Source organism: Prionailurus bengalensis, chromosome C2, assembly GCF_016509475.1.
Source record: "Prionailurus bengalensis isolate Pbe53 chromosome C2, Fcat_Pben_1.1_paternal_pri, whole genome shotgun sequence".
Classification (NCBI taxonomy): Eukaryota; Metazoa; Chordata; class Mammalia; order Carnivora; family Felidae; genus Prionailurus; species Prionailurus bengalensis.
Window position 1 is genome coordinate 70863214 of NC_057350.1, and position 269805 is coordinate 71133018.

General features: G+C 44.7%; 2 protein-coding genes and 1 long non-coding RNA gene across 5 annotated transcripts; 1 reads left to right on the forward strand and 2 right to left on the reverse strand.

The window, feature by feature from the left end:
* Positions 1 to 18704: 18704 nt before the first annotated feature.
* HEG1 (heart development protein with EGF like domains 1) lies at positions 18705 to 108842 on the reverse strand. 2 transcript variants are annotated; one of them, XM_043594395.1, is made up of 18 exons: positions 108474 to 108842; positions 79885 to 80172; positions 77939 to 78220; positions 70810 to 71163; positions 69547 to 69882; positions 65857 to 66123; positions 63833 to 65221; positions 61413 to 61529; positions 60668 to 60787; positions 56677 to 56780; positions 53499 to 53557; positions 53090 to 53250; positions 48572 to 48706; positions 43286 to 43328; positions 43115 to 43152; positions 29990 to 30077; positions 26728 to 26902; positions 18705 to 23974 (listed from the first exon to the last, which is right to left on the reverse strand). In XM_043594395.1, the coding sequence occupies exons 1-18, from the start codon at positions 108802 to 108804 to the stop codon at positions 23825 to 23827; spliced, it is 4437 nt and encodes a 1478-aa protein (XP_043450330.1). In that variant the 5' UTR covers positions 108805 to 108842; the 3' UTR covers positions 18705 to 23824. The 2 variants fall into 2 exon arrangements, with proteins under 2 accessions (XP_043450330.1, XP_043450329.1); XM_043594394.1 differs by having other exon boundaries at positions 69535 to 69882.
* Positions 108843 to 130839: 21997 nt separating this feature from the next.
* On the reverse strand, positions 130840 to 248323 carry SLC12A8 (solute carrier family 12 member 8). The gene is made up of 13 exons (XM_043593290.1): positions 248171 to 248323; positions 247879 to 248025; positions 242871 to 243062; positions 234174 to 234405; positions 188186 to 188299; positions 171788 to 171875; positions 170174 to 170261; positions 162513 to 162659; positions 155568 to 156213; positions 143887 to 143984; positions 143220 to 143337; positions 134911 to 134971; positions 130840 to 131337 (listed from the first exon to the last, which is right to left on the reverse strand). Exons 1-13 carry the CDS (start codon positions 248321 to 248323, stop codon positions 131175 to 131177), a joined length of 2247 nt encoding a protein of 748 aa, XP_043449225.1. The 3' UTR covers positions 130840 to 131174.
* Positions 201106 to 214366, forward strand: LOC122491537. 2 transcript variants are annotated; one of them, XR_006299381.1, is made up of 4 exons: positions 201106 to 201361; positions 206522 to 206632; positions 210352 to 210435; positions 212020 to 213522. It is a non-coding gene; the product is annotated as an uncharacterized LOC122491537 (long non-coding RNA). The 2 variants fall into 2 exon arrangements; XR_006299382.1 differs by lacking the exon at positions 210352 to 210435 and having other exon boundaries at positions 212020 to 214366.
* Positions 248324 to 269805: the final 21482 nt, after the last annotated feature.

The following is a 269805-nucleotide window of genomic DNA, read 5'->3' on the forward strand; positions in this document are numbered from 1 at the left end:
TGAATAACTTGTGTTGGTGTGCGGGGCCGCAGTCAGACCTGATGTCTGCCCCCAACCCACCGCTGGGGCCACAGTCAGACTGGTGTGTGCCTTCTCTTCCCCTCTCCTGGGGACGGGATTCACTGTGAGGTGGCGTGGCCCGTCTGGGCTACTTGCACACTGCCAGGCTTGTGGTGCTGAGGATCTGGCGTATTAGTTGGGGTGGATCAGCAAGGTGCACGGGGGTGGGAGGGGCAGGCTCAACTTGCTTTTCCTTTGGTGATCTGCTTCGGGAAGGGCCCTGTGGCACCGGGAGGGAGTCAGACCCGCCACCAGAGGGACGGATCCACAGAAGCACAGCATTGGGTGTTTGCGTGGTGCAAGCAAGTTCCCTGACAGGAACTGGTTCCCTTTGGGATTTTGGCTGGGGGATGGGCGAGGGAGATGGTGCTGGCAAGCACCTTTGTTCCCCGCCAAGCTGCGCTCTGTCATCTGGGGCTCAACAACTCTCCCTCCTGTTGTTCTCCAGCCCTCCCGCTCTCCGAGCAGAGCTGTTAGCTTATAATATTCCAGATGTTAAGTCCTGCTTGCTGTCCGAACACAGTCCATCTGGCCCCTCCACTTTTGCAAGCCAGACTCGGGGGCTTTGCTTTGCTGGCTGTCCCTCCACCCCGGCTCCCTCCCGCCAGTCCGCGTAGTGTACACTGCCTCTCCGCCCTTCCTACCCTCTTACGTGGGCCTCTCATCTATGCTTGGCTCCAGAGAATCCGTTCTGCTAGTCTTCTGGAAGTTTTCTGGGTTATTTATGCAGGTGTGGGTGGAATCTAAGTGATCCGCAGGACGCCGTGAGCCCAGCATCCTCCTATGCTGCCATCTTCAAGCCATTCCAAGAATGGAACTCTTTAGTGGGGATAATATTTTGCTTAATTGAGGTTCAAAACTAGGTTCCCGATCATCAAAAATCATCACAAATGTTCAACTGTTCATGCTGATTTATAATGAAATTTTATGTATTTCATTTTTAAAATGTCTGTCCACATAGATAGTTCTGCCAAATGCTGGTATCAGTCCATGAACATGTAATTTTAATTATGTATATTTGTTGCTTGAAAGGCAGTTATAGAATTCTTTTTTTTTTTTTTAATGCTTATTTATTTATTTTGAGAGAGTGCAAGCGGGGCAGGGGCAGAGAGAGAGAGGGAGACACAGAATCTGAAGCAGGCTCCAAGCTGTCAGCACAGAGCCTGACATGAGGCTTGAACCTGAACTGCAAGATCATGACCTGAGCTGAAGTTGGCTGCTTAACCAATGGAGCTACCCAGGCGCCCCAGGCAGTTATGGTTATTAAATTCTTCTTTTGGTGGTTGCCTTTTAGCATGTCATTATATTACAAATTAATCACTTCCAACTGAAACTTAAGTAAATGCTCTCCTTGATTACATAGTAAAACAGATTTTGGGATATGGAAATTTTCTTCACACTTGCGCTGAAGTATGAAAAACACTGCTGGAACTGTAGTTTAAGTTCAAAAACTATGTCAGCCGCAGATCTGTATGGGAAGGAAGATCTTGCTTCTCATTTTAATTTTTGACCACACGTGGAAAGTATAGAAAGCAGTTTGACATTCCTTGGGAATTACACAATGTTAGTTGTTAAAAGGACTTTACCACCATATAAAATTTGCGTGTTAGGGCTGTTTTGCCTTGTAATTTTAAGTTGAATTCATCAGAAACCATTATTAGGTTTTCAGCAAAAGAGAACTTCAAAAGCCATTCTCCTTTGATGAACAGTGGTTGAGTGGTTCATCTCACTCAGAAGGATTTTAATCTCAGCCCTGTGCTCAAAAACTTGCAATAAAACTTTGCAACTGCTAAGCCATCAAATTGCTTTACGGTAGGATAAGTCAGGATACTAGCCAGCTTCTATATCTGATAAAATGTACAGAACCGCGGTGCCGAGCTGGCTCAGTTGGTAGAGCATATGCTACTCTTGATCTCAGGGCTGTGAATTCGAGCCCTACGTTGGGTGTAGACATTACTTAAAAATTAAAAAAAAAAAAAGCTTTAAGAAAGTAAATTCACAGAACCAATGATGATTAAGTCAACTGACAATGAAATGAAGTTCACCACTGACGCTACTGGTTTTGTAACACATATTTCAATATTTTCCACAGAATACTCATGAATAATGTGATGAATTATCGTAAGCTTTATTTTTTTAAAAGCTTTTTAAATCTTTTTCTTTATTTTTGAGAGAGAGAGAAAGAGACACAGAGTGTGGGGGGGGGGGGGGGAGAACAGAGAGAGAGGGAGACACAGAATCTGAAGCAGGCTCCAGGCTCCGAGCTGTCAGCACAGAGCCCGATGTGGGGCTCAAACTGTGAGATTATGACCTGAGCCGAAGTCAGACACTTAACTCACTGAGCCACCCAGATGCCCCTATTTTCTTTTTTAACTAACCTCTACCCCCAACGTGGGGCTCAACTCACAACCCCAAAATTGAGAGTCACATGCTCTATTGACTGAGCCAGCCCTGCATCCCTTATTACCATAAGTTTTCTGGATGAATCCAATCATAGCTTTTTCTGCTCCATGTGTTTCTGCTACCCTCACTTGTAACACATCTTAGCAGATTCTACTTCAGTTTAACGTGGTTTTTTTGTTTTTGTTTTTTTTTTTTATTTTGGGACAGAGAGAGACAGAGCATGAACGGGGGAGGGGCAGAGAGAGAGGGAGACACAGAATCGGAAACAGGCTCCAGGCTCCGAGCCATCAGCCCAGAGCCTGACGCGGGGCTCGAACTCCCGGACCGCGAGATCGTGACCTGGCTGAAGTCAGACGCTTAACCGACTGCGCCACCCAGGCGCCCCTCTACTTCAGTTTATAGTGAAACGATGGTTTCTCAATTTCTTTGAAAATATTCTTAAAAAAACACACAGCTTTATTGAGACTTAATTCACACATCATACAATTCACCCATTTAAAGTGTGTAATTACATTTTGAAAATATTCTTTCCTATAGTTGTTCCACAGAGACGTACCATGGAGGCTAATTCCTCAGTCACTTCCAACTTGTCACTGACTCCTTGAATAAACCACCACTGAATAGTACTGGTAACATTTATCAACTCGTCAAGAGCCAGGGAAATCCACTCAGAGCTATTTGTTAATTGACTATTGGTACTCTTCTCAGTGTTCTCAATTCTCTGAAAGACCATTTGTTCTTGCCAAAACAATCTGAAACAAGTTTCTTTCCTCTGGACACATTTCTTTGGCTGATGCAATCAAACACAATCTAATTAACTCATCCCTAAATGACTTTCCTTGCTTAGGCAACAAGTGAGCCACTTGGAAACTTGCTTTGATTGTGGGCCTCACTTTCATTACTTAATTGGATGAAGAAATTCTGCTGCAATGAAATATTCCACCTAAAATTTTCTGGCGTTCTGATGGTTACTTTCCTGTGAGTTGGGAATATTGTGATATGCTTTTAGTACGGTAATATGACATAATCTATTGTTTTAGCCCACGTATAGATTCACTGCATAATAAATAATGTTTGCCATCTAATTTGGTAACAAAATAATCCATGCTGTGATTTAAAAGCATGATACTTAAAGTCCATTTTTCTCTTCTTGTTTTGATGTGATGAGTACGCCTTGGTAATTTTAAGAAGAAAAAACTGTCCTGTTAAGGCCATACATGTGGCATTTGAAACACTGTTGAGTTACGACTACATCACTGCAATGTGTGGGGAGCTCTGGGGAGCAGTGTGAAATAGAGAGAGTATCTCACATAATCTCTGTCTTGACTACTGGACTCTGCCATTGTAGCGTGAAAGGAGCTAGAGACAATATGCAGGCCCATGTGTGTGGCTGTGTTCCAAGAAGATTTCACTTGCGGACACTGAAATTTAGATTCTACCTAATTTCAACGTTTATTTATTTTTGGGACAGAGAGAGACAGAGCGTGCACGGGGGAGGGGCAGAGAGAGAGGGAGACACAGAATCGGAAACGGGCTCCAGGCTCTGAGCCATCAGCCCAGAGCCCGACGCGGGGCTCGAACTCACGGACCGCGAGATCGTGACCTGGCTGAAGTCGGACGCTTAACCGACTGCGCCATCCAGGCGCCCCGAGATTCTACCTAATTTTCACATTTTATAAAGTATGATTTTTTTAAGTGATTAACAAAATATAAAAATCAATCGTAGCTTGTCGATCCTGCAAAAACAGGCAGCTGGCTGAATTTGACACACAGGATGTAGTTTGCTGACCCCACTCCAGAGTGCAATCAGCCCAGTAGGGTTAGGGCCTGCCTCATCAGGGAAGGAGCTCATCCCTGTCTAAAAGCTTTTGGAAGATCGACAGAGGCATTGGTGTTTTTAACCTCTCTGAAGGACCACAAGCCTTGCCCTCCATGAGAATGTCACAAACCACCATCTTCCAGAGCTCTCTGCAGGGACTCTGAGTTGAATAATACAACACATCCATTGTCTCCTTTACCTCAACCCTGAGAAGTCAGTTCGATGGACAAGTTTTTACAGACTAAAAACCTAGGTCTTAGAGAAGTTAAGGAACAAGGGGATGTGTGCCAGACCTGGGACCATGTTCCAGCTTTCAAAGGCCACGCTCTACTCCCCATGCCCCACTGTTTCTGTTTCATCCTGCCCCTGTTCTCCAACCAGGCCATCTCACAGAATCACTGAAAACTTCTACCTCCATTATGGAGTTCTGCCATGTCACTCAGCATTGGTGGGCTTGCTGGCCTTGCCCTCTCCCATATGCTCATGGAGCTCACATGTTTTCATGACATGTGCCCTAGAAGTCATAATATATTGGATGTCTAGACCCTGGACTCTTATCTCAACCATCCCATGGGCCAGTTATGCAAACTTTGGAAATCTGCCCTTCTCTGATCTTCAGTTTCCTTATCTGAAAAATTGGAGTGGGGGGAGGAGGGTGGATCAATACCATCATTTCCTGAGCTCTTCATCAGTTTTAACTTTTCATGAGTCAGCTGACTCCCTGCCTTGTTTTATTACCCACATGTTGCCACATCCCTTTATAGTAAGCGTTATAGAAAGTTACTATGCTGATAAACCCAGAGAGGCAAGGACCCTGAACCTTGCTTTAAGGTATGTGACGCAAGAGTCTATTAATAATCATGGCACCTCTGAAATGCCAACTGGTTGGCACATGCACAACAAGGACGCCTCAGAACAAATTAACTGAACAAAGAGACCAACTTGATCTTCGGCCAAATGCACAAACTAAAGAGGGTAGAGGATGGGGAATAAAGGAGTGAGGGCAGCTGAAGTGACAGCCACTGCTGCCCATCTCTATCAAGCATCTATCATGTGTGTATTGGATAGAAGACAAAGAGATAAATAAGACTGACGTCCTTGCCCTTGAGGAGTTCACAGTCTAGTGGGTGGTAACCAAAGAGCTAATAATAGAAACTGAGGAAGAATAGGAATGTAGGAGTAATCGCAATCAAGTTAGGGAGCCTTTTGACTGACCTGCCTCTGTAGAGAAATAGGCTGAGAAAGCTTATTTTATTGTGATGTCTATCAGGGAACAGAGAGCCTCGGGGGACACTAACAGCCTCAGAGTTTCATTTTTCCTGAAGGTTAACCTGACTTAGTTCTTTGGGTACAAGTGTAGTGTTGGCTGGCAAAGGAGTAAGAAAGACATCCCTCTCAATGTTTTTTTTCTTTTGTATTATTCCCTTAGTACAAACTCCAGGGAGTAAAATTACTAATTCAAGAGATAAAAAGTTTAAAGCTTTTAGAAACGGTTGCCAAATTATCTTCTTAAAAATTTATATTAACTTACACCCTTGAGGTTTTCCTCTCATTCATTAGCATGAAGCACTTTCATTTTTAAAAAGTGGGCTTTCTTTCCTACCATGGTAGGTGAAAAGTGATACCTTAGTATTTAAATTTTCATTGATTCAACCACTAGGAAGGTGAACACACCACACATTTGTTATTTGTAATTCCTGTTCATGATTTTCGTCTATTGTTTTAAGAGAAGGGCTATTCGTAGTGTTCTAATTACAGTGTATGAGCTTTTTATATATCTTATGGATTAAAGCTATTAACCGTGGTCGGCCCTTCATTGTCACCCAGGCTTTCCTTCTTCTGAGTTCAGACCCACAGGTTATAACTCAAAGAGAAGTCCTCTAGTGGTAACTTCCCATTCTGATGCTACCTGCCAAAAAAACCCTTAATTCCGGGGCAACATTGGCCCCCTTCTTCCTCCAAAACCCACTGCTGAATTCTCCTACAGGAAAATTATTTTATGTGGAGATTGCTACCACTGCAAGTTCACTGTCATCAACCTCTGTCCAATACCAACTCCATGTCCTGAGTCAGCTTCCCCCCACATTCCTAAATGGCTATGTTCTCTCCTCCCCTCCTTTCAGCCCCTCCACCCCCTTGGCCTTCTCTTTCAGGAGGAGACCTTGTCTTCTTTTTCAACTGAAGTATGATTGACATATAACATTGTACTTGTTTTAGGCGTACAACATAATCATTTGATGTGGGTTTATACTGTGAAATGAATACTACAATAAATTTAGTTCACATCTATCCCTAGTTATGAAAAATTTTTTTTCTTGGGATGAGTACTTTTAAGATCTACTCTCTTAGCAATGTTCATGACAATGTCTCTCTTGTTATAAGGTGATTCTCAACTTGTTTTGTGGTTTAGGAATTTCTCAGGAATATGATAACTAATAATGAATTAGTAAGTTGCAGGATACAAAATTAATATACAGAGGGGCGCCTGGGTGGCGCAGTCGGTTAAGCGTCCGACTTCAGCCAGGTCACAATCTCGCGGTCCGTGAGTTCAAGCCCCGCGTCGGGCTCTGGGCTGATGGCTCAGAGCCTGGAGCCTGTTTCTGATTCTGTGTCTCCCTCTCTCTCTGCCCCTCCCCTGTTCATGCTCTGTCTCTCTCTGTCCCAAAAATAAACGTTGAAAAAAAAATTAAAAAAAAATTAATATACAGAAATCTGTTGTTTCTATACACTAATTACAAAAGAGAAAAGAAATTAAGAAAACAATTCCATTTATAACTACATTAAAAAGAATAAAATACCTAGGAATAAACTTAACCAAGGAAGTAAAAGACCTACACTCTGAAAACTAGAAGATGGTGATGAAAGAAATTAAAGAGGACACAAATAAATGGAAAGATAGACTGGAGAGATTAATATTGTTAAATGTCCTTACTACCCAAAGCAATCTACAGATTCACGGCAATCCCTATCAAATTACCAATAGTATTTTCAAACACAAATAGAACAAATAATTCTAAAATTTGTATGGAATCACAAAAGACCCTGAATAGCCAAAGCAACCTTGGGAAAGAACTCAGCTAGAGGTATCTCAATCCCAGATTTCAAACTATCCTACAAAGATGTAGTAATCAAAAGCAGTATGGTACTGGCACAAAAAGACACACAGATCAGTGGAGCAGAACAGAGAACCCAGAAATAAATCCATGCTTATATAGCCGTTTAGTCTAGGACAAAGGAGGCAAGAATATACAATGGGGAAAAGACCGTCTCTTCAATAAATTGTGTTGGGAAAACTGGACAGCTACATGTGAAAGAAAGAAAATGGGACCAGTTTCTTACACCATACACAAAAATAAACTCAAAATGGATTAAAGACCTCAATGTAAGACCTGAAACCATAGAACTCCTAAAAGAAAACATTGGCAGTAAACTCTTAGACATCAGCCTTGGTAATATCTATATCTATACCTATACCTATACCTATACCTATACCTATATCTATATATATTGGCTTTGTTTCCTCAAGCAAGGGCAGCAAAAACAAAATAAACAAATGAGAGTACATAAAATTAAAAAACTTGTGTGCAGTGAAGGAAACCGTCATCAAAATGAAGGGGTAACCTACTGAATAAGAGAAGGTATTTGCAAATGATATATCTGATGGGGGTAATATCCAAAATATATAAAGAAGTCATGCAACTCAACAGCAAAAACAAAATAAGCAACCTGATTAAAAGTTGGACAGAGGACCTGACACATTTTTTCACAGAAGACATATACGTGGCTGACAGACACATGAAAAATGCTCAATATCACTATTCATCAAGGAAATGCAAATTGAAAATGCAATAAGATATCACCTCGCACCAGTCAGAATGGCTAGTATCAAAAAGATAAGAAACAACAAATGCTGATGAGGCTTTAAAGAAAAGGGAACCCTTGTGCACTGTTGGTGGGAATGTAAATTGGTGCAGGTGCTATGGAAAACAGTATGGAGGTTCCTCAAAAAATTAAAAATAGAAACACCATATGATCCAGCAAACCCACTTCTGGGCATTTACCTAAATAAAATGAACACATAAATTCAAAAAGATGTAGGCACCCTTATGTTTATTGCACCATTATTTACCATAGCCAAGATATGGCAGTGATGTAAGTGCCTATTGACACATGAATGGAAAAAGAAGATGTGGTATATATACATAATAGAATATTACTCAGCCCTAAAAAAGAAACCAATCTTGCCATTTGTGATGACATGAATGGACCACAGTAGAAGGTATTATGCTAAATGAAATAAGTCAGACAGAGAAAGACAAATACCATACTACTTCACTTACATGTGGAATCTCAAAAACAAAACAAATGAATAAACAAACAAAAGAAACAGACTCATAAATACAAGGAGAATTGGTGGTTGGCAGAGAGGATAGAGGGGGAGGGAGGGGCAAAATAGTTAAAAGGGATTAAGAGGTACAAACTTCCAGTTATAAAATAAATAAGTCAAGGGAATAAAAAGTACAGTATAGGGAAAATAGTCAAAGGTATTGTAATAACTTTGGTGACAGATAGTAACCATACTTACGGTATTTCATAATGTATATAAATGTTGACATTTATGTTATATACCTGAAACTAATGTAGTATTGTATGCCGACTATACTTTAATTTTTTTAAACAAAATGAAGAATGGTGTTTCCACTTTTTTTTTAAGAGAGAGAGAGAAAGAGAGAGAAGAGGGACAGAGGGAGAGAGAGAGAATCCCAAGCAGGCTCCACTCTCAGTGTGGAGCCCAATGAGGGGCTCAATCTCATGACCCTGGGATCATGACCTGAGCTGAAATCAAGAGTCTGATGCTCAACCGACTGAACCACCCAGGTGTCCCTACTTTAATTTTTCAGAAAGGGAGGGCAGCAAGGTTTAAAAAAGAAACCATATGAATAATATTTTCCTTTTACTTCAAAATATTTGTAGCATGTTTATAATGGCAATATAATATTCTGTCAGGAGGAAAGTAAACATTTACCAATTTAGTTAGATAATTCTAGACATTTAGGTTGTTTCCAATTGCTCACTTTTATAAAACCTTGATGAACATCTTTTGCACCTAACTCTTTCCGTATATTGAATTATTCCCTAAAAGAAGATTCTCCCCAAGTGGAATTTCTGGGTCGATGGAAATCAAATTTTTATGGCTCTTAGTAAGTATTGACAGATTTCAAAGGATTTTTTAATTTACTCACCCACCCATAGACTCTTAATGAGAAGGACTTTTTCACCTTATTCTCGTGAGCATTAGGTTTTGCTCATTTAATAGGTGAAAACAGTTTGATTTGAATCATACCAGTCACTAGAGACATAGCTTGATGAATGAAAACACCTTGGTCTTTGGAGCCTGAGAGACGTGTGAGTTCATTTCCAGTTTTGCCAAGTGATATTGGTCAACAAGATACCCAACCCTTCTGAACGTTAAGTTTCCTTGCTTATAACATGTGAGGTATGATATTTAACATGCTCATGGTTGTGAGGATGAAATAAAAACCAATGCAAGATGATTTGTCCCCAGACAGTGCCAGCCTCCCTTCACCTTCAGCAGTATGTGAGAATTAGTATTTTTTATACCATGTGTCTTCTTGCACTTTCTTGTGAATCATCTGTGCATGTCCTTTGTCCATGTACCTGTTGGGTTCTTAGTGGGTTTTTTTGTTTTTTTGTTTGTTTTTTAAGTAAGGTCTACAACTAATGTGGGGCTTGGACTCATGCCCCCAAGATCAAGCATCACATGCCCAATCGACTGAGCCAGCCAGGTGCCCATTTTTTTTTTGTTAAGTAATTTGTAGGAGGTTTGGAGCATCAAGATACATTAACCTTCCTTCCATCATATCTGCTGTAAATCCTTAGTTTATCACTTGCTTTTAATATTTTTCTTTATGCAAAGTTTACATTTTTTATAACTCTGTCCCTCTTTCAGCTAAGAATCGAGGGGCCTCTGTACCACTGTTTACATCAGATAAGGAGTCCCTTCTCTGAGATTTTAGAATTTTATGTAAATATATTTCAATGAATTAGCAGAACCCTTGGATAAGTAAGGAACCAATTTACCAAAATATTCAAGTACTCTTGGGATCCTTGTGGTCTTCGGATCGCCAAGCTTTGTAAGAGAAACTTAGGAGGCATTGCCTATAGTGATGGCCCTGATTCAGGCTGTCCATCTTTGATCACCTTCGTGTATGTGGGGGTCTCCTCCATCACAAGTCCTGTGTTTCCAAGATAGAAGCCAACACCTTGCTTTTGCAGCTTCTCCTATCTCTAGGATGCAGGCCTCCGACTTTTTGCCATAAACCAGAGGCATTTGCACAGGACTTGTATTTGGAAGACAGAAACGAAAGGAAGTAGCACCAGATGAGTCCACTTTCTGGCTTTCGGGTTCAGCAGAAACTGAGGCGCCAGCATCCTGCCTCAGTTCCATGGTCAGAGGTGTGGGGTCTGTGCAGAGCAGCGTTGGCAGTGGGCTTGTCCTTACTGGAGCGCTCCTGCAGGGTGACATGGCCATCGTTCCTGTCTGCAGATCTTCTGAGTTCCTCCTGGAGTTCTGTGAGCCACCTGCTGTCCTTTAAAAAGCCCAACAGAATGGATGCCCACCTCTGCAACTAAGAATCCCAGCTAATACAGGAGATTATTATAGTCAGGATGTAAGTCTCTTCTTCTCTCCAAGAAAGCAATAATAACAGCACCTGGCATTGAGTACCTACAACATGCCAGGACGTGTGCTAGGCCATATAGGTTTGTGTCTGTGTTTGTGTGTGTATGTATATGTGTACATATAAGCGCACACATCACTATATATGGTATACATACATATATTCTTTCAACAATTCTGTAAATTATATATTGTCTTCATCTTATTTTTTTTAAGTTTATTTATTTTATTTGTGAGAGAGAGAGAGCACGCGTGCATGCCAGTGCGGGGGGAAGCAGAGAGAGAGGGAGAGAGAGAGAATTCCAAGCAGGCTCTGCCCTGTCAGCACAGAGCCTGACGCAGGGATTGAACTTATGAGATCATGACCTGGGCCAAAATTAAGAGTCGGACACTTAATCGACTTAGCCACCAGGTGCCCCTGTCCTCATCTTATTTTTTAAATTAATAATTTTTTTTATGAAAATGCCTCATCCTTGTTAAAATAAATTCAAGCAACATAGGAAAGCATGAGGACGAAGGGAAAAGCCACCCACAGTCTGATGACCAGCGTTAACATTTTGTGGATGCCACGTGAGATACCCCTGTCCATGAATGTAGACTGGAGAGAGAGAATGGGTGGAAGTACATAGATGGATAAGTATAATTTTATAAGCATGGGCTCATAATATAGATTCCTTTTTTCAAATGGAACAAGACATTTAGTTTTTGATTTGAATTAACAGACAAAAAATCAACTGAGGTGAAGACGAAATAATTTCTAAACTTAAAAAGTGTTTCTTTACTACAAGAGATACTATTTCCCAAAACACTCCTTCGAGATAAAGATGAAAAGTCAGGCACACCTTGAAGGTATTGCAGGTTCAGTTCCCGACCACTGTGATAAAGCCAGTATCACAATCAAGCGATTCAAATGGGTATTTTGGCTTCCCAGCTCACATAAAGTTATGCTTACACTATACTGTAATCTGTAAAGTGACAATAGCATTATATCTAAAAAATGCACATACCTTAATTTAAAAATACTGTATGGTTAACAAATACCGGCCATCACCTGAGCTTTCAGTGAGGCATAATCTTTCTGCGAGCAGAGGGTCTTGCCTTGATGTTGATGGCTGTTGACTGATCAGAGTGGTGGTTGATATGCCTCTGGCAGCTATAATAAATAATAACACTTGGAAACGGAAATTACTCCTTGATCTATGGGTTCAGAATGGAGGTTGTGTTAGCAGACAAGAAAAAAAAAACCCACGGATCTCATTGGAGACCTCCATCAGAGCTCTCGGGTGACACTGTGCATGGACAATGAATGGACAATGAGCAGTCATATTTTGAAAGGAATCTTTTTTTTTTTTTTCTGAGCAGTAGATCTCAATGGTATGCTTAAAATATGCACTGACCCACATTGTAAACAGATGTGCGGTCATCCACACTTTGTTGTTCCATTTATAGAAACAGACAGAATAGATTTAGTACAATTCCTAAGGGCCCTAGGATTTCGGGAATGGCAAATGAGCACTGGCTTCAGCTTTAGGTCACCAGCTGCATTAGCCCCTAATAAGAGAATCAGCCTGCCCTTTGAAACTTTGAAGCCAGGCATTGACTTCTCTCAGGCTATGAAAGTCCTAGATGGCATCTTCTTTCAATATAAGGCTGTTCTGATCACAGTGAAAATCTGTTTGGTGTAGCCACGTCCATTAATTACCTGAACTAGATCTTCTGGATAACTTGCTGCAGCTTCTGCATTAGCACCTGTTGCTTTGCCTTGCACTTTTCTGTTATGAAGATGGCTTCTCTCCTTAAGCCTCATGAACCAACCTCTGCTAGCTTCCAACTTTTTCCCTGCAGCTTCCTCACCTCCTCCGCCTTCACAGAATTGAAGAGAGTTAGAGTCTTGCTCTGGATTAGACTTTGGCTTAAGGAAATGTTGTGTCTGGTTTGACCTTCTATCCAGATCACTAACACTTCCTCCCTATCAGCAATAAGGCTTTGTCATCATTTGTGTGTTTACTAGAGTAGTACTTTTTCTTTTTTTCAAGAACTTTCCTTCACAACTTGGCTAACTGTCCGGTGCAAGAGGCGTAGCTTTTGGCGTGTCTCAGCTTTCGACGGGTCTTCCTCACTAAGCTAAATCATTTTTAGCTTTTGCTTTAGTGACAGACACGTGACTCTTCCTTTCACTTGAACACTTACAGGCCACTGTAGGATTATTAACTGGCCTGATTTCAATACTGCTGTGTCTCAGGGAATCAGGTGGCCCAAGGAGAGGGAGAGAGTTGGGGGAATGGCTGGTTGGTGGAGCAGTCAGAATACACACATTTTTCTATCAAATTGGCTATCTTATATGGGCTCAGTTCATGGCGCCCCCAATTACAATAGTAACATCAAAGGTCACTGATCACAGATCACCATAACCCACATAATAATGAACAAGTTTGAGATATTGCGAGAATTACCAAAATGTGAGGGAGACATGAAACGATTAAATGCTATTGGAAAAATGGGGCCTGTAGACTTGCTCAATACAGGACTGTCACAAACTTTCAATTTGTAACAAATGTAATGTCTGCAATGCACCATAAAGCAAAGTGCAATAAAATGAGATATGCCTGTACTGTGAAAACCCATAAGACATAGTTTTTAAAAACTTATTATTTAACTTCAGACAGTATGGATTGATCCACCTGCTCTGAAAAGTAAGGGAAAGAGCATCTCATTCTCGTATACTTCGTGTTTTTGTTACTTACATTGTATTTTTACTTTGCCGGGGTTTTGTAAGCTTTATATTCTACTCCTAAATTTTAATTGTTTTTCTTCACTCTTAGGTCTATAGTTAAACAATTTTAATACTTACCCTCATGGCTTCTCCATTCCTAAATTCAGGATTTTGATTTTTCTCCTGGTTGGCTGGACTTCACCATGGAATAATTTTTTGGGTGCTGGGTTCCCTGAAATATTTTCTTTTATACAACCCCTCCCTATTGCTTTCATGATGAAATAAATAACTTTGTAGATATTGCTTCATTGTCCTCAAGCTTTGTGTGTTGCTGTGAAGTCTGAGACCAGCTTGATTCTGTCCTTTTGAAAAGGACTTCGTTTTTATACTTGACACTAACCTAGTTTTAAAAATGGAAAAAATACCCAATGACGACTAAGATGTGAGGAATGCCACAGCTTTGTCAAGACCCTATCCTAGTGAGTGGCTCATCAGGGCCCAGGATTTGTATCCAGATCTGTCTCTGAAGCCTGTACTCTTTTAAGCACTGTGTGATGATGCTTCTTTCTTGGACAACAACCAGGGACAATAGGAAACTTTGGGAAAAGTAACTCAGGCTCATAGGGCTTTCATTTCTTCTTTCATAAAATGGCCTAGCTGGAACATGTCAGTGGTTCTCAGATTCAAACGTGTAAAAAAACAAAACAAAACAAAACACTAGTGCTATGTCCCAAACTAGTGATGTGGAGGAAATGGATACAGAGGTGCTTGCTAACTAAGTGTGGGCACAAAAATGGAAAGAAAAAAGAAAGAAAGAAAGAAAGAAAGAAAGAAAGAAAGAAAGAAAGAAAGAAAGAAAGAAAGAAAAAATGAACTACCATTTGCTATCACCATTGGTTCATAAAATAAAGGTCATTTTATAACTAAAAAAGTAGGAAGGATATTATCTCCTAAAAATATATTTATTATTTAAAAAATTTTTTTAATGTTTATTTTCAGAGAGAGTGCACATGTGCATGCACACACAGGAGAAGGGCAGAGAGAGAGAGAGGGAGAGAGAGGATCCCAAGCACGCTCCACACTCAGTGCAGAGCCTGACACAGGGCTTGATTTCAAGACTGTGAGATCACAATCTGAGCTGAAATCAAGAGTCGGACGCTTATCCAAATGAACCACCCTGATGCCCCAAAGATACCATGTTTAAATTGAACAAATTTAGCTTTTTGAAAAACTCACTACTTATTTCATGCATTGGCCTCAGCCCAGTGATGACTTCTTCCTGGCCCAGCTCCTCTCCAAGGGCAGGTTTTGTACACCACTGGCCTAGACCTCACCGAAATGCTCTCCAGGTCTCATATTCAAAGATTCTGTGAGCAAAGATGACCCCATTCTTGCTTTCCCAGGTTTGGATGGCTATATTCCAATCCCTTGGTCTTTAGAAAGGAATGAGTTTCAATGTGAAAGGTGAATCAACCAATAAGGAAGTAAGGAAGCTGAGACTCTATGGTTGGGATGCTGGGTGTGGAGTGACAATTAAGATGGACTTTGTTCCTCAATTTCTCGAGTCATCGCTGGGCTAAATATAGATCAAGTTCCCCGTGGAGAATAACGTACTGTATTGTGCAAAACAACTTTTGTCTTATTGACAACATAGTGATAATGCCTGACAATGGGATTTGGCAGCTGTGAGGTAAGCAGGAGGAAAAGGCAGAGGAACTAACATTCTAGCTTTATCTGAACAAGACAGCTGCTTCAAGCACACCTACCGTGGAGCCTGTGAAACACATCTACTCAATGCCAGCTTTGTCCCAGGCCCAGAGGTAAACGATGCATCCTATTGTTCAGATACACTTTATTATTTTTCTGGCAACTTTTTGAAATGTTTTTATTTTTTTTTTTAATTTTTTTTAACATTTATTTATTTTTGAGACAGAGAGAGACAGAGCATGAACGGGGGAGGGGCAGAGAGAGAGGGAGACACAGAATCGGAAGCAGGCTCCAGGCTCTGAGCCATCAGCCCAGAGCCTGACGCAGGGCTCGAACTCACGGACCGCGAGATCGTGACCTGAGCGAAAGTCGGACGCTTAACCGACTGAGCCACCCAGGCGCCCCTTGAAGTGTTTTTATTTTTGAAGCAGGGGAAGAAGAGAGAGTGGGGGAGGGACAGAGGATCTGAAGTGAGTTCCACACTGACAGTTGAGAGCCCAACATGGGGCTTGAACTCATGAACTGTGAGATCATGACCTGAGCTGAAGTCAGAGGTTCAACCAACTGAGCCACCCAGGCACCCCATTCAGATACACTTTAGAGACATCCTATCATTTAATCTTTCAACATACCTCTGAATTAGGATATCATTATTTCTAATTTCATAGAGGAGGAAAGTAATGATCCAAATAGTCAAAAAATTCATCAAGATCTCACAGCTAATAAACTGTTTCAAACCTAGGTCATTCTGGTTCAAAAGCTCATCCATATCACAAAGTTTCAAGCATCGGGCTTAAAAAATATTAGCCACTATTGAAGGTCTCTAATGTGACCTGCTAAAAAACAAGACAAAAAAACAATCACACAAACCTAAAATCACTTAGTTGGACAATTTCAATGATAATCATAAATGTTCCATGGCATCGAACTAGTGACCAAGCAATTCATGTAAACATCAGTCGCTAGTGTTAATTTTAGAGCGCTGTGCTGGTCAGGATGGACCAGGTAATGCTGCAGTAAATGACTCCTAAATCTCAGTACATAACAAAGCAAAAGGATATCTCTAAGCCCGATGAGCCAGGGTCCCAGGCCAACAGTAGTGGCTGCACTTCAACATGTATTTCCATGACTGCTGAGACAAGAGGAGTGAACCTTACACACTGGCTCTTAAAGGGTCTTCCCAGAAGTGTTACATTTCGCTTCCACTCACATTTCTTTGGTCAAAGCAAGTCACATGGCCCTATTTGAAAAGAGGCGGGGAGTGCATCCTACCATGTGCCTGGAAGGAGGAAAGCTGGAAATGTTTAGAGAACAGCAGAAATGCCCCTCCCTACCTCCAAGCAACCACTCATCTGTTTTCCTGTCCCCACAGTTTTGTCTTTTCTGGAATGTAATATAGATGGAATTATACAGTATGAAGGCTTTTATGTCTGGCTCTTTTCACTTAGCACAATGGTTGTGAGACTCTCGCAAGGGGTGCTGCCTGCTGCGATAGTTGGTTCCTTTTCTTTGCTGAATAGTATTTCATCGTACCATTGTTCCACAATCCACCAGGCAAAGGGCTTCCTGGCACATCTTTAAAGCCCTGCTTGGGCTTTGCTACAAGAGATCTTTGCTAAGGGTTCCTGTTCAGTGTGTGTCACAGCCGTGTGCATACTTGCTATCATGGAGCCTCCAGCCTGCAGCTACTGGAGCGACTAAGTCTCCAGGACCTCCAACTTCAGTGTATTTCTCCTGTTGCAATGTTTCAGCTTCCCACTTATTCACTCATTGTGTTTTAGCAAATGCCTGTTAGGCACCAGGCACTGAACATATAATATTCAATAGGACAGGCTCCATTCCCACCCCCAGAGTTTACAATTTTGCACTCATTAATCCCTTCATGATATGGGGAGCAGGTGGAGGGACGGGGAAGGGAATTGTCAATACTTTGACAGCAAGTCCAAGGTCTTTGGGACCAGTTACTAATGAATCAACTTCGGTCTGACATCATGATCTGGGACAAACAGCCATGACATTTAGAGAATGTCTTTACCAGTGGTCAGAGCCCAGGTCTTCTGATGGTACTTTAAGTTTTTATGAGGGCAATAAAAATCAACAAGTGTCTTTATTCCTGGCATCTCTCTTCTTTCTGGAGTTCATGCTTGCTGAGTGAGATGGTTGCATGATGCCACAACCCAGTTCTGGGGATGTCAGAGATATCTTGGCCATCTAGTACCCCGTACAGAAGGACTCTGGCCTATCTAATCTATAGATTATGCCCCTTACCTTTCGTCACTTCCCAAGCAACTGGAACAACTCCGTGTACATTGGTGAAGTCCTTTTACAGATATTTTTTAGGTCTTTACTTACTGGCAAATCGATGCCTGAGGTGGAGGCACAACATTCCCGGGTCAGATGCACAAGAAGGGCAAGCGCTCCGGCCAGCTTGTCAGTGGACAGCGTTGGACCCGTTTTAGGTCCCAAACAGATACCAGGGGTGAGTGGGTCTGAAAACGCCATGATGTTTATCACGTCTGGCTGAGCTGGGTAGGAAAAAGAGAGGGGTCAGTCCTGGACTCCTGTGAAGATCTCAGTTGGGGTGGCCTGGGAAAGCGGAGTTGGGGGGAGCTGGGTCAGGACAGGAGAGTGCTGCTGGTCATCTCCATTCTGAGATGTTTGAGGGACTGCAACCCTGATCTAGTCTGCCCGAAGTTCACCATCATGCACCAAGCTGCCATTATTAGCCTCTCCTAGTGCCCAACGTTTCTGTCATAAAGCATCCAAGAGGTTCATCCATCCCTGTCATGAAAGGCACTGAAGGAAGCAAATAATTAATGAACATACATCTAGCCAGGCAGCCACATTCACTGGCCGGCATAAGGGTAAGGCTCAGGCTCATGGCCCATCTCTTCAAGTTCCACGAATTCTCCCTGCCACAGAGCACAGATATGCTTATAGCCCTTCCCCCTCCTAGATGGGAAGAGTTGGCCTGGGGTGGTGGAGGGGGCCATTCAGGAGGAAATGTTTAACATCTGAATTGGTTACCTAAACTCTCCAATCCACAGAAAGAAAAGTAAGGTAAACAAAAGCAGGTGTTATACCTGAATTAGGCTTTTTATCATTTAGGTCAGTGTGACTGTCCATCCACCCATCATCAAAAGTGTCTTTCCTCACTGTGCTGGGCACTGAGGATACAGAAATGACTCAATCCCTAGATTTGCCATGCAAGAGTTCACTGCACAGTCCCACTGTTAACTTGTGAAGGGTAACTCGCTGTACTCTGGTCTAATTAGCTTGTTAGTATGAGAAAAACACACAAGGAAAATGATATTCATTTTATTGCATCATTTACTGACTAGAACGCCAGACTTAAAGTAGGTATAAGTATAAAAATAACGAAATTCTTACAAATAATACTTTGCTGCTACAGTACTGAATAATTAGTGGAGGTTGCAATTATAATACAACTTTAAATAACATTCTCATAATGGTTTTAACACAATCAACCAGGGGCTAAGGTTTAAAGGTTTGCAAAAAGAAACTCGGGACAATGTGAAAACTCAAGAAGTTCATATCCCAGCTACATGCTTCATTTAACCATAAATCCAGCGACACAAACAGTAACAAAACTCACAGCAACCCAGGATGAAAGACATCTTTTTTTTTTTTTTTTTTAAAGAAACAGGCCAAGGTAATACAGAAATCTGTGTTAGTTTCCCAGGCAGACCTGGTTCCATCCCACTTCTGTCCAGTCCCATCCTTCCTACACAAGAACTCTGCACCTGCAGTGCATGTCCAAAAATACATATAAAACCAGAATCTAATATGCAGATCCTTTGAAAGCCTCTTAAAAAATGCAGAGAGGACAAAGCTGGTCTAAGACCTGTCTCTTTGTAAACCTTAATTGTCCCCTTTGGTTTCACAGGCTTTTCTGTGAGCAGTTGACACCAACTAGGATGGATGATAACACTATTGAAAAGATATTTTAGCACAACAAATTCACTGGCATTTAATACTTTGATGTTTCTAGTATTTTAACCAGTTTCCTTCTCTGGGGATTTAAGGAAAAAAAAAAAAAAGAGAAAAACAGAACACATACTCAAAAGACAATTCTACAAAACCATCTCTCTCTTCCAAAAAGGCACATGAGAGCCTCAGAATGATGCTTTGTCAAGAAGGAGGAAAGGACAGGTCCCTTTTAACTCCACACAAGTCTTCACATAGAAAAATATCTTTGATATTAAGGGCAGTTTTAAAGATAGAAAATACTGAACTTTGTATTCTTTCTGTCTCCAAAGAAGTACTCTTGCTTTGAAATCAGTGTAAGTATCTTAGAACTATGGGTCTCAACCCTACTTTGGGGTACACTGGGCTGACCTAAGCCAGGAGCAACTAGAATGCTCAGCTTTGGCTTCTTCAGGCAAAGTTCCCAGAGTTACCGCGCACCTGGGCACTTCGCCAGTGGGCAAGATGGCTTCATGGAGGCCCCACAAAGCCACGTGTGAGGGATGACCCTCATGTGCCTGCTCTGGGAACTTTGACATCTGAAAAATATCGTCCTTCAAAAACATTTTCTCTGGCAGCCATCCTGCCTTGTCTTGCAAAGATGCTGCCCTTCTGTTTGGGCCAACTTCTTAAGAATTACCTCTTGAAGAGCTTAATACTCACATCTTTGTTTATAATTTCAAATGCTATCAGCCAGCTTGATTACACTACCCATTCAACAATTTTGGCTCTAAATGACTTAGCTGCTTCTGAAAATAAAATTTCGTCAAAGAAGGAAGATTTGTCAGCATTTAAGACATTCAACTGAATATGTTCCCAATTTCTGATAACGTTCACAAAAATGTGCTTCCAGTATGTGGGAGCCATGGCCTTACCATGGGAACAAGGCCAAACAGCCTTGAGATGGACATCTAAGTCTGGCTGTGTTTGTCAGAAACCTGGGTCATCGCCTTACCCTTCCTACACTCAAAGCCATGCACCAGTATGCTTCTTGCTAAGCACAAGCCAGTCGCTATTAATGATGACCTCAAGTGTCCAAGAAATATATGCAATAACAAACCCGAAAGGACTTTTTCCAAAAGGATTCAACCTTTTTTTTTTTTTTTGCATTTCATCTCATTAGTTTAGTTAATGCTTAATAATATTAAGGTTATTTATTTTTTTCTTAAGTATATTTTAAGCCCAGTCTCTCAAGCCCTCTTTGACATTTAAGGTACACTTAGACGGCGAGGCATTCACCATGATGGCAAGGCAGGGAGAAGGGTTTGAATCCTGGCTCTCCAAGGCAAGATATTTTTCCTCTCTGGAAGTTCACACGTACAAGAAACAGACACTCTCATGCATACTTCACAAGGGTGTGGTGAGTGAGGCCAGGGACATTGCACAGAGCCTGGCCATAGTGGAAACCACCAGAGATTCTGGCTGTGACAGGTAGACTTCTTAAGTTGTCTCCAGTGTCCTGGGCTGACTCATGGGGCAGAGAGGAAAAGACAGGAGAAATAAGAGCCCCTGGAGTTTAAACAAAACCCACAGTTGCCAAGTGGCTGGCAGGTGAGTCCCACCCTGCTCTGAGAGTCCCAGCAAAGTGCTTCCGCTTGCTACAGGATGCATGGTTTCTATTCAGTCAGCTCTCCCTGCAGAAGTTTAAGCCTCTCAAGAGCAGTTAAGTGTCACTTTTCCCTTCCACCTTCCCCTAGCTGTGGGGCCCCAGGGAGGCAGGACCATGGTATTTCTATGGGCACGGATCACACATTCCAGGTACAGGGGCTGATACCGAGCACCTATATGGGAGCTGAGAGCTTCTGCTTGCCACGGGTGCCCCCAGCCCTGTCCCTTCAATCCAGCAGCTGCTGCTGTCCTATTGGTTGTTTGCCCTAGGCCCAGGCAGGGTCCTTTAGGAGGTATTAACCCCAGGCCGGGGCAAAGCCAGCCTCTCCCTTCCTCACTCAGGGTGGCAGCTGGCACCGGATAACAATCATGCTGTTTGCATACCTTCTTAGACCCTCACGCTTTTGAGATACACTTTCTCCAACCCCACAGCCTCCTAGAAATGAGATACATATGAACTTAACATTGTACGGGTCCTCCTTTTTTCACAGTAAATGAAAAACAATATTCTTAATCCATTTCATGTGCACAAAACGTACTCACAGGAAAGCATTCTTGGAACTCACAGGACACTGTTTTCTGGACTTTGGGATTCTTCCCAAGAATGCTTTTGAGACAGAACACTTCATTTTATGTAACTTCTAGCTTCTAGTCCTGACACAGGAGATGATTTGTCAGCTGTGATGTCATCCAACACCCTTAGCTGAGTAAGCCTGGGAATAGCTCCCCGCCATGGCTCTGGGTCCCTGGGAGGAGCAAGGATCAATATCGAGAGCCAGGAAGCTAGGCTACTCGCGAGACAGCCAAGCCTGTCGGCTACGGTGAGCCGGAGTGCAGGGGCTCAGAGCTCTCCAGTTAGATGCAAGACCAGGAGGCACAAAGGGCTGTTTGCTTCCCCAGAGAGATCCAAGACCCAAGGATTCTGAAAGGTGATGCTCTGAAATTTTAAGTCGGCATCCACTGACAAAAACAGAATTGTTTGCGTTTCTCGGGAGATGAGTGCAATTTAACGACTAAGAAGCATCACACCTGATTTGTGTTCCTGGCTCGTGGAGACCCTGGGACACAGGAGTTGACACTTAAGACTGTTAGGACGAGGATTACATAAGAATAAGGATGAGATGCATTCTAAAAAGAGAACTCTGAGAAAACAACCACACCCAAGACTGAACTGTCCCCGAAGGCTACACCGCTTCCATAAATGCTGCAGGTGCCACGGAGCTCCAAGCTTCAGGATGGGAACAATTCTTTTGCCACTGTGTTCTCATCCCAAAACAGGATGTTTCAAAAGCAGATGATGAGAACCACTGCAGTTCCCCAAGCAGCAGTTAAAGACGCTGAGTACGGGGTATGCCCCCTCCTCCCAGGACCCATCTCGCAGGCATAATAAATAAGACAGGTGGAATTTCCTTCCCAAAGGCAAACTCTCAACTCCTTAACTGGCCACAAGTCTTTAGCTCTCCAATGCTGACTTAAATGATGTTTCTGGAGGGAACCATGCAGTAGTGTAAAGAGGTACAAATTACTGCATGAGTGAAAATAAGTTATTCAGTGAATAAACAGCTTTGAGCAGTTGGTTGAAAGTTCGCACTGAGTCAGTGGACAAGATCTGGGATACAATCAAAGAAGGCTGCACTAGTAAGGAAGCAGACTCACAGACGGGACGTGTGGCTCTATCCCAGCTCCCTAGGCTTCCTCAGGAACCCACATGGCTTCCCAAAGCACTGGGTTTCAGGAAACTGAACGTGCCCCATCAGCCTGCTCCTTTCACCACATTCAGCTGCGGGGACTCCATCAGGCTGCTTTTCCATTAGTGGTGGAACGCCCCTCAGACCCAATCTGCATTCTGCTCTCCATTTCTACTGCATACACATAGTACTTGGGCCTCAAAGGTGGGGGGCGAGGTGCTCAGGGACGAGAAGCACCCCACCGCCTCCAGCTCTGAGAGTCCCCCACCAGGGCCCTCGCCCAGCGCCTGTGCCCACTGCTGCCTGCTGGGCCTCACCACAGGCAAGGGGGCGCCTCTACTGAAACCCACGTGGAGCTTGTTTTGCCCGGATCCAGACTTATCTGAAAAAGTGGGATGTAACTGCAGAGGGAAAAAATACTCCTAAATAAACGTGTCACCTTGATTAAAAAACAAAGTGGAGTGTGTGCTGTGCCTCATAAATTTCAATTCCTCATTTTGAGGGTGGGCTTGGAAACTGCAGGAGACTTAGAAGCCCACAAAAATACTGTATGTTCCCCTACAGCATCTCCAAACCTTAGCGGTATGTTTATCATCGTCATCTGTTGTTGAGCATGTAGATACTGGGCAGGAACACAACAAAAGAGCCAGTGCTCTGCCGTAAATTAACCACCACCCAACTGAGGCCTATGGAAGTGTCTGAGGAAGAGAGGCCTTCTTTCTGGAACAGTCTTGAAACAAATCCAAAAGGAGACCTCCCTATCCAATTTACTAAAGTGCAAACTGAGGAAAGACTAGGTCCTGGTGAAGGTGCCTGACCATGTGCCTGGCTAACAGTCAGCCCTCGGCCGGTGGCGGCTGCTGAACTCAGAGACTCCTGGTACCGGCCCACGTTCACGTTCACAGTAACAGTGAAGGTGCCTAACAAGCAGCCCTCAGTTCCACGTCCCCGCATCCATCCGTCTCCTTCCACTGTGGTTATGCCCCTCACGCCTGTCCCGCTTCCTGCTTGCCATTCACATGTGGCTCCGCGAGTCCTGGGAGCAGCCAGTATTCGCGGGCCCCCCTGGTACAGTACTCTGAGCAGCCGAGATCCCGCAAGTTGCTCAGAGCAGTGGGCCCTCCCTCTCTCTTCCGCACTTAGAAATAGTCTCTTCTCCTGCTCTCATCACTGATGAAAGATGGGTTATACTGTCCAGGGAAGATGCACGAGTGCCGTGACCCCGGCAGTCCAGTGTAGGCCGGGTAGAGTCCATTTCGTTCAAGTTCAGGATTCCTTACACCTGTGGGCTGGTGGTCAGAAAGAAAAGGAGAAAAGTCAATTTATTATTCATGGATCTAATTTAATGTGTGTGTGGTTTTGTTTCTTTAAGAATAATGCTATGTTCTGGGGCGCCTGGGTGGCTTGGTCGGTTGAGCGTCCGACTTCAGCTCAGGTCATGATCTCATGGTCCGTGAGTTCCAGCCCCGCGTCGGGCTCTGTGCTGACAGCTCAGAGCCTGGAGCCTGTTTCAGATTCTGTGTCTCCCTCTTTCTCTGCCTCTCCCCTGTTCATACTCTGTCTCTCTCTGTCTCAAAAATAAATAAAAACGTTAAAAAAAAAATTAAAAAAAAAAAAAGAGTAATGCTATGTTTTAACAAACCTACGATGGAGGCAGCTAAACACAGCAGAGCAGGGCCCGACCCAGAAGTCAGGACCTTCCAGGCCCTCCTTTTGTGAACCCTGGGATACTTTTGCCTATAATTCATTTTTTATCTCTTTTCTTTCTTGCTTTCTTTTCTTTCTCTCCTTCCTTCCTTCCTCCCTCCCTCTTTCCTTCCTTCCTCTCTCTTTCTTTTCCTCCCTCCCTCCCTCTCTTTCTTTCTTCCTTCCCTCCCTCCCTCCCTTTCTTTTCTTTTCTTTTCTTTTCTTTTCTTTTCTTTTCTTTCTTTCTTCTTTCTTTCTTTCTTTCTTTCTTTCTTTCTTTCTTTCTTTCTTTCTTTCTTTCTTTCTTTCTTTCTTTCTTTCTTTCTTTCTTTCTTTCTTTCTTTCTTTCTTTCTTTCTTTCTTTCTTTCCTTCTTTCTTTTCCCCTCCCCTCCCCTCCCCTCCCCTCCTCTCCTCTCCCCTCCTCTCCTTTTTCTTAGTAGGCTTCATGCCCAGCATGGAACTCAGTGCAGGCTTGAACTCATGACCCTGAGATCAAGACCTGAGCTGAGATCCAGAGTTGGACACTTAGCTGACTGTGCCACCCAGGTGCCCCTGCCTATATTTTACAAGGAGATTAAAAAAACTATCAAGGGGAGCCCAGCAATTTTAGACCAACACAGGAAAAGACCTGGGCTAATTATCAAGATTATTACTTGATTATTACCAGGTGTGTCTGTCTCTGTAGACCACAATGGCTTTAAATCCTCCCTGGCATTTAGCAGAACACTACTGTCTCTGCCATGAATGGGGAGTTGCCTTTTGCAAGGTCATAGGACCAGCTGTCAAAGGTGGAGTGAGTACCTCAGGGCGGGAGGCCAACAGTGATTCTCGGGTGTCTCTGACCAGATCCTAGCTGAGAGCATCATGACTACCTAGCTGATGTGCAAAAGAAGCCCCCAAGGAATGACATGGCTACTTTGAGGAGGCCCCACTGAGGACCACCAGGAGAAAATGCTTGCCTGGCAGAAAGAAAACACTGGATACGGCATATAATGAACATGAATCCTAGGGGTGCCCAAAATACACCTGAGACCACTGTGAGGGACAGCCTTCTCAGGTGACAAGCTGCTTCACGCCATAAGCGTAGGCCCTGCTTCTACAGACTGCTCAGCCTATTTCCGATGTGCAGATGGGGCTGGTCTAAGTTCCTGATGATATCTATTTAAGGCAACTCTTTAGCTAACTCCATGGAAACGAAGAGAAGTTGGTCCTACGACACCACGGGTCTGTTTGTCCCTATGTGATCTCACCACGCTGGGGTGAAGAGTCCCTAGTAAAATGTGCAAGTGTGCGGGCACACTTGGGTAAGCCCCCTGCTTGGTTAGCAGATATCTGCAGATACATGGCTGCAGTTATTAGAGTAAAAGGAGTTCCCAGACTGAGAAGGAAGCAAAGCACTTACGCAGAAACATCAGTGGGAACATTTCAACTAGCGCTGTTTGTGTCTGTGTTTATTTTTCCCCTTATTCCCCTTGTTCTTCCTCCAGTTTCAAGTTCTTCAAAGGGTCCACTGTTAACAACAGCATCCTTAGCGTGAACCCCTCCCATCCAAAGTCTGAACCCTCATGGTTAGTCCCCATAGTAACCAGAGGTGTTGTGACTTCTGTCACAGGATTGCCTAGTGCTATTAAGTTCCCACAGGGCAAGGTTTCATGTTTATTGCTACCTCAAACGGGTCTACATGGGATGAGAGGTCACCTATGTCTGTTTACTTTTCAGCTCAGGGTTGTGTTTGCTGGAGGGCTGAGGCAGCGTGATGGTGAAATGAACCAGGCAGCACATGGGAATAAGACAGGGGTTATTCAATGCGGGACAGAAGGAGCAAGGGTTCAAGGTAGTCTACCAGCTTTCCAAATGATGCAGTCCAGGGCTGGGTGCAGTCAATTATTGAAGACCTACTGAGTGAATACTCTTCTAAACCTCTGAGAAGTGCTTGTTGAGGATGACATTGAATTGTTCTCTTTATACCTGTTTCCAATCCCCCAGTTTTAACTACCCAAACCACAGGAGGTAAAGCATGTGCAAGGGCCACAGGCTAAATGTCACTGAATTTTCTCTCAGTTTCCAATCTTATATCTTAAAAGCAAATTCCATAACAAGAAGGGTTACTGCTACGACCCCATGAAAGTAATGTGTTCTGTGGAAATATCCTTTATATCTTGATGTCAAAACTAATAGACACCATGCAAATAGATCGTAAGTAAACTGAATATTAAATTATGTAAATAAGAGGCTCATGCCACCATTCTCTTAAACCCTCAACTGACTGGTAGCGTCTTTACCACCAAACACAGTCCAGAGGGAATCGTCAGAGGGAACTCGAGCCTGAGCTGCACCAGGCAAAGGGATACGCACCGAGTAATACACATCCGTCATCTGGAGGAGGTTTTTGGTACTTCCATTCTCATGCATTTCAATAGCTTCTCGGCCCCAGTCTTGTGAGCGAGGGTTCTTGGGGTACTCAGCATAGGGAGACATTTGGAAATCCCCACTTTTGAAGATGAGTTTGCTTATGTCATTTTTACTCTTTCTGTGGAATGAAAAACATTTGGAAATTTAAATGAATAAGTTCTGTAAAGAAATGATATCTGTGAAAGCACATTCTATTATTTTAGAAGGTAAATTAGACTGAAAGCTACCATTATATTCTTCTGTAGATGTCCACTGAAAAATGGCATTATTATTATTTTTAGTGTTTGCCTAAAACAAGTGAAAATTCAATTAGATGCAAAAAAAAAAAATGCAAAACAAAAAAGTCTTCCAACTCGAAGGGACAGGTTACCAGGGACAGAGAGGACAAACACAGCTGCAGCGAGGCAGACAGTCTCTTCTGGGGACAGAGGTTGCTGCCTCACGGTGGAGCCAGGGAAATCAGGGTCATAAATTCCCAGAATGCTGGCACCAAAGGGCCTTTAGGATTCTTCAGTCCAGTGGTTCCAAACCTGCCTGAGCACGAGAATGTACATGGAAGCTTCTAGATCACACCAAGATTTACTAAAAAGAGGAGCTCTGGGGATGAGACAGTTCTGGCTTTGCAAAGAGATGAGACTTGTTCCCCAGGTCACATTTTGCTACTAGCAAAGTGGGACTAGAGTTCAGGCCTCCCGCTTCACCAGCCAGTGCCATTTTACCACATGAGGCTACTTCACAGACCATAAAAACAGGATATTTCACCTGCAAAAATGCCCACCTGTTTATAGTTCCCACACATATTCTCCTTTCAGCAGGTTAGGGAAAGCCCAGGATAAGTTCCCTACCTGTGAGGGTTCACTAGCTAGAAATGGTTGAAATATGTGTGATTCGGGGTGCCTGGGTGGCTCAGTTGCTTAAGTGTCAGACTCTTGGTTTTGGCTCAGGTCATGATCTCACAGTTCATGGGATCAAGCCCCAGATCAGGCTCTGTGCTGACAGTACAGGACCTGCTTGGGATCTTCTCTCCCTCTCTCTCTGCCCCTCCCCTTCTCTCTTTCTCTCAAAATAAATAAACGGTAAAAAAAAAAAAAAGAAATATGTGTGATTCACTTATCGAATGGGCCTGGGATCAGACATTTTTAGTTACACTTGCCCTGGGTAAGATATTCTGAAGTTTCTTCCTTTTTACCTCACTTTCCTATAAATAAACTTTCTGGGAAGGCATGAAATGACTCAGGGTCATAAAACCAAATGTCCAGCATGTGGCTTAGGCGTTGTCTTTCCTTGCACGTTAAGAACAGACCTGCCACTGTGTTGCTCCCTGGAGGGCAGGGCGTCCGGTTTCAAACAATGACTTACTAATTCACAGTCACCTTCCCTTTGCAGCCCATGGTCACAGGCTCCTTCTCCAGGCGGTTATACTACCTGGTACTGCACCCTTAGCAAATATGAGACTTACGTCTCCTTGAGGTTTAATCCCTCTAGCTTCTAGTCTCATACCCAGGATTTTATTTCCACTCATAGTTTGTCTTTGATGATTTGGTGGTAACTTTGTAAATGACAGGCAAAGGACCATGTTCCCGAATGGGCAGTTAGGGTACACTGCTCTCTGCAGCCTTCCTAGAGGTGAAGGATATCTTAAAATGTCATTCATGCCAACGGTCGAAAAGATAACTTGCTATTTTGGGAAGTGCCATCCATCTGTTGCGTCAGAGAAATTCCTGCCATTTATAATCATCTAAATCAGAGGTCATAACTTTCTCTTATCTGAATAGATAATCACTGAGAATCCAACTCCTTCCTTTCTCTTCCTTTTCCAGTAGAAACTCAATCACACTGGCTTCCAAGAGGCCCAGAGCCAAGCCTTGTGCTGAGCACCTGCTCACCCCATATGCCTGCTACAAATTGTTTACTGCTAAATTATCTCAGGTAACCCTCTTCATCTTTGCTTCTAAATGTGCCCAAAGTGTACACACCAGTGGTTGTAGTATATTCAGACTTGTGCAACCATCATCACAATCAATTTTACACTTCCATCACCCCAAAAAGAAACCCCCTATTCCTTGGCCATTACTCCCCAGTCCCCACTCCCCCTCCACCCCAGCCCTAGACAACCATTAATCTACTTTCGACCTCTATTAGATTTGCCTATTTTGAACATTTCATATAAATGGAATCATATAGTAGGTGGTCTTTTGTGACTGACTTCTTTCACTTAGTATATTTTCAAAGTTCATAAACTTTATAGCTTGTGTCAGTACTATGCTCCTTTTGATGGTTGAATAATATTCCATTGTGTGGATATATCCCATCTTGTCTATCTAGTCGTCAATTGGTAGATATTGGGGTTTTTTTCACCTTTTGGCTCCTATGAATAATGCTGCTATGAACACTCATGTACATGTTTCTGTGTAGACATGTGTAGACACACATATTCAGTTCTCTCCGTAGCTACCTCAGAGCAGAGGTGCTGGGTCAAATGGCAACACTATGTTTCACTTTCTGAGGAACTGCCAGACTTTTTCAAAGCCGCTGCACCATTTTGTGTTTCCACCAGCAGAGTGTGAGCATTCTAATCTCTCCACATCCTCACCAACATTTGCTATTTTCTTTCTTTCTTTTTTTTTAAATAGCCATTTTAGTGGGTGCGAAGTGGTATCTAATGGCAATTTCATTTGCATTTCCCTAATGGCTAATGATACTGAGCATTCTTTCATGTGCCTCCTGGCCATATGTTTATCCCGTTTGGCGAAATGTCTATTCAAGTTCTTTGCCCATTTTTAAATTAGGTTGCATCTTTATTATTGAGTTGTAGAATTCTTAATATATTCTAGATACAGTCCCTTATTAGACATAGGACTTTCACACACTTTCTCCTGTTCAGTGGGCTGTGTTTTCATTTTCTTGATAATGTTCTTTGAAGCACAGAAGTTTTTACTTTTGATGAAGTCCAATCTATCACTTTTTTGTTGCTTGTGCTTTTGGGTATTCTCTTTTAGTAAAGGAAATAAAGTCCCATGTGGTATCCTTTTCTTTGTTCAATGGCACTACCTATCAGGAATTTCCCTTTCTCCTTTTTTTAATGGTTCAGTCATACATTATGATTTAATACTGCGAACCACCCCAACCATTCTTTAAAAGAGTAAAAACTGACCTGTGCTTAGCACAGGCAAAGAGAAATAGAATGTGAACCCCCATCACTCACCGGCAGCAGGTAACAATCAGCGCAATGCCTAGAATAAGGAGAAGCCCGCCTCCTGCTGCTGCAATCACCACGGTGATCAGCTGATAGGCTAAACAGGTTAAAAAAGGATAAAAGTGGACAGGTAAGAGGTAATAAATAAATAAATGCATACGAAGGAGTGATTCCCTCCCCAGCCCATAGCTATCATCAGGCCTTAGCTGGGGACCTCACCTTTCATTCCTGGGCCCCTAGGAAGGGCTCCTCAAGGCCAGCACTGCATTTTCTCTGTTGGAGAATAGTACAGTATACTACCCCAAATATTCCTTGTTGGCATGCTTATTTTGAGCTGATTATTTTTGAGAAACTGCAACACAGGAGAAGCTCTGAAAAGACCAGGAGTAACCCTCGGGTCGCCTGGGCGGTTCAGTCGGTTAAGGGTCTGACAGCTCAGAGCCTGGGGCCTGCTTCAGATTTTGTCAGCTTCCCCCTCTGCCCCTCCCCCGCTCATGCCCTGTCTACCTCTGCCTCTGCCTCTGCCTCTGCCTCTGCCTCTACCTCTGTCTGTCTCTCTCTCTCAAAAACAAAATAAACATTAAAGGGGCGCCTGGGTGGCTCAGTCGGTTGGGCGGCCGACTTCGGCTCAGGTCATGATCTCACGGTTGGTGAGTTTGAGCCCCGCGTCGGGCTCTGTGCTGACAGCTCAGAGCCTGGAGCCTGCTTCAGATTCTGTGTCTTCCCCTCTCTCTGCCCCTCCCCTGTTCATGCTCAGTTTCTCTCTATCTCTCAATAATGAATAAACATTAAAAAAATTTTTTTAAATAAACATTAAAAACAATTAAAAAAAAAAAAGAGGAGTAACCCTTTTGTAAGGGAGATTTACATTAGAAAAGGGGCCTATGCTGGGAAGGCTGCGGTGACCAAAGATCATTTTTTCAACAAAGAGAACTGGTCTTCCCCGCCCGGCAGCCTTTGTTGACCTAACATTTCCTCCTCTTACCTTCACTGGCTTGCCTTTGCAGTCCCTGACACCTAGCCCTTTCCTTAATTCAGAAGGGTATATAAGCATCAAATATCTGGCTGCCTTTGAGCCTCATATCTTTGTGGGGTTCCTATGTGTGCTATATAATTAAAATGGTTTTATTTTTCTCCGGTTAATCTTTTACTGAGGGGAGGGAGGTACGGTTCTAGAAGGATAGAGGGGGAAATTTTTTTCTTTCCCTACCTACACTGTTTTGAGAAGACCTATCCTTTCTCAGCCACTCCTAGAATGGTGCATGGATCCCAAATTCTACCTGTAGACCAGCCCCGATGTCATTTTCACTAACAGAAAACTAAAGGAGATGCATGTGAAAGGGCGGGCCTACGCCAGCCGACTCCATCTTGTTCTGTGTCCTTCACCTTGACCACACCTCCTCCCCTCGACTCCATCTTGTTCTGTGTCCTTCACCTTGACCACACCTCCTCCCCTTGAGTAAACCCTCCCTCACCTGCCGGACCCTTCCCCAGGACCCCTCCCCAGCCAATCGGCTGAGGCCATAGCCATTACCTCACCAACTGCCCCCAGGCCCCAATAAAACCTTTGTCCTTTTGAAACTCACTCTCTTTCCCTGGTATCTCACCGCTGCTGCGTTGGTGCAGGTAGGGGATTGAGCTCGAGCTAGCTCGAATAAAGGCTCTTCGCTTTTGCATCGGGCTCGGCTCCCTAGTGGTCTTTGGGGATCACGAATTCTGGGCATAACACATGAAGTCTTCAAAAACTGAATCTGTTGGTTTTACAACTGTTCTAAGATTTTATCCTTCCTACTTTTTTTTTCTCACTTAAGATGGGTGCATTTTATTATGTGTAAATTAGGCCTCCAGTAAAGTTGTTTTTTAAAAAAAGTAATGGAGAAAATAGAGAAACATTTCTTGACTACTTCCCACACTTTGATATTAATTGTTTTTAAAGTTTTTGAATTGATGATGATAAAGTAGATATAAAAATTCTTTATTTGGTTTTAGGCTCTTACTTGATAAGATAAAAAGTAGGCAACCCTATATTATAAGAAATATTACTGGTCAACTAAGTCTAGAGTTCGGGAATCACTGCATGAACCATGCTAGGCACTGAGTTGTTCACTGAATACATACAAACTGGATTTAACTACCAGATACTAGCAGTCATGTATGTAAGCACACATATCATATGTAATAAACAATATTAACATTTTAATTAATTGGTTTTATACCTGCATATTTCTGGCAAAATTACATTTTCAATAAAGTATTCAGAGGCACCTGGGTGGCTCAGTGAAGCCCCTGACTTCGCCTCAGGTCAGGATTGCACGGTTCGTGAGTTTGAGGCCCATGCCAGGCTCTGTGCTGACAGCTCAGAGTCTGGAGCCTGCCTCAGATTCTGTGTCTCCCTCTCTCTACGCCCTACCCCTGCTAGCTCTCTATCTCTCGCTCTCTCGTAAAAATAAATAAACATTTAAAAGAAAAAGTCTATTCAGTATTCGGATTGGTTTTTTGTTGTTTTGGAAATATAATTAAAATTGTGTTCCCAGGTCGTAAGGTGTAGGATGTTTAAAAAGGGCCAATAACCAGACTTTCTATAGTAAATTAAGACTGGAAACATGTTCTCTTGGTATTCAGGTAAAGTCAAAGTAATGTGCAGAGCTGATAGCAAGCAGACTGTGTGATAAAAGCAAATAGAAGCTATCCAACCACTTACCTATCATTTATTTAAATAAATAGCACAGAAACCTGATTATCTTGAAAAACCATCAGTATTAAGGCATATAGGAAGCAAAGGCAAACCACGGAATGAGCTAATCCTCTCCCACATCTCCTGACACCTGTCAACAAAATCTCTTGAATCTGTTGACTTTTCTTTGTCCCCACCAACACCACCCTAAAATGCCATCAACTTTTGACCAGGCAACGGCAACCACCTCCCAACTCACTTTCCGGTGACCAGTCCTGCTCACTCATTTCAAAGAACAAGTCTGATCAAGCCGTTTCTCTGCTTTAAAATCCTACAGTGGCTTCCTTTGTTCCTAATGAAAGGCCAAAGTCTACTCCTGCTCTACCCTCCACACCAAGTTCAAATTTTCCCACTTCCAGCAAAACGAGCAGGCACTCATTTTAGAAGCCACTCTTGCAACTGGCTGCCAGTTGTGGCAGAGTCCTCCTTGGAACAAAAGTTTTGTCTAAAAAGAAACACAGATGGGGGTGCCGGGGTGGCTCAGTTGGTTAAGCGTCTGACTCTTGATTTAGGCTCAGGTCACGATCTCATGGTGAGATTGAGCCCTGCTTTTTGGGCTCTGCGCTGACAGTGTGGAGCTAGCTTTGGATTCTCTCTCTCCCTCTCTCTCTGGCCTTCCCCTGCTCACTCTCTCTCTCTCTCTCTCTCTCAAAATAAAGAAATAAATGTTAAGAAAGAAAGAAAGAAAGAAAGAAAGAAAGAAAGAAAGAAAGAAAGAAACACACACAGATGGAGTAGACCAGTGCTTCTCAAACTATCTGCTGCCAAAGCCCAGTTCTTCTTTGTTGGTGATTTTGGGTATTGTTTTCAAATAAAAAAATACAGCCTCATTGACAATTCCTGCCTTTCCCTACAGGCACCAATCATGAACTTCCCTTTCTCCATTTTTTAAGGAGTCCTGTGGACTGGTTGTATAAAATAAAATAAAACTTTCATGCTTGGATGTCACAGCCATATCGAATTAACATAAACGTTCCCAGGTGCTCCCTCTCCAGTTTCGTATTACTCTTGTCCTAGTCCAGGAACGGTCCACAGAGCACATTTTGAGTAGCAAAGGTACAGACCAGCATTTCTCAAGCTTTCCTGTGCATCTGAGTCACCCAGAGGGCTTGTGGGAACACAGATGCCTGGTCCCCAGCCTGAGAGATTGAATTCTGTAGGTCTGGAGTAGGGCCAAGAAGAGAGATGATCTCTGGCAAGATTCCGGGGCATGGTGGTGCTGCCAGACTGCAGACCAGACATGGGGTGGCACTGGCTTCAACTGCACAGTAGAGAAAAGAACACTGTACTGAAAACAGAGGACCTCACACACATGAGCATAAATGGCTGGAAGGGGATCCACCAAAACATTCATAGAAGTTGGAGCTGCCTTGGGAAATCATGACTAAACTTCTACTTTCTTCTTTGTGCTTTTCTATACTTCCCAAATGTTATTCATACACACACACACACACACACACACACACACTCACACTCACACACACGCACTCACACACACACAACCTCCCTCCTCTTTTTTAAAGCGTATGTTCAATGCTCTTTGGCAGTTAGGTCTTATTACCGGGAACTTGTAATGAGCTTATGGACAAGATAACCCATAATTTTTTCCCTCATATGTGCTATCAAGTGAGTTCATGAACTAAAACAGATCTTTTGAACTTAAGACTGACCTTGGATTTATGATGAGGCCACATAATGATGTACAAGAGCATGGGGTTTGAATAAACACCAAATAAAACATTTATAGTTTTGTGGGTGTTCTGTTTATTTATTGCGGTGAGACAGAAGGCAATGAGTGCCGTCTTAGGCTTGTCCATCCCATCCTTTCTATTGGAAGAGATTCTCCTGAATGATGAACTTGGAATTCTTAGTTCTACTTTCTCCTTGACATTTGTTGATATTTTACAGCCTATCTTTTCTTTATTCTTTTTGTAGTTTGATCATAGGTTGATGCTGCTGTCGTTGTTGGGAGCCCATTGTGGGCTTGGTCTTTCCTATAAGCTACATTTGTCCTTGTTTATATGCTCATTTGGATGAAAACTACTACAGGACTGTTTAGGCAGCCCCTCTCTGGGAACATTCACACCCCTCATGTGCAGGTTACACCGGGGGTGGTTAGAGTGGGTTACATTTGTGTTTATAGCACCATCCCTGGCTACAGCTGACTGGTCCAGGAGTAAACACATGATCCAAGTGGATCAGTCAGTTCCTTCCCAGGATTTGCAATTTGGTGAAGAGAGAGAGAGAGGGAGAGAGACAGAGACAGAGAAAGAGCGCATACACGCCTTCTCTTTCAAAATGGCTGAACGGTGACATGTACTTGAAGCTGCCTGCTGAGTCTATTTTCAGTCATGTTGTCTGGGAAGGAGGGAAAGCCTGCACATGGACACACACAGCAAAGAGTGAAGGTGAGAGATAAAGATGGAGTTTTGTTAATGTGTAGTCTGAAAAGCAAGCCCCTAAGCTCCAGCTGCTGTGGTTCCCCACAATTCCCTGCTTCTTACTCCTTCTGACCCTGGAATTCCATGACACACCCCAGGATCCTTCCACTAAGCTGTCTTTTGTTGCTTAAGCTAGTGAGGCTGATTTACTCCAGAAGAACCTTAGCCAACTGTGATACTGTGATTTATAACAAGAAATATATATTTGGTCTTACCCCTTCCTGACACAAAGTTTTTAAAAGCCTTGGAATTTCCTAAGTGAAGAGAACAGAAAGGTGTCTTTTGTTATATTAAAGAGGTGACTTTTGGAAAGTGCCTGAGGATGGAGGGCTGGTTGCCAGGAGAATCAACCATGTGATTAGAGGGTTGGAATTTTCGGTTCCCATCCCCTGACCTCTGGGGAGGGGAGAGGGGCTGGAGGTTGAATTCATCAATGGCCAATGACTTAGTCAATCATGCTGATGTAATGAAGCCTCCATAACAATCCAAAAAGACAGAGTTCACAGAGCTTCTGGGCAGATGAACATGCAGAGAGCTGGGGAGAGTGGCTCCCTGGGAGAGAACATAGGAAAACTCCCCAACCTTCCCTTGGGCCTTGCTCTGTGTGCCTCTTCCAACTGGCTGTTCATGAGTTACATGCTTTTATAATAAACTGGTGATCTAGTGAGTACACTATTTGAGTTCTGTGAGCCACTCTAGCAAATTAATGCAACCCACGGAGGGTATTGTGGGAACACTGATCCACAGCTGGTTGGTCAGAAGTGTAGGTAACAGGCACTCAGACTTGCAGTTGGCATCTGATGAGGAAGGGGAGACGGTCTTATGGGATCGAGCCTTTAACATGTGGGATCTGATGCTGTCTCCAGGTAGATCATGTCAGAAGTGAGTTAAGTGCTTGGTGGCATGGAAAAAAACACACACGGCACAAATAGTGTCAGAATTGAACCAACCAGTACACCTTCTTTTAAAACTCTTGAGCCCATTACAGACTTTTCTAGGTGGCCACATTGTTGTATTTAAAAATTCCTTCAGTTATCCCCATGTTCCCCCTCACTGAGCTCATTAGTAATGCATGGTTAAAATTTTGCCTTTTAAATCTTTCCATTCCTCTTGCCTTCAGAATCTCTGTTCACAGCATTCTTTTTCTTGTCTGTAGCTTGTGAAATGTGTCTTTCTCACATCTATAGGCTGTATGTGGCCATACCCAAGAGGAGATACAGAGCAATATTCCCCTCTCCCAAGCCCTGCTTCCTTTCTGTTCTGACACTGAGTGAGGTCAGTCAAGATTGTGTGAGATGTTGGCTTCAAGGGGAATGAAATTTCCAGATGACTTCTGGACAATTAATTATCTTTTTTCGTTCCTAAGCAGTTTAGTGCTGTCATCCTGGATGTTTGTTACGAGTAACTGACTCCTGCCAACACACAGCATTTCCACTGGTGTGAATCTTTTTAAAGCCTAGTGTAATAATACAGTGAATGCACTACAAGATACTTTATACATTGGTCACCAGATGGTGGGATGGGTGGGAAGACCATGTAGATCTTTAAGTTGAATGTTCTGGTTTCACTGGAAGCAGAGAAAGAGGTTCATATGTGGGGAAAACAGGCTCTAAATCCTTGCTGGCCATGCTAGGAGGTTGGTGGGGAAGGAGTCTCTGCTGAAGGAACACAGGACCTTTGAACAGAAAGAATGTTCTACAAAAAGGCATGTTGTGAGGGGCACTTGGTGAGCTCAGTCTGTTAAGTGTCCGACTTTGGCTCAGGTCATGATCTCATGGCTCATGGGTTCGAGCCCCGCGTTGGGCTCTGTGCTGACAGCTCAGAGCCTGGGGCCTGCTTCTGATTCTGTGTCTCCCTCTCTCTCTGCCCCTCCCCCACTCATGCCCTGTCTTTCTCTCTCTCTCTCTCAAAAATAAAAATTTTTAAAAAATTAAAAAAAAATTTTTTTTTTAACGTTTATTTATTTTTGAGACAGAAAGAGACAGAGCATGAACGGGGGAGGGTCAGAGAGGGGAGACACAGAATCCGAAACAGGCTCCAGGCTCTGAGCCATCAGCACAGAGCCCGATGCAGGGCTTGAACTCACGAACCGCAAGATCATGACCTGAGCCGAAGTCGGATGCTCAACCGACTGAGCCACCCAGGCGCCCCTAAAAAAAATTTTTTTAAGGCACGTTGTGAACATATAAGAGGGATGGGTAAAAACGTCTGCAGCCAGACAAAGGTAATCCAGGAAAATTATGCGAGTTCTATAATCACAAAGTGACAAGAACCACAAAATAGAAAAATGGCTTAGAGGATGGGAATATAAAAAAAGACATTAAAGAGGTAGTAAGAGGGGAATGGTGTATCTGCAGAGTAGAATCATAGTTATCGAAAGTGACCTTATAAAATGATGTAAATGAAAACACTGCACAGCTTACTAGGCTTAAAAACAGGTTACAAAACAGTATATTCTGTTAGAAAGATGCACACATATGTACTTCTGGAAAGATACATAATACCAGTGCTTCTCAAACTTTAATATGTGTATAAATCTGCATATTAATCACATTGAGGGGTCTGGTTAAAATTCAGATTCTGATTCCATAGGTCTGGAGTGGAGAGGCCTGAAATTCTACATTTCCAACAAGCTCCTGGGGGAAGCTGGCACTGCAGGTCCTGTGAGCCATGCTTAGTAGCAAGGGTAGATGCCAGGGTATTGACAGTGCAGTTTAGTAGGTGATGAGAGTGTTTATTGTAGTTTCCTTCTTCCCTCAACTTCTATTTTCTAATTAACTTGAGTTAAAAAATGAAAATTAATGGGCATGTATTATTTTATATTATGAAAAAACAAAATTAATTTATCTTAAAAAGAGAAAAGAGGTGAAGCAAACCAAGATGGCACGGGAGGAGCCCGTGTAAAATCCAAGCAAAGGAGGAAATGAGGGCACCTGAGAAAAGGTGGAGCAGAAGGGGAAGCAGGGGCATCTCTGTTGACAGTTTGTAAGATCATTCTGAGGCCAGTATAAGAGCTAGAAGGCAGAATTGTTAGGATCTGTGGTGTGAACAGGTGTCTGTTTATTGGACATGGAAGAAAATAAAAAGAAGTACAGTGACAGGTGCAGACTTGAGCTGAAGGGTGAATGCAGGGGGTGCAGGTGGCCCTACCAGGTGCTCCTGGGCCCGTGCTACCTCTGAGACGAACGGGGTTTGCAAGAAAGGCTTGTCCTGACCTCTCCAGCTTGAAGAATATTCTCTCTGAGGAGCAAGAAGTGAAATCTGCACATAACTCAAAAGCTAACAGAAACTTTCAGAAAGGCAGGTCATAGGTTATGCCTAAATGTAGGAGTGAGGGAATCTCAAGACTTGGCTAAACAAAGGTGAGCTCTCCAACTCATTGAGCTTGGGTAGATCATGTGCCCCAAGAAGTCTGCATAGAGAAGCATTTCTTGCCTGCAAAGAATCCAGCCTAAACCCCAGCCCCAAGAAGGCACTCACTGTCATTGGTGGTGAGAGCAGAAGTGACAGCAGTGAGTGGTCAGAGTGCTGTTATTTGGCACAAAACATTGAGTGATGAGCCAGATTCCACAAGGTGCCATCACCACAAATGGGGATGAAATTCAGGTGTTCCCATTCCTTAACCAACACTGAGGGCCGACCTGAGATCTCAAACAAAGGGATAGGTGGAAGGTGCTATTTATTATCAGCCACTATTGACTGCTTTGCAACACTAAAACAGATATCAAAATCGTACAGTGATATTCACACACCATCAAGGAGTTAACAAGTCACCAACACAGGTGGCTGGAAGCGGGTCATCCAGACAGAAGCCTGCCCTCTGCTGGACATAATGATAACAACTTGGATGAAAGCGGAAGGAAAAGAAGTCTCAGGATCAGAGAGAAATATCCTGGCTACTTCCAAGACCCCACAGACATAAGGGAGAGACACAGGAACTTACAGAACAATCAATGGATATACGGGTATATCATCTCCAGACCTGTATAGTCTTTAATGATCTCTGAAGAAAAAAAATCACTAAATGCCACTTAGAACAATGCCCTACAGTTCACATCCCTTTCCCCAACCCTTTATGGGGCTTTCCCCTATATCCATTTTCCCTCCTTGGATCACTCTTCCACTCACTGAGAAATCAAAGCATTTTCTGGTAAAGCCTATTTAGGGAGCTGTTTGAGCAAACGGGGTTTGAAGTACTGGCTCCTGAGAGGCCTGTCAGGACCAGGAGACGCCAGAAGGATGTGGCAGATGGCGTCTCCTACTTCCTGCTCCCTGGCTTAACCCCAGAGCCAGACACATCTCCACACTCCTCACCTGCTTTCCTCATTCTCCCTTTGCCATCTGATGGGGTTCTAGTCAAATAAGTTTCTTGCACATGTGATACAACTCTACTGTATCTTGAGCCTTCCTCCTTCCCTCAAATTATTCTAAAACCATCCTCTATGACATTATCTAAAGCTTCTCCTTTTCTAATACTTACAGTGTCTTAGAATAAGGTTTACAGGCTGGTGGTGCAATTGCCACTGTTAGCTCTAAACCATCTCTTCTAAAGAACTATATATACTCTTTAGTTCTAGTATTCTAGCATTTGGTGAACACGTCTCAAATTATCGTAACTGTTTTGTCTGACTGTTTAGGCTCCTTCTTTCTACAATGAAAGTTCTAGGCTTTCTTCTGTCTATTTTCGTGCGCAGGCTACTCCATTCTCTGATCAATTTAAGAGTGTTCTATGGCTTGGTTCTGGTTTTAAGTGAGGAGTGAGATTCACACTAGAAAGTGAACAAAGATAATTCTGCACCCCAGGCAGCCCCTGTAAAGCACAGATACCTTCCTGAACACAAGCATAAAGATCCTGAACCCAGTTGACAAAGCTCGTCTAAATAGCGATTTTTATAAAGGGACATATACTGCTATCCACACTGTTTTACATAGGCCAACAAACCTCAGAAAAAAACAAAAAAACAAAGACAAAAAACCAAAAACAAACCCAGAAAACAAAACAAAACAAAAAACCAAAACAAACAAAACCAAAAAAAAAAAAACAAAAAACACCCAAACCAAAACACAACAAAAAACAAAAAAAAAACCCACAAAAAACAAAAAACAAAAAAAACCCTGAAGCCCCCAGTTACGGAATGGATAGGTCACAGGAATAAAAGGTCCAGCATAGGGAATACAATCAATGGTATTGTAATAGTGATGGATGGTGACAGATGGTCGCTACACTTGTGGTGAGCACAGCATTATGTATAGACTTGTAGAATCATTATGTTGTGCACCTGAAACATTGCGTGTTGACTGTACTTCAATTAAAAAACAAAAACAAAAAACTAAAGTCTCCTTTTTTTTTTCCTGAAGATCTAATTGGCTTTATTAAGTGGTTCATGAGTCAGACAGCATCCAATCCCATGTAGGAAGTAGAGAGGAGTTCAGAAGCCCACTTTTTCAAGCACTGATATTTAAAAATAATTTTTACTATTTTATAATTTTTAAAAAGCATAATGTATGATAACTCCCTCCTCTTGTTAAACTGAGTACACCTGTGATACTGCAATATACTAAGAAATTTTTATTTGGTCTACACTCCTGGTTCTTAGCCTAAGGGCTTCTAAAACCCTTGGAATTTCTGGATGAAAGGGGTGAGAGTTACACCTTTTGTTATTCATTTGGAGCCTTTCTCAACCACACCTCAGTTTATGCTAATGAAGTAACCCTCCAAGGATGGGGGCTGGTTGCTGGAGGAACTTAAATCCCACCTCCAACCTCCAATGGCCCATGACCAGTGATATCATTTATTGATACTACGTACTGGAACTCCCCCCAAAACCCTAAACAAGGAAGTTTTGAGAAATTCTGCGGTGGTGAACACTTAAAGGAGTGGGGAAGGTGGTGTGTCCAGGAAGGCATGGAAGCTTCCAGCACCTGCCCCTACACCTGCCTCTGCATCTCTTTGTTTGGCTGTTCCTGAGTTGCATCCTTTATAATAAACTGGTAACATTAAATAAGTTTCTTGCATACATGATACAACTCTACCGTATCTATAAATTCTGTAAGCTGTTCTAGCAAATTACTGAACCTGAGGAAGGGGTCGTGGGAACCTCTGATTTTAGTTGGCTGGTCAGAAGTCCCAGAGGCTTGGACTTGGGATTGGTGTCTGAAGTAGGGGCAGTCCTGGGACACGGAGACAGTGTCTGACACTAACTCTGGATAATGTCAGAATTGCTTGGTGTGAGGAAAACCCTGACACATTTAGTGTCAGAAGCTTTGTAAGTAAAAAACAGTTCATAATAACATGGAACACCATTTGGTGTGTGATGACTTGGGTCCATCATGATGAATATCTGTACTTAAGTGGTTTTACGGCATGATGGTGTCCTTAGGGATTACTAAATAAGACAGGGTTGTCTACCTCTCCATGGCCTCAGCTTACTACTTAAAACACACACACACACACACGCACACACAAAACCCCAAATCACATTAATTCTGTGAACTCCTCCCTTTGTTCTATATGACTCTATACATATTGGCTTTTAGCAGTGCTTCCCCAGTCTTTCTCTTAGGCTATTTACTGTAACCTCTTGCTAGTTTGCAGTCAGGATAAAGCCAATGCCCAAATCACCAGTAATCCTAGATGGATATGTAATTCTAAGTCTCTAGACTCTGGCCTTGAAACTGGCTCCGTGCTGGGTACACCAACATAGCTTTATGTCAGTTAAGTTTTGAATTTGCTTTATTATATTAGTTTATTTATTTATTTATGCTCAAAGAAAGTGCAATAATGAAACTTTCTAATAGAAAGCTTTATACGCAAAGAAAATACCAGTGAAGACATGAAATGTCAGGTATACTACTGGGGAACAGGAACTGGGCACTTTTACACATATTAAATAAGGTCATGTCTACTTTTGGTCTAATAAACTTCGACTGTTGGTATATTCATCTATAGAATGAGGGACAAAGCTATCCTAAAATAAAGTACTGAATGTTATTATTCCTATTGTATCATATATCCAGAATTTCCTTCAAACATTTCTCAGCTCTCCGGATCACAAAATGTCAGTGAAAGTGATCTTAAATAAGTCAAAACTGCTTTTCTCAAAGAACAGAACCCACCCTCCTTACTGAAGCCTGACCTGATTTTCTCGATCAACTGCTATCTTCTCTTGGACTCTTGCTTCCACCATGGATACTGATTAGAGTTGAAAGTCTCAGGCTGGCCATCAAACACCAGAACAGTGTGGTCCCTTTTTCCTCTGCCAAACTAATCCTCCACTCTGCCTTCCTCTCCTTCTGTCCTCAGCCACACCACACACATGGTCCCTGGAACACCACCAGCCCAGGCTGCCCCAAGACCTTCAAGTTGTTCCCTCTGCCTGGATTCCTTCTCCTTCTCCTTCTGCCAGTTGAAGTCTTCCAAAACGTCCAATTCCATCCCCTCCAAGAAATACTGAGGAAGCTCTTCTATTCTCCTGGGCGTGCTCTGTCCTGCCTCCCACCTCCCACCTAGCTTCTTTTTTTTTTTTTTTTTTTAATTTTTTTTAACGTTTATTTATTTTTGAGACAGAGAGAGACAGAGCATGAACGGGGGAGGGGCAGAGAGAGAGGGAGACACAGCATCGGAAGCAGGCTCCAGGCTCTGAGCCATCAGCCCAGAGCCCGACGCGGGGCTCGAACTCCCGGACCGCGAGATCGTGACCTGAGCTGAAGTCGGACGCTTAACCGACAGAGCCACCCAGGCGCCCCCTAGCTTCTTGTATTAACACTCCACCTTCAGGGCTGTTCAGGAATGTATTCATCTCCTCCGCCAGACCTGGAGCCCCTGGAGAGCCCTCCACTTTCCCCACACCTCCCAGCATAGGGGCTGAGAGGAACCAAGGGAAGGGGAAGACATACACCCTGTGCAGGACAACAACGTTGGCCCCGCCCACACGAAAATCCAGACCATTGCATACTCACGGTTTCCACAGTTGAGACCACCGAGCCCAAATGGGCAACTGCAAGTCAACAAAGAAAAAGAACAAGAATTACTTTCAAAAATCAAAAGAAGTAATAGGAGGCAATCTACCCAAGTAACTTCTAAATAAGGCCTGTCACAAATGCATCAGAATATATGAGCACAGAGCCTACCTCATACAGGTTTCATTTTCAAGCCTATATCCATCTTCACATGCTGAAAGAGAAAAGGGAAATCCATGGATATGTCCCTTGACTTCCTTTGGCCCAAACTGACAGTTAGTAGACACCAGTCCCTTTAAGTCTCCAAGAATATTCTAGAACCAGAAGCCTACAAATAGCTTTAGAATTATCTAGTACCTGCCAACTCAACCTTTTATTTTACCACAGAATTTTCTTAACCTTTTAGTGGCTCACTTTCCCATCTATAAAAAAAGGGGATAATAACAGCAATAGTAGTATCTACCTTGTAGTTTCTTGGAAGGAATTAAATAAGCCATGTGAATGGTTTAGCACAGTGCCTGGCACATAGTTATCACCAAATAAATGTTTGTAGTTATAATTATTATCCAACAAATGTAATTATTTTTGGAAGTTTTCTGTGGCCCCTGTGTTACATTCTTCCACATACACACAGAAAAATGCTTTGGTTTCTTTAATGTAAGTCAAACCTTTAACCTGCTGCTGCCCTCACTGACCCCTTCCAAGAGGAAGTAGGAGCTGTGACATCCTCTGGGACATGGTCAGGTGGAGCTCACCCTACCGTCTGTGCAGGGGATTCTGGACATATCTAGATGAGTGCTAATCAGCACATCACCCAAGAACATAACTTTGAACCCTCTGGTGCTGCTACTCATGGACTGAAGGGCCGTGGCCCAGCCATTCCTGGGGATCAGCAGTTTCTGAATTTATTTGATCATGGAACACTACAATAAGCTGACAGAACAGCATGAGCTATAACACATGCTTGGATGGAAGCAGACAATAAAAAATGGCCTCATAGTCAAATTCATTGCTGCAAGAAGTGATAGGAATTTGATTCATGAATAATGTACGATATACTGCATAAAAGATGACAGATAAGAAAAGGTACACAGCATAGAGCAGCAATCCCTGGACAGACAGCACACACGCTAATGGTAAGATGTGAATGTCGGCAGCATGCACGGATCAGGGGGTGCATGCCCTGTGGGCTAGGACAGGAGGTCTCTCACAGGCGTCCTGCATCCTCTGTTACGCGTAATAATTAGTGTGTAATAATATTAACTTACGTAGATGTGCCCAATGCTGTTCTTCCTTCTGTTTGTTTAATTTTTAATTTAATTTTTTATTTTTAGAGAGAGAGAGACTGTGTGAGCAGGGGAGAGGGGGAAGAGGGAGAGAGAGAAAGAATCTTAGGCAAGTTCCATGCTCAGTGCAGAGCTGGACACGGGGCTCGATCCCATGACCCTGGGATCATGACCTGAGCCGAAATCAAGAGTTGGATGTCAACCGACTGAGCCACCCAGGTGCCCGCTTCCTTCTGTTTTTAATGTTAGATGCTAAATGTTTCTAGCATCTATTTTGTTGTCCTAGATTATTGAGATATCACTAGAGTTTCATAGAACAGTTCAGAAAACACTGCTCTAAGTAATCCGCAATTCTTTTATAGCAGATCATTAGAGTTGTCACCCTGAACTGTGCTGTTTTGGCTCCACAGAACCACTTTTCCTGAGCTCCATCCTCTTGTAGTAAGGGCTATTATAAGCAGCAGCCCTGGGAAGGCCCCCAGTATCTACTGCAGGATGTCACGGGCCACACTGCCACAACACCACACAGTAACCTCTTGATGAGGACGCCCCAAAGAAATTTCTCTTGGGCCTTGGGGCCTACAAAGATGGGGATGCTTCTGAACGACTGTACTTTGTTTTATGAACCCTGACTCTCTCTAAAACTGTATTTCTCTCTTTGCCTCAGTGTCCAGAAAGCTCAGAACTTGAACGAGTGGCCTACCTTTAGCAAACATGCAGGACTTTATAGCATATCTTTCTGCATATTCACTTTCCTCTAGCTTCAGCAAAGTAGTAGCTTTATTTCCACTTCAACCTAATTTATCTTTTAAATTAAACCTTATTTAGTTTAAGTTTAGGCTTTTTAGTAGGCACTTCCGATCTTTTTTGCAACAAAGTAGGGCATGATCATATTCCATTTAGGGGAGGAGGAACGAGCCCCTTCACCACATCTTGGGACACCTCTGAGTTTGCTGCTGGCCTTACTCAGGTGGGGCCTTCTTAAGGAACAAGCTGAGAACTCCTGCTTCCCTGGGCACGGAAAGCACCATCCCTGGCAGTCTTCATGCTACAGTGGTTTGTGGGAGCCGGGAAGCCACTCCTGGGTACTCCACGGCTCTTTCTCCAGGGCAGCTCCACGGGGACCGCTGGCCTCCCTGTGACTCATCCCCATCCATCTCAGCACTGAGGCAGGCTGATGTCACAGCAGTCTGTTCTATTCTGAACACTTCTTCCCGGAAATGTTTTTACATCAAATCTACCCACCCAGCCCTCCTCTGCTGGGTGGGAGCTTTCCATCCTGTGGCTGTCATCCTGCCAGACGTAACGTCCATCTGTTGCCCAGGCTGTGAGTTGATGGGTTGGGCTGTTTTCACTCAGCCTCAGAAGTGGCCTGACTTCCTGGTGTAACGATATTCCTTTACTTCGAATGGGCTCCTTTGGTCATTCACGAACGACAGAGTGCCACCGTGGGCCTGGTGCTGTTCTAGGGGTTCTTAGAAAGAAAGCTCCAGTGCGCCTTAGGACCCAGCTCGTCATCTCCACACCCTAGTAGGACTGACCGGTGGAGCACTGGAGACAATGGAAATGTGGCAACTGCTACTGTGTATGCCCAGATTGGGTTTCCCCTATTGACATGGAACATAAGCCAATTCAAGCCTCCTGGCCCTTGATAAAATAAGCAAGTGGTGGAGTCTTCAAGACTCTCTTGTTCCCAAGCTCTGCCATTTGTGTTCTATCATATTTGCTACCCTGTCATCCAGTTGTTAATTCAACAGACACTTGTTAAACCCCACAATGTGCTAAGCATATTCTAAACACAGTTCTGGCTCTCAAGGCACCTGCTGCCTGGTGAGAGAAAGAGGCCTGCATGGCAGAAGGAAGCTAAGACACCTATGGGAAGGACACCTACTTCAATTTTGTATGATGCTTTGAACGTATGGTGAAGACACTGTGAAGATATTTCATGGGAGACATTAAGAAGTGCGTACGTATGTACAACAGAGAACAATAGAGTCCTGCTAATGTACAGATTTAGAAAACACACCTACATACCTCTCTTCCCCATTTATCTGGGGACTGACCTCGGATGTGAAGTGACCAAAAGGGGACTTTTTTAAAGAAAAAAATGTGTTTATTTATTTTGAGAGAGACAGAGAGAGAGAGCACGAGTGGGGGAAAAGCAGAGAGTGGATCCCAGGCAGGCTCTGAGCTGTCAACACAGAGCCCAAAGCGGCTGGATCTCAGGAACTGGAAGATCATGACTAGCTGAAATTAAGTGTCAGTTGGACTGAGCCAGCCATGCTCCCCAGGGACTTATTTTAAATACCCCAGTGCTCCAGCACTAATGGCCAGAAGATGTCACTACAATCCATCAGAACCCGGCCAACGGGGCTGTGCCCAAGGAGCTGCCGAAGCCATTCATCAGAGGCTTTCATCTGACGGATGAAAATCTAAGCGACAAGGATACTGCAGAAACCGAGGCTTTGTGGGGCCTTGGCAAAAAGCCCGAAAGCTGACCAAGGTTTCCTTATGCTGCATCTTAGGTCATTACCTCATAAACATAAGGTTGCTGAAGCCTGTATCCCTGCATTTGGAAAGTCTCTGACGGCCCTGCTATTGCTAATGCTAGTCTGTAAGCGACACGATTAAATTGCTGACTTGGAAACAAAGACAAGTGGCTGGGGCCAGCGAGAAGCAGAGGTGGCAGGGCTGGCTGTCCTTGAGGCTGTGGGAAACTCCAGAGACTCCACACGCCGGTGCCACCACTCCCGTGCGCTCCACTTCTGCCCACTTTGCCTTCCCTCCTGCCAGCTACACAGCGCCCCAGCACGTGGATTTTAGCAGAGGTCACCTTCCCACATGCCGCAGGACTCAATGCCCCAGTTTCCAAGAAGGGCAAGGAACACATGGCATGAAACCAGGTAAGAGGGAACTAGGAAGCATCATCTCCTTGTATCACAGGGGCAGACGGACATGTGCTGAAAAGCGCTGTAAGGCCATCGTGCCTCAGGACTGCTGGCCGGCACATGGGGTCAGCCTCCCCTTCAAAGCCCACTGCAGGGCTTGCGTGTGGAGCAGAGGGGGTGCACTTTCAAAGCCAGTGTGTGTAAACCTAAGTCAGAGGGTCTGAAGCTCAGGACGACAGCACTGCCCTGAATGTATTTTTATCTTCTCCTGATGGAACGAGCCCTCTGCTGGGAAGTCCTGATAGAAATAAATGACAAGGTCACCTTTCCCCAGTATGTGACTTTCACTCAGATTCCAGTACATCTGTCACCAGTGGGTGTTGGCCAAGCAGGAAAACTGTGTCATACACATTCTAATGTGGTACAACGCTTAAAGCCACACCATGGCCTTTATATTGCTAGTTTTCCTGGTGATTACAAATTCTAGCAGTCGTTTGTAAGTCAGGGACACAGTGCTCTGGACTTGAATTAATTTTACTTTAAAGTAGTTTTCTTGCCATGCATTTACTGAGCATTTTAGTTCAAACTGAATGGATTTAAGTCTCACCTACAAGGCTAGCAGGATTAGGTTTCTGCCCTCACACCCTTCATGAAACCTTTAAAACTGGAACTCATTAATTCACCCACATCCTGGGTAAAAAACAAGGGCAAATGCTGATGGCTTTCAAAGTACCTCCATATACATTGCTTTCTTCAATCCCCAGAATATCCAATGAAGCATCAGCATACCCATTTTGCAGAAGAGGAAACCAAGGCACAGCAAAGCAAAGTGTCTTGCTCAAGATGATACATGATCCATGAGGCAGAGTCGGGCTCTGATTCTCTTGAGCCTCAGCAGTACTTTGTCTACTAGGCCACAGCTGCCTCTAAAAGAGACAGGCCCGACTCCATGCCTGTGTTTCCATTTTCAAAGATTAGCAGACAATAGAATAAAGCTTTGGGAATTAAAACAACAATTTTCCTAACTTCCTCTAAAAAAAAAAAAAAGGCACTGCCATAGTCATTCCATTCTCTCTTCTTTTCCTTTGAATTTGATTGGCCAGACCCGTTTGCGCAGGTCAGAGATAATGCTATTATTCTAAGGAGATAACACATTCAATCCTGCTGTGAGCAACATAACAAGAACTAGTTACCCCTGGTTTAGAACAGTCACACCTAGAGCAGAGAAAAACATCTTCCCTGTCCCTGCCTGGGTCACAGAACCCTTGGGAACTTGCTGGTACCTCGGCAGGAGTGATCCATCTTGTTGAACTGGAAGTAGCCTGACTTGCACTGGCACAGGGCGACACCGTCCAGGTCAGTGCAGATGGAGGTCTCCTTGTCACATTCCGGAGTCTTCCGCTTGCACAAACTGCCCGCTAAGATGAAAAAACAAGACAGTGAAACAAAACAAGACCTCCTCCACTGCAAACCTCAAGATACATCAACTTTCTATTTAAAGAGGCTCTGAGAACAGTTTCTGAAAAGTGCCTGGTACAAGTCTCCTTTCAGGGGCCCGCTTTTAGCCGCCTTGGCCACTCCTTCCCTGTGTCAGCCCCAAGCCTCTGTACTCCAGGTCACACCGCATGCCATGGGACAGAGGACCCAGACAGAAGAAACAGGGTGCTGTCTCTGACCCCGGCAGCCACCGTAAATACGGCCCTCGGTGCCATGGTGTCTTCCGTGCCTGCGTCCTAACAGACTGCGGGGGAGAGCCAGCACTGAGCCAGGAAACATGATCGTGTCCTTCTTAGGAAGCCGTGAGGCTCAGACCTGTCTCAGCGGAGGCACAGCTCTGGGTCTGCTCTGTGTCTACATGACCTAACGGGAGGCTGTGCACTCCTCTGGCAGGACAGCTTGCTGCCCACAGACCTATTCCAAGGGTCGGTGTGGAAGACAATCTGCTGCCCCGGCACTGTGGTGTCATTATGTTTCCTGTGTCCCCACTACACTGGCCATTTCTTGGGGCTTCTCATCTCCGGGGCTTCAGCACCTTGCACAGGGATGGTCACACACAGTGCTCAATACATGCATGCTAAAGTGCTTCAGGTCACCAGTCACCAGGCCATCACCACGGGAGACAGAGCTGGGTAGAGGAATGTGTCTTTCTGGCTTGCTACCTCCTTCCCTTTAGGGCCTTATTTTCTACATGTGTATCTACTTGGCTTGTCCAGCTCTGGGCATGTGGGCCATGCTCATTTCATGGATGACGAAGAAGTATCTCCTTGTGGTCAAAAAGCACTCATTGTTGGGCACGTGGCCCTCTCTGAGGCTGCACACAGTAGACCCTCTCTGTATACACGAGACACATAATGAGGGCACGTTCACTAAGACACGCCTGACGAAAAGGCACATGTAAATGGGGGCACACAGTAGAACAAAAACGCACAACTAACTGGATAGTGGACAATAACTTCTTCACAGCCAGGTATAGAGCAAGGCAGGAGTGACATCCGCTCTTGCTGCAGGGAGGTAAGAGCAAGTTCACGACCAGGAGAGCTGCCGAAGGGTGATGTGTACACCGTGCAGTATGGCCTGGTCTCCCCTTTCCCATCTTAAGGAAGATACCAACCTATTCAGAAACCAGGTACTGGTTCTTACCATGGCAAAACTGCCCCGACCGTGGTGATGTGAGCTGACACCCACACAGGGTCCCCACAGCCGCCTCCTTTTCTGAGTCCCGAGAGCTTGGGACCTAGGGGACAGCCTGGTCACAGGGAGGCGAGCTTAGGACACAGCCTTTAGTTTTCAACACTGCATTTCCTGTCTTTATCATTGGAAGCTGGTGTGCTAAATCAAAACTCAGCTTGTGTGTGCGATAGAATTTCCTTTGTTTATTGTGAAAGTTGGTATTTAAAAGAGAAAAATAAAAAATGGAAAATCTCACCAGACAAACTATAAAGCTGGCATCAGAGAGGTACCAAACGCCCACAATTCGTCATCTAAACTTTTGGAAAGCTTTGCCAGTCCTCAAGCTTTAATATAAAGGAATACTTCTGGGGTAAAAGGCTGGCGCTAGCCTTGTCCAGTAGCCAGACTGAGTTGCCTGGCCTGATTAGATATTTTCTGGAAGTCAATGTCACATTTTCCTTCCATCCTGCCCATTAATCCAGCCTGCTGACAAATACTATTCGCCCTGCTGAAGCAACCCTTCCCTACAACGAAGCGAAGAAGCCAGGCCTTGCCTCTGCAACAGTGGAGTTGCTATCCTAAAAATCCTTAAAGAACATTCTGCCATAAATCCATCAAATGCAACCACATATAATCCCATTTTCATTTTAAGCCTGGCGATGTGATTTTTCTACATCCACAATTCCCATGGTCTTTCCTGGGCATAACATCCGCCTGACAGACAATGAGAACTTATGTAAATCTAAGGCTGAGACACTCCTTGGGGGATTTCCAAAGACTCTAAACCTCTGGAGGCATTAGAGCTGCAGCTCTTTGGAAGTTGAGGAAGTGGACATTTTGCAAACTGCAGGGTGAAAACCTGCCTTTGCAAGGGCAGCGTCCAGAATAGCCCAGCATACCCATGTGTTGGAAACACCCAAATATCAGAACCTGACAGCTCCTGCCTGTCAAGGCTACCTCTCCAGCACTCAGAAAGGGAGCAAAGAGACAGAGTTGAGTATGTTGGCAAAGCCAGGAGAAGAACTGGGAGGAAAACCAGAGAAGTGAGCCTGTTTTCAGCCAAGAGGCATGGCTGTCTTTGTTTTCGAGGGGTCTGGAAGGAGAGGTACAGAATGGGGACCAGAAGCACATATAGGGGCAAGAGGCCATGTGAGAAATCCTCTCAGTTTTGCTGTGACCCTAACGCTGCTCTAAGAAAATAAATAAATAAAATCTAAAAAAAAAAAAACAAAGAATGGGACCTCAGCAAGGAAGCTAGGAAGCTAGGGGCTTTCCCATAGGCCACATCCAAATAAGAGAAAAAAATGGGGTCAGAGTGGGCAGGCCTGCCATGAGCAGGATCTTACAAATCCAAGTATGTGGCCACTTGATTTGCAAGACATGAAACACATTTACTGGGGGCATAAAACTAACCTGGTACTATGCTGACCATATAGGATGAACTTTTTTTTTTAACGTTTTTATTTATTTTGGGGGGGAGAGAGGGAGAGAGAGAGCACACACACACAAGCAGGGGAGGGGCAGAGAGAGAGAGAGGGAGACACAGAATCCAAAGCAGGCTCCAGGCTCCAGGCTCTGAGCTGTCAGCACAGAGCCTAATGCGGGGCTCGAACTCATGAACCATGAGATCATGACCTGAGCTGAAGTCGGACACTTAACTGACTGAGCTACCCAGGGGGCCCCTAGGACGCACTCTTTAAGTGTTTAGTGAATGAAAAGGTCCCCTTCCTGCTAACTAGAGATGAAAAATTGGGACTCTTGAATCACTGGCAAGAGAAACAAAGAAGAGCTCTTGCCTCAAAGTTTAGAGCACAGTATAATGGGTGTAAACTTTTTAGTTAATTCCCCAATGATGCTAAATGACAGCAACTTCAATTCCAGAAAGTTCAGCTCCTTTCTTCCCCCATACGAATAACTAGCCTTGAAAGGAGCTAAAGCTACAGCATTCACAAGGTTATGCTCGCAGCTCCCCAGCTCTGCCATGCACAGGCCTGTGAGAAGAGCCCTGTGGATCAGCGCTCAGAAAGCCCTGAGCCCCTGGGAATACCCTGGGTCTTCCAGCAGATACAGCCCCAAACCTGCTCCCTACAACTTACATCCAGCGTCTGGACACCAGATGGAGAGGCTCAAAGAGTCTGCATCCTTTGCTAGTCCTAACTGTCTAGCACAGGGAGCTAACCAGAGCTCACTCTGATCACTTACGAGACAGCAGCAGGAATAAGCCTCCTTTGTGAGGAAGCAATTTTAATTCTAGCAAAGTTTTCCCAACCCAGAGGCAAAACTTCCTCTCCAAGATCCAAGTCTGCCTTCTGAACTCGTTGTCTATAATCCCTCTCTGTATCTACTTCACAGTAGATGTACTGCAGAAGTTTTGACGAAGCAGATAAAGCGAGAACAAGAAAAGGGAAACCAGCGAGTAGTCTGGCCTACATCGTTCCGGTCTTGTTTCTGTGCATTGGTGATTTGCAAACACACGAACAAGATAGGTAATACTGCCCATGCTTTTTTTTTTTTTACTTAGTGGACTATCACGATGAAGGTTTGGGGTATTGATAAGCATGTATATTCTGTGCAGGAATTTCTGTTTCCCTCAGAGAGAGCTGGAACTTTTTAAGGTAAAGAGGAATGATTTCATCGCATCAGCTCCTGTATCCCATCATCTCTTATACACCAGTGAAGAAGAGGAGACAAAAAAGAGGCAACATGCCAAGAACCCCGTGACTTCAAGGCTATGTGTGTGTGCACGCACACATGTACAAAGATACAGACACACAAAGGCCTTTCGCTTAACACCCATTTCTTTTTTTAAGTTTTTATTTATTTTTGAGAGAGAGAGAGAAAGTGCGAGCAGGGAAGGGGCAGAGGAAGACAGAGTGAGAACCCCAAGCAGGCTCCACACTGTCAGCGGGGAGCCTGATGCGGGGCTCAAACCCATGAACTGTGAGATCATGACCTGCACCAAAGTCAGACCCTTAGCAAACTGAGCCACCCGGGAGCCCCAGCACCCATTTCAAAGATAGACTGGCTCTGTGATGAACTTCTTGAATCTGAGCCCTGAGTGCCTTACATATCTATCCTAGGTCTGTGCCTAACTGTATAGGCGGAGTTCTCCCAGAGGGCCATTCTCTTACCTCTGAAGATCCGCCTCTGAGATCCCAAGAGCTGGCAGACCTCAGCAGAGGACCTACAGGAGTTGACACATTTCTGCATCCCGTCAGCCAAGTCAAACAGTGTCACATTGGAGGCCAAGGAGAACGTGGTTTGCAGGGACATGACCACTGCACTGGACTCCCTGTAGACAAAGTGTGTAGGGTTTTAACTGTCCTAAAATGACATGTGGGCCCAGGGCTTTTGGAAAATGAATCCATCTCCGTTCTCCAGGAAGGGAATGGGAGAGCATGGAGGCCCAGTGACTTTGGCCCCCCTGGTCACTCTGTGGCTTGGTCAAAACAGAGCCCAGTTTAGTTGCTGTCACCTATGTTAGAATAGCCTCCCCTTTATGAAAACTGGTTCACAAGTGAGAGTAATTCTGTTACTTACCTAGAAGCATGAACTGTGGATCGGGTATAACCAGGAAACATTGAAAAACACACATTTAACTGAAAGGAAGAACAGGTTGGTCGTTAACTGTGAGATAGATAAAAGCCCTAGACCTAGAACCAATTTCCTATTTTCAGGATAAAATAGGCATTTTCTAGCTATCAAGTTATCAGCAGGCAGCTTTACAGAGGAGTGGTGTCCTTTTTTTATTCCCTTCTTAAATGCCTCTCTGCTCTTGTTCTGTTGTTCCCTGAGTACAAAGGGAAAGAGGCAGATAGTAAATCAGTGGGGAAAATCTTGGCAGGAAATGATGTTCAGAACAGCACCCTTGGATGCAAAACATCTTCAAAGGAACAGATCTCTTCTAAGACCCAGGGTTTCAAAAAACTCAGAGGCAACTGTTTATTTGGACTTTGCAGAGTGAACGAGGCTCACTGAAAAGACTTCAGCTACCCCCGGTCTGGCAGGCCCGACACAAACCCCTCATAATCTGCAGTGAGTTGACCTAACTCAAAGATAGGTCCTCTTCAAAAAGGCTCTCCATGGGAAATTACATTACATGGGTCAAGAGCCCCTTTGTCGAGAGCAAATTAAGAGTGACTCTCCCTGTGTTTGCCTTGTGCCCTCAGAGAGAGCAGAAAATCCCTCTAGGGCATCAAGTTCCATGCCTGTTTTTCTGCTCCCCCAACAGTGGAGGCTGGAGATTCCTTCTATGCTGCAGAAGGTTGTAATACCTTGACCTATACAGACAAGCCTGTCTTCAAAGCCTGTGTGTCAGACACATTTATTGTTCATAAGATGGAATAAAACATAGGATGTTATCAAACCTTTGGCTTTGTATGACATTGCTTTCTATTCTAATAGGCAATGATTTATTAGTAGTATAATTACTTAAACGTTTTTCCCCAGGTGAAAACAGAAAAGGCACATTTCAGAACAAAATGGTATCTTGGGAAAGGCCACTTGAAGTGGCTTCTCTAGTCTAGTCTAGTCTATGGGAGTGGGGATGTCACATCACTAGTAAATTATACACTCATACCTGGTGAAAATGAACAAGTTAAGTAAGTCACTGAGCACCGTATACTGGGAGGGACAGCACCTCTGCACAGGATTCTAAGCCCCTGTATTCCCTTCAAAGGAAATACTGACCTACAGCACACCCAAGAGGCAGCTGTGGTGAAGTGACAAGAACACCAGGTATAGGGCTGGTAGACATAAAATCCTGCTGTATAGTAAAGAATTTAATCTTGCTCAAACAAGGTCTGGCCCTTGGCTCCCAGAAGCTAATCAATAAGCTTTTGGAATATCCTTTGTCTACCTGGAGGCCCTGGGCCACTCCAAATATCTAACAACGTGATTTATGCAGGGGTTTGGGGTTATATGGTATCAGCCTAACCTCGAGAGGGGCTGGAGACTGAGGTCAGCCATGTGAGCGGTTGAATACGTCCATATATTTGCTCTAGACACCAAGGTTCAAGTGAGCTTAGCAATACTCCATGAATACTGTATACATCATTGCCAAGAGGAGTTAACACAGTGCATGGCTCCATGGGGATAGGACAACTGGATGCATCAAATTTGGAATCCTCCTTGACTCTGCCCTATGTGTCTCTCCCATAGCTGATTGTAACAGGGACCTTTTCACTGTAATAAACCATAACCGTGAGTTTAAGAGCTTTCACTGAGATCTGAAGTCCTTACAGTGACTATCAAATCTGAGGGTGGTCTTGGGGATCCCCAAACTTGCAAATGGTGTCAGAAGTGAGGCTGGTCTAGTGGGCTGTTCCTTAACTTTGCATCTGCTCTGTGTGAACTCAGGCAATGTCATTAACCTTCAGGGCCTCCCCAAATTCTAGCTGTAAATGTGTTGGCAATATCTCTTACAGGAGTGAGGCATCTGGCAAAGTGCCTGTCATAGACTAGATGCTCAATAGGTACAGAGACAGAATTGGAATCTAAATGTTATGCAAATAAAATCTACAGTCCTATAAAATCCTATAGGTTTTGGCTAATATACTCTTACCTATAAAAAACAAGTAAAACTGAAATCAGAAATCAATTAATCTCTAAAACTTATATTAATGGCAATTTTCAATGTTCTGAACACCAAATCTTAGACTCAGGTAGCAGTTGAGAGGTAAAATTTACTACTTGGGCTTCTTTTTTTTTAAAGAAAGAGCAAGAGCGCCAGCGGGGAAAGGGCACAGAAATGGAGGATAGAGGATCCGAAGCGGGCTCTATGCTGACAGCACAGAGCCTGATGTGGGGCTTGAACTCATGAACCGTGAGATCATGCCCTGAGCCAAAATTGGACGCTTAACTGGCTGAGCCACCCAGGTGCCCCTGAGCTTCATTTTTATCTCGTTTTCCTTCTTTTTAATTTTTCCTTACTTTTTCCACCTGACAAAAAGTAGGCAAAGAGGGAAAGAAGAGGAATCAAAGGCCTCTCGATAATCTTTAAAAAAAATTTTTAATGTTTATTTATTTCTGAGAGAGAGACAGAATGCGAGCAGGGGAGGGTCAGAGAGAGAGGGAGACACAGAATCCAAAGCAGACTCCAGGTTCCAAGCTATCAGCACAGAGCCCAACGCAGGGCTCGAAGTCACGAACCATGAGATCATGACCTGAGTCGCAAGTCTGATGCTTAACCAACTGAACACTGAGGCTCCCCAAAGGCCCCTAGATAATCTGTGCAGTGAGTTCTCAACCCTGGAAAATCAGGATTAACTGTTATGTCTTTGGCATTCTCCTGAGGAAAAAGAGCATCATTCTCCCCAAGTTTGGAAACACAGAGCGAAAGTCACACAGCATGTCAGCTGCAGATGGGAGAGTAGGATTTTCTGGATCTTTCCTCTTTGCCAATAGTTCTTATTGGTGCATACCATCTAACCGTCTGTGACTATGAATCTGCACAGGGAAAAGAAATGCCAAGGCACTGATAAAGGCTGCATGTGAGAGCACACCGAAGAAGTGCTTCTCCTGGGTGTCACTGGATCTCAGCACCTCCTTTCAACTTCCAAGAGGCTTTTAATTTTACCATGAAGTTTATCTCCCAAATGTAATGGAAATGAACAATAGCCCAGGAAATATAGCTGGTCCTCATGAGGTTCCCAATTCTGAATGAAATTTGTTCTAGAAAACAAAGGACTCAAAGAAAGATGCTTTTCAGGAAACTTACTGTTCTGGTGATCTCATTTTCAACTTCACGTAGGTCTGAGTGTTTCTCCATGGTGGTATTGAGAAACGTTTTCTTTAATTTAAACTCTGTCACGAAGGTCCTAACTGAAAATGAGAACATAACCCGTGAGACCACGCAACTGGCCGACCGATACATAGCCGTGTGTTTGTAAATCTCTAGCATATCACTCTTAACTCCACCTCGCAGGACAACCGTGGTGCCTGTCTTTCTCCTTGAGGATAGAGAACACCTCTCCCTCTTCTAGCTCCTCTCTAGGAAGGTGGGCTTCCACTGAGCACAAGGCTCAGACTCAGTAAACCTTTGGGTCAAAAACTCCTTTTGCACGTGTGTGTGGGCTGCTGTGAGGAGCCATCCTGCCACCTTGCCAGTCGCCTCCTACACAGTAGATGCTCAGTGAAGCTGGGACAAGGAGGAAAGACCAGCTGGCCTAAATGACATAATCCCAGGAGGAGGGGGAGGGGATGTGGGGTCAAGCACAAAACATGCTCGTCAGGCCTGAGAAAGCTTTCGATAGGGGAACGCTGTTGTTCTCTAGCCTACACTGCAAAGCCCTCAGCTTCAAGGGCAGGCTTTGGTTTCCTCTTCTCATCAGAGTTACCCCACCAGCCGCCATCCCTCTCTGCATAGAGGAAGTGCCCATTTTGTCGCTGATGAAAGAGACTTCCAGAAATCGGACAACGGATTCAGGACGACAGAGAGGCTGTGGAGGAAGGTGCCAAACATCTGTAGTGGGCCCAAGCTGCGGGGACTGCCAGGCCCCATGGTCACAAGCCAGGCAATGCAAACGACCCATATTCAAGATATTGTTTGAGTTCAGACCTGAAAGAAAGCAGCCCCGTTTTCAAGGCCCATTTCACTCATAAAATAAAATCGTACTCATCACTTTGTGCTGACTGGGCCTGAGGAGAACGGGACTTACAAATGGGCAGGCGACCAAAAATTAGCATAGCATGCTTTCTATCTGCCTCTTATCTTCCTTTATATTAAATTCTTATCTTTCCCTCTGGACAGGGAGGGAAAAAAAAAAAGACTCGAAACCCAGGAACCCACGAAGCTGCTCTTTCACAGAAAGCTTGCCTGCTGAATTAAGAAAAAGGCCCACAAATGAGCCAGGGAACACATTTAACATCTTATACTTACTGTCTAAAGCCCTTAATCCTTATTTAACATCTTTTTGCTTGTTCTACAGTTCACTGAAGCCAGCTGCTTAGGACTCTTTCTGAGCAGCAGGGAGCTCTTTGAAAACATTCTTGGCCAAATGAAAGCATTTCAGCATGCTCTAATTTGCATGTTCCTCTGATGTTTATGAACAATGAAGCTAAATGACTTGAAAAGGGAAAGATGATTGTTAACACAAAAGAACGGCTCTCCTCCTGATCTGAGGTGCCTGTGGGACACTGCACACAGGCTTCCACAACTCCCACCCCACTCCTTCATCTTCCTTTCTCACCCATCCAGGCTGATACCCAGACTCTCTGGACGGAAATATACATATTGTAACTGTTACGTACACAGATCTCTTCCCAATCATGACAGTAAGTGTGGCCTCTGCTTTAAGAGCAGCTCTGAAGACGGCATCACGCAGCGTCCTGCAGCCCCTGCACTCTGCCCAGCACACTGACGTCTTCATGCCTGCCTTTCATCATCTGGCTTTAAGGCAATTTTTTACTTCACGTGCAACTAACTGCTGACTTGTATGGGTTATATAAATGGTTTTTTTCATTATTTATTTATTTTTATTTACTAAGTTTTTAATTTCAATTCCAGTATAGTTAACATAGTGATATATTCATTCCAGATGTCCACTATACACTTCCATGCATCACCATGTGCTCATCCTGACAAGTGCCCTCCTTAACCCCCATTGCCTATTTTACCCATCCCCTGCCCACCTCCCTCTGGTAACCATCAGTTTGTTCTCTATAGTTAAGGGTCTGTGTTTTGGTTTTCCTCTCTCTTTTTATAGAAATGAATTTTTAAAAGATCTATAAGTATTACTTTGTATTCAGAGTACTTAGTGTTTTCATTGCTGTCAATTCTGGTCCAAGAGGTTGGGGGCTAGTGTTAAATGATACCTCCCATCTGGAGAACTCCCCCATTTTCAAAGCTTGCTCAGATACTTCATTTTATTTGCTCTTCACAATAACCTTGAGTGGGAAGCAGAGCAGGTGGTAATCTGATTTTACAGATGAGAAAATTGAGGCTCAGGGGTCATGGGCCGTAGGTGGTAGCTCCAGAGCTGGAAGCCAGGCAGCTGAGCTCCTGGCAAGCGCATTTTCCACACTGCTTCAAAACAAAATCATTCCATCTTCTGCATCCTTAAACCAAAGACTCCTGGCCTATTTCTTCCAGGGGGTAGCTAAGTGGAATCGGTTACCCCCCAAACAAATAAACTATTAGAGTAAGAGGAACTCTTGATTTCGAGTGATGTCTATATGCCTAGATTTTTTTGTCCTTTAAATAATGCTTTGACTTGATCCTTGTATTTTAAACAATTGCCAAAATCCTACCATTATTTTAGTAGGGTACCAACTGTTTGAAATACATTTCTAGGCCCAAGATGGAGCTGCTCCTGCCCAAGGTGCCACGTCAGCCAACCGAACTTTCGAGTTCTGTAAATGCCCCCCGTGACTAAAAATGCAGCATATTCAGTCGGCCAATTCCCCAGCGCCAAGTCAACTATTGGCTCTATACTTACTCCCTTGTCCTTGACCTTTCTAAATAAGGGCAGATATGCAAGCCTAGCCGATCATGCCCTGTTTCAGAAGTGATGCCGCTTCTAACACTCTATAAAACTCCTGCTTGCCCAAAACCCCTCAGGGAGAGAGCTCCACTGTTTGTGAGGCTCCGTACTCCCCCAGTCCACGACTGTTCCCCTTTAAAGAAAGGACATCAAACTCATTACCTAGCCCTTCTAGTTTTGTCATTTGACACAATCTTTTTATAAAATCTGATGATTCCCCTCAGCCTGTTAATTCATGCAAATATCACTTTTCAGAGGTCACAGACATTCATTCTCTCAAAAAAATATTTACTGAGCACTTTTTGTGTGTTAAGTATCACACTGGTCAATCAAAGGTGAGTCACTTTACCTACCAGTTTCCTTATCCAGACTAGATAACTCTGTGCCCTTCACTTCTAATTTCTTCAACAAGTTCCATGTTGAACTGAACACTCTAACGCAAGGTTATACCCTGTGTGGAGGAAAGCTTTTATGATGAACACATTATTACGTGATGGGAGCTGTGGGCTGAAATGTGGCCTCTCATCAAACAAGCGTAGATACTTGGCCACTTAGCACCTGGTCAGGACCTTAGTTTTCACATGGGTTGTTTGCTTTTTAACATGTAAGCTGGAGATTATATTTAAAATCAACCAGCTTCAGAACTATCAAATTAGGGAATGAAGTAGGACAATCTGTATGGTACAATTATGGCAGCTTTGGAAAAATGTATCTGCCTATGAACAGGACCATGAAGATCATTTTTTAAAAATGAAAAGGATGTGTGAATGTCGTAGGATAATCAGGGTTTTATTCTCTCTTTTTTCTCCTTAAAAATATATTTTTTATTATGTAGTTAGAATATCCTTTTGATATATATTTTTCCTAACTGTAGAGTGAACGGTTAAGCAAATAGTGTTATGCACAAATAATGGCCTATCCATGTACTCATTAGGAAGTTTGTAAAATATTTTTAATAACATGGAAAAACGTTTAAGATATAAAGTTTGTACAAATACTACATGGTTGCAATTGTATACAAATATAATGCAGAGTAAAAAAAGATTGCAAATAAGGTGCTGTATCTCTGAGTGGTTGAAAAATAGGTAGCATCTTTACTTCTTTCTATATTCCTTAAGTTTATACCCTGGAAAGATCCTGATTGTTTAGGGAGGAAAACAATAAATGTTATTTTTAAAAATATTTTGTGGCACAGAAAAAAATTCCAAGATAGATTAATTCTCTTACCCAGATTGCATATTCCTTTTTCCAACTGGTACCCAACCGGGCATTTGCAGGTATAGGATCCCTGAGTATTGTTGCACATGGCGAGGGGTGGGCAGGGGTTCAAGAGGCATTCATTCACATCTACAGAGGAGAGAAAACGGGGCCACACTGAACCTGCGGCAGACAGCAGAATCATTATCCAGTGCAGTGAGCACTTCCGAAGGGCCAAATGGCACTGGGTGCAGTGGGGCCCCAGAGATGAGTAGGATGTTGCCCTTGTCCTCAAGGGGCTGTCTATCTACAGGGGATGGAAGCCGTTGTGTATATGACCAACTAGAAACAAATCAGGCTTTGAAAGTACAGAGAGTAGGAGATCCTGATGGAAGGGAGATTAAGGACTATTTCAGATAACATCTGAACTGGGACTGGAAGGACTTTAACAAGCAGATGGGGGTGGGGTTGCAGCCTGAGGCACCAGCAGCGAAGGCCACAGGCAGGAAAGCATAGGGGTCTTTAGGGAGCTATAGATGGTCCAGTGCAGTAGGGGCGGCGGCAGCCTACCAAATGGAGCCGGATCATGGGGACGCGTCAACATTATCGTCTGATGTTATTCTGCAGACAACACATAAGTATGCCAACTCTCAAATAAGTAGGGTTTTTACTTATGAAAAATCTTGCTTTCCTACATTTTGAAGGAAAACAGCATTATTGCCTATCTCAAGGACACACTGTAGTACAGACCACTGGAGACTACTTTTCCTCTTACCCATACTGCAGTCATCCCCTTGCCAGGAAGGTGAGCACATGCATCGATACCCACGGCTGCTGGAGTCCACAGAGCATTTCCCATCATGAAGACAAGGGTTAGTGGCACAGCTGTTAACTAAAAACACATCCCAGGAATAAAGCAGTTAATCACATAGGAAATGTAAAAGCAGCTCTAGGTAAATATTTAATTCTCCTGGCTAATATTTGATTTTTGCTTATTTCTGTTTACTTGCCCTGAGAGGTCGCACTACTAAAATAGAACGGGTTCCCGGGAGGTACAGAAGAGACTCTGAGGGACCAGATCCTGGCAGTAGTTTGTGTACGTGCACGTGTGTTAGACAATTGGATCCTTGAATGCAAGAATTGGTTCCAATCCTAATGCTGCTTACAGGTCACTCAGTTCAAGGCTGATGATTATATCGCCACTGACACTCAGAAAATTCTACTTGAATCTCTGCCAATTTAAAACACACATCAGAGGAGAAGAGGTCCCTGATTAACCATCCTCCCTGCTCCAGGATTCCCCCGTTCCAAAAAAATCTTAAAATATAACTGGGCCTCCACATTTGGTGCAATCATTTGGAAAAACAATCGAAGTTGTGCACTACAGTGCCCTCTCTTTACATAATGTGACTATGAACCCTATCTAATTCATCTAGGCCCTAATAGTGCCCAGGCTTCAGCATCATCTTAGACTCCCGGGGCGGAGACCACAACTCTCTGTTTTGGTATCTATAACTAGCATTGTCATGCTCCAGTTATGTAATAACTGCGTAATAAAGCCTTCTGACACATGCTCAGAGAAGCTGAAACCCACAACATAACTGCATCATTTCCAAGCAGAAAAATTGCTGGAAGAATGAGAAAAGGATGGCAGGAGTCAAGAGTTGTAATGCCAAAAAAATAATCCTGAGAACAAATGAGCTAAACCTAACAATGGTGTTCCTATTTTGCAAGGCTACTTTAAATATACCTAAAACTACCCAAAGAGGCACAGGACCTGCATAACCAAACACCGTACCATGGATACTATCATAAAAAATATATTAACAGGAAGTAACGATGTTACTTATTCTCGCCTACAGTTATCATTGTAATGACTACAATCGGCTTTAAGGGAGATTTGTGAATTAGGTTCCATCTGGTATTGGAATAGATTTGGCTGGAAATGAAGCCCTGTGAGTCCTGAAGCAGGGCTCCCAGCTTCCCTGGAGAAGGATCCACCTTTCATTTCCCAGAGGTGTTCAAATCACTGGCACAAAAGAGACACTGACTCGCCTGACATGGGGGGCTGGTGGCAGGGGTGGTCATGGCCCTCCAGCCCCCAGGCTGACTGTGGCTGATTGGCTGGAACTCAGACACTAACTGAGCTCCCTTGCTCTAGTCACTACAAAGTACTTCTCTTCTTTCCTCCTTCCTTAAGACGTCAAGCTCCAGGGGTGCCTGGGTGGCTCAGTCAGTTAAGCATCCGACTTTGGCTCAGGTCATGATTTCACAGTTCATGAGTTTGAGCCCTGCATCAGGCTCTGGGCTGACAACTCAGAGCCTGGAGCCTACTTCAGATTCTGTGTCTCCCTCTCTCTCTGCCCCTCCCCCACTTGTGTGTGTGCGCGCTCTCTCTCTGTCAAAGATAAATAAAGATTTAAAAAATTAATTTAAAAAAACGAAAATAAAAAAAGATGTCAGGCTTATATAAGCCCTTCGCAGTTTTCCTTTTCTGGATCTGGACAAGCCGAATGTACAAATTTGAACACGACATCGAAAGATATACCATTCTAATTCCTTCTGCCTTTTCTTAAACTATGAAGAATCATGTGAATGGTTTTATTTCCCTCATACCAGCCACTTCAACATGAATATAAAGATAACCTCAAGAGTAATGTCAAGAAGCTCGGGTCGCCCTGTCACTATCAGAAAAGGTTAGTTCATCATCCCTTTGCCCGCATTTGTCTACTAGCAACACGTTCTTAGGAAGACCAAGGAGCCCAGCTTCCCTTGAATCAAGAGAAGCCTTCCCGGTGACTGAGAGGCTGGCTGACTGAGAGGCTCAGGGCTCTGACCGGCGGACAGAGCCTACTCATTCCCTGTCTCAGAAAGGCCACCTAAAGCTTCTCGATGCAGTTCTTCCACCGTCCCATCCCACAGCGCTGACCCGCTCTGGCCTCACAAGACTTAAAGGCATGCCTGAAAGGCTCCTGCACTTCTGGGAATTACAAGCCACAACGGTGCTACCTACTGATGCCATACACGGCCAATGGCATCCTCACCTCTTCCTTTAGGGAGAGTTAGGTAACTCAGAGGTGAGAAAATTAGGTCATCCATGACATTGTGTTATAAGAGGACAACACAGACACGGAACTATTGCAAATCTGCCACACATTCACAGGCATCCCGAGCCTGTGCGGCTCTGCCTTCTACCTGGAGCTGCCGATGACAGTGCTGTCGGTGACAGTGTGCTGCCCCGAGCAGCGAAGGTAGTAGATCTAGGAGTCAGTACTTGGTCTGTGGAAACGCCTACGGTCTGGGGAGAAGGAGATGTTCCGAGGAAGCGTGAAGCCGGGCTGTTCTCTTCCGTCACACCGAGCCCCGTGGTCGGTCCTTTCACCGACATGGGTACACTGGTCAGGGGCACCAACTGGGTGGTAGCATCTACGTGGGCTTGGCTCCTTTCTGTGGTGACAGCACTTTCTGTTGAGATTCGTGGTACTGGAATTTCAGGGCTGGTTGGCAAGAGCTGCTTTCCAGCCGTAGTCTGTACTGTTGTGGGGTCAGCCATCAGGGCTGCTGTGGTTGACGCAGGGCTGGGGGGATGAGAGGTCTCAAGAATGGTGGTTGTCAAAGCTGGAGACGTTCGGGCTATGCTGGTGCTTACGGCTGGAAGGGTTTGCTCAGTGGAGGACTCTGTTAAGGCCGAGGGCATAGGGATCCCTGAGGTAGACCTCACTGTTACAGCTTTGGTGGCCTCTGTGGGCAGAGACTCCAGGCTCGGTGGCTTTGACTCTGTAATGACTTTCTCATGGTATGGGTTACTCTGGTTCTTAGGATTTGCCGTTTGACTGCTGGGGAGCATTGCCACAGACAACGCCATTGTCGCCGTCTGAACTGGAGTCACAGGCAGGACCAGAGTAGAAGGTGAAGGTGCCAGCGTTGTTTGGGAGGTGGACAGCGAGGCAGGGGTAGATGCTGTCAGGGACGCTTGTGAGGAAGACACAGGTGTGGGTGCATGGGGAGTGGACTGCAGTGGAAGAGTAGAGGCCCCGGTTGATGGTAAGATTGAGGAGAATGACTGGTGGGACTGGGATACTGAGGGCAGGGGCAAAGGGGGTCCCGAAGAAGAAGAAGAAGAAGAAGAAGAAGAAGAAGAAGAAGAAGAAGGAGAAGAAGAAGAAGAAGAAGAAGGAGAAGAAGAAGAGGAAGAAGAGTTGCCAATCGATCCAGCATCAGCATCCAGAAGAACCAACGTGTTTGGCATGTTAATGGTGGATGTGTAGGACGGAAGGTTGGCTGTGCGCAGAGCCAGGGACTCGGTGGAAGGCTGGGCGTACTCCCCTTCATAGGATGACACATTACTTCTTTCAGTCTGAGCCTGAGAAGAGGAAGAATAGTCTGAATGTGAAGAGTTTGAGATCTTAACAGAAGAGGTCGAACTCTCCCTTATGTCCGGGGTTGAACTGTTGTCTACAATGGACAGCAATGCCCGTTCTCCTTTGGTAAAAGTAGAGGAGACATAGGTGTGGTCTGTGTAGTCGCTGGAAGCCTTCTGTTCAAAGTCCGTGCCACTCACTTGACTGTAGCTAATTCCAGTGACTGTAAATGGAAACACCAAAGTTAGGCCAACTAGACATACAAGAAATATCCCAAACACATACTAAACGCTTTCTTTGGAGAGGTGGTTTTCAACAGTGAGCCCTCTGGATGCGCAGTGTGGGAAGGCAGGAACGGGCAGGGTCTGCACAGAGTATATTTACCCTCCTGGGAGGAGTGTGGGTGGCAGCAATGCAAATGGTAATAAAAGAGAAGTGGGGCCAGGGGCTGAAGAACAGGGAATAGGTCCAAATTCCTTCCACATGCCTTTTTTGATAAAAGCAAACTGGTATCTGAAAAGCTCTTAAGACCCCAACAGAACAATTGTTCTGTCTAAATGGAAAAAGGAAAACCCTCCCCATTTTCCATTCTGTGTAATGATAATGAGATATTTCTTTCCCAGGAGACTGGCCTTGGCCACAACTTGTTGGTCTCCTTTATTCCAAGTATCCTGGTGGACAACACCGTAAGTGCCTTAGGCAAGTGCGTGTGGGGATGGGGGGGCGGGGAGTGAGAAGTTCTCTTCAGACAGAGCTTGTAAGGTACTTTCTGGGTTGACAGCAAACGTAATCCTTCTAGGACTGTGAGTACGCTGACAGGTGAGCTGAAATAACGTGGGAAGAGACCCCGCTCCTCACCTCCCAGGGCTGGTGAGGCCGCCAGGGAACCGGAGACCAGGTGGGCGTCAGCAGTCACCGTCACGTTCCCGTGCTGGGTGGCACTCTCGGTTTCTCTGGGCACCACAGAGTGCCCCACTTCTGCAGAAGTTGTGCTCGTGTTGGTGAGAGACCGCGACGTGCGCTCTGCAGTCCCCGGGAAAGTAGCTGCAGTGTGCGGGTGGGGAGCCTCGGCAGTCCCCTCCTGCGCGGCAGAACTTCCTCCAGGCTCAGGACCCTCCTCGGTGGCTACAAGGAGATTGAAAGGGGATGGCCAGTCAGTACAGGGGTGCAGCAGCACTGTCAGAAGCCTCAGGAATGAGCCTCCCTTCGTGCACTAAGTTAGCCGAAGTGCTTCCCTGTGCTTTCCCTGGTCTTTATGTGAAACTCACACGTGGGAAAACGAGATGCATTGTCCCCCGCCCCACGGATCACAACCGCAACCTCAAGAGGCACTGCCGACCAGCATATCCGTTCAGGTGATCTGGATTTATGGGAAGGTTTGCCACTTCAGCGAACAGGATCAATATTGTATTTCTCCTCCATGATACATAACAAATAGAGTTTACATCAGGGAAATCGGTGGTGGTGGCAGGGGAGGTGAATGCTCAGCAAAAGGCTAACAACCCCTTTGGGGCTTTATACTTTCTGACAAGTCACAGGAGGGAGATCCCCAGGACTCCGAAGGCTTTTTACTTCCTGGTAGGACCAGTGATACCTGAACTGAATGGGGTTTGCCATTCTTTTAGAGTTTTGGTTTTTCCCCTTAATGCATGGTGGTTGGAGGTAAAGATGGGCTTATTTTCTGTTTTGTGTTATTTTTTTTTTAATGCATGTATTTATTTTCTTGGTGGGGATGGAATAGGGGCAGGTGACACATGAAAACATCCTTTTCCTCCTTTCTTGAGTGTATGTTTTATACTATAAGCTCAAAGAATCTAATATTAGATTATCAAATAAACTCTTCTTCTCAGAAATTATGGAAAGGAGGTCTAACTCTTCTTGGCCTAAATACTTCCTAATCTGGATCTATAAGAAAACAAGTTATTTCCCTGGTTCTTATTCCTATTCTCATACCAGACTAGCTCTTTTTTTATCTCAAGTTTATTTATTTATTTAAGTAATCTCTACACGCAATGTGGGGCTCAAACTCACGACCTCGAGATTAAGAGTCGCACACTCCTCTGTGCCAGTCAGGTGCCCCCAGACTAGCTCTTGATGGACACACCCCAATGGAAAACAGAGGTAGAGCTGCATGTTAGGTAAGTTCACCTCATGATACGTTTGCATTAACTGACAGACAGGAATGAGTGTGGGGACAGGGATACACAGTGAGCTGGAGCAGCACGGAGACAGCCAGGAGGCAGGTGAGATGTGACTTGACCAGGCTGAAGGGCCTAAGAAACTCATGGGAAGTCCACCAGGAGAGGCTTGAGGGCCGTGTGTATCTGAGCACAAGTTCCCGGGGCAGAGAGAACAAGGCCTGGGGTGGGAGGATTGTAAGACTCTTAAATGGAATTTAGGCGAACCACCACGTCAGGCTTCCAGGGTTTAGAAAGTGGAGAATCGTGACCTGAGATGGAGGGGCTGCATCCAAACCCAGAAAAAGGAACAGACCATGAACTCTGAGGGGCTGGATGGCAGAATCAGTTCACTCTGAGTGATTCAGAGCAAATGAGATAAGGCATTTGGCTAACCGACAGCGACTTGGTTTCAGAAAGGAGGCTATTCCTTATGTAGCTCTTTATAACTGAACGCTGAGACCCGCTCACACTGACATCACAATTTCCATACAAACCAAGGGCACACGCATTACGGAGCAAAGGGTCCTAGTACTGAAGAGATGCACGTGGGAAAGGCACCTGAGCTCCTGGTCTGAGGAGGAGAAACGTTGAGCCCCACATTGTGAGGGTGGAAAATGACTCCTTTTGTTTAGGAGACAGATAATGCATTTTCCATGGACACACATGAAAGAACATAAATATTCTCCACCCATGCATGTGGTATTCTTTCATGACAAGCATATGCTTTTCCACGTCACATCAGTAGTAATAAATGCGAGTTTTCCTCACCAATTAGGATGTTCATATGGGGGAAAGGGAGCTGCTATTATTAGTAGTGGTGGAGAGGTAAGAATGTAAACCTGTTATAACCTTAAATGATCAATTATTGCATTTTTGCTTTAGTCAGTACATGCTTTGCATTGACAAGGTTGCTGAGAATGGTTTATGAAATTGTCTAAAAATGTTATTAAAAAGGACCATCCAAGAAAAAGTTTTCTCAAATTGATAAACTGGACTTCATCAAAATTAAAAACCTTTGTGCTGCAAATGATATTGTCAAGAAAGTGAAAAGAAAACGCACAGAACAGGGGGAAATGTCTGCAAATGGTATATCTGATAAAGGAACAGTGTCTAGACTACAGAAAGAATTCCTAACTACTTTTAAAATGGTCAAAAGATCAGAAAAGACTTTCCCAAAAGTGAAAAGATACACAACATCATTAGTCAGCCAGAAAATGCAAATCAGAACCACTCGTGACACCACTTCACACCCCCCAGGATGACTAGAATCAAAAAAAAGATGAACAACAGGAGGTGAAGAAGCCGAGAAACTAGGATCCCCCGTCCCTCCTGGTGGCGGTATAAAGATATAAAGCAGTGCAGCTGCTTTGGAAAACAGTTCGACAATTCCTCAAGAAACAGGGCTACCATAGAAGCCAGCCATTCCAAGAGAATTTAAAACACGTATTCAAAAAATAAAAAATAAAATTAAAAAAAAATAAAACACACGTCCACACAAAAACTTGTACTGGAATGTTCACCACGGTACTACTCACAATAGGCGAAAGGTGGGAAAAACCCACATGTGCAATTGTTGACAAAAGGATAAACGAATGTGGCACATCCGTGCGATGGAACCAGTACTCAGCCACACAAAGGAATGAGGTACTGTCACACGCTACAACATGGACAAACCTCCAATGCACTATGCTAAGTGAAAACCACAATAGGCCACCTATTGTATGATTTCCTCCATAAACTGTCTAGAATAAGCACATCCACAGAGACAGAAAGTTAAGTTAGTGGCTGTCAGAGGCTGGGAGGAGGAGAGAACACAGAGTGACTACTGATGAGCACCGGGTTTCCTTCTGGGAATTAGACAGTAGTGGTGGCCGCTGTATTACAACTTTGTAAATACACTAAAATACACTGAATTGTATACTTTAAATGGGCAAATTGCATAGAATGGGGATTATATCTTTATAAAAGCTGATTAGACAAGAGGGAGAGTTGCTCTTGACGAATGCCCGGACTTGGGGTGAACAACCACCCATGAGAAGGTGATATTTTCACCTTCCAGAAGCTGTGTGATTGAGGCAGGCATGGGGGTGTGGGGTAGGCTACAGGGCGAGGAAGGACATAGACAGAGAAGTCCCTGAGCTGTGTGTGACAGGGGCGGGTGGCAACAGAAGCTCCGGGGAGATGTACCAGAAAAAAACCGGAGATATACAGCTAGAAGAATGGCCTGGGAATAGTGACAGCAGAGGGGCCTCTGGAATGGTCCATTAACGCACGGCCTTACTGTGCCACAGAAGAGCATGAGCCTCGTAAGCCCTTTGCCCTCCGAGTGGTGCAGTTCTGTGAAGTAGAAACTCACTTGAGCACTCACCACGTGCTGCTGAGGAATCCAGGCTTTCTGAGGAGGATGAGGACAAAGACTCGGTGGCTGGCTCAGAGTAGCTCCTGTCGCCCAGTGCTGCGCCACTTCCTCTAGACTGGGACACAGAGGCTGAGACCCGGGTCAGCACTGAGGCGTTCACAACTTCAGGATAGGAAGTGGAGCTTCCTGTCGCATCTGCGAATGTCTTGCTGTTGGTCAAGAACCAGCGTGCTGTGCTGGCTCCACTTCTGCCAGACAGGACCGACCTAGACACAGTCTCAGTTTGAGACATGGGACTTCCATCCTCTGCGTCTGAGCTGCTGGCAAGCTGCTCTCCTCCCAAGGCTGTAAGATGTCAAGGAAACAAATGTCATGACATGGATGCGAAAGAGATTCCCCAACAACTGAGACGTGAGTCTTCTCTAGGGAAAGGTTCCCTTTGCAAGGATCTTGTATGGTATTTATTTTACGTGTAACCTGACATGCATTTTCATGTTCTAAATAATTATTTCAAAACTCTTCAGTGTCAATAAGATAGCAATACTAAAAATAAGCATTGGTGAAGAAGGGAGCCTTTAAAGAACAAGTGCAAAGTAGCAGGGCAACTTCTAGGCTGTGGTGTTTTACTCCCTTTCCCCAAAAGTGGTCAAGGGAAGGAATATGTTATGTCCAACAACAAATATGACGTGCCTACCTACAGTGCTTAGTCACATGCATCTTTCCAAAACAGTTCCATTATTAATAAAGATTATTCTAATTTTCAAGTATAGCAAACAAAAAATAAACTATACGGCATAAACTGAAGCCATGAGTTTGGAGGAATATTTTTATGCCTGCACATTTTATTTGGAAGAATGATCTGTACATAAAATAGCTCCAGCTAGTCTGAAAGAGCAGGCCAGCCCTCACCTTGAAGACAATCCCACAGAGCGGTAACATGCGATTGACAGTGACCGCTCCAAGGCCAAGCTCTCAGCTCTGCTGTGAACAAGCTACAAGCCCGTGCCCTCATTTCTTAAACCCTCTGGGCCTGAGTTTCCTCGTCTATAAAAGAGCAGGAGGAATGATGCCTGTCTGATGAACTTCACAATGTTCGCATAAGGACAAAAATCAAAATGTGATAATGTGGTATACCAGATAAAGGAGATGGTGTTAGCTAAGAACACACTTTATTTATTTTTTGAGATTTCAAATGGTCTTGAAGTGATCTTTTAAGGCAATCCAATAGTTTTTAAAAGTCCATGATAGATCAAGTAAAACTTAAATACTTACTTGGGGAATCATTTTGCCAGAATTCCACTGAGACCCCAGAAGATGTGAGGCCAAATCCATTTTCTGTGGATGGCTCAGTGAATTCCCCATCCCCTGGATTCCTGATTACTCCACTGCCTCTTCTCAGCTCTGCCTCAAAGGGTGAAGAACGGGCTGATACTGAAGTCATGGCAATTTCTGAGTCCTTGGGGGAATGCTCCGTCTCATTTAGAGGTTGTGGACTGCCGGTTAAAGACTGGAGCATCCCTGGGACACCACTGAGGAGCATGGTGGTAACACGCACACTCTGTGTCCCATTCAGCAAGGTGCTTCGGAGAGTAGTGGAGTTGTTAAGCATCTCAGTGCTTCCAGAAGCTAAAACAGAAGAAAAGATGCTTTAAGACTACTCAAGAGTTGGGGGCACCTGGGTGGCTCAATCAGTTAAGCTTCCGACTTTGGCTCAGGTCATGATTTTGTGGTCTGTGAGTTTGAGCCCTGCGTTGGGCTCTGTGCGGATAGCTCAGAGCCTGGAGCCTGCTTTGGATTCTGTGTCTCCCTCTTTCTCTCTGCCCTTCCCTCACTCATGCTGTCTCTCTCTCTCTCTCTCAAAAGTAAACAAACATAAAAGAAAAAAAAAAAACACTTAAAAAAAAAAAGATTATTCAAGGGTTTAAGAAAATCAGGGATGTATCTAGATACAAATAATGTTTATTACATTTTGTTGGATAAATCTAGATAATGTAGACCTAATATAGATAAACACATTTGACACTCTCTCTTCACAGGCTCTGATTCTCACAGAGTTCAGTGAAGAAGCAGTGAGGTCCTTCAAGCACAATGAAAGCTTCGGCTCTGGCTGAAAGGAAAATAGAACAAAGCCTGTAGACATTCTTTGCCTTGGCTTTTATAGAGGAAGGTAAAAACTTGTACTCTTGAATTCCACCTTATAGATCATGTAGGGACAGGCCATTGTGATAAGGTACAGGTTTTTGTTTTGTTTTATTTTAGCAATGTAACCCTTTTGTTCAAATGCTATTATAGATTAAAACCCGTACGTAAAAAATGAATAAAAGTAAGGCGGTGGTAGGAGCCCAGCCCCCAGATCACCACTGGGGAGGCCAGGGCTCCACAGACCACAGTGGGAACAATACTAGCCTACAGCAATAACTTCTGGCCTTGTCACCATTAAGGGTTCTTTATTATTTCCCACCTCATGGCCACTGTAACCCTTATGTTCTGAAAGACTATAAACTGAACTGCATTTAAGAAGTAACAGAGCTTCTAATCAGCAGGAGATACTCAGTGTTACCCCACTGATTTGATTTAATTCCATCCAAAAGCAAACAAGCTTCATTATTGTAGTTAGCCTCATTAGGCTTTGGACACCGACTCTCAAGCTTACATACTACCCCAGTGGACCACTAGCAAGACGAAGACTCCAGGCGGGGAACAGTTTTTCTGATGAAAAGGATGGCAGGATGGCAGACACTGGATTAATTTGCCAAGAACCTCAAAAATGGATTGATAGGCCATTTTGGTCAAAATCCACAGGAGTACAGGTGGCTTGCTCATGTCTCCCTTCCACAAAGAACTTTCCAGAGGATACCCTGAGAACTGGCCTCCGGAAGGGCACACTGACGTGCTCATTCCAAACAGGAATAAACTGCAGGAAAGCTTGGTGAGTGGGAAGAAACATGGCAGGCAAGATCCAAAGGCAAGAGAAAACATTTTTCTTTTCAAGCCAAAAATAATAAAAAGTAACTCTATACCTTTATAATGAAAGGTTTCAAGCTGTTATTTTTGACCCCAAAAGGGCAGAATTAACTTGCCATTGTAAATGGTCCCTTGAAGACCAGTCCTATGTGTAGTTGTGACCAAAAGCACAGATAAATATTAAATATAATTAGAGAGACAGCAAGAGCGCCAGGAATAAAGGCTCCTCTTACTCTTGTACAAACCATGGAACCTGTACTATATATACCTAGAACACAGCAGGCAGTTCTGGACACTGGGCCACAATGAAAGCGAAATGAAGAGGTAAGCAAGCCACACAAACAGACGGGACCCCAAAGCGGAGTCCCAGCTGAACTAACCATCCCCCTCGCTGAAAAACATAAACAACCAAATAAAAACGCATTAGTATAAAAAAAAGGAACCCATCATATATGTATGCCCCAAATCCTCACTAGCCACTTAGCCTCTTAGGACCTAACGTCATTAGAATCATCGTCTAAATCTGCCCGTTTTCAACCTCCTCGGTTGCTGGGTGCTCTTTCAAATCACTCTCATCCCCAGTCAACTGCATTATTTCATTGATTCACTGTACAGCGGCAGCTATATTGGACTCAGCCTCCAGACCTGTATAGCAAATCGATGGCCACAGAGACACAATTACAGAAGTCACAAATGCTGAAAGCCACAAAAGGAAAATGGCTGCGTTCTCTCTCCCTGACTGGGGCCCCATGGAATGCTGCTTCACCATCTCATCAGCATTATTAAAAGCTGCCATTTACCGACCAAGTACAATGCGCCCGTATTTTATATATACCTTTGTACGTTGTGCTAAGTACTTGATTTACATAATCTCATTTAATACTCATGGTAAAGCTATGGAGCAGTACGAATGCTTCTATACAAGTGGTGAAAAGGAGAAAAAGTTAAAAGTTCATCTATAACCACCACTTTTACTATTCAATGAGCACCTGCTGAACACATCTGGGGGAAATCTGCCATGTTTCCAATCGACAGGCCAGCAATATTGGTTATTTAATAACTGTCCTTCCTTGCTCATTTCTACTCTTGAAGCACCCATTCAAAAATGGGAAGACCATCCATTTGGGAGCAGAAACAAGCCAAGTTCCCTAATCTTTATAACAGGAGGTGGAAAGAATGCCCACTCATCTGGTGAAAGTATGTACATCACTCTCCAACCACAACAGAAAATGCTGGAACCTCAGGCATGCAGCAAGTGCTCAACCTTGGCTTGACTGCTGTCCAGAACCTGCCAAAAATCCAGCTGAAGTGGCTGATAGTTGAGAAAGATACACTAAGTCTACAATCTTCTGAGTTATTTATGCTCTCTTCCTTTACAAAGTGAAATCACCACAAAGCAATTTACCTGGACCACATTAGCTCAGCTACCCACAGAAGTACTTTCATGAGTTGAGACCCATTGTTACACCCTCAGCTCCTACTGAGAATCTATATAAAATATCACCTTTTAAAGAACATTAGCACAATTTCCTCAGAACAGCAACTGATGGCATTTTTCTATTACGAGTCTCAACATTCCTTATATAAATAGTCCTCTTAGAATTCACTGCCCCCATCGGAATGCAAGCTGGTGCAGCCACTCTGGAAAACAGTATGGAGGTTCCTCAAACTAAAAACTAAAACTAAAAATAGAACTATCCTACAACCTAGCAATTGCACTACTAGGCATTTATCCACGGGATATAGGTGTGCTGTTTAGAAGGGGCACATGCACCCCCATGTTTACAGCAGCACTATCAACAATAGCCAAAGTATGGAAAGAGCCCAAATGTCCATTGATGGATGAATGGATAAAGAAGATGTGGTATGTATATATGTATATATATATATATATATATATATATATACACACACACACACATACACACACACACACACACACACACACAATGGAATATTACTCGGCAATCAAAAGGAATGAAATCTTGCCATTTGCAATGACGTGGATGGAACTGGAGGGTATTATGCTAAGTGAAATTAGTCAGTCAGAGAAAGACAAAAATCATATGGCTTCACTTATATGAGGACTTTAAGAGAAAAAACAGATGAACATAAGGGAAGGGAAACAAAACTAATATAAAAACAGGGAGGAGGACAAAACAGAAGAGACTCATAAATATGGAGAACAAACTGAGGGTTGCTGGAGGGGTTGTGGGAGGGGGGATGGGCTAAATGGGTAAGGGGCATTAAGGAATCTACTCCTGAAATCATTGTTGCACTATATGCTAATTTGGATGTAAATTTTAAAAAATTAAAAAAAAAAAAAAAAGAATTCACTGCCCTCAAAACACTCATGCCTGTGGATGAAATTGTATGCTTACTTTATCTGGCAATGATCACATGCCCCACCCGGTTTCCCTTTGTGCCCTCGTTTCCAGGAAGCTCAGTACTAAATTTAGTGCTCAACTATAGCCATTCTCACACAATTCAATATACACAGATATCTTTCTGCCTTCAAAAGAGAACTTTTTCCCCTGTGAGCTGCTGTACTTACTTTTCCCCCAATGATCAAATAGTACATGTCCATTACAGAACATATGGAAAGTACAGGAAGATATAAAGCAGCAAGAAAAATAATTTCAAATGGCTTCTGATCGCTTTTTAAAAATCTGATTTAGCTGTCTGGGCCTATCCCTGCTTTAATGCATCCATCCCTGGCATACAATTTATTTTCGGAGGCAGGGAACTCCTGGCTAGCCAGGCCTCAGACGAGGCGGTGCTACACGCACGTTTCTGTGTAGCAGAGCGAGGAGGGAAAGGAGGCACAGAACACAAAGGCTGAATGTGTTTGGAATAACAGATGCTGGAGCTAGAAAGGATGTTTAGGATCATCTGGTCGAATCCCTTCATGTTTCTAATAGGGAGCCCCATCTCCCCAGGCCAGGCTCCTGGTGGCCGCGCTAATGTTCACCTCCAGAGGAGCATGGCTCATCTGACCGGCCTAAGTGCCAGGACTTTCACTGGGTCACGTTTACTGGTGGATGGAGCAGCCAAGTGTCAACAGACACACGCCCCCACCTCCCTCTCTCTTCACTTCCCTTCTACAGAGTGCCAGCTGGGTCCCCTCCGAGCCTGCCTCTGGCAAGTCCTACCCACTCCCTCAGTGCTCCTACATGTGTGCCTAGAGCCCCTCAATCCTGTAGTTAGGCAGGGATAGTAAAGTGTCAGAATTCAGATTTAAGGGGTGGAGGGAGGAGGTATACCGGAGTGCTGGTTAGGGGGTTAGCAGCTAGTAGCCCAGATTGGAAAGTAAAAGCAGAATTTTGCTTCCCATATGGCTTCAGGTCTCTGTGCACGTCCCCCTCTCAGCTTCCCTGCAGGGAGGAGGGGAGGCTGGCAGGCTAGATCTAGACAGTCTTGGGTGCCTGGCTATTCCCTCATTTAACAGCACTTAGGGCCCTAGCGTCTAGTATCTCAGAGGGAGGTGGGCCTCTACCTAGCACAGAACACCCAGTTCAGTGAAAAGGAAGAGAAATGCTCAGTGAGAGACTCAAGGAGTAGGAAAGATATGGTGGAACTCTTCAACAATTAAAAGTAAGACGTTCTTTTTTTTTTTAAGATTTTATTTTTAGGTAATCTGTACACTCAACGTGGGGCTCAAATTTATATGCTGAGATCGAGAGTCACATGCTTTACTGACTGAACCAGCCAGGCGCCCCTAAAAGCATAAGGTTCTAAAAGGATGAATGCTCAAGGAATTTGAAGGCCAACTATTTTTTAATGTTGAAAAATCCAGGTGACTACAGGGTCAAGTCCGGTAAAATTGGAAACAGGCTGATTTTCAAATAAACCACAATAGTGGGTTGAATTTAAATTATAAATATTAAATGACCTTGACCAGAATCAAAGTGTAGCTTCCTAGAAAATGCTTCCTTTCCACCATTTAGTAAAGTTGGTTGTAAATCACTGAACCACAGACCTTTGCAGCTGGAAAGGCTTGTAGCTTTTATCCAATCTGACCAATGTTTAAGAATAATCTTAAAAGGAATCTCCCAAAAACATGAATCATAAATTATATACATACCTAGTCAGCAGAAACTGTATACAGAGTATATAGAGGAGGAATTGGCTGCTTTAAATAGGCATTACGGAAAGGACCTCCAGGTTCCGTTTTTGCTCTGGTGACATAAACCCAAACCCCCTAGTACCTCTAAAAAACCTGTGACCTACAACAATTTTGAAATGGCAACTTTGAAGGCAGTCTAACCTCTATTTCCAAGAATATTTCCAGCCCTCTCTGTGCTGCTTCCTAAGGCATGCACAGACTCTGAATAAAACCTCAGAGAAGAGAAGAGAAAAGGCAGGCAGAGTTTCCAGCATTCTCTTTGGTCGGTAGCTGGATGAGCCCTGTGATACTGGGGCACATGCTAATCGCCATTACTCACCAACTGTACCTTGTCCTGGGATGGCAGGGAACCCAAGAGAAGTAACCAACATAGCCTGTGTCCTCAAGAGGATTACACACTGAGTACCAGATAGGTATGGGAGAACCTAATGCGACAAGGTGGATAGCGTGGAGGATGAGAAGGTTGAAAACAGTTCCAGGCTAGACATGGAACTGCCAGAGAGGGGCCTTACGATGACTAGGAGCTGAAAAGGCAAGGAGGCGTGTTCTCCACCGCTGCAGCTTTGCAAACACCTGCACTGTCTGGGTTCCTTTTCTATGACGCCTAGCAAAATGTTTATCTGTGTTATCTTTGCCATTGCAAGAAACAAGTTGGCCGTAACGAAGCAACACAAATCTAACTCCTAATCAAATGACTCAGTGCTCACCAGTCCACTCACCCCAGAGCGTGGCCTCTGGTCCAAAGGATACACACCAACAACACTTAGTCCCTGTTGGATGCGTGTACGTGCGTGTGTCCAGGGGATGAGGGGACAAGCAGGGGTTGGTGGACACAAAGGCCCAGAGCAGCCACCTGACCAACTCCTATTTTCCTTCCTATGCAGTTAAAGAGAACATATTTTAAAGACGAACTTCAGGGGCAGCTGGGTGGCTCAGTCCACCCAGTCAGTTAAGTGTCCAACTTTGGATCGGGTCATGATCTCACAGTTTATAAGTTTAAGCCCTGCATCGGGCTCTGTGCTGACAGCTCAAAGCCTGGAGCCTGCTTCGGATTCTGTGTCTCCCTCTCTCTCTGCCCCTTCCTCACTCTCTCCCTCTCAAATATGAATAAACATTAACAAAAATTTAAAGACAAACTTCAGTATGAAGGTAAATTGTGCAGATGGTATTTTTCCCCCAAATACTCTGCGTTTGTCTTTAATGTCTCCTCGCCTCGGCCCCTGTGACAGGTATGTTACTAGCAAGCTGTACGCATCTATTATTTCTATTCTGAATGATTTCAGCAGGTGAGACTGGGATAGGAACACTCACATCCGGGGTGGTCTGAGGGAGGGGAATGAGCTGGTGTCCTGGAGAGCGCTGGTCCTGAAAAATTTCTCTTCCTAGAGAGCGTGGTCTCCTCTTCCATCTCTAAAGCAGGAAGAGGGTCCTGGCTGAAAACCCAAGTGGCAGCCAGTTGGGTGTGCACGGTCACGTCTTCGGGGAGCCGCTTTCCTCTTGCCAGGGACCCTTGGGATGTTCCGCTCTCAGTGTGAGAAGGGGCAGTTCTTCCTTCTGACCCTGAACTGGATGGCGAGCGAAGTGTCCCCAATGCTGAAAGCAGACACCAACAATTAAAATTCCACCAGCAGACTTCAAAATGTCTGAATAATGTTTGAGTGGGATCACCTCTGACCTCCATGAAAACAAATTAAGAGCAATTATTCATTCTATGAAAAATTAACTCCTGAGTGAGAGATCACAAACCAAGACAAAGACTGTTTTCAGATCTCACGAACAAAGGCTGCATTTTGTGGTGAAGTTACTCTAAAAGGGGCACAATGAAGCTAAGTATCAGATGATATGGGATCAAAGATAGGACTCTGATCACCATGATTCATCACTCGCATTCCATAACGCTGGCCCCAGAATTATTTACTTGAGTTCAACATAAACAAAATTTCCAAAACCTGGATGACCAACGAACTCAGGCAGCATCAGGCGCAGGTCTAAGCTCTGTGTCCATCATGTCATGAAGGGAACATAAAATACTGTCATTCGTACTCTTTATAGAATTGAGTCCCTCAACCCGACCCCCTGCAACAAGCTCATGAAAGCAGGGGGCCATCTTTGATGGCATCATCTTCTACTTTTAGGCTGTTACCAAGTTCGTATCAATTTTCCTTTGTGAAGAGTCTTTACCAATTGCTTCCTGTCTACCCCTGAGGCCACCAGGCCATGGATCTTAGCACCAGGCATCTGGATTTCTATGTCCGCCTGGGTGGTCCCCCTGATGCCAGGTTCACTCTGCCCCATCTCCCACCCCAGACATCTTATACCTGCCTGCCAGGTGAATCCTCCCCAAATTTGCTTTAATCATGTCACTGTCTTATTCAAAAACCTTCGGTGACTCTTCCTACAACACCAAATCTAAACTGCCTGGTTTTCTAAGTCCTCTGTGACTCCTCCTCACCCAATGCACACAACTATCCTCTCCTCCATGTGTGACTTACATCCTCCCCCATGGGAAGCTGCCAGCCTTCCCACTCCACAAAAAGACCACACTTCTGTCCTTTTCCTCACATGGTCTGTGCATCCCACTCCTAAGCTATCCCTCCCACCGTGCTCAGACATACAGACTTAGGCTCAAATCCCAGCTTTAAAACCTATTAGCTGTTTGACCTATACACCTCTGATTAATTACCATCTCTACCTTCAGTTTCCAAATTCCTAAAATGAGAATAACGTGACCTCATTGGCTTGCGGTGAGAATTGAGAGAATAGATATGTTGGTATACAGTAGGTACCTAAGCGGTGCCAGTTTTCTGTGTCTTCCCTTCCTCAGTCAAATCTTACACATCCAGCCCTAGCCATTTCTTGAAACTTTTTGCTAGAAGTGGCAAGCCACCGAGCTGTGCAGATTCAAGCAGGAACCGCCATTTGGGCAGCCACGCAGCCTACCAGACCAGATCTGGTATCTCTGAGGCTGTGGTGTGGGGCATGATCAGTGGGTGTCCTTTGGACTCAGTCTGGCCATGGAATGTCAATTCCCAGGACTGCTCGGGGCTGTAGGCAAATGTGCACCCTCAGCTGGTCTATGCTGATAACTCACTTAATCACAGCATGCCACAGATGGAGCCTGAGCCACAGGGGTGAGCTACCCCAGCCCAGGACCCTTGGATGGGCACTCAGGATGGGGAAGAGGGAGACTGGCAGAAACTTCATCTTCCAGGACCGGACATACATGAATGAAATGAGCATCGTTGGCACAAACTCACCTCTGGTGAGGCTCTGGGAAGTCAGAGCTGTTGCTGTGTCAGACCCGACAGGGGAAATGGTGAAATTTGTTTTCCTGGAAGAGTCATTTCTTCCTCTAGCATCTGCTGCTTCAGTTTGTGGAATGAAGTTTTCTGGAGCATCTGAAGAAGTGTGGCTCTTTCTGGGGGTCTGAGTCATCACGCCCTCCTTGGAGACCACCGTTGAAAAGTCCATTTGGTTCTGATCAATGGTGATGTTTTCTATGTGGGGTTTGGTGCTACTTTCTGGCCAGTGGTTCCTTACCACAGCTGAAACAATAAGAAAATGGATCAGTAAGAGCCTGCTGGTTCTCTGTCTGCCACGAGCAGATACTCAGTAAAGAAGTGGATTCAGGTAGAATAATTTCACCTTTCTTTTTTCCACACAGTAATTATTCTCACAATGCAGTGGGAGAAATTATGTAGCAACAATACTATGTAGTATTAAATTTTACAGTAAGTGGAATAAATGATGAAAACGGACAGAAAGAGACCAGTACAGGGCTTAGGGGAGAGGACCTGATGCTCTGGGATCCAGGCAGGCTCCGGGAGGGGCGCAGGGGACGCAGGTCAGGTGAGAGCAGGGGGAAGGAAGCACTCGCATGCATCAAGGTTGTGAATTGTGTCTTCTGCATGGTAGGAGGGTAAAAGCTGGCAGCTCTCGATCCTGACACCTACTCTTGCAGGCAGGGGGTGGGAGGTGGGACATGCCTAATTCTGGAAAAACATGTGAAGGATTTGGCAATATTACCAAAACCTTCGTAATGTAAATAGGTTTGATGCAGTGCTTTTGTTTTCTTTGAATTTATCCTAAGGAAATACTCAAGAATGTGGACAAAAATTTAGCTGCACTGATAGTCATGATGTCATTGTTTATAATAGCAAAAAAGAAAGGAAGGAAGAATAGAAGGAAGGAAGGAACAAACAAAACTGAAAACCCTACAGCCGCAGATCAATTAAACCAGTTGCATTATGTCCATATGAAAGGACATGATGAGGTATTAAAATGTTATAAAAATAAAGACATTTTACAGGTATTATTGAGTTAAAACAACAGGTTTCAGGGGCCCCTGGGTGGCTGGGTTGGTTAACTGCCCGACTTCAGCTGAGGTCATGATCTCGCAATTTGTGGATTCAAGCCCCACATTGGGCTCTCTACTGTCAGTGTGGAGCCCACTTTGGAGCCTCTGTCTCCCTTTCTCTGCCCCTTCCCTGCTGTCACTCTCTCTCAAAAATAAAACATTAAAAAATTTTTTTTTAAGTTTCAAAATAGAATTGAGAGTATAGTCTCATTTTGTTAAAAAAAAAAAAGTAACAGCAATCATGCATGTGTGTGCATGCCAACCATGGATATGTTCTCGACATGTCCTCATTTGTTCAATCCTTGTGCAATGTCGAGGTAGGTGCTCTTCTCCAACTCTGCCCGGGAGGCAGAGGAGGTGTGGGGCGGAGGCTCATATTCCTTGCCCAAGTCACCAGACAGCCTGCTCCCCGCCCAAGCCCCTGAGCATTCAGCTGTGCCCAGTGCTCAGGACAAAGCGCGTGGTAACGAATCCTCCTGTTCCCCCTCGCTTCCGGCGCAGGGGTGTTGAGGAAAGGTTGCTTATTAGTACGGACTGTTATTTGACATTTATAAATTAGGGGATGGATTTAGATTAGTTGGGAAATATACTGAAGTGATCATTTTCTGCCATATTGCCCAACATGATGGCAGAGAGGGCATGAGTTACAAACATCACGATCAGGTGAAAGTTGAGGGTAAACCGGGCGCAGAAGCAACCATCTGTGGGATTAGGTATCATTTATCAAGGCAGGGGGTTCAGAGTCAGGGCAGGTTGGTGGGACACCCAAGTCCAACCCAAGGAGGGTGCCTTGTTACTCTGAAGATGTGTGCACACGACGCAGCCACGGCTTGGAAGAGGGAGCCCCACCACTGCTGGGGTGTCAGCTCCTGAAACCAAGACTAAAACACAGACCACATTTTAAGAGCCACTTCCCTGGATATCCAAGCTAATGTGGAAGTGAATATGAAATACATGTGCTAATTGGAGGGCACAGAGTTTAATGAGTTTCTAGAGAAAGCAATGAGGACAAGGACCATTTAAAGTTATTGCTGATTACATGGGTCCCTTAAAAACCTATTTTTATTTTCCTCATTTGGGAAGGATATTTTTCGTTCTGCTTAGGATCAGGGGCTGTGAGCACTGCTGAGAGACCTCGGTGGGAATGAATGAAGTCACTTCTATCTGTATGAGTCAGGCAAAACATGGCCAGCCATCTGACTAGTAGCGGCTGCAGGCAGAACCTATGGTTCAGCTCAAAATATCACACTTTCCCAAAAGGAACGAGTTATCTTCTAGATCAGCACTAAGAGATGTATAAAGTAAGACACAAATGCAAACCACATATGTAAGTTTACTTTAAAAAGTAACAGATGAGGGGCGCCTGGGTGGCTCAGTCAGTTGGGCGACTGACTTCATTTCGGCTCAGGTCATGTGATCTTACAGTTCATGACTTCAAGCCCCACGCTGGGCTCTGCATTGACAGCTTGGAGCCTGCTTGGGATTCTGATTCTCTCTCTCCCTGTCTCTCTCCCCTCCCCCTTCTCATGCTCTCTCTCTCTCGCTCTCTCTCTCTCTCTTTCTCTCTCTCTCTCAAAATAAATAAACTTAAAAGTAACAGAGGAAATTAATTTTAATAAATACTTTACATACTCTGACACATTCAAAATAGTAGCATTTCAATATGTAATTGATATAAAAATTGAGATACTTTGCATTCTTCTTTTGGTATTACACCTGTAAATTCCAGAGTATGATACTAGCTGTACTTCAAGAGCACAACAGCCACATGTGGCTAGTGGCTACAACACTGGACAATGCAGTTCTAGGTCAATGGTTCTCCACATTTCCTCCACTCTGGTCCACTCCCACCAGAAGTATGGCTCATTTATTGGGGTTGGAGGGGTAGTGATTTTTAAATCTTCCATAAGAGATTCTGACAAACTTTCCTAAAGGAACCCTTTCCTCCCCAAATCCCTTGAGAATTGCTGCTTTTGTGCTTCCTATTCTGTTTCCCGTAATTGATAATTAACAGAAACTTCCTGGAGAGGGGAGGGACGTTGCCAAGCATCTGAGTTCCTCTGGGGTCCAGCCCCAGACAGGCAAGGACCACATTCACCTGAAAATAGGATTTGGAGGGGTGTTTCCAGGGGCAGCCACCAAGTCCACAATTTCAACTTGAGACCAGAGACCCACACAACATGTTCCCTTTGTTCTTTCTATTTGAGCTGCAAGGCAAATTGGCCTCTCCAGATAAGGTGAAAGGGTCTGAGGATGCTCTCTCTATCCTCCTGGTCATTTGGGCACAATGAAGAGAGACTGTTCTTAAAAGAAGCCAGAAAAAAAGTGATTGTGGGGAGGTAGAGGTGACCCAAAACCAATGCGTGGAAGCTGGTAAGCCATGAGCAAAGGAAGAAAATGAATTTTGCTCTATTATAGCCTTAAGATGAGTGTGACACTTGGCTATTGTTGAGCCTCTGAGGAAGCCCATGGCTGAGGAAGCAGCAACATGCCCTTCTTCACAGAACTGGGAATGTCCCTAGGAGTTCCACTGCAGTCTTTAGAAGGTACGGAATGGCCACATAAAGACAAGACATGAGTCGCACTGAACCATGCTATCTCCCTGGAGGGGTGACAAAAGATGGAAGAAGGAAAAAGAAAATGTACCCTATAAACAAAACAAAAAAGGCAGACCATAGTCTTGCATTGTCCCAAATCATCCTACCACTATAAACGAAATATACTAAATAAAATATGTTTTACAAAATATTTCTAAATGCATTGCTGAGTTGGCAAGTAAAGAATCACATCTTCTAAGGCCAAACATGAACCAAGAGCTGGAATACAGAGAAGTGAGCTAATTCTCGGCAGTTAGAAGCTGCTCTGGGGGCACCTGCTCAACTTTTGTGAGCGTGAACTTCTGGTCTGATTATTAGGAGGATGTAGGAGATAGGAGACAAAACTCTTAAGGAGAGAGTCTGAGAGGAAACTCAGACTGTATAAATCTGGGACTAGGGCTATACTATGGGTGTCAGACACATAGGGAGAAAAAAATCTGCCCTGCAGAAGGGGGCCAGCAGGGAAAAGTGGCCTTTGATCTTGGTTTTAGATGAAGGAAAATAAATCTCACTCAAGAATTTGTAACCAGAAAGGTAGCCCTCATGTGGGTATGCAGCACAAACTCACAATACTTGTAAGTTCTAAACCTCAAGCCAAGGATACATTTTAAAGGTGGTCTTGAACTTTGTGAATATACTAAAACCACTAAATTATATACTTTAAGAGGGTGCATTTTATGGTATGTAAATCATATCTCAAATACACATGCACATATGTGTACCCACATATACCCCATTAGTGTGAAGGAAAAGTGGTTCGGATACACAGTGCCTCTTGCTTTGCAGAAATAAATGTGGATGCTCTCTAAATGAACATACCTTCAATCCGATTTTATCATTCATTGATAAAATTCTAAGGAATAAGAGATCACTGTCAAAAAGCACAAAATATAGGGGCGCCTGGGTGGCTCAGTCGGTTGAGCGTCCGACTTCAGCTCAGGTCACGATCTCACAGTTCGTGAGTTCGAGCCCCACATCAGGCTCTGGGCTGATGGCTCAGAGCCTGGAGCCTGCTTCCGATTCTGTGTCTCCCTCTCTCTCTGCCCCTCCCCCATTCATGCTCTGTCTCTGTCTCTCTCTGTCTCAAAAATAAATAAACATTAAAAAAATTTTAAAAAAAAGCACAAAATATAAAAGGAAAAAAGGCATCAGTGGGTAAAAGTCAGCAACCTAGATAGGCAAAGCCTTCAAATGCTGGAAATATCAGTCAAAGAATGTAAGTATATAAAATACATAAAAAGAAATAAGAAACTAAAAATGAGAGAAAGAGAGACTATAAATAATGGCCAAAAGAAGTGAAAGAACTCTAAATGGAAATTCTAAAAATGAATAAAATATAATGATTGAAACTAGGAAACTTGACAGATTTAGATACGACTGAAAAAAGAACTAATAATTACAAGACAGATGATGAGAGAACACCCAGATGATATAAAAAGATAGAAAATATGAAAAAGAGAGGAAGAGACAAGGAAGATAGGAGTGAGAAAGTCCAATATATATACAACTGGAGTTCTAGGTGGAGAAGAGAGAAAAGAGAGAAATGGCGATATTCAAAAAGGTAATGGCTGAGAATTTCCCTCAAACTAAGGAAGCCCAACAAATCCTTAGAAAACAAAATAGTACAGAAATATAAACTCACATCATAGTCAAACTGCAGAAAACCACAGACAAGGTACATCTTAAAAACAACCAGAACAGGGAAAATGACAAATCATGTATAGAAGATGACAATTAGACTAACAGCTGATTTCTCAACAGCAACAATGGAAGTCCAAAACCAGTGGGTAAATATTGTACATTCAGTAAAACTATCTTTGAAAAATATCCTGAGACTCTCTTTCAAAAAAGAAACATTTTCAGTCAAATTTCAGTTTATCAACCACCTCCACAAAAGGAAATTAGGGAGAATTTTATGTCCAGCAAGAAAAACAATGCTAGATAAAAGCTAGAAGAGGCAAGAAGATATAATGAGCAAAGAAAATGGTAAATATGTGCATAAATCTAAAGCAACGTTGAATTTATAAAATAATTTCTCATTTGTGGGATTAATAAAACAAGATAGAGCAAACCATGGATAACAATAGCACAGAAGTCAGGAGGGCGTACCCAGAATCATGTTGTGTTGAAGGGTGACTCTAAGCTGTGTAAAAAATGCATTTTCAAGTTCCTCAAGCTGACCCTGAAGAATAGAAAGAGAGTGTATCACTTCCAACTGGTAGAGCTTGCAGTAATATGAAATTTCCATTGAGAGAAACTAATTAATATTGCCTAAAACCAAAACAATGAATCAACAAATAGCAATTTAAGCATGTTACTGAGAGGTATGGGCAGGATTACTAAAAGAGCTTGTTAAAAGGGTCGAAAGTGGTTGATTCTGAGAAGTGGAAAATGATTGGTGGTAGGAGTGGTCAGGGTTTTTTATAATAGCCTTATAAAACATATTTGATCTTTAAACTATGTATGAGTTTGATAAAAAATAAGAATTTAAATTCAAAGAAGTTAGATAACGAGCCAGGGTAAATGCCTGCAGCGGATGATAAAAGTTTAGCATTCCTAACACGTGAAGTTTTTCAAAGTCCTAAGATGTATGGGGCACCTGGGTGGCTCAGTCTAAGGTTAAGGGTCTGACTAGATTTTGGCTCAGGTCATGATCTCACGGTTATGAGTTTGAGCCCCACACTGGGCTCTGCCCTGACAGCACGAAGCCCGCTTGTGGTTCTCTCTCTCCCTCTCTCTCTGACCCCTCTCCCCCACTCTTTCTCTCAAAGTAAATAAGCTTAAAAAAATTCCTAAGATGTACATCTCACAAAGAACATGAATATGTGATTCACAGAAGAAAATGTATAATTTGAGAATAAATACATGACAGTATTGTTGGAAAGAAATAAAATACAAATGTAAACTAGAAAAGTCTTTTTTTCAACTTTTTATATAAATTTGTTTGCCTATCAAATTGGCAAAGACTCAAAAAATGATAAGATGTAGTGTCACTGCGGGCATAGCAGACTGGCACCTCCACACAACACCAGTAACAATGTAACTGGCACATTCTGGTGAGAAATTCCGCATTCCATTGCAAAAGTCTTAAAAATAGGCATATATTTCGACCCAGGAATTCCATTTCTGGAAATTAATTTCAAGGAAATTCTTAAGGATGTGCACAGATTCAGGCACAGGGAAGTTTACCACAGCATTGTTTGTAATAATGAAAATTGGAAACAACCTAAATTTCTGCAATAGGAACTTGTAAGTAATTATAACACAACAAGATTTTAAAGGGCTGACCAAAATATATTATTGATACAGTTTTAGATATGTACTATGTTCACCCTGTACAGTTAATTAAAAATATAAATTAAAAAATGGCATGTACCATATGACCTTGCTATTAAAAATAGATGCGTTTAAGGGCACCTGGGTGGCTCAGGTGTTAAGCATGCAACTCTTGATTTCGGCTCAGGTCATGATCTTACAGTTTGTGAGTCTGAGCCCTGCATTTAGCTCTGCACTGACAGCACGGAGCCTGCTTGGGATTCTCTCTCCCTCTCTCTGCCTCTCCTACTCATGCTCTCTCTCTCAAAAAGAAAATAAACATTAAAAATATATATATATAAACATAAATAAATATGCATATATATATATATATACACATAAACATATATATACATATATATCTGTTTAAAAACCTGCATCTCCTGGGGTGCCTGGCTTGGCTCACTTGGTAGAGCATGCGACTCTTGATCTCAGGGCTGTGAGTTCAAGCCCCATGTTGAGTGTAGAGATTCCTAAAAATAAACTTAAAAAAAAAAAAAAGCATCTCCTAAGAAAAAGAACAAAAAAGTTGGTATCTTGGTAAAAGGACTCTAGGTCTGGAAGCCTTCTTATAAGGGGCTTTCTTTGGTCCCTAGACTGCTCCCTAAGGTAGGTAAAGCATGTAGACTTTCGATATAAAGGTGGCTCATGCAACTTGCTCATAATACAGCTATTTCTGAAACATAAGCATTGTGAGTGGCCTTGAGCACCCAGCTGAAGGACTGATGAGTTTACCTGTGTCTGGACAACCAGCCTCTGGGTACCTAACCACTCAGCACCAGCTGTGGCCATAGCTGGTGGCCTGATCAAGGGGATGACCATCTGTCCACAGCAACTAGAGACTGAACACACCCCTGGTCAGTACTGCCACTGCTGGGCCCTGCAGGCGTTAGGGACCTGTGGGCTTATGATGCCACCTCTACCCTCTTTCCCTCAGTTGCAGGTGCCATAGCCACCTGGATTGATCAGAAATTCTTACCTTTACCGTCTCTCTTCTTCTGGGGATGTTTCCCTTTCTTCCCCCCGGAACACATGACGGGGAAAGTCACCTGTTTACCCCACCTTGAGAATCTGTGTTCTCTATGTGGAGACTCTCTCATCTAAAAGGAAAAGAGCCTGCCTCCAGCTCCCTGTCTGGATATAGAAATTCAGTACTTACTTAACAAGAGAAGCAGTGGGTAACATACAAACTGGCTAAAGTCAGGCTGTCTGTGTTAGACTTCTGGTTCTACCACGTACATGCCGTATGACCTTGGGTGACATATGTAATTTCTCTGCCTTGGCTTCTTCATCTGTAACAGGGGGATAATGACAGCACCTACCTCACTGGGCTGTGACACAGTACACACACGTGAGAGTGTCAAAGACTATCTGGTCCGTAGTGAGTGCTACACCCATTGCAGCTGTTCAAGGGGTCTAGGTCTCTCAATGTGAACGGACAGATTTGGACATGACTTTGGCAGGCACTGCTAACCAACCCCTCTCCAGGCAGCAGAGCAGAGCTAGTTGCAGAGGTACAAGTTCTGCTGGAAGCTAGGGGTGCACCCCCTGAAAGGACTGAGGTGGGCTCCGTGAGCTGGGGCCTCGCTGTGGCTTTGCTCCAGGACACTCTGCCAGCAGATGCAGGGAGAACTAGGAGGGCACAGGGTGAGAGCCAGGCCCACCTCTGGCATAAGCCCCTGATGTCACTGGCCCAGGGTTCCAAAAGAATAGTATTCCACTGCCTGCTGTTGAACTCTGGATGTCCCTCTACTTCTTTATTGCCTAACAACTACTCTTCAGAAGGGGATTAATTAACCATGCAGCACCCCAGCCCACCCACTCTGCCACCCATTCACAATCTTTTGATTGTGAACATGCAAGTGCTTGACATGATTCCATGCTGTATCTTGGGGGGGGAACAATGAGTCCAGTGCTAAAATATTTATTGAGATCCAAGGATGAATCCCTTCAGAAGCCCTGAGTTGTTTAGGAGTACTGTGGTTGAATTTTGGTTTTGGCGTAGCTCCCTGTTCAGCACAGGGGTAAACCCCGAGTGGGAGAGAAATTTAGAGTAAAGCGGCTAGGAGTCAGCAGGGACCTAACACTTGCAGGGGGAGAATCCAGAACCTGCTCTGACTCTTGGCAGAGAAGAGAAATGGCCTTGGAGAAATGGAAAGAAGGTACACCTCAGGCTTCGGAGTCTGGGCTGGAGAAGGAGGATGAAGACCCTGTGCCCTACTGGACACTCACGGGCAGCCTCTGAGGCTGGCTCTCCTCACCTCACCCATCCCTCTCCCCAGATAGTCAGAGGTACTTGCTCAACCTCACTCACATCCCACGGCAACTGAGCCACACCAACCAGCCTCATAATGGAGGTGAGATGTCCCAACCTCCCAGGTATATTTGAGCTGGAAATACCGTCCTTCCCTCTGCACTCAGCCCCCTGTGTCAAGACAGTTTCATTGCTTTGCCTGTTTTTTCCCCCAAGTTGACAACTTCCACTTCTGTAGTGTCTTCATGTTCTAAAACATCTGTTTGTGAACCAACATCAGGGATGCTAGCACAGCCTGGGAGTAGGATTTCCTAATTAGCAGCTGCTATAGAGTCAACTCCTCACCACCCACCCCATGATTTGGGGTTTTTCAACATGCATTGTTTCTGAGCAGTGGAGTGGGTGTGTACAGGGAGTATGCTGTGTCATCCAAAGAGGCAATTTCCTCCCAGAGGGCCCAGCCCGCCCCCACATTGCACTGTCAACCACTCCTGTGGGCCCTATGTCACAGAGTTAAAGCAGGATCCCTTTATTTTCATTTCCCTCCATTTAGAATCAGATTTCACAAATAGCTACTCAGTGCTTACCACGTGCTAAATGTTTTCAAGGGCATTTATCTCATTTAATGAGAATGACAGCTGGTTAAGTGGGTATCATGGCACCCGGGAAGAAGGGCAGAAAGATTAAGTGGTTGTTCAAGGTCATGCACTGAACGGCAGATTCACAATCTGAACCCAGCTCTTGTTCCCTCACATCCCAGCTTATTCTGTGACATGGAGCTTTAAGGCATTGGTCAGGGAACAACATCCCCCTGGTCTTCAAACCCCGGTCTCAAATCCATTAGCAATGTCCTGCTCCTCCCTAAGAGGAGCGACCTAGCCTGTGGCACAGGGGCTTTGGAATCAGACGGATTTGGTTTGATGATAGCTGCACTTATTAGCAGGAACACTGAGCAAGAAGACCTCTAAAGCAGCTTCTCAGAGATAATTTTCATGAGTAATGAAAAGAATAATAATAAAGAGTGGAGGCAGAATGGAGAATGAGTTTGAGAGACAAGAAAAGCCTGTTTTCAAAATATGAAGTGAGGGGTGACATTATAACTTCCCACTGGAAATGTCTGACAGGCCGTTAAAAATTTGGGACTGTCAATTAGGAAGAGGGATGAGGAGATGGAGTATGAAGGGAAAAGTGATGGTCGAGGACTGAATTAAGGGGAACCTTGAATCAGAGGGAGAGGAAGAGTCAGTGAAGGAGACACAGAGGACCAGGGAAGGATAGGATGAATTGAAGTAGGAGCCAGCAAGGCAATGAGTGCCGAGACACCACAGAGAGGCACGGGCCAGGCCTGTGGAAAGGCCAGAGGATAGTCAACCAGAGTCCCCGGGACTTTCCGGAGTGTCACGTGGCAAAGAGAAGATGAAACTCAGATTGTTAGGGGTTAAGTCTCATGAGAGAACGTTCTGGAAAAGTAAGACACTGACTCCCCCCCTCCTCCAGCTGTGAATTCCCTGTTTCTGGCTCCCCCTCAGAGCTTTCCTGGGATCCCTCAACTTGGGGAACACATGGGAGAGCTGGGTGCTTTCTAGCCACATGACTGCATGTGCTAGCATGGGTTCTCATACCAATGATAGTGAATTTCTTTATAATTTTTAGAGATTTTTCTCAGATTCAATTGCTCACACAGGACTAGAACTGAAATGAAAAAACTCCCTTTTTAATCCCCCTTTTGGTATGGTAGATGGCTGTAAACCACAAGAGGAGCAGGACATTGTCCACTGGAACTTTATAGGAGGATAGAATTTTGCCCCTATTCTCAGAGATCAAATTAAGAAATCCCACATGTTTACAATCTGCAAAGCGCTTCTTTACTTGATAATTTCAGGGGGCTAAATTATCCTGTTGGGTCCTGACATTCTGCATGGCAAGCAAGATAGGAATTCTTACCCCATTTTAGGAACAGAAGGCTAAGACTCAGTACTAAGGTCACATGCCTAGAATAACCCAGAACTAAGTGGCAGGATGGAGACCAGAGCCCAGCCCTTTCTTTCTGGTGTCTTTCCTAGTTAACCACACCCAAATGAAGCCAGTGAGGACTGAGAAGACAGGAGCTCAGCCAACTCTTCCCAAACTAATTTATGGCATGTAGCCTGCTTCGCTAGCTAACATCCAGTGCTTTGCATCATGCATTCTGGCCAAAGTTGGGAAATTGCCTGGGTTGTCCTTGGTGCCCCCATCCCTCTCTGAAAGTGACCCCTGCCCTTAGGGACCATAGCAACGAACTAATCTGACCCTCAGACAGGACCGGGGTCCAAGAGGGACAATAATAGCTCCAGGTCCATAATACGTCCAGTGGGTGGCATTTATAAATTCAAAAGACTGTTTACTTTCATACTCATTAGGACAGCTATTATCAAGGAAAAAAAAAAAAAAAGGAAAAGAAAAAGAAAGGAAAGTAGGTGTTGACGAGAACTTAAGAGAAATTGGAACTTCCGTGCATTGCTGGTAGGAATATAAACTGGCACAGCCACGGTAGGAAACAGTTTGGTCATTCCTCAAAAACTTAAACATAGAATTGCCATATGATCCAGTAATTCCACTGCTAGGGACATACACAAAAGAACTAAAGGCAGAGAATCAAAGAGATATTTGTACACCCATGTTGACAGCAGTATTATTCACAATAGCCAAAAGGTTGAAGCAACCCAAATGCCCATTGATGGATGACTAGATGAGCAAAATGTGCTACATACATGCAAGAGAATGTCACTTGGCCTTAAAAAGGAAGGAAATCTGACATACACTGCATGAATGAACCTTGAAGACGTCATGCTAGGTGAAAAAAGCCAGTCACAAAAGAACAAATATTATATGATTCCACTTACATGAGGTACCTGTAATAGGTAAAGTCATAGAGACAAAAAGGAGAATAGAGATTAGCAGAGGCTGGGGAGAGGGAGGAATGAGGAGTCATTACCTAATGAGTTCCCATTTGGGATAATGAAACAGTTCTGGAAATTCATGGTGGTGATGGTAGTACAACACTGTGAATGTACTCAATGCCAATAACTTGTACCCTTAAAAATAGATAAAAAATATATTTACTGAGCATCAACCACACACAAGACACTGTGGATTCTGCCTCAAGGGGCCTATCACTTCCAAGAGAGCTGAATGGGGTTAATAAATTCCTGTGATGCAGATGCCAGTGCCGTGGGTGTGTGAGAAGAGGCCCAGCTAGGCAGAGAAGGTATCCTGGAAGTTTGGTAGGCAGAGAAGCTAGGGAGCTGGGCAGAGAAGGTATCCTGGGTGCAGGTTTGGGACAAGAATCCCATCCTCGCTTTCAGGGTTGCACTCTCTCTCCAGATCACGGCCTCCACCCCAGGAATCCAACAAACCAGGGGGATTTCCTGCCGGATGGCCAGCAGGTGGGATATCTGGGGGTAGGCAGGAACCTTGGGGACATGGAGGGAAGGTGGCTGCGACCTCACCAGAGGGCAGCCGCCTACTCAGTGCGGCTGCTCAGGGCTGTGTTTTGAAACACTACTGCGGATGTAATGATTCTGGGTGGAGGACGTTTAGGAGCCAAATGAGTTTGTGTGAACAAAAGGCAGCCCTCGATCTGGACTGTCCAGGGCTCTCGGGGAGTTTCATTTCCTTCCTTGTTCTTGCCCTGAAAGGAGCAGCCCTAAGAAAAACCATACACATTAAGAAGTGTTTGGACCTGAGACCCAGTGATCTGATTTTTTTTAACGTTTATTTCTGAAGGAGAGAGAGAAAGAGCGTGAGCGGGGTAGGGGCAGAGAGAGAGGGAGACACAGAATCCGAAGCAGGCTCCAGGCTCTGAGCCATCAGCACAGAGCCCAATGCGGGGCTCGAACCCACGAACTGTGAAATCATGACCTGGGCCAAAGTGGGACCCTTAACCGACTGAGCCACCCAGGCGCCCCTCCAATGATCTGATTTTTAAAAACAGGTCCCCCAGGAACAGCGTCTAGTAATGAAAAGTATAAAATTTACAAGGCATATTATCCTCTCCTCCTTGTGAGAGTCTGCTTTTGTCTAGCTGAGTATCCTCTGGGGAAAAAGGCAGGCTTGTGGGACTGAGCCGTGACCCATGACCCAGGGTGGGGCTGGCCAGGACCCTCCCCCTCGCCCCCTCCCCAAAGTCCGGAGTCCCGCGGGCTTCCAGAAACAGAATCACCTCTGAGGTGGCCTGAGGGTGCTAAGGAGGGAAGCAGCCTAACCCTAGGCAGGAGAAGAAGGTGAAGGACTCTGATGTGACCTCAAGTTCCTTGCTTTAAAAATAATTCCATAGGATTAAAAAAAAAAAGGAGGCTTTGAAAAATAGCCCAAGGGTCATGTCAGAAGATTCCCAGTTAATTAAATTGGTAAACAAAAAGGCTGTTTGAGGGGGGTGGGAAGGCTATCTTGTCCCTGTGGGCATTTATCTATCTGGTGCCTCAGTTTTCTTTGCCCTTCTCATTCTTTGAAAGATAAACAGCCCGTGGAGGGGCTGAGAGGTGGCTCAGCAGAGGTGGTTTTGAGAAGGGGGCCTCTGTGGCGCCTGAAGACGAAGTTGGGGGGGTGGGCAGGGAAGCGGGCCTGTCTCCTGTATTGTCACCCTAACATTCACTCACACCCAGAGAGGAAGCCCGGTGGCAGAGCCCCACCAAAGGAGGCCTGCCAGCTTGATGAAACAATAAAAAGGCAAGGAAAAACATCCTGGTTCCGAGGAGGAAGAGGGGAGGTGGGAGGGAGGCGGGGAGGTCGAATGACATGAAATGCGGCCACCTGACTTTTGTTAAGTTCTGCCATAATTTGTTCCGTAGACCTGTGTGAAGGGGCCCAGGACTCTAAGGAAATCATAGAAACATCATTTGTCTGGAAGGCTTACAGTGTTAGAAAATGTACACAGTGGAACGATGCTGCAGCACAAAGGGCCCGCGGGGCCAGGTGGGGGAAGGGAAGGGAGGAGGCCGCGGCTGTCACTGCCAGCCCCAGAAAGGGGTGCTCTCACCGTGGGCCACTGGGAGCCTGTGGGGGTGCATACATAAAACCTATTTAGAGACATAAATGAAAGGTTTATCAATAGGCCTTTACAACTAAGTTGGGAAACTTGACACTCGATTCAAATACAAGCAATATGTGTATATATATATATATATATATATATATATATATATTATATATATATGTAATATATACATATATATATATATTATATATATATATGTAATATATACATTTTTTAGATTTTAGATTTTTTAAGTTTATTTATTTATTTTGAGAGAGACAGAGACAAGTGTGAGTGGGGGAGACACAGAGAGAAAAGGAGAGAGAGAGAGAGAGATTGAGAATCCCAAGCAGGCTCTGCCGATGGCTGTCAGCGCAAGGCCTGATGTGGGGTTCCAACACACACACACATGTGAGGTCATGACCTGGGCCGAAACCACACTTAACTGTGCCACCCAGGCGCCCCTCAAATATAACCAATATTTTTAAAGTCAGTTGTATGCTATAGCCAGTTAAGAAAAAGATATAAAATAGAGGGAGTAGAAAGAAAGGGAGAAACATACAGAGAGAGGAGGAGAGAGTAGAGCTAGGGAGGAGAATGCCAGAGTAGGCTCATTACGACGAAGACGAGGATGAGGATAATGACAGCAGCCCAGATACACGCTGCAGGCACCATGCCAGGCATTGCACATGGACTGTCCCAGTTAATCCTCACCACAACCCTGGCAGGTGGGCACCATTATTGTCCCCATTTTTTTTGATAAGGAAACTGAGGTGTCGAGAGATCAAACAGATGCTCAAGGATCCCACAAATAATACACTGGGATCCCAGCCCAGGTCTGTCTGACTCCAAAGGCCTTCAATATAAAATATCTAAAATAATAATAATAATAATAATAATAATAATAATACAGAAATAGAAAAAGAATGAAGGATAAGAATGGCAAGCACAAGATGAAGACAGAGCTACAGAGGCATGGCAACATACTCTGAGAGGGAGAGCCAGAAAGACACAGGCAGGGCTCCTCAGGCAGGCTTCCAGGGTGTCTCCCAGGACCCCTGGATCCAAACTGCAGTTTCAGGACCTGAATGGGGACGTTACATCCCGGCAGCCCACGCTGCCCACTGTCCGAAAGGAATTAAGAGTATGGACAGGATTCAGAAGAAGAAAGAAAGTGACAAAGGGAAGAGTCGGTGGTGATCCCATGTGAGTGAGAAAAAGCCGCGAGACAAAGACGGCTGAGATTCTGAATGTGTGACTGAGAAATTAACGGGACCATAAACAAGCAAAGGAAGGACAGGTTCTGGGGGGGGGCAGAGGAGGGGGGAGATGACATGTCTGCACTTATAACCATTATCTGTTGTGTTGAAAGTGAAGCACAACTGTGCAAATGTTTGGCAGGTGGCTGAAGAAATCGGACTGGGTATCTGAAGAGAAGAAAGATAGTTGTGGGAATCACCTCCTCAGAGAAAACAGGTGAAGCCATGATATGTCTTCCCTCTGTGCCTCTCTGTTTTGTGGACCTCCCTACCTAAGTGCCCTGCTCCCTTTCCCTTGGGCCTTGGCAAAATCTGACTGCTTTCTCACAAGTGGCTCAGGGAACACCACTCCCAAGAAGCTTTTTCCATAGAGAACTCGCTCCTTCTTGACTACTGTTTTAACTTGTTGTACAATTATAACATATTCAATCATATTTCTATGTCCCTTAGGAGAGACCGTGGCTCCTGGGAGGACTCAGTAAACACTCACTGAACCGAGCTGCAGGTAGAAGGCCAAGGGCAGGCCTGTGAAGAACATCCTACTGGTTGGGTGGGACAGAGGATGAGAAAGAGCTAGCCACCAAGACCAGAGGCAGCTGAGAGGACAGAGATGGAGGACTGACAACAGGCCAGTGAGACATCCCAGAATGCTGTCCCTCTCTCCCCTTCCTCTCCTACTTTCTACACATCCGCCTGCACCTACCTGCTCCACAAAGGCCACCTCACTTAGAGTAATAATAATGCCGGAGGCATTCCCAAATACACAGCACGTGCGTGTTCACAAAGCCTGTCCACGAAGATGAGTTTCCATCTCACCCCTATGATAGCACTGTGAGGTGGATGGAGCTGGGAGTATCCTCGCCATTTTACAGATATGCAAACAGGCCCAGAGATGGGATGCCTGGCCCAGGGCACAGTAAGTTCATTGTATTCTGACTCAAATTACTCGCTGTGTCTACATTTAAACATGCCTTTGTGGTCATAATTATATTTGCTCCTCCTCGGAAGCCTTGTCTAGGAAGCAGGATAGATAGCATTAGCCCCATTTCTAACATAGGGAAAGTAAGACCCAGGGACATTAGGCAGCTGCCCCCTGCCACACAGCTAGAAAGCAAAGGGGTTAAGACCCTGTCAGAGTTCTTGAGCCACCACTGGCATCTCTCTGCCCGACCTCCGCCTGTGGCTGTAGACAGCAGCACTCCGTTACCATAAGGCACAGCTATACTATAAATAATTCCTAACCAACCACAGGAATTCACCTACCAATGAATATGGTCTTCTTCAAAGAAACCCCATTAAGATCTTATTTAATCCAACAACACTGTTACTCCTCAGACTGTTTCCTAAAATTCTCTACAATCTTCAACAGCGCCTGAGGAGTATTTTTGAGTTTACTGAATAAGGACACATTTTCATCCCTTGATAATAGATTTGGATTATTCTGGAAACACACAAAAATTCCAAGCCCAATTTAGTGACTGATGCAGGGGATCGAGATAGGTGACCCCATTTTGGATCCAGGATGATGGAGAAGTACAAAGAAACACCAATGAGTTGCTTGTGGCCCAGGCACTGGCTCTAAAGGGGGCTCCCAGCTCCTTCGAATGCTTTTTGAGGTATGTGTCAATAACCTCCAAAAATTCTGACCTGAAGGAGAGTACCCTTTGACAACAGAAGTCCTAGCATGACTGATTTTAAAGGTTTATTACTTTGGAGTCACACCTCACATACCATTTTTACTGAATCCTTACTGCTTCACGTGCATTAATCTGGTCTCCGCAGATAACTGCAGGTGAGGGCTGGACAGGTGGCACTTAGTTGTTCTGACTTAAAATCTTCAAATTGTGCTCTTTCCTCCCTGCATTGGAAGCTAAGGATGGAGAGAAAGTTCTAGGAATACCAAGAAGTGAGGTTTGGGGGGCCCGGGGAAGGGGAGGGGGACCAAGTAGCAAATGTCCTTGGAAGATAGACCTGACCCCTTTGCATTCAGAACTTGTCCCCCATCCACTGAACCTGGAGGTGAAGAGGGTGTTGTCATCAGTCCAAAGGTCAGTATAAACAGGCAATGGTTTCAGAAGCATCATCGTGGCCAGTATTTACAGAGCTCTCCTGCCCAGCAACAAGCAGTCTGTTTTACAGAGGCTATATGACCCTTACATTCCTGAGTAGGGCCCATTAATAGCCCATCTGACAGATGGGAAACTGAAGGCACAGAGAGACTGAGTAACCTACCAAGGTCCCACAGCTTGCAAGTGGTACTGTTGGGAGTTTAAACTGAGGCTGTATGACACCCAAGCCAGGACCTCCCCAGGTCTGTGACTGCAAAGCCAGAGGGCTCTTATACATATCCTAGCAACAGATGACCCCAGAAAAAGTCTCACTGCATGGCACAACGAAAGTCCTGGTGGCCCCAGAGGCTCAGGAGTGAAATTCATCCCCACGTTGAAGCTGTTTCCATCTCCCCCTACCATCCAGGGAAGGAAAATAGAGTAGTTTTCAATACTAGCCTGATTTGTGATAATCACCAATCATGACCTTGCACAAAGAACAACATCCTACCAGATTCCAACCAGGCGTCTCTCTCCTATATGTTCACTATTCCCTCCTCCAATATGACTGCTTCAATGCACATGGCCCAACATGGCACAGGGTCAGCTAGACAGCTTGACCTTGGCCTCCACCTTCTTCTTGTCACCTGTCTTCCTCCCTGGACTTCTTATCCTAACTTATCAAAGATATTGAACAGAAGTCTGTCAAAGGTATCATATCCATCTCCTCGCTTCCAGTAGCTCAGCTCCTTCCCAGAAGAGACACGGAGGCTGCTGTTATTCAGGGTCTCCAGTGAGATCAGAGCCTCCCCTGAGGCCCCCACAACCACAGGAACTGGGAGCACAGAGCCTGCCTGCCATACCACCAGACCTGTTAGCTTTCCTCAAACATTCCTACGTGACAGGAAAGCCTGCATAATACTGCAAAGCTCAAGTATCCCAGAACCAACGTATAAAGCAAAAGGAATGTGTCCATTTTTAACAGTCTCTGTAGGCTTCAGAGATGGCCTTTCTAGCTCCTTAAGAGATCTTATGACAGGAGCCCTAGGTCACATGGTGGTGCAGGTGCTGCTGTAATACTACCTGGGCAGTGGGTGGCAGCCACAAGTTGGATAGATGCTCCCTGGGCCAAGGCCAAAGATGAATATGACCTGTGCCTCCTCTCAAGGAGCTAGAGGTCTAGCAGGCCCACAGGTGCACATGAAGACCCACTGTGAGGTATCCTTCCTCGTCCCTCACATAGGCACCACAGCTCCTGACCCTGAGCTAAGAAGCCAGATGTAGAGTCTCTTCACACTTCAGCTCAACATCAGGGAAGTCAGGAGGTATTCACAGGATAAAACTGGGACCCTCAGGAATGAAGCTTTTGGCATCAGATGGCCAATCCGTCATTTCACAGATAAAGAAATGGAGGCCCAGAGAAGGAAGCAATATGCCCAAAGTTACCCCGTATCTAAGTGGCAGAGCCAAAACTTGATCCTGAACCTTCTGGACCAGCCCCCACCTCTGGCCACTCCACATTGCTAGAGCACCATTTCCAGCCCCAACTAGAGCTCTGTCACTATCATGGTTGTCTAATTGTTTCACTGGTTTCCAGAACCTTTCTAGGAAAAACCACGTCTGTGAAAATGCAGCCAGTCATATCACTCAATTGGAAGTGTCTGGATTTGTCACATATCTCCTAATCTAAGGTGACCTCGGATCTTGCATCATGTCCTGAACAAAGAGACCAAAAGTTTCTGAGAGCAAAGTGAAATTTACTGACTCTGACTGGAAATCAACCAGGGTAAATGAGGCAAAAGAGTGACAGCCCCTTTCCCTACTTATTTTTGAGACAAGCCTGCCATTTAATGAATAAAGACAGCTTTTTAAAGTTCCCTTCAAACCTGGAGAGTCTAGGATTCTCTGAACATAAAGAGAATTCTCAAGATGTTCTTATAGACCCCAAACTGAAATCTAATTTTGCCCAGTATGCCAAAATTTAAAGGATCAATATTGCCAATGCAATGGCTCTCATTTATGAGGTCCCTGTGGTGTTCTCTTGCTCCATCCCAAATTTTGCATGACAGTTCCTTCTAAAATACTCGTGTTGCCCTTCTGCCTGGCCACTTTGCCCAAAGCACTTGGCTCGGATGCCTCCCTGCCCAGATGTAGCCACGCTAACACAACACAGTGGAGAGCTTGCTGCCTGCTCTGGAGGAACCCACCTCCACCAGCAGCATCCACCACACTTCCTGCCGGTCAGACACCCTGCAGAATCAGTCACCCACTGAAACATCCTCTCTTCAACTTGCTTCAGACCAGAGGATAAGGTGGAGCCCCAGCAGCTTCCGGATATAGGGTTAGTAGAGAGATGCTGTGATTGACCACACCCAACATACACACACACAGACACACCACTATCTGAAGACATCTGGGTGAAAAAGAAAGACAGGAGAAGGGTACCGTGTTTTAATCAAAATCCCTGGTGATACACAGAGTGTGGTGAGATCTACATTGTGAGATCACACAATGCTGTTGAAATAATTCGGTACCATTTGGTAGTATTGTCAGGGATCTTAAAATTTTCCACATCCAGGAATTAACACTAAGCAAATAATCAGAGACAAATACAAAAGCTGATTCACAAAGACGTTCATCACATTATTTATGATAGTGAAAAACTGGAAACAGTTATATATCCAATAAAGACGTAGCTTTAAAAAAGTTACAATATACTAGAACAGTATCCATCTGGATACCATATGGAAATACACATGTATTATATGTGTGTGTGTGTGTGTGTGTGTGTGTGTGTGTGTGTGTGTGTCCTATTTTTTTAAAAGTCAGCCCCAATGTGGGGCTCAAACTCACAACCCCAAGATCAGGAGTCGCATGCTCTACCGACTGAGCCAGCCAGGCACCCCTGTGTATCCTATTTTAAAAATATATAGTTTTGGGGCGCCTGGGTGGCGCAGTCGGTTAAGCGTCCGACTTCAGCCAGGTCATGATCTCGCGGTCCGTGAGTTCGAGCCCCGCGTCAGGCTCTGGGCTGATGGCTCAGAGCCTGGAGCCTGTTTCCGATTCTGTGTCTCCCTCTCTCTCTGCCCCTCCCCCGTTCATGCTCTGTCTCTCTCTGTCCCAAAAATAAATAAACATTGAAAAAAAAATTTAAAAAAAAATATATAGTTTTAAGGGCACCTGGGTAACTCAGTGAGTTAATCCCCGATTTCAGCTCAGGTCATGATCTCAGAGTTCATGAGTTTGAGCCCCACATTGGGGTCTGTGCTGACAGCTCAGAGCCCGGAGCCTGCTTTGGATTCTGTGTCCCCCTCTCTCTCTGCTCCTCTCTGCTCACATTCTGTCTCTTTCTCAAAAAATAAACATTAAAAAAAATTTTTAAGTACATACACAATTTTGTATTCCTTGTAAATGAGAAATATAACAACTGCTAATGTTTTAATATATTTCTGGTAGTTGGCATATAGGTGGTATTTTATTTGGCGCTTTCACTTTTCTACACCTTCCAAATTGTATATGATAAATATACAAAATGAACATAATCAGAAAAAAAAAAGTTCTGATTTTTAAAAGGCAAAGATGATCATGCACCTTGGAAGTACCATAATGCTTGTACTTCATCCTGATCCTAAGTCAGAAATGTCACCTCATGGCCTCACTGTTGACTGACAGCAAGGCAGGCTTCCAAAGGAAGCAAATGTCAGGGAGATGCGTCCTTGTCCTCTGACAACTCCCAGGCAGGAATGCAACAAGAGAGGCAGGGAGGCAAGCAAAAGACAAACACATCAGAGACATACATCAAAAGCCCTAACTCCAGAGATCCCCCTACCACAGCAGCACCCTAGCCCAGGCACCCTGCACTGCACCACAGCAGTGACACGGGCCACTCTGCTCTGATGACAGTCCCTGTGCCCCCTCCCTCACCTGGGGAAGACTGTCCAGTGCACTGTCCTAACACTTTGGGAGGTAAAGTGTGAGGAAGGTATTGCCCGTCCCATGTTTGATGACCCAAGAACATGAGGGCTGCTCGGTCAGAGAAATTTTACCACAAGCATGGTTCTTTCTACCTCCAACTTTTGTGTTTGGGCCTAGCTTCTATTTTAGGAATCATTTATTCAACAAGTACTATGCATGCTTACCGTGTGTCAGGCACAAACTAGCCGTGGCTTCCCACCTTCACTTCCTGTCTTGCCTTCCTAGTCTACTCTCCGCATCACTCCTCTGCTAAAACCCCTCATGGCGCTTAGCAGAAAATCTGACCTTTCTACTGTGGTTCTCATGGCCCCACATGATCTGGCCACCATGGCCTTCCTTCTTTCCAATCCCGAAAACACAACCTTGTTCTGGTCTTCGGGCCTTTGCACTGGTTGTTCCCTCCCTCTGCCTGGAGAGCTGTTCCGCTATAGGCATGGGGCACCGTGTGCCTAGTCTCCAGGACAGGAAGGAGTCTGGCATGTGTACACAACTATCTGGTGTGGTTAGAAGGGGGTCAGAGAAAGAAGAGGCCAGAGAGTCAGCGGGTCAGGTCCTGGTATTCCAGCAGGGAGGCTGGATTTTTATTTTACTTTATTTTATTCTAAGTACAACGCAAAGCCCTTGGAGGGTTTTCAGCCTGAGAGTAAGGTGACCTGAATTACATTTAAGAAGATCACTCTGGGCTCTGTGAACACGGATCAGCGGGAGAGCGTGCGTGGAAGCAGGGAGAGCAAAACAGAACAGTGGAGATGGTGAGGGCAGATCCCTGATATATCTATCGAAAAACAGAATCAAGAGTCCCCCTTCCCCACCAAAACAAAGATGCAGAGGGTGAGGGAAGGAGCTGGATATCGAGTGCTTCTAAGTTTCTCATTCAAGTAACAAGTGGGTCCTGTTGCCAATTCCTGATGGTGGAGTGGGGTGGGAATTCAGAGTTCTTGTCCCTGTTAAACTTCATCTGGTGTGGTGGGCGTTTGCTGTCTCCCTTAAGGTAAACAAACTCTTCCTGTTCTTAAAGTCTCCCCTGAACTTCTCAGAATCAATCCAGTGGTCTTTCCTCAGGCCTCATTCTTCCTGGCTCCCTCTCCCCTTTAACCTGGATATACCTGGATGAGAAAGCAAGTTCAGGCAGGTTCATGTCAACCTATCTGTAACTTCCTCTGCCCATGCATGGCCAGCTTCCAGACTGCCCCCCTCTCAGCTGCACCTTCAGGCCGCTTCCTGGCTCACCATCTACACTGGATGCTCTTGACCCACTGAGTCTGAGTCTGCCTCCTCTTCTCCACTGGCTTCAGCTGCTGTTGAGGTTCGTCCTTCCAGGCTGACTCTGACCCTGGCTTCCCCCTAGTTCAGTTCCACGTCTGTGACTGCACAATACTTCCGCTGGGACAGGCTGCAGGCTTTACAGTGAAAGCACCTCCAGCGGAGGCAGCCTCTTGCAGGGCCAGCCAGCTCTTTGCCATTGTCCTCGTCATCCCCACAGCCAGGCAGTCCCCAGGCCCTCCCACCTTCCTCTTTTAAATGGCCCTTGCAACGCTCCCTCTCAATTTCCACCGCTCCCATTCTAGCCCATGCCTTGCTTTCAGTGTTTTCCTCCCAACATACCGATACAATGCCTGCCAGCATTCCCAGACTTCTGAACTAAGTCCTGGACTGTAGGAAGGGCAGAGACCCACACGTGGTTCATCCCCGAGTCCCAGCATCAAGCACAAAGGAACACCGACCAAGCACGCAATACTGCTCCTTCCTCAAGGGCTCTCAGGGCTCCTCAGTGCAGATGTGACAAACACAAATGCCTCAGGCAGGTCTCTCGAGCCCTCCACCATCGGTACGAATCCTCCTTTCCGGTCTGGTCTTCACTCCAGTGACTCTGGACCCTAGCAGGTCTCCCAAGTCCTCTTCCCCGGACTTCCCGGCTACTGATCACCTCCATTTGAAAAGTCTTAAGCTTTTCAGTATTTGGGGTTTTGCTGATGCCAAAACCCTACCCCCTCTGTGCTATCCATATCCCAGCCCACACCTTCCTCCTGCCTGGACTACCGGCGCCCAGCAGCCTCTTCACCTCTGCACACCATTCCTTGGGTCGGCATGATCTGCTTGTGACATTTCTTCACTTCTGGTTCACTAACACACCACAGTCTCCCTGGTGACAGGGTTGAGGGGCACCACCGACTTGCTCTGCCTGTGGAGAGCTCACCTGTGGAGAGCTGCAGAGCCCCTCATGTGTAGAAAGGGCTCTTGGCCGTGTTTTCGGGTCTACAGATTAGCTAAACTGACACAGACTGACACATCTGCCACACTCCCACAAAGGAAGAGGGAGAAGCCAGGATAGAAACATCTTTGTTCTGTCTGTACCAGATGAACAGGGAACGGGTGGAAGAGGGCATGCACAGACGTTAGAAAGAAAACAAGTCTAGAGCATCAGAATGGGGTACCATCCAACCTCTCCTCCTGTTGAGGGGGTGTTCATACCAACTGCCCCATAACACCGGCCACGTTCCCAGCAGAGTCCATTAAGAATGTCATCAACGCATTTCAGTTTGGGCGATAATTAACAGAGCTACCTCTGGTATCAGTAACATATGGATTGGCATATAGATGAAGTGTAATTCACAATGTCTATATAAAATGCCATTTTTATACATATATACAGACTTATGCTCTTGTGTTGAGCAATTTCCAAAAGAAAATTTTTGTTTGGATCTCTACTTAGCAGGTTGTTCCCATCACTGCTGTCATATCCACATCCTGCCTCTCATCCCTGATCTCAAAAAAACAAAAACAAAAACAAAAACGAAAACAAGGGGTAAGAGCAAGGGATGGAGAAGAGAAGAAGCAGAACACTGCACTGGTCTTAGAGATCCAGAACCATCGGGCCGCTGAGAAAACCGGGGCTGCACGATACCATGGAAACAACAGGTGAATCTGGTCAAATCAGTCTGAATGTTGGCTCCTCCATTTACTGTGTGATCCAAGCTCACCAGGATTCAGTTCCCACAGCTGTAAAAGAGCAGTGCTATCCTTCACAGGACTGTTTTGAGGGTTAAATGGGAAAGCGCCAACCAGACCACATAGGTGCTCAAAGGCTTCAAGTCCAAAGACAGACCCAAACTGATCTCTGTCCCTGGTATTTCCCACTCACACAAAAGCAGGGCGGGCAGAGGGAAGCCACGGAAGAAGGTAATAAGTGGCTAACGAAACCACAACCGCCACCTGTTCTTCGCTCGCTTCGTGAGAGTCTCTGAGAGAGCAACAAGTCAACTCCAAGAACACTGCTTCCAGCCAGCTGGGCAGGGCTGCTGGGAGACACCGGGACCACCGGGAGGGCACAGACTCCTTCCCCAGCCTCCCAGGACTAGGTATGCAGTCACTGCCCAGCTGGGCACCAAATATCTTTTGTTCTGCCTCTATCCACACCAGCCAGGTCTTGGGCAGAAAATACCAGTTCAGCATTTGCAGGCCCATCGAGGGAAGCAATAAAAGGGTTCTTGCCAGGTTAAAAGGATGTGGCTTTTAAACACACGCACGCCACAGAGAATCCCTTTCCCCACACCCTTCCTTCTAATTTGGAGCAGTCTCCATCAAAGCAAGCGGGCTCCTCAGAAATCCCTACCAGCACCACTGCCAGCCTCAGCCAGGGGAGAGGTAGCCACACACACTCCCTTCCCTACGGGGCTGCCTCCTGCCTGGCCTTCGTCTTCGCTGCACTGTGTAGTGGTTCTCCCAGCAGCTAAAGCTAGTAGGCCTGAAAAGTTACAGCACTTCAGGGGACAGCGATGGAGCAGTCCAGGAGGGGCTGGGTTCACAGCGCTTCCTTTACTCCAGGGAGCTGCATTTTTCTAAGATTATTATTCCTTGGGCCAGCTGCTCAGCTACTCAGCGTCATTTCCCCTTTGGGTGGGAAAGTTCTTCCCATCTGCATTGATTTTCATGAGGACTTAAGCCTTTCGCTTCCCCTTTCATCTGCAGGTCTCACAATTAAAGCATGGCCTATGGAGCACAAAAATCAAGGCATATAAACTTAAGCGCTCAGAACTGTGGCTCAGAAGCCCTAAGCTGTTAATACACACACCAAGAAAAAGAAAATCTCTAGGACTTGGCATCGTCTCCATCTCCACCAGCTCAAACACCAGCAATGGATCTGAACAGCCAGCAGGATGATAGGTGGGTATGCAAATGGAGGACGTGCGGCCTAATGCTGGCAAACAACCCACAGACGGAACACAAGCAAGGTTACTCAGCAATGAGACCCCCGACTCTGCCAAGAGGAAAAGGGCTAGAAATGGCCCCCAAGGGAAAAAAGGACATCTCTGGCCCCTGCCATTGATGCCTGTGTATCCAGAAGCCCAAGCCATGAATGCCAGGCACCGACCACCTGTATCCCCACAGCAGAAGGGGCTGCGGCAGTTTCCCCGACAATCAAAGGAAGCACATCATGTGTAAGACTTGGGGCTTATTACCAGCAGGAGCGAGCACCTCCCCAAACACAAAAACGTTACTGCAGAGCCTGGATGGCCATCTGTCAGGGGTGCTGAGAGGGCAGATACCCACATGGGACTCAGTGCAGACCAGAGGGCCTCTGGAGGTTCTCTCAGTGTTGAGACTTTGCTGCCTTGGGAAGTGACTGATTGTACTTTGTGATACATGGTGGCCAATCAAAAAGGGTCCAAAGAAAATCCTGAGAGGTTATTAGGAAACTCGGACTCACTGAAATCACTTATTGCTGGATTTCTTGTTCGTTGTTTCCTTTTCCCTCTAAGTGACATTGTTTGAGCCACCACCAGAAAACAAGCACAGGACATGCTCGCATCCTCAGCCGTGTTACTAGTGTCTAGCAGTTTTTAACAGGCAATCATTTTCCTTTCTTACTCTCACCGTTCTAACATCCCACCTGAGGCCCAGCCTTAGATCAGCTGAAGAGCAGGTGCATCTTGGGTGGGCTTTGTGGGGGTGCCAGGAGAGACCTGCTCAGGTAAGAGAAATTTTGGACTACTCTGGCTCCTGCTACCTGCTCTTGGGACTCCCACATGCATTCTTCCAGAGCCTCATGCACCCGAAGCCTCCATTGCTCTCTGCTCCCAAAATGCATCCAACGGGAAGGTTGCAAAGCCAGGACTAGCAGTGTTACCTGCCACATCTATGAAGAAGTGTGGGTCACTTAGGGCAGGAGGGGAGGATGTCCCAACTAGCAAAGGAGATCAGCCCCAATTCTTACCTGCTGAGTCCCCTAGGCTAATTCCCTCCACTGTTCCTCTCCCTGTGTAACACCCAGCTCTCTGTGATGTGTGAGCGGTCCCAGCCATGAGAAGGAACGAGACTCAAGTGCCAGCCTTATCCAGTCATGTCCCTGTAAGTTAGCATCCCTTCCACCTACCCCTAACAAGGCTGGGGCCCCACAGCTAAGAATGCCTGACCCCCAGCCAGAGAAACCTGCCTTCAGCTCCTGGGTGTCTCCTCCAAAATGGCCTCAATCCCCTACACCCGCTCTCCGTTTAGAAAATTTACAAAATACTATGCAGTGTTCCTTAGTTCCTTAGTGTGAGAAAATCAGGGAATGTTCTCTTTTATGTTCTTGATTCTGTCTCGTGGAACTTAGAACAATATATGCTGTAAGTTATCTGAAGTTACACAGTGGGTAGGTCTATGATAGGTCTTTTATAGCTTCTCTCTCCCCTCTCTTCCCTTACTGTTACTCAGTTTCTCAGTCTTGTGTCAGTGCCTTAGATATTCACAAGGACAAGGCATTCTGCAATGATGGGAGTACTCCTGAACGTGGAGTTGACTTTTTCCTGGGAGGTGTATTTTTTTTAAAAACATTTTTCTTATTTAGAGGAAGCATCCCTAGGTTCAATGAAGCAAGCTAATTCCTACGCGAGATAGTGTGTGTGGTATGAGAAACTTAAAGTGCCAATTAGTTAGATGAAATCTTCTCAACCTTCACGTGAACTTCAAATCAATGCCTAGTGTTGCAAGCAACCTTGCTTTTCCAGGTAACCCTGAGAGAGAGCATGTGCCTGGTGTCACTCACAGGAAGGCAGTGGCTAACACCACCACACTGCTGACTAGTCAAAGCACTTTCATTTATTTTTACTTTCATTTTGTCACACCATCACTAGAAGGCTAGGAGAAACAGGGATCATTACTTCCATTTCACAGATGGAGAAACCGAGATCAAAAGAGGTGACATTCTCAAGGCCACAATGGTGTCACAGTCAGAATTCCTAGGTCGTTGGCATTTCTTCCAGATCTAAAGAAGGAACTGGATAAAAGTCCAGAGCAGAGGGGGCAGGTCCCTTTCTGAGCAGGATAGGCAGGGGCTATGTATGGAGCAGCAGCCCATTGGGAAAGTAAGGGGAGGCTCAGGGGCAGTCCTGTGTCAACGTTTGCCTCGCAAGGGTTTGCCCTTGTAACTCCCCACCTCCACAGTCGTCCCCCCGCCCCCCCGCCCCCCATCCCTCCTCTGCTTTTAGAGAGAACCAGTAGAGTGTTGTGTTTCCAACTACATCCTTTGTCCTTTACAATATTCTCAAGGCTAGAACCCTTAAATATCAGTTATTTATCTTCGAAAGTTACGCTCTGTATCTGGAGAGGCCATTTCTGTATCTATAGGAAAAGACTGGCATTGGGGAATTGACGGGAAGATGTTACCACCTCCGAGGTGGGAGAAGCGCCTTTGGAAGGTTGGTGGGGCGGAGGTTCTTTTCTTTTTGTTAAAGGGAGGTGTCGGGGAAGAGGTCCAGGGTACGCCACGGAAGACAAGTTTTCTTCCATGGGTGGGGGGAGAACAGGACGGTCACACCCCCCAGTCCCGCCACCAGCGATGGAGTCCAGGACAGCACTCTCCCCGCTGGCCACCCTCCCTCGCGGCCCACCCCCGGGGTCCCCAACGGCCCAGGTAAGCGGGGCGGGGGATGGGGGCGGCCGGGACCGAGCGCGCGGAGGGGCCTAGGGCTGGGGATGCGGCTCCGAAGCGCGCCCACGCCCCCCGCCCGAGGCTTCCCGGCGCCCGGCCGCGGCTCTCACTCACCCGCGCTCCCGCCTTGGGGGGCCCGGCGCGAGCGTCCCCGGCGTGTGGCGGCGGCCGGCCCGAGGGCCGTGCGGCTGGGGCCGGGGGGCGCGGGCCCGCGGCGCTCCCGGGGCGGCGTGGGCGGCGTCGGCTCGCGCTCGGGGCCGGGCTCGGGCTCGGGCGGCCGCGCCAGCCCCGCTCCTGCGAGGGGCGCCCGGCTCGGCGCGCGGCGGGCCGGGGAGGGCGGCTGCCCCCACGTCCCGGGAGCGGCCGGCGGCGGCAGCAGCAGCAGCAGCAGCAGCAGCGGCAGCAGCAGCAGCAGCAGCGGGAGCGGGAGCGGCGGCGAGGCCATGGTGGCGGCGCCCGCCCGCGCTCACATGCCCGGCGCGCGGGGCGGGCGCGGGGCGGCCGCGGGTGCGAGGGAAGCGGGCGGCGGGCGCCGCGCGGGGCCGGGGAAGTGAGCGAAGTGAGGCTGCGAGCGCAGTCCCCGCCTCAAAAGTTGTGGGGAGCCGCGGGAGGGCGGCCGGGGCCGGGCGGGCGCGGCGGAGGCGGAGGCGGCCCCGGCGCCGCTACATGCTAATTAGCCCGGGCGGGCCGCGGGCGGGCGGGCGGCTCCTCCTCGGGTTGACATCACCGGCCGAGCGCGGCCGGGCCCGGAGGCGGGGAGAGGGCAGGAAGGGGGCGGGGGCCGGCCCGGGACCGCGGGGTGAGGGCCACGCTGCCGGCCAACTTCGGTCACACTCACACACGCCCTCCCCACCCCCATCACTGCTACTTTGCCACTGGGAGAAAAAATCAGAAAAACCGAGTCCTCCGAATTTCCCAACTCCTTAAATGCACAGTAAATGGGTAAAAAGCAGGTACTGGGTGATGTGATTTGCACTAACTGGATTGTACAAAGTGCTTTGATATGTGAGAGAAGAACCTGTTCCCCCTGCTCCTCACAGCGCGCGGTCACTGCCCCTTGCTCGTTTGAACTGCCCTCCCCACCCCCACCCCCGTTCCCGCCACCACCACTACTCCTCTGGGCTGGTGCTGGGTTCGCTGTTGCCAAGCCTAACGCCTCGCCCTGTGGCCAACCTGAGAGTCATCCTATCCCCCAGCGCCTTCTCAAGTCCGGACTCCAACCCCATCGGACCACTGCTCCGATGTGAACTTTGGCTCGCACCAAGAGTTCGGCAGAAATGTCACCTCCCGGACACCCAAACAGGCCACAGGGAAAAGAAAACTGTGAATTCAGGCACGGCTAGGCAAACTCGTAATCAGAAAAAGGGCCGCAGATCAAAAAATTAAACAGAAGGACACACAGGGATCACTGAATTTTAAATGAAAACTTTCAGGGGAGAAATTCAAAGATTTAATGAAAACAACATTTCCTGGCAAATGAAGTTCCATTTGTGTCCATATCCCTTCCCTTCCCAGTAAATAAATGTCTAAATTTTAGGGACTGCAAGAGTCTTTACTTCTAGGTGAAGAAAGAGGGGCTCAAAATGGGAAAATAATTAACTCAGAATTCTGAAGCTAGACCCAAAGATTAACAGGTTTACCTGTAAAGGACTGTGTGGCATTATTAATTCTGGTCCCATAATACAGAATTTGCAATAATCTAGACGATGTCTCAACTGAAATGGAACACTGGAGTTCCTTGGGGAATCTCTTCGGTTCCACTGGGGACTCCTATCTGACCACCCGATGCTCAGAAAACTATGAGTATGGACTTCCATTTCAGGCCTGGCTCTCCACCCCATTTCTCCGCTCCTCTCTGCTGTCTCCAGAGCTCCATGACCCCCACCTCCAGGGCCATGAGCAGATCATGGTGTCCAGGACAGCTGCAGATGGATCTAGGCCCACTTTCTAGTGATTCAGTCCAAGTGAGTCACTTGGCAGAAAACATAAAGGATACTGTGTATAAACAACCTCACCTTAAAAGGGGGAGTGGGGAGTAACGATTTGGTTTTGTTTTATTTTGTTTTGAACAACCACAAGACAAACCAACTTGCCAGGGCTCTCACATGGAGTTTCCAGGTCTTTCCAAGAAAGTACCATACAATGATCCCCTGTAAGTAACTTGATTTGCTCTCGTGGCCCCAGCTCAACTTCTCAGGATCCTGTTCTCATATTAACAGGCAGAACTACCCAGCTGTCCAGACGCAGCCAGACAAGCCCCAACAAGCCAAGACACTGCACTCAGAGGTTCTGGTCACCACCACCCCCTCCCTTCCTCGGAGTACATTTCACATAGGACAGGTCGCCCTTCCAGGCAACCAGTAACAACATTTAAGGGTTTAATGGCTTCTCATGTGGATTCAGAGATCCCACTAGAGAGTCTGCGTTTCATTACCAAAGCCCAAGGAGCAAACATGCATGTGGGACATGTCCCTCCCTTTTGGGCACCACAGATCTCTCTCTCTAATCTCCTCTCTGCTTTCTAAGAGAAATAACCAAGCACGCGTCATGTCAGCTGGGAAGGGCTTAACCTGTGGAGGAGGAGGGGAAGATGCAGGAGAACCTGGAAAGACTGAACACGGTGAAATGGACCCTGGCACTTTTTCATCTCCTTCTAGGACAGAATAAGAGAAAACAGCAGGAGAGACTTGGAGGCAGATAGAACCTTAGAAAGAGTAGTGAGCTTGGTCTTGGAGCCCTGGCTTCTTGTCCTGACTTTACCATTGTTTAACTGTGTGATCTCAGCCTCTGTTTCCTCATCTGTGAAACAAAGACTGTCTGAGATGATTGCTAAGGAGTGCTCCAGCTCTGGTGTTTTAGGGTTCAGTAAAGACCTCTAACACAGTTAGCAAGGAGGTATGAAATGGGTGTTTAAGGACATTTGTGGTGTTTCCTTCCCAGGGATATAAAAATCCAAATAAGATTTTTGGTCACCCTAGATGGCTTCAAAGAGGCCCTATCTGGAGGCAGGGGACAAATCAGATGACCTTTCAGATGTCTCCCAGCGCTAGGAATCTACTGATCTAAAATGAAACAGTCGGGAAGCCAGCTTGGACCTGGTTCCCAGATGGAGTGAGTTAGGAGTCAGGCATTCCTAACCTCTCCATGGGTGGGAGTGGGGACACTCCAAAGTGGTTGACAGTGAACTCAGCAGTAAGCCAGGTGTCTCTACCACCCAATACTGCATGTGGTCAGAGTTTCTGCAGGGGCTTTCTGTCTCTGCCTGCGTTGGTTAGATGAGGTTTCGGCCAGACTGCAGGACTACAGGCCCCCAAGTGCTACAGCCTCACATCACAGATGTTTTCTTCTTCTGGTTCTCCTAACAGCCTTAGGCACTGACGTTCAGGTCAGCGGCTTGCTCTTTTCCACACAGCCTTCCAAGGATCCACACCATGGCAGCTCTACCATTCTCAATGTATGGAAGGTTGCCCTTGGAAGTGACATCCCAATCAGCCAGAGGTGAAAAGAATATGGAGGTGTGAGCATGGGAGGTTTTAAAGGGCCAGGCCTGGAAGTGGCATTCTTCACTTCCTCTTACACCCCACTGGAGAGAACATGGTCACATGGCTCACCAAACTGCAAAGGGGTCTGGGAAATGCAGTCTAGCCATATGGGCAAAGAAGGGGAGAAGGGATGTGGGTAGACAGCTAGAAGTCTGTGACCTACCACTCACTATCAGAAGGGCAGGGGAAGGAACGGGAGGGTAAAGGATTTTCATTGCTTTGGCCTCAGTTTCCTCCCTCATAAAACAAGGGTGCTGAGTCAGATGATCTCTGAGGGCCCATCTGCTTTAGCATTCTGTGGTTCCAAGAGCTGATGAAATGTCCTTCTGCACCAAAGTAAACAAGCCTACAGGCTCCTGCTGCAGCTTATCCTTGGCCTGAAGAGCTGTCCTCTGCCAACTGGTGTGGCTGGTGCGACCCCGTAGAGAGGGCTTTGGGTTCTCTCCAAGTTCCGTTCCCAAACTGTTCTCACTCCTTGGCCAAGTCCAGTGGTCTCCATTGGCCTCAGTCTCCCCACCTGTAGAGTGGGGAGAGAAATCATTACCCTTTGCTGCATCCCTGGGTTGGTCTGAGGATGTGATGAGATCACTGTCCAGAAGGCACAGAGCTCTTCCAACTGAAGCACTCCACAAGACGCTCTAATTGTAACCAGAGCCTTTAATAACACTGCACTCTGCTCAGGCCTGACATGTGCCCAGATCCTTAGGACATCGCCTGTAGGATTCGTGGCAGCGTGGGGTGGCATTGCCATGGATGGGATACAGTGGTGGCTGCATAGCAGTCACATCACAGGACTAGGATCCCTAAGGGCTGAGATCAGCCAGCAGACACCTGGATTGAGCTTCATCGGCAGTGGTGAGTGGGGCCCAGACAGCACCATCTCCTCTGGCGTGCTCCTCTTCTATGTACTCATCACCCCATTATACCCTGAGTCTGTTTAGTCATCCTCTCGTTGGGTTGTCCCCTGCCCCCATCCCCCAATTTATGAGCTGCTTTCTGAGAAGCTCCATGCCTCATTCATCGGTGTATCCCCAGACTCCAACACAGTACCTTCTTTCTTTTATTTAGTCATTCAACAAATATTTACTAAGTGGCTACTTTGTGCCTAGCATTGTGCTGGATGCTGGGTGAGTCTCAGACTTCATAGGCCTTAAAGGTTTGGAGAAGACAGACAGTAATCAAAAGAACATAAATGTAAATTTGTCATTGTGGAAAGTGCCCAGAAGGAGAACACTTAGGAGGGGTCTTCAGTTTTCCTGTAAACCTGAGATTGAGCCACCCTCTGAAAGCCGAATAGGCAATTAATAGGCTGTTTATCAGGCAAAGGAGAGCAGGGATACTATGTGCAAAGGTCCTGAGGCAGGAAGAACTGGGATAAATGTAAAACACCAAAAGAAAACTAATGTGGCTGGAGCACAGAGTGAGGAAGAGGGAGGGAAGTGAGGTTTGAGATCTTGATAGCAACCAGATCAGACAGACCCTAACAGCTAATTTCAAAGGTTTTTGCTTTACATTAAGAATTTAGGGAAGTCATTTTAAGGCTTTAAGTTGGGGAGGTAGGGTGAGGTGGGAGTGGAAAAGAGAAAGGGGGTGAGGAGTGACATGATTTGCAACAGAATAATAAATCATTATTCTGGCTATGATAAGGGGAATGAATGACTTAGAAACAAGAGCTGATGTCTGAACTCTTGGAGTCCAAGTGAGAAATTATAATTCTTGGACAAGGATGATAGAAGTCAATTCATAGAAGAGATCTGAGATTGTACGAGGCAAAATCCATAAGATATGTTGATGGATGTGGAGGATGAGGGGGAAGAGGTCAAAGATTTCCTGAGTTTTTAGCCTTCACGACTGGCTGGATGGTAGTACCATTCACAAGGAGAGGAAACAGCGTAGGACAACTAGATCTTTGAGGTTAAGATCATTAACTTTGTTTTGGACTTGGGTCTGGGTGACTGAGATATCTGAGTAGCAATGTCAAGTGTGCATTTAGATGTGCAGATGTGGAGCTGAAAGGAGAGGTCCAAGTCTGAGGTCCAGATATGCACACAAGGGAATGAGATCACCTAGAAAAGAGAGCACTATGGTAAGTGAAGAGAACCTAAAAATGAGCCCTGGGGCCACAAGATGAAATGGCTAGGGAGAGGAGACTGAGCCAGGAGGAGTTGGGGAAGGAGCCACACAGATGTGGGAGGAGACCCAGGAGAAAGTCACGTCACTGGAGCAAAGGGAAGGAGATGTTGATTAACAGTATGCGACCCTGATGAAGGGTCAAGTAAGGTGAAGACCGAAAATACCCATTGGCTTTAGCAACATGGAAGTCCCCTCTGACCATAATAAGGAAGGTATGAATGTAGCAATTGGAGCAGAGGCAGCAACAGAGTAGGGAGGGGCGGGAAATGAAGAAACCACACTGGTAAGATGGTGTATCAAGAGAGTCTGGCTTTGAAGGGGAAGAATGAAGGAGTAGGGAAGTTTTCCTTACTTTTAGGGGAAGAATTTGAACATGGAAAGGGTCTATGTGGGAGAGAGAAAATCAGAGCTCTACGGAAGAGAAAAGATGGTGGTCAGGATAAGGTTTTCTGAGAAGCAGGAGGAGATAGAATTCCTAGCACAGGCAGAAGGACTGGCCTTGGAAGGAGGAAAAGAGGAGAGGGGGCACAGCGAAGGGGTCTGGATTTCTGGCTGAGGACTTCCATTTTCTTTATTAAATAGCAAATATAAGATATATGCTAAGTGTGAAGGGACTGAAGCAGGAGCAGGGAGCTGAGGGATTTGAAATTTTGAGGAACACAAATATATTCATTTACTTCCTGCGGTTGTTATCAAAATCAAGGAGTCAGCAGGGCCAGGCTCCCCCCTAAAGGCTCTAGGGGAGAATTCTTCCTTGCTTCGTCCTAATTTCTTTCTTTATTCTTTTTTAAGTTTATTTATTTTGAGACAGAGAATGGTAAAGGGATAGAGAGAGAGAGGGAGAGAGAGAATCCCAAGGAGTCTATGTGCTCACAGTGCAGAGCCTGGTGCAGGGCCCGATGTCACCAACTGTGAGGTCACAGCCTGAGCCGAAATCAAGAGTCAGACGTTTAACCGACTTAGCCACCTAGGCACCTCGCTTCATCCTAATTTCTGGTGGTTGCCAGTGATCCTTGGTATTCCTTGGCTTGTGCACACATCACTGTAGTCACATGGCCTTCTCCCTTCGTGTCTGTGTCTTCACATGGCCTTCTTAGAAGGACAACAGTCATTGGATTTAGGGCCCAGCCTAATCCGGGATTGTCTCCTTTTCACTTGATTACATCTGCAAAGACCTTTTCAAGTAAAGTCACATTCACAGGTACCAGGGGTTAGGACTTGAACATATCTTTTTGGGGACACCAGTCTACCCAGGACGATGAAGACATTTAGAAATAGTTGTAGAGTGAGAGAAACGTGCTAGAATACCCAGCTCTGTCAAGGGTTCACGGATGTTAGTGGAGAGCGTCCAGCAGCACTAGCTGTTCCCAACTTGCCCCTCGTTGCTGACCAGTGTCCAGCATCCCTGGCCTGAGCTGGAGCACCTTAGCCTGTCCCACTTCGGGGTAGATTCCCTCCCACCAGGAACAAAGACTTCTGACCTCCCTTGACATCCCCTCCCCTCCTGTCTCAGTCTCTCCATCCCACTCAGTATAAGAACCTCTGCAAACAGAAGCAACCGACCCTGGAAGCATGTGGCTTACAACAGAGGAGGGAGGATTTAAGCCCCCCCGGCACACTTACTACACCAGCACCATTTTTGTTCAGAGACCCAGAAACAGAAGAAGCCTACTGTCCCCTTTCTGAAATGTCAGGAATGGTTTCATTTTGCCCAGGTCCAGCTGAGCTGCTTGCTGGACCCCAGGCCTCGGGAGCCCTCGCTGCATCTCCACCAGCTGGTGTATTTGCCTTGAGGGCCAAGGTGAGATATAAACACCACAATTCCACTGCAAACCGCTGGGACCTCCTCCAGGGAGGAAGGCTTGCTCATGGCTTGGCCAGGCTCCCAAGCATCATGTACGGCAACCCTGAGTTCTAACTTAGACAGCTTGGGGTGGGTCCTTGAATGACCTTCCGTTTCTTGTCTGCCCATCTGAAAGGACCACTGCATTCCAAATAACATTCCTCCGATAAAATCGGTTACACACTGGAAACGTCAATGAGCCAGGAACATTCTCCGACGCAACAGGATTTTGATAAAGTGGTCTTATTTTGCAAAATCTTCCAGCATGAAAAATCCTCCCCGGAGCAGGCAGGGAAATTCCTAGGATGCCAGGACACTGGGCAAAGTGGCCAGGGCCCTAGGGAAAGAGCAGAACACTCAGAGGTGAACTTCCCACTGCGGGCAGAGGGGCCTGGGGTTTCAGGCATCATTTCATTCAGTCAATAAGTCGATACCTATTTGATGAGTGCCTCCCAAGCACCGGGCCCTGATCCAGAGTCACTGGGGAGCCAATGTCTTCATGTGATTGCAAAGCTCCCCTGCCTTTCAACAAGCAGCGGCAATCCAGTGGTGATCAGGTGCAAGACCCACACCTTTATCTCTCAGCTGGATTCCCCCTGTCCCCTTGCCGCTCCTCTTTGCCTTGTGCTGTGAGTCTGGGGGGTTTCACCTTCCTCTGTGGCTCCTTGGGCTCCCCCCTTGCCCCCTGCCATTCTTTTGGCCTTTCTCTTTTGCTTTCTGTTCAAAGGTGTCTCCTCCATGGGGCTGTTTCTGCTTACTTCCATCTCTACTTTTCTTCACATCTCACTCTGCATCAGTGAGTGCCTCCCTGGTCATCCATATCCCTACTTTTCCATCAGGCTCTTTTTTTTTCTTCTCTCTCTCTCTCTTTGTATGGTTTTCTGCCAATCACCTACCTCATGCCTGATCTTTCTGTCCTTCTCTTTTCTGTTTCTTCTCTTTAACACACTATTACTTAGAACTAAAGGTGTTTAAAAAAAATATTTGTGTTATCAACTTTTACATTCACTGGGTTTTATTTTTAAAGTCATTGGAAGACCATGTGTACTTCTCTGTGTTGTCTGAATTTCTCACAAGGGCATGAGCAACTATTTGAAACTTTTTATTAAAATATGATCTACAGGGGCACCTGGGTGGCCGTCAGTTAAGCATCTGACTTTGGCTTAGGTCATGATCTCACAGTTCATGAGTTCCAGCCCCGTGTTGGGCTCTGTGCTGACAGCTTGGAGCCTGGAGCCTGCTTCAGATTCTGTGTCTCCCTCTCTCTCTGCCCCTCCCCAGCTCACAATCTGTCTCTCTCTCTCAAAAATAAATAAACATTAAAAAAATGTTTTTAATAAAGTATTATATACATAGAGGGGTGCCTGCGTGGCTCAGTTGGTTGAGCATCCGACTCTTGATTTTGGCTCAGGTCATGATCTCACAGTTTGTGGGTTCGAGCCCCGTGTCGGGCTCTGCACTGACAGTACAGAGTCTGCTTGGGATTCTCCCTCTCCCTCTGCCCCTCTCCCCCTCAAAATAAATTAAACTTCAAAAAAATACGCAGAGAGAAAAGTATACCTGTGCCATAAATATGCCATGCGGAGCTCAATGAACAGAGCGTTTGTGTGGTTAGCGCTCAAAGGGAGAGATACCCATGTTCCCTTCCACTCTCCACCCCCATGGGTCACTGCCATCCCGAGTTCTTTCAGCATGGGTTAAACTAAATAACAGTTACATTATGAGTCTCATGATTTATCTGTTTTTAAAATTTGGAAAAAAGGAATAGTTGAAGCTGTGGCTTTCATTACACAAAAGATCCCTCTAATCTCTGACCCACTGTGGACAATAAAAGATAAGTAAATCTCTCGAAGATAATAAATAATAAAAAAAAAAGATAATAAATGTCTCAAAATGTCCTGTTTCCAAAGGTCTTTGTTTCACATGAGCAAGCGGAAACATCGGGCCTGTGACGTCTTTTGCTCCTTCCGAGTGGCCTCGGGGGTTGGGGGCTCCTTGTCAAGACAGCAGTAAAAACTCCACTGACTGAGCTGCAGGGACCTGAGCGATAGGCCCAGGACCTGCAAGACGAGGGATGTGCCTGCAGAAGACACACAGAAGGCCAAACCCGAACTCATCTTCGGACACCAGCCCAGTGCCCTCTCCTCTACCTTGAACCATCCCCACTTTGTAAGGAGAGGATTGGAAGAGTATGGGACAGGAAACAGGGCTGCATGCCTGCTAGCGGAGCAAATCTAAGGCTGGGTGCTCTGTGCTCTCTGCCAACAGGGGGTCATTTACTCGTGTAGGGAAACGGATGCTGTCCACACACTGGTGTGGAGGCAGGCTAGGAACACACCCAGTTCTTCCTCCCCACCCAACCCAAATAGATCCTGTGCTCTCAGGGGTGCCTGCCTGGGTGGCTCAGTCAGTTAAACGTCTGATTTCCGCTCAGGTCATGAACTGGTGGTTCATGAGTTGGAGCCCCACGTCAGGCTCGGTGCTAACAGCTCAGAGCCCAGAGCCTGCTTCGGATTCTGTGTCTCCCTCTCTCTCTGTTCCTCCCCTGCTCACACTCTGTCTCTCTCTCTCTCTCAAAAATAAAGAAAGATTTGAAAAAAGAAAAAAAAACAAAACCTGGGCACTCAGGCTCACACTCTGCAGGGACCTCTCCCAACACTTGCAGCCCTGTGCTTGGTGCTCTGGGGAGGCAAACCTACAGGGTCCCTGCCCTTGTCTGAGTGGGGAGAGAAGGGTGGTCTGAATGAGAGAGAGCAATTTGGGAAGAGGCCACATGTGTGAGAAGGGTTCTGAGCAGGATCTCCTGCGGAGATGGAGAATGAATGAGAGTATGAAAACTAGGCATCAGACAGACCAGTGATTCTCAATCCTGGCTGGGTATTACAATTGCCAAGTGAGTTTTTACAAAATGCCAGTGCTTAGAACCCACCTACGTAATCCAAATCTCTGGCTATGGGGCTGGGGCATCAGTAGTCTTCAAAAGCTCCCAGGTGATTCTAATGTGCATCCAAGGTTGAAAACCACTGCCTTAAACTTAGTGCAGTGGGCAGGAGAGACTCAGTGTAAGCTTACAGCAGTAGAGGGATGTGATCAAAGTGGTTGCTCAAGAAGCATTTAGTGAGCACCTACTCAGTACCAACAGGCACCATGCTAGGCTCTGGGTACACAGAGATGAGGAAGATAGATATAGTCTCTGCCCTCGACTGGCCAGCAGATTAGGAGAAAGTACAGACCTACAAGTAAGTAGAAGAAGTTATTTTACAAAAGTATGAAGCAAGTCCTCTAAGAATATTGAGGATTTTCTGGAGAAGCTTTCTTAGAGAGGTAATATCAGAATTCTTTTCTGAAGGAGTTTGTCGAGCAAAAAAGCAAAAGAGAACATTTTCAGTGCAAGAGAGAGTATATGACATGGGTGCTGAGGACTACAGCAGGGACAAGACTCTGGAAAGAATGGTGAAAGCAAACACCAAGGCCCTGATTCTACTTGAGCTCTCAGTATCTGAGAGATGAGCTCAGGAAGGGGGAGGTAGGGACACCAGTGAGGAGCCTCAGTAGTGATTCAGACAGGAAGTGATGGAGGCCTGGACCAAAGAATTGATGGCGGGAATGAAGAAGAGTGCAACCCAAGAGACATTTCCAAAAAGGGCAGCAGAGGGACACCGGGGCAGCTCAGTTGGTTGGGCATCCGACTTTGGCCTAACTCATGATCTCGCTGGTCCTGAGTTCTAGGCCCACGTTGGGCTCTGTGCTGACAGCTCAGAGCCTGGAGCCTGTTTCAGATTCTGTGTCTCCCTCTCTCTCTCTCCTCCTCCCCTACTCGCACTCTGTCTTTCTCTCTCAAAAATAAATAAATATTAAAAAAAAAATTTAAAAAAAGGGGGGGCAGCAGAATTTGGTAGCAGAACAGATGTAAGGAGAAAGAGAGAGACAAAGACAAACTAATTTTGGACAGCAGGGCAACACGATACCATGGCCTTTGCAAAGATGGGACACCATGTAGATTATATGAATTTCACAGAACTCCAAGACATCCACATGGAGATGTGTTCAAAAGGTTAACTGAAGGGCAGAAGCTGGAAGCTGGATTGTAGAAGGTAAGGAGGGAAAGTAAGGAGAGAAGGTGAAATATCCAGGTGTAAACCCTCTCTCTACCAGTCATTTGGACACAAAAGAAAGAAAAATGGGATGGGACACAGCAGATCAGGCAAAGGTGTGTATTTGCCAGGACTGACCCGTGGGTGGTGGAAACAGGAGGAATTAGGAGGAAACAGGGGTTGCTGAGGAGCTAGGTCCATGAGGTACAAAAGCATGGCATACAACAAAAGAGGGGAATTTACCTTTAGGAAGGATGGGTGTTTCTTCATGGGGACACAGATGTCTGAGAAAACTCATTCCCAAGGGCCTGGATCCAGGTCAATACTCTCTAAAGCAGAGGCCAGGAAACTGTTTCCATAAAGGGCCAGACAGTCAATATTTTAGGCGTGTGGGCCATATGTTCTCTGTCACAACTGCTCACCTCTGCTACAGTAGTGCATAAGCAGTCACAGACAATATGTGACTGAATGGGCAGAACTGCAATAAAACTTTATTTTGAGGGGTGCCTGGGTGTTTCCTGAGATTGAGTCCCCTTGGGATTCTCTCTCTGCCTCTCCTGTGCACACGCTCACACTCTCCTCTCTCAAAATAAGTAAATAAACATGAAAAAGAATTTAAAAACAGGCAATGGTTAAAATGGCTCATTTTGTGAATTTCACCTCAATTAAAATAACAACAAGCCCCGCCCTCGATTTGACCCAGGGGGCTATAGTTTGCCAATGCCTGCTCTAGAAGTAAAGGATGAGCAGCTGAGGACTTACAGAGAGAAGAGAAGAGCTGGACTTTCTTCCACGGGGACTGTGGACTGTGAGCGATGAATGATCTGAGTTCAAATCCAGATCTGCCACTTACCAGCTGTGGGATCTTGAGTACATTACTTCATTTTCCTGAGCCTTAATTTCCTCATCTGTAAAATAGGGGAAACAGCAGTACCTACCTCACTGAGTTGTTCTGAGGATCAAACGAGACGATGCATATGGGTATCTAGTATAACACCTGGTTCAGGAAAGATTTTATTTCATTTTTAAGGATTGACCATGAATTGCAGGACCCCAGCTGCAGTTGAGTACCATGACCATGGAGCCCTAGCAACCTAAGGGGTGGGACTGGAAAGAAGGGAGGATTTGGGGGCTGGGGCAGAAAGCAAGGGGAGGATTGCACTAGCTAATGGCAGAGAGAACAAAACATATATATCCAGGTCTACAGATAAATAGACCCACAGCTGCAAGCAAACACACACACACACACACCTGTGCACTCACATGCACACCAAGGTGATACAACCCAACTCCACTGTTCTTAGTGGGATGAGGTTGTGAGATGCTTTGTCTCTGGCTAATCAGTGTGGCCCATGGGGAAGTGCCTCCCTGCAGGGTGGTTTATTAGACCCCGGCACAGACCAGCTTACCTCACCAGCACACATCACATAAAGCTCTGGTCTGGGAGTGCTAACGCCTACCACAGAGGCTGGAGATAATAAAGACAACTAATCTCAGATTCCGGTCAACCCAAAGCCTTTCCACCTGTACTTCTCAAACTTGAGAGAATCGCCTGGGGAAGAAGTTGCTTAGGCTGATTCAGTAGATCTGATTTAGTAGGTCTGGCAAGGGCCCAGGAATCTCGAGTTAGCAAAAAATCCCAGGTGATTTCTTACCTTAGTGATCCGAGAACCACACTTTCAGAAATAAGGCTTTGCCCCCTCATCTCTGAACACAGCTGTATGATAGAATGATGGGATCCCCAAATTTGTTCCTGGAACTGCAGCCAGAGAGCATGATCCACCCCTATCTCTTACGCTTCTAGCTACTGCTTGTGGGGAAAAGATAAGCTCAGGCCGGGTGTCTTGGGGTAAAATGACTAATTCTAAAACAGACGTGAAGATTTTCCAGGGCACTGGGTTTCCCCAGAAAAGTAAAACTTCAGTCCAGAGAAGAACTGATCTAATCTCTTCAGTCGATTAGAAAATCTTGCAGATAATTACTCTTCTCAGAACACTTTGGTTGAAACATCCAAGTGCAGTCTATTCCAAGCCCAGTTCCTCTCTTCCTGGCCATCCAAGAAGTCTGTGCCCAATTATTGCTTCTTCATCCTAGAACACTCTGCTTCCAGCACCTACAGACTGAGCTACAAAGCAACTGCTGTCATCTGGTTTCACAGTTTCTTTCTTTCTTTCTTTCTTTCTTTCTTTCTTTCTTTCTTTCTTTCGAGTTTTGCACATATAGACTTCAATACTTACCAAGTGAGTGACTGAACAAATCCATGATAGGTTGGATAAGTTGACAGAGCACATAAAAAAGATTTAAAACCACGAATTGGGATGATTTATAACTGAAGGTCTTTCAATCTGGTTAGGCAAAAAAGACCACAGGTCATGAATAAAAGAGCACCTGAACCATAATCGCTGTCACTCACTGCACACACATACACACATATGCATGGATGCAAACCCACACAATTTATCTCAATAAATGCCATTCTTTTGGGGTGCCTAAGTGGCTCAATTGGTTAAGTGTCTGATTCTTGATTTTGGCTCAGGTCATGATCTTAGGGTTTTGTGAGTTGCAGCCCCACGTCGGGCTCCATGCTGACTGTGCAGAGCCTGCTTGGGATTCTCTCTCTCTCCCTCTCCCTCTGCCCCTCCCCACTCTCAAAATAAATAGACTTTTAAAAAACTTAAAAATAAATACATGATATTCTTTTTTTTTTTTTAATTTTTTTTTTCAACATTTATTTATTTTGGGACAGAGAGAGACAGAGCATGAACGGGGGAGGGGCAGAGAGAGAGGGAGACACAGAATCGGAAACAGGCTCCAGGCTCTGAACCATCAGCCCAGAGCCCGACGCGGGGCTCGAACTCCCGGACCACGAGATCGTGACCTGGCTGAAGTCGGACGCTTAACCGACTGCGCCACCCAGGCGCCCCAAAAATAAATACATGATATTCTTTCAAGTTAGCCCTTTGAGAGGTCCTGTCAGTCCTCAAAATGTGTTCTGTTGGGATCTCAACTTTGGAAATTGCCTCAAGAGTCAGTTGGCTCTGTGCTCACCCTTCATTTTTGACCCAAAGAAGAAAATTTAGCTTGATTGGTCCCCTTATTCCCAGACTGGGTTCCTAGTGATTTGGGGGTGCTTCCAGAATTCAAATGAACCCTCAAGGAATAAAAAATTTCCATTCATTAGAATATTCACAGGCTCTGAAGAGAATACTAAACATGGAATTCTATGCACAATTTAAGGAGTGGCAGAACCATTGGATCAAGTGTGGTGAAACAACATGGAACAGATTAGGAGATTCACTCATTTGCCATCAATAAGGAACCCACTCCAGCTGTTTACATCCTGAGCACAGTGGCAGAGGGTGGCAGACAGCAGCCAGAGACCCACCAAACCTGGTTCCTCTCCTTCCTGAACACACAGCCGCTCTGTATTTCCCAGTCAGTCTTTCCTTTAGACAGTCTATATGTCTAGTTCTGGCCAATGGAGCATAGGAGGAAGTGACATGAGCCCTTTTAGCCCTGGGCCCAAAAACTTCTACGGCATCCTCCACATGTCCCTTTCTTCTTCCACCTACCAGCTGGATGTTGAGAATTCAGGGGAAGACCCTGCCTGCCTAGACAATGTTTGACTACTAAACAGAAGGAACCTAGGTCCCTGAATTACAGTGAAGAGAACTCTCATCCCCTTCTCACTTATATCAGACTGGGACATGAGCCAGAAATAAATGTGTAAAGTGTCAAGTCAATGAGATTTGAGGGCTATTTGTTGCAGCAGCAAGTCTACCCTGACTGATACAGACACACATAGTTACACAGAATAGCCCATCTGATAAGCAGCTCAGTTAGAAGCCAACACTGCCATTTGGAGCGTCTGCCCTTGTGACTTTCAGTTTGGGGTTCATATCTGAAAGCAGGGCTGTTTTCTCCATCTTCGACCTATTATCACATATGCTGCAGGTCACATCACAAAGATCAGTGTTCATCAAGCCCTTCTGCTGGCTGCTGGGGGATAGCTACTAATCCTTTGAAATGCCACTCACCCTCAAGGCTTCCCAAAGTGAATCTGATGTAGACCACATGGCCCCTATTTTAAGCCAGGTTTCACATTTGGTGAGTCCAGCTTCTTTTATATAGTGACTTCTCTAACAGACAGGAAAGTGCATATACACACAGATACAGACACACAGACACACACACACACACACACACACACACACACTTGTGTTTTCAAACAAAAAATAAAACAGGGAAAAGCCCAGGCTCTCCATTAGAGACTCATTTATAGAACTCCTTCTGCCTCTTTTGGAAGAAGGCTGTGGCCACCCTCACCTCAGTGATTGGTGGTGAGGGTCAACTGCTATCCAACCTCCACTCACTCCCAGCCCATCAGACTAGGGAACAGAGAAAGGGTACCAGCCTCGATGCTGCAAGATGGGCTGCCTGCCCAGGAGCACAGCCAACTGGGGACCCCCTGATGCTGGTGGGCCTTTCTTGCCATCTGCTTTGCCTTTTACTTGAGTGTGACCTTCTCCTCAAGAAGAGTACCTTGTCAAGAGTCAGGGGCTTATGTCTCCACTCACTGCCTCAAACTGACAAACTGGCATCTATTTCTGCTTACGAGGCCCCTCAAAGGAGCCCAGGCACATCTCCCAGATACAGGGATTCTGAGCAGTGTGTGATGAGTACAGACTTCGGCACTCCCCTGTCTGTGGAAAAGTGCAAACATTACAGAATTACTGCCCTTCCTCCCCCCCACAACCCATGTAACCACTATCTGATCTTCTCCTCCTGGGCTCTATGTGGACACCGAGGGGATAAGACATAGCAAGAAAGTGGGTTATTTGCTCTAGAGTAAGTCTTGGTTCAAATAAACTGGTGAGTAGGTTTTTTGATATTTAAAGAAAAACACCCAAGGCTCTGGGAAGGGAAGGGAGAAGCTTGAGAGGAGAAGTGGTATAGGAATGTGGCCAAAGAATCTGATAAACTGAGGGGGTGATGGGGTAGCGCAGATTGAAATGGCAGGAGGCAACTCTGCCGGCTCGCCTCGCTCTTGCGCATGCGCAGATTTCCTGCTGCCGGCTAGCGAAGGTGTGTCCCACTATGCGGCTGAAGCAGTAGGACTCCACTCTGCTATGAAATTTCAGGCTAGTAGACGCCAAGAATCAGTGCAATGATTCGTGGATTTTTTTTTCTTTCTGTGTCCCCCCCCCCCCCCCCCCCAGTTAAGTGACATGGAATCAGCAGCGCTGGTAGAAGAACCCTTTTATGACACCTCCTCCACCTTTATTTCCTCCCCCCCAAAAATGTGCATCTCATCTTAGTACTCACAATGCCACTTGGAGTCAGGAAGGACTTATAATTCCCATTCCACAAAGAAGGACATCAAGGATCAGAGAGGCTAAAAAGCCTCCCTAAGATCGCAGAGCTGATAAGTGGTAGAGCCAGGATTCAAATGGAGATTTGCTTCCCCAAATCCCATGAATTTGCAACTACACCAAACTCCCTCCAAGTGAATCCACTTAAGAGTCAAAGGTAGGAAGAAGAGTCATTAGGCTGAAGGGAAGACCTTGCATTCTCTTGCTTTGGTCCTTCTGTCTCATTTGTCCTTGAACTTCATTCTGCTGTTTCACAAGCCTTTCCATATCCTCTGCCCAACCTGGTTCAAAACCCACTTCCCCAAAAAGTCTCCTGGATGTCTTCCTCCCTCCATGTCTCCTCAGCTTGTGTGAATTCAACTTGTAGAGTGTCATTTGGCTGTATGCTGCACTGCTGTGTGGCTGTGTACCTTCATTGTCTCCCTGGTCCTCAGCCCCCAAAGATGGCCCTGAACCTATGAAACATTTCTTACATGGTCAAAGGAACTTTGCAGATGGAGTTCAGCTAAGGACCCTGAGATGGGGAGAATATGCCGGATTATCCAGTGAGCCCAATGTCATCGCACTTGTCCTTGAAGGCAGAAGGGATGTGAAGGTGATCTGGCTGCGACATCTGTCACCCCGTTGATAGCCAGGGTTGATTTGGCTGATCTGGCTGGCTAGGCGGGTGTGTCCCCTTCCTCCCTCACGGCTCTATGTGTGTCCCTCCAGAAGCTGCGTGCTTGGTGGAAGAGGATGACCTTCCCTGATACAGGTGGACCGTTCTTCGGCCAAGTGCGTAGGGGTAGCTGCTCTCTCCTGCTAGGATCTCCAAACAAGCTCTTAAAAGCAGGAGAGGGAGACAGTGGAGTTGGAGAAGATGTGGTAACAGAAGCAGAGGCCAGAGCACAAATGATGGCTGGTTGCTGGCTTGGGAGATGGATGGGCCCACCACCGAGGCCTGCAGGCAGCCTCTAGAAGCTGCAAAAAGCAAGGAAATCTGTAGACCTTCTGGAAGGAACGTGGCCTTGCCGATGCTGTGATTTTTAGCCCAGTGAGACCCACTCCTAGAACCGTACGTAGAGAATATATTTGTGTTGCTCTAAGCCACTAACTCTGTGGTAATTGTTACAGCAGGGGATAGGAAAGTAACACAGCAGGACGGGGGACTCTATCTGTTCTCTTCTTACCCTGCACCTCCTCCTGCCCTGACAGCCCATCCTCACCAGCTACTAGTGCAGCTGGGACTCAGCACACAGCGGGCCTTCTGGGAACCTCGGGTGATTGGTCCCTGCCCCTGCAGAGTTCGGGGCTGGTTCTGCGGCCTCTTCCTCCACTTGCTCTGACCTCAGAAGTGAAAGCCCACCACTCGCCCCCCTTCCCTTTCCAGTGCAGAAGGCCAACACGTGTCCAGGTAGGAGTGGAGCTGAAACTGGAGTGTTCCTGGATCGTGCTTACTTAATTCCTATAAGGATCTTCTGATAAAGTCCCATAAAATATTGAAGATGGGTTTTTGTTATCATTTCTCAGCCTTCCCTTCTCCTAGCACACAGAGTGGGCTACAAGCCCCTTCAGGACCTGGCCCTTGCCTTGTAATTCTCTTGCCTCACACTGCCTCACTCTTTTGCCTCTGAAATCTTGAATTACCGCAAACACCTTTCATCACGCTGTCCCCTCTGTTGGGAATGTCTCGCCTCTCCTCTCTTCAGCAAGTGCTTGGATGCAGGTCAGATATCTCCTCCTCTAGGGAGCCCCCCCCGACTGCTATCAAGGGTGACTTAGGGCTTCTCTGCCTATTCACAATCCCTGTGTCTGCCTCTGTCATTGCTCTTACTGCTTCTGGGGTCCCTTCAGTTCTCCTCACTTTCCTCCTCTGCCCATGGAGAGGATGGAGCTACCACCCAAGCTCCCTCTGCCACACCACCGCAGAAGCAAGGAACATTTCTGGCCCCACCCCACCTGGCTTCTTATATTTGCTCCTCCCCATGGGAGCAGGAGGCCAATCTGATTGGTCAAAGCTGGGACCACGTTTCATTGGCGAACAGGACCCAGAATTGAAAGGCAATGTGTGGTCACCTTATGATCTCTGCTCCTCTGTTACTGGGTGATGAGGTCAGCTGGTCATTCTCTCTCTTAATTCCAGCTCCTCATCCCAGAGTCTTTGGGAGAAGTGATATATATTCAAAAGGAACAAAGTTAGACACCACAGGCCTCGCTTCGACCTTCTGACCTCAGCCGCATTCTCCACTACTGCTCTTACACCTCTGTCCAGGTATTAATACATAAATTGGAACATTGTTTCCCATCCTTAAATATACATCCTCATTCAGAAACCTGGAGAGGAGGAAGGCAGATGGAATCCTGAACCTCGAACTTCCACATTAATTTATAATTGTTTATACAGGATATACTCTATTGTGTAGGTCAGAGGACTTGTTAGCATGACTCCCAGAGACATCTGAGAAATGACCACTGTTCTGGTTCCCAGCCCTGACCTCAAGAATGTTCTAGAATGGGGCTGTACTCACCCTGGAAGTGTGAAGGTGGTGGCTGAGTTCATCTCTGTTTGAATGGCCTGTAGTCATATTTTTACATTATAAAGCTCTGAGATTGGTGAGGGGTACCTGGCTCAGGTGAGGTGGTCTTGGGCATGTATACAGTGGCTCCAGCCATGGATGGATAGATGGATGGGAAGGTCAATGGATGGGTGGGTGGGGGCGGTGGGTAGATAAATGGCTAGATCAATACATGAGTGGGTAGGTGGATAGATAGATGGGGGAAGGATAGATCATTGGATAGATTAATCAATAGACAGCATGGCCTGAAAGGTGACAGTCATGGTCCTAGAAGGTGTCATATGACCCTCACTCATTCACATTCTCATCCACGACAGTGTATCCCTTGGCAAAATCTTTAGGCCAGAACCTTCCCCTCCACCTATTTTAGAAAATGCTCCTAGTCTCACTGCCATAAACCCCAACTACGCTGACAGTTTTGAGCAGCCTTTGGATAAGCAAACTGTCTGAATGATCCAGTGACATCTGTGTCTCATTTTTCTGACAACTGTACTTACTTCTGGCAACATCCCTTATGTGCCACCTCAGATCCTCTCTGACCCACCTGTCTCTGGGGCCAAGGCCACTTGTTCCATCTCAGCCACCACTGTAGTGGCCAGTTCTGCTAGGCTCCAGCCAATTTCCCGCAGAATAAGGTTGCTGCTTCCTGCAGAACTTGCTAGGTGCTCACAGAGTGCAAATCACAAGTATGGTCAGGACTGAAGCGGGGAGGTGGTTTAAATCTCATGGCTAAACTTTGTGGGAAACAAAAACCAGTGGCTGAACTCTCGTCCTTTTCTCCCTCTGCAAGAAGGTCCTGAGATGCAGGTGTCCCTACAGTCTCTCAGAAGGGTACTTCGAGATGGAGCGTTTAGCCGCCCCTGATGCTAAAGCGTTGCTCATTCAATGTGGAGCCTCTTTCCCTGCTTCAGTCCTGTTTCCTTTCGCTCCTGCTTCCCTGGGCGCACCAGGGGACTTCTGCTTCCTGCGGATCCCAGGCTATCATCTGATTATTGTTGTACTGGTTACTATGATCATTTACACAATATGGTTTGGGTGAAACACAAGATTTTTGGACCTAATAAGATGGTTCGGTGTGTTTAGTATCTGCCTCCCACACAAGACTGTGAGCTATTCGTTTAGGTATCCCCAACACTGAGGGGAATGGTGAAATTCTATACCCTGTCCTTCTCTTACTCTTTTCTATAACATGAATCAGATTGGCAAAGTTCTCACCTGGATACTTGAATCCTCTGCTGTGTGTGGTTTTCAAGCTCAGTACCACCTTTTTCAGAGGCAGATCCAAAAGAGTAAAACGCAGAATTGTTAAAGGCTTCTGTGGTAGGCTGAAAAGGGGTACCCCCAAAGATAGCCACATCCCAATCCTTAAGGCTCTTGAGATGAGGAGATGATCCTGGATTGCGTGGACCCTGAATGCAACCACATGTATCCTTATGAGTGAGGCAGAGGCTGACACTCACAGAGGAGATGCGGTGTGACCATGGAGCAGAGAGATTTGAAGATGTTGGCTGTGAAGACAGGAGTAATGTGGCCACAGGGCAAAGACAGCCTGCAGCCACCAGCAGCTGGAAGAGGCAAGGATGGCATCCTCCCCAGTAATCAGAGCCCCTGGAGGGAGCACAGCCCTGCTAACACCTTAATTTCAGTGACTGACTTCGAACGGTGAGAGAAGACATTTCAGAAATGAGGGCAGTTTCTTCTTGAAAAGGGCCCTCAGAGATCACCAACTCAGGCCTTCATGAATATAGTCCATTGCATTATGGTGTTGCTATTTACCACATGCCTATTGGGTTTGTTTTCTTTAATCCAAATGGTGCCTGAACAGTAATCATAAGCGTGGCCTCATTTTCTAGGAGAGAATGAGATCCAACTGGCTTCTCATCATGACCTTCCCATCCCTGCTTGCTTTAACCCATTCCATCCAGCGGGCCAGTGGTCCTCAACACAGGGCCCGAGGATGGCTCATGTGGAATCACTGGGACACTTATTAAAAATGTAAAGACCAGGACTCTGCCCCAAACCTACTGAACAAAAAACCCTATGGTTGAGGTGCAGAAATCTGCACATTTAACAGGCCTCCCAGGTGAGTCTCAGCACACTGGCTTGAGAACGTCTACTACAGAAGAAAGGGGTCAGAATGGACCCAATGGCATGTCCCTCCGGCTCAGTGGTGAAACCACCGACTCTGGGCCAGGTACTGAATTTACCAGGGGAAGCTACTGCCCTGGCCTCCAGGACTACGTGCTTGTGATGAGTGCCACCCTGAGCTCACAGAGGAACCAAAAGAGTCTTGTCCCCTCATGCGTTCATCCTGCAAAACAGCTGCAAAGGTGTCCACAGAGCTGGGGACCACAAAGGCTTTTGAGAACATGAGTCACCATTAGGTATTTCATGGTAATTTAACTTTTTAATTAAAAAGACCTTCCCTAAACAATAATGGCTTACAAATGCATGTACCCTTTGATCTTGCAATTCCACTTCTGGGAATGTATCCTATGCATACACTTTATGCTTGTACATATGTACAGTATTATTCACTGCAGAACTGATTATAGCAGCGTAAGATTGGAAACAATCAAAATGTCATCATTGTGGAATTGATGAAATAAATTATACCACTTTCATACAGTGAAAAATGATGAGGAAACCGTATATGCACTGATGTGGACATGTCTCCAAGTTAAGGGGAAAAGCAAGGTACAGAACATATATATAACATTTTACCTTTTGTGGATAAAAAAGGAGTAGTAGGAATCCACATTCCTATTGTGTATTCATAAAGACATGCTGGAAGTATATATAAGAGCAGTGACTACGTCTGGGACAGGGGGTGAACACAGGGGAAACGAGGATGGGAGGGAGAGTTTTCACTCTATGTGATTATCCTTTGGGGTTTATAATCATGTGAGTGTATTATTTATTCAAAAAATAAATAATACAATACAATTTAAAATAACCGTTTATTGTGGCCTTCAGAACAAGCAACCTGGGCTGATTCTTCACACCTACAAGTCTTGATGTTTGTTGTGGAGCTCTTCAAACTGGGTGCATGTTGAGGAGGCCACAGCCACTCCAGTGATTACCCTGGTGAGATGTGGTGCTCCAGACCAGAATGCAGATGTCCATTTTCCAGAACAACAGTGGGAGGACAGGTCTTTGAGTTTCTTACTAAGGAGAATCAGCATCATGAAGGTTCTGAGATTCAGATCCATTGTGCACAGGACAGCTCCAAGAAAGGAGGGCCCTTGGGCTGCCTACTACTAAGCACTCAGTACCCTAGTACTGAGACATCAGTTGTTCCCGACTCACAAAGGAAGAATGGTGGTAGCGATCCCGAGTAGCGAAGTCTGCGTTCTCCTGGGTGAGCTGAGTCATTTCCATGTCAACCCTAGCCAGGGTTGGCGCCAAAATTATCTGCTCTTGGGGAGATCTCAAGCTCCTTCAGTAAGAGAAACACAGAAGCCGTCAGAAAGAAAGACGAAGTACTGTAACAGCAGAGACGAGTCTCCTCTGGGATAGAGCAACAATTTACAAAAATGTCATTGTGCTATTATTTTGTACTTATTATTTAATATGGATTTAAATAAAATAACTGCGGAACACTATGTGTAGAATAGTTTATGAACCCAAACTGTAATAAATATATATCAAAATAAGGGGAGAGAGTGAGATTTATCTCTCTTTAGTAGAAACAGGTAAAACTGCATCCACCCAATAGGAGGCAACCCACAAAGATAACCATCCAAATGGTATCAAGTTGGGGCTCTACAGCTTTGCTTTGTTTTTCTGTCAAATGAAATCATGGAACGGAGAGGCTGGAAAACTGAGAAGAGTAGAAAGAGAAACTCCCTCTTTGGTTCTTTGGAAAGGAAGTTGAATGAGGAATGGTTCCCAGGGCTAAGGTTTACATAGGAGCTGCAACGATGGGAACTGCAAAGGCTTTTGGCACTTTGTTGGCCTGAAGACAAAAAGCAAGTCCTGATATGGATTCCATTGTCACTGAAGTGTCTACATACAGTTGGAGTTAAAATAATCTGGTAAGGGAAAATGCCTGGGATACAAGAGGAAAGTGCTAGAGGCAGAATGCAGTAAGGAAAGATCAGACGGGCAGTCAGGGTACCTATTGAAGATGGATAGTCACAGCTCTGCCACTAGTTAGCCTCACGGCCCCAGGCAAACCTCTTCACCTCCGGTGCCTCTATTTTTCTCATCTTTCAGTCCCTATCAATTCCGTCAGTCTGTTAGGTCCTTAAGTCATACCTTAAGCATGGATTTCCTTGTTAAAATTTTACTTAAAAAGAATCATCTACTTCATGAGTAGTAATGTGCGAGTTGTTTAAAGAATATATTTGAGGGGCGCCTGGGCGGCTCAGTCGTTAAGCGGCCGACTTCGGCTCAGGTCATGATCTCGCGGTCCGTGAGTTCGAGCCCCGCGTCGGGCTCTGGGCTGACAGCTCAGAGCCTGGAGCCTGTTTCAGATTCTGTGTCTCCCTCTCTCTGACCCTCCCCCGTTCATGCTCTGTCTCTCTCTGTCTCAAAAATAAATAAACGTTAAAAAAAAATTAAAACAAAAATAAATAAAGAATATATTTGACAATTATTTTTAAAAGGTTCTAAGCTTGTGGAACGTCAGCAGAAAGCTCCAGCTGTCTGCTGCAAGATGTGCTGTTACAGAAGTTCAGATCACAGGACTACAGCTTGCAGCTGCTTGCTGAGAACATACCCAAATCAGAAAGATGGGAGGTTTTCTGAGAAATGAGTTAATTTCTCTAAAGGTTGGATCTGCAGGAAGTGAGGTTAGGAGGTGACAAAAATGCCATGCCAGTCAACATACAAGTGTTTTTGCTGATGTATTTTTTTGTTAATGCCCTTTTTTTTTTTTAGCTGAAACCATTGCATTCTTCTGAGTTCAGGGAAATAATATGCTTCACTTTTACAGCAGAATGGCCTGAGAATTCTCACCTGGGCAGTTGCTAGGACTTCTAAAAGAAAGTTCTCTCAAGGCAAGGTCAGGTCAATTTCACATAATTCTGGGAATTACATGTGTAACAGAGGAAATAACATAGCCAAAGTCCTTTGCCCAAACACATTCTACAATATTATTCTTCTTTGGTTTTGAAGAGCCTCTAGGACTATAGTTGTGGTGGGTGGATGGAACAAAACCTTCCAAACTACAAAACAGAAAACACAGCTAGCAATTTCTACTTTTAAATGAATCACCATGTCTTGGTCCTTTCACCCTCCTGAATAACCACCAGGGTACCTCACCCTGTAGCCACGTGAGGCCAGCAAGTGTGATGTTGACACTTAGCTGATGCCTCCACCACCCACTTTACAAGCCCACAGAGCTTTCAATAGTGTGCACTGGGTTCCATTCCAACCAAAGCACTATCCTTTTCTAGGAGGAATAATCTCCTCCTAGAACACTGCTTTTTCTACATAGTACTACAGTGACCTCAGAGGTGAGATTCCTCGAGTTCAGAGTGCAGCTTAAGGAGTAGTGACCTCTCATGGTCATTTATAGGCTTTAAACCCAGACAAGCCTAAAAATATTCCTGCGAATCAGATAAGGCCAAATACTGTCAATCACACATCACTTGCAGCTAGCTCCAGATTCTGCAGGTGACTTCTACACAGAATCTATGTCCACTCAAACTCTACTTTCCCCTAGGACTAGGTGTTAGGGGAAAATGCCAGTGTGTTGTGACATGTCATCCAACCTGGTGCCTCAGACTGGAAGAGAGGCCAAGAGGTGACCCGCCCCCTTCTATAGCTAGGCAAAGGATGTTAGCCCAGCTTCCAGGCAGACAGGGGTTCTCCACACACACACCACCTCCTCCCAGCCCTTTCCCTGTTGGTTTCCATGGCCCCTGCTCCTTTTTGTTCATCATCCTAGGCTCTAACACCTAGGTTTCATCTCTTCACCAACTTGAACGGATTGCTAGTGCTTATAAAGAGTTGTCTTTAAAAGAATTCTTAGGAGGGAAGAATGGGGAGTTAGTTTAATGGGTATAGGCCTTCTGTTTTGTAGATGGAGAGTTCTGGAGATGGATGGTGCGGATGGTTGCATGACGATGTGAATGGACTTAATGCCACTGAACCGTATGCTTAAAAATGGCTAAGATGGCAAGGTTTATGATATGTGTATTTTACCACAATAAAAAAAACTGGGGCAAGAGGATTCTGAACTTACATCTGGGATCAATGGGAAAGGCTCCCATTATCCATTAGCAATGTCAGGGCATGGAAGGTGCAAATACTATTAAGTACGACCCAGATATCTATAGTTTCAGAAACAAACCAACAAAATGAAACCAAATAAACACGTGGTTGGGTCCTGACTGGATTTGCCCAGCCTGCCACTTCGACTCTGCACTGGTATTAAAAGGGGAAGGAAGTGATTTTCCAGAATCCCAAGGCCTTCAAAGTTGAGGAAGCATTGCTACTGGAAGGGTGTTGGAAAAAGAGGAGAGAGAGGAGAGCACTCCTGAAACCTTACCTTCTACATGAGCCCTCCTCCTGCTTCTCAAGACAGTTTGTTCTTCCCTTTCCCTGTGTATTTGAACATGGAGGGCCCACAGAAATCCTCCAGCATCTCTGCTCTGTTTCTGTACTCGTTTTCACCAATACAATCATGTCAGCTACCTCTGATTTGAGATGGCAGATGGGTGGTGTTTCAGGCCTTAATCTTGTGTATGATTGTGTATTGATGCTGGTGTGTCTTAGGCTGCACACTGACAGCAGCTCTCTTGACTCATCACCCAGCGATCACATTCTAAATAAAGCCTCTATTCGTGATTCCTGAGGGTAAGAAGGGAAGAAGCCTGAGCCAGAGGAAGCTTCTGATGAGCTGAGGCTGAGGGGCAGGGTTGGGGGGGGGCAGCGAGGAGCAGAGTCTTAGTGTCCTTGAGGTTGTCAAATGCCAGGTTCCCATTCCACAGTTCGCTTAAACCTAGCCAGGGGCTCGACACCCTTATTACCATACCTCTCAGGGCCCCAGAGTAGCACAGACCTGCAGGAGGGGATCAGAAGAGACTTCATCCACCTGAGGAAGCTGAAGTTGGAGGCTGATCCTACAGGGAAGACATATACACAAATATTGATTAAAGGCTCTATGTATGCATCCAGGAGCTCAGTTTTAATAGTGTGATTATACACTCTCTGATACACACACAGAATTAGCACAGTTTTTTTTTTCATTTTTCAGTTTAACTAAACTTTATTCATGGTAATACTCCGACAGCAACCAGCTAAGGACTTTGTACCCAAATGTAGTTTTCAAACCTATATTTCAACAATTTCTAAAATTCAAAATCCCAAGAAAGAAACTAAATACAGTGCTATACAGGAAAAAGCAGAGGGTTTGCTAACTTCAGTCTTAGGAATTTAAAATTATTTTGATAATCTCTTAGATTCAAGTTGATAATACGTTAAATACATGGTATAAAATCCCCTACTAGACCATTCACTCTTTAAGGATAGAAAGGATGTCTTTTTCATCTTGGAACACTCACAGTACAACACCCACAGAACCTGGCACTTAGGATGTTTCAATAGGTGTTAAGTGACTCACATACCTCAATATGTAGAAATGTCAGAGCTGAAGTTTGAAGTGAGACTGTTGTGATACTACCCAAATATCTTGACATCAGACACACTGATTAGAATAGGACTTATCAACTTTTTTTTTCAATCCATCCCTCCTTTGATGTGGGTTTTTTAAAAATCTCACATAATAAATTATATATATATAAAACTTTAGGAAATCAAATCAAATGGTGCTCGCTTTGGCAGCACATATACTAAAATTGGAAGGAAATCAAATCAAACGTAATTTTTAAAAAATGCTTCTCCGAATTTTATATATATGTATATGTATATATGTATACCTATACATGTATATGCTTACATATGCATACATATATGTGTATATGTATGTATGTATGTATATGGTACAGTGAATATATATCTACCATATACACCAAACACACATATATACATATATATACATAACATTGGTTAATAAGATAATATTCAATATATAATCAGAATGTTAGCATTATGGGGCTTACATTAGAATCTTGGCTAATGTCAACAGTATGCCCCTAATAACATTTATTTCCTCAGTTTCATTCAGGGTTCTTATGGTTAATGGGAGGACAAATTTTAGATCTGCATTAATTCTACAATTGTAAGAGAAAGTTCCTAATATATTTTGATACTCTCAGTAGAAAGAAAATAAACATTTTACTGACCCTTCTTATGTGTGATCACTTAGGTTCTAAATTATCTAAATTTCAGATGTAGATTGGCCTGAAATTTTATTTCATGTTTTCCTGTGAATAAATTTCTGGGAAATATTTAAATTTCTTAATATCAAACTAATTTCTAAGAAATTTAGAAGCAATCACTAATGTAATCCCTATGTTAATCAAAATATTTTCTATCCATTAAGCTAGCTGATACTAGGACCTCTCCTTAGCATGACTTTTTCTAAAGCATTATTTTTCACAGAAGTGGGACTTAAAATGTTTGCAGTGTTTACTTTCAAAACTCTACATCAGGGGCGCCTGGGTGGCTCAGTCAGTTGAGTGTCTGACTCTTGATCTCAGCTCAGGTTTTGATCTCAGGGTCTTGAGTTCAAGCCCTGTGTTGGGCTCCAGACTGGGTGTGAAGCCTACCTAAACAAACAAACAAACAAACAAACAAACAAACAAACAAGTAAACCTCTATACATCAAACTATTCTAATTCTGAAGAACTTTTTTTTTCTTTTCAGTTTGCCTGGATTGTTATGGTTTGATTTAGTTAGAACTTGAAACTAATTGCTTCATTTTAAATTGGGGCATCATAGAATTTTGTTTAAAAGTGCTCTCAACTGTATATATGTTTTTAAGTTTATTTATTTTGAGAGAGAGAGAGAAAGCACACGCTCATGGTGGGGAGAGCAGTTGGAGGAGGGGCAGAGGGAGAGGGGGAGAGAGAGAATCCCAAGCAGGCTCTGTACTGTCAGCATCAACCCCATAGTGGAGCTGGATCTCATGAACCGTGAGCTCATGACCTGAGTCAAAATCAAGAGTCAGACGTTCAACTGACTGGGCCACCCTGGCACTCCTCAACTGTATTTTTTAAACAGCTTTATTACTGAGGAATAACTGACATATAATCAGAGTACTGACTGTGTTTTCTTACTTTCTTTATTATTGCCACTCTGGAATTTGTGGCCTTGATCCTGGAGGTGGAGCTAATTCCTAGAGATAGCCAACTCCCCTGTGAGCATACTTTTGATATACAAACCAACAAATCCAGAGCCCTTATCCCCAATCTCCTCCTTTGTTAAACTCCCACACACTGAGATAATCCCCTGCCAGGGGACAGCTAAGTGACTCCAGGGCCAGGGACAGCTAGTGACCACTCCTCAAGCCCAGAGCCCACTGAAATTATTCAAACTATCCAAACCTAAACTCACTCAGCTACCTACCTGCCTCACCCATTCCTTCCCATTAAAACTCCAATTATGGCTCTGAGCCTTGTTCTCTTCTCTTCTTCTTCTGCCTCCTGACCAACCTGGTCCTTCCCCATGTGGCCCTGAGTGGTATGCCATGCTTCCTCTTTCTAGGGGTCTGTCAGTATAAACTTCTTCCTTCTTGACAATCACTTCTGTGTGTGTGTGTGTGTGTGTGTGTGTGTGTGCGTATGTGTGTGTGTGTGTGTATCTTACCATTTCTGTGCCTGTGTTTAATCTTACTAATTAAAACAAATCCTGGGTACATTTTTAGAACAAACTACATGTATTTAAAGTGTAAAATTTGGTAAGTATTGACACATATATGTACTGTGAAACCATTACCACAAACAAAATAATGAACATATCTATTACCTCCAATAGTTTCCTCAAGTCACTTCATAAGACCTCCCTCCCACACATTCCCCCAAACCCACAAACCCCATCCAAAAGCAACCACAGATCTGCTGTCATTATAGATTAGTTTGCATTTTCAATAATTATAGATATATGAAATAATATACTATGTTCTCTTTTTGTCTAGTTTCTTTCACTCATCATCATTATTTTGAGATTCATCCATGTTACTGCATGTATCAATAGTCCATTCTTTAAAAAAAGTAAGTTCATTCTTTTTACTGCTGAGTAGTAGTCCATTGTATGGCTGTACTACAATTTATTTATAGAATCACCTGTTGTTGGACATATGGGTTGTTTCTAGTTTGGGGCTACTTACAAATTAAGCTGCTATGACTATTCATGTACTTTTTTTGAGAGAGAGAGTGGGAGAGAGGGGCAGAGAGAGAGGGAGAGAAAATCCCAAGCAGGCTCCACACTCAACGTGGAGCCTGATGTGGAGTTCAATCTCACAACTGTAAGATCATGACCTGGGCCAAAATCTAGAGTTAGTAGCCCAACTGACTGAGTCACCTACGCGCCCCATGTCATGTTTTTAATGGCCATATTCTTTCATTCATCTTGGGTAAATAACTAGAAGTATGGTAGCTGGTTCATATAGCAGGTATAGATTTAACTTTTTGGGGGGGGATTTTATTTATTTATATATTTTTTAAAATTTTAATTCCAGTGTAGTTAACATACAGCATTATATTAGTTTCAGGCATATAATATAGTGATTCAATTCCCTTCATCACCAGCACTCATCACAACAAGTGTACTCCTTAATCTCCATCACCTATTTCACACACATACCTTCATCTCCCCTGTTTAATTTTTAAAAATTTTTTTAACATTTATTTATTATTGGGAGACAGAGCATGAGCATGGGAGGGGCAGAGAGAGGAGGAGACACAGAATCCGAAGCAGGCTCCAGGCTCTGAGCTGTCAGCACAGAGCCCGACGTGGGGCTTGAACTCATGAATTCAAGATCATGACCTGAGCCGAAGTCAGACATTCAACCAACTGAGCCACCCAGGCGCCCCTCCCCTGTTTAATTTTTTAATAAATTGCCAAACTGTTATACAAAATGATTGTATCATTTTTACATTCCCACCTGCAGTGTATGATAGTTCTCCTTGGAATATCTTCATCAATATATGACATGGTCAGTACTTTTAATTTTAGTCTTATAAATAGGTGTATAGTAATATGTTATGATTTTAATTGCATTTCCTAATAACCACTCATGTTGAGCATCTTCATGTGCTTATTTACCATCCATTTATGTTCTTTACTGAAATCTATTTAAAATTTTTGCCCATTTTTGTTGTCATATCCTTATTGAATATTGAGAGTTTTTATATGTTCTAGATACAAGTCCTTTATCAGATATATGAATTGCTAATATTCTCTCACAGCCTATGTCTTGCCAGTATATTTGGAAGATCAGAGTTCTCAGTTTTGATGAAGTCCAATTTTTCAACTCTTTTCCTGTATTGAGTGTTATGTCTAAGAAATCTTTGCTTCACTCACAGTCACAGTTTCTCATATTTTATTTTAGAAACTTTATAATTTGGGGCTTTACATTTAGTTCTATGATCTGTTTTGAGTTATTTTTATATTGTATGATGTATGCATTGAATATGAATTTCCAGTTGTTACAGCACCAATTGCTGAGAAGACTTTTCATTCACTGAATTGCCTTTGCACCTTTTTTGAAAATCAACTGACCATGTATGTGTGGGCTAATTTTTGGACTCTCTATTTTGGCTACTGATTTATTTGTCTATCTTGATGCCAATACCATGCTATCTCGATTGCTTTAGCTTATAATCAGTCTTGAAATCAGGTAATGTAAGTTCTCCAACTTAGTTCTTTTACAAAGCTGGTTGGACTACTCTAGGTTTTTTGCATTTCCATGTAAATATTTTGGAATCCATTTGCCAGTTGCTACACAAAAGGTAGCTGAGATTTTTATTAGGATTGTGTTGAATCTATGGAACAATTTGGGGAGAACCAGCATTAAGAATACTGAATTGGGTGCCTCAGTAGCTCAGTCGGTAAAGCATCTGACTCTTGATCTCAGCTCAGGTCTTGATCTTAGAGTCGTGAGTTAAAGCCCTGCATTGGTCCCTATGCTGCATATGGTTATATTCAACTTGTTAATGTTTTGTTATGATCTTTTGCATCTACATTCATGAAGGATATTGGTGTGCAGTTTTCCAAAGAGTTTCTATGGAATTAATATTCTTCTCTTCCTTAAATATTTGGTGGTTTGCATTAGTGAAGCCATCTGGGCCTAGAGTTTTCTCTGTGGGAAGGTTTTTAATGACAAGGTATTTACATGACCTAAATAGTCCTACGTTTCTTCTAGAGAGAACTTTAGTAGTTTATATCTTTCAAGGAATTTGTCCAATTTATCTAAGTTGCCACACTTATTGGCACATAACTGTTTATAGTATTTCTTTGTTTTTCTTTTAATATCTGTAGACTCTAGTAATGCCATCTCTCTCACTTCTGGTATTGATAGTTTTATAACTTCTCTCCTTTTATACTCATCAGTATGGCTAAAGATTTCTCAATTTTACTGATGTCACGTAACCAGATTTTTGTTTCACTGGCATTCTCCCTATGTAAAATTTTTATTGATTTCTACTTTGATATTTATTGTTTCTTTTTTTTTCTTCATATTTGGGATTAATTTGCTCTTCTTTCTCCAGTTTCTTAAATTGGAGGCTGGGGTCATTGATTTCAGACATTTCTTCATTTCTAATATAAGCATTTGATGCTATAAATTTCCTTCCAACTACTGAATTAGCTTCATCCCATAATTTTGAAATGTTACATTTTCATTTTTGTTCAGTTCAAAATATTTTGTAATTCCACTTTTTTAAATGTTTATCTTCTTTATTTTGAGAGAGAAAGAGAGCATGCAAGCAGGGGAGAGGCAGAGATAGAGGGAGAGAGAAAGAATCTCAAGCAGGCTCTGCATCATCAGCACAGAGCCTGACATGGGGCTTGAGCTCACAAACCATGAGATCATGACCTGAGCCAAAATCAAGGATCAGATGCTTAACTGACTGAACCACCCAAATACCCCTGTAATTTCACTTTGGACGACAAGTTATTTAGTTTCCTTAGTATTCTTAGTCATTTAGTGTTATTTAGTGTTCTTTGGTTTCTAAGTATTTTGATAACCAGAATATTATTCTATTACTTATTTCTAATTCCCCTTTAGTCAAAGAACATACTTTGTTCTTGAATTTACCTGAATGCTTTTAAATTTGTTGTGACTTTTTTTTTTTACATCCGAGAATATGGTTTATCCTGGCAAGTTCATATATACCTGAAGAAAATGTATATTCTGTTGTTGTTAGGTGGCATGTTCTATAAATGTCAATTTGCTTGGGTTTGTTGGCAATGTTATTCAAGTCTTCTAAAGTCTTACTGATTTGGAGCACTTGGGTGGCTCAGTTGGTTAAGTATCTGATTCTTGATTTTGACTCAGGTCATGATCTCACGATTTAGGAGACTGAGCTCCATGTCAGGCTCTGTTAGCTCGGAGCCTGCTTAGAATTCTCTCTCTTTCCCTCTCTCTCTGCCCCTCCCCCACTAGTGCTCTCTTTCTCTCTCTCTCTCTCTCTCTCTCTCTCTCTCTGTCTGCTCAAAATAAACATTTAAAAATAAATAAATAAAGTGTTACTGATTTTATGCCTACTTATTTTAGCAATTATTGAGAGAGAGGTGTTGGAATCTCTGACTATAATTATAAACTTTTCTATTTCTTTTTGCAGTTCTGTCAGGTTTTGCATCATGTTATTTTAAAGCTCTGTTTCTTTTTTTTCTTTAATGCTTATTTATTTTGAGAGAGAAAGAGAACATGAGTAAAGGAGGGGCAGAGAGAGAGGGAGAGAGAGAGTCCCAAGCAGGCTCCACCCTGCCAGCACACAGCCTGATGTGGGGCTTGATCTCATGAACTGTGAGATCATGACCAGAGCAGAAATCAAGAGTTGGACACTTAACCAAATGAGACACCCAAGCACTCCTCAAAGCTCTGTTCTAAGTACATAAATGTTAAGGTTTGTTATATCCTCTTGATGCATTTTTCCCTTTATTTTTATGAAATGACCCTCTTTATCCTTTACCTTTATGAAATGACCCTCTTTATATCTCTGATAAGATTCTTTTCTCTGAAATCTGTTTTGTCTGGTGTTAGTATAATCAGTCCAGCTTTGTTTTGATTCATGTTATCATGATATTATCTTTTCCCACCCCTTTACTTTTAACTTATTTGTGCCTTTATTATTTTTTTTAATGTTTATTTATTTAGGCAGGGGGAGAGTGCAAGTGTGTGCGTGTGTGCTAGCTGGGGAGGGGCAGAGAGAGAGAGGGAGAGTCCCAAGCAGACCCCATGCTCAGCATGGAGCCCTGTGTGGGGCTTGATCTCACAACCATGAGATCATGACCTGAGCCAAAGTCAAGAGTCAGACCCTTAACCAACTGAGCCACCCATGTAACCCATGTGTCTTTATATTTAAAGTAGATTCCCTATAGGCAGCATATAGCTGCTTTTTTATTGAATCTGACAATCTCAGAGTTTATACCTTTGAATTGTGAATATTTAGACTATTTATATTTATTGATATAACTATATAGGTATATAGGTATAGCTAGGTTTATTGATATAGCTGTAAGCCACCCTTCTGTTTTTTGTTTGTCTTATATGTCCTTTATGATCATTTTCCTTTTTCCTGCTTTATTTCTATTTGAGCCTTTCTTAAATTCAATTTTATCTTCTTTATTGGCTTATTAGCTATAACTCTTTGTTGTATTATTTTAGTGGCTGCTTTAGGACTTGTAGTATACCTTTATAACTTATCATGGCCTACCTTTTTAAAAATGTTTATTTATTTATTTATTTTGAGAGAGAGAGAGAGCGTGAGTAGGGGAGGGGCAGAGAAAGCAAAAATCTTAAGCAGGCTCCACACTGTCAGTGCTCAACCCCATGAACTGTGAGATCAGGACCTGAGCCAAAATCAAGAGTCAGTCGCTTAACTGAGTGCGCCACCCAGGTGCCCCTATCGTGGTCTACCTTTAAGTGATGTTATAGTATTTCACATTAGTATCAGAAACCTAAAGCAGTATGTTCCCATTTCTTTCCTCCTCCCTTGTGCTGCTGTTGTCACCGATTTTACTTCCACACGTTGTTATTATTTACCTTACAAGTTGTTATTATTTTTTGTGTATTATTATTATTTACCATTTATATGCATGTTATATTTTTCCTCCTAGACCATAATAAGCTACTTGAAAATGAGATTAGAATCTGAATTAGTTGGCATTTAATAGGTGCTCAAAATGCAGTTTTTTCAATGAAAGCTAAACGAGAAGAAGGGAGATGGCAGCAAAATGGCTTACCAAGGTGAAGCCCTGGACTGGCCCGACCGATATAGAAATACACAATGGCAGCAACACCCATGTTAATGAGGGTATAGACCCACTGGATCACAAACATGATGAGAAGGGACCCAACAGCCTGTGGAAACAGAATACGAAGGCAAGTCACCTAATAGTTTATCATGTGGTAAGAAAGTCACAAGGTAAAGACTTCAAGAAACAACAGTCCCTCTAATCTACCTCTGATCACTATAAATTCTAAATAGAAGTTCACACATAATTCAAAAAACTGCACTTAAGCAGATAGTTGAGAAGACACCCACCCAAAAGTACCCTGTAATCAAAACTATCAATAAATATCCTACCCTAGCTCCTTGTCCTACTTCTCCCTAGAAGAAACAAATTAGAGTGAAATTATGCTAATTTGGTATACCTAGAAATTTAGTGACCCAGAGGTTATCACAGATGATTAATTATTTTTTAAAGTAAACCACTGATTGAAATAAGTGGTTCATTAAATATAATCTTGCCATTTGTAATCCCATCTAAAGTCTAATGTAACACACTTAAATCACATTGCCCCTAATTAAGGGTGTCCTTTTTCCTCTCCCCTCTGCAGCTCCCTAGATCAACATCTCTACCTGAATTCTTTCTCAAGGACAATTGAGATAAAAATGAGGTAACTCACCCCTAACAGGGAGACCCAGGGGTTGCACATGTGGGTGTAGAAAGAAATTGGTCTCCTCTGGATATCTTGGTCCTGGAGCCTAGACTTCAGGAAGAACTCTAAAAAATAAATGAGCCGAATCCTTGGTTACCAATTTGTTACCAAACCCTTTTCTATTTTTAAGAGCAAATATCTATGAATTCCTCCTCTCCAATTTTGTAACTCAGCCAAAAACAATCTCCATTCACCTCAACTATTAACTCCCTTGACCACACTTGAGGCTAGTAACTTTACATCTCTTAAATCATGATTTCAATCTATCTACCCCTGCTTATCACTTCTTTTTTCTCATTTACTCTGCTGTCTCCCGCCTCAACTGTTCATAGCCTACAGAGGGATCTCCAGTCAATTTGCCCTGGTATGTTTTTGCTTTCTATTACTTACCTCCTCTTTTCAGTACCCTCTTACCCAGCTAAGATTCTATGATCAAAGACTAAGAGCATTCCCTTGCTTACATTACCTGCTTCCACACTTCCACACTTCCACTCCTCAGTGGTCTTACACCTAGTCAACTCATTCTCCTACTCTCTGATGTAACAAACTTATGACCTCTTCTCTCAAAAGAGAGCTTTTATATTCTCTCATCACCAAAGCTACCAAGCCACTTGCATCTGTATCCTCTCTTCTGCCCTCCCTCCTTCTACAGTGGATGAATATCCCTGGCTCTTACATAAGGCACATCCCTCCACTAGTGCCCTGCTCAAGGGCTTTGCTTTTGCATCATCACTTTTTTCCACCAAATACAAATAGACTATAATTTCTCCCACCTAAACAAATATTTCCCAGTCATCCCTCAGCTACTGCTCTATTTCTTTATCTTCCTTAGAGCTAAATTTCTCAAAAGAATTGCCTATACAGTTTCTACCTCCCACTATTTCTTCAGCCCACTCTTAAGATTGTAAACAACACTTAAATTTCCCTTCCTACAGTTGCCAATGATGCGAAACTTCAAACTCAATGGTCAACTCACAGTCCTCATCCTACTGGACCTTTCAGACAGCATCTGACACAAGTGATCTCTTTCTACTTGTTGAAACACTACCTCCTCTTGGTTTCTAAGATGACTTGCTCCCCTTGTTTTCCTCCTATCTCACTGGCCACTTCTTGTCAGTCTCCTTTGCTGGCTTACCACCTCCTTCCAGCTTCCGAATATTGGAGTATCCCAGCATTTATTTAGTCCCCAGCAATCTTCTTATTTCCATATATATTCACTCCTAGGAGATCTCCTGTAGTCTCAAATGGCTTTAAATACTATCCACGCACTGATGTTCCAAGTTTATATCATCATCGACCTCTCCCTTGAACTGAAGTCTTGAATATTTAGTTGTCTTCTTAATATCTCCCCTTACATGGCTAACAAACACTTCAAACTTTAACATGGTTAAAGCAGAAATCTATTTTCCCCAGGTCTTCTTGATCTGAATAAATGACACTACCATTCACTCAAATATCAAAGATTTATCCTGGACTCCTCTTTTTCACATACCTACATCTATTCCATCAGTAATTCCTGTTGATCCTACCACCAAAATGTATCCAAAATATGACCGCTCCATTGCTCTCCCATCCTAGTCCAAGTCACTTTCATCTTTCATCTGATTTACTGTATTGTGTTCCTGTAGTAGAAACCACAGTCAGAGTATATCCAGGATCTCTCACATCTAGGTGTGGCCAGATGACTAGGTTCTCACCACTGGAATGTGAACAAAAGTGATAAATGTCACTTCTGCACCAAGGTCTTTAGGAGAGTAGGTATGCCTCTTGTTTGTGCCGGAAATATGAATATGGTAACTGAGTCTTGACTTTGTATGACAAGGTACTAAGGGATAGTAAAGTCAAAAGAATAGAAGGACCCTGAGTCCCTGAATCAATACATGGAGGAGAGCCTTCCTAGACTATTAGTGCAAGTGAGAAATAAATTTCCGTTGTGTTTGAGTCACTATGTTTTTGGTTATTGTTATAGCAGTTTAGCCCACCTTTATATATCTTCAACAGGGTTTGGTTTGGTTTTAGTTATCTCCTTAAAGCTTAAATCTGATCATATCACAACTCTGACCTGCATGGCCCTTTCCTCACTGTACTCATCCTATCCCTCTCCCCTGGCTCATTCCTCTCCAGTTGCTGCTGGACCGCTGCTGTTCTTGGAATTTGCCAATCCTATTCCCACCTGTACCTTCATACACACCATTTCCTCTGCCTAGAACTCTTCCCCAATATCTCTGCATGGCTCTCTCTTTTATACAATTCAGTTCTCCATTAAAATATCCTCTTCTCAGAGATATCTTTTCTGAAAACCTATCAGAAACAGTAACCTTTCTCTCCACCCTAGTCTCTGTCTCTATCCTGTTACCTTGCTCTATTATCTTTGATAGTACTTATCACTTACTGACATTACAGTTATATATTTGTTTGCTTATTTAGTATGTGTCTTTCCCTACTAGAATGCAAGCTCGATGACAGCAGAGGCCTTCTATGTCTATACAGAATGTCCCCCATACCTGAAACAGCATTTGAGATGTGGTAAATATCCCTTACAAGTGGTTAAATGAATAAAGAAATCATCCTAGCTCCCAAGGTAGCCTTTATCCTTTCAACATCTGTCTCCCTTCATTATGTGCTTCCTACTATTATACTTATCTACTATTATACTTATCTTGCCCTCCATACCTTGAGGGCAATGACTGTCTTTTACATCTCTAAATGCCAAATCTTGGCATTTAGAAGTTTGTGTATCGGAAGTGCTCAATAAATGTCTCCTCATTAATTGTGGATTAAAATAAACTCTGCCAAGGTTTATGACTGATTTGAATTAATGGCTTTATTACTTTTTTAAAAAATGGGAATACTATTGATTACCATTAATCAAATTGTACAATTTTAACATGCCCAAGTCATGATTCATTTTTTTAATCATATGCTTAGTGAAATACAGTTGTCCCCTTGGTTATTAAGATGGAAGAGTATTGTTTAAGGACTTAGATTTTTTGCCTCTCTGAGATCTGTGAAATGTTAAGCTCTCCCTTTCCCAGTTAATCTCAGTCTCACATAACCTCAATTACACTGTACCTAAGGGAATTGTATGTATGTGTGTATGTTTTCTAAGGGCTCTGAGGGGAAACAAAAGGAAGGGATGTGCTCTCCAAGCAAGCACAGTGCAGTTTTATATGTCAGCAATGTGAGGGAAAATTCATGCAAGGATTCTCAACTAACCTAACTAACTTGAATAGGTACAACAAAGCAGGCAGACAATTTTTCTGAATTCTGAACAGGTATGGTTTCAAAACCCTTCCAAAATGACGAAAAAAATTTTTTTCTCTTGTCAAGGATTTTGCTAGAAGAAGCAGGTCTTACAGACTAGTGGTGGGAGAGGACAGTCTCTCATGTTATAGATTCTAAAATAATAACCAAGAAAGCAATAACCAATAATAACCAAAGGGGTGCCTGGGTGGCTCAGTCAGTCAAGCATCCAACTCTTGACCTCGGCTCAGGTCATGATCTCATGTTTTGTGAGACTGAGCCCCACATCAGGCTCAGAGCTGTGCTAAGAGCACAGAGCCTGCTTAGGCTTCTCTCTCTCCTCTCTGCTCCTCCCCCACTCTCTCTCATGCTCTCTCTCTCTCAAAATAAATAATAAATAAACTTAAAAAAAGAGAAAGCAACTTTACTTTATCACACATTAGTTGCAAAACAAACAGGTAGACAAACTTATGCATTAGGCATGTTAAAAATATCAAATATAGGGGTGCCTGGGTGGCTTAGTCGGTTGAGCATTGGACTTCGGCTCAGGTAATGATCTCTGTTTGTGAGTTCGAGCCCCATGTTGCACTCTGTGCTGACAGCTTAGAGCCTGGATCCTGCTTCGGATTCTGTGTCTCCCTCTCTCTGCCCCTCTCCTGCTTGTTCTTTCTCTCTTTCAAATAAACAAAAATTAAAAAATATGTATCAAATATAATAAACATAATTATGTCAATTTTTAAAATAACAAATTAAGTAATTTGATAAAAGGTTACTTAAAATAAATATTAAACCTGATTTGTTCATTTTAGCCACTCTGACTCAGTGTGGCTTTGATTTATATTTCCCTGACGATGAGTGACTTGATGGGGGGGGGGGAGGGGAAGTGGGTGATGGGCATGGAGGAGGGTACTTGTTGGGATGAGCACTGTGTGTAAGCCAATCTGACAATAAATTATATTAAAAATAAATAAATAAATAAATAAATAAATAAATAAATATTAAACCATCTCTGAAAATGCACTCCATATCTTTATCAGAATAAATAAACACATAGTTTTAGTTAACCTGTACAAACCAAGAATGTGCATTGCTATAGTCCACAAAGGATCATGTTTCAAGTCCATATGGTATTTTATTAAGTTGATAATATAATTCTTTTAACCACTTTCCAAACGTTGCACATTTATTTCTAATTTGCTACTAGCACAAACCATGCAGCTATGACCATCTTGAACACATTTTATGGTTTATTGTTTGATTTTGAGTTGTTTCCTTGATATGCAATTCCCCCAAACAGATTTACAAAGTTAGGGCAATGAAATAGTTTTATATTTCTTGTTATATCATGAAAGATAATTCTCCAGAGCGAATTAACCAAAGATGTTATGTCAACTATACTTCAATAACAAAAATTTAAAAAGAAGAAGGAGGAGGAGGAGGAGAATGAACCAGAGGGACTTTCAGCGATGGCAATGTGAAGTGGTCAGTGAATCCTCTCCACAAGAAATAAATATAAAACTGGTCAAAATAATAAAAAAGTAATCATTCAGCTCTAGAAGTTACCAAATGGAGACAAAAATTAAGAAGTATTTATTTTTCAAAAACTGATGGAGCTGAGGGTCTGAACAGTGAGAGCCTATGGCCTGATGTCCCATCCTCATTCCCATTCTTACCAGCATGGAGCTGGTCAGAAACCAGCAGTTTCGCTGCCAGAGGGGGAAGACTTGTGAGTTGTGCCTTTATAAGCTAAACATGGTGAGTATAGTAGAAAACTGAAAAGGAAAAGTCCTCAGTTTTGCTAGCCTGAGGTTGCAGACCCAGCTAGAGCAAGCAGTGGACCATCAGAAACTTAATGGGAAGATCTAGAAATGAGAGAGTCACAGAAAGACTATGGAAGGACTATATCTCCCCATATTTCCCTGGATGACTGAAAAACTATGCTCCTGCCTGGGGAGGCCAAACTGAGACTGGCAAAACCAGGAAAGACTGGAAAACTAGCTGCAACTTTGACTGCTTCCTAACCTATACACAGATCCACTGGCAAAGGGTGGAGCCTTATGGGCCACGTAGGCACAAGGGCAAACTCCTTAGAAGCCAGGCTAAAAGTTAAAAATAAGAATAAAAAACTGAGTAGAGACATCAGAATCCACAACCACAGAGGACACAGATTCCAAAGTTCAAATCCAGGAAATTTACTAAAACAAACAAAAACATGGAAACATATATCAGAATCAGGAGTTGCCACACTATATTATCTAAATTGTCTGGTTTTCAACCCAAAACTACAAGACATGCAAAGAAACAGGAAACTGGGGCACCTGGGGGGCTCAGTCGATTAGGTGTCCGACTCTTGGTTTCAGCTCAGGTCATGATCTCATGGTTTCGTAGGTTCGAGCCCCACATCGGGCTCCAAGCTGACAGTCTGGAGCCTGCTTGGGATTCTCTGTATCCCTCTCTCTGCCCCTCCCCCCACTTGCACTGTCTCTATCTCTCTCAAAATAAATAAACTTAAAAAATATAAAAACAGGAAACTGACCCATGCTCTGGAAAAAAAAAGCAATCAAAAGAAACTGACTCTGAGTGGGCCTGCACTGAGTTTAGCAGACAAAGACTTCAAAGCACTAGTATAATAAATATGTTCAAAGAATTAAATAAAAATACAATGTCAGTGACTTAAGAGAAATATGATGGCAATGACTTTCAAAATAGGGAATATCAACAAAAACATACAAACATTACAAAAATGAAAATTCTATAGTTAAAATGTACAATAACAGAAATAAAAAATTTACTCTATGGGCTCAACAGCAGATTTGAGATGGCAGAAGAAAGTATCAGTGAACATGAAGATAGATCAGTAGAAATTATCCAAACTGAAGAACAGAGAGGAAACGGTAGAACAAAAAGAACAGAGCCTCAGAAACCAGGGCAGGGGGAGGAGGGGGAATGTAAAGTATACTAATTAATGTGTAGTGGGAGTCCCATAGATATGGGAGAGAAAGAGAAGAGCAGAAAAAATATTTGAAGAAATAATGGCTCCCAAATTTGATGAAAAACTTTAATCAACAGATCCAGAAGGAATAAATCCACTGGAATTGCTTTCAGCAATGTGTTCATATACCTGATAACCACAGACCTATTTTATTTAATTTTTTGATGGCTTAATAGATGTGCAATGATATTTTGAAGGTGGTTTAATTTGTATTTATTGAATTAATACGATGGCCTAGTTTATAACAGATACTAACAGCTAGCAGCATATACCTTGTATAGTGGTTCAGAACACAAGTTCTAAAGTGAAAGGACCTGTGTTCAAATTCTGGCTGTCTCATATCCTGAGCAAATGTTTAACTTCTCTATGCCTCTGTAAAATGACAATAACAATGCCTAAGTCTGAGCTTAGATTGAGATAATCTGTTAGGTGCTTATCTCAGTGCCAAGAACATGGGACATGTTTGAAAAACACTGGCTATTTTTAACTACTAACAATATTTTACACTTAACAATAAAAGTTAGTTTGTTGAATGAGCAATGAATGAATCTGGGCATTGATTTTTCAAATGTAAACTGCATATTCATCTGCATGCTTCTTTTTAGTCGAATCTGGATTTTGACCTTCCTATTTTTAAAAATAATATGCATTGGAAGGTATGCTTTTATCGGCCGTGCTTGTCAGAATAATTGTTTCCTTCTGTGACACTGTGTTGTACAAATGTTTTTTATTTCTATTTAATCAGATCCTTTTTGTCTTTGATGATAGTCTTCAATAGTCAGAAATATCTCTCTTGCACAGCTGTTATAAATAAGGAATTCATGGCTATATAAGGTAAAGAATACAGCCCAAGTTAATCTTTTTGATCCATTTGATTTCAACAATGTTTACTCAATAGTGATTTGATTCTTATTATTGTATGACATCTGGTTTGTCACAGATTAGGTTCTTATCATAGTGTAATTCTTTCTATTCTACTTTACTGATCAATGTTTCATTTTTTTGAAGTTAATATTTGCTCAATTGTGCATCAATTTAGCCTTTACTGAGTGTTTGCTGCATGCTGTGTACTGTGTGGGAATACTGTGATAAATATAAGGTGGAAAGACATGGCTTGTGACTAAAGGAAGCCCACAGTCTAGGGGCAAAGGAATAAAACTAATATTTCTTTTCCTCAAGACAGACAGACACATGGGCCTGAAGACAAATGTGTAAAAAATTCGATATAAATGTATAAAACAACGTGTTAATTCTCTATACTGCTAGCATAAATCGAATGTTATACTTGCACAGGAGAGGAAATCAGGAAAGCCTTCTCAGAGGGAGTGTAAATGCATATGAAAAGTTGGATGGATTTTAAACTATATGTTGGAGTTTTCCAGATGGAGAAGCGGGAGGTGAAGCAGCTGTGAAGACAGAGCAGCATATGCAAAGGCGGGAAGGGATGAAGAACAAGATGTGTTTAGGGCATTCATTTAGGTCTAACTGGAACATACAGAGTATGGGCCATCACGAGGAAAATGGCCAAAAAGGTAGTACAGAGCAGGATTGTAAAGAACCTTGCAAATCCCACCAAGGATCTTGGACTTTAGATGGAAGAGATTTGATTCTAGTGAAGGTTTTTAAGTAAGAGAGACATGATAAGAGTTTTATTTTAGAAAATCATTCAGTGGACAATGGGAAGGAGAAACAGGATGTGGGAGAATCTGGAGGCAGGACACTGGTTTGCAGATTTAACAAGAGTCTGGGTGCTGTATAGGAAGGGTCTGCACCAAGGTACAGGCAGCAAGGATGAAGGACAGGGAGTGGTCAACAGCTATGACATTTCTATGATTGGGTAACTGGGCAGCAAGCACTTCATTGACTAAAGATTGCAAACTGACTGTACATCTCTCCTGGAAACCCACTGAGAAAACAGAAAAGGAATTAGATAGGCATAAACCCACAAGCATAAGGAGAATGAGGGAGGAAAGATAAAAACAGGTCTTGGAAGATGGAAAGGTGACAGGGGAATGGTAACAGAGTGAGCAGAGCAGAGAAGGATGAATTCTAGGCCCTACAGACAGGGTACCGGCAAGGAGCAGCCCAATGCACCCTGGCAGGCCCCAGCAAAGTTCAAGACTAGGCAGTGCCATGTCCCTGGAAAGTGATAAGGTAAAGGCATTTGGTTCCAAGACTGTATCTGAAATAGCTGGAAATCAAGATCCTTTCTTCTCCCCATACAGCTAGGTAATAACTCCTTTGCCTGACCCCTTTCCTCTGAAGAAATAAAACCAGTGAGTGCCTGGACTTGGGACACCAGGCACAGCAAGAATGGGTAAATGGAGCTAGAAACTGGGGAATTGAATTTAAGTCTGTATCCTAAACAATGAGACACCCTAACTCCCCTACTTCCCCCTGCTCCCTGAATGCATGCAGCCATCTGGGTAAGACAAGAGATTAAAGGATTCTCCTCTGGAGGAACTAAAGAGTCCAGAGGTTTTGAAAACCTCTAGATAGTCACTTTTTGGGATCCTCCTGTGCAAAAGCTAGCCTACAACCTAATCATTATATAGTGAGCTGCCCTAATCAACAGGCCCTGACCAGTATACAGATCTTCTAAACAACTTTTTAGTACTTCACTTATAAGTAGGAAAAGAAATCAAAAGTTCAACAGACATTTTAGTAAAGCCTCTGAGACAGAGAGAGAGAGAGAGAGAGAGAGACCAAGCCAAAGAGAAAAAGATCTAGAGAACACAAGTCAGTAAAAAGAACAGAAAAAGACTTTAAAGGGAGAATAAGTAATATTACCAGAGAGATAAGATAAGCCATTGTATCTGTAAAACAAGAACGAGATGACATTCAAATAAAAAAAAAAAAAGGATAAGGAAAAATTGGGTTAAACCAAAAGCTCTTAGAAATTAAAACCATGATAATTGTGGCACTGACTGATTGTCATTACCCAATCTCCCCCTTCTTTCTTAGGAAAAAATCCACACCATTTCATATGAAGCAGCAAAATGATCAGGTAAAAATATATTTCCTAGCCTTCCCTCTGAGAGTAGCTGGAAAGGCTAGCAAATTAAGTTCAAGGCTATACAGCTAGGAACAACACTCAATATTGTATGTCAGAGCAGTCTAGGAGGGGACACTCCTGCAGCAGGCACCAAGGTCTAGATGCTGAATCCTGCCCACTGACTCTGAAAGTGCTGGACACTGGAGCCAGGAATGCAGCCATCCTGCTGCTACCATAAGGCTTTTAGAGAGTTCCTAGAAGTCACCACTTCTTCAGGTTTCCAGTTCCCAGTTCCAGGTATAAGGAGGGCTCATCTGATTGGCAGAGCTTCAGCCTCATGCCTGAACTCTTGGATATAGGAGAGGCTGGAAAACTGTGTATCTGACATCTTCAGTTTTGAGCGTGAAAGGCTTACTTTTCCTCTCACCAAGACTTGTAACACCGGAAATTCTTCAAACATAGGGAGGTCATTCAACGCTGGGTAGGCAAAAAAAAAAAAAAAAAAAAAAAAATTCCACTGTAATATTGTATCCAGAAAATCTTTGTTCCCTGGATCTGACATAGAGTGTGATAAAGAGAAATTCCAGGAGTTCTATAGCAGGCTTAGAGAACAGATAGTCTAGAATGGAACAGGATGACAGCCATTAGACAAAGACAAAAAAAGAAATGAATATGTTAGATTTCTGAAGAATTCAAGCATTTGGAAAATAACATTAAGAGGCATTTGACATATCTGCCAGAGCATTTAGAGAAAAATGATGACAGAAAACCAAGCAAATAAAAAGTAAGGGAACTCCAGGAAACAGAAAAAGTTGTACAAAAAAGGAAATGTAATCATAGTGTATGTAATATGGCTCAGAGTTAAGCAATATTTACTTAATCATAATAATATGAATACTAGCTATTAAGTTAATCAAAACTGTGATATAAGTACACTGGGGATATTGGATGAGAAGTCAGAGTGGCATAAATGTGTTAAAACTTCATTTACCATAGAAAGTCAAATGAGGATATCTGAAACTGACATATCAAAAAATAGAAATACAAATATATTATTTAGTCACATGAAGGTTAATAAAAGAAGCAACTTTTTGGTTGAAAGTGGGATTTTCTGGGAGTGGGACTAGGGTACAAGGGATGGTATGGAAGAGTGAGAACTACTATTTCTGATTACGTTACTTTTAAGTCTACTTGGCATATTAAACTGTACACTTATTATTTTGATAAAAATAAAATAATTCTTAAAATTTAATAATGCTCCTGTCATTAAAAATGTCCCACCAATTCAGAGGTAAAGAAGGAAAAGCAAGTGTATGGAAGAATGTAAAGCATTTGTTTTTAGACATCTCTTTCTACATCTGTCTGTCTTCTCCTCTTTGCTCACATTTGTCTATACAGATCTCAAAAGGCAGGATTATGTAAAGAAAAGTAATGAACTTCAAATATAGGCAATGGACCTGGGTGTGACATCTGGCTGTGCAAAGTATGAGCTCTGAGACTTCTCTGTGACCTCACTGGGGCCCAGTGTCTTCATTTGTAAAATGGAAAAATATAATATCTATTTTATTACATGAAATAACATATGGAAAGCACCTAGAATGTGGAAGACTCAAAATTATAAGTTCTTTCTTTCTCTCAGAATTTCTCATGCCCTGTAAGCCTCTCTCTCAGAATCTCCCTGTGTGTTACCATGTTTGTAGATTTGAGAGAGTAAAGCAAAGCTGTGCTCCTTTGGCCATCTTTCTTCCACCCCCTCTTGCCTGGTTTGGGAGATTTATCTTTTGTCTTTTGTCCACAGACAAAACCTCCTAAGGCAGACAGTTTGTTACATTTCCACTTCTTTTGAAAGGAAAAATTGGTCTTGTTTGTGTTGATATTGAAGTTTATTTATTTTGAGAGGGAGAGAGAGTACATGAGCGAGTGAGGGACAGACAGTGAAGGAGAGAGAGAATCCCAAGCAGGCTCCATATTCAGCATAGACCCCAATGTGGGGCTTGATCCCACAACCATGAGATCATGACTATGAGATCATGACCATGAGATCACGAGATCATGACCTGAGCTGAAATCAAGAGTCACTCAACCAACTAAGGCATGCAGGTGCCCTTCATGTTTATATTATATCTCAGCTGAGTTTTGAGTAAAACGAAATAATGTTCAATTATTAGCCATGGCTCCAAGATCTACCATACAAGAGTAAACAGAAATTTCTGTTTAAAATCACTATAACAGAGTAGAGTTACAAATTCAGCTGATACTTGAATATAACTTTAAAAAATAAATATCACACAAAATTAACAAGGATTTTAAACCCAGCTATAAAGTAAACTGGCTGAGGACTTGAAAAGGGGTTTTGATAACTGGGTAGGTGAGGTCACCCCAAATTAGGAGGCCCTAATGTGATTCCAAAGCACTCACCTTCTCCACTTGGGCCAGGCTGGTAACTTGGCTCAGGGACAAGTTGTTCTCCACATGCTCCTCTAGACCAAACTCTTTCACTCCTGGCACTCTGTTTGTTCCAGTAGGCTTCCTGCCCCTCCCATGAGGCAGTAGGCAATCTGTCAGAGCCCTCAGCAGGCAAGGAAGCTGGGGATTTGAGGTCCAAAAGGAAGCTATCTTGTAAGGTTGACTTTGTGGCCTTCTTGCTTTTCCCCTTCTTACTTTCTGGGATCCCGTCACTGTCTCCTTGCCTAGGTTGGCTATTCTCAAGCTTCCTGGTTAGCTGGAGGAGTTGATCCATGTCTTTGGTGAATTCTAGCAGAGTCCCCTCAGAGAGGCTTCGGGCAGTGCCCTCAGAGCCATAGCTGGGAGCCTTCTGCAAGAGCAGGTGCTCAGAGCAGTGGAGAGCTCCTGTGCCCTCCCTGTGCACTGACTCAGGCACCTGGGGAAGGCTGCAGGGACCCATGGACAGAGAGAAGTAAGAGTAGTCCACTGCAATGTATGTCAGCATGAAATTGATGGTGACAATGGGGGCTAGAACATTCACCTGGCCCACAAGAACAAAGGCCATGGTCACTAAGCTGGTCAGGAAGATGGCAGCTATAGGTGTTTTATTTGGCCCTTTCTGCAGAAAGAAAAATAACATGCAAGACTATGAAATTTCAGAAGAAAATCACATTATATAATAGAAACACAATTCATAATGGTTCAACCACTTGTACCATGTTCTACCAATCAGTAAATAACTGATTGTCTATAAACTTGGGATAATAATATCCACCTCATTCCCATGGGGTTATTGTGAGACCAGAGCTAATGCACATAAAATGCTTGACACAGCATTGACACACAGTAGGTCAATACACCATGGGTATTGGTTGTATTCAGAATTATTAATATGGAGTATGGCTATATAGAACTTGGACTTCCCAAATATTTCTCCTTTGGCTTTTATTGGGGGGTTTGGGGAGTTTTGTTTTGTTTTTTGTTTTGTTATTTTTTTTTTTAGAGAAAGAGAGTGAGTTGGGGAGAAGGGTAGTGGGGTGGGGGGATCTTAAGCAGACTCCACACTGAGCATGGAGTCCCTCTCCAATATGGGGCTCAATGTTATGATCATTGCCTGAGCTGAAATCAAGAGTCAGACACTCAAGTGACTGAGCTACCCAGGCAACCCTCTTTGGATTTTAACATCAGTCTTAGAAATCAAAGTGGTGCAAAGTTCCCAGGCTATAATGGAGAAAATGAGCTGAAGGGAGTGGCAGACCCTGAAAGATACAACAGAATCTCTTGTGGCTGTGGTGAAGAAATTCTGAAACACATGCTTACACACACACTTATTTTATACATATCTGTTATTAATGGAGGTGGGTATGGTGACCTTCAGGAGCACAGGAGTAGAAAATATGTGCTAACTCCATATAATTTGTCACTCCACAGAAGCTGTTCATCACACAGTCACTGACATGGTTCTTCAGCCAAAAGCACTGGACACTTCTTGGTCCCCATCTTCCTTGCCCTAAGAACTATATTTGACCCAGCTGATCACTTCCTGTTCTTTAAAAGACTTCCTTTGCCTACCTTCTCCTGACTTGCCTCCCTCATTGTCTGCTCCTTCTTAGTCTCTGTAGCTAACTCCTCTACATCTCTGAAATATTTATTTATTTATTTATTTATTTGGTTTATTTATTTGGGGAGAGAAAGTGTGAGTGGGGGAGGGGCAAGGAGAGAGAGGGAATCCCAAGGAGGCTCTGGGCTGTCAGCACAGAGCCCGATGTGGGGCTTGAACCCACAAACCATGAGATCATGACCTGAACCAAAGCTCAATGCTTAACCAAATGAGCCACCCAGGCACCTCTCTCTGATATCTACATTTAAAGTAGCCCAGAGCTCTATCCTCAGACTCTTTCTTTTCTCTATCTATACTCCCTTCCTAAGTGATTTCAACCAGAATCCTAAATTTATTTTTTTTTAATTTTTTTAATTTTTATTTTTGAGAGACAGAGTGTGAGTAGGGGAGAAGCAGAGACAGAGGGAGATACAGAATCCAAAGCAGGCTCCAGGCTCTGAGCTGTCAGCACAGAGCCCAATGTGGGGCTCAAACCCACACACTGTGAGATCATGACCTGAGCCAAAGTCAGATGCTTAACCCACTGAGCCACCCAGGTACCCAGAATCCTAAATTTAAATACTAGCTTTGTCCTCTTAACTCCATATTTGAATCTCTAGCCTGAAATGTCCCCCTGCAATCCAGACTTAAATATTCAACTGTCTACTCAACATTTCCCGTTGATGTCTAAAAGGATCTCAAATGTCCCAAACCAAACTGCTGACCCCCTAATCTCCCACCATCAAATCTACTCCTTTTGTAGTCTCTGTCTCAGAAAACAGCTGCTCAATCCAGCAAAATTCTTCATGTCTCTTCTCATTCTCTCATTCTGTCAGCTTCACCCTCAGATATACACAGGATCTATACACTGGTCCCACCTCCTTTACAGCCAGCAGTCTGCAAGGGGAGGGGCAGACACATAAGCCATTTCCAGACCTGACCTGTGAACCTCCCACATGTGTTCTTTCAGGTGCATTTCCCTTTTCTGACGGTCAGAATAGAGTGCAGCCTTCGAAGTCACAGGATGAAGACAGCAAAGTCATCAGCCTGAATCTCAGAGGGCCAAAGCCCCTGTTGACCTGAAACACCTGCCCAAGAGCTTTAGTGTAAAATTCTGAGGGGAAAAAATAAGAAGTAAAAGTATGCTTTTACTGTCTTTGACAATTACATTTTTGGGTAAATTTGCTACAGCTATTTAGCATACTCTAACAATAAAACTACTAAGAATAAAGTAAGTACTTAGAAACTAAAGAGAACGTAAAAGGAGGGTGCTAGGTGGGCTGAAGGAAATGCTAATGGTCCAGGCCAAGATTTTGATGAGGGCAGGTTGTAAAGTGTTTTAAGGGTGGAATATGAACTTCTCCTACCAAAAGACACCATAAAGAAATGAAAAAAAAAAACAAGCCACAGAATGGGAAAAGATATTTGTAACACATTTAACTGATGAAGAGCAATCCAAAATATCAAAGAATCTTTATAAAATAATTAGAAGTCAGACAACCCACTAAAAAAGGAAGTGAGCAAAAGAATGTCTATTAACCATAGGAAAGGTACCCAACTTCATTAAGTAATCAAGGAAATGCAAATTGAAACCATAGGAAGATCCCATTAAACACCCACCAGATTGGCAAGAACTAAAAAGTCTGATAGTGTCAAGCATTGGCACAAACACAGAGGGATAGGAACGCTTATCCGCTGCTGATAGGGGTCAATTAGTACAAGTACTTTGGGAAAAGAGTTTGTTGTCTAGTAAGTGAAAATAGACATATCTTATAGCTTAGCAATTCCAATAACGGGTATATAGTCTGGAAGACCTTTACATGTGAACCTTTCTACTAATATAAGAATGTTTATTGTACTGTCTGTAACAGTCCCAAATTGGAAACAACCCAAATGTCCATCAACAGCAGAATGGATAAATAAATTCTAGCAAGTGAGGAAATGCTATATAGGGATGATAATAAACACGCTGCTGCTTCAAGCAAAAATGTAGACGAATCTCGTAAACATAATGTTGAGGGAAAGAGGCATGCCACATTTATACAAAGTTTAAAAACAGGCAAAATTAAACAATTTTGTTTAGAGATGCATATGTAGGAAGCAAACCAGGGGTCAGCAAACTATGGCTCATGGGCCATCTGGCCACCATCTGTTTATGTATGCCCATGAGCTAAGAACGGTTTTAACACTTTTAAACAGTTGGGGGGAAAAAAAATCAAAAGAAGAGGAAGATTTCATGACACACAAAAATTACATGAAATTCGAATTTCAGTGTCCATAAAAAAGTTTGACTAGAAAACAGCTACACCTATCCCCCAATAGACATGTCTGTGTCTGTGGCTACTTTTGAGCTACAATTGCAGAGTTGAGTAGTTGTGACAGAGACCATAGGGCCTGCAAAGTCTAAAGTATTTACTATTTGGCCCTTCTCAGAAGAAGTTTGCTGACTCCTGAGTAAAGCCTTGAAGAAAGCAAGGAAATTATTATCACAGAAGACTACAGGTACAGAGAGGGATGGGGCTCTGACCAGAGAAGGCATGTGGAGGCTGGAACATTCATTTCAGTTATTCTTCAAAACTTCATATTGGGGTGCCTGGGTGGCCCAGTCAGTTAAGTGTCCAACTTCAGCTCAGGTCATGATCTCATGGTTCATGGGTTGAAGCCCCAAGTCGGGCTCTGTGCTGACAGCTCAGAGCTTGGAGCCTGCTTCAGGTTCTGTGTCTCTGTCTCTCTCTGCCCTTTCCCCCACTTGCACTCTGTCTCTCTCAAAAATAAACATACAAAATTAAAAAAAAAAACCTGTTCATATTGGTTTTATGCTCTTTTCTATATGTTAAATAGCTCTCAAAATTTTTTTAAAGTTTATTCTCTCCCCCATTAAAAAAGAAAATGTGCTAATAAAATTTAATCATATGTAAAGAAGCTTTGGGGAGAAAAAAACTTCAAAGTTAAAAGGCAAGTGACAAACTAGAGAAAACATTTGTAATATATATCACAAGGAGTTAACTTCCCCAACAAAAGAAGAGCTTCTAGCAATTGAGAAGAAAAAGACCAACAATCACAGGATATATATATGACTCTAAGAGGAAACGATCTCCAACCTCATTCATATAAGAGTAGTGCAAATCACAGGGGTGCCTGGGTGGCTCAATTAAGTGTCTGACTTCAGCTCAGCTCATGATCTCACAGTTTGTGAGTTTAAGCCCCACATCGGGCTCTCTGCTGTCAGCCTAGAGCCCATTTTGGATCTTCTGTCCCCCTCTCTCTCTGTCCCTCTGCCTCCCAAACTGAACATTTAAAAAAAGAGAGAGAGTAATGCAAATCACAAGGATCCTGAGATGCCATTTCTCACTATACAACTAGCAAAAAGTCACATTTGACAATGAACTGTGATTGCTAATAATGTGGTACCTGGGACCAGAGTGCAAATGGCAGTCCTCACACACGATGTCCAAATATGTATAAGTATAAACCAAGCTAACAAACAGTTAAAGCAAATATGTTCTTCTTCCTTCCTTTGCATACACACCTTTAGGACAATGGGGAAGACCAGGTTCAAGTTTAGAATTGTTGTTCTCCTCAGGGTTCTTCAGTAGAGGATGGCCACATACAGCCGCCAGCTCCTAGCCCACCTCCTACTCTTCCCAGACCATACTGTGGGGGCCTCACACCTACATGTGGACTCCTGCCCATACCCAGGTCCTAAAAGGACAGGTCCAGGGAAGGGGCCCTTGCAGACCCTGGATGTGGGTTGTGGGACATCCGGGCAGAGAATTCCAGGCAAGAGTGCAAATGGTCCAGTGCAGCACATGTACACCATCCAGAAGAGGAGTCTGGGATCCAGTGGGCATATCCCCTTGATCTCATGAACTCCTTATCAAGGACCAGAACCCAGAACAGAGTCTATAAAGCAGGGTCTTTTGGCCTGAATCTAAGAGTGATGCTGACTGTCAGGAAGCAGGAACTGTTATACATTCCTGGTAGAAATAACAAAAATCATACAAATTCTATGAAAGGTGTCTTGACAATATCTATTAAAATTAAAAATACATTTTGTTGCAGCAAACCTACTTATGAAACTTTATCCTACAGATATACCTGCACATTAAATAATTACACACACATACACAACATTATTCCTTGTAGCGCTGTTTACTGAAAGCCACACATGGGTCAATCCATAGGAAACTAGATAAAAACTATGGTCTATCCACCCAATGGAAAAATAATGAAAAAGTTTTCTTGACATACATATGAAAAGTTGGACTTCCAAGTTATATTAAATGAAGAAAAGCAAGGTATAGAACCACATGTTAGAACACTATAGTTGTATAAAAAAATAGAGAGGATTCATAAAAAAAAGTTAATAAAAACAGCTACTGATAGGGCATGGGTGCTGGTGAAGAAAGAGATAATAAAAGAGTCATGATAGGAGCAAAAATTCTCAATGTATACCTTTTATACCTTTCTTAGTTTTGAGCCCTGTGTATACATAACCTAATAAAAATACATGAAATTAAAGTAAAAGAAAAGGCATATACCACATAGAAGGTACAGAGATGAGAGTCAGTGCTCCCACCCAGCCCATGCTGGCTGATGGGTCAGAAGTGGAGGATGGTAAGGGAGGGCTGGTGACCCTACCCGAGAGGGGTCTGGGGTGGGGGAGGGTCTCTGTGGTGCTCCAATAAGACAGAAATGAACTCTTTCTCAGTAAACCACATTATTGGGAAGTGGGGTTCTCTCTCTCTAACTCTCTCTCTCTATTTCTCTTTTGTCATCGCTTAGGTTTTAGGAATGTGTCATTCTATCATTTCGTGACTCAAACAAGCTATATTCTGTCAGTGAGAGTTTGAGCCATGAAGACTGACAGGAGGCCCAGAGGCCCGAGGTATGGGAAATCATCATACAGCAACCCCAAAGGAAAGGCAAAAATCAAGGGCAGAGTTTGAGCTGCAAGGTCCAGCTCCCCTCCTCACCAAGAGATTTTTTCTTCTATGCTGAACTGAGAGGATCCCAAATTTATTTTTATTAAAGGATGTGACACTCCCTTTCCTTGTTGCTCAGGGTCCGAGATGCCATTCTGTCAGTTAGCTAACCCAGTGCCAAGGGGTTCTGGTGGCTATGACATTGACAGATGGTTTGTCCGACTGGCTCCACCCTAAGGGTGCCAGAGGACAGGAGAGAACAACTCTGCATTCTCATTTCTCCCACTCTGGAGAACTTGACCACTGGCTCTAATCGGAGAGACTTAAGCAATTTATTGGCTGATAATCTGGTTCGCAGCAAAATGTACATTTCTCAAAAAAAGGATCACTCACCCCTTTCCCCAGACAGGCCAGTGTGGGAATCACTTTCTCCTGGGCAATGCACTGCAGGATCCGGGGGGCTCCATAGAGTCCTCCCATACAGGAGGCCAGAGATGAGATGTATAAGCCCAAAAGGAACAGGAAGCCCACCAGGGACACCTATATAAGGAAGCAATTTCATTACCCAATGCCAGAATATGCTTGTCCCTTTCTGTTCCCTAGCACCATCTGCACCCCTTCGATCATTAGTCCTCTAGATTCAGCCTCTCGGATATATTTCCAATATTCCCAACTCCATCCCATTTCATTCATACCGCCACTATTTCAGTTTGGCTCACCATCACTTCTTGTATGGATAACATAGAGGTTCTCAAATTGAGCGTGCATCAGTCTCAGCTAGAGGGCTTGTTAAAATACGGATTTTTGATCCCCACCTCAGAGTTTCTGATTAAGCAGTTCTAGGGAAGAGCCCAAGAATTTGGATTTCTAAAAAGTTCCCAGTTGATGCTGATGCTGAGGGTCTGGGGACCACACTTTGAGAACCACTGGCCAACTGGCCTCCTGCCTCTACGTTCTGTCCACTCTGAATTATCCCCAAGCCTCTGCCAGAGTGATGTCTCTAAACTCAAACTCGATCATAATGTCACTGCCGTAAAAATATCAATGGCTTCCCAATACCCTGACATTCTCGGCCCCTTCCTGGTCTGTGACCTTTGTAGCCCCATACCCCACACACTCAGAGTCTTTGTCAGAATGTTTCCCTGCCAGCTAACACCCTCTGTCCACTCCTAATCTACTCATTGTCTGTCTGTTAAACCCAGTTGTGCTTCAAGACTCAGCACAAACCTCCTTTCCTCCATGAGGCCTTCCCCAAGCCCCTCACAGCAGCGGCTGCTCCTCAGGACCCCGTAGTACCTCAGTGTAAGGTGAGTAGCACCGTCCCACACAAGTGGTCCCAGAGGCCTCATTTCTGCAGGGCCCCTATCTTGTTCATCCTAGTATCGGTGCCAACACAGAGCTTCAAATGCTGAAGGAATGAACGAGCTCCATGACCCACGTGGCCCACAAATCACCAACAGATAGACTAAGAGAGGGCACAGTTGTTCTGCTGGATGTTGACTTGCAAAGATCAGTGCTACTGGCCATGCAGCTGTGTCACAGGCTGTCAGGAACTGCCCCCCCCCCCCCCCCCCCCGCCGTCCCTGCCCTGAGCTGGACCTCATCTGTACCCAGCGGGAAGTCTGTTTTCTGATTATTTGAGATGCCCATCTCCATTCTACTTTACCATAGGCACGGTGGCCAGAACTGTATGTTCCAAATGCTCATTTGTCCAAAGATCACAGATGGGGTCATCTTAATTTGCATGGTTTTGTCACACCCTTCATGATGAAGATTCTCCACCTCACTTTTTATGTCCTTGCCTTGTCAGTTCACTGGGTCAGTGGCATCAAGCTACATGGAATACTAGTCCGTGGCTAGACCTCTTTCCTGGCTCATAAATTATCACAGGAAACCTGCATCAGCCAGAATTCCTGACTAGAAACAAAATACTTTTAAAAGAATATATTTGTAGGACACTGGAGGTTCACAGAATCATCACGAAGCTGAAAGATCATGCTCAGAAAGAGCAAGACCGAAGCCTGGAGGCACAAGCTGGACTCTGGAATGGAAACAGTTTGACCAGGATGCTACCAGCACCCTGTTTCCCTGCAGATGAATTCCCACTATCCCTTTACTGTTGTCCCATTCATTACACTTGGAGCATCTGATGGGTCTAAGCTAGGTCACATGCCCTACTTAGGCCACAAAGGGGCAGGCAAGAGAGCGTCTTGTCCTTCGGGCTTCTGTACTATTAATATTAAGTGGGGCTCATCACTCCCTCCAAGATCAGATATAGGTGGAATAACCCCCAAATGGTCAGGGATGCCAGGGGCCTGATGAACATAACTCAGGTCCACTGCACAGTCTAACTTGAACTTTATTTCAGTGTGGATTACTCTTCCCTAAATGTGTTACCTCATCTTATCCCCAGAATCTCTCATGTCTATTTTCTTCATTATCACAGGTGTCTATGTCTATTCTACCCCCGCTCTTCTTATCATTTTATAACTAGAAGAAATTAATTTCATCTAATGTTTATCCCTTTTTTTTAAGTTTATTTATTTTTAGAGATACAGAGAGACAGAGGGACTGGGCGAGGGGCAGAGAAAGTAGGAAAGAGAGAATCCCAAGCAGGCTCCATGCTGTCAGTCCAGAGCCCAACGTGGGACTTGAACTCACAAAACCGCAAGATCATGACCTGAGCCAAAACCAAGTCAGATGCTTAACCAACTAAGCCACCCAGGCGCCCCTCCCATCACTCTATTTGTATATTCTGACAGCATTTGTAATTTCCACCCTGGGTTGTAGTCCATTACACTCATGGTTTATCTTGCAGTGCAACATAAGCTCCTGTGTCTCATGCATCTTGCCCCTGCCCCTGCCCCACCACACCTAACAGTCTGGCAAACAGGCTCAGCACATGCCCATGGAATTCATGAAGCTTCACGACCTCACTGTGACTCGTGCCCTGGATGCCTCACAAAATTGGCAGATAAACTGGCTCCATTATCAATCTCTGATCCATTCTGATATGCAATCCTTCACCTCTAACCTTTGTTTCTGTCTTCTTGACCAAATGCATCCTGTATTTGCTGGTTTTAAAAATACATGAACTCCATGATGAAATTTTATCAAAAGCTTTATAGAAAATCTAATTAGTAGTTCTCTGATCTGGCTATACCTAAGAATCACTGCAGAAGTTTTGCTTTATGAGTGTAGGGTGGGGCACAGACATCCTTGATGTTTCCGAAACCCTCCAGGTGATTCTAATGCACAGCCAGGGTGGAGAACCACTGGGCAAGGTGCATTGTACCCACCACGCTGTCCTTTCAGAGAATTCTCCAGGAGACGTAGGCATGGTATCTCCTTGCAGAAACTGTATTGCTTCTTATCCAAAAGATTATATATATTTATGTTTTAAAAAAATTTTTTTTATTGAAAGCCTGTCCATTTACTCAGATTGGAAATGAGATTCCCTAATCTGGCTTCCTCCTAGTGTGGGGCTGACCCAGGAGCTGGAGTCTCTGGCACCAGGATGCCCATCTTTGGCCAGCCTTCCCACAAACACTCCCTGGGATTCCTGCAGGACCTTTGGGCTAGGGGTAGGAGAGGGGACTGTCCAGGTATAGTGACTTGTTATGTCCAGTGTATCAATTGTGTTTACAATGGTCTGTTCACTTGATAATCCTTTTATATAAAATTTTTATTGGGGTGCCTAGGTGGCCCAGTTGGTTAAGCGTCTGACTTCGGCTCATGATCTCACAGTTCCGGAGTTTGAGCCCCGCATCAGGCTCTCTGCTGTCAGTATGGAGCCCACTTTGGATCCTCTGTCCCCCTCTCTCTCTGCTTCTCCCCGGTTTGCTCTCTCTCTCTCTCTCTCTCAAAAATAAATAAATAAATATTTAAAACAACAAAAAACCTATTATTCTGGTTATTCTGTCAATTTTGCTGAAAAATGAAATGTCTCATGTCTGGATGAATTATAAAAACTCCATTCTATTTCTCTCTCCCATGTGCATCCTATTTTGTCCCCTCTATCTGCCATCCATCCATCCTTGGAAGCATTCACTGAGGACAGGTTATGTACCTGGCACAGTGCTGGGCACAGGGTAAGACTTTTGAGGCACAGCAGGAAACCACACAGCTTTGCTCCCAGCCCTTGGAGAATTTAATCACTGTCTCTATTCATACAGAACTACAGACTTGCTAACTGTGCCAGTGGAGATGGAAGTGAGCATTTATTTGAGCAGATGTGTGTCAACAGTTCTTTATGGGGGGAAAAAAATCACCCCTCTGTCATACACCTGTTTGAGCCATCACAAAAAATTCTGTCTTTCCAACATATTATCTGAGGTGGGAACTACCCTAATTTCTTTCCTCAGTAACTGCTGATAAAAATCATAATTCCATCTCTCTGCTTTTCATATTATATCCCAACTCCCATTGGAGCTTCACTAAGAAATCCCACCTATCCATTGGCTGCTCCCTTCTCCTGAAGGATTGGATTCAAAGTCATTTGCAGGGTGCTCATTCTGCCTCATCCAATTCCTATGTGCCCTTGATGTTACTCAGGAGTATATCCTGAAACCCTTTATAATCCCAAATTGCCTCACAGTCCCCTAGTTTTCTCTCACATCAGACATGAATTTTCTAATACAGACCCTACACCACAAAATGACCAACAACTCAACTTTCAGTCAAGTTTTCTCTCTTGTTTCATAGCCATTTTCCATCAGGAAATAAAGATGGCTTCACTTCCTGAGAGGCAGTTCCGTGTCCGTGATGGGGAGCAGAGGGCAGCCAGGATGGGCTGGATGGTGGATACTCAACAGCTGGCGAGGCTCCTTCACCAGCCGAGGGCCCTGCCCCACCCCATCTTGCCAAGCACAGCCTGTGCCCTGGGCACTCAAGGTCCCTCTTGAATACATGAAACCATGACTGCCAAATCTATGGATACCTCATTTTTAACAAAGATGCTCTTGGGGTACTTTTCCTACTTAGTTTGTTCTTATTTTGCTAGATAGCAAGCTCCAAGCTTCCTAAAGTACTTGGTCTTTTGGATGTTAATAAACACTTTTTTTTCCTGAACTGTATACAAGTTTATTCTGAAACAATTATTTAATCTGTTCAGTTTTACCCCTACTAATAACTGATCTTTATACAACTCCTTTTCTATAACTGAATAATATTGGGATTGATATTAGGACTTTTTTTTTTTCCTATCCTGCTAAATATGCTGGATGTGTAGGGGGAAAAATATGCCCCATCTATAAGGTTATCCCCATAAGTAGTGTACAGAGGAGTCCAAATTTAAGAAGCACCTACTATGTACCAAGTATTGTGCTTTACATAGATTACCTCAGAGCCACCACAACGTACTAAAGGTTTTTTAGAAAGTGTAACACTACAGAGACTAACACCCAAAAGCCAGGGAAAAGTTTCGGTGGGGCATGGATATAAAATAAAAAGAAACTTCTTAGAGAAACTGTAGTCTGGGAAGCCAAATAATTAGAAATAGATCTGAGAAGCTGCCGGAAACCCAAAAAGAAACAGATGAACTGACCAGCTGCAGAAAGAAGGCCGGGGCGGCCAGCAGCCATTGAAGGTAAGTGTTCTGGCAGAAAGCACCCGACAGAAAGACAGAGACGTGCCCTGAGGAGCTCCGAGAGAACCAGCACCAAGGGGAGCATCCTGGAGGCCTGCCCTGGTCTGTGCCCGAAGGGGAGACCCTCAGGACACACAGACCAGACTGAGGAGGATTTGCTTCCGCGGGGGCCAGAAGAGCTCAGAGATGGGCTGGCTCAGAACCCAGGCCATAGCTAAGACACGAAACCAGAAGAACAGTTCACTAAAACCAGGTGAGGGTGGTGAGCTGGGTCAAGTAACCACGTGGGACACTGTACACTTATACCCTTCCATTCTCCAGGCAGTGCTAATAAAGTTGTTTGTGGCCCAGCTCACTGCCTGAGTATGTGCCTGCTACTGCAGCTGAGTCAGTCCCAAGGAGGAACACCGAAAGCCAAAAGGAGGAAAGCCAAGGTTCAAGGCTTAGAGGGGGGAAGTCCTGTGTGATCCCCTTTGTAGGGGGCGGGCTTTGGGGAGCAGCAGCACACCAGAGTGCCGCCACTTTAGAGTTGCCCTGGTGGGTTCTGTCCCTGTTGACCTACTTGCTGTGCCAGCCCCTGTTTGCTGCTGAGAACCAAGAACAGTATCTTTCCTTTCTTTTAGGTTTTACAACTGTCTATTCTAAGACACAGTTTATTCCTCTCCAAAAAATGAACTCTCCACCTCTCATCCTGATGTGTGCACAATGTCATTCCCACAGATCGCTGCCAAGCACGGTTTAGCAGGTGCCCCCAGCTGGCTAAATGCTTGCCTACCTGTTCAATGTCTGGGACAGGTGGCATTCCAAGCAAGCTTCCCCAGTTCATGTGTCTATTATTAACAGTGGAATTTCCACTCACAAAGGCTTTCCCGTGCTGTCCATGGAGATGTTTTTACTTTCTCATTGTAGCCTTCCTTGGATACAGGCTGCCTCCCATCCCACATACCTGTTTTTAGTTCTTTCTGCAAAGGAGGGGAAGGAGGGAGAGAGAGGAGCCCCAGACCGGGGGATAATTTGTTGTGTTCCATCCAGATAAGAGCCTCAAATGGTTGAAAGGACCTCTGTGAGGGAATCTACTAGAAAGAAACCAGCTTTAGAGGCAGGCGGAGCTAGCCAGCTAGCTAGCCACTGGCAAGTTGCAGACAGCAGCAGGCAGATTCCCCGGGTCAAAGGATCAGCTGTTCCCTGAGGCCTTTAATTCCTCTGATGCAGCCAAGCTTTTCATTCCACAATTAGAGAAAAGGCCCCTTGGAGGTGAAATTCAAGATGGAAGCATGCATACAGTTAAACATGAGGGCTGTAGATTCCTTCCTTGAGAGCAAACCTCTCTCTGGGGGTTTAAGACCTTGGTCCCTGGAAGTGGGGTGACAGTCCTCTCATTACCTGAGCAGCTCCCCTCTTTTAAAACCTGCTTTCATAGTCAAGTCAAGACCCCTGAAAACATAAGTCATCTTTACATCGTGGCCTACGTATCTTAAAAAGAAACATGTGCTAATGTGGAAACCAAGCCCAAAAGTAGCTCAGAAGAGAAAGTTCAGAGTTTTCTGCCCCAGGCTGCCCCAAGGAGTGGCCAGTGGCCCTCCATGAAGACCAGCAAAGTAGCTTTTGCCGAGCCTCACACCAGGAGAAAATGGTACTTTCTCCCAAAATAGGAGCAGAAACACTCAGAAGTTAACTAAGAAAACTTTCCTAGCCTACTACATTTCTCTGATAACTAACAGGAATCTCAGGGTCCACTCATCCTCTAGGAACTTAAGGGAAGGTAGGAGTTTTTGGGGATTTCCAGAAAAGCATATGGGAATCTTATTCTCCTAGGTTCTAGAGATGCCAAATGAGTGTCCTTGACTGTCACACGACCTCTATCCTGTAAAGGGCAATTGTGGAACGTGAGGAATTTGCTAACCTTCTGGCAGGCGGCGTGTACAGCTCTTGAAACAAAGATATTACGGCCAGATCAACCCCAGCCCACCCCTGGGAGAGAACACAGAGTCAAGGTCCTCAGAGGGCAAGGCGGGCCTCACCCTGGTGTTCTGGACTCCATCCATTTAGCTGCCTCTTTTCTGCCCATCAGCCTCCTCCTTTTACTGGCTTCCTTAGAGCAGCACTTTCTGCTCATGGTAGGAGGTGAGGCTTTTGGCAAAAATGAAGGACTGGTTGAGCAAGGGATTTTTGCTCACGGTATCCTTTGTTTCTGTCCTGATTTCTGACATGAAGAGATGGTTGTGTTCCATTGTTTAGTCACCTGCATGTAAGTGCCTTAACAGGGGCTGTTATCTGTTTCTAGGGATCTATAAGAAAAACCTCTACCTTTTCCATATTTTTGCCCTTCTTCCCCTGCTACTTCAGCCCTGGGCCCAAGACTCTCTGGATTCCTAGGCAGGGCTGCAAGAGGGAGGTAGCCATTTGTTATGGGAGCAAATAAACGAACCAGCAGACTGAGCCCTTCAGCAGTGCTGGACTCACCCACCTTTTCCGCTATCAGGAAGTCATAGCGAAGGGCCTCTCGGGTGCAGACAGCGCCCAGCAGGAAGACAAATACGATGTACAGAAACCACCTGCAAAAAACCCCAAGAGTGGAGCAGAGCTACATCCCTGACTTCGGCCAACCCCATCCCAACCCACCCCACTCAGCCCCTGGGTCCCGTGGGGACTTGCCTCAGAAGGAAAGAGAAAGGCCAGTCATAAAGCCTCCCTCGCTTGTCTGAGGGGGCTTTCAGTACTCTTTCTCCTCTAGCATCTCTTGCCAAAAAAGTGTATCATTGTTTTGTCTCTGACATCAAAGAAGAAAAACACACAAAGTGTATTGGGAGTGGGGAGCGAGAGGCCCCACTGACCTCTAGGTTGCCGGGACTCAGGCAGGGTTGACGGGCAACCCCCCAACCCCCCTTCGTACCCCTGAAGAACAAGTACATGATCTTTCAGGCTTCTGGGTCCTGCTGTTCCTTGGATCCCAGATGATAGAGAGCCGAGCCAAGTGTGAAAAGGGCAGCAGTGACCTGGCTCTGCCCCCAGGCACCCTGTGACCTTGAAAAAGTCACATGATCCCCGCAGCCTCATTCCCATCTGGGCAGTGAGAGGATGGGCCAGAGGTTTCTCCAGGGGCCTCCCAGCTATGACCTCCAAATGAGGCAGGGTTCTTTCTTCTCTTTCCTTCCCAACACCCCATGTATGCTCTGTTGTCTCCATTCTCTTCCCCACACACAGCCATATTGAGCACAAATTAGACTGAAGTGATGGTGCCACTATAATAAGCTAAGAGCACAGTCAGCATTTGTGAATATTTTAACAATATCATGGTTGAAATAATACGGGCACTTTTAACTTCTCAAGACATTGTCATGTCTACCCAGTGAAGGCAGAGAAGCTTCTTTCTGTAGTACTGAGAATAAAACAGAAGATTCTAGAAGGTCAGAAGCAGACCCGAGGCCACTCAGTTTGCTCCTGTGGGTGGCACAGTGTGAATTAAAACCCAGGGAGCCTGACAGCCTTGGAGAGGTGCAGGGGAGGCAGGCCGGGTGAGGACGGTTGGGGTGGGGGGGGCGGTTGGTAAGGAGAGCCTGCTATGTGTCTTTACACACAGTATCTGCTCCACAGTCTCTGGGGCACACATATTCTCACTATCTCTACTTTCTAAGAAAGGAAACAGAGGCTCAGAGAACCAAGTAAAATGCTCAAAATCACACAGCCCCCCAGCAGCAGAGCTGGGATAGAAATCCCAACATGTCTGATTGCAAAACTCTTCACCTTTAAATTCCTCCCAACGATCCTGGAAAACCAATGGTTAAAAAAATCCCCAAGTTCAAAATGGAAGTGGGGGAGGAGGAGGGGCAGGAGGCTGAGGAGAAAGGAAAGAAAGGATTCCTCCTCCTCCCGCATTCCCAGGCAGGGGGTATGAAAGGGCAAGCGTCTGAACCCACCAGACGTGAATTTTCCAGCCCGCTGAGTGTTAAAAGGAGAACTGGAATATGAAATAGATTGGCCACAGTTGGGGCACTCTCAGAACAAAAGGGGCAATCCCCTCTTTTGCCTGGGGTTTTCTCTCCCTCTCTCCAGCTGATTGCCATGAGGGGAACTTACTTACGAGATGCCAACAGCTGCTATGGAGCCCAGGGGGATGCTGGCAGCGGGCTCCCTGAGGTCACCCCCCATGTTGAAACCAGCCATGACTCCTGAAAGACACCCAGACAGGGGAGAGGGGTGAGCAGGGAACTCCACTCTATGAATCGCCTTCTCTTCATCAGGGCCCTCTCCTGGAAGCTATCCCACGGCAAGCCCTCCCATCTGCAGTTCTGGCAACTGAGCTTCTCAATCTCCCCTGGCAACTAGGGAGGCATCCGTGGGGCATGAATGGGACCTTTGTGGATTGGATGATGCTTGGGAGGAAAGCCCTGCTGCCCACAAAAGCATCTTATGGTGCAGTGCAAAGTAATGAGGGTGAGTGAGGCAGCTGGCAGGCTGCACAAAGGTCCTGTGGCCACATACTGAGCTCTGCCTCTACCCCCCCGCCCCCCCCCCCCCGCCAATTCCCTGGGGAGACTCAGCCTTAGCAAAGCACCTGCTTTCCCCTCTTCAGCAGAGTTCCTTGCTTCTGCTTCCCACTGACTACACTGGGGTTCAGGTGTCCTGGGGGGCAGGTTGCATCCAACAGCCAGAGCCAGAGACCAAAGGGCTCTAAGCAAGTTCTAAAGAACAATCCTGAGAACAGTCTAAAGAACTGAGTCACAAACTCCTCTTCATTATTGCTTCTATTCCCCAACCACACTCATGAGAAGTCATAAATTAGTCATGATGGGGAGGGAGGGCAGTGTGGGATGGGGAGGGGGGACATCGCCTCTGTCCATGCTCACACACAGAAGAATGCAACAGATGATGTGTTCTGAACATCAAAAGTAGGTCCAGCCCACAAGTGCTTTATAAGTCCTGGTCAGGAAAGTTTCACAGAGGGGTGGGTGCATCTCCAATGTGGCTTTGCAGGAAGATTTACATGGGCTTAGGGACAGAGCTGGGTCTAACCCCATCATTATGGATTTATGAACACTTTCAACCTGCCAGTGCCTGTGCTAATGCTTTCCATGCATTTTTTATTTTGCTTTATCCTCACAACAATCACATCAGAAAAGTAGAATTATTTCCCCCATTTTATAGAAAAGGAAACTAGTGATCAGAGAGGTTAATTAAAATAGCCGGAGGTCACACATTTAGTAAGTGGGAAAGCTAGGATTCAACCTCAGTCACTCTGACTCTGAAAATTATGCTCTTACCCACCCCCCACCCTCTATAATGCTTGTTGGGGGAGCTCAGGTGAAATGGAGTGAGGTGAAGGTATGGAACCAGGGAGCTAATGAGGGCCTATTTCAAAGGGTGCCCTGAATGGGGGCCCCACACTGGGACTGAACATGGGTTGACCAGCAATTAATTCCACGACTGGAACTTTATCCTCAGTAAATGGTCAAGGATATGAGTACAGATGTAGCCAAAAATATTTATAAATGCTTGTCTATAATAGTGAAAATGAGAAGGAACCTAATGTCTACAAGTAAGGGATTGGTTCAATAAGTGATGATATGTCTTTCAGTAAATACCAGGGCTCTGTGTTATCAGAGATATGTTGTGACATGGAAAGATATTCAAAAGCTATTGTTTCATTTTCAGACGCATATTAGAAAACATATATGGCATGATCCCATTGTTGTAAAAAAAAAAAGGCAACAGATAAATTTATGCATAGGGAAAAAAAAAAGGAACCAGGACATGTTTTGAAAATGTTAACAATGCCTCTTGCACTGTTGGTGGGAATGCAAATTGGTGCAGCCGCTCTGGAAAGCAGTGTGGAGGTTCCTCAGAAAATTAAAAATAGACCTACCCTATGACCCAGCAATAGCACTGCTAGGAATTTATCCAAGGGATACAGGAGTACGGATGCATAGGGGCACTTGTACCCCAATGTTTATAGCAGCACTCTCAACAATAGCCAAATTGTGGAAAGAGCCTAAATGTCCATCAACTGATGAATGGATAAAGAAATTGTGATTTATATACACAATGGAATACTATGTGGCAATGAGAAAGAATGAAATATGGCCTTTTGTAGCAACGTGGATGGAACTGGAGAGTGTGATGCTAAGTGAAATAAGCCATACAGAGAAAGACAGATACCATATGGTTTCACTCTTATGTGGATCTTGAGAAACTTAACAGAAACCCATGGAGGAGGGGAAGAAAAAAAAAAAAAAGAGGTTAGAGTGTGAGAGAGCCAAAGCATAAGAGACTGTTAAAAACTGAGAACAAACTGAGGGTTGATGGGGGGTGGGAGGGAGGGGAGGGTGGGTGATGGGTATTGAGGAGGGCACCTTTTGGGATGAGCACTGGGTGTTGTATGGAAACCAATTTGACAATAAATTTCATATATTGAAAAAAAAATGTTAACAATGTTATTTCTGGGTGATAGAAAACAGATCATTTTTTATATTATTGCTTATACATATATATATTTCTCAATTTTCTACAGTGATCATTTTGAAACTGGGGAAAACTAATTTTTAAATGGCTTTTTGTTTTCAAACCACACATTAGGCACCTCTTCTTTTCTCCTGTTTCTCTTCTTCCCAAAATCTTATTAAAAGGGTAGGAAAGGGGGAAATGCATACATGCCTCTAAGAGGAGGATTGGGATGGGGCATCAGCCATAAGTAGACAAAAGGTTGCTACAGATGTCTGGAACACAGAGAATGGCGAAAATGACACAGAGTGAAAGGGAAGGAAAAGAAAGCCTTAGAAAACTTCTCTAGAGGATCTGAATAAACCCGAGGAAAACCAGGGCTGTTAGTGTGGATGTTTACACCCAAAGGAAGCCCTCTTCAAGAACTAGCTGTTCTCACAAATCTATTGCTGTCAAGTTGCCTGTGAAGGAAGAGCCCCTTTAGGGAAACAGACCTACACACACTACAGCCAGGAATCCACGCCAGCAACCAAAGATTGCCAGGGGTGTGATGAAAACCAGCAACAAATACACAAATACATGCATGATAAAAATAGAACAACCTGGGCTGGAATAAAAGTATAAATCAGGACACAGAAGAGAATTTTGAAGAAAATAGTAATGAGTAGCTCCAGACACACCCAAGAAGAATATTCTATCTATAAAGCAAGATGCAATGAAAAACAAAAATAGTGCAAGATCAAAAAAGAACTTTTGGAAATTACAGAAATGATCACTAAAATTAAAAATGCAGAAGATTTGAAAGATAAAGTAAGTATCCCAGAATTGAGAACAGAAAGATGAAGGGGTACAAAATTTGAGGAAAGAAGAGAAGAAATAGAGGAAATATCTTATAGCTACAACATCCAGCTAACAAGAGATGCAGAGAGAACAGAGAAAACACAAGAAATAACCAGATAAATAAGTGAGAAGTAAATAATAGATAACCAGAAGTAAATGTCTCCAAACTGGAGAAGACACAAGTCTACAGGTTGAAATATCCCATAAAGTAGACAACACAAAGATCAAAATATAAAAAGTCCATACCCAAATGCATCGTTGTGCAACTTCAGGAAAAACCCTAAATATTTCCAAAGGTAAAAACTGAACACTTATAAAGGAAAAAAATTAGACTTCTCTTTGGCAACAGTGAATGCTAGAAAACAATGGAGTACTGATTTTAAAATTCTGAGGAAAAAATATTTTGAAACGAGAATTTTAGCCAGATTACCAATTAAATGAAAGCAAAGTTTAGTAGAGAAGAGCTCAAAAAACTGACCTCCCACATATCATTTCTGAGGAAGATACTAAAGCATGTACTCCAGCAAAATGAGGATGTAAACCATGAAGGAGGAAAACACAAGATTCTGTTTGACTCGGAAATGGAGTAGAGTCCCAGAATAACAGTTGTACCACAGAGAAACCAGAAGATATTGAGCAGAAGGATTGAGGCCCCAAGAGAGAGGCCTCTGAATAGGAACTGGATTCAACACAATGAACAAACTGGACTAACAAACTGAATGATTTTAAGGACATGCTGACTGTATATTTTGGCAACAAGAGAAAAGAAAGCTTATTGAAACTCCAGGAAAAGGGAAGAAGAAAGTCCATGTCTAAATAGGATTCAAGCTAACATGTCATGACATGACTTTACACAACTGATAAAATGTAAGAACAAAGTAAGTCATTTGGCCACGATATTAGGAATATTCTCCCCTAAATGGCACAAGGACCTCATCAGAATCACAGCAAAGGAAATGGAATTCTAGCTTCTGCTTCACTCTTCGATGAACAACAGCTACATAGTCACAATAGGATACATGTTTACTGTTTTCTGACATCTAAAAATTGACCTATAGACAAGCACAGAGGACATAACTCTAGTTACAAAATGGAATATGAATATTATCTACTTTGACAATATAAAAGTAAAGCTATGACTAACTGATATTAGGAACTAATTTTAAAAAGAGACAGAGAAAGAAGTAGAACACAAAAAGCACTAATAATTTCATCATAGTACTGTTGAAAAACAAAAATATAAGTCCCATGATCTTTCACTCAAGTCGGCTTAACTGTTACAAGCTTCAGTGCATTTAATAAAATACTTGAGGGATGCCTTCAGTGGGTTAAACATCTGACTTCAGCTCAGGTCACAATCTCATGGTTTGTGAGTTCGAGTCCCCCATCAGGCAAGCTTGAGCACCACATTAGGTGAGCTTGAGCCCTGCATTGGGTGAGCTTGTGCCCCACTTCAGGTGAGCCCCACTTCTCTCTCTCCCCCTCTCTATCTCTGCCCCTCTCTCTCTAAAAAAAAGAAAAGAAAATGAAAGAAAGAAAGAAAGAAAGAAAGAAAGAAAGAAAGAAAGGAAAAGAAAACTTGAAAGATTCTAGCAATGAATCTAGCCTTTTGAGCTAGCCATTAAATTTGGTAGGTAAATAAGGAAAAGGCTAGTGAATATTTTTATACCAGTTGCAACTAATTTTAAGCTAATTCTAAACTTATTCTGTATCTTGTTATCATAAAGGAGAATTTCTAGTGTTTGCTAAAAAGAACAAAGAAATTCCTAATACTGAGCAGTTTGCCTTTGAAGTTACAAAGATTGTTGACTTGTAAACTTAAGACCAAAATGTTTTTTTAATAGATTTGAGCCTCCAAAATGAACAAATCAGGAGACTATAGATGCTGGAGAGGATGTGGAGAAACGGAAACCCTCTTGCACTGTTGGTGGGAATGCAAATTGGTGCAGCCGCTCTGGAAAGCAGTGTGGAGGTTCCTCAGAAAATTAAAAATGGACCTACCCTATGACCCAGCAATAGCACTGCTAGGAATTTATCCAAGGGATACAGGAGTACGGATGCATAGGGGCACTTGTACCCCAATGTTCATAGCAGCACTCTCAACAATAGCCAAATTGTGGAAAGAGCCTAAATGTCCATCAACTGATGAATGGATAAAGAAATTGTGGTTTATATACACAATGGAATACTACGTGGCAATGAGAAAGAATGAAATATGGCCTTTTGTAGCAACGTGGATGGAACTGGAGAGTGTGATGCTAAGTGAAATAAGCCATACAGAGAAAGACAGATACCATATGGTTTCACTCTTATGTGGATCCTGAGAAACTTAACAGGAACCCATGGGGGAGGGGAAGGAAAAAAAAAAAAAGAGGTTAGAGTGTGAGAGAGCCAAAGCATAAGAGACTGTTAAAAACTGAGAACAACCTGAGGGTTGATGGGGGGTGGGAGGGAGGGGAGGGTGGGTGATGGGTATTGAGGAGGGCACCTTTTGGGATGAGCACTGGGTGTTGTATGGAAACCAATTTGTCAATAAATTTCATATATAAAAAAATAGATTTGAGCCTCTGTGTGTCTGTGTGTATATGAAACTGTGTCTGTTCACTTAAAGTTGTAGACTACAGTTTTCGGAGGATGTTGCCCATTCACCTGCTAATAATCAACTTGTTACGGCTTCCCTGATACTGCTCTAAAGCACAGATACTTGGGCATTCACTTTCAAATGTCCTCTCTCTGAAACAGAGCTTTTCCTACTACTATTACTTTCTCTCTTTTTTATTTTTTTATGTTTATTTATTTTTTGAGAGAGAGAGAGAGAGAGAGCATGAGCAGGGGAGGAGCAGAGAGAGAGGGAGACACAGGATCCGAAGCAGGCTGTAGGCTTTCAGCTGTCAGCACAGAACCTGACGCGAGGCTCGAACCCACAAACTGTGAGATCATGACCTGAGCCGAAGTTAGCTACTACTCTTACTTTCTAATCTTAGACTCTAATAAACTTTTGCCTGCTGCTAAAAAAGAAAAAGAAAAGCACAAATACAAAAAGATTATACAGATTCCCTTACAATTAGGGATTCCCTTGAGATAAATGAAGTATTCCTTGTAAAAATATTTTACACATAAAAATAAATATGACTGTAATACATTAATCTTAAAACACAACACAGAATCTCAATTTCCCACACCAACAATAAAGAATGAAGGGATGTAGCCCAAAATTGATAAAATAACAGAGATTTAAGAATATTATTTAAAGTTAAAAAGTTAATTTAAGAAAAAAAGCAACGTTAACCATCAAAATTTAGGAAGTGAATGAAGGAGCATGTAAGTAAGCTAAACTCTATTTCTGAACACGGATTCAATAGATCATGTCTTTGATTCATCAAGTTACAGATTCAAGCTTATTGTTTGGTAAATATGCAGCTAGCTCCCAAAGTGCTAAAAATAATTAAAAGTGGTTGCTCCCATGGAGGGGTATCTGGGGTGGTAACAGGTAGAGTGGGACACTATTGCTTTATATTATAAGCACTTCTGTAGGATTTTCCTTTTTGTCATGTGTAGGTCTTATTTGTATCAAAAAAGGATACCCACAACCTGCCTCACTCTGACCAGTGTTCCTGAGACCAGATCTGTCACGGAGGCTCTGTTCAAAGGCTACGGGCTCACAGCTCACTGCCAGAACTACCTGGTGTCAAGGGCATCCCTGGCCAAATATCCATGTTCACCTGACTCCCAGACCCCACTAACTTCATCCACTAATACCAGCCCTTCCTGGACCTCCTAAATTCTGACCTCTGCAAAGGTTCCCACCTGTCACCAGGTTCCCTGGTAACTCCCCTGCCTGGCCACATTGCCTCCCAACACCTACAGTGGCCTCCTCATTCTAGCTCCTAGCCCCTAGCAATTTTATGCCCATTCATTCAGCATTGTAAGATTACATACCACTAATTATTCTGCCACTTTAGTACCTCCTACAATTTGTCACATCATTTTGTGCACCTTCCATCAGATCATTTACAAAGACCCACAAGGACTCCACTGATATGTATGCTCTGTCTAGGAAAGTGATTGATTAAGCCTAATTGCTTCCTGCTTCCAACCAGGTTCTATATTCATAACAAAAGCCCTTTTCTTCACCCAGAATCCCTTACAGTCCATGACCCAACCTTTGATCACAGTTCTTGATAGCTGGCCTGGTGTGGGATGCCCTGGGATCCTGGTCAGTGGGAACAGAGAGGATAAACATGGACAAGGCCACCCTCAGGAACACAGACAGCCAGAAGCTGGCTTTTGAGACAAAACAGAGAAGCCAAAGGGTAGGTAGTCGGTAGGACAGACACAAAGCATCAACGACAGGGAAGTACCTGCTAGGCAGGTCATTCCTGCCAGGCTACTGTAGTGATCTATGCACACCTGTTAGACTGGCTTGCACACTGACACTGTCACTTCCAGAATTTCACCCTTGCGTGACTACACAATTCCCAAGCAGATGAGCACTAGTTCTGGTGAATTAGAAATTTCTCGCTTGCCAGCTGGATCTAGAAAAAGTATTTTGAAAAAAAAATTTTTTTTCAACGTTTTTATTTATTTTTGGGACAGAGAGAGACAGAGCATGAACGAGGAAGGGGCAGAGAGAGAGGGAGATACAGAATCGGAAACAGGCTCCAGGCTCTGAGCCATCAGCCCAGAGCCTGACGCGGGGCTCGAACTCACGGACCGCGAGATCGTGACCTGGCTGAAGTCGGCCGCTTAACCGACTGCGCCACCCAGGCGCCCCTAGAAAAATTATTTTGATTTAGTAATTCTTTGCCCATGCTTGTCAAGTATTGTAGAGATTCTCTAGTTTGGCTTTCTGTCTGCTTCTGCTACCATTTTAAGATATCACTGTTAATGTTAGAGCTGAATTTAGGGTGGGTGTAGAAGAACAAATACTATTTCCGAGAGCATTGGTGTCCAGATGTTTTACAGATATTAAAGGGAAAAAAAGCTTGGGAAAATCTTGATAAATAAGGTTAGAAAGTTTTTTACTGCTGGACTTACCAGTGCCTACAATATGCTAATTTTCATCATCCATCGCTAAGAAGAGAAATGTAACACAGCGTTTCCCAAAACTCACTTAACAATTCTACATTATTTTTTTAAAGAAAAACTATTCATTACTAGTGTTCCATGGAAGACAGTTTGGGAAACACTTGTGTCCATTTTATAATTACTATTTAATCTTTATACTTTTCTTGGGAGGCTTCCTAAAACTGCTTAAAATGGCTACGTAGAATCAACAATTCTTAAAGCTAGAGGTGTCCTATAGGTTATCTACTCCTACCTCTTATTTTACATATGAGGAAACTGAGGCCCAAAAAGGAGAAGTGATTTTGCCCAAGTTTCAGACTAACTGCAGTACTATCTTCAAGTTTCCTGATCTCAAGTCAGTGTTCTTTCCACTATGTAATACAGTTTCTTGATTTCTAACACCCATGCTTTTCTTGGATTTCCCTTTTATAACCAAGTAACCGTATGATTAATTTGGGGTTACCTCCCCCACAAGAAGGCTGAATTTATCAGTTATGATCAGCACTATACATTGGTTTACCCACAGGTACTTTCATCACCAGTTCCAAATCACTAGTCTGTGCCTGGACCAGGGCATTTCCCCTCCTGGTAGGTCTTAAACTGCCAGTTCCAGGGAGCAGTTAATTGCTTTACCTGAAACCACATTTCTCCCTGCATCAGGATGACAATGTAGTCTGTGCACATGTGACTTTGGTAAACAGCTTCCTTCATATGGTTTCCTTCATATGCCTTCTGATTTGGTCTTCCACCCTAGTTCTACAGACTTTTAGCATGTTTATTGTCTCAGCTTTTGTATATATGTGAGCTGGTGTTGGCCATCATCTTACCAGCTTAGGTTAATGAGGCTAAACATCCAGAGCCATCCATAGTCTCCTGGGCATTGACATTATGCCTATAGCTGGGGTGGGTGTCACCAGGTGAATATGGTGCTTGGGCTTAATGCCCCAGTTCAAATATCTGACCTAAAAACAGGCATGGATGGCTAGGGGAGGAACTCATCCCCTCTACACTCAAAAATAAGCTGTGGTTAAAAGAACCAGTACGTCAAGTAACCACTTGCTTACAACATTTGCAAGACAATGGCCATGTCCTTTTGGAGGGTGGGGGGAGTCAACCACAGCACACACACTTCATTTGTTGCCTGCCATCACAATCCCACTCCCCACCCTACTTTCTTATTTGTTACTGAAAATGAGAATTCGTAAGGGGGAAAAAAGTCTAATAGTTTTTCTAGGCTTTTCTGGTTTCTGTTAGTTGTTCATTAAAGAACGACTCTTTCTCAAGGAGGTTCCAAGCTTCCTCCTGGGTGCTTTTCAATCCAAATCTGTGTTCTTAGAAACCTTTAATTTTCTCCTTCAGCTTTAGCTTAATGTTATCTCTGGTGCCTATTTTCTTTCTTCTTTTAAGTTCATGAGTTTATTTTTCTCTATCATTAAGGCAGAAGATCCATGCACTAAAGTTCCCATGTCTTCTCTGCTGCCTTTTGTGCTGAAGGAAGCAGTCTGTTACTGTTTGGAGGCAGTGTGGCTCTGAGCCTCAGTTTCCTCGTCTACAAATGGGGATATGATTATTTATCTGACAGAACTGTTGTTAAAGTTAGAATGAGCATTTATAAGGCACTCAGCACAGTGCCTGGCACCTAGGAGGTGCTAAAGAAATGTCCATCAGGAGAGACGGGCTCCGTCCCTCACTCAGAGATCCTTGGGTTCCTAAGGACCCTGGTGGTCTCTCCTTACCTTCCACCTGAACTCCAAACCCACTCCTTCTCCAAACCTATTGGTTGGTTTTTCAGCTGTTCCCGAAGGAACCTTTCATCCCCTGTTGGCTCCATTCTCTGAGGCAGAACCTGTCAGGCCCCACCCTCTCGGTGCCTTAGAGTTTCTGCTGAGACAGTGTCAAATAATGGAATGTTTAAATCCCAGGATTCAATTCAATTCAATTAAATGCCAGATTTGTTGGCTTCTGGGTCGGGGGCAGCTCCAGACAAGCGTGCATTCTCTCTTCCAGCATCCTCTCCAAAGTAGGTGGGAAGCAATGGGGTACAGCACCTTGGGGAAATAACCTCTCTTTGTTATTGTTCCCTCATCCATAAAATGGAATAATAACAGAACCCATGGAAGGGTCCAGGTTCTATGGAGTCTGACACTTTAAAAACAACACAGACTTATGAATATGAAATTAAGAACAGGGCGTAAGCAGGAGCTTACTCAAGTGAGGGACCCTGAAGTCTAGGGTTCATTACCTTCAGGGTAAATCTGTGCTTAATTGAAGCAGTGGGGCTGTGGTGGGGTTTAAGTGAAAGACTATATGTAAAGTGCTCAGCATAGCTCCACACGTAGTAGGCTATTATAATGCTAATGATTATTACAGATATTTATAACAATTTTGATAAAATTGTATGTTAATTCCATAAATAAAATTATAAAAAGAAACATGACAATAATTATAAAGCTTCCTTCTTTTCTCTTGTTCCTATCCTACTCATCAGAATGCAGTGGAGTGAGCCCCACTCCAGCTTGTCCTTACTTGAGGCTCTCTCTTCCTTAAACCTGTGGACCCCATTCTCTGGGAGTTTCCATTTCCTAGTTCCTCCATGTACTGTGGTCCCTAATCCCTGGAGTGGCTGTGTGTGTGTGTGTGTGTGTGTGTGTGAGAGAGAGAGAGAGAGAGAGAGAGAGAGAGAGGAGAGAGAGGGAAAGAGAGAGACAAAGAAACAGAGAGAGAGAAAAAGCATTCTGTGGGGTGGATATTTGTTTCTCAGGGCAAGTTTTGTTGTGTAGCTTGGAGAAGGAAAGTGCTTTAAGAAACAAAGCAAATGCAGAATCTACTCCAAGGTCCCAGCCCCACCCTGCAGCCAGTACTGCAGGGTGTGGTGGACTTTGGGGAGAAGGACAGAAGGACAAAAGGACATGCTTCATAAATCCAGAGAAGCCACTAAAACCTAGACTTCAGCTGCTCCCCTCAGGAAGTGTCCTGCCCTTGAGATAAAATATCTGAAGTAATTTAAATCATATGTCTGACTGGAGATGGGGACACAAGGTGGGGGGACTTTTGTTTGTTCTTCCAAACTCCTCTCTCCTCTCCACAGCCTGGAGGTTCTCTTGTTCCAGAAGAGGATGGCGTTGGAGGGAGCCCCAGCCATGACTCACTCAGAGCTAATCCTTGGCAAATCCGTCACCATGGAAACTGCCAATCATCCATGCTTTTCATAGCTTAACAGAACATCTGCCAGGGGAAAGCCAAGTGATACAAATTGTTCGTCCTGCCTACCGTGTTTACACTGGGGCCCCTGGAAAACAGTGAGAGAGCCAGAGAGGCAATGTTCCATAGCAGGATGGTGGCCCAACTCTGGTCACTAATTAGCCGGGTGACCTTTAGCAATCCGTCATAAGCCCCTCTGTGCTCCTCCTTCCCCAGCTGGTCACATAAAAGATCAGTCCTTCTCAACCTGGTTGGGCCAAGGGGCGGTGGGAGAGACGGGGAAGCCCATCTCCGGAGAAGCGTGAGGTAAAACAAAAGGCCTGTGTAGATAGTTTCTTCAATATTATAATTTTATATTTGGACTTTTACAAAACAATATTTTCATAATTTAAGCTGCAGAATGTAAAGCTTGACTAGTATTCTTAGGTAGCAATCTTTCTCAAAGAAAGGACAAATATACCCCTCTCTGGTCCAGCGAGGCATATCAGAATTTCTAGTGTAGGTGAGGGTTTCAGTATCATTATCAAAAGTGAATATGGATTAAAAAGAAAAAGTTGAGGGGCACCTGGGTGGTTCAGTTGGTTAAGCATCTGACTCTTGATTTCAGCTCAGGTCATGACCTCATGGTTTGTGAGACTGAGCCCTGCGTCCGGCTCCTCACTGTCAGTGCAGAGCCTGCTTGGGACTCTCTCTCTTTCTCTCTCTCTCTGCCCCTCCCCTACTCACGTTCACGCATGCTCTCTTTCTCTCTCTCTCTCTCAAAAAGAATAAATAAAATGAACGAGAAAGAAAGAAAGAAAGAAAGAAAGAAAGAAAGAAAGAAAGAAAGAAAGAAAGAAAAGAGGAAGGAAGGAAGGAAGGAAAAAGAAAGAAAGAATTGAGAGCTGCTGAACTAGCAGATCTCAAATGTTAGTCCCGCTCAGACTATGGGCCACTGTGTGGCTCTTCAAACCTCAGGCTGCTGCTAATTCCTTGCTGGAGGGAGAAGTACTGAAGAGGGGGGCACCACTCCCTGCCCCCCGTCAGACCAGGCATCCCCTCTCTTCTAAGACACAGGGCCTAGAGAGGCAAAGGAGGGGAAGTGTGGAGCAGCGTGGAGGGGGCCCAGCAGGGTCACACTATTGACACAAGCTCTTGTGGGTGCCTGAGGACACCCCCTGGAGTGCGGCCAGCCAAAGAGGTCCACAGCCCTGCCTCAGGTGTAACTGTGGCCCTGACACCCAGGCAGGGGTCCAAGGAAACGCTCAGGTGGGAAGTCTCTTGAAGGTGTGCTCTGCCTGTGTGGGGGAGGGAGGGCAAGTCAATATTTTCAAATGTCAACTTAAAAAAAAAATTTCCTCTATTCATTTTCCCCCTTGCATTTTCTGCCCATTCAAGAGGAAGTTGACATATACTTCATTGCCTTGAGGGAGATACGTGCCAGAAGGAAGCAGAATTTGCCTGCAACCTGTTTTGGGTTCTGTTTCTCAAAAGCCTGAGCCCTTAGGAGATTTTAGAGAAAAGGAACCGCAAAATAGGTGGGGGAAAGCATGGCAGGGGCAGGGGCGGGCAGTGGGGGGGGGGCATGGACATAGTTTGGTACATAGTTTGCTGGGTCCAGTGTAAATAAAAATATAAGATCCCTTGTTCAAAAATTATTAAGAGTTTTAGCAAAAGTAAATCATTACACCGAGCAGGGGGCCTTTCTGAGCGTGGGACCCAGTGTGAATGCATAGGTTCATGCCCATAAAGCTGGCCCTGGACAAAAGTGTCTGCCATATTATTACAGAAGATTGCCCCTGGAGCTGAAGGCAAGGAGATAAAGGCTCATAAGATCTGGAGCCGTGTGGATGTGCAACCCACTCCTGGTCAGCACAGCAGGAGCCCCATAAGACCCCTGGAAGGAGGGCCTGGAAAGTGCATAGGCTCTAAAGCATAGGGCTCCCTACGTACTTGAGCATGTACTTGAACAGATGTGCAGACAGGACATCTGGCTGTGTGTACAATGATGAAAAGCCAGACATGCCTTGGGACTTGGTAAGACCCTAAGACCCTGGAACAAGATGGCAGGGCAATGTAGAGGCGTTAATGAATGACTGACATCCATTTTTAATCATCCTGGCAGTATGAAGACTGAGTCAGAGACTGACTCTTCTCATTTCATAAAAATGAAAGAGATGCATTACTTCTGGCACATCTGGATTTGTGGACCAAGATTCTACCTGCCACTCCTGAGGCCTAGCTCCAAGCTCACTTCTGTGGTCAGCCTGGGGGGTGGGGGTCAGGGCGGTGGGTCAGGTAGGAGACTGCTGTGGTGATCTATTGAGAGATGAGGCTTGGACCAGAGTGGTCAGGTGGTACAGGTGGAAAGAAGTGGGAAGTAAAGGAGAAGTTCCTTTAGGAGGACTTGGAGGGTACTGGTGAGAAAGAGGACGTTATCATGAATAACTCCCCATTACTGGTGTGAGCAATTGTTTGGATGGAGATGCCATTTCCTGAGATCAAGAGTAAAGGAGAAGAACCAGTTGGGGGATGGGTGGGATGGGCTTGGTTCTGAACATGTTGGGTCTGAGATACCCAGTGGATGATGCCAGGTAAGCAACTAAGTATATGATATGAAGCTTAGAGAAATCTGGGCTAGAGGTACAAGTCTGGGAGTCATCAGTCTTGTGAGTGGTCATTGAACAGTAGGCATGGATGAGATTCTAAGGAAAACAGTAGAGAAAGAAGAGAAAAACCCCAAAATTTAATGGGCAGGCAGAAGAGGATGTACCCAAATAGGCAAGTCAGAGAGGCAGGGGGCAGACAAGGAGGTGCTACATCAGAGAAGGCAAGAGAAAAGGAGGAAGTGGAGGTTGCCAGTCAAATGCACTGAGAAACTAGAGATGATAGTTGAACTGAATAGCATGGCAGCCACTGAAGACTCTGGAAAGGCCATTTCAGTAGAGAGGCAGGCTCGGAATTCCAAAAGAAGAGCATGGACAAGGGCAACAGGAGGCAGGAAATGGAGACAGGAGCACAAAGCCCCAGTGCTTGATTGTGAAAAGCAGAGAAAACATGCATTGCTGGAGGCCAGAGTGGGATTCAGGAAAGCTGATTAAAGGCGATTAACATTGTTCATTTTTTTCATTTGCACAGCTTTACTGAGGTGTAACTAATATACGATAAGCTGCACACGTTTAAAGTGTCATAATCTGGAAAGTTGTGACATAGGGATACACCTGTGAACCTATCACCACAGTCCAGAATAGTGTTTCATACCCCCAAATTTCCTTGTCCCTCCCTCCTGCTCCCCACACCCCTATTCCCCATCCACTGATCTCCCTTCTGTTACTATAGTCTGCATTTTCTAGAATTTTATATAAATGGAGTTTTGTATAATTTTATCTTTTAAAAAAAGTACTTGTTTTTGTCTGACTTCTTTCTTGCAGCACCATTAATTTTTTTTAATATTTATTTTTGAGAGAGAGAGAGAGAGAGAGAGCGAGCGCAAGCAGGGGAGGGGCTCACAAGCAGGCTCCAGGCTCTGAGCTGTCAGCACACAACCCAATGCAGGGCTCAAACTCACGAACCGTAAGATCAGGACCTGACCTGAAGTGGGACGCTTAACCAACTGAGCCACCCAGGTGCCCCGTGCAGCACTGTTATTTTGAGGTCCATCTGTATTGTTGCAGGTATCAATAGCTCATTCCTTTTTATTGTTGAGTAGTTTTACATGGATGGCTATACCATAATTTATCTATTTGTCAGTTGATGAATATTTGAATTATTTCTAGTTCATGACTATTACAAATTAAACTGCTTTTAACAGTCATGCACAAGTCTTTACATGTTTTCACTTCTCTGCAGCGGATAACCAGGAGGGAATGGCTGGGTGTATATTTAGGTTTCTTTCTTTTAAGCCTATATAGTACCTGGTATTCCCAGGCAGTCGCCCATCCATGCACTAACCAGGCACAGCCCTGCTTACCTTCCAAGATCAGACACATTTACGGTGCTATGGCCATAGACTGTTCAATTTTTAAGAAATCATCCTACTGTTTTCCAAAATGGTTGCACAGTGTACGAGAGTTCCAGTTTTTCCACATCCTTGCCAGCATTTGTCACGGGCAGCCTTTTAAAGTTTCAACATCCTAGTAGCTTCTCCTCCTTTTTCTATCCCTATGTTATTTGAGGAGAGGATCATGAGCAAGGAAATAGCCACATGAAGGCAGGCAGAGGGAAGAGGGGAGAAGGACACGGAGACAAGATCAGCCACACTCCAGGCCACTGATGCGGCCTGATCAAGAGTAAAATGCTTCTCTGAGTCTGTGCCATGGGACAAGTCTAGTCTCTAGCAAATGGTTATTTCTTATGATCATTCAGTCCACATGTTCGCTTACCACCTTCCGGGCCAAGGCCTGGAGCCTAAGACAAGATTTCTAGAGGGATCTCAGCTTTGTAACGCTCCTCCCTGGCCACTGTAGAGCAGAAAAATGGGGAAGGTAGGGCAGGGAGATTCATTCATTGTCCAAGGGTCCTGATCTCACCCACACCCAGTACAGGGAGAAGACAATGGCATTTCTCTGCCCCCTGGAGAAGACTCACAGGTTGGGGTAGGGAGGAGGGGAGTTTCTAGACCAAGTTTGCACCATTCTGTGGTGGAAGGGGCAGCTTGCCCTGCTAAGGAATCCATCCTGCTCAGCCCTAAGAGAAATATGTCTCCTCTACTGACCGGGCCAAGAGGTTTCAATAGATAGGTATGGAGGGTAAGGAAGAATAAATAATGCTGGAGCCTTCAGGAATTATGGACAAGTAAACTCTCTGTTAATAGCTTTTTAGTCAAAGCTAAGGCCATCTCTAAAGTCAGATAGACATCCTAGGAGCATATGCAGGCCATTTATAATACTGAGTTTTAGAAACCAAGCATTTATACCCCTAATGCGGGAGTGAAAAAGGATCCAAATTACTATACCTGTAGCCGCTGGGAAGAACACCCCAAAAACAGTGAAAAAAGACTCTCCGGGGCTGTAATCTGGCAGAGTGTTGTTCTGTAGCAGTTCTGGTGAATACCCAATAAAACCGTGCTCTGAAATAATACAAAGGAGAGCAAAATGAGTCAAGTGAGAAGATACAGCATGCAGGCTTCCCTAGATTACAGTCCTAGCTTATATAAATTTAAATATTAAAAGGTAGGGGTCTGAGGTGCCTGGGTGGCTCAGTTGGTTGAGCGTCTGATTCTTGATTTTGGCTCAGGTCATGATCCCAGGGTCATGGGATAGAGCCCAGGGTCAGGCTCTGCGCTGACAGCACAGGGCCTGCTTGAGATTCTCTCTCTCCCTCTCTCTCTACCCCTTCCCCGCTCTCGCTCTCTCTCCTCTCTCTCTCTCAAAATACATAAATAAACTTAAAAAAAAAAAGGTAGGGGCGTGTCTGTGAGAGAAAGGAAAAGGAAGAAGTCTGACAGAATCGGCCTTAACACTTCCAGGGCTGGATTTTGTATGTCTTTATCTACAGATATAGGTAGATAAAATGACTTGAAGGAGAACAATAGTTACCTCTGGGAAAGGGAGCATTTTCTTTTTTCCTTTTCTTCTTTTTTCTTTACAGATTTCCGTATAGCTGGAATCTTTCACTGAGCGTGTATCTATGTATTTTCTGTTAATTGAAAAAATTAAGCTACCTTCTCTCTTCAAAAACCTTTCCACGGGTCCCTGTTAGCTGCAGAATATAGTCCAAACTCCTTAAGATGAATATCAAAGCCCTCTACAACCAGGCAACATGCCACCATTTCCTGCCTTTCCTCTGCCCAGAAGTCACAAAAATGACTCTCCCCAAGAACGCCAGTAATACCCATTCCTGTGTCCCTGCCTTCCAGACCCTTCTCCCACATCTCTAAGCATCAATGCCATGCTCACTTTTTTTTTTTATGTTTATTGATTTGTGAGAGGGGGGAGGGACATAGGGAGAGGAGGATGGAGGATGTGAAGCCAGTTCTGCACTGACAGCAGAGAGCCTGATGAGGGGCTCAAACTCATGAACTGTGAGATCATGACCTGAGCCATAGTCTGATGCTCAACTGACTGAGCCACTCAGGTGCCCCACTGCCATGCTCACTCTTTTTTTTTTAATTTTTTTAAATGTTTATTTATTTTTGAGAGAGAAAGAGAGACTGAGTATGAGTGGGGGAGGGGCAGAGAGAGGGAGAGGGAGACACAGAATCTGAAGCAGGCTCCAGGCTCTGAGCTGTCAGCACAGAGCCCGATGCGCGGCTCGAACTCACAAACCACAAGATCATGACCTGAGCCGAAGTTGGATGCTTAACTGACTGAGCCACCCAGGCGCCCCGCCATGCTCACTTTTAAAGCCCATCTCAAATGCTACTTCCTTTGGCTTTTACATCAACTCCTGATCAGAATCAATTCCTCCTAAGTGCCCTCATACTGTGACTGGCCATATTAGATCTTACCCCAACTAGACTCCTTGGGGTGAGAAATCCAGTCTCACAAATGTCTGCCCTCAAGAGTCAAGCACTGTGCCTGTCAAACAAGAGGTAGGTGGCAAATATGGGTCACATTAAGAAGAATCTTTCTCTTAGATCTTGGCTATGGGCACATCTCGAATCCATGCTTTCACTTTGACTTGTTCATAGGCTGCTTTTTAGCAAGAACATCTCAGATCCGAGTTCTTCAAAGCATTTTAAACATTTGTACACTGACTTCAATAAAATTTTTCAGGTGGTTTTAAGCCTATTTTGTTTCTTTGTCAAAGGAGGTCACTTTGAAGAGCATCTGTGACATGTTAGTGGGCTGTGGAAGTTTAAGATCCAGATCAAGTATTCTTAGGCTCAGGAACATCCAGGATATCCAGCCTCTGCTTTTGAATCTCATCTCTGAGAATGAGTTAGTTTGTTCCTGTTAACTATAGCCTAAGAGAAGCCAGTCCTGCCCTCCTTCCCTCAACCCCCGCAACCACATAGGATGGGCGTCTAGCCACCACTCCAGCCGACCCCTGGAGCTGTGGTGACAGAATTTCCTGCCCGACTGTCCTCCACCTACCTCAGGGCTTAGCTTCCCCCTGGGCCTCAATCCACAAAAGAGCTCCTGCTCACTCATGAGCCCAGTGAGATCACCAGCGCTTTTCACAGCTTCCAAGATTCATAACTTAATAGGAAAAATATTTTTTAAAAAAATAATAAAATGAAAGCTCAGTGAAGCACAAGGGACCCTTGGGAGTCCGGTCAGGACTTAAAATCACTGTCGATTGCTTTCTTCTGCCTGAATGCGGAATTTGTCCTGAGACATTAAATCCCAAGTACTGTGCAACATTTCTGAATGGTTTGGCATCTTCACAGCTGGTCTTCCCCTCATTAACAAAAAAGCAATAATGGCTGAGTTAACTTTAGTTTATCCGCTGGCTGACCCCACTGACTAGCCTTTCTGAGGTGAACACCAAGCCCAGCCTGCCTTGGAACAGAGTTCAGCCAAGCTGGAATGCTGCACAGGTCTGAAGGCCCATCTGAATGCAGGGCTGTGGGCATGCTGGGCGGGCCAGCCGTACAGGACAGAAACACCTCATCAGGCTTCACTGATCCCTGCAGAGGAGGCCCATGGGAGCTCAGTCAGAGAGGGGTATATGAAGGCTTTGCCCAGGCCCCATGGATGAGTCTTCTCTCCCTCCACCCCACCAAGAACCACAGATTGAGAGCCTAAGTCACTTGGCTCTCATGGGGGTCTGTGAGGAGGCCTGCCTCATCCCCTGTCTCTGCAGGGCCTATGACAGATGCGGCCCCACGCATTCCCCAGCACACGCTCACGCCGACATGCTGCTGAGACAGCCCTCTCCCTTCAGATGTGCTTCTGAATCTTTCTCAAGGAAATCATCTTAACTTTGAAAAGAACTTTATGGACAGAAACATTTCAATGCTTTACTTATAATGATGTAAAATGGGGAGTCTAAATGCCTAACTATGGGGAACTGAAGTATTTTAAATGTTTATAAAGGGCTTTTAGCACCACAGAAAATTGTCCATGTTATGTATGATACATGGTGAAGCAAGAAACCTGGATACCATTTATAGTACAAATACCAAAAGAGTTTCAATATACATGTGTAAGAAAAGACTAGAAGGAAACATATAACATACTAACTATGGATATCTATATAATGCCATTATGAGCAATTTCTCTTTTCTTTTTACAAGTGTTCCACATTGTCTTTCACAAGTTAAAATCGACTTACCAAAAAAACAACTATATCTTTCAGAAAAACAAACAAAACATCCCAGGACTGAAAGCCTACCTTCTCTAGACAACTTCTTTGTAAACAAGTATCCTTTCTTTCTTTCTTTCTTTCTTTCTTTCTTTCTTTCTTTTTTTCTATTTATACTCTATCTGCTTCTAGAAATGATTTCAGTGATTTATGAGAAAAAATAAAAGATGGGGCAGATAAAAAAAGAAAAAGGAAGAAAGAAAGAAAGAAAGAGGAAAGGAGGGAGGGAGAGGAGGGCGGGGAGGGAGAGGAAGGAAGGAAGGAAGGAAGGAAGGAAGGAAGGAAGGAAAGGAAGGAAGGAAGGAAGGAAGGAAGGAAGGAAGGAAGGAAGGAAGGAAGGAAAGGGAAGGAAGAAAATGAAAGAGAGAGCACAGGGCTGAGCAGATCCCACCTGCGAATAAACTAAAATTAACTCAGCCACACCTCCATGAGACACGCCTGAGGTCTCCAAATAAGGCTCTGAGGTAAGATCCTGCAGTGATCACCCTCAGACTAGAATCCAAGGCCCAGAGAGATCATTTGATGACTATTTGGTCAAGCCCACTCAGACAGGGACAGACCTCAGGCACAAGTGCCACTTTCCAATGGATGAGAAGGAGCTCCAGAAGCTTGCATAATGGACCTGCTTCATTTCCTCTGCCTTTACCTTCCCAGGCCCTTATGACTCCCACCCCCTTACAACCTCACCACCTCAGGCCCCCAGTCCTGAGCCAGCCCCCAACGAGGTTTGGCCCTACTGGTCTCCACCCCAACTTCTGGGGACCCAGTCTCTATCCCACACCCCAAGCCAAGTCAAGCTGAACCTCAAGCTTATGGCAGGGTGGGTGCCCAGTTCAGGCACTGATGTCCCTGCCTGGCTTGTACTTGCTGGCTGAGGCATGGGGTGAGATCAGCTGGTCATATCCAGGGCACAGGGCTGAGAGGACCCGACCTGCCATGTCCTCTTACAGTGCGTCCTCAAGCCTGATGTACTGACATCCAGAACAAAGGTTCTTAATTTGGCTAGTTTTGGCCCCATTTGAGAATCTGTTGAAAGCTGTCCCCACGGACAGCACATTTTACACATCATTTGGAGGTTCCCAGGCCTTTGAAGTCTCTTTGAAGGACATGTACCCCGAAGTTCAGGACTTCCACACTAGGGCTGCTTCTGCACCTGAGACTTCCACCAGGCCGTGCACCCCTACAGCGTCCCATGCCCTGACTGCTACCATGCCCTGCCTCGCAGTGGCAGCAGCCCCAGGTGACACAGCCGGCAAAGTTTCATACCGCAGTCCTTGCCAGGCAGTGAGGAGTCTCTCTGTGCACAGGATTGTGCAGGTTCCATCTTCAAGGACATCACAGGGCAACCTCTCTTCTGAACACACTGACGTGCAGCCCTTTATTGAGTTCCTCCTATGCACCAATTACTGGGAAGTAAGTCCTCTACAATGTCATCCCTGATTCCCATAACTACCCTGCAAGATCAGATATAAGGACAGTTGGCTCAGGAAGGCACAGAATCTTGTCCAAGGTCACACAGCCAGACCTGCCTGTATTACAGCTATTGCCTCTCCTGTAGGAGACCAGTTCCCAGATCCCCAGCACTGCCCTCCCCACCAAGAGGGAGCCAGCTTTGGTCCTGGGCAGGCCTGTGGTCTGTGGGACAAACTCTTCTGGGGACATCTTTTCCCCAGGGGGATAGTGCTAAGGCATACAGCATAGATTCTCATCAACCCCTGAAACCCACCCCCCACCAAAGATCACAGGATCTCCCTCTCTCCATCTGCAGGGGGCTAACAGAGGGTCTCCCCTGTGGAATGCCACATGTACCAAGGGGTATATGACTGGCTGAGGCTTGAATAGCTAGAAGAAGGCAGAGCCTAGCTTGGACCCAGATCTGTCTGAATTCAAAGTTTTCAATCTACCATACTGTCTCTCTGTAATTCATCCCGAGCTGTTTCCCCAGAGATCTCTAAGGCTTGTGTTTTTGCCCCTGTAAACCTCTCAGTTCCTCTGCTGGTTAAACAGGGAGCCAATCTGGGGCATTCTCAGCTGACATCTTCCAACTCTGAAAGGCCCGGGATGCTCAGTGCCTGCACCTGCCACATGTGAATGTATCTGGGTTTGACCCGAACATCTGTTTCTGTATTTACCAAAAATACTTTGGCCCCATTTGAGCTATGTGCTTTTAGGAACAACAAAAACAGAATGGGGGTGGAGTGGGGAGACATAGAAGGAGAAAATAAATCAAGACAAAGTCCAGGCAGGAACGGGCAGAGGGAAGATGCTTGAAGGTCATCTACAGAAAGCCCTTGCCTTTCTTCCCAGAATCTGGTAACACAGCTCCTCTGGTTGCCATGAGTGGGCCCTGATTCTGCAGGGTCTGCTGTCTGCTCCCAAGGAGTACTCATGGGAACCCAGCCACCTTGCCCTGGCCCAAAGCTGTCTGCCCTGGTCACAAGTTGTGACAAACCGCAGCTCCCAAGCCCTCTGGTCAGGTGGCTGCTGGGAAGCTTCCTGTGGCACCTGTCGCTCCCCCACTCCTGCCGGCCCCACCTCTGGGGTCTGCTGAAATTAGAAGAGGCTGTCGGGAAGTCATCAGCCCCCACATGTGGGTGTCAGATTGCTGCTGCTGACTAACTTAGAAAGTGAGATTTCTAAAAATGACACTGGCAATGGGGCAGGGGTGGGGGGCACCTTGCTGTGAGTAGAGCTGGGGGGGTGTGGGGGCAGGCAGGGGCTTCCGGCACCAGCACCGGCTTTCTTCTTGGCTCAGGTCCCTCACTCCGCCCCCAACCCCGACCAGCAAGACAGCCCTTTCCTGGGAATGGACAATGGGAGAGGTTGGTCTAACCAGGAATAGAAAGAGCGGAGGAAGGGCCTGGGAGAGAGGAAGGCAGGGAGGGCCCCAGAGGGCGGGCTGGGGCCTGAGGGATCACAGGAAGAGCAACTCTGCAAGGAAAAGGAAAGGAGAGGCCGAGGTTCTGGGAAGGGACACACACCAAAACAACGTGGTGGAGGAGTGGGGGAGGGATGGGGACAAGGCCACGAGGAGAGGGGCCAGCAGAGGCTCCCAGTCGAGGAGGAAGTACAGTAGGCCTGCAGTAGGGGAAACACGAATTGGGTGCCTCTCCCAGGAGCCCAGCATCATGCTGCACACACACCCCTCCCCTCAGGCCCTCCCTGATGGTGGTGCTGGAATGGTGGCCTGAGGGTCTGCCCAACCTCCGGGGCTGTTGTGACCACTCTAGGTTGTCACCCTGTGGGGAGAGATCTGCAGCTTAAGGGAGAGAACAGGTCTGAAATAGCCTCACAAAGATAGGTCAGTGAAAAAGGGATGAAAGAGAGTGTCCAGGGCCCCATCCTGCTACTAAGTGCCCCACAGAGTTCTTGCCCAAGCAGCCCCCCAATTTACTCAGACACTGCCCAACCCCAGACAGTCCAAGGTGGACAAAGATGGGCAGTTCAACCTGCATGCCTCTGCCTGCTTGCACTGGCCAGTGGAGTTTTTCTTCCTCTGGGCTGTGGTGTTAGCTCCGGGAGCTGCAAAGGGGCGGGGCGGTCAACTTGGGCCCAAAGAGCATGGATTTGGGAGAAGAGAACCAAGAGTCTAGATACAGGGGTTGGTGCCCTGGTTCCTGGGGGACAGTGAGTGAGTCCTTTTTCCCTTTGAAATACAAATTCTGACTGTCACTCTGGGATGAGCCCAAGGTTCCGCACCCCTACTGAGCGCCCAGGTGATGCAGACCACACACCCAGCTGCAGGTGCAGGGCCTACCAGGTGATGTTTTAGATCCCTTCTAATTCTGAAAGTGGCCCAGCCAGAAGCCCACTCTTTTTTTTTTTTTTTAATGTTTATTTTTGAGAGAGAAAGCATGAGCAGCGGAGGGGCGGAGAAGCCGTGGGGGCAGGGGGGACAGAAGATCTGAAGCAGGCTCTGTGCTAATAGCGGAGAATCTGATGTGGAGCTCAAACTCATGAACCGTGAGATCATGACCTGAGCCGAAGTCGGACGCTTAACAAGCTAAGCCACCCAGGCGCCCCCCAAGAAGCTCATTCTTAACACTCAGTATCCAGAGTCCAATTATACCACTGATTTCCAGCAGCAGACCTAAAATCCCAAACTAGCTTCTAGAACATCACAGCACCACCCCCTACCTCCCTGATGCCCCCTCCCTTCCCTGTGGTGGTGATACAACATGTGCTACAGAACTGTGACATCAGCTTGCTGTCACATTCCTGAATATGTTAAGGAAACAAAGCAATTATGGATTACAAGTACTGCTACTAGGTCTCCTGTTGGTTATTACAGCATCTTGGGTGCCCTCCATTAGTGCAGATAACGAACCTTCATGGTCTAATCCATGGACCCATTTTGACAACTGAGCTCACAGATGCAAACCAGCTATGCAAAGCATGAGAGCTGGAAGCAGAAGTGTGGCCCTAGCTTGGAGTCCAGCCCGGAGCCCACAGAGTACCGAGCCCCAGTCTGCAGGGCTATCTCATTAAACTGGGTCATAACAATCTCAGTCCATTACAGGTACTCCACAGAAGTGCTCTGAACTTGAACTGGGTCAGGCTGTATTGGTTGGGGCTGTGTTGACCACAGACTGGAGAGACAGAAGGGAAATGATGATAGGTTTGGAAGAGGCTCCCAAGATGCCCACCCACAGCACAGCTTTCCTTCCCCACGGGAGTTCTGGGCAGCGAGCTGCTAGCCTTCCCCACACCACAGTCTCCTCTCTGGCTTTGGCCTCTTTGGAGTTTGGTCCTCCAAAGAGAGGGTGGGGAGAGGATGTGAGCAGGGTTTCCAGCTCCCAGGCCCCCACCCAGAGAGAAAATACACAGAGGGAGGGCTGGGCATTCCAGCAGTGGCCAGAAGGGAAGTCTGAAGTGGGGCTGTGCCTGCCCAGAGGGCACAGGGAGGAGCAGTCTGGAGCCTCGAGGCCCCTGGGGATGGCCTCCACCCTGAAGGACAACTGGCTGGCGGGAACAGTGCCGGAAAGCCCCCAAGGCTGGGCAACCCAAGGGATGAAGGGTCTGCGGGGAGAGGTTAGGGGTGCCCCCTTGGAAGGGGGTGGCTGAAAGTTTCCCATAACAAGAGAGGCTCCTGCCAACCCTTACAATCCCTACAATCTAGGATGGACTGTTCAGAGATTCTTTCTGAGCAAAGGAGTCCTCACTTGTGAAAGGGAGGAAGAACCTTGTCTTGACAAAGAATGATTTCTAATACCCAAGAAATTGTTCCATCTGCTGAAATGGACTCTATTTTAAATGCTTAATGAATTTTTTCTTGCCTTGGGGTCAGCCAGCTGAGATAAGAAATTTTTGCCTGGAGATGCCTACAGAGAAAAGAACTGTCAAATGCCCCAGAACATGAAAGGGCCTGACTTTGGTGGGAACTTTTCCTGGGCCCAGGAAACAAAGAGGTATCTTGGGATAAGACTAGCAATTGCCACACACCCTGAGTAAGGCTTTATCCCAGTCACTATTCTAAGCCCTTTAAGTATATTAGCTCAGAACGATCCTACAAGATAGGTGCATTTTTCAGGTAAAGAAATCAAAGCACAGAGGAGGCTAGATTCAACCCTTGGCTGCCACTGCTGGGGTCAGTGCTCACTCAAGGATGCAGGGAGCCTGGGAGGGGAGCCAGGAGCATGAGCTGGTCAGGCTGGGGCCCCGACTGAGGGGGCTACAGAGTCTCCAGTGGCTGCTCACAGCTCAAAGGAACCCTGAGAGGAAAATCAGGCCTTCTTATCTCCTAGGGTAAAGGAATGCACTCTCCCGCCAGGATAAGTGGCTGTTTTGACAGGAAATCTCCACCCTGGCTGTGGGTTCCACCCAGCCACCACTTACTCCTTCTGGCCGTCCTGGCCTCTGACATCCCAAGTCCCATCCTGCTTACACTCCAGGCCCAGAGACCCCGAAATAATCCTAACCCAACTGGTAGCCCCCCAAATGGGCTGTTCCTACACAACTCTAGCCCCTTTGGCCGTCAAGAGTTCTGACCTTCCCTAGTCTTGCCTGGACACCCTCTCGGGGCAGGCAACTAAGAAGGGGGGTGGGGGGTAAGAGGTTAAGTGGCCTCCCGCAGGGGGTTGTCAGCAAGACAATCACAGTTGTGTCAGCAAGCCCACCCTCCTGCCAGGCACTCTGCTGCAAATACTCAAATTCCCAGACCCCCCTTCCTCTCCCCACTTCTACAGCCATAGGTACCTCTTTCCCACCACACGCCCTACCCAAAAAAGAAGGGAAGCAAATGTTCTCTTAGAATTCCATAGCAGAAGATTCAGCATCATAGGACCATGAAATGATAGTGCCACAGAGGCCTTTAGCCGCAAATCCATTTTACAGATGGGAAGACTGAGGCCTGAAAAAGAACCCCGCACAGTTAACGGCTGGTCAGGCAAGACCAGAACCCAGTGTGACCAAGCCCCCATCCAGTGTGCCCGGTAGTCCTCACAGGTCCTGTGACAGCACTCATCTCTCTGTTGTCCCTGCCTGGCTACCTACCAGGTGGGGGCAAGAACCATGCTGTCTTATTTCCTGGTGTGTCTCCAGTGTCTAGACCCAGGAAACATACAAAACCCATAAAATATTAATAATTAACAATAGAAACAACCCAAATGCTCACCAACAGATGAATGGATAAACAGAATGTGGTATGTCCATACAACATAATATTATTCAACCATACAAAGGAATGAAATACTGACACATACTGCGACATGGGTGAACCTCAAAAACATTATGCTAAGTGAAAAAAATACAAAAGGACAAATATGGTAAGGTTCCAGTTACACGAAACATCTAGAACAGGCAAATTCATAAAGACAGAAAATAGAATAGAGGTCACCAGGGGCTGTGGGGGAGGGATGGGTAGTTATTGCTTAATAGACATAGTTTCTTAGAAGCAGAAAGTCATCATGGTTGCACAACATGAGGAATGTAATAAATGCCACTGGATTGTACATTTAAAAAATGGTTGAAACGGCAAATTTTATGTCACATATGTTTAACCTCAATAAAACATAAACAAGTCACTTGTTTCCACAGTGCCCCCTGCAGGGACCATCATTGTATCCCTGTTTCTGGCCTGGGCTCCTCTCTGCTTTGCAGATGCAGAAATAGAGAATAAAGGGAGCTTCCTGGCTGCAGCTTTTCAGAAAGTGAGGGGCAAAGCCCCAGGTACGAACAACTATTCTTAGCGGTGGACACCTCTGGCAAAGGTATGGGAGCTCAGCTCTTGCCGAGTGGAGCCACTCAGTGAGCCATCTCATCGCCATTCCTGTGGGCAGATTTTAGGAGAAAGCACCATATTCTCAGGAGCTTCGGCAGAAATCAGGGCTCCCTTTGCTGACATCGAGAACCTATGGAGTTTTATTCGCCAGCGGTGGGGAGTAGGATGGGGGATGGGGGCGGGGATTTGAGGCAAAGCTGTCAAGATGCACAGAATGCAGTTTCTCAATAACACCCATATCCAGCTCCCACCCAAAACTACAGTAAAGTCAAGGGCACTGTTATCCCAGCCTTGCTTTTAGCACATGATCCCACTTTCGAGAACCTCACAGTCACTATGACCCCAGGCCTGGGAGCAGTTGACACAGGTCCCACTTAATGAGAACTGGCCTTAAATGGATATGCCTTTACCCAGGGCTGCCCTGGGCTAGTGCCCATGCTGTGTACACACCTCCCTCCAGGGCGGCTGCCAGGGATGCTCTCCTCTCAGCCCCTCAGTCTTCTGTCTCTGAGAAGGGCAAGCAGGGCAGGGCACTTGCCACCTCCCAGGTTGCTGAAGCCCCAGAGAGGATGCAGTTTGGTTTGAGTGTGTTCCTTGATGGCAGGTTTCTTGGTCTGCGTGTTCCTTTGTAAGCCTTTGCATGCCTTTCTGCAGGGACAGTAAGGTGTGTTCATACAGTCCCCCCAACAGATTAGGAGCTCCTCAAAATCAGGGACAAGTTCCCTCCTCTCTCAGGATCCTCTCCTCATCCCCAGATGGATGCAACAACTGGGGGTGCTCAGTGGGAAGGGGCAACCATATATCCTGCCTGGGCCGGTCCCAGCTCACACCTGTTGCCTGAGAGTATTTTTCAGTAGAGCCCAGGAAGTGTTCTGATGACCGGCTGACCTGGGGGGCAGGGGAGGCACGATAGGGCAGAGAGCAAAGACAAGGGAGGAAAGAGGACACTCCTCTAGGCAGGACTAGGTTGGAGCCTGTTACAAATGCAGAATCTCAGCTCTCTCCTCTCCCCTCCCCACCCCCGCCCCTACAGAATCAGAATCTTCATTTTGACAAGATCCCCAGATCTTGAAGCTAGAGAAGCTTGGAGTCGTGGAATATAACCCAGGGACCCTTAGGGACATACGTGTCCAGGAAAAACAATGATAGTGATAATAACATATTGAGCACCCACTTGGTTCCAGCTACCACACCGGACCTCTTACCACTTTGTGCCAACTATGACACTCGTACGTTATCGTATTTTATGCTTTGACAATCCAGCAAGGTAGGCATTGTGACCTGCTCTTCAGAAATGAGGCAGGCAGTCAGAAAGTCCATGCCACAAATTATAGGCTAGCTGGACTCTGAACACCGGGTCTGATTCAAAAGCCACGGCTCTGACAACTGTTGTAAGTATGATGCGGTGTTTCAAATTGGGCCAGCAGTTACAGCCACTTGTCGACTCTCTACAGGGCCTAGAAATCCACTGGCAAGTGCAATGAATTCCAGGGGCTGTTCCATTGCCCGGTGCTGGCCCGAGCACCTGTGTGCTGGGGTTGGGCCAACGCCGTGCCAGAGGGCTCACTGTGTCTTCGGAAACAGTCTCTGAAGATGAACACGCATGGCCCAGCCCCCAGCGAGCGTTAAGATCTGTGACTGGAGTGACAAATAAATTAGATGGTAAGCAGGCCTGGGGCCACTTCTGCCACAAGCTCAGCAACTTCTAGCACTGGCCTCGCCGGGGCCAGAGTGAGGGTAAAGGGGAGGCTCACATAGGGCCCCATTCTATAATCTTCAGATGTCTGATTTAGGGCTTCATCTACTGCCAGCCCCCAGGAGGCAGCACCTTCCTGCCAACTGCTCCCGTGGCAAACCCCACACTCCCCTCCAGCCAGCGTTCAGAGGCTCCCCAGGCCACAAAGCCAGGCCCAGCCACAGACGCCGGCTCTCAGCTGGTCCTCTCTGCACCACCTACCCTCAGCCTGGGACCGTCTGTCCGGTTCTGTGTCTATATAGGTGGTCGCCTCATTCCCCACCCGAATGTGAGCGACATGAGGGCACGTCTCCCTGACTTTGTCTCTCACAGACCCACCGCAATCCAGCAGGTGCCCCCCAAATGCCTGAGCTAGGAAGTGCCATTATTAGCTCTTCTACGGAACCACGCAGGGTATTCTGCCCACTCCCCACAGCCAGAGGACACGTCCGTGTGCAGGGAGAGGAGCTGGGGGCACAGGCAGGACACACATACTAGCCCATCCCTCAGGGTGTCACCCTCCACTTCCTTGGAACTCCCAGCTGTTCAGGGCTGAGGCAGGCAGGCCCGTCAGTGTGAAAGAGCCCTCCCAAGCCAGTGATTTCATGCTTCAGGCATTTATCCCCAGAACTGGCCAGGGAGCCCAGCAGGCCAAACCCCCTCCTGCTCACAGAGCCAGAGCAGACACAAGGATAGAGCTGGACAGTGTTAGCTCTCATTTCCTTCTGCAGCCTTGACTGTGTTCCCATGGCCTCCTCAGTCTAAAGGTTGCTTCTCTGCCTTCCACAGTCAAAGCCAACAAATGAAAATAATCACTAGTGGGAGCTGGGCGGGAGTACCCAGGATTCTGGTCAATCACTCTTCAACTCAGAACAAGAGGAAGGCCTGCGGCATGTCTGCTCCTGCCCTCCTCCAGCCAAGGATGAGTAAGTACTTCTGCCCACAGAAAACCTTCAATATATCAAAGGCCGGATCCAAAAAGCCAGGAATTCGGGTACCTAAGGTATAATTTTCTCCCCCTTCCAAAGAAATCTAAAGTATTCAATTCATCTAGTTTTAAAACCAAGAACCACCAACATGAAATGTTATTCTATAGGTAGAACAAACAAAAGAGCATTATGCTCTCTTCCTAATTAGGGCAGCAAGGGAGAGGAGGAGAGAAGGAATGGACAGGAGGAGGGATGGCACAAGATCCAGACAGGGCAGAGAGTTCAAGAAAGAAAAAAGAACACTGGGGAAGAAAACCAGAGAGATACAAGCCTAAAAGAAGGAGTGAGGCAGGAAGGAAAGAGGAGACAAACTAGGTAAGTTTTGAGAAATGCTGAAGGTCACGGTTTGTTGTTGGCTCGGAGTGCTCAAGTTCAGAAATCCTTACCAGGACATGAGCCTTTGTTTACAATTCTCCCCAGTTCTAACCGTTAAAAATTCCTCTGTTTGAATCCTTAATCTTTCCCCTTTCTGGGCTAACCATGCCTTTAAGAATCTGGCACTAGTTCTGGACCCTCTCCTAGAAAAATATTTTTTTTTATATAAGATTTTGCATGCAATTTCAGGGGCTTGCGGACCCTAAGTTACAACTGCTTCCTCTGAAAGGTCCACTTTGATTGGGAGACCCGTAACAGCCAGAGAGAAAACATCCCAACTGCCAGATTAAACTCAAACAAGGGCAGGATGTGTTGAATCTTATGCGTATACGAGCCATCATACCAAGCTTTTAGGAACACCATTGGCTCCTTGGACCTTAACATCCTTCCCTGGTTACCACCCCAATAATGGTACTAGAAGCAAGGCTGGTTACTTGAAGGGGCTAGCTGTGTGTTTGGATGGTTAAAAGGTCTGCCTTTGATGGAGGTCACAATCTCTTTATTTACCTGGAAATTAACCTTTTAGAGATCAATGGGATTATTAAATTACCCACAGGCAGTAGGTCCCAAATCTGAACATGCATTAAAAATTACCCTTGTGCTGGGGCGCCTGGGTGGCTCAGTGAGTTAGGCGTCCGACTTCGACTCAGGTCATGATCTCGCGGTCTGTGAGTTCAAGCCCCGTGTCAGGCTCTGTGCTGACGGCTCAGAGCCTGGAGCCTGTTTTGGATTCTGTGTCTCCCTCTCTCTCTGACCCTCCCCCATTCATGCTCTGTCTCTCTCTGTCTCAAAAATAAATAAACGTTAAAGAAAAAATTACCCTTGTGCTGATTTAAAATGCAGATTATTAGTTCAAAATTTGATAGTCTGATTCAGAGTGTTTTTCTAATGAGCTCCTAGGTGATTCTGATGCAAGCAGTCCCCAAACCAAACTGACACACTGTTCTTTAAAAATTGCAAGCCTGGGAGGATGGGTTTCTGGGCCAGCAGATAAGCAGATTCCCTGCTCATTGTATGTAGTGTCCTCATATACCAGGGGCAGGACTAAGCACATATGCAAGGGAACTTACTATGTGACTAGGTTTTGACCACTGCATCAGAAAGGCTACCTTTACAGGGTAAGAAAGGATATGAATAAGGCAGGACATAAAAAGTATAGTGCCAGGTGAAACTCTCCAAGGGCCTTAGGGCAGTGGTTCCTAGATCTGTGGGCACATGAAGAATCACCTGGAGTATACTTCTTACAATTCAGATTCTCAGGCCTCGGGCTACTAGGAAATATACATTTATACCAGGAACAAGATTCCCTAGTTGTTCTGACACACATACAGGTATGGAAACTTTCTTGTTTATGGTATCCATAGGCCCAAGGGTATGTTGATCAAGATACAAGACCATTATACAAGACAATTATTGCAAAAATGCTTTGAAACACTAAAATGCCCTCAAAATTCTCCAGCAAAGAACAGTGAACATTACCAGGGTTTCCTTCTTGTCTCTTTTTCTTTTCCTCCTCCCCCTCCACCTTCTTTTTCAGGGGGGAAACCAACTACAGGAAGTGGGCCACGCTAAATGCCCGGAATGGGTTCCAGATTGTGAAGATTTTGGCCTCTTGGCCTGACTGTCCCTCCTTACCCTGGAGTACTATACAAATATTACCATTTTCTGGCTGTGCAGTGACATGAAAATGGCTGGGAGGCACTAGGTTCGTGTCAAAGAAACTCATACAGGGAGAGAGTATCCTCTTTGGTCCAGAAGACAATGCCGAAGCATTTTCTGATCTTTACAAGGTGGAACTTCCACATAGGAAGGAAACCATCATATGTCCAAACTGATCCACACCAGGCTTGGCATGTGATTGGGGGTTGGGAGGAGGCATCCAGAGAAATGCTGCAAAGACGGCCCCGTTTCAGACTGCTGGACAGGGAGGTCCCCGCACAACATGCTGCAGCTCCTCCACCCTCGGACAGGACATCGTGGCAGTGAGACAGCCCCACCCTTGTCTAGAATCCCCCTAATGGCCAATCCCCCTAATGGTAAAAAGTACTCCTTTTTACTGTATTTCCTCAATTTGACTCTGATTTTTTTTTTCATTTTGATTTCCTGAAACTTGGATGTCTTACAATCAACATGTAGACTTAAGGTGATGGTTTTTTCCACCTGAAAATTTAGTGTGTCTCAAACTTGATGGTGTTTTAAAATTGAGAAAATAAGGTTTATCACCTCATTTAACCCTGAAGCAAGCTGTGAGGCAGGTATCATTATTCCCTTTTTTCCAGATGAGGAAACTGAAGCGCAGACAGAGTTCACAGAGCAAGGGAGCGACAGGGCCAGGACTGGAACCCAGTCTTTCGTGCCTCCTTCCCAACATTCTGTGAGCACATTTAAGGGTCTGAAAAATGGCTTCCACTCGAGTTACTGCAGTGCAAGAAAGCAAAAAGTGATTTTCCTCTGACTTCAAATAGAACTTGGAGAAAAAAATGGAAAAATAGATAGGGTTTGTTTGGTTGCTATAGTTTATTTTAGACCATAACTGAAGTTTCTTTATGACTTTAGGAACTTAAGACTGCACCATACAGAGAACTATTCCCTTTTTTTTTTTTAATGTTTATTTTTTTTTTAAGAAAGAAAGAGACAGAGCATGAAGGGGGCGGGAGGGGCGGGGCAGAGAGAGGGAGACACAGAATCTGAGGCAGGCTCTAGGCTCTGAGCTGTCAGCACAGAGCCGTGCGTGGGGCTCGAACCTAAGAACTACAAGATCATGACCTGAGCCGAAGTTGGACGTTTAACAGACTGAGCCACCCAGGTATCCCCAGAGAACTATTCTTATAATGATCACATCTGGCATGTTTAATTTAAAATGGTCCTCGGGGCGCCTGGGTGGCGCAGTCGGTTGAGCGTCGGACTTCAGCCAGGTCACTATCTCGAGCCCCGCGTCAGGCTCTGGGCTGATGGCTCGGAGCCTGGAGCCTGTTTCCGATTCTGTGTCTCCCTCTCTCTCTGCCTCTCCCCCGTTCATGCTCTGTCTCTCTCTGTCCCAAAAATAAATAAAAAACGTTGAAAAAAAAATTTTTTTAAATGGTCCTCAATGGAACAACAATTATCAATTTCCTGCTTGAATTTACTATTTTATTTACTTTTGAATGTTTCTAATGATTTTTGGCAATCAGGATTTTAAGGTATTGTACCTTAAGATATCTAGCATTTTCTGTCAGCTTGTGAGGAGCAGGAAAAAATTTAACAGAATAAATCATCATCAAAACAATAAAACCAAAATATTGTTCTCCATAATATTCAGGAAGTGCTCATTTTCTTGAAAGCAGCAGGGAGGTGGGTGGGGAGAGAACCCTCCCCCATATAAACACATACATAAACTCAAAGAAAACCACAGCCACTATTGACATATAATATTATTTCTAATTCTTAAGAAATGCGCTTCCAGGGAGGCATTTATTTCCATTTTTCAGATGAGCAAACTCAGAGGGTTTCAGTGACTCGCCTGCCGCCACATAGCTTGTAAGAAGCCTGGGTTCTGGTAGCACTAATCATAAAAACACAGGGGCACCTGGGTGGCTCAGTCGGTTAAGTATCCAACTTCAGCTCAGGTCATGATCTCGTGGTTCCTGAGTTCCAGCCCCACATCGGGCTCTGTGCTACAGCACAGAGCCTGCCTCAGATCCTCTGTCCCCCTCTCTCTCTGCCCCTCCCCAGCTCGTGCTTTCTCTTTCTCAAAAATAAGTAAACATTAAAAACGGTAATAATAAATAAATACATAAAAGCACATATTATTGCCATTAACAATGACCTTCCCTAATCATCTCCATAGTTCATGAGGTAGGGACCATACCTATTTTATTCTCCACTGTATGCTGGAGCCTGACTCCTGTCACCCAATAGCTTCCATAGCTACTGCCTGGTGGGTGGATGGAAGGAAGACAGAGGGAGGCCGAATGGAGTAAGTGTGCAGTGTGCTGGCCCCCCAGGCAGGCGCTCCTTCCACCCTTCCATTCCACTTGTCTGGAGTCTGTGCTCTGACAATCTGTTTGATCGGCTTCATTCTCTACAACTGGTATCACACTTCCACAAGCTGCTCGGATTTGTGTTCTCTAGAACTATGTCCATCTCCTTATTGGAGCCTGATCTATTCTGGTTCCTTTCCCAGTCAGTCACTCAGCAAAGCGTAACTGACAGCCAGCCATGTGACAGGTCCTTTCTAAGGTGCTGGATAGAAAACGGGGTAAGGTGCGCTTCCTGTCCTTGGGGCTCTTCCAGCCTGAAAGAGTGACCTCTGTACTCTCTGCTGAGCTCTGCATCCCTCAGCACTTTCTGCAACTACCTGCCAAACTCTTGGCCTCCACCAGCACTTCTGCTATTTCTTTTGTTTTTTTTTATAAATTAAAAAAAATTTTTTAACCTTCATTTATTATTGACAGACACAGAGAGAGCACGAGCATGGGAGGGAGAGACAGACAGAGGAGGAAACACAGAATCCAAAGCAGGCTCCAGGCTCCGAGCTGTCAGCACAGAGCCCGACGCAGGGCTCGAACTCACAAACTGCGAGATCATGACCTAAACTGAAGTCAGACGCTCAACCAACTGAGCCACCCAGGCGCCCCTGCTATTTCTGATGCTTTGTTTTGTTATTTTTGCAGACATAGAAGAAGGGCCCAGTTGTGATTCTACTCTCTGTCTTTTAGCGTGTTCTTGTACTTTTTCACTTAGGCTATGTTTCACGTGCTGGCAGGCAGCATCATACAAAGTTCTGTTGAGTTCTGAGATGGGTATGACCGGAAGGAGCAACCTGGGGAGTGAAAGAAGCCCCCTGTCTTACAGGTGAGGAAACAGAAGGTACACGGCCCTCCCCAATCGCTAGTGGAGCCTGCTGCTCTTGCCAGTGTCCTTCCGTGACACCTACCATGCATACCAGTAGATGAGGGGTTGGTTCGGAAAGGGACCACAGCCTGCTGAGTTCTAACGAATGATGAATCTAAAATCAAGTTCTTTTATGAGGCAACTGAGGTAGGGTCCTGGCCCAGAGTGCACAGGCAGTGTTTGAGGGGACCCTGGCCAGAGATCTCCCAGTGCCAAACGCTGCAACCACGGTTCCCATTCCACTCGACTACTGAACAACTTCCCAGGTGCATTTTAAACATCACGCTGTAAGTGTGCTGCTTATTTAACAATTCAGTCAACAGCATGGCTAGGAGCAGCATGAGTTTGAGGGTTAAGAAGGACATGGACCCTCAGGGTCAGACTCTGGCTTCATGGCTTACTAGCTGCGTGGTCAGGAGGAAGACAACCTCTCTGAACCTCAGTTTTCTTATCTTTACGGCAAGGACAATAACAGCACATTGACCCCACAGACACCGTAAGGATAAATTGAGATAGATGATGCCCAGTAGAGTGCCGGCACGTGGGGAGTATCTGATAAACATTAGCTACTATGACCTTCCTTGGTCACTATGCTCTCTTCAGATTTTATATTCAGGAAATCTTGAATAGTGGTTTGACCCACTACTTTTTGTCTCTTAATAAATTATTTCACTTTATTTTTTTTTCTCTACTTACAAGCAGAAATATACTTAGTGTTTCCAAAAGTATTAATTGTTTCTGGGCCATTCAGTAAAGAAAGTCAGGCAAGGGTACAGGTATGAGATTTCTAACGTACCAACTGATATAGACATGCGACATTAAAATCTGATGGCCTATTAGAAACAAGTTTGGAAGTAGTAAGAGTGGGGTAACAGTTTGGGAACTACTTCATCATTAGGTTTTCTCCTGCAAAACAAAAACAAAAACAAAATACCTTCATAATGCAGTATTTTCACTTCTTCAGAAAAGTAACATCAATTCTTGGAGTAGCCCAGGAAGTTTTTCCCTTCACATCTCTAGATCCAGTGTTCAGGGTGAAAGAGACTATGTTCTGGGCTGCAGACTTGTGAGGCAGACCTTATTTGCACATGCGAAAGATAGCCATCTAGAGCACTAATGTGGGCCTGGGGGCAAGCAGGGACCCCAGCCCCGCCCAGGTTTCTCGCCTGGTGCCTGATTAGGGAGCCTACCATCCACCAGGAGAGGATGTGTGTGAGAGAGACTCAAAACACCACGCACGTGAAACCGCACAAATGAGCTCAGTTCGGAGAAAGCATTAGTCACTGATTCGTGGATGGGGCAGGTCAACACTCAGGGGAGGAAGTCAAGTGCGTGGATTCGGGTGCCGGGCGCTGTGGCCCGGTGCTTTCTACAAAGCATCTCAGGTGGCCAGGTGAGCCGCGCAGTCACCGCGTGGCTTTTATGTGTGCGTGCATTCACACAGCCAGTGGTGTGGGGTAAAGCAAATACTTACGGCAGAATCTGGGGCATTTTCTTATTATTTTGGATCATAGACTAACAGGAAACAAAACAATCATGGCTCTCGTGGTTAAAATAAATTTTATTTGCTTGTGTTTAAGGAGTGTGTGTTCCTGATGGTGGTGGTGGTGGTGGAGTGTACAGAGAGTGAGGGGTGGGGGGTGGAGGGAGGGGATGGAAACAATGAAGTGGTATTTAGAAACAAGAGAATGAGATCACAAAGCTGTTTTCCCACATTGCATCAGGTCTTCCTCTCTACCCCACGGCTCCTGGCAGTGTAAGTTGGACGCTTGAGGCCCAGTCCCCTGCCTTTAGGCTCTCCCCCTGTGCACCCACACTAACCCCAGGCAGGGCTCTCAAAGAGCCACTGGGAGTCTGTCACTTCCCTACTCAAAGGAAAAACCCACTGACCTTGCTCCATGTTTAGGATTTCTGTATCTTTAAACCTCCTGTGGAGTTCTAAAGTTATTCCTAGTTATTTTGTTTGTTTATCTGTTTGCTTTTCTAACTAGAAGGACTAAGAAAATCCTCAAGATAAGACATGTCATCAAGCCTATGTTTATATCACATTCCATCTGGGGCTTCTGAATGTTGCTACATTAATTTTAACTTTAAAAAATACTATATATGGTGTGAGCCCAATTATGTAACAAAAAGGGGGATAGAAAAAGGCTATAAGGAAATAAACTTCATACTTCATATTTTAAAATTAAATGTTATTCTTAATAAAAATAAATTAACACTATAATTTAGTATATACTATCTATTATGAACTGAATGCTTGCATCCCCACCTAACCCACACCCTCCCCCCCCCCCCAAATCCATATGTTGAAGCTCTAGAATGGCTATATTTGGAGACGGAGCCTCTAAGGAAGTAATTGGTGTTAGTAAGGTCATAAGGGTGGGGCACTGAGCAGATAGGATTAGTGTCCTTATCAGAAGAGACACCAGTGGGGCACCTGGGTGGCTCAGTCGGTTGAGCATCCGACTTCAGCTCAGGTCACGATCTCACGGTTCGTGAGTTCGAGCCCCGTGTCAGGCTCTGGGCTGGTGGCTCAGAGCCTGGAGCCTGCTTCACGGTTCGTGAGTTCGAGCCCGGTGTCAGGCTCTGGGCTGGTGGCTCAGAGCATGGAGCCTGCTTCCGATTCTGTGTCTCCCTCTCTCTCTGACCCTCCCCCATTCATGCTCTGTCTCTCTCTGTCTCAAAAATAAATAAACATAAAAAAAAAATTTTTTTAATAAAAAATAAAAAAAAGAAGAGACACCAGAGAGCTAGTGACTGCATACACTCTTTCCCAAACTCCCTACCTCTCTCTCTCTCTTCCTCTCTCCCTATCCTCTTCCAACCTGCACATGTGTACACACACACACACACACACACACACACACAGGCACAATGAGGGAAGGCCATGTGAGGATACAGAAAGGTGACCGTCTACAAGCCAGGAAGGCATTCTTCATCAGGAACCAAATCAGCTGGAATCTTAATATTGGACTTCTAGCCTCTAGAACTGTGAGAAAATTAACTTCTGTTGTTTAAACCCCAGTTTTTAAATTGGCTAGCTCCTCTTAGCCCATGGATGAATCCTGGCCACTCTGTAGTGGACAATCCAGGAAACCCTTGATACCTGTCATACTTATGTCTTTTGAGAATATGAGTCATGAATATTTATTTCTGCCCCAAGATTTCCTTGGAACCTACGGCCCTGCTTTCCTGGACACGTCTCTGAACCAGAGATGGCAGTCTGAGCCAAAGGTGACTCCACAGCCTGGTCCTGAAGGAGTCCACCGTCCAAGAGATTCCCCAGGACATCCTATCCAACCAGGTGTTGTCTTGGCAAGAATGTACAGGGAGACTCTGAGAGAAGGCAGCAGGGGACAGCAGGTATCAGCTACCACTGTAATCTCAACAGAGAGACCAGCTAATGTTCTAGTTCTCACCAAGGCAGATCTCTGGAGCACTGGGATCCACAGGGGTTACACAGCAGCCCTGAGTTTCCTGAGCTTCCCTCTGTCTCCTCAGAACATGGCTCTTCATTGAACCTAAGGAACTTTATTTCCTTCTAGCTACCCCCCTCCACCCCGTGGTCCTATGCTCCAGCACACCTAACTTCCTGCGCTTTCTCAAATTTTTTATACATTTTTCATCTCCATGTCTTCATATATACTGTTCCCTTTCCTTGGGATCACCCTGCCCAGTTTGCCACCAGATGAACTGCCGAGTAACCTCCCCAGTCCATTCAAACGTCGCCCTCTCCTTGAAGACTTCTCTGACACTCCAAGGTAAAGGTCTTCCACCACCCCTACCAGTGTGTTTTCCTTTACAACACGTACCCCACATCTGGTGATTATTTGGTTAGGGGAGAGACTGTACCTTATCCCTGTGTATAAACTAAACTTCTAGCATTGGGTCTGCACATAGCAGTGCTCAGAAAAGGTTTTTGATTAACTGATTGCAGGGAATTGATTACAGAGAGGGAAATAAAGCTTGGGTGGGAGAGAGACAGAGACAAAGGACAAAGGAAGGACAAAGTGGCAATAAAGGAGTCAGGGAAAGACAAGGCGTCAGCAAGACACAACTTTAAAATGAACAGTGAAAAATCTTTTCAGGAATAAATGCATTTTCCCATTTCAAGCTAAGGTTTCATTTCTTTTTTTTTTTTTTTTTAATGTTTACTTATTTTTGTGAGAGAGAGAGAGAGAGCAAGCAGAGGAGGGGCAGAGAGAGAGAGAGAGAGAGAGACAGACAGAATCTGAAGCAGGCTCTAGGCTCTGGGTTGACAGCACAGAGTCCCATACGGGGCTCAAACTCACAAACTGCAAGATCATGACCTGAGCCAAAGTTGGACACTTAACCAACGGAGCCACCCAGGCGCCCCAAGCTAAGGTTTCATTTCTAAGTAAACTATTTCTCTGTTTATTTTCAGTCCTAGTGAGCCCATTATAGAACCCTCTTTAGACAACTGAAGCTTTTTCCTTAGTCACTATTCCCACATATTTCAACCACAGAGTCCTATTTTCCTCAGAGCAATACTTAAAACTTGTTTCCCTATAGGCTGCAAACTCTCCAAAATGGGGGAGGAAAGCTCGTACAGGTACAGTCACTTGGGAGGGTTTCCATGTTGCTAATTCACAGTTTCCGACTGGGATGATGAAGTACCACCACCTAAGGTCACACGTACTGGAGATAACAAGTAGTCACAAGTATTTATTGTGACCCTAGGTCACAAATCACATTGTGGCAATCCACCAAGAGAAAATGCCTTCTTCATATCTCTTCTACAGTATCATCCCAAGCAGCTTCATAAACACTCAGAAACCTTATGTTTAAAAAATATTATTGGGGCGCCTGGGTGGCGCAGTCGGTTAAGCGTCCGACTTCAGCCAGGTCACGATCTCGCGGCCCGTGAGTTCGAGCCCCGCGTCGGGCTCTGGGCTGATGGCTCAGAGCCTGGAGCCTGTTTCCGATTCTGTGTCTCCCTCTCTCTCTGCCCCTCCCCCATTCATGCTCTGTCTCTCTCTGTCCCAAAAATAAATAAATGTTGAAAAAAAAAATTTAAAAATATTATTAAGGTTTTCACAAGTGGCTCCCCAAATCAGAGGTACAATCCACACAGTGTTTATAGTCTTAAGGACAAGACCTCAGAGGCTGCCAGAGCAAGAGAGATAATTTCTTTTTTCTAGAGAAAAAAATCTCTAATTTAAAAAAATGTTTAAACATGGTCAGTTTGTCATTTAAAAATATTAACACCAGACCTTTGGGGTAAGATGGCAGACTGAATATCTGTACCTAATTTTGTTCCTTCCACAAATCCCACTAATACATAGTAAAGAGGGTTGTTTTGTTTTGTTTTGTTTTGTTTTTAGTATCTAAATCCCTAAGTATGGGGAAAACGGCAACAACATTTTGGAAGCTGAAACACGCTGGGTGGTCCCGTGGTCCTGAGATCAGACCTGAGAAAACGGAGTCTCAAACCAGCAAAGGGAAGCTGAAAACCAACCTGATTTACCCCACAAAATTCTCCAAAGTCTCAGATGGATGGCACCAGGCATCTGGCCATGGGAGAGGAGGTGCATTAAAACCAGAAGTCCAAGGCAGACTCTCTGGGAAGTCAGGCACCTGGTGCTCTCTGGCCAACAGAAGTCTGCAGCGTATTCATTCTCTGGAGACGGCAAACCAAGGACTTTGACTGGAGTGCCAGGCCCAGCTGAGAAAAATCGAGTCCATGTTTACTGAATACTGAAGCAGGGGTCCCCAACCCTTTCCCCCAACTCAGCTCTCACAACAAGGGTGGCTTGACTCATCTTTCAGGCAGACTGAAAGATGCCTCTTTGAAGAAAGTGAAACATTTCATGAAGCACCTAAAAAGATGATCCTGGGAGAGGGTCCCCAATAGCTAGTGTACCCAGACTGAACTGACCGGACCCAGCTATGAGCTCAGACTTCCAATCGGCCTTTTCTCCCTACTCTTACTCTGGAGCAGAAAGCCAAGAATGACCAGATATCTGATAAGTCCCTCTGATAGGGGTGATAAAGACCCAAACAAAAGGAAAAGGGCAGCTTAAAGGAAACAGAAACTTTGCAAAGATAAGAAAACCCTGAAAAATATATCAACAAATACTCTGAGGGCTACAAGAAAGTATTGCATCCTTGAAGCAAACCAAAAAAAAAAAAAAAAAAAAAAAAAAGGATGTCATTAAAACAATAAAATGAAATGTAACAATCAAAAAACTAAGAAAAAGGTCTTGATTATTAAAAACAGTTTAGCAAAATAAGAAAATTGATTGAAGGCATACAAGACTGAGTTAAGGGAATCCTCAGAAAGTGAAAATAAAAATAGGTAATAAAAAAAATCCAATATCCAAATAGTAAAAGTACCAGAGAGAACAGAAAGTGTAGAAAAATATCACCACTGAAATAATTCAAGATGATTTCTCAAAACTGAAAGATACATTACCAGACCAGAAACGGCCCACCCAGTGCCCAGCATAATATAAAGAGAACCTCATGTTCGTGTATTGTTTTGAAATTTCAGAAAACCGGGGACAAAAAGAACTTCCTACTAGTTTATAGTTACATGTAAAAGATTATGAATCAGAATGGACTGCTTACCAGCAATACTAGAAGCCAGGAGACAAGCAATCAGAAGTTTAAAAGAAAATAGTTTGCAACCTAGAATTTGACATCCAGCCAAACTATGGGCCGAGTGTGAGCACAGAAAAAAGAATTTTCAGACCAAAAAGTCTCAAACCACTTCTCTCTTATGAGCTCTTTCTCAAGAAGTTACTGGAAGATAACCTCCATCAAGATGAGACAGCAAGGGCACCTGGGTGGCCTAGTCAGTTAAGCATCAGTCCCGGGAGTTCGAGTCCCGCATCAGACTCTGTGCTGATAGCTCGGAGCCTGGAGCCTGCTTCGGATTCTGTGTCTCCCCCTCTCTCTGCCCCTCTCCCACTCACACTCTGTCTTTCTCTCTCTGTCTCAAAAGCAAAGTAAACATTTAAGAATTTTTTTTTTAAAGATGAGAGAGCAAATCAGAATGACATTTCTGATGGAGATCCAACAGAGAGGGGAGATAAAGGAGGGTGAACAGAGATCCTGGGTGAACAACTCTGCACATGCATATGGGATGACCTCCCAGACTGGAACAATGGGACCAAGGACATGCTGAGGGCTCTCATCACCAAGCTCTCTGGAGCCCACCACACCTAGTTTTTAACCTGACATCAGAACACTGGCCTGAGCCTATCTCAGAATCTCATGTACTTGGTTCATCTTGACCATGAACTTGACCATGAAATTGCTGCCCTCACCTCTTCAGCCTACTCCTCACCCCATAGAACTGTTCTATTCGACCAACTGCCAAGGGCTAAGGATGGTAATGAGGACCTCAGACGTAAAAACAGACAGCAGTTCTGTCCGCCAACACACCCCTCCAGATTTTAGTACCTGGCACGTATTACAACCCTGGGAAAGTCAGGGACCTGAATAACTGAAAGTCAGATTACTCTGGTGAGGAAGGAAGGAGAAGCCCCTGGCGGAGAGCACAGGGAGCCCTTGAGGGAGCAACCTTCTATTTCCTAACCTGGGCACTAGATGACATTCTGCTGTTCTTTAACCAGCATGGATGTCTCAGACACTCTTCTATACACAATATATGTTTTAGAATGAAATAACTTAAGAAAGTAATTGTAATACAAATATTGGAAGCATTAATGTTTTTCCTCCTGTTTAGAGACCTCCCCTTCCATGTTCTTTCTCTGCAAAGTGATGTACTTCATTTTACAGAGAAAACCATAACTGTTTATATTTATAAAGTAATATACTCATTTTGTGAGATGTGGGTATGCCTTCTGTAAAAACTTTGAGAATCTTCGTTTTGCACTTTCACAGTGTCAGGCAAAAATTATATTACCTCGTAAAAAGTGGCGTGAAGACCCAATGGAATTAAGTCGGGAACTAGAAGGTCCCCCATCTCTGACTGCAGGCCTAAGTCTAGAGTCATGAGAGTCTTAGGAGGCATAAAAGTTAAGGACTGAGAGCCTGGGCTCTGGGTGGACTATCTGGGTTTGATTCCTACCTCTACCAACAAGGCAACCTCCAGCAGGTACTTACCACGCACAGCCTCAGTTTACCCACTTGTAAAATGGGAATAATCATAGTACCTACCTCTCACTGTAAGAAGTCAATAAATTAACACATGTACAACACATGAAACAATGCCTGACATATACTAAGTGCTCAGTTTTATTACTATTATATAGATAAGCAACTGTCTTACTATGCATGGCAACTATCTTTCTACAGAAGAAGTTATTTCCATCGAAGAAATCCATGAGTGTGGGGACTCACTGTGGTCAGCCCTTCTCCTCATGGCCTCCTGGTGTTCCACAACTACCACCATCTTCTAGTCAGTGGCTGCTCGAAGATGCAGGTTGGATGAAGCAGGTGGCCTTTGCAACAAATTGTCCAAGCCTTTTCACACTTGGGACTGGGACATGGTTCCCTAAAAATGGCAAACTTGGCTTGCAGGTGGGCTGTCAAACAGCATAGCTGCCTCCTTCACCAGCTAGCATCAGCCAGCACACAGGGGTGAGCAACCACTTTGCTGTAAACATGAGTCACACATGGGCCTCGGGCTGCAGTGGAGTATAGGGCAAACAGCACTGGATGGGGCGCTGGGAGAACTGGCTTGCAACTGTGGCTCTGTGTGACCCAGCAAAGGTCACTCAACCTCTCTGTGCCTAAGTTTCCTCACCCACAGGATCAGGCACATCACCCAGATTCAACATACTGAAGTTCAAGGAATCTAGGCACATGTCAGCTTTCCCTTCAATACCATATAATTAGTGTAGGGGTAAGAGAAGACACTCATAGGACAGTGAGGCTTCTGAAGACACAGCCCATCACCCAAAACTGACTGCAGTGCTGGTGGTGACCTGCTTGGGCTTCCATTCCCATGTCTAGGCAGAGCCCATAACAACTTTATCACTTTTTAAAACATACATCTAAACTAGTTCCTATTGCAGACAATTGGCAGGTGCCCAATTAATAGATTATTCCACCAGACAGTTGAATGCATTGGCCATTGGTCAAAAATGAGGTCACCACAATCCTATGTGCTATAACTGGAAAAGCCTAATGAAAAACAATTGTCTATTTTTTAACAAATAGGAATCCATATTCCCATCTCCCTTAATTTGCCTTCCTTGGTGTGTGGTTCAGGAGCAAAGGAAGATTTTGTTCAAGGTCAAGTTGGCTTTGCTCTTTGACTCCTTTGTTGTGCGTTTGACTGTCCATGCATGTTTCACATCAGCAAATCCCCAGCCGGATTCCAGCTGACCTACAGGAATTTCTAGCCAACATTGCCAGATCCCTGGTCTTTCTCTCAAACCTGCACAGTCGGAAAGAACGGGTCAGGAGACTCCTGTCCCAGCCATCTGGACACACATGCTCAGTGGATATGCATAATATGAAGCACATGTGCTTTCTCAAAAAAAAAATTTTTTTTTTTCCTAAGGGATACAGAGCTGTTATTAACAGAGCCTGTGGCATCCTTCCAGCACACAGACATTCCCAGACAAAACCATCCAGGCTGACCTGCTGCAGGTAAGATCTGCACTCTGATTTTACCAGTGATTCATCTACACTCTTTTGTCGAGCATTTAATGCCTCTCCAAGCATCTCCACTCCTTGCAAACAAAAAATCCAGGAGGAAAACTTTCAAAGCCAGTTTCTTCTCAGCTGCAACCCTTCCTTCCTTCCTCCTTCCCAAGACTGTCTGACTGAACTCGCAACCTGACCCCACCCTGGGCTGGGCCCTCCACACAGGCATTGTGGCTTCTCTTGCCAGCTGCAGCCTGTGCAGACAGAATACCTGGGAACTGCTGCCAAAACAGGAAGGTCGGCGCCTCTCAGAAGGGAGGCCTGGGGAGTATCCGTCTCCTAGGTGACTACAGATAAGAGATGAAGGGGCCAGGGCTTTCCACACCTCCAGTCACATTCCAGAGCCTTTCCCTTGTACCCTCAGTCTATCTGATTCATTCTTCCTTCATTCACTCAGCAAACATACTGAGCACCTGCTGATATAAAGCCCTGTTCTGGAGCTGGGGACAAAAGGGGATTGAGATGTCTGTCTGTCTCCAGGGGCACCAATTTTGCTGTGACAGGCCTCTTGGTGTAGGGGCAGCCCTGGACACCTTGGACTTCTCAGGAGTCCCCGGTGAAACCACCTCTCTGCACTCCCACCAGTAGAGTCCCGAAGATAACATGACAAACAAGGCAACGGAGGGTTTGGGTAGGGGACTGGGCAGTAGATGATGCAGCCCCAGCCCCACCTCCTGGGCCTCATCTCTCCCTGAGCACAACAATATGGCTTCCAGAAATTAGGTCCACTTTCTGGTCCCAAGGACACATCTTGTCACAACCAATTGGAAGGTTGGCCGTGCTAATTGGCATACCTGTTGGGCTCTGATCTGGTGCGTGAATAAACCTTTCAAGCCTAAATCATCAACACCGCCTGAGTCTGCAAAAAGCCTTCAAAAGCCTGCTCATTACCAGTCTACAATGGAGCAAGTCTTTAACTGGATAGCAACTAACTTTTATCCATCATGGCAAAATCTGTGTTTTGCAAAGGGGGATTAGGGCAGTAATGAGGACCCCAGGCTGAGCCAGAAACCCCAGTATAGTAGCCCATTCAAAGGATCCAGCCATGAATAGCGGTAGAGGGAAAGAGAGAAGTTCAGAGTAGGAAACCAGGATATGAAGGGGGGTGGGGGGAGGAGTCAGAAAGGGATGGAGAGAAAGGAAAAGAAAGGAAAAGAAAGGAAAAGAAGATAGGAAAAATCTAAAAGAGGGCTGCTTCTCATACCTTTTACCATGGCCACAAATTCCAGCAGATGGTCAGCTGCCCCCACTAGGGGTCCTGTGGTCCCGTTCCTTTCTGAATTAGCAAAACTTTCCAAGGAGTCACCTAAGAAAGTGCAGAAACTCTCACCTCTGCTGGGGTCAGACTGCCTGAGACCAACAATATGGAGGACTGAGGGCTGAGCAGTCTGGGAGCCAGGCCTCACCCCTGCATTCTCCAGGAAGAGGAATGGGGCCTGAGAACCCAGGAGGGAGGACCAGGTCCTATCCTGATTGACATCATGCCCTGCCCTGAATTGGATCCTGGTCAGCTGACCTTGTCTATTCCCACAGTGCCGGAGGGATTCGGGAACCACGTTTTAGCCACTTCAGTACCTGGTTCTGGCTCCTCACCTACCCTCATAGTCCTCTGTCTCGTTCCTGCTTCCCCTTCAAGCGCTGACCCATAATATCTCTGATCATGTATGGGAAGGCCCAGCCGAGACTAACAGGTTCTCAGATGCCCTTGATCTAAAGGAGAAGGTGAGCAGTAAAGGATTTGGTGGAGGAGAATGGCTCCATCACCCTTGTTCAAGGGCATGCCAGACCACCATGGAATAGTGCTTTAGAGTCAGGAGCTCTGGGTTCCAATTTTGGCTAAGCCACTTACTATGCAATCTTAGGAAAGTTGTATAACATCTCAGGGCTTCAATGTTCTTGTCTGTAAAATGGGAATAACCATCCCACCCATATCACTAGGTTGCTTTAAGGTTTAATTAGAATGATATATGGGAACACCTGGGTGGCTCAGTCGGTTGAGTGTCTGACTTTGGCTCAGGTCATGATCTCATAGTTTGCGAGTTCGAGCCCCACATCGGGCTCTATGCTGTCAGCTCAGAGCCTAGAGCCTGCTTCGGATTCTGTGTCTCCTTCTCTCTGCCCCTCCCCCGCTCACACTCCTCCCTCTCTCTCTCTCTCTCTCTCTCTCTCAAAGATAAACAAACATTAAGAAAAAATTTTTTTAAAGAATAATATATGTAAAGTGCCTGACATAAAGTTGGCACTCATTATAATTTTCCCACATACATCCATACACACGAATAAGCAGGTTTTGTGACACATAGGGCCCTTAGCTGAGTGCTAGCCAAATGAGACAGGCAGAGGAAGGAGGAGCTAGTCTCTGTCCTGAGCCCCCTCTTAGGGCAATGAATTCTTTGGTCTTGTCTCCAGGATTCTGCCAGTCTGAGCAGTATGACACGTGGCCTCACCACTGTCTGGCTCTTACTCCACTGAGTTTGTGTTAGACAGCAAAGCAGATGCTATATGAGCAGGGGGCCAGACAGGGGTTCTCGACCCTGGGTGTACAGTAGAATCACCTGGAAAGTTAGAAAATACAGCCCAATAGGTCCCGCCCATCGGTGCTGGGTGACTTGGTCTGGGGTGGGGCTCCCCTGTCACTTCTAGTGTGCAGGCAGCGTTGAGACCCCCAGGGATAGAGGCTGGGTCATCGGTTATTCCAAGAAGACTCTATTCCACTCTCCTGGACCAGGGAGGGCTGAGTTCTGAGGCCTGGCTTCTCAGAACTTACTTCACTTCTCTGGGTTCTTGCATCTGTGAGATGGAGAAAATAACCCGGCCCAGCCTCCTTATCTGTGAGGGTCTCATGAGATGGGTGTGAAAGCTTTCAGTACAGCATCACCTACTTGACCACCATGTAAGTAAAATGCCAATGCCAGGATACCATAGACCATTCTACACAAAGGAGTCGTGCTTCCTCCTAGTACCTCTGTGGGCAGAGAAGAAAGACTGAGCGAGCTACCCTGGGACAAGGCTCCCTGGCCCTCAGAGGCCAGAAAACAAACAGCCAGAATCACGACTCCACACAGAGGCCACCTGGGGCACTGCAAGGCCTTCTAGGCAGGCCTTGCTCCCAGGCTTTGGAAAACCCTTCCCAGCAAAGCTATACAGAGATGCCCTCCCACCACAGGGGGAAAGGAGCCCACAAGGAAGGCTCAGGAAGACACGTGGCTGGGAAGATGATGCTACAGAGTCATGATGGTAGCTGGGCCACTGTCTTCATCTCAGGAAGAAAAAGGGGCCCTAGGGAAGATGTTCCAGAGTGGGGGCACAGATGTGCCATCTGCACCTGCTGGCACCAGAAGAGGTCGCAGTCTGCATCACCATCTTTCCCTTAGTGTGCGCATTCCTGCACAAATATTTACTGAACTACTATATGCCGGGCACTGTGCATCCCAGGGACACCACAAGCCTTATCCTCAGTACCCCAAGTGCAGGCTGATTGCAAGCTCCAGGGAAGCAGCCAAAACATTCATGTGTTTGTTGTATCCTGAATGGACCAGGAAACAGTCATCGGAAGAGATTATGGGGTATGTTCTTTGGTAAAGAATATTAATCTTTAGGATACCTGCTTTGTATGTTAGGAATTCTATCAGAGAGGATTTGTTGTTGTTTAATACGGAAAAGTGAAAAAAAAAAAAAGCCTCTTCTGTGAATTAAATTCCATCTTAGTATAAGTGTGGTGCTATTGGCTTCAAAATGGGCATGCCCCAAGCTCCAGCCCATCCCGGTGCTTCATCTCCAGGCCTGACTGCCCCTGGGAGCCCTCGGCCACCACACATCGCTGCCTTCTAGTCGTCTCCACTTGGACCTCACTTGAACTCTTATGCTGACCTCTCCCTCTCCCCCACATCTATTCCTGCCAGATTCCTCCCAGATCCCAGTAGCGCGAAGCCATCAGCCAGTCAGCCTCGTGTCAGCCACGTCGCTCCACTCTGCCTCATCTCTACATCCCACCCTGCCATTTCATCTGTCTTTAACCTGCCCCCTTTCCTGTCTCCAGAGGCTCTGGAGCATCACTGCTTTCCCAGATCACTGCAACAGCCTCTCAAATAAGTTTCCTGCCTCCGTCCTCCACCCCTACCCCAAGCCACTGGTTTTCCATACCATGGCCAGAGCAGTTTTCTAAAATGGAAAACTTATGTCACATTTCCCACTGCCCCAAGACAAAGCCCAGGCCCCTAAGCGTGACAGCCCAGGCTTTCAGGAGCTGGCTCCACGTGCTCTGCAGGCTCCTCTTCACACGTGCCACTCGGGGCTCTCTCATTTTCCCAAGCACAGCAGGCTCCTGGGTCTTTGCATGAACTGCAAGATGTGCTTCCTTCTCTTCTTCCTCTGGCTAAATCCTGTACTCCTTTAGCACTCAGAGCTCAGCAGGAATCTGCTCTGGAAAATCATCCCTGACTCAAGCTGGACTGGGAGTCCCCCCACCCCAAAATCCTTGTCACAGGACTTGTCACTTAATAACCATTTACTTGTCTGGGTCTCCTGGGACACCGTAAGAGTTAAAATGAAAGAAATGGCAAGGCATGACCTACCGTGAACAAATCTCAAAAATATGGGAAAAGCAAACCGCGAAATCATTCAATCATCCACACTATTTAAATATTTACCAGGTGAGTGGGTCCATACGGTATGATAAAATGTGTGTAAAACTTTCAAACACTAAACAATAATAGACATCAACGGTGGTATCTACATACGTTAGAAAAATAAAAACACACGGGAGGGACAAATATCAGACTCAGGATGGTGGTCGCCGGGGGGAGAAAAGGGAGTGGAGCAAAGTACTACTTAAATTGTACCTGTAACACTTTACACGTTTTTATTTTTAAGAGAGTTCTGAAACAAAACTGGCAAAATATCATCCATTAAATTTGGGGGATGGGTAGATGAGAATCTGTTACATTATTTCCTGTATATTTGAAATATTTCATTAGTATATTTTTTAAAACTTTTAATGAGGAACCAGAGTCTCCATCCAATGCCCTCGTTAACATCCCGGGGGGCCTGAGCACACCGCTGTGGCTGCCTGTCCCACCACACAATCAAAAATGCAATCCGGTGTCGTAAACACTTTTATCCTCACTTTTGCCAAGGAGAAAACCAAGGCTCAGAACAGGTAACCTTGCTCAAGACCACCAGAGGCTTCCAGATTTCAGACCCTATTCTTCGTATACAATTCCTACTATTTCATCCAAGAGAGAGCACCTATGTCAAACGGAGTATGTAGAGAGAATTCTAGATGTAGGAACAGGGCTGTATTCATATGTATTTATGACCCAGTGAGTGGAGACATTTCTGGGAGAAGAGGGTGCAGGAAGGTGCAGAGTTGGAGATGCAACCAAACAAGTAATTTGGGGCTAGCCCGTGAAACTCAGTTAATACAAACCCACTAGGTTTGGACTCTGTCCTATAGGCAATAGAAGGCTGCTGGAAATGTTTAAGCTGGAGAGTAACCTAAGCAAAGCATGGTTTTAGGAAAAGTAATCTGGCTTCAGTGTACAGGAGGGTTGGTTGCCCATAGGAGATGGGTAGAATCAACCAAAAGGAAGTTCCTGGAAGGATAAATTCAGATCTGGAAATCATCTAAGTGCCCCACATAAGAAGTGGCCTCTGCTGATCTAAGGGGAGAATTGTTGGGTTGAAAAGGGTAGGAAGGTTTAAGCTACACAGAGAAATAAAAGTTCACTCCAGCTTTCCAGGCATGGGGAAATGGTGTAGACATTTGGGAGATAACCTAATTATTTGCTTATTGAGTTTTTTTCAGGTGTTTTGTTTTGTTTTGTTTTGTTTTGTTTTGTTTTGGCTAGGGGGTGAGGAGGAAAAGATAAATAAAGGGAAGAGGAAAAAATGCAAGACTTCAGTTTTGCTTCTAATTCAAGGTGATGCTCAGACATCCAGGGAGAAATGGAAAGGCAGTTGGTGACATGGGAGCTCCATCCAAGAAAGCTGAAGAAGCAGACGACAGCAGCAGTGGTGCTGGCAGGATCCCTCTGAAGAAGACAGCACAGAGAAAAGCAGCGCTGACAACTGACCCGTGGTCCCCTGCCTGCGTCCAGGACAAGAAGACTCAGAAAAGAGTCAAGGCAGCATTGTGTTGAAGAAGAAATGGGAAGAGACTGATTCCAGTCAGCACAGGTGGTTGCCGTAGGCTGAAGGTTTGTGTACCCTCCCCTCCAAATTCATATGTTGAAGCCTAATCCTCAGTGCTATGGTATGTGGAGGTGGGCCTTTGGGATGTGATTAGGTCATGAGGGTGGAGTCTTCTTGAATGGGATCAGTGCCCTTATAAAGGAGGCCTCAGAAAGTTTCCTTGCCCTCTGGTCACATGAGGACACAGTGAGAGGACAGCCTTCTACAAACTAGGAGCAGGCCCTTGCAAGACATTACATCTGCCAGTGCCTTGATTTTGGATTTCCAGCCTCCAGAACTGTGAAAAATAAATGTCCATTGTTTATAAGCCACCCGGTCTAGGGTATTTTGTTATAGCAACCTGAGTGGACTGAGACAGTGGTCAGTGGTGCAAGGGGGTCAGGTATAAGTAATGAGCAAAGGTTCTGGATTTCAAGACCAAGAGGTCATTGGGACCTCAAGTACAGCATTTTCAGCAGATGGCAGAGTCAGCCATGCCTGACCCTTGATCTTTTAATAGCTCCTAACAGCAAGCTGGCCTTACAGCTGGGCATAGGCAGACCCGGATCCCACCCGCCAGACTCAGCACATGAACCTGTGCCTGCCCAAGCCGTGCACTGAGCAATAGCCCCCTCCCACGGATGGCAGGGTACCCAGGCAGAGCAGAGCATGTGAAGTGGACTGGAGGAGACTACAGACCCATGCAAAGCAGCCATCTTCCTAGATAACCAAAAAGTTAAGCTTGGAGATGCATAATTTCATTTTTAAATGCAGAACATAGAATTAAAATGTGCCACATGTCACTTTATTTTCTAAAATGTATTTTATCTATATTTGCCTGACTTCTATGGCAATAAAATCATTTTGGCATGACACACATCTTACATAAATGAAAATATAATCCAACAAAATGGCATTTTAGGAGCCTTAAGCCAAACAAATGTTTGAGAGGGCCTTGTTTAAATTAAGTTGCCGTGCTATTTAGCTTTTTACAGTAATGTAGCTGTGTCTCCACAGAGCCTTGTGCAAGGATGCTGTTTTGGAAGAGACAGGATGGGAGATGGGGAGAGGGAAAGGGGCCTGTGCTGACTGCTTGCAGGCCAAGGAGTCAAGAAGTGAGAAAATGGAGAGGATGAGTGAGATCCATTTTTATAGGCAGCATGGAGACGAAATGAGAGACATGACATAGTGGCTTGAGATGCAGGATGAGGTGTGACATAGGAGCCTGAGTGCAGGGAAGGATGCACCAGGTGAAAGACACCAGACTAAATGAAAGTCTGCACCCTGACCATGAGTCCGCCAGCCCTGTTCCTCTGCCCTGTTCCCAGCACTGTGGCAGCCAGGCTTGTCCGAGGCAGGAGACTGGAGAGTTCTCTGGAAGACACTAACTGTACCAGAGGAAAGACCTACAGAAACTCACATTTGGGAGACTTGGGTGAAACAGCCCAGTGTGCCACACCATCACCCCACAGTGAAGCCTCCCACCACAACTGCCACCTCCACTACATAGACCTTCCAATGGCTGATCAGTGCCTCCGTATTAAAAATGAATGGGGGCACCTGGGTGGCTCAGTCGGTCAGTTGAGCATCCCAACTCTTGGTTTTGGCTCAGGTCATGTTCTCATGGTTCATGAGAGCCCCAAGACGGGCTCTGTGTTGACAGTAAGGAATCTGCCTGGGATCCTCTCTCTCCTTCTCTCTCTGCCCCTCACCCTTCCCCAACGTTGTGCGCACAGGTGCATGTGTGTGCACACTCTCTCTCAAAACAAATAAATAAACTTTAAAAATAAATAAATAAATAAATAAATACAAATGAACAGGGGCACCTGGGTGGCTTAGCTGGTTGAGTGTCAGACTCTTGATTTCACTCAGGTCATGATCTCCCAGTTATAGGATTGAGCCCTGTGTCTGGCTCCACACTGGGCACTAAGCCTGCTTCAGAGTCCCTCCCTGCCCCTTCCCCACTCATTCTCTCTCTGTCTCTGTCTCTCTCTCTCAAAATAAATAAACTTTAAAAAAGAAAAAAGAAAAAAAAAAAAGAATGAACAGCCAGGGACTACCAGACATTGAAGAAAGCTTGCATCACTTAACACAGAGAACAAAACAAGATAATAGAAATAAGGAAATGCAGAAAAAAACAGATAATGTTGAGAGCAGAAGAAAATTTGACAAGAAAAAAAAACCTCCTATAAGTTATAGCCTAAAAGGATCAAAACGAGATATTATATTCATGAAACAAGATTCTCAAATTATCAAAGAACAACAAAGAGCTCTTGGAAATTAAGGCTAGTCAAAACGAAAAATTTACTACATTAGAAATAAAGTTGAAGAACTCTCCCATATAGATGGAAAAAAGGAATATGCTAGAGAAGAGAGAAGATGAAAATAATAATAATAACAGGAGGTTCAAGCCAGGAGCTCTAATATCCAAGTATTCAGAATTCAAGGAAAAAATTAAAAATTAAAAAAGAGAGAAAAAACAAAGGGGAAGAAATTGTCAAAGAAATAATTTGAAAATTCCAGATCGAAAGTGCCCCAGGTCAACAAATAGCAATTTTCATCATGAAATCTTAGAACCTCAAGGGAAAAGGGAAGGTTCTGAAGCACTTGAAGAAGAGAAAGAGGTCACTTACCAGGAGCAGAAATCCAAATAGCACCAAACTCCTGGATGCTGCTGAATGCCAGAAGGTAGAGCAATGACTTCAAAATTCTATGGGAAGTGATTTTCAGCCTAGATTTTTATATCTCCTACCAATCACTCCTACCAAAGTGACATTTTCCATTCTAGACAGAAGAGGATGATTTGGGATCCAGACAGTAGGGACAGCACCTGGGAGAAGTGAGGGCAAGTACCAAACAACAGCTGTGATCCTGGCCTGATATCATCCATCCAGAAGGAAGGTGAGGATGGGGTTTCCAAGAGAAAATGTAACATAGGGAGAATTGGGGAAAATGCCTATACATATTTAAAAGCTCTATGGATGGGGCTCCTGAGTGGCTCAGTAGATTAGGTGTTCATCTCTAGTTCAGGTCATGATCTCACAGTTTGTGGGTTCAAGCTCCTCATCGGGCTCTGTGCTGACAGCTCAGAGCCTGGAGCCTGCTTCAGATTCTGTGTCTCCCTCTCTCTCTGCCCCTCCCCCACTTGTGCTCTGTCTCCCTCTCTTTCTCAAAAATAAACAAACATTAAAAAAATAAAAAATAAAATAAAACTCTATGGATATTTTTATAACGGTGATTTAAAAAAACTAGAGGGGTGCCTGGGTGGCTCGGTTGGTTAAGCATCTGACTTTGGCTCACATCATGATCTCATGGTTCATAGGTTCGAGCCCCATGTCAGGCTCTGTGCTGACAGCATGGAGCCTGGAGCCTGCTTTGGATTCTGTGTCTCCCTCTCTCTCTGCCCTTACCCCACTCATGGTCTATCTGTCTACTTCTCTCTCTCTTTCTCTCAAAAATAAATAAACACTAAAAAAAAATTTTTTTAAGCTAGAAAATAAAGCAAATGAAAAAAATAGAGCATAGTGGATTGAATTGTGGACCCTAACAAGATATGCCCACACACTAACCCTAGAAACTTGTGAATGTGACCTTATTTGGGAAATAGGTCTTTGCAGATATAATTAAGTTAAGGATCTCCAGATGGGATCATCTCGGAATATCCAAACTGGACCATTTCCAGTGACAAGTTGTCCTCCTGAGTTTCTCACAGAAGAGAGGCAAGAGGAGGAGAAGGCCATGTGACCACAGAGGCAAAGGTGGGAGCAATGTGGCCACCAGCCAAGGAACACCAGGAGCCACCAGAAGCTGGAAGAGACTAGGAAGTGTTCTCTAGAGACTTGGGAGGGGGTGTGCCCCTCCAACACCTCGCTCTTCCACCTCTGGCCTCGAGAACCATGAGCTGCTATATTTCTGTTGCTTTAAGCCACCCAGTTTGCAGTGGTTTGTTAAGGCAGCCCCAGGAACTAAGACGTAGAGTAAGCTTAGTTTCAGGAGAAGCTGAAGATATACAAACAAGAAAGCAATCAGAGTATGCAATTTGGCTCAAAAATGAGTATCTTTATGTATATGTATTACTTTAAGTACACATAAAAATTAATTTTAAAAGAACAAATGACATATTAGAAAAAACTTTTCAACATATACAACAAACACTGTCTAACACTAATAAAAGCTAACCAGGTATTTGTTTTATTTTGAATTAATTGTGAAGGTAGAAGAGTTACAAATCATTGAAAAGGAAGATAGCACAAAGGAACAATAGGGAAAGATTATAAATAATTCAAAGAAAATAAATATAAATGGCAATAAAAATATGAATAAAATAATTCTCGTTAATGATTTCAGAAAAATTAATTTTTTTAAAGGAGCACAATTTTTGCCCATCATTTCTTGCCAGAAATTTTAAAAAGTGAACATATCCAATATTGTTTAGGGTATGGGGAAGCAATAACTCTTACACACTGTCAGTGAGAGTTCAAAATGGAACAACTTTATGAGAAGCCAGTTTGGCAGCACATAATAAAATTTTTAAAAAATCTTTTAATGTTTATTTTTGAGAGAGAGACAGAATGGGGGAGGGGCAGAGACAGAGGGAGACACAGAATCCGAAGCAGGCTCCAGGCTCTGAGCTGTCAGCACAGAGCCCTACACAGGGCTCAAACTCACAGACTGCTTGATCATGACCTGAGCCAAAGTTGGACACTTAACTGACTGAGCCACCCAGACGCCCCAGAACCTATCAAAATTTCAAATATTCTTGACCTTTGTCCTATTAATTCTATTTACAACCCTTGATCCTATAGAAATAAGCTTTAAATTTTGCACAACGATATTCATGTCAGCAGTGCTTCTAGTAGCAACAAACTAGAAAAAAACTAAATATCCATCAATAAACAAATGTTTAAACATAAAGTATTTTCAGCTTGTTATATGGAATACTATTTAAGTGTCAAAAAAAGAATGAGGGAATCCCAAATGTACTGACATTACAGTCATGATGTCCATAATATATTATTGAGTACAAGAGGAAAAATAGCAGGGTGCCTGGGTGGCTCAGTCGATTAAGCGTCCGACTTCAGCTCAGGTCATGATCTCATGGCTCGTGAGTTTGAGTCCCGCGTCGGGCTCTGTGCTGACAGCTCAGAGCTTGGAGCCTGCTTTGGATTCTGTGTCTCCCTTTCACTCTGCCCCTAACCCACTTGCATTCTGTCTCTGTCTTTCTCAAAAATAAATAAACATTAAAAAAGAAGAGGAAAAATAGTAGAACAACAGAATTTAAGCACATTTCTACAAAGAACTATGTTATATGTGCTTATGTACATGCACATGCACTTGAAAATAGACTGGAAAGATATTTACCAATCTCCCTCTGGGGAGCAGGAGCAGAAGAAGAGAGTAGGGGAGGGAACTTCCACTTTTTATTTTATATTTCAATATTTTAAAAATTCTTATAAAACATTTGTCTCTGAAATAAAGGGGAAATATAATTTCACTTAAGTGTACTTAAAATTTTTTTTTTTTTTCTAGGGGCGCCTGGGTGGCGCAGTCGGTTAAGCGTCCGACTTCAGCCAGGTCACGATCTCGCGGTCTGTGGGTTCGAGCCCCGCGTCGGGCTCTGGGCTGATGGCTCAGAGCCTGGAGCCTGTTTCCGATTCTGTGACTCCCTCTCTCTCTGCCCCTCCCCCGTTCATGCTCTGTCTCTCTCTGTCCCAAAAATAAATAAACGTTGAAAAAAAAAAAAAATTTAAAAAAAAAAAAAAAATTTTTTTTTTCTGATTTTAAAATGAACTGTTATGGTTTAAAGTGTGTCTTCAAATTCTTTGACACGTCTCCATTCAAAATTATAGAAACTAATTTCCCTCCCTTTGAAGAGGACCGAACTAAGTGATTCACTTCTAACAAAGAGACTATGGCGGAAGTAGGGCTCTGTGACTTCTGAAGCTAGATCATGTGAAGGACAGAGCGTGTGCTCTCTCTCCTTGTTCCCTCTGATTGTTTGCTCTCAGGGAGGCTGGCCACTGCATGACTTAGGGACACGTAAGCAGCTTTCAGGAAAGGACAACATGGAGGAGGAGGGAGGCCTCCCTCCAAAAACCAACCCCAACTTGCCAGCCAGCTCCTCCAGCCCTGGTCAAGCTTTTAGGCAGCTGCCACCCCTGCTGACATCTGACTGAGCCCCATGAGAAACCTTGAGCCAGAACCACCAGCAATGCCATAGCTAAGTTCCTAGCCCACAGAAAAGGCAAGAAATAATAAATGTTGATTGTTGTCTTATGCCACTAACTTTTGGGGTAATGTATTTGACAGCAGTATATAAGGAATGCCTGTACCAAAGCTCCCTGGGGAGGGCAGAGGTGTGAAAACGAAGTGTGGTCTTACTTTCCACGTTCTTACTTTATACATTCCAGGACTGTTTAGATTTTTTTCTAGTTAGTCTTTTATATTTAAATAAAGAGACAGAAATAAAGTTAGGCTTAAGTGTATTTTTAAAACATTCCTTCCCTGATTTTAAACATAACACAAAAGAAAATGGACAAAGTTGCAGTTCTGACACCGGCCAACCCCAGCCCTCCCTAGAAAGTAGCAATAACCAAGCCAGTGTGGTATTGGAGAACAAGCAAAGAGCACTAGAACAGAGCAGGGAGCCCAGAAATAGACACACACAGATACAGTCAACAGATCTCTGACAAAGGAGCAAAGGCAGCGTGGTCTTTTAAAAAATGGTGCAACACCAGGGCAGGCACATGCAAAAGCAAATCTGGACATTGACCTTACACAGTACACAAAATTGACTCAAAACAGATTACAGATTTAAACGTAAAACACAAAACTGTAAAAAGTCTAGAAGATAACATAGGAGACAATCTACATGACCTTTGATTTACTCATGAGTTTTTTAGGTACAACACCAAAAGCACGATCCATGAAAGAAAAATATTGATGTTAGATTTCATGACAATTAAAAACTTCAGCTCAGCAAAAGACATTGTTAAAAGAATAAAAAGATGGGGTACCTGGGTGGCTCAGTCGGTTAAGCGTCCGACTCTTGATTTTGGCTCAGGTAATGATCTTACAATTTGTGAGTTTGAGCCCCACGTGGGGCTCCAGGCTGACAGTGCTGAGTCTGCTTGGGATTCTCTCTCTCTCTTCCTCTCTCTCTCTCTGCCCCTCCCCTGCTCTCTCTCTCAAAATAAATTAATAAAAACTTTAAAAAAATAAAGTATTAAATGTAAAAAGACTATCAATATAGAATTATATATATATATATATATATAAATAAAAACTTTATAAAAATAAAGTATTAAATGTAAAAAGACTATCAATATAGAACTCTATATCTATCAATATAGAATTATATATAAGGAAAGTCCTGGCTTGGTCAGTTAAGTGTCTGACTTTGGCTCAGGTCATGATCTCACAGCTTGTGAGTTTAAGCCCCACATTAGGCTCCATGCTGACAGCTCAGCGCCTGGAGTCTGCTTTGGATTCTGTGTCTCCCTCTCTCTCTGCCCCTCCCACAGCTTGTGCTCTTTCTGCCTCTCAAAAATAAACATTAAAAAAATTTATTTTAAGAATAAAAAGATAAGCCATGGACTGGGAGAAAATATTGACAAGACCTACATGTGATAAAGGGTTTGTGTCCAAAATATACACAGAATTCTTAAAACTCAGCAATAAGAAAACAACCAGATTAAAAAATGGTAAAAAGACCTGAACAGACACCTCACCAAAGATGACATACAGATATCAAATAAACATATGAAAAGATGCTTAATATTATATGTGATTACTGAATTTCAAATTCAAATAACGAGATGCTACTATTAGAGAGAGATACATATCAGAGTGTTTAACATCCAACACACTGACAACACCAAACACTGGTGACAATTTGGAGAAACAGGAACTCTCACCAGCTGCTGGTGGGGATACAAAATGGCACAGCCATTTGGGAAGGCAGTTTGGCAGTTTCTTAGAGAGGTAAACATAGTCTTACTGTATGACCCAGCATTCATGCTCCCAGGTATTTATTCAAATGGGTTAAAAAGTTGTATCTTCAACAAAACCTGCACACAAATGTTTACAGACATTTTATTCATAATTGCCAAAAGTTGGAATCAACCAAAATGTCCTTTAATTAGGTGAATGGATTAAAAAAAAAAACTGAGTTACAACTACACAATGAAATATTCAGTGACAAAAAGGCATGAACTAGCGAGTCACAAAAAGGCACAGAGAACCCTTGAATGCATTTGCTTAGTGAAAGAAGTAAGTCTGAAAAGGCTACATACCATATGATTCCAACTCTAGGAAAGGCAAAACAAGAGAGGGAAAGAGTAAGATCAGTGGTTGTCAAGAGTTCAAGGGTGGGAGGAAGGAGGAATGAACAAGTGGAGCACAGGAATTTCTGACACCTTAAAACTATTCTCTACAACACTGTAATGGTGGATACACATTATTATTGTAAGAGCTCACAGAACTGCACAACACAAAGGGTGAATCCTACTCTAAACCATGGACTTCAGGTACCAATAAGGTATCAACATTGGTTCATCACTTGTAATGAACATGCCACAGTAATGAGAGATATTGATAAGAGGGGGAACGGAAGTGGGGAAAGGAGAGGGAAAAGATATGGGGACCTCTGCACCATCTGCTCAATTTTCCATAAACCTAAAACTGCCCTAAAAAATTCAGTCTATTAGGGGCACCTGCGTGGCTCAGTCAGTTAAGCATCTGACTCTTGGTTTTGGCTCTCAGGTTGTGATCTCACAGTTCATGAGATTGAGCCCCGTGATAGGCTCTGTGCTGACAGTGTGGAGCCTGCTTGGGATTCTGTCTCCCTTTCTCTCTCTGCACACCCCTTTCTCAAAATAAATAAATAAATAAACTTAAAAAAATACAGTCTATTAATTTTTTAAGTAGCACTAACCAATTGATGGAAAAGGAGAAATGCCTTTTTTAAGTAGCACTAACCAATTGATGGAAAAGGATAATGCCGCCACCCATAACCTCAGCAGAAAGACAGCCACTGCTGACACTTAGGTATAGTTCCTTCCAGTCCTTTTTCCAGCCTTTTTTTCAAATGCCTATGTGCATGTCGTTTTTCCAAAGGGCTGAAATCATTCTGCTAAATGCATTCTGAAGGTTTATGATCTAGTTTTAGTTTGGATTTTTAACTGCAAAGAAAGTAGCCCATATAAAACATCAGTGATACCAAAAACAGATTTGAGAGGGGCCAGTTGCCATGGAAATGATTGAAAATAAATTTCACTTCACACTACACCCTGCTAATGCACTGACCAGAAAGAAGGAGAAATACTTGGAGTAACAGAAGAGCAGCCAAGATAGCTTCTAATCGAGAAGAAGGAAAACACATCGGCCTAGTGAGGTTTCAAAGAGGCTAGAAGCATCAACCTGCAATTTAATTAATTAAGCTTTTTCAGCAACCACGCTGATGGAGGGAGAAAGCACCCAGGAATGGGAGACTGGAGTGGACCCCCTCACCCCCACTGACAGTTAGTTTTACAGCCAAACAGCCAGCAGGTCTCCCTCCGGATGTGGGCTTGTCTCTGCAGTTGGTGCAAGGCCAGGAAACAAATCATTCCTCCCCTGCGATGGAGATGCTCCAAGTGTTTAGCAAGCTGCAAGGCCCAGGCGCCAAGTGATCGGTTTGGACACTGCATTGGCTCTTAACATTGGAGCGGGTCCTGGGGCAGCCCTCCTGCACAGGGCTTAACCCTTTAGATGCTGGGTCATGGGCAGTCTGGAGGTTCTGGGGCAGGGATCAGGATGTCAGAGTGCAGGGGACACTCAGGGAGCTCAGGGGAGAGACTATTTTCCAACAGAAGAATTTGAACATATGAAAAATAAGGCCAGAGTAGCGAGTACCAACTGAATTCTGAACTTCCCGCAACCAACATCTTTATGAAAGACAAGACTATTTAGAACACGCGAGGGCAGCCCTCACGGGGAAAGCAGAGCTATTATCACCAAAAGGCAGCTGGTGGTGTAAAGACAGACATCGCTTCCTACCTAGGAAACAGCGCGACTACATATGTGAATAGATCCAGTTTCATTCCCAGCTCTGCCACAGATCACCATGAGTGATATAACCCCCAGTTTCCTCATCTGTAAAATGGGTATAACTGTTCTTCTCTCATGGGTTATGGTAAGGATTCCACGAGCTAAGTCATGTGCAGTGCTAAGCACCAGGCCTGGCACAAAGCAGGCGCTCGTCCCCACCATCACAGGCACTTGTGCTGCAGGTCTTTTTCTTTTCTTCTCTTTTCTATCATAGAGGATGGCCCCATTTCCCTTTCCCTATCCAGATTCCAATGTAGATGCCTGGCCACTGTTGCCATAAAAAGCCAGAGTCCCCAAAGTGTGAAATATCAGGCAGTTATCTTTTTTCTATGGCACCCATGAACAGCCCTGTACTCTGGAGAGGAACAAAGACTTCTGATGCCAAACCAACCCAGACCACAAAAGCTATACCCTTACAGACACTGTGGGCAACAGCATCCCACTCAAAGCATAAGAATTGAGGATTATAGCTGCCAAGCATCCTCCAGGCCCAGGAAAACCCAGGGTTAAACAGTGGTCCATCCGTTACCAACATGTGACACCATTTCCAAATGGTCCAGAATACACCTGCTATTTATTCTCCTTCTTTAAGCTTAGTTAATGGACTTATGTTCTTATTTTGAAAGAAAATGTACTATTAAAGAAACTATAGGTGATCAACCTATATCTGTTCCCATCTCCCACAAATGACAGTTGGTAGCATTTGTAATATTTACATCAAGTCCTTTTAACACAAAAGAGGGGCGCCTGAGTGGCACAGTCAGTTAAGTGTCTGACTCCTGACTTCGGCTCAGGTCATGATCTCACGGTTTGTGGGCTCGAGCCCCATGTCGAGCTCCATGCTGGGCATAAAGCCTACTTGAGATTCTCTCTCTCTCTCTCCCTCTCCCTCTGCCCCTCCCCCACCAGCACACTGTGCATGTGCGAGCTCTCTCTCTCTGTCTCTAAAATAAAAAATAGGGGCGCCTGGGTGGCTCAGTCGGTTAAGCGTCCAACTTCAGCTCAGGTCATGATCTCATGGTCCGTGAGTTCAAGCCCCGTGTCGGGCTCTGTGCTGATAGCTCAGAGCCTGGAGCCCGTTTCAGATTCTCTGTCTCCCTCTCTCTCTATTCCTCCCCTGTTCATGCTCTGTCTCTCTCTGTCTCAAAAATAACAAATAAACGTTAAGAAAAATTTTTTAAAAAATAAATAAATAAGTGAAACAAAAGAAATAAAATATGACACACAAAATTGAAATCTATCTTCTTACCTACTTTCAAATCTATTTCCTGCCCACTCTCCCAATCACTGTTAATGAATTTAATCTTTATCTAGTCCAGTTCTACTTTATTCTTTGTTTTAAATGTTCCTATTTTCTTTTAACAGAAAGAAAATAAAAAGGAATGTGGAAAATATGCTAAATGAAAATGCCTATGTGAGGAGGGGCTTTCGGGCCTCTGCAGCCAAGATACACCCACTCACCTGCTCCAGGAACAGCACACTCCTGGTAGGCAAAGCTTATGGGGAGGTAGTCCTGCAAACTCACACCTACACACATCTAGAAAGCAGTGCAGACCCCTAAAAGACCCCATCCACTCAACTCCCAAAGGCTTACCTGGGTCCAGGTGTGTGAAAGAGCCCACCACGAAGTCCAGTGTGGACACGGCCAGCAGGAACAGCAGCAGCAGCTGGAGGCGGATTATCCATTTGACACCTGCTAGGTTAATCCCCAGCAAGGCCAGATGCACCGCCACCGAAATTCCTCGCACGGCCCAGATACTCCTGAGGCTCAGCAAATCGGAGATGGACTCAGCAAAGCCGGTGATGTACATGGCCCCTGCGACACACTGACAGGCAAGCAAGGTGGGAAGAGTTGGCAAGAGAACAGAGAATCAGGAACCCGTGGGTCAGACCCGCCCAGCACTGAGGGTTGCACCCACCCTCATCAGGGCTCAGCACCTGGGAACCAACATGGGGGAGGGGTCAGCGAGCCCTTCCTGGCCATGCCCTCTGCCTCTGGCCCCATTTCTTCTCATCTACATCTCTACCATCACCCAGAGGGGAGCACAAATGCCAGTCAGTAGTGACTAAGATGAGAAGGAGGGAGATGGGACTCGGGGCCCAAGAGCACTCTGGACTTCTCTGTCTGAGTTATTCAAGAGCTAAACAGAATAGAAGCACACAGGGGGTCCCCTCGCAGAGCCTAAGAAAGGCACTAATGCAAACCCCAGTTTTTTCTCCACTTCTTTGTAGGTCACTATTATTAAAAAAAAAAAAAAATTACCTGAAACTTAGAATAAGAAAAAAAAAGTGGGCAGCAAATCCTTTCAATGTCATATGGAACAAAGGCTACCCAAGGACTGGCTAGGTGAATGTACTTAGTTCTACTCATTGTTTACTATTGATTAAACGTGTTAAATGTCCCAGACTTTATGAAGTTACTGTCCATTTATAGATTTTTTTTTTCCCAGCAGAGATGCAAATAGCTTCTGTCCAGTGGAACAGACAATCCAAAAGATTCGGTTTCTTATCCTGTAAGACATTAACCAATTTTGTATCAGCAATCTTATCCTTACATTTATTTATGAAATTGCTTCACCAGGAACTAGGTACATCTTACTGGATCCTCCATTAATTAATTAGTTAAAAAAAAATCTTTGGTCCATGTATATTTTATATGTGCCTGAAAGTCATGATTTTATCTTTGAAAAAAATATTTAAGGGGCACCTGGGTGGTTCAGTGGGTTAAGCATCTGACTTTCACTCGGGTCATGATCTTGTGGTTCATGAGTTCGAGCCCCATGTGGGGCTCTGTGCTGACAGCTCAGAGCCTGGAGCCTACTTAGGATCCTGTGTCTCCCTCTCTCTCTCTGCTCGTGCTCTGTCTCAAGAGAATATATATATATATATATATATATATATATATATATATATATATATATATTTAAATCTCAACTTCAAATAAATATTTGAAAATAACACCAACCTCACTTTTCATAATTCCTCAGCACCCTTCTCTCCATCAGGCTTGATCGTTCCCCACCCCCAGGCCACTGGGTCATGGTCATCACTGTGCTCTGTTCCCATTGTTCTCTCAGGAAACAAATTCTTCTTGGGTCTCAGTCAAGTTCCTCCTCCATGAAGCCTTTCCTCATCCCCCTTTTCTGAATAAATATTATGCTTACTGCCAGTAAGTAATGCAATTAATTATCTGGGTCACTAGTCTATTCTTAGTTCATGCATATAAGCTTGTCCCCTACCCCAAGCCACCAAGAATGCAAACATCCTAAAAAACAAAAATGTTTCTGCTGATCATACCTCTTCAAAGCCCCTACATTTGCTAACTATGTTGCAAACATTCAACAGATATTTTGTGATATGTTGACTGTATGAAAAGAGTTCTGGGAAGTGGGTACCATTAATTTCCTGCTCTTTTAAGTAAAGACCAGAAGGGCGATATAATTTCTGTACTGGAGAGGAGCTCAGGAAGGAGGTCCCATTCTTCACTGAGATCAGCTCATTTTGCTACTAGACATATACCATCATTGTCAATGTTCCCCAAACTTACACTAGGCATTTCTGTCTATATTGGAGTGGGGAGGGGGGAGCCCAATAAATGTAAGCAGAAGGAAAGTCATCCTTGAGAGAGAGAGAGATGAGAGAGAAACATCACCTCATGACTCAAACTTACACTTGGCTAAATAACAAGAGTGTGACAGGCATAAGGGTGCTGCTATTCTGTCACTATCTGGCCAGGTCAATAGGACTCTGCATGGCCAGATATATCAGAATTTAAAAAAACAAATGGTAACAATGCAGTGATGATCATCACCTTCCCAGGTGTCTGACACCGCACATGTGCAGAGGGTGACACCAGAACTGGAATGCAACCATTTGCATCTGGAGCTTCCAAACCCACCATTTTCCTTTTCTAGTTGGTGAACAGAGTTTGCTCACATGAAGTGGGCCAAGCAGTAAAGACTGCCTTTGTCTCCAGTGGCTCCAGTAGAGTCCCTCTCTCCAATTCATAGCTAAAATCACTTTTTAGCCCGAAGATGCTAGGAACAAAACATAAAGGAGAAGCCTGTGGAGGCTGTGTGAAAGGACATGGTGGTTAGGAGCATGGACTGTGAAATCAGACCGGGGCCAAATGCTGTGGCTCCCAGGCTTAGCTGTGTGACTTGGGAAAGTGTTTTAAGCTCTCTGTGCCTCATTTCCTCATCTGTGAAATACAAATAATAATAATAGTACTTGCTTCAAAAGTTATTGTGAGGGGGCACCTGGCTGGCTTAGTTGGTTGAGCGTCTGGCTCTTGGTTTTGGCTCAGGTTGTGACCTCATGGTTCTCGAGTTCGAGCCCCGCATTGGGCTCCACATTGACAGTGTGTAGCCTGCTTGGGTTTCTCTCCCTCTCTCTCTGCCCCTCCCCCACTCGCACTCTCTCTCTCTTTCAAAATAAATAAAGTCAAGGAAAAAAGAAGTTACTGTAACGGTGAAATGAGATAATTTATGTAAGTTCTTAGAACAGTATCTGGCTCATAGTTTGAGTTATAGAGATACTAGCTATTGGCCTTATCATTTTTACTGTACTATTATTAGCTACTGAAAAAGAAGAAACAGTAGTTAGCCATGAATTTCATAAAATACTTTGTTAATGTTAAATAGATGATGGTATTGTCACTGGAAATTTGCAATGTAACTTATAAATAAGGATTCTTAAAGCTGAAAAGACTTACTATGAAGGAAACCAATAACAACCACAAATTAAACCGTCTTCTCAAAATCTAAGAGCTTTGGGGTAAGAGGTGAGGGTATTTATGGAATGTGGGGGAGTCAAAGTGTCATAGAGATTTCATATTTGGTAGGCGGATGAACATAGTAAGCAATGCTGCTCGGTTGATAACTATAGGAAAAGTATAATTATGGCTTTTCTAAGGGTGGACTATAACTCTTCTCAGAACAAAAAGCACAGTAGAACTTCCAAATCAGCAAGGGGAAAACATACAATAGAAATAAATTTGAGTCATGTTGGCAAAATAATGAGTTTTTTAAATTTCAAATGATCTAGAAAGTAATGAAAAGGAGAATATTATATCCTAAAACTTGAGAGGCACACTAATCCTGCATTCAGAAGCAAAAAAAAAAAAGTATAACCCTAAATATTTTTATTAGTTAAAAAGGGCAGAAAAAAAATAAAATATTTAACTTAAGACATGATAAAAAAGACCAATATAAATAAAAAGATAGTAGGAAGAGGCATTTAATAAAAGGAAAAATGAAATTAATAAAGGAAAAATAACAAAAGAAAGAATTCAGAGAATAAAAGCTGATCCTTTAAGAGAAGCCTGGCTGTCCCTGTCTGTGGAATATGTGACTCTTGATCTCGGGGTTGTGAGTTCGAGCCCCATGTTGGGTGCAGAGATTACTTAAAAATAAGATATTTAAAATAAAAATAACAGCTGATCCTTTAAGAGATAAATAAAATACATACACACGTAGCAGCCTGATTAAGAAAAGAAAAAATTAAAGATTTTAGGAATGAGAAAAGAAATACAACTACTCTTATAGAAGAGAGTAAAATGATGAATACAGAAGACAAATGTGCCATGAATTATCATACATTCATATTAGGCAATGCTAAGCTACTAGTTAAAAAGCACAGGTTTAGGGGCACCTGGGTGGCTCAGTCGGTTGAGCATCTGACTTTTGATTTTGGATCAAGTCATGATCTCATGGTCTGTGAGTTCAAGCCCCGCATGGGGCTCTGCACTGGCAGTATGGAGCCTGCTTGGGATTCTCTCTCTCTCACTCTCTCTCTGCCCCTTTCCCACTTGTGTGAGCTTGCATGAGCTTCCACAGATGCACTCTCTCTCAAAATAAATAAACAGTTTTTTCAAAAAAGCACAGGCTTTTTTGAAACACTGACCTCGAGGAATATCTATAACTTATTGTTATAGATAAACACTGACCTCGAGGAATATCTATAATTTATTGTTAAGTGAGAAACACAAACCATGGAATAGAGTATAAACTCTGTCCCCATTTTTGTAAAAACAAGCAAGCACTTCAACAATCATGAATTCACATACATAAACACAGGGAAGGTGGCAGAAAAGGATGGTGGGTATTCCCAATGGACACCTTAGGATGGGGAGGGAAATAAACTTTTTCTTTACATTATCGCTGATATGTTAACTAGTTACAATGAACATCATTTTGTAACTTTAAAAGAATTTTATAAAGGAAAAATAAAAACAAATATATTAAGATTTGCAGACTTTATGCAAATGCTACACTTAGGTACGGAGAGCACGGTGTGTCTAGGAAGCAAAGTTCCCCCCACACCTCTCTGCCCACTGAGCTTGACACCCCCACCCCAGAGGTATGGACAACACCACAGACCCCTCCCCAGAGAAGTCCAGCTACCCTCCCCTCCAACCATGAATACACCTCTTCACTGGAAAACATCCCTGTCGACTTGTTTAATGCATAAACACCCCCAGAGTTTATTATGTATATATTTTTAAAGTTTATTTATTTATTTTGAGAGAGAGAGAGAGAGAGAGAGAGAGAGAGAGAGAGAGAGAGAGAGAGAGAAAGAGAGCGCACAAGCGGGGAAAGGACAGAGAGAGGGAGAGAGAGAATCCCAGTGTGGGGCTCGAACTCAGAAAACCGTGAGATCATGACCTGAGCAGAAATCAAGAGTCAGACACTTAACCAATTGAGCCTCTCAGGCACCCCTATTATAGTTTTTCAGTATTTTTATCAGCTGTTAAAGTTTATAATCACAGACATTCCTTTTCCCTTTTCTTTCTAATCTTCTGCTGCAGGGAGCTGGGGGCGTCACCCACCATTTCATAGAAAGAAAGTGACCTACTTTCAGGGCAGAACACTTCCACTCCAACGTGTTTATGTTACAACAACTGCACCTCACAATCATGGGCATTTTGTTTTTCATCTCTGGGTACCTACCTAACAGACCAGAGCTGCCCTCCACACCCCTCCTTTCTGACATGAAATCCTTGTTTAAGGTTCAAGCTGCTTGACTGCGTTAACTCCCACAACAAAACTCCAGCCCATATCAGGTCTACGAAAGTTTTCCAGTTCTCCATGGTTTTTGCACAGTCCAGCAAAGACCATGTAAAGCAGTAATTACAGACACAACCATGCAGGTGAAAGCCGTATATTTTGGTATCTAGGGTAAGCAACCTCAAAGAAGCCCTCAGACCCAAAAGTGAGTGGGGCAGAGGGAGCCTGGATGACTCAGTCAATTAAGCATCTGACTTCAGCTCAGGTCATGTCTCACAGTTCGTGGGTTTGAGCCCCGTGTCGAGCTCTGTGTTGACAGCTCAGAGCCTGGAGCCTGCTTCAGATTCTGTCTCTGTCTCTCTCTTGCCCCTCTCCCATTCTCTCTGTCTCTCTCTCTCTCTCTCTCTCTCTCTCTCTCTCTCCCCCCACTCTCAAAAATAAATAACACATTGAAAATTTTTTAAAAGTGAGTGGGGCATAGAGTGAGGAGGGGCTCCAGTTCACTGTTTCCTCCACTGGCCAAGGGGTCACCAACAACTCAGAGAGATGATGGGGAAGGATTTGGGAGGATGCAGGGTTATGAAAATATTTGCAAGCTTTAAAATGATTATTTTAAGTGTTTATAGTCTCTCTATTTTTTAAAGATTTTATTTTTAAGTAATCTGTACACCCAATATGAGGCTCAAACCCACAACCCTGAGATCAAGAGCTTGCATGCTCCCTGACTCAGCCAGCCAGGTACTCTTATATCGTCTAAATTTTTATGCCTGAAACAAGTGTTAGCAAACTTTAACATGCTGGCCAAATCCTGCTTGCTGCCTGTTTTGGTAAAAAAGTTTTATAGGAACACAGCTAAGCCCAGTTTTTCATATTGACTATGGCAGCTTTTGAACTACAACAGCAGAATTGAATAGTTGTGACAGAGATATATGACTCATAAAAACTAAGATATTTACTATCTGGACCTTTATAGTGGAAGTCTGCTGACCCCTGCTCTAGGGCAAGCACGCAATCTGCTCAGCAGTCATTAAAAATAAATGAGTGTATTCATGCCCTGGAATGACGGGGTTACAGGTCAGTAAGACCCAGGAATAGGGACCCTCAGAAACTGCAATTACACCCTGAAAGAAGGGTCTCGAGTCAGTGACCTAACCTTCCACCTTAAGAAACTAGAAAAAGAAGAGCAAACTAAACCCAAAGGAAGCAAGAGGAAGGAAATACTAAAGACTGGAGTAGGAATAAATTGGAGACCAGAAAAAAAAAAGAAAAAGAAAAAGAAAAACCAACAAAACCAAAACTTTCTTTAACTAGACTGACTGAAGAAAAAAAAAAAAAAAAAGGAGCAAGGTCTCAAATGATTAAAATCAGGAATGGAAGGGAAGCCATTACTACCAATCTTACAAACACTAAAAAGATTATAAGGAATCTATGAATGATTTTACACCAATAAATTAAATTACAGAGATAAAATGGACAGATTCCTAGAAAGACACAAACTACCAAAACTGACTCAAGAAGAAATAGAAAATCAGATTATGCCTATATAAGTGATTGAATTAGTTATCAAAACACTTCCTACAAAGAAAAGCCAGGGACCAGATGGTTTCACCACTAAGTTTTACCAAACATTTAAAGAAGGATTAACACTAATCCTTTAGAAACTCTTCTAAAAAATAGAAGAGGAGGGAACACCTCCCAACTCATTCTATCGGGCCAGCTTTATCATGAGACCAAAACTAGACAAAGAGATCACAAGAACACTACAGACCAATATCCCTCATGAATACATACCCCAAATCCTCAACAAAATCCTAGCGGAGTGAATCCAATAGCATATAAAAAGGGTTATGCAGCACCCACACCCCGATTAGAGAAGCCAGCCCAGGTCAGCAGCAGGCAAAGGAGAGGCGTACTGAAGACGCCAGCCAGAGGGGCTCCGGTGTTTCTCACCGAGACCCGAACAGAGAGCAAGCTAAGCGAGCGAGGGTGTAGATGGGGTGGCTGTTCGGCAGCAGCTGCCAGTGTGCAGAAAACACTTTTTCTGTGAACACCCTTCCTCTGAAGCAACCCACACACAGGAGACACGACATCCCAGCTTCCCCTCTACAGGGGCCCTTCGCTGGCCCCTGGTTTGGCGCTGGTCCCTGTCATGGTATTTGCTGCTGCAGGTAAGCTTGCTTACCCAGAGAGCAGGGCTGCAACCTGGCTAGGAGACAGCGCAGAAGTAAAACATCGACAGACAAATCCCCAGGGTAATAAAGTAAACTAACCATTTATTTCTCACTCCCAAGCTACGGAGCTTAAAGATCTTTCTCCAGTAAAGGCAAGTGGCTTTAAGAGTGCAGTGACAATCTCTCTGCCTTTCATGCATGTCACACACACACACACACACACACACACACACACACACACCCTTTGCGCTGTTGGAGAATCAGATGTAGTTATACTAAAATAACCCTGCTGAAAAAGAAAAGAACAAAAGTATCCTTTCTTTGAGGAGACTCTTGTACCCTTAGACAAATTCTTTTCTTGAAACTGTGTTTTCAACCACCCACCACCCTTTGCACCATCATAAAAGCCTTTCTCAAGCCAAGAAGTGCTTACAAAGAGCTGCTTCTTAATGTCTGTCTTTGTTTGGTCCTCATTAGGTCACCATCCCTGTGTTTTAGCTAAGTAAGTCCCAGTGCTTCTCCCTGCTCACTAGTTTTCTGAGAGCCTGTGTCCACCCTGCTGCACCGCCCCCTCCTTCTCAGACAGGGCGTCCACACACGGCTCTGGCCTCCTCGGCAAGGCCTTCAAGCTGTCAATGAGCCTGGAGCTCCAGCTCATTTGAGAAGTGCCCGCGTCCAGGAAAGTCTTTTGGCACAGGTAAAATGTCCCTTCTTCAGCACTAAAGTGCCCCAGGGACAGGGCCACCCAGCTGCCACCTGGGCTCGGGCCACTGTCATGCACTCCCCTCCCTACAATGGGCATCAAGAATAGTTCCAGCCAAGCCCTGCATTCCTGGGCAGATCAGGATGCCACAAGGCACCAGAGGTAGAAAGGTAGGAGCCCTGGACTCTGGGTCAGGGTCCTGGACAGTGGGCTAAGCTATGCCTCTGAGCTCCCTCTCAGAGCCCCAGTCTGCCCATCTATAAAATGAGCCCAATTACCCCAACTTGCCTCTCCTCAGATCAAATGGGAACATGGATGAGAAGATGGTGGCAAACAGCCAAGTGAGGGAACAGATCCCATATGCTGATGCCCTCAGGGCAAAACTCCCCTCCCCCAGCCCCCAGGCTCACCTGTCCAAACACGTACAGTAGCCCAATCGTGCCACCGGTCTGCCCACCAAGGACCGAGGAGATCATCGAGTAGACACCACCGCTGCCAACACCACAGTGCTCCCCAACACCGATGCCAGACAGCACGGTGATGAGGGCCACCAGGATGACAAAGGACACCAGAAACATGCCCATGAGCACTCCTGTATTTCCCTGCAGCAGAACAGCAAGAAGCAAGGTCAGGGGTTAGGACAGGGAGGCCCTGCCAGTCAGGCCCCTCCCAGGAGCACTAACCACCTCCCCCGACACCTCCAGAGCTGCAACAAGGGTCGGGGAGGAAGAGCTGGGTACCTGAAAAAGGACAGAGGCAGCCCACAAGCGTAAGGCCTGGAAGAAATTTCAGATGAAGGGAAACATCTTTGCTTCAAACTCTTCACTGACTTCCCACTGCCAATAGGGTAAAGTCAAAGCAACTGGATACCCTCATGAGGCCCCTCCCCATCCATCCCCTCCCCGCCCTCCAGTCTGTCTCATCCCTGTGCCCTAGCAGGAAGTCACATGCTCTTCCCCACCACCCTCCTGGGCATGCCTTTCCTGCTCACTCCATCTCGTAGACAGCCTCACTCCATCTCATCCTTTTAGGTTAGGGGCCACCTCCTCCGGAAAACTGTCCCTGGAACCCTCCTCTGGTTTGTACAGTGCCCGGGCTTAGTACTTTCCACAGTACTTGTCAAGTACTGCTTCCAAGCCCATCTTTACCTCCGGGCTGTGAGTGCCAAGAGAGCAGGATGATGTTTTATCCAGTTATGCTTTATTCAGACAGTTTCTTATTTTGCTGATTTTATATTTTTTTTTTTAAATTTTTTTTCAACGTTTATTTATTTTTGGGACAGAGAGAGACAGAGCATGAACAGGGGAGGGGCAGAGAGAGAGGGAGACACAGAATCGGAAACAGGCTCCAGGCTCTGAGCCATCAGCCCAGAGCCCGACGCGGGGCTCGAACTCGCGGACCGCGAGATCGTGACCTGGCTGAAGTCGGACGCTTAACCGACTGCGCCACCCAGGCGCCCCAACTGATTTTATATTTTTAATGAAATTATAGAATTACTCTTTTCTTCCTTTGTGTTTTCAAATTGTTTGCATGTGATAATAAAATATCTTGCACCAATCTTTAAGTTTTCAGGCCAAAACTGCCACTTTAACATCTTCAAAATTATAAGTGTGCTATCAAATTATTCTTTAGAGTTCACGTGGTCTATTTGAGACTCTGAGCATGACCTCTACTCACTCCAGCTTTATGCCACCTCCTAGAAGCTCTATCTTTTCTTTGCCATTTCACATTTGCCTTTTTTTCCCATGATCAAATATGATGTTTCAGGTAAAACGAATGTCAAAGCTGAAAAACAAGAGATCATTTCAGGGCAAAAGGATGCATTTGTGTGGCAGGCAGCTTCAAAGGCAGCCCCCCATGACCCCCAGCCCCTGGCACACATGCCCCGTGTAATCTCCTCCCCTTGAGTTGGGGTTGGACCTGGTGACTCACTTCTAAAGAACAGAACTCTGCAGGAGATCACTTCTGAGATGAGGATAGAAAAAGACCGTGGCTTTCATCTTGGGTGCGCTCTCTCTCTCACTCTCTCTCTCTCTCTCTCCCTTAGACTGCTGGTCCCCGGGTAAGTGAGCTGCATGTAAGGAGGCAGCCCTAGGAAGAGGCCCACATAACAAGGCCAGCCAACAACTGCACAAGTGATCTTGGAAACAGCTCCTCCTCTGGTAGAGCCTTCAGGTGGGAATGCAGTCCTGACTAAGAGCCTGCCTGTGACCCTGGGAGAGACTCTGAGCCAGCTAGGCTGCACTTGGATACCTGGACCACAGAAACTGTAAGATAATACATAAGATAATACACGTATTTGCCTCATGCTGCTAGGTACTGGACTAATTTGTTACACAGCAAGAGAAAATGAATACAACTTGAACCTTCACTTTGCAGAGGGAACTGACACCTCTGGATAGTCATTTCTCCAAAAAATAACCCAGTGGGAGGGTTCAGAAGAAGCCCTTACAGACTTAAGAAACAAAATAGAGGGGCGCCTGGGTGGCTCAGTCCGTTAAGCATCCAACACTTGATCTCAGCTCAGGTCATGATCTCATAGTTCATGGGTTTGAGCACTGCATTGGGCTCTGCTCTGACAGTGTGGAGCTTGCTTGGGATTCTCTCTCCCTCTCTCTCTGCCCCTCCGCTGCTCTCTCTTTCCCAAAATAAATAAATACACTTAAAAAAAAAAGAATCAAAATAAAGAGAGTTGGGGTGCACCTAGCTGGCTGGCTCAGTCAGCAGAGCATGTGAATCTTGATCTTGGGGTTGTAAGTTTGAGCCCCATGATGAGCATAGAGCCTACTTAAAAAAATAGAGAAAGCTTACCTTTTTCTCCTTTCTACAATCCCATAACTACCTTGTATGAAGCAGAGCCCAGGGACCCAGCTGTCACTGGCTACACCTTCCTCTGCCACACAGCAGTCAGACTGATGGGCCTCCCTTGGACACAGGCTGGAGAGGTGCTGGGCAGTGAGGTGGCCCTTAGGAAGAGGTTAAAAACAGAGGTGGATCCCAGAAGCCTAAATCTGCCTGCACAACAAGGAGTCTGAGATGAAGGCTTTGTGTTTTTGTAAGCAGAAGGCCCTGTAAGTCTGGGAAGGGTGTAGGAGGCATAAATTCTTATAGCTACACTAGGGAGTTTGGCTGACCCTACTCTAAGCTTTCACATGTTAATTAAAAAAAAAAAAAAGTCACCCACCCCTGCGTGGGTCTGATTTTTAAAAAAAATTTTTTTTTAATTTTTTTAACATTTATTTATTTTTGAGACACAGAGAGACAGAGAATGAACAGGGGAGGGGCAGAGAGAGAGGGAGACACAGAATCTGAAACAGGCTCCAGGCTCTGAGCTGTCAGCACAGAGCCCGACACGGGGCTCGAACTCACGGACCGTGAGATCATGACCTGAGCCGAAGTCGGACGCTTAACCAACCAAGCCACCCAGGCGCCCCTAAAAAATTTTTTTTAACATTTATTTATTTTCAAGAGACAGAGACAGAGTGTGAGTGGGGGAGGGGCAGAGAGAGAGGGAGACCCAGAATCTGAAGTAGGCTCCAGACTGCAAAGCCCGAAGCAGGGCTCGAACCCACTAAACGTGAGATCATGACCCAAGCTGAAGTCGGACGCTTAACCGAGTGAGCCACCCAGGCGTAACCCAGGCCATGATTAAGGCTGAACCCTGAGCTAATGACCTAGGTAAAAGAGCTCAGGAAGGTCTGGCCTCACCTAGGCCTCCTGAGGCGCTAAGAACCCCATACACCTTGTCACAGCTCAGCTTTCCTCCCCCAGAATTTGCCCATGCGATGGTTAATTTTCTGTGCTAACTTGGATAGAATATGGTGACCATATATTTAGTCAAACAGTAATCTAGATGTTGCTGTAAATGTAGTTTTTTTGTTTGTTTGTTTTTGTTTTAGCTGTGCTTAACATTTACAGTCAGTAGACTTTAAGTAAAAGAGATTACTGTCTAGGGGCACCTGGGTGGCTCAGTCAGTTAAGTGTCCAACTTCAGCTCAGGTTAGTGGGTTCAAGCCCCACATCGGGCTGTGTGCTGACAACTCAGAGCCTGGAGCCTGCTTTGGATTCTGTGTCTCCCTCTCTCTCTCTCTGCCCCTCCACCACTCACACTCTGTCTCTCTCTGTCTCTTGAAAATAAATAAATGTTAAAAAAGAAAATTTTTTGTTAAAAAGAGATTACCGTCTATACTGCCAAAGGGCCTCATCCAATCTGTTGGAAGGCCTTAACAGCAAAGACTGAGGTTTCCCAAAGAAGAAAGAATTCTGTAGCCAGACTGCAACACAGAAATTCCGCCTGTGCTCCCAGTCTTTGGATTCAAGCCTGCAACATCAATTCTTACCTGAGTCTCACTTGGACTCACCAGACCCCCCAGTCATATATATAGGACATCCTATATATCTCTTATAGATATATAGCTCCTATTGGTTCTGCCTGTGTTCCCCTGAAGAACCCTGACTAGTACATTCCACACCTTGAATGACCCCCCTCTCTCTTTCATCTGTGCAACCCAGCTCACCTCTCAAAGCCTGGCTGAACCACACCTCTTCCAGGAAGCTTTCCTGGACACTTAGCCACCATATGTTCATAGCCTATTCCACTCCTGAGGTATTTAATACTGCTTTGAGAAACCACTTGGATTCCTGATGTGAAATCTACCCAGGACTGTTAGCTCACCAGAGGGAAGAACAGGGCCTTCTGTTTCATAATCCCATTGGTACCTTGTAGTGCCTGGAACACATTAGGTGCTCATCAATGACTCCTGACTGGCTAGCCTTTTGTTTCGAGCAGCCTGTTTAGTTTACTGGTGTCCCAGGAAGAAGATGCCATGTAAGGGGTTCAGAACCCCTGCTCAGGACACACATCTGCTTGGAAGCTCCCAGGATGCCTTCAGAAAAGACACAAAGAAGAGGCCTTTGGTTTCTCCATGGAGGAAGCAAACGTACCCCCATGATCTCATGCACCTGTGATCAAGCACTGCCATGTGCAGCCTCTTACACAGGATCTGTGTGTGGTGGGACAAGGCAACCAGTGCCACCAGGAGGGCACCAGACAAGTTGAAAAATACCAGGAAAGCAGGAGAGGGTCACAAACCGGAGGCAAAACTGCCACCAGTCTGCTCTCTCTGATCCACCTCTAGTCCCATCCGTGATGTGCCCTGACTCACATTGCTCATATTTCTGTGCTCATATAACTTAAATCCATGGCGAGGCTCCCATTGGAGGCTTTGTCTGAGGCTTGGTTCTCAGGATTCTCATTTAAATAGCAATGCTAGCTATATGTACTTGCTTCTTGTTTCATGTTTCTGGAGCATCCGTGCTTCAGGAATCTGTTGCCTGCCCTGTGGAATGCCCAAGAGTGCAGACCTTTCCGTGTCACAAACTCACAAGAAACTCCAGGGCCACCAGCTCATCACTCACCACTAACCAGCCAGTCCTCAGGAAAAGGACAACCCCAAAAATGTTGATCATGCAGGATGTGAACACACCGTCCCAGGTCCCAAACAGCACTGGCTCCCACACAAACAGCTGGCTCTTCCACCAGGGCTGGGGCTGGGCCAGCGCCCCCTGAAAACAGAGCACACAGAATTCAGCATGCAGCACTTCAGAGGGCCGGGAAGGGAAGGGAAGGGAAGTAGAACAGGAGGGTAGGAGAACTCCGCTCTGACATACATCCACCCTACTATGCCAGGGCAGGTGTGAATGTGCGCACAGTCTTGAAGATTGTTTCTGCAAAAGCGTCGCTGTTCTCTCCCGACAGTGATCCCTGTACCCACACAGGCAGAGACTGGTTGCCCAGCAGGTCGGTTCCCTTCTGGCCACTCAGTAGACCACTCCCAGCACGGCTGCAGGTAGGCGTGGCCATGTGACTGAGTTCTGGCCTCTGGAAACTAGGTAGAAGTGTTGTGTGTCACTTCTAGGTGAGTGTGGGATTCTAAGTTCCAGCTTTCTGGATAAGGCCACTTTCCCTCCCAGTATCCCCGTCCCACCGGGAGAGCAGCTTCCAGCAGTTACTAATCTTCGTGTAGACTTCCTTTATGCTTTTTGAGCCTCCGTCCCTAATACTGCTGTAATGAAATCTGCATATTAAATTACTTCTGTTTAAAATGCCTGGGGCACCTGGGTGGCTCAGTCATTTAAGTGTCCAGCTTTGGCTCAGGTCATGATCTCCCAGTCTGTGGGTTCGAACCCCATATCAGGCTCTGTGCTGACAGCTCAGAGCCTGGAGCCTGCTTCGGATTCTGTGTCTCCCTCTCTCTGGCCCTCCCCTGCTCATGCTTGCTCTCTCCCTCTCTCTCAAATAATTAAACATTTTTAAAGTTTTTTTTTAATGCCTGGAGCGGTCTCTGTTCTCTTGCCTGAACACCGGTGTTACGGTGATCTCTAAGCTCCATTCCATCCCACACCCCAGGATTCTAAGGCATCCTTTGGCAGCTGTTTAGAACCAGAGGCTTATTTATAAGCAGTTAAACAGATGCCTACCTTATTTTTCTAATTCAAAAATAACAAAGGCACTTTAACAAAACACTCAAATGGAAACTCTTTACTAAAAAGACTAAACCTTGTGGAAATACTAAAATGACTTGCAGAAAACTAGTAGCAGCTCATGTTGTGAGCTGCTCTTGCACAGGATAGTAGTCTAACTTCACACGTCACTAGTCTTCCAGTACCTCAAACTACCATAGCAGTGATCAGGGGTTCTCACCTTACAGGGACTAGGAAGCCCCAACTATGGACCGGTGTGGACAAGCAGTCTACCTGGAGCATGTATGTGATCTATAAGCACAGTGAGAAGGCAGAAAAGTTAAGACTACAGGAAATAAAATCTAAGGTCAGAGCTTCTGAATGGCTGAGAGCAAAGGATGTGCCCATGATCGAGGACCCAAAGCTGAGGCCAACCGGCCTCGGTCAAAACAAAAGGAGAGGAGCCCAGCTCCTCTTCTCCTCTTGTAATATGCACCCACAGACCTAGAAAGGTCCTAAAAAAACCATCAGGGCAGTCAGTTAAGCCTTAAGCACCCCATGGGATGGCATAACCCACCAGTCCCTGACTCCAGTCAGAGCTCCTTTCATCTGTGTAGATTTCTGTTCATCTGTCTTTCACAAGCCTACATTTTCCTACCAAGGCCTGTTATAGGTCTGTTATTTATTAGAAACAGCAGTAACAATAGCAGCTCTCAGCAACGAAGAGCAATAATTCAGAGAGTGGCTTTCACCTTCCAAATCAATCTTCTCCTTTGATCCTCACAATGCCCCTGGGAGGCAGGCAGGGAGAGGGCCCCTGTTAGAGCAGAGGAAGGAGGCTGGGAGGAGAGACAGGATGGCCCCAAGTCCACGCCAGACTATAAAATCTGTACCTGGCCCTGCACCTCTGGTTATTTGCCCTTTGCTTTCCTAACAGCCAATTCTGCAGGTTCCCATTTGTAACATCCTGAACTTTGCTAAATTATGAAGATGTCTGTCTTACCCATGGATCTCCCATCATGAATTTAGAAATTTTATTCCTCTTCCATCCCAGCCTTCGCATGTCCACTCTGAAGGCTGCTTTATGTGTTTACCTAATGGCTTATGAGAAGCTTTCACTCCCTGGATCTCGTTGGGCTAAATCAGCCTTAAAGAGGCTTCCCAAAGGAAGCAGAAACTTAAGAAGACTCCATACCCTGAGAATAAAAGTATAAATGGTTTAAAATGAGCTTGGGGACCAGGTCATGACAGCTTATCTCAGGATGCTGAGGGGAATGTGCTTATTTTATTCTTCTTCTTCTTCTTTTTTTTTTTTTTTACCAAGTGACAAAAGAATATAAAAAGTCTTCCCAGCACCTGCATGTGCTCATCAGAGGCCAGTAGGAAGAGCCTGCATTTAACTCCAAAGCTGCAACCCTGATGTTCTTGAGAGAGAGAGACCAGCATAAGCTCAGGGAGAGAGAGAAGAAGATACAGAAGCACAGGAAAAAGGGAAAGAGGATGAGACAGAGAATCCTAGAATAAAATGCTAAGTAGGTATTCTAGAGACCACAACGGCATTTCCCAGCCCCCCACCCCCTGCACTGACATGCTGTCTCTAGGCATCAGCATAGAAGCACCACTGGGTGCCCATTCCTCACACCTCTCCCTTCTCCACCATGTCCTGCAGCTGCACCACTTCCAGGATGCCCCCAGCCTCTGCCACTGCCCCACAGCTGACTTTTTAGGAGTCTGCCAGCTAGACGACTCAAACCAGTGACCTTGCAGAGTGACCAGTCAGATGGCCCATGGCTGGTATGACTCTGACACCAATTCTGATGTGTGGGTTTTCCCCCCATACCAAGCATTTCTCCAGCACCAGCTGGGTGTCCTATAATCCAATTTAATTATGATATTTTTTATCTGGAAATAGTCATAAGACTGGTCAACCCCCCAATTCAGATGGTGGTCATAAGTGTAAATTGTCACCTGTGCTTCTGAAAGACTGGCTCTAAATCAGAGGTTCTCATGACACTCGCCTTGAGTTCCATTAGTTTGCTAGAACATCTCAAGGAATTCAGAGAAACACTTCACTTACTAGATTACCGCTGTTATAAAAGCATATAACCCTGGAACAGCCCATGGGAGATGCCCATGGGGGAGAGGTGTGTAGGTTCCATGCTCTCTCCAGGCACACGACGCTCCCCAAATGTCTATGTGTCTACCAGCCTGGAAGCTCTTCAAACCTCGTTCTTTGGGGGTTTTATGGATGCTTCACACATAGGCATAGTTGATTCAATCACCAGCCATTGGAATTTGACTCACATCTCCAGCCCCCACCTCTCTCCCTGAAAGTTCCAACCCTCTAATCATGGTTGGTGCCCCAGGCAACCAGCCCCCATCCTTAGGTGCTTTCCAAAAGTCACCTTATTAACATAAACCCAGTTGTGGTTGAAAAGGGATGGTTATGAATATCCAGATACCCTTATCACTCTTATCACTTAGAAAATTCCAAGGGTTTTAGGAGCTCTGTGCCAGGGTTGGGGATAAAAACCAAATATTTATTTCTTATTATAAATCACAATATCATGACTGGCTACTCCACAACCTTACTCTCTCTCTGCCCTGCCAGCTTCTTCCAATTCCCCTTCACTCCTGCTCAGGCCAAGGGCAGAGCCATGGATCTGCACCCAAGCAGACATCCAACAGGAGAAGGGAATATCAGCTTCTCCCCCACACTCTGGAACCTCACACCCAACTCCCTCCTTTATGGGAGGGTAAGGAATCCCCTCATATTTCAGATATGCCCTGCCATGAAGGCTATGGCTCACAGATTCTCCCTCTGCACCTCTACCCAGTCATTACTATCACTAGGGGCAGGAGGAGGGAGAACAGCTGGGGTGATGGTAGGTGACAGTTGGACCAGTTCTGAGCTACCTTTTTCAAAAACATCCAGGGGCACCTGGGTGGCTAAAGCATCCAACTTCGGCTCAGGTCACGTTCTCGCGGTTTGTGGGTTTGAGCCCTGCATCGGGCTTCGTGCTGACAGCTCAGAGCCTGGAGTCTGCTTCAGATTCTGTGTCTCCCTCTCTCTCTGCCCCTGCCCCACTCACACTCTGTCTCTCTTTCTCAAAAATAGACATTTAAAAATATAAAATAAAATAAATTTTAAAAATTTTAAAAATCCAGAAAAGTAGTTTTATTATTCACCCTCTGAGCTACTATGCCAGAGCAAGTTGGGTGGTACAGTGGGGAACAACAACAGCGGGGGCTTCTGCGGTGGCCCTGGGCTAAGTGCCATGCTCACACCGGACACAAGGCTGTCTACCAGAGCGGGGAGATGAATGACTTGGAGAAATTTGTCATTTTATCTGGAACCATTTGCAGGGAGGTCCTGCTGCCATGTCATGGACCAAGTCTTGTCTTTCATGTCCAATTTGTCTAAGATGCTGTGGGGATCCACATGGGTGGCCCCAACGGCTGTGTGCCAAAAAATTAGCCAAGAGTTCCCAGATGTCACTAACAGTTAGATAGCTAAAGGAAAGGTCATGTTGTTTGCAGAAGCCAGATGGGCCCCTGTGGAAGGCTGTGAGGTGTTGCCAAGGTCCAGATGAACACCTGTAGGGTGTCAGATGCCACAGGCCTCATCGTCAGAGTGAGGGCAGACAGAAACCCATGCATCTCAGAACTTACTGTAGGCTCAGCTTAGGATGGGGCAGTTTGCTAACTAACTAACTTTCAATAAGTTTGACCTCAGATTTGTCAGCAATTCCATTTGGAATCACTTTTTTAGAACCAAAGAATTAAAATTTCCAAGTGTAAGCATTTGGTTTTTGAGGGCCTTCTGAGACTTTCAGCTTCCTTCCAGACTTGGAGGATGCAAGGAATGCCCAGTCTCAACCCTGTCTCAAGGGGTCTTGCCCACCCCACTTTCATTTTGGTTTTGGTAGAGGCAGGAGTGACGTTGACCACCATCTGGGTAAGGCTAGAAAGCTTCAGGCTGTTCCTGGTGTCTCCATTCAGTTGGCAAAATGAGACAACCCCATAGGACATCACGCGGTCAGTCTCAGTTTGCAAGACCCTGTGGGGTAGAGGGTTACGAGGAGTGAGTTCTAAGTGGGAGGGCAGTGGGTGCAGGGTGGGTGAAACAAGCAAGCAGGTGGGCCTCTATGGTCCCCATCCCTGAACTGCTCTTTTAACCATTTCAGATGCTGAGGATTCACTTAGTTTGAAAACCCCTTCCAGGGGACATAGGTGCTAAGGAAGGGAAACAGAAACTTGCTCCTCACACAGTCCTCTTTCATGGAGGAAAGAGAAAAGGACAGTCTCTAGACCCTCCAGAGTCACAGTAGAGAATCATGAGCAGGTTTAGAAAAAAAGTATTCTCCTCTACAAACTAAAGTTCAATAGAAGAACAGATTTGTTCTCTCTGTAGACTGGCTTTTTTTTTTTTTCACTTGCAAGACTGGCACAGGCAGGTCCATGCTCAGGGGGGAAATAGATTTCCTTACAGAACTGAGCTGGGAGGCAGACTGAAAAGCAATCCTGTCTTCTAGCAATCTGGGCAGAGCTGCAATCCGCCCACACTGCAGATTCCTGAGGATGGGCTAGCTAGGTATCTGGCTTCCTGGAAGAGACTTAGCAAGGGCTCATTGTATTCATCAGGCTGGGGCTCTGGCACCATGTGCCCAGTGGAGAAGGTGTGAGATTAGCCAGGCTCCGGCAAGCTGGGCCTCGTTAGGGAGGGGAAATGTCACAGCTCACCAGACTGAATGGAGGGGCTCCCTGCCCAGGACACTGGATACCAATCCACAGCCAGGACCAGGCCCATTCAAGCTGCAGTTGATGGTACCATATGCAAAAGATACTCTGTCTATGGCTTTGTCTACTGAGAAGAGAAATGTCACTGATTTGGAGGCAGGTCACTATCACTCCTCAGAATCACATCTTCACTCTGGCTCAAGGGGCTCAATCCCTGGGGGCTACTGACATCACTCAGAGCTGTAGAGAAGTGTTCAACCACTATGCTGCCAATGTCCCCCTGGAAACAGGTGAAAAGAACACACTGGGAATTCCACTCAGTCTTTACAGGTCTCTGCAAGAAGACAACAGTCTTCCCCATTTCTTCCCACTGTGAGTGACACAGGTGACAGCCTAAATCCCAACCATCACCTGAGACAGCCAGATGCTATGACCAGGCTGGGCCAAGGTGCATCATGACAGCCAGGGCTGCCTGGCTCACTTTTGAGCAGCTCCAGTTCTAAGCTATCTCGGGGAACTATCCAGGTGAGAGGTCTGGTCCCAGCTATTGATAACTCTCCTAGAACCTCATCGTCCTCAGATCTGGGCCCCAGGAATCAATTCCAGAATAATATAAGTCTCATTCTACATTCCATGACATAACAGGCTGTGAGGAAGGGAAGTGGCAGTATCTGATATGGAGCCTACTGGGAAGCAGAGGTGGACACTAAGAAATAAAACAAAAAAGAGTGAGAAACAAAACCCCTCAGAATGGGCACCATAAGCATGCTTAAGGGGCACCTGGGCGGCTCAGTTGGTTAAGCGTCCAACTCTTGACTTTGGCTCATGTCCTGATCTCACAGTTTGTGAATGCAAACCCCATGTCGGGCTCTGCACTGACAGCAGGGAGCCTGCTTGGGATTCTCTCTCTCTCCTCTCTCCCTGCCCATCCCTCAATCTCTCTCTCTCTAAAAAATGAATAAACTTTAAAAAAAAAAGCCACCCAAGCTCAAAGATGAGTTTCTCTCTGTCCTGAGGACCCTCAACCTACTAGAACAAGTTTGGCAGATTCCAGGGGGCACATCTACCTTCATGCTTGTTGCAAGGGTTTTCCTTCCCCAGCTCCCAGGACTAGAGAGAAGCCAGGGTTTGTCCTCAGAGCCCAGGGGCCTGCACCCCACACTGGAAACACCATGCCTGTGTGCTGGGTACTGTAGTTCAGAGATAGAAGTTTTCTCCTGTGACTAGAGAATCTCTACACTTGAGCAGGGTATCTAGAAAGGCAGGAAAATTATACATGAAATGTGCCCAGAGAAGGAAACACTCAGCTTCCTGCACCCAGTAAACTGAGAGGAGTGAGAGAGAAAAGTTCTGTGGTAGGCAATGATATGTGCTCACGCCCAGGAGCCTTTTGCAGCCATCACCAGCAGACCACCTGCCAGGCCTTAAGGAACACACATGACATGTGAGATGGTACCTTTTCTCTCTAATGGCAGCTGGCATTAGAGGAAAAGAAACCAGGTGAGAAACTACTTCTGCCCACTCAGGTCGGGAGAGGGTCAGAGCAAGACACAGCCTGTCCCTTCCCCACAGAGACTGATTGTGCCTGGAATATACACACATGAGCCAGAAGTTTGCTTTCAGAAAGCTAATTATTTATTAATTACACATCAGAGAATATGCCAAGTTGCTGAAATGTGAAGACGCAGGCCCCCTCCTACGGCTCGGAACAGGCACCACCACGTGCAGGAGCTGGGCAGGGGCTCCAGGGGCCGGGGCCCACCTGTGTACCTGTTTGAGATGCAGACAGCCACATACTTGCTTTGTAGGGGTTCTGTGCAGTTCAGATGTGATGATAATTGTGACAGCTTTTGCAAGCATGAGGCACGACAGACAATTTTAAATGTGGGTGAAGGTCACCTCAGGGAAGTCAGGAAGAAGAGTTAGAAAAGAGGTCTTACTGACCATGTATTTTCCATTTTCCCCACCTAACTTGTCCTCATGTTTCGAGTAAATCCTCGCTCTGTAGCTCAGCCCTGAAAGCTGCCTTCCGAACCCACGCCCAGGACCAGCACTGGAAAAATTAGCCCCTTTCTGTACTGCACTAGTTCTAGAATGGACACCCAGTGAGTGTTCTGTCAGCCCAACTGATGCTAGAAATGGAAATGGCTCTGCAGCAGGGGAGGTCAGGATCCACATGGAGTGGTCAAAGTCTGATTTCCCTGGATTCGAATCTGGGCAGCACCCTTGGTCAATATTGATTTAAGCATTGCTAGAAACGCGAGACCTTCGTGGTAATGTGGGTCTCCTCTGCCACAGAACTAGTTTGAAAGCCAGAGTCTATATACAGTAGTTTCTGCAAGCTTGATCTGTGGTTTTTCCGTGCCTGTGCATCCTAATCCTTGTCCAAGGCTGATAATCTCCAAAGGCACAACCTGGTCCCACAACTGCACAGCCCCAGGAGGAGCAAGACTCTCATATGCCATGAAAACACTGATGCTGGTGGTTCTGCCTCCTAGAACCACATGGCAGATTCTTCCCCAGAATAGCCACTTCTGCCCACTGAACTCAGAGCCCAAAGGCACAGTGCCTGGGACACCTGATACCATCCCACAAATGGCAGGAGCCCACAGCAGCAATGCCATGGCCACCTAACAGGAGCTTCCCTTGCCCTTCCCAGCCTCCTTGGCAAAAGGGCAGAGCCTTTCTTGCAGGACTCAGGCTGCCACTAGAAAGTCTACATGAGTTTAACATCACAGAGCAACATGGGTCCTAACGCCCTCCCTCAGTAATAGGCAAACCAGCTAAATATCAACTGCAAAAGGTTTATTCTTGAGGACATCAGTGGATCAACAGATATTATACCTATTTAAGAATTGTTATGTGATGAGTAGTTCTGACATTTGGAATCACGTTAATGTTTTACATACTCAAAATTAAATCAAATCAAATCAATAAGGATGAGAGAAAAATTAGAACGCAGAGAATTAAGTTAGCCTGACTGTATTTCAGGCAAGGAACGTAAGTAACCACGCTGAAGGTGGGAAAGAAACTCACCAGAATAACTGGTTCTTTGACTATGTGCTCTCAGTCTAAAGACAAAAATAAGTACAAATATTAAATTCTAGATACAAAGGTTGTTTTTGACAACTAGATTCGATTCTGAATCTACTTTCTATGAATTGTAGGGTTGAGCAAATAAGTAAATATATATGGGAGTTAAGTTTCTCACGGTTGAAGAAGGGAATTACAACAAAAGAAAGAGGAATGAACAGAAGAATGAACCCTGGGTGATGGACTGGAATGAGAAGTATCAGTTTGAATTTGTGGTTTTTAATATAGATAGAAAAATATAGAGCTGGATGTGTGTGTGTGTGTGTGTGTGTGTGTGTGTGTGTGCATGTATTCCTTCTCTCTGTCCACCTGAAGGCTCTATAAGCAGAAACACCCCAGTAGCAATGAACATACCTAGCACCCAGATCTTGGTCTTTAAATACCATTCCTCACTTTCTTTTTTTTTAATTTTTTAATTTTTTTTATTTTTTAAAAAAATATTTATTTATTTTTGAGAGACCACAAGTCAGGGAGGGGTGGAGGGAAGGTGACAGAGGATCCTAATTGGGCTCTGCATTGACAGAGCAAGCCCAATGTGGGGCTCAAACTCACAAACCACGACATCATGACCTGAGCCAAAGTCGAATGCTCAACTGACTGAGCCCCTCAGGTGCCCCCCATTCCTTGCTTTAAGTAACCAAGACTCTTTGGAGAAATGGTTGATTCAAGGCTAGGAAAGAGAAAGTACAAAATGAGCCTGGAATATTTTGTGCCAGAAAGCAAGAAAGCGATTAAAAAGAAAAGGATATGTTAAAAGGACATAGGAACTAGCCTGAAGGGAACTGGCCAACTCGGGAATAATTTGAGCATCAAAATAATAACAGCAGGGAATATTTATGTAATAAAGTAAGAATCTGAGTCCATGAAGATGTAAATAAATGAATAAATTAAAATATGAGGAAGAAGGGAAAGTCCTTCATTACAGTAGAAGACCGGCATCTGTAGAAGGAGTGATGGCATTAGAAATGTCACCATTTTGTAATCATGACAGTGACAACTGATTCTGTCAAGAATCATCCATGACTGGGGTGCCTGGGTGGCTCAGTCAGTTAAGTGTCTGACTCTTGATTTCAGCTCCGGTCATGATCTCACGGTTTGTGAGATCAAGCCCTGCTTCCAGCTCTATGTTGACAGCACAGAGCCTGCTTGGGATTCTCTCTCTCTCCCACTCTCTGCCCCTCTCCCACTCATACATGCATGTGCATGCTCTCTCTCTCCCAAAATATTATTTTTTTTTAACGTTTATTTATTTTTGGGACAGAGAGAGACAGAGCATGAACGGGGGAGGGGCAGAGAGAGGGAGACACAGAATCGGAAACAGGCTCCAGGTTCTGAGCCATCAGCCCAGAGCCTGACGCGGGGCTCGAACTCACGGACCGTGAGATCGTGACCTGGCTGAAGTCGGACACTCAACCGACTGCGCCACCCAGGTGCCCCTCTCTCTCCCAAAATAAAGAAATAAACTTAAAAAAAAGAGAATCATCCATGGATACCGATGCCAGTGGGTAAAAGACTAATGAGGAACAGGATATTTCCACAGTCTCAAAGTATCCCCAACAAATTGTTTATTAATTACAAAAGGAAAATCAGTAACTTTAGAGTGGATTAACTCAGCAGACACCACTTTAAATAAGTAACCAAAGTGAACATCACCAAAAATGAGACGAACAGAAGTCCTGTACATCTTAGAGAGGAACACAACTGTCACTCTAGAACATTCCTGCCAAAAATACAAAACCTATATCCTATTGTGAGGGGTCATGTCTCAAAGTGAGAGATGTTCTACAAAATAACTGACTTGTGTTCTTCAAAAAATGTCAAGGTCATGAAAGACCAAGAAAGTCTAAGTAACAGTTCTAGATTAAAGAATAGTATGGGGTGCCTGGGTAGCTCAGTTGGTTGAGCATTCGGCTCTTGATTTGGGCTCAGGTCAAGATCTCAGTTTGTGAGTTTGAGCCCCATCGCAGTTTGTGAGTTTGAGCCCCACGTCAGTCTCTGCACTGACAGTGTGGAGCCTGCTTGGGATTCTCTCTCTCTCTCCCACTCTTTCTGCCCCTACTCACCTTCTCTCAAAATAAATAAACTTAATAAAAAACTTATTTTAAAAAAAGGTAGAGATGTGGCAACTATGTGCAATGTGTAATCCTGGACTGGACTCTGGGCCAGGGAAGAAATGTTATAGGATATTAGGGGGATAACTGGCAAAACTGAAATGCTGGAATGTGGAATGATGGATTAGATAATAGGATTACCAATATTACATTTCCTGATCTTGATAAATATACTGTGGTTAGGCAAAGGAAAATTCTTGTTCTTAGGAAACACACACTGAAGAATTCATGGATAGAGGTACATGGTGTATACAAATTACTCGCAAATGGTTTAGGGAAAAATATAGAATATAATATATATTAGAATATGTAGACATATATATGTGTATATATATACATAAATGGAATAGAAACAGAGGGCATACTAATGATAAAGCAAAAGGACAAAATGTTAACAACTGGTGAAATCTGAGTCAAGAGTATATGAGCATTCTTTGTGCTACTGCAACTTTCTATGACTATGAAATTTTATCAAAATGTTAAAGTTTAAAAATAAATAAATAGTAAGTTCAACAAAAGCTATATTTATACAAGGATCCCAGACACTTATAAAAAAAAATAGCTTGTATACTCTTGTGCCCAACATGAAACAGATTTTTACTACATGTGAGTTAGCTGAATGAATGAATGAATGAATGTGCTTTAGAAAGTAACATTAGACACCTCTTTCAAAATGGCAGATAAAGCATTGCTGTGCCTTCCAAATTACCATGAAAATGACAGAAAAGATGTGTTGTGTTTTTTTTTTTTAAGTGTAAAACTATACTTATAACTAGAAAGGGAAAAGAAACAAGTGCCAGCAGCAGATTAGACATTTGAGGAAATTCTACAGATGGGTTTAGAGGGGTAAGAAGAAGCAAAAGAGGGGCGCCTGGGTGGCGCAGTCGGTTAAGCGTCCGACTTCAGCCAGGTCACGATCTCGCGGTCCGTGAGTTCGAGCCCCGCGTCAGGCTCAGAACCGCGTTCGAGCCCGCTGATGGCTCAGAGCCTGGAGCCTGTTTCCGAGTCTGTGTCTCCCTCTCTCTCTGCCCCTCCCCCGTTCATGCTCTGTCTCTCTCTGTCCCAAAAATAAAATAAACGTTGAAAAAAAATTTTTTTTAAAAAAAGAAGAAGCAAAAGAAGGAGAAGCAGGGCAGCTGAGAGAAAGGCTGCCTTCCAAAGCACCTGAGAAGCTCCAAGTGCAGAGCTGGCCATCCCCGGGCATGGACACAGACAGGGCAATCACTGGCCATGACTTTATCTTGAAGTCTTTGTCATGTGTATGGAAGTAACATGTGTATGGCACTTACAACATTGAAGACAGGGTTGGTAAAGGGCCTAGGTGCTTGCCAAGTTCCTGCATTTTACATTGACGTGGTACAGTCTTAACTCTAAATAAACCGTGAAAAGTTTGATTTGTACACTTAATCCCTAAAACAGCCGTTCTCAAACTTTTTGGTCTCAAGGCCCCTTTACATTCTTAAAAATTATCAAGGACTCCAAAGAGAGCTTTTTGTTTAGGTGTGTTATATCTATCAACATTTACCATATTAGAAACTTACAGGAAGATATTTTTAAATATTTATTAATCATTTCAATATAACAGTAATAATAAGCTCACTATCTGTTAAAATAAATTACCTATTCTCATGAAAAATAACTACTTTCCAAAACAAAAAAGTTTAATGAAAAGAGGCCTTGTTATACATTTTGCCTATCATCTTAATGTCTGGTCTGACACAACACAGCTGGATTCTCATATCTACTTCTGCGTTCAATCTGTTGTAAAATGTTTTTGAAATACATGCAAACAATTTGGCCTCCCACAGTTCTATACTTAGACAAGGAAAGAGTAATTAGTACCACTGATCCCTACGTGAAAAAAATTACCGTCCCCCAGAAGAAAAGAGAATTACAAAACAGAGTGACATACTATATAAGAAACAGCTGTAGCCACACAGGGCCAGGAGAATGAAAGGAAACTTGAAAGAAATGAAGACCCTGTTGCTCAGAGGCAGCAAAGCTTTAATAACTTAATATCATGTTTTCTTCTCCATGAGTCCAAGAATATCACTTGGTTATCCAGTTAAACACACACACCCCCCTCACTATTGTAAATGCCATTCTAAATTTTTTTAATGTTTACTTATTTTTGAGAGAGACACACACACAGAGAGAGAGAGACAGCGTGCACAAGCCGGGAAGGGGCAAAGAGAGGGAAACAGAGGCTGGGTCTGCACTGACAGCAGTGAGTCCCACGGGCGAGGGTGGGGGAGGGGGGACAAACTCACGAAATGTGAAATCATGACCTGAGCTGAAGTCGGGCACTTAACCAACTGAGCCACCCAGTTGCCCCGTAAATGCCATTTCTAGGTTTAAAATTTTTATAACCAACTACAACAAATGTGGAAATGCTCATTATAATTACAGGAAGAAATATATAAATTTTATAAACCTTGACAATGTAAAAATAATAATCCAACTAACAAAAAATTAGAAAGGAAATGGGGTAAAGGGATGGAAGAATAAATGTTCCAATGCCTTCTTTTTGTTAGATCAGGAAGCAATAAGTAAATGATTTATAAATTGATAACTTGGGGCGCCTGGGTGGCTCAGTCGGTTAAGTGTCTGACTTCGGCTCAGGTCATGATCTCATGGCTCATGAGTTTGAGCCCTGCATCGGGCTCTGTGCTGACAGCTCAGAACCTGGAGCCTGCTTCAGATTCTGTGTCTCCTTCTCTCTCTACCACTCCCCCACTCATGCTCTGTCTCTTTCTCAAAAATAAACATTAAAAAAAAATTTTTAATAAACTGATAACTTGGTCAAGAAATTAAGGTATAAATATATTACTTAAAGGTACAATGATAACCACCATGGAAAATAAAAATGAGAAACCATACGCACAAGCAGTGGATGTCTCTGGAAAGTGTGGGTGAAGGAAGAAGGGCAGAAGACTTTTAACTTTTTATATCATTCTCTATTGTTTGAATTGTTTTCTTATTACATGCATGCAGTACTTTTTAAAAAATGTTTACTTATTTATTTTGATAGAGAGTGTGTGTGCACAAGTATAAAGAGGGAGAGAGAGAATCCCCAGCAGGTTCCTCACTGTCAGCACAGAGCCCAGCACAGGACTCAATCTCACAAACTATGAGATCATGACTTGAGCAGAAATCAAGAGTCAGACGCTTAACCAACTGAGCCACCCAGGCACCCCATGTTGTTCTTAAACAACAGTAAATCTCCTTTGCGGAAAGTGTCATACATAGTTCTTTACTTACACTTGATTGGATTTTAAGGCTGTTTAGGGAACTGAGATATAGATGGATAGAGAAAATGTAGGGAGAAGAGTGAAAGAAAGAAATCTCATAATTGGCCTTCTATAGTCTAATCTGTTAGTTCATGGGGATTTAGTTAAATTTCTGATATTTAAAAAAAATTTTTTAATGTTTATTTTTTTTTTTCAACGTTTATTTATTTTTGGGACAGAGAGAGACAGAGCATGAACGGGGGAGGGGCAGAGAGAGAGGGAGACACAGAATCGGAAACAGGCTCCAGGCTCTGAGCCATCAGCCCAGAGCCTGACACGGGGCTCGAACTCCCGGACCGCGAGATCGTGACCTGGCTGAAGTCGGACGCTTAACCGACTGCGCCACGCAGGCGCCCCTATGTTTATTTATTTTTGAGAGAGAGAGAGAGCAGGGGAGGGCAGAGAGAGAGGGAGACCCAGAATCTGAAGCAGGCTCCAGGCTCTGAGCTGTCAGCACAGAGCCTGACGCAGGGCTCAAACTCACCAACCATAAGATTATGACCTGAGCCAGGTGGGTGCTTAACTGACTGAGCCACCCAGGTAAATTTCCTATACTTTATTTATGTTTATTTATTTTTGAGAGAGAGAGAAAGCGCACACATGCACAAGTGTGTGAGCGAGCGGGCGAGGGGCAGAGAGAGAGGGTGAGAGAGAGAGAATCCCAGGCAGGTTCCACACTGTCAGTACAGAGCCCCACGTGGGGCTCCATCTCATGAAGAGTGAGCTCATCACCCTGAGCCAAAATCAAGAATTGGACCCTTAACCACTGAGCCACCCAGGTTCCCCAGTAATCCTGTTTTTAACTCAACCTCATTTTTTGCAGCACCAAAAGATACCTGTGGTTTGAATCACATTTTATTTATTTATTCATATTTTTGTAATGTTTATTTAATTATTTTGAGAGAGAGCAGGGGAGGGGCAGAGAGAGAATCCAGAGCAGGCTCCACACTGTCAGCATGGAACCCGACACAGGACTCAATCCCACAACCCTGGGATCATGACCTGAGCCAAAATCAAGAATCAGACAACGAATCCAGCCACCAAGGTGCCTCTGAGTCACATTTTAAATGTGTCAGATGGACAGGATACTTAGAGTGAAGTCTTTTGTAAAATTGATGTCTGTTCTTAAAATCTGTGTATCTTTTAAGAGAAATTATAATGTGGTTTTGCTATGTGTTGTTCTTTACTGTAACTGCCTAAAATAACAAGTGAAGCTTACTCAAAATGAGACATGGCTTTCTGTTTTAGGTTAAATTTTACAGACACTGGGATTCACATTAGAGCAAATTTATCACCTGCACCAGACATAACTATTTTTGCCAGAGTGAGGGTTGCTAAGGCCACCAGTGCCTCCCGTTTATCAGAAAGCACCTAAGTCCTGTAACTGCTGACAGGGACTGTTTAGTAAAGAACATCACAGGTTTTTTTACACAGACCAGGGGTTTTTACACCACTATATTTTTCTCTTTATGCTTGTAAAGAAAAAAAACATGCACACACCAAAATAAGAACAAAAGAAATGAAAATAGGACCTTTCTCCTGAGAAATAGAAATGCCAAGCATTATTTTCTTGGAAATGCATCAGAGCCTATATAGGTGCCACCTCTGAAGAATTTTGTCAAACTATTCTAAAGCATACCACCATAGTCCTTTGATTAGGTATTAAATCCATAATCACCATAGTCCTTTGATTAGGTATTAAAACTCAGAAAGAAAAAAATTAAGAATTAGTTTCAGTTACACTCGGTAATGATTGAGGAGCAGAAAGAGATATAGAATTATACTCGGGTATGTATATTTCTTTATATCTTAATACAATTATTTAATACTGTTCTGTGAATGTAGAAGTATCTGGTGTTTCAACTGTCATCCTGAAGAGATATATTTTGGTTAGAGAAAGGATAAAATTAATGGAAAAATATCCACCCCATAGGAAGTCACAATGTTCAATCAGGCCACACCAGGGAGTAAGCACCACCTAGTGGCACCTTACTCAAATTACAAGAATAGTATTTCAGAGTTAGTAGGATTCTCCTTACAAGCCCCAGCCTATTAAAAGATGACAAGGACTGTGTTTTTTCCATATCTGGCCATGAATAAAATGTACCCTAAGGAAGTAAGAAGTTTTAAAGTCTCCTAGTCTGTTCATTCACAGCTAGGCAGAATGTAGGAATCATCTTTTTCCTTTCCTATATCTTATGACATTATAACATCTTAAAAATCTTGCTGACCGAGGAAAGATTGACCCTCCCAGGGCTGACCAATTCTTAGAGATAGCAGAGGTCTGGCCAGGAGCATGCCTTTCCTATGCAAACCAACCAACTCTGAGTCTGTCTCCCAAATCACCCCTTTTTATCTAACCTTCATACACCAAGTGAATATTTCCCCTAGCCTAACCCACCCCAGGGCCAGGCACTAGGCAACTAGAGAACACCCCATAGCCCATAGCCCACCAGAAGTATTTCAACTAGCCAATCCTAAACTGCCTTGCCCTGATTTTCCCATGAAAAAGGCTGTGGTCCAGGCTCTCCCCTAGCTCCTGCTTCTGCCTCCTAGCCAAAGCCTGATGCTTCCCCTGTGGCCATGCATGGCATGGGATCCTCACCTCCTTCTTTTGGGAAATGAAAATAGTAAAATTTCAATGTTATTGACCTCTTCATGTCATCACTCAATCCCCTCCATAAATGAAGATTCTGTGGGTACAAATGAGACAGGATTGTACTTAATTCATTTCAGTGAAGAATCACTTCCATCACAGTCTCTAGGGAACCTTCATTCATAAAATGTCTCCATTCCCCTTTGTACAAATATGCAGCTTTTTTGGCTCAAATGTCATTTTGGGGGTTGACCTTCTAGGCTAAGTAGCAAACAGAGCTATAAAATGGAAAGAGAGAGCAACAAAGAGGAGAGAGCAGGAAGGGTGACAGTGCCCACATGAAAGCCTCAGACTCAACACTGAGAACCAGTTCTGTCCCTTCTTCTCTCCCAGATTCCAGGACTGTGAGCCTCTTTTCTTCTGCCATCTCCAAAAGTTCATTCTGTCCGGGTACCTTTGGTGGCTTGGCAGTGAAGCTACCAGCTGAAGCTTCAAGGCTTCATGTGCATGGAGTCCCTTCCAAAGATTATACCTAATTTTGTATTTGTGATTCGTATCTTAAGACAATGTCTAAAATCAGACAAGCTTCATGCTCTACAAAAACTGGGAGGGCAAGAGGGGTCATGGCTCCAAGGACCCCCGAGACCCCTGATGTGAGCCCTTCTCTTCTGCCGAACTATTTGGGCCCTCAGTTTCTTTATCCGTAAAAGGAGGGGCAAACAGAGCAGTTTTGTCTTAAGTTCCCTTTTCCTTTCTCCTTAGTTATATTCATTTCTCTACATACTAACAAAGCAATACCCTAGAACCTCACATGTGTCTCCCAAGGCTCACTCTGAATATTGGTGTTTTAAAGATTCCAAAACAGGCCTGGTAAACACATGGCAAAAACACAAGCCAGTTCTTCACTGTACACTGGCTGATGGGGGCACAGAAAACCAAAGCAAAGCTTTTGCAATGAAGCCTGACACCAATGCTCAAAATTATACTGTAACCTAAAGACAGGATGCATCACGCTAAATCCAGAGCTGTGGTACGGGTTAGCACTTGTGGTTCTAGCCTATCTCTGCCACTCGTTGCACATGTCTTCTGACAAGTCATTCAACACCTTTGGCCTTGTTTCTTGACATGCTGAGGAAGGGGACTGGGCCAGCGGTCTCTGAGAACCCCTCTGCCTCTTAAAATGTTTGCTTCTATCTGCCTCTCTTGTTGGTGCTACCTCATTGCTCTCCAGTGTCCCACAATATGACCACACTCTCTTTTTTACCCTTACCATCCTAAGCTAACCTGGGTACGCCACTGAATTGAGGCAGAGAAAACAGGGAGAGAACACAGGATGAGAGGATAGAGAAAGGAAAGGGAGGGCAAGGAAGTCAGGCAATGCTGGGTGGGGCATGTTCAGGGTCAGACACGGCTCACCCCCCGGAAGTCAACCTGGAAACACCTCCTCCTACACATAGGCCAGATGCCATGGCTCTACCAGGGCACCTACTTCCTGGGTCTTCATCAGGCTCTTTTCCAGGGTGATAAGCTCAGGTCAGCCAGACTTTAGCAACCAGATTTCCTAAAGAAGGGTCCTCATAGACTATTCCTACAGGAGCCAAATCTCTTGGAAGAAAGCTAGATGGGGAGGAAAGAACACAAGTCACTCATACTAGCTAATCTGCAGCGTTTGGTGACTTGTTTGCATCTCATAGTGTAACACAGGTCCCCTTTAAGTTTCTCTGGAGACCATCTAACCCTGGGAGAAGGAAGACAAGAACCTCAGATTCATTGGAGGCACTCCTTATTCCATAGCAGTTAAGGGATCTCAGTTTTAACATCTCCAACAATAGCTATTACTGGAGATCCTGGCAATAATATGCACTCAATAAATCCACAGTAAGCTGAGCTCAATATTCTCACTATTCCTGATGTTAAAAGCTTTTGATCCTGCTGGACTTCAGACCTCACTGAGCATGTCTATTTGCTATCTCTCCCTGTCTCAGGCCACCTGCTTTCTCCTGCCAGCTTAATCTTCCTGACCTATCATGTCCACCACAGTCCTCTCTGTCCAGGGACTGGCAGAGACAAGCATGGAATATATGGTTTTTAGCCTTCCATTCTCCTCCCTCTGGCTCCAGCTGTTCCTTAACTTCCCAGGCCCATGTTTCACAAACAGTGTACTCTACTGGGTTTCAGTGTGAAATCTGCTTCATCCAGTCACTGAACACACACTGTATTTAGTGCTCACCATGTGACGGGCTCTGGGCCAGATCTTTCCACATATGGCATAAAAGGCTTGAAAATCAGGTACTCCCACCCCATCTCACAGTTGTGGAAGCAGACTTGGAGCCCTGAATAACTTGCCCAAAGGTCCAGCACAACCAGTGACAAAGTCAGAATTTAGAACCCAGCTTCTCAGGTTCAAGTAATGTTAGTGAAGCACCTGAGGACAGAGGTTGCCAGAACAAGACCTGTACCTGCCAGAGATTCAGTAGGTTCCCAAACATGCACACATACACACATACTCACACACAATCTCAAGCCACTCCACACCCATCTGGGTCTAGAAAGTGTCCCATCTTCCTCAGCTCACCCAGTCCACCCAGCCGGCTATCCTGGACAATGCCCCACATTCTGGTTTCAGCCACTGGAATAATTCTGGATTTGGGATTCAAGTCTTTGCTGTGCTGAGTTCTGCATTAATTCCCCAACTGAACCTTCTGATTACTTATTATCACTACATTCTGGAACAAATACATACTCCTCACCCTAGTTTTATTATTAGCCAACATTCACTGGCTGCTCACTATTGAACCAAGCACTACACTAAATATTTACATGAATTATCTCTTTTAATCTTTGTAACTCTCTTTATTGTAGCCATTTTATAGGTGAGGAAACAGAGACTTAGCTAAGTAACTTGTCCAAGGTCACAAATCACAAAGTATTAGTCAGTACTTGAATCCAGGCAGCCCATGTATGATTGACCGCCATACTATTAACCTGATCTACAGCTTCAGGTCCCAACTGGTCCACTTACTACTGACCAACACACACACACACACACACACACACACACACACACACACACACTCACACACACAGCTATACCACCTGGTCTTGAGATAATTAAAGTAAAACTAAGAGTCCACTAATTCACCTCTCCACCTAACTCACAAGCATCCCCACTGCAGCCAAATATCCTAAGAACTACTTTCTAGTCACAATGACCAAGAAAAGAGCAGATCTGAACTGAAGGATTTGGCACAGGATGCTGCCTTCTTATTCCTCTGTCCTTCAAACTCCAAAGCTCCTAGCAGAATTCCTGACTACCAAGACTGGAGTGAAGGTAGAAAAAGGTTCATAGGAAACTTGGAGGGCCAGCCACTCCCAGATTCAGCTTCACATGTTAGCTACCCAACCGGCTACCTGCTCTCCACACAGGCCTCTGGTTTGCCATCTGAGTGGCTCTGTTTCACCGCTAGGGCAAGAGACAAAGAGAAGAAAGGCCTTGGCAATAAGCACGCTTGGGTTCTAAGTGCCTCTGTTTTTCTCATCTGTCAAACCAAAATAATCATATTTCTTCCAGAATGTGTTATGAAGATTAAATTAAGTAATGCATATGAAATGTTCATTACATAATAAGCACCCACCAATTGGTAGTATCACTTTCCTACCTGTTCAGCCTGGGATGTGTTACCTGGCTTCACCATATATGTTCTACTGCCACCAATACTTCGACACCTAATGCAGATGGCAGCTCCCTCAATCTCTAGTGAGCTCAGTTCAGTTAAGTAGAACCAGCACTAACTGAACATTTTCTATATGCTAAACACTAATAACAGGTATTGAGGATGCAACAATGAATCAGGGGTTCACAACCATAAGGGAGATAGGAAAGGAACAGCTTGTTTCAATGCTACACAGTAAGTGCAGTGATAGAGCATGTGCCTGGAGCAGGGGAGCAGAGTCAGATCATGGAAGGCTTTGGGGGCCAAGAGTTTGAGCTGAATTCTGAAGGCAGTAAGAAGCCATTGAAAGGCTTTAGCAAAGCAGTCGAATGTATAGATTTCTGCTGTAGAAAGGAGCAATTTGGAGAAAGAGGTTAGGAGGGTATGAATAATCCAATTCAGAAATGGTGCTCAGGACAAGACAGTGCAATGGAGACAGAGAAAAAGGATGAATTTCAAGCATCAAGTGAACACCAAAGGCCTTGACACTGAACACTGTCCAGTCCCTCAATATTTGAAGATTGAGGGAGAGGGAGATGGAGAGAGGGAATATAAAGCCCTTTGTATCTACCACATTTTTAAAAGCAACTCTTGGGGCGCCCGGGTGGCGCAGTCGGTTGAGCGTCCGACTTCAGCCAGGTCACGATCTCGCGGTCCGTGAGTTCGAGCCCCGCATCAGGCTCTGGGCTGATGGCTCGGAGCCTGGAGCCTGTTTCCGATTCTGTGTCTCCCTCTCTCTCTGCCCCTCCCCCGTTCATGCTCTGCCTCTCTCTGTCCCAAAAATAAATAAACTTTAAAAAAAAAAAAAAAAAAAAAGCAACTCTTTTGGGGCACCTGGGTGGCTCAGTTGGTTGAGCATCCAACTTCGGCTCAGGTTATGATCTCGTGGTTTGTGAGTTCAAGCCCCGCATCAGGCTTGGTGCTGAGAGTTCAGGGCCTGAAGCCTGCTTCAGATTCTGTGTCTCCCTCTCTCTCGGTCCCCTCCCCCTCTCCCTCTCTCTCCCTCTCTCTCTCTTTCTCTCTCTCCCAAAAAATAAATAAACATTAAAATATTATAAATAAGTAAATAAAAATAAAAAGAACTCTCTCTTGGTGCACTTATGACAATTTAATTTGCATTGTGGGCATCTACTGCTTGTTTATTTGCTCAACCAACTAACATTCATCATCCACTTAAATGCCAGGCACTGCCTCAGGTACTTGGAGGGTTCCAGTGACAAGTCAGTTAAGAGAGAAGTATCAGCAAAGACCACCAAAGGGGAAAGACACAAGCACAGAGCCTGGGGAATGGTGAGTTTTGGCTGGCATGTGGGGCACAAAGAAGATTCAAGGGACCAGGC

Bases quoted from the DNA above. Each gene is read 5' to 3' on its own strand.
- HEG1 (XM_043594394.1), bottom strand. From the start codon at position 108,804: ATGGCCTCGCCGCCGCTCCCGCTCCCGCTGCTGCTGCTGCTGCTGCCG. The intron at 78,221-79,884 runs GTGAGTTTGTGC...GTCTGCTTTCAG, and splicing joins TTCCCAGAGCCTCACCAGAG to CATTGGGGACACTTCGCTCG. The intron at 61,530-63,832 runs GTAGAAGGCAGA...ATGTGTTTTTAG, and splicing joins ACTGTCATCGGCAGCTCCAG to TTAACAGCTGTGCCACTAAC.
- SLC12A8 (XM_043593290.1), bottom strand. From the start codon at position 248,323: ATGGCCACGCCTACCTGCAGCCGTGCTGGGAGTGGTCTACTGAGTGGC. The intron at 134,972-143,219 runs GTAAGCCATTTT...TCTTCCCTGTAG, and splicing joins CAGTCCAGGGCTTCACCTTG to GATCAGCCTCCAACTTCAGC. The intron at 131,338-134,910 runs GTCTGTGCTACT...CTCTTACTGAAG, and splicing joins CTTCTGATCCCCTCCTGCAG to GAGCTTGAGATCTCCCCAAG.